The sequence below is a fragment of the Rattus norvegicus genome, chromosome 15 (assembly GCF_036323735.1).
Source record: "Rattus norvegicus strain BN/NHsdMcwi chromosome 15, GRCr8, whole genome shotgun sequence".
In the NCBI taxonomy this organism is placed as follows: domain Eukaryota; kingdom Metazoa; phylum Chordata; class Mammalia; order Rodentia; family Muridae; genus Rattus; species Rattus norvegicus.
This window is the reverse complement of record NC_086033.1, coordinates 20,499,283-20,787,640: the sequence shown is the minus strand read 5'-3', so window position 1 is coordinate 20,787,640 and position 288,358 is coordinate 20,499,283. Positions and strand designations below refer to the sequence as shown.

General features: G+C 43.4%; 6 protein-coding genes, 3 long non-coding RNA genes and 1 pseudogene across 20 annotated transcripts; 7 read left to right on the top strand and 3 right to left on the bottom strand.

Annotated features, from left to right (window-relative positions):
- Positions 1–79,165: 79,165 nt before the first annotated feature.
- Ptger2 (prostaglandin E receptor 2) lies at positions 79,166–92,876 on the bottom strand. 3 transcript variants are annotated; one of them, XR_001841264.3, is made up of 3 exons: positions 89,711–92,876; positions 82,476–83,243; positions 79,496–79,633 (listed from the first exon to the last, which is right to left on the bottom strand). XR_001841264.3 is itself a non-coding variant. In NM_031088.2 (2 exons), the coding sequence occupies exons 1-2, from the start codon at positions 90,551–90,553 to the stop codon at positions 79,403–79,405; spliced, it is 1,074 nt and encodes a 357-aa protein (NP_112350.1). In that variant the 5' UTR covers positions 90,554–90,595; the 3' UTR covers positions 79,166–79,402. The 3 variants fall into 3 exon arrangements, 2 of the variants coding, with proteins under 2 accessions (NP_112350.1, XP_038949615.1); NM_031088.2 differs by lacking the exon at positions 82,476–83,243 and having other exon boundaries at positions 79,166–79,633; positions 89,711–90,595; XM_039093687.2 differs by lacking the exons at positions 79,496–79,633; positions 82,476–83,243 and adding an exon at positions 86,049–86,353 and having other exon boundaries at positions 89,711–92,870.
- On the top strand, positions 79,633–85,618 carry LOC120096942 (uncharacterized). Of its 2 annotated transcripts, XR_005493893.2 has the most exons (4): positions 79,633–80,595; positions 81,313–81,549; positions 83,457–83,547; positions 84,189–85,618. It is a non-coding gene; the product is annotated as an uncharacterized LOC120096942 (long non-coding RNA). The 2 variants fall into 2 exon arrangements; XR_010058118.1 differs by having other exon boundaries at positions 79,633–81,549.
- A 6,896-nt stretch (positions 92,877–99,772) lies between the features above and the next one.
- On the top strand, positions 99,773–121,863 carry LOC134482089 (uncharacterized). 8 transcript variants are annotated; one of them, XR_010058115.1, is made up of 6 exons: positions 99,773–100,073; positions 101,839–105,819; positions 112,127–112,185; positions 114,767–114,957; positions 116,411–116,573; positions 121,221–121,863. XR_010058115.1 is itself a non-coding variant. In XM_063274851.1 (6 exons), exons 2-6 carry the CDS (start codon positions 105,602–105,604, stop codon positions 121,304–121,306), a joined length of 672 nt encoding a protein of 223 aa, XP_063130921.1. In that variant the 5' UTR covers positions 99,773–100,073; positions 101,839–105,601; the 3' UTR covers positions 121,307–121,863. The 8 variants fall into 8 exon arrangements, 5 of the variants coding, with proteins under 5 accessions (XP_063130921.1, XP_063130925.1, XP_063130924.1 ...); XR_010058114.1 differs by having other exon boundaries at positions 114,767–115,660; XM_063274851.1 differs by lacking the exon at positions 114,767–114,957 and adding an exon at positions 118,348–118,493.
- LOC120096941 (uncharacterized) lies at positions 111,018–115,377 on the bottom strand. The gene is made up of 4 exons (XR_010058117.1): positions 114,914–115,377; positions 114,624–114,692; positions 111,820–112,039; positions 111,018–111,178 (listed from the first exon to the last, which is right to left on the bottom strand). It is a non-coding gene; the product is annotated as an uncharacterized LOC120096941 (long non-coding RNA).
- Positions 121,864–138,923: 17,060 nt separating the features above from the next.
- Positions 138,924–155,259, top strand: Snip1-ps2 (Smad nuclear interacting protein 1, pseudogene 2). Its single transcript, XM_063274949.1, has 2 exons — positions 138,924–140,894; positions 153,264–155,259. The coding sequence occupies exon 2, from the start codon at positions 153,502–153,504 to the stop codon at positions 155,257–155,259; it is 1,758 nt and encodes a 585-aa protein (XP_063131019.1). The 5' UTR covers positions 138,924–140,894; positions 153,264–153,501.
- Positions 155,260–158,832: 3,573 nt separating this feature from the next.
- On the top strand, positions 158,833–233,097 carry LOC134482088 (uncharacterized). Of its 2 annotated transcripts, XR_010058112.1 has the most exons (3): positions 158,833–161,610; positions 181,780–181,906; positions 232,667–233,097. It is a non-coding gene; the product is annotated as an uncharacterized LOC134482088 (long non-coding RNA). The 2 variants fall into 2 exon arrangements; XR_010058113.1 differs by lacking the exons at positions 158,833–161,610; positions 232,667–233,097 and adding an exon at positions 163,094–163,604 and having other exon boundaries at positions 181,780–209,163.
- Ptgdrl1 (prostaglandin D2 receptor-like 1) lies at positions 226,421–235,516 on the top strand. Its single transcript, NM_001135164.2, has 2 exons — positions 226,421–227,380; positions 233,490–235,516. Exons 1-2 carry the CDS (start codon positions 226,538–226,540, stop codon positions 233,718–233,720), a joined length of 1,074 nt encoding a protein of 357 aa, NP_001128636.2. The 5' UTR covers positions 226,421–226,537; the 3' UTR covers positions 233,721–235,516.
- A 12,804-nt stretch (positions 235,517–248,320) lies between these two features.
- LOC120096940 (disks large homolog 5-like) lies at positions 248,321–255,741 on the top strand. Its single transcript, XM_039093782.2, has 5 exons — positions 248,321–248,502; positions 249,245–249,407; positions 250,559–250,690; positions 251,349–251,525; positions 255,151–255,741. Exons 1-5 carry the CDS (start codon positions 248,352–248,354, stop codon positions 255,233–255,235), a joined length of 708 nt encoding a protein of 235 aa, XP_038949710.1. The 5' UTR covers positions 248,321–248,351; the 3' UTR covers positions 255,236–255,741.
- Positions 255,742–259,725: 3,984 nt separating this feature from the next.
- On the bottom strand, positions 259,726–261,663 carry Galnt12-ps2 (polypeptide N-acetylgalactosaminyltransferase 12, pseudogene 2; annotated as a pseudogene).
- A 9,931-nt stretch (positions 261,664–271,594) lies between these two features.
- Positions 271,595–280,142, top strand: Dlgap5l2 (DLG associated protein 5 like 2). Its single transcript, XM_006251670.5, has 4 exons — positions 271,595–272,381; positions 273,534–273,665; positions 274,123–274,299; positions 277,810–280,142. The coding sequence occupies exons 1-4, from the start codon at positions 272,275–272,277 to the stop codon at positions 277,892–277,894; spliced, it is 501 nt and encodes a 166-aa protein (XP_006251732.2). The 5' UTR covers positions 271,595–272,274; the 3' UTR covers positions 277,895–280,142.
- The last annotated feature ends 8,216 nt before the right edge of the window (positions 280,143–288,358 follow it).

Here is a 288,358-nt window from a genome sequence, read left to right as displayed (position 1 = left end):
AGGAATGTACAGAGGCCAGCGCATCTTTGAAAGGGCATTTGGATTTTATAGTAAATTGGACGGAAAGCCATCAAAGGAGTTAAGAGGTAACGTGGCCCAACCTAATTTGCTGAAGAACAGTCTCGTCATAGTTCCATAGAGAAACAGAGAGAGTTTCTTAAAAAATGTTTTTTTCTTTTTTAATTGTGTGTCTTTGTGTGTTTGCCCATTTGCATGCAGTGTCAGTGGAGGCCAGAAGAGTGTCTGTTCCCTTGGAGATGGAGTTAGAGGCAGTCGTGAGCAGTCCAACATGGCAGCTGGGAAACAACTTTGGGTCCTTTGCAAGAGGAGCCATCTCTCAGTTTCAGCGCTCTCTCTCTCTCTCTCTCTCTCTCTCTCTCTCTCTCTCTCTCTCTCTCTCTCTCCCCCCCCCCTCTCTCTCTGATACTTGAAGTGTAGAATGAGATAAAAATGGCCAATTATTAGATATTGACTTATTGATTTAGTAATTTACTTAAAGCTTTATGACCTATTTGCTAACCATGACTTCATTTGCTACCTGGAACAGAATGACCTGGGGAAACCGACAAACAATGGGCCGTTGACCTTAACAACCTGCTGACTGCCACTTAAACTCTTGCTTGCTTGCCCACCCCACCTTGTGCTTTTAGAGTATACAATGAGAATGCAAACTACACCATGCTTTAAATCCTTTCAGGAGCTATCCTGGCTCCAGCGCACGGATGGGAGGGTCCAAGAACTGCTGTCAGAAGACCCCAGACTCAAATAACATGCAAAGGCAAAAAACACTTATTCTGCAGAAATTACCAGCATGCAGGGGTCAACCATTCATAAAATGACAATAAACAGAGGGGCTCACAGGCCCCCTTTCATGCAGGGGTAGGGGAATTTTCCAGAAGGGTTAGATAACCTCTAATATGATTTTGTTCATGTTAGTTCCCCTATCTATAATGTCTTCTCTCTCTGTTTCTTGTGAAACCCCATAGACTTTTTTTTATTTTGGTCATATTTCCAATGGGACTCTCTTCGGGAACCTTTGACCCGAAGGTCTTCTTGGCTCCTGACTCTCCCTGAACACAACTGTCTTCTATTTCCTGCAGACGAGTCTGGACAATGACTACATGTCTGTTATACTTGTTATATGTATTATAAATGTCTAAGGTTTAAACAAGTACATCACCACAGGGTTAGCTGGTAATTGTCAGAAGACTAAGACCTCATGTTTTGTCAACTGTCATCATCTTAGGGGCAGAAATGGAAACATCAGTGGTTTTAATTCTTTGCTTCAGGAAAACCACAACTGGCAGATGTAAATTCTATGGTGGTTTTGTTTGCAGAGGGAGCAGAGAAATCTTGGAACTCAAGAGGAGGTGGAATACTTACAAACCCTGTTTGACCTTTGCACCTTACTTTAATATTTTCTGAGTGTGCATGTGCACATGTGTGTGTGTGTGTGTGTGTGTGTGTGTACGCGCGTGCACACTTGTGCATGTGTACATGTATGCCAACTTCAGGTGCCTCCCTTGTATTGCTCTCCACCTTATTTTTTTTTGAGACAGTGTCTTTCACTGAATCCAGAGCTTGTTGTATTGGATAGATTGACTGACCAGTAAGCCTCAGGGATACTCCTGTCTTTGTCTCCCAAGTATGATTACATGCCACCATGATCTGCCTATACGTGGGTGCTGATGATACAAACTCAGTTTCTCCTGCTTGCATAGCAAGTGATTTACAGTACTGAGCCATCTCTTTAATCCCTGCACTCTTCTTTAAAACAGGAGAGTGATCACGGCATCCTGTTATTTAAAAATGCAGAAGGGTCTCCACTGTGCACAGCACCAGTTTAGATGTTTTCTCCTTGCCTGTGAGCTGTACCACAAGCCGGCCTCAGTTTGTACTTCTGAGCTTATGATCAAGACAGCCTTGTCCCACGCACACCACACACTTCATTTTGTTTAAATCAATACCCATATCCTTTAAGTTTAACTGTAGCTGTGCTAAGATGCAATCTTTGACCAGCGGAATCCTAATACTCTACTTCTCCGTGCACGGGATGGATGGGTTGGACTTCCCAAGAGGCCAAGAGGATGTCTAAACACCACTCTTTTCTTCTCCTTCTTCTTCTTCTTCTTCTTCTTCTTCTTCTTCTTCTTCTTCTTCTTCTTCTTCTTCTTCTTCTTCTTCTTCTTCTTCTTTTTCTTCTTCTTCTTCTTCTTCTTCTTCTTCTTCTTCTTCTTCTTCTTCTTCTTCTTCTTCTTCTTCTTCTTCTTCTTCTTCTTCTTCTTCTTCTTCTTCCTCTTCCTCTTCTTCCCCTTCCCCTTCCTCTTCCTCTTCCTCTTCCTCTCCCTCTCCCTCTCCCTCTCCCTCCCCCTCCCCCCTCCCTCCCCCTCTCCCTCCTAGGCAAGTGCTCTACCACTGAGCTAAATCCCCAGCCCCCTAAACATCACTCTTATTGACATGAGCTCACTTCATCATTCATGGCCTCATCAGCAGACCTATTTTAACAGTGTAGAAGCTCATCAGGAATACTGTCTAAGGTCCTGTGGTCTAACTGAGACAGGCTGGCTCTGTAGCCAGTGTGATATACTAGAAAGACTTGCATTTTGTATGGCGATGGCTTGGCAGACATTTCAGTTCCAGAGACGCTTGCCACCTTTTCCGGCTTCTGCCAACTTTACAAGGGTCAGCTAGTAAAAGTTGAGGCTTCTGAGAAGAAAATGGACAGATTCTCCATTTAAGTGGGTACTCTTCCTGCAACACTGTGTTCTGAAACATAATAATCTCCCAACTTTCCTTACATGGATCAAAGAAGGGGGAGTTCCTGAATCATATCCCTTGGTGGGATCCCTCACTGAGTTACAAGGGGTTAGAGTGCTGTTTATGTGAGTTGTGTAATTTAACACAGCTTTCCGCGTGATCGCGTGGACGTGCCGGGTCAATGGGTAAGAGCTGAAACAGTTTTCACAGGGAGGTGGCTATCTGGAGTGCCTCCTTCCTTTTCTGCGGGGAGGACCCCCAATGCTTCTCCTTGGCTGTTGTCTCTCAGAGTCCCAGCATTTCTGAGAAATACATGCTACCCCTCTGTAAACCAATTAAGATCTCTGATGTGAAGTGGGGAGTTGACAGGCAGATTTCGAAGACACGGTCGGGGATTTTAAGGCTTGGTGAGGTTTAAGAAGCGCTGGGGTAGAGCAAAACCGTACATGCTCATGTGTTGATGGTGAACCACCCTCACGAACCCAGGCCCAGTGAACATAAATCTTGAACAGTATGTTAGCTCTCTGTCATACTGAGAGAAACCAAAGGATTCCGCAGGCGTCATTAAGCCCAGTTGCTTTTATGTTTGAGGTAAGACAGAACACGGGGTAGAAGGGAGCTGCTCACTTCACAGCAGCCACACAGCAAAAGTAGAGAGGAGAGGAGAGAGCAGAGAGAGGAAGGGTCCTAACAGATGTTTCAGTGGCATGCCCCTACCTCTTACTAATTCTACCAGTTAGGTCCTGCCCGCCTAACGTGTGCGCAGCCAGCTAACAGTGCTCACAGCCAAGGATGGAGCCTTTGATGTGCCAGCTTTTGTTGGGGGCGAGGGGGAGGGAATTGGGGAGCCTCCCTCTTCTCAGAGGAAATGGAGGTGTGGGGAGGTGACTCTGTGAGTGGGGGTCTGGGAGGACAGGAGTGGCTTTTATTGGGATGTAAGGTGAATAAATAAGAAAATTAATGGAGAAAATGATAGTAAAGAAAAAAATCCAAACTTAACCCTAAATCCTTTTGTTTTCTAATGATCTCAAATGTTTTTTAAAAATACAGTTAGTGTAGCAATACAGCAGTCTTTGATAGCTGGTTAGCACACACACATTTTTTTTTTTTTGGTTCTTTTTTGCGGAGCTGGGGACCGAACCCAGGGCCTTGCACTTCCTAGGCAAGAGCTCTACCACTGAGCTAAATCCCCAACCCACACACACACATTTTTTACATATCCTAAGGAATCCTGCCTTGTACTGTAAGTCCTCACTAGACGACTTAAACCATGGAGAATGCAATGTAAATAGCTGTTGCACCATGTTTCTAGGAACTAAAGACAGGAGGAGAAGGGTCTGTACATGTTTGGTGCATGTTCAAATTTTAAAAATTATTTTCAAACCACTTTGTTCAAATCTGTGGATGTGGAAGTTGCATGGTGTGGCCCAGCTGCACTCTGAATATGGGGGGGGCCTAGCAAAAGGAGGTACTCTGTTGTGGACTGCTCCCCAGGAGCTGGGGAATTGTAAGAGTGTGGCTGCCAGGCCCTCGTGGTAATCATCACTTAATTACCACATTTTAAAAAGATCCACGTGAAGCCAGGTTGCGATGCCACACACCTTTAATCCCAGTACTCCAGAGGCAGAGAGGGAGCAAACTTGTGAGTTGGAGGCCAGCCTGGTCCACAGACTGAGTTCCAGGACACAGCCAGGGCTACACAGAGAAACCCTGTCTATAAAAAACAAAACAAACCGAAAAGATCCACATGTTCAAGTTTGAGAAGCCATAGCTTGGCGAGCCTTCTTCTCTTTCATGGATTTAGAGTGGGTGGAGAAGAAATAATATTAGAAAGGGTATAGAATGGTTTGTAATCCTGAGACCAGCTACACAGAACCAGGAGCCCAGGGTGGGTTGCCAAAACCAAGGCCTGGAACCTATCAATCACTGTAGGTCTGTTTCTCTATGTGAATTAAAGCCACATTTCTTCTGTATCAAAAATTACCCAAAAAAGGGCTGGAGGGATGGCTTAGTGGTTAAGAGTACTTGCTGGTCTTCCAGGGGACTTGAGTCTTATTCCCACCTCCACATAGGGTGGCTCACAAGCTCTGTAACTCCAGTTTCAAGAGATCCAACAACCTCTTTTGTCCCCCACAGGCACCCATACACATGTGGGGCACGCGCGCGCGACACACACACACACACACACACACACAGGCATACAAAAATAAACATAAATAATAAATACATCTTTAAGAGCATTATTCAAGATATATAATGGAATATGGGATTTAAATAAAAGGCTCATATTTCATAAGGGGAAAAGATTTTTACTATAAAAGATGCATATTTAAAAAAGAATTGGGGCTGGTGAGATGGCTAAATGGATAATAGCACTTTACAAGTCTTTGGACTTGATTCTTTTTTTTTTTTTTTTTTTTCCGGAGCTGGGGACCGAACCCAGGGCCTTGCGCTTCCTAGCTCTACCACTCTACCACTGAGCTCTACCACTGAGCTAAATCCCCAACCCCGTCTTTGGACTTGAATTTAATTCCTGGGACCCACATGGTGGAAGGCAAGAGCCGCCTTCACCAAGTTGTCCTCGCACTTTCACTTGGCACACATGCAACTGTGCCCACACACGTGCGTGTACATACCAACTAAATATTAATTTAAAAAAATGAAGAGTTCTTCTGTAAAAATCTGATATTACATTGGCCCAGAAGCAGAAATTATAATATACAAGGACAGTTTTTTTTCTTTATATAAAAAAGCCTAGCACTTTGAACCCTGTGGAAAGGAAATTTCTTCTTTGAATTGTACGGATGGATTCACATCTCGGATGACAGATTCTCAGGTTTCTACATAAAAGTTGCATCAGGCTACAGAGTTCTGATGTGAGGAAATGCAGTTATCGGCACCTCTCGCTAACCGAAATGATTTCACTTGTAGCACTAACTGGAGTCAGGGGACTTGGTCAAGCCATCTCCTGATTAAGTACTGAAGGGGAAATCGGGGTTCATCCCCCCTGCAGGTGGGTGCTGAGGGAAGCCCTGTCGCCCTCCTGTGCGAGATGCCTTTCTTTTTGGTGGGATTCGATGTTGCATAATGACACATTAATTCTGCCCCACCGCCTGTGCTACAACCGCCATGCCCTGCACTTGGACAGGTTGTGTCTGCTGATGTTTAAAGGTAATTTATTTCTCGAAACTTTAAAAATGCTTCTGTCAGTTCCTTTTAACTGAGAAAGGGTCTCTTGAAGTGTATGGAATAGCTGGGTGTTGGGTTTTCCTCTCACTGGCTAGTATTATTTGTACCCAGGACGGTATGCACAAGAAAGGTCCTAGATATTGTTTGGAGCTTGGAGGGAAAGTCAAAACACTACTTTCCAAACTCCTTTCTGGTTAAACATATTTATTCTAGATCCAGCATGCTGATAACTGCTTTTCAACTTCTACCTGCAAGAATCAGAGAATTCAATTGTATAAATATTTCTGGAACTTTCTGTGAAAAAAAAACAACCCTCCTATACCCTATGACCTATTATTATTAAAGGTCACATCACCATTAATTATCACAGTCACCTGTGGTCAGTTACCACAAACGTGTAACTCAAGCAACACAGATGTATCATCTTAATGATTCTGGAAAACACAGGTCCAAATTCAGCCCCGCTGGGTTATCCTCAAGTTTTAGACTTGTATTCTTTCTTCCTTGCCTCTCGTAGGTTCCAGACTTACATACCAGGTGGCCACTACTCTCTCTTTAAAGGAAGCACATGACACTTCCCTGTGTGGCCTCTGGTTTCATCTTTATGGCCCCTCTGTTTTTGACACACACACTTTCTCTCTCTGTCTGTCTCTCTCTGTCTGTCTCTCTCTGTCTGTCTCTCTCTGTCTGTCTCTCTCTCTGTCTCTGTCTCTGTCTCTGTCTCTGTCTCTGTCTCTGTCTCTCTCTCTCTCTCTCTCCCCTCTCACCTTCTCCTCCTCTCCCCTTCTCCTCTCCCCTCTCCCCCTCCCTCCTTCCCTCATTCCCTCCCTCTCCCTCTGTGTAAGAGCCTACTCCACCCAAATGATACAGGCTTATCCCATATGAGGCTCCTCAACTCAATCCCACGTGCAAAATATCTTTCATCCTACGGGGTATGTACCTGTTCAGGACGAGGGTGTGAACACTTTAGTGAACCAGGGTGGCGGCATGGCAAACGGCTGTAAAATTTTCTGAGATAACAATGCATGTTCTCCACCCCAAAACTTTTCTCTCATTCAAGCAGGGAGCCACACTCTGCCCTTGCTTCAGAGGGGCAGAAAGCAGAAGTTGCTGGCAAAACATTTCCCCTTGTACATTATGATTTTTAAAACCCCAGTACAAGAGGAAGTTGTACTCGGTGTCCTGGATAGATAGGGAGGATAGAGGTGGTGGTCTCTCCTAGCTTGAGGGCCTGGGGAGGGGCTTCAGCGGGGAAACGCTCAGAGAACTGGTGGGGCTTAAAACAGAGAAAGCATCACACCACTTTAGCATCATTCCAGAGCCCCCAGGCGCCAATAACCATAGGGTCCTCCCACAGGAAGCTAAAATGCACTAGAGTTCAAAGTAAAAATGAAATAGTGAAAGAAAGAGGCGACAGTATTTCTTTCACATCTGCCCAAGCTTAAATATGAAAAGGATTAAAGCCACTGGCATAAGAGCCAGATAAACAAGATGGGTGTTGTTTTTTTTTGTTTGTTTGTTTGTTTTTGTTTTTGTTTTTGTTTTTTTTAAATTCCTCCCAGCTCTCTCTGGTCTCCTGTAAGAAGCAGCCAGACAATAGGACATTACCAGATAGAGCACTGTATGTAGAAGGGGGAAGCCTGGGACGCTTAGGGGCGGAATTGTGCAGGTTGCATGCTGGGAGAACTGATGGGAACATTTGGTGACTGAGAAAATGGCTTCAGGTTAAGACCCTACACTTAGGCTTGGATTTCAGTCCATGTTCTGGCAGCCGAGCTGAGAACCCTGACTTAAGATGCGACTTTCAGTTCACTACAGAAGGGTGGGCACTTTCCATGTGCTGCGGTGTGAATGCTCCCCTTGCCCCACAAAGACTCCTGTGTTAAAGACTTGGCTTCAAGGCATCACTAGCAGGAGGTGGAGGAACCCTCAAGAGGCGGAGCCTGGTGGGAGGTCTGTAGGTCACTGAAGGGGATTGTAGAGCATTAGCCCTCCTTATCCCCTGGTTTGTAAGGTGATTGGCAGGTCTCTGCTCCTCACGCTGCTCCCTTGCCACAGGTCCAAGTAAACAGGGCCAACCAATCACAGACTACACCCTCCAAAAAGGCGAGCCAAAACAGAATTTATTATGTCGACGGCCTCTTGTATTGCCCCTTAAAACCCTTTGCCCTGGCCCTGGAGAGATGCGGATCCCCATGGGCAACTTGTTGAGGTGGGAAACCCAGACCACTCATGCCGAGATGCACTCAGGCTTGCTGTGTGTATGTGTGTGGTGCTCTGAGCTGAGGTTCCACGAGGTGCATGCAGGTTTTGCCTCGTGTGCCTAAGCAGTATGAATTTTAACTATAAGAGTCAATGTATTTGCTGTGGTTTGAATGAGAATGGCCTTGCCTCCCCACCACGGGCTCATATGTTTAAACCTTGGTCTCCAGTTAGTTGAACTGTTTGGAAGGAGAAGGAGATGGAGGAGGAGTCGTCAACTAGGGGCGGGTTCTAAGGTTTCAAAAGCCCACGCCATTCCCAGCTTCCTCTCGCTCTGCTTTGTGGTCCCAACATGTGAGCTCTCAGCCACCGTTCTAGCGTCATGCCTGCCTGCCTGCTGCCATGCTCCCCTCCATGATAGTTATGGACTTACTCTCGGAACTGTGGGTCCCTAATAAACTCTCTCCTCGATAAGTCGCCTTAGTCATGGCGTCTTCACAGCCATACAAGAGCAACTGAGACAGCCTCAGGGAGGAAAACAAGCAGAGAGGAATGAGAAGGATGAGAAGATGAGGACCTAGGGTATGACAATAGGCTAGACATCAGTTGTGCTCTCACATACTAAATGCTTTTTTTTTTTTTTAAATCGAGAGTTGTTTTTATTTTCTTACCAGTCTGTTGGGAGAAACCAACAGCTCCCCACTGTTTTCTTTCTATTTGTTTTCAGCTGCCAAGTGGATACTCCAAGAATTGATTTTCTTACACTCTCAGAAACAGAAGTTCCTGCTATCTTCCTCCTACTCCCAGCTCCCAACTTACACTGGCCTGCCATTCCCACATGCCTTGGGGAAAAGGGCAGAAGGATGGGGCACTGGGCTTCCTAGTATGGGTTGGGCAGGAAGAGAGGGAGCTCCTGTGGCCATGGGTCGGGAGTGGGGGGAGGGGGAAGGAGAGGGGGGGTGATCTCAGGACACACTCTCCCGACAGTAACTCTTTTTTTTTTTTTTTTTTTTTTTTTGGAGCTGGGGACCGAACCCAGGGCCTTGCGCTTCCTAGGTAAGCGCTCTACCACTGAGCTAAATCCCCAGACCCCCCCCCCCCCCCCCCCCCCGACAGTGACTCTTAAGGAAAGGCTGCCTCCGATCACAGAAGAGAGAGAATGGAAGGGAGTGTAGGCAGGGAAGAAGCAGCCAGTTAGCAGGCATGTCAGGACGTGCAATGGATCACAGTGGCCATCAGTCACTGGGGAAATGCAGAGTCCTGGGTATGCTAAGACCTGGGTGGAGGATTAGTGAGTGTACCGGCTGCTATATGTGAGCTGACTCAGAGATCCCTGTGTGATGGCCAAAGAAACTCCATTTTATGCTAGGCAAGCATCTTGGTACCCACTAGTGGTTTATCTTTGACTCCAGTCTCTGGAAGATATGTTCCCAGGAACCTGACACAGCGATTCCCCCTCCACCCAGAAAGGTACAGCTGTGACCGTCTACTTGTCATGATATAGCTAACTGCCTTTTGGCGTCTGTAACCTGCATATGCAGACATTCAAGGACTGCGTGGAGGTTGCCTTCGCTACCTAATCTTGACAGACTTCAGAACAGCCTTGGCTTGCTTACACAGATACCCAAGGTCTTCTCGTGGGTTTTCGTCTCTGAAAATCCTTCCCCCGGCCGCCTCCAGGCAGTCTCAAGGTTGGCTCAGAGCTTGTTTTGTTAGCAGTATCAGTAAATTTGACTAATATAATCTGGATTGTGCCTATGGTCTTTCCCCGGAGGTCATGAATTTCGTAACAATTGCCCATGTTGTTAAGAAGAAGAAGTGATGTTAGCAGACACAGAGGGGAAATACTGCATAGATGTAAACTGCTGTGGTTAATCTTCCTTGTCAGCTTGACTGGACGTGGAATTCCCTAACAGATGTATATCTGGGAATGTCTCTGAGGGTATTTTCAGAGGGGTTTAGCTGAGGAAGGAAGACTGTCTCTGAAGGTGGACGGCACCATCCCATAGGCTAAAGTAACAGAATGAATAAGAGAGAGAAAAAAAAAAAAGCCAGCATTCCTGGCTGACGATACTGTATGAGCAGCAGTCTCTTACTCCAACTGCTATGCCTTCCTCAAAACAGACTGTATGCCCTTAAACTGTAAGCCAAAATAAACTCTTCTTTCCTTAAATTGTCAGTTTTTAAAAAAATTTTTTCCCCACACAGTATCCTCCCCACATCCCCATCTCCCCACCCATCCAACTCCACACCTTTCTCTTTAGAAAACAAACAGGCAAGTTAAAGATTAAAGAAAGAGCACAACACACACACACACACACACACACACACACACACACACACACTCTAGCATTAAGTTCCTTTTCTGTTGGCCATCTACTACTGGGCACGGGACCAGTTAAGTGCTGTTTGTATACCCAATAGGACTCTGTTGGGAAAACTATATTTCCTTTTTCGAGTGAGTGTCAATTAGAGATTTGTCAGGTCTTTGTATCAGCAAGAAAAGTAAGACAGGAGCTGACACATTTAGTAAGGGCTCTCCATGGAGTGTCTACCTAGCATTTGCTTGAGGAGGAAAGACCCTTTAGGTTTCTGTGAACTATTCCTTTCAGTCCAGCATTCCTCTAGACAACTATAGCATATATATTTAAAAGAAAAATATAATTCAAACCGAGTTGGAAGACAGAATTCAAATCAGAATGCTGGATAGTTTTACAAAATTGTACTATGAGTATTTATCAACATTAAGAAACTATGAAGAGTGTTTCAAAGTATCTTGAGATACTAGTGCTCTCTTAGCATGGATAGAATTCTGGTAGCCATGTGCTATGAATTTTGGGATGATTCTGGCCTGAAAGTACTCACGTTGCCTTGTGGAAGATGATATTTGCCTGTCATTGCTCATCCAACTGAACGTTCAACAGTAAGACAGAAAGTAGGCCATGTTATCATCCCATCTCAACTGGAAATTGCTTGCTTGCTTGGGCTCATGCATATGGAGAACATTTGGGAATGTTCTGCTTGCAGAACGTTAAGCAGTAAAATGAACCCAGACATTGGACTTTCAACTACATTGTTCTTCTAACATGTGGCTGTTTCCACTTCACACGGACAAGTAGCTGCCAGTCCTAGGAAGTCGCACGAAAGTCAAGTTGGCTCCAAAAGATACTTGGAGAATGGGGATCTGTGATCAAAGTTCAGCTGAAATAGGTCAGTGTGAGTTGCCAGTAATAATGTTAAAAAAAATGTTTTCTGGAAGCAAATGATTGCTTTTTTTTTTGTCTGCATGAAATAACTCAAACCATACTTAGTAAACAGAAATTCTGGAAGCAGTCACAAACAATGGTTTCCCCTAGCCTGCCACATACAATTAGATAGTTAAAGATTAAGACGTCACTCAGGCAATGGCTACTTTGAAGTTTCCCTGGAATGTTGGAATTTGAGTCAGCAGGTGCTCGATGAACACCCAACCTATGATTAACTTTCTGAGGAAAAGACAGGAAGTGGAACTATTGAAGCGCTCCTAACAGCCTGGGGCATCAGGGGTGGTCACTGATTCGGAGGGACAAGCAGGAAACACAGCAAACACCTCAAAGCGCCAAGTAACAATCCCAAGCAGAGTGAGGTAAGCATTTGCAGTGAGTAGTGGGGTGGCTGGCTGTGCCTGGTCAGGGAAAGCAGATGGGGAGAGGACTAGAGGAGGCTTCCTGGGTTGACAGGGTGTGCAGAGGGAAACTAGAAAGGGCATTCCAGGACATGGTTTGGCAGAAGCAGGATGCAGCGTGTTGGAGAGGGAGGGAGGGAGCAGGGCTACTTTCTAACGAATCAAAATCATCTTCATATCCTAGCCTCTTACCTACTTTGCTGCTCCTCTTTCCTGTTTCACAGTCATCTCTGTTCCGTAGAACACTTTGTCCCTGCACTAGCGTGTTCTTCTCTATCATTATCTTAGCCAAAGGATCAAGAAGGGAGCGTGACCCTCTTCTAACACGTGTAGCTTGTTTTTTAATGAGTGGGGAGCTCTGTTGAGGATCAGACTTAGAGTGCCTTCCATTCACATTAGCCACACATTCCACCTCTGAGCTACACTCTCAAATCCATCTTGACTTTGTATGAAATACGTGGGGAGTTTAGACAGCGTGGGTCGAATCCCTCTTACCTTCCTCATCTTTAAGGAGCAGTAATGGACATGAAGACCTGAAGGCAGGGATTAGCTCATAGCAATATGTCAATATAACTTGACCTTGACCTTGACCAGTGTTGAGGGTCTAGATTCAAAATTCATCCTGGGGACCTCTGGTGGCATCTTACAGGCACTAATAATAAAACTGATTTGGAAAAGAGGCTGAGGGTAGACGCTGAACTAGGCAGCTGCCCTCGGTGTCACCCTCACACGGCCTGTATAGCAGCACGGCTCGGTCCTTAGCGTAACCTCTAGGAACTCTTGATCTTACAGGACAGCTGGAGTGGAGGTCCAGCAGGTTGGCTTTGTTTATGGGTAAAGAAGATAACAAACGAGGACCTGCTAAGAGGAGATCACCGGAAATAGCTTAAGCAACTGATTCTTTAGATAGAAGTGGTGAGGTTGGGAACCAGAGAGGCACATCCATGATTGTGGAAATTAATGTACTGCATGCATGTGGGCACAAATGCCACCGTGTATGTGTGTGTCCGGCTTCGAGGACTGATTTATAGGGTCAGCTTTCTCCTTATACCTTATGTGGGTTCTTGGAATGAACTAAGGTTTCTGGGCTTGCCCAGAAAGGACTTCTACCTGAGTCACCTTTCAATGTCAGGCACCCTATTGGTTCTGATCGTCTAGAGGAATGGTCCTCAACATGTGGGTCTTGACCCTTTTGGGGGATTGCATATCAGATATCCTGTATATCAGATATTTACACTATGATTAATGACAGTAGCAAAATTACAGTTATAAGGGACGAATAAAACAATTTTATGCTCTTTTGACTGGGCATCACCCCAACACAAAGAACTGCATTGAAGGATCAGAACATTAGGGAGGTTGAGAACCACTGCTCTAAAGAATCCTGTGGGGGAAATTACTATGAGAATTCGATGTGTCAAGAACTTTATAGGCATATGGCTTAGTATCAAAAGGAAATTAGAATCGGGGTTGGGAACAGTCGGGAACCCCAGTAATTCTCCTGTCCGCTCCTCCTTCACTATTTCCTCTCTCCAACTTGAGTTGCTTGTGTTCCACTCACAAAATGGAGAACATGTGTATTCCAACTACTTAACTGTAAGACAACAGGGAAATCTGCATGCTCCATGCAGTCTTAATTTTGTGAACTGCCGTCAGGAGAGTGAAGTCACAGTAGCTTACAGAGGGAAATGCAGAAGTTCCTAGGTAAAGTCAGATAGCTCGAATGGTGTCATATGCACCCTAAAGGATGTCTGTGTTTTTGGGAAGGCAGTTAAAGAAAGATAACGAAAACCCTCGGGGGAACATGTTGCTATTCTTCATGGTCAATACAACTAGGTTTAGCTTACCCAAGGGACAGACACACCTTTGATGTGCTACAAGGGCATTTCCAGGAAGGTTTAACTGAGGGGAACAAGTCAGCCTGAACGTAGGTGGCTGGGGGCTTGGATGGAAAAAGCTGACTACTGAAAAGTCCTGTCCATGTTCCCAGGCCTTCTGTGAAGTGAACCGAACTGCTCTGCTGTGTCACCCCCTTCCAGACGGACCACACCACTGCCACCACGAACCAAAATAAGCCCTTCTTCCTTCAAGGAGGAAGGTATTTTGATAAAGCAGAGATTATACAGAGAATTAGCTAAAACAGAGAAGTGTAGAGAAAGATATAGAAATACTGTTTGGTCTGACAATATTGGGTGTGAGGAAGTAAGAGATTGCCTTTAGCCTCAGGTGGGTAATGAATATGTAATTTAAGAGGTAGGGAGAATCAAAGATTGGGTAATCAAAGGGGAGGAGGGAAACTGGGTTCAATGTTTTTAAGGAGGAGCAAGGAGGAAAGTACCAAGCAAGGGACTTTCATTTGTTGATTCAGCTGAATGTCCCCTCATCGGAACCTGGGATTCCTTTACCTCAAGTGTAACAGACATTTCTTTCCCATGAACTATTTAGTTTCTCTTCCTCTCAAGGATGACTTCGTGGGTTTAATCATTATTATTCGGATACTCTCCTGCCCACTGACCACTCCTCAGAACCTAGAGTTCGGCACATGAGCCTCCGTGCAGAAAGCACCCGTATCTTCCCACTCTTCCTTAGTCTGTGCTCCTCTGCTCCCTCAACTCAGAAAGGGCAGTTCCATGTGTAGCCATGAAGGTTTTGAGGTTATACCTATATGTTTTAAGTGTTTTGCATCTTAAAATAATATCTCTTGGATTTAGTCCGTCGGATGTATTTCCTTCCTCGGCCTTCATTTCCAGTTGTATTTCATACGTAGTCGGCTGATGTGTTTTTGAGTCATGGTAGTTCCCCAAGCAAGTTGCTTGACCCTGTGCTCCAAGCTTTTCATCCAGGAAATTGCTAATTAATTTTAATAACATATCAGAATTATTCTGCAAGACAAATCTACCCCGAGCGCTTCGAAATCTATTTAAGACTCTCCTTCCTCCCTGATGGATCTTCATTCTCTCTCTAACCCTTCTAATGCTTTTCTAAAGAGAGCCATGCCCCAGGGCTCAAGCTATGCCCCTCTGCAAACTCCTCTGATTATGCACCTAATGTTTGCGTCTCCCATCACTCAAGGTCATATGCTGACATCTAGCATACAGATGAGAGGCAAGAGGGACTCATGAGGTAATGGGGTTAGATGAAGTCATGGGGGCAGTTCTCAAGGTGGGTTTAGTGCCACTACAAGAAGAGACAGCAAGAGCCCTTTCTTCTCTCAGGAGTACAAGAAGAGACCAGTTGATCATACAGTGTGATGGCAGCCATCTGTAAGCCAGAAGGAGGCAGGGTCCTCTCCAGATGAAAGCTTTAACATTTTTTCCTGTTAATTAACGTATTCATTCACTTTACATCCCGATCACAGCCCCAATCCACACCCCCTTCTCCTCCTAGTTACCCTCTCACACTGCCCCTCCTTCCCTCTGCCCCTCCCCTTCACTTCTGAGAACAGGGAGGGCCCTCCCAGGGAACCAATCCACCCTGGCACCTGAATCACTGCAGTTACTGAGGCCAAATAAGACAACCTAGTTAGGGGCACAAACATCAGAGTCAATCTCTGATCCAGTTGCTGGAGGACCCTCATGAAGACCAAGCTGCACATCTGCTACATGTATGCAGTGGGGGGAGAGCAGGCTAGGTCTGGTCCGTGCTTGCTCTTTGGTTGGTAGTTTAGACTCTGGAAGCCCCCATGGTCCAGGTTAGTTGAATCTGTAGTCTCTTTGTGGGGTCCCTGTACCTTCTGGGTTCCTCAATCCTTCTTTCAACTCTTCCTCAAGCTTTCCTGAGCTCCATCTAAGGTATACCTACCTTAATGTTTTGACAATACTTTGCAGCGTCGACAACCGTGAGAAATCAGTGTCAGCTCAGCTGCCTTCTCTATGGTATTTTAATAAAGCAGACATTATTACTGTCCTCTCAAGATTTGTTTCCTTCTGGTTTCATCTGACCTTCAGTCCAGATCGTTCATTGCTTCATTCAGGTGTTGTGCCATGAGCTCAAGTTGAACAGGTTCGGGTTCAACATGTCCGCCTGGCAGCCACGGAGACTCTTCGACTTGCTGTTTCTTCACCTTTGTGTACATTGGTGACAAAGACGCATGGTTTTACCCACTTCTAATGGGAGCTGTTATTTTCCTGTCTCTAACACAGTCCTTTTCAGAGCACTGGTGGTAAGTTCCCTTTTCGTTTTGTTTTTAAGACAGGGTCTGACTGTGCAGCCCAGACTGGCCTAGAGTTTGTGATGTAGACCGCTCTAGACTTGAACTCACGCAGATCCACTTGCCTTTGCCCCTTGGGTTGTCAGATCAAGACCGTGTTCCACCAAGTCTAGGTGATTGCAATCTTTTGGAGTTATGGTGTCTTTCTTCTTTAGAGCTTTTACATTCTATATCTTTCTAAAAATAGGAGACACTAAATAAATATTTGAGTTTATTACTTGAGTTTCAAAGTGCACGTTCTATGCTCTGAAACCATATAGGGTCTTGAGTTATTGTTATCTTGAAATTCCTTATTCCTTAAAAGTTCTTTAATTATTATTATTAATTCCTAAGATATGCATTATAAAATGTAAGTCTATCTAAACTTATTCAATCCGAGGACATGTTTTTCAAAGCCTCATTTTACATCATCCTGTAAAAAGGTCTGCGAAACCAAGCCTGAATGCTGTTATGTTTAATTATTCACACATGAAAATACAGAAATAAAATACACAGAGATAAAATTGCTACATGTAAAACTCACATACATACACATACACAAATATAGATGATTATTTGAAAGCTGTAAGAAAATGAAGGTGATTGATTACCTCTCATTAATGTGGGAGAGATTTTATAAGAGTATTAGGCAATGGCAAAGACCATAAAATATTGGCTCATTTGGTTATATATATTTAAAAGTTTTAAGTGTTTTCATATACTATAAAAATCATGAAATTAATTCGAACACAAAAAGCTGGAAAATACTGAGGAAAAAAATTTGTCACCCACATGACAGATAAAGAATTCATGGGGCTGGAGAGATGGCTCAGCGGTTAAGAGCATTGACTGCTCTTCCAGAGGTCCTGAGTTCAATTCCCAGCAACCACATGGTGGCTCACGACCATCTGTAATGGGATCCGATGCCCTCTTCTGGTGTGTCTGAAGAGAACAACAGGATACTCACATACATACATTAACTAAATCTTTAAAAAAAAAAAAAAGAATTCATATCCTGACACACAAAGAACTAGAAAGTAGAAGGAGATGGATGGCCCAAACTAAAAGGGTCAAGAGACACAACTGAATCATGAGAGACGAGACACCAGCGGTTAATAACACTCTGGGAACATTCAACCCAGCTTTGCATTTAGCGAAGTACAAATTAATAAAAGCTCCGAGGAGAGAGTGGAGGAAATAGGCACGCTCCTACAGTGCAGATTGAGTGTCAAATCCAGGTCGCCCAACCCCACTTGAAGGAATTTGTAAGAAAATATTTAGAGAAGTACGCAAAAGTGAATGCCTAAGACCATCTGCTATGATAGTGTTTATAACAGTAAATCATTGAAAGGCCTGGGCATCAGCCAGCTTAGCTCTGGTTCAGGGTTAGAAGGAACATGGATTTTCCTTTGCACTTTGTTTTTCCGTATTATAAACTCAGCCTATTTTTAAATTAAAAACAAGTGACTTTGAGGCAGTTATTTTCATATTTTATGTAAACATACGAGTTTCTGAATCAATAAGAGGAGATTCCTGATTATCTGTCATTGATTTCGTGCTGGTTTCCCTTTTAATTTTCATTTTCTCCCCTTCCTCCTTTAATGTCTTCCCTCCTTCTGTCCTCTTTTCTTTCCTTCTGTATATTGGTGTTCATGTAGTGTATGTGTATGTACGTATTCGTGTGTGTGTGTGTGTGTGTGTGTGTGTGTGTGTGCGCGTGCGCGCGCACTGGTGCGCGCTGGTGAACACTCTCGTGTGTGCGTGTGGATGGAGGTCAGAGACTGATGCTGGGAGCCTTCCTCGGCCATGCTCCACCTAATTTTTTGAATCAGAATCTCTCACTGAACCTGGAGCTCACTGATTGGCTAGACCATGGAGCCAGTGAACCAGGCATCCTCCTGCCTCTCCTGCACTGGGATTACAGGTGCACGTTGTTATGCCTGGCTTTTTATGTGCACGCTGGGGATCCAAACTCAGGTCCTCGTGCTTTCATGGAAGCACTTTACCCACTGAACCCTCTTCCCAGATTCCCACATCCTTATCTAGCATCGATGTCATCTCCCTAGCTCAGTTCCCTGTCCAGGCACTGAGATGCCTTGGCCACTTGACTCCTTCTTTTCCTCCTCTAAACGTTCTGCTGACCCTCACCAACACAGCTTCCTTAGAGGCTGCTTGGACCATACCAGTCTCTATTCAGATGTCCAAGACATGTCTTGTCAAGTCCAGAGCTTCAAGCCTGTTGCTTCAGGAAGCCACATCTGGCTGTCACTGACCTTTCAACCTCTACATCCTATTTTGCTACACGTATTAGCATTCTGTCCCAGGGATGTTTGGTGATCTCCCAATCCCATCTACAGCTTTTTTGTCGCCCTACTTTGGCAAAACCCCCTTTTTGTCTTTCTTTTTCTGTGCCCAGGTCCTACCTCCTTGCCATAGGGCAAACTCTGTTGCCATAGCACAATTTTTAGAGAGGACTTTGGGCACTTAACCCAGATTTACTTTTTAATATTTTTGTTCATGTCTGTTCTCTCCAAAGGGTTAAACAATTTGCCTCATAGAATCTTATAGACCCCCACATCTCCCACGCATAGATACTCAAATGAGATATACTCATTTAATAAAGGAATGGATAAAAGCTTAGATCAAGCAGCAAGGGTATTACTCAACCTTCCCACTCAGGGCAGGGGCTGCTTAGAGGTGGCCAACTGCCTGTAGCATCAAAGTAGCCCTGTTTTGGCAAAGGGATGCCCACATGTTGTTAACATTTTATCCATGTAGCTTTTGTCTTTAATAAAAGAAACATACTGTTTTTCTCTTTTATCCAAGAGAACTTGAAAGAAAAACATACTTTCAATTTATTATTTGAGAATTTCATACATGTGTACGACATATTGTTCTTATTATACTCTCCCTCACTCCCCCTTCTGACTTCTCCAAGATCTCCCCTGTATCTCCCTTCCAACTTCACGTTCTCCTTTTTAATCCCTACTTTCAGTTCAAATAGAGTTGCCTCTGTGGACATGGCTTAGGGCAGTCCACTAAGGGAGTATGGACAACCTATGGGACAAAACCCTGACGAAAACTGACTCCCCCCAACCAACCCACAACCCCTAACACTCATTAACGGCCATTGGTTCTCAACTAGAAGTGAGGCCTTGTGAGACCCTCCCCTGTCCATGCCAGACATTTCACTGGTTTAATCTTGTGCAGACAACTACAGGTAGCGCAGATAACTTGAGTGGGGGGGGGTTGTCAAAGGTCAAGAACAGGCCAATATTCCTCTTTGTGCTGGCTATTTTCATTGTTTGTGTGACACACCCAAATATCTTCTTTTTTTTTTTTTTTTGGTTCTTTTTTTCGGAGCTGGAGACCGAACCCAGGGCCTTGCGCTTCCTAGGCAAGCGCTCTACCACTGAGCTAAATCCCCAACCCCAAATATCTTCTTTTTGGTAGTAGACTTACATGACTTCCCTGGCTCTCTCTCTGCCTCCCTCCACCCCTGATCCCCCAGAATGCATGTGTGTTTGAGTGTGAGGCTCAGGTGGAGGTAAGGGTATAACCTAGGGTGTTGGTCCTTGCCCTCCTTGTTTGAGCCAGGGTCTCTTTGCTGTGCACTGCGCCTCCCAACTCACAGTATGAGCTCCTGTATGCAGCTTCACCTGGTTTCCGAGGATCGAGGCCAACTCCCCATGCTTGTGCAGTAAAGCACGTATTCCGCGGAACCGAGTTTTAACAGGAGTTCTGTGGGACATACCTTGCTCAAGACACAGCACCGGATCTCGCCTGTTCTTTCTACTTGGAATTCTCCCCCGTGGGAAATAGCAATGAGCGTTTACCATCTTCATGACTCTGTATTCAGTGTCCTCACCAAGAAGTCATGGGTGGTAAGTTCAGATACATCCTCTCCCTTTCCTTAGCTGCCTTTGGTTGTCAGCTAATCTTTTTAGTGTGTGACAAGATGTCCGAGGGGAACAACTTAGAGGAGAAAAGATTTATTTTGGCTCACGGCTACAGAGGTCTCAGTCCATGGTCAGAGGTTTATTTCTAGGCTGTGACGAAGAAGAACATCATGGCAGAGACCACACAGTAGAGTAGAGCTTCTCCACTCATGGCAGATGGGAGACAGAGAGCAAGAGAGGCTGTCAGCTGGCACAGGCCCAGTGATCTACTCCTTTCTTCCTGGGCTCCACTTCCTACTTTCCACTACCTTTATGCTTGTCATCAAATTTTGAACCCATCGTTGGATTAATCCATCATTGATTGGGCCAAAGCCTTCAGAATCCAGCAACTTCCCCAAAGCCCCACCTGAATACTGTTGCTCTGGGGACCAGGCCTTCAGCCCCTGAGCTGTGGAAGAGGTTTCATATCCAAAATCAACACGGTCATTGCTCCGTTCTATTTGTTTACACATGGTACGTGTGACAATGGTTAATTGCTTCTGTCTTACTCAGTGTTCTTTGCTGTGAAGAGACATTCTGACCATGGCAATTCTCACTAAAGAAAGCATTCACTTGGGGTTGGCTTACAGTTTCTGAGGTTTAGTCCATTATCATCCTGGCGGGAAGCATGGTGGCCTGCAGACAGATGTGCTAGAGAGGTAACTGAGGGTTCTACATCGGGATCCACAGGCAGCAGGAAAAGAGAGTGAACCATGGGCCTGGCTTAAGCTTCTGAAACCCCAAAGCCCCCCCCCCCCCCCAGTGACACACTTCCTCCAATGAGGCCACACCTCCCAATCCTTCTAAATAGTGCCACTTCCTGATGAATAAGCATTCAAGCACGTGAGCCTATGGGAGCCACTGTTCTAACCACCACATTTCCTTGTTGACCTTTGATTCCTGTTACTGGAATAAATGCTCTCTCCAGGTTGACTCCTCTTCTGGTACTCAGCTGCATCCTGATGCTTGGCAGGTTCAAGGCGTACGTGTTTACAAAGTAATTGTAACACACTGATCTCCACTGCCATGCAGTGTTCTGTGTTGAGATATCTTCTTTCTTCCCACTGGATATTCTGCACTGCCTTCCTTCCGTCCTTTAAGAGTCAATGTTCTCCAAGCTTCTTTTTGTTTTACATTCTAGAAATCAAATCTCGTGAAGGCAACATTGTTGTCGCCATTGCCTCTCAGTGCCTTCACAGAAGGAACTCAGTGACATGAATTGATGGATTATTATTTTCCCCTCAAGGCTTTGCCTCTTCGTATACACCCATTTCTTTACCCAGCCAAAACTGGTTTTTTTTTTCCTCCTTCCCATTTTTGTTTTCTTCCTGCCAGATGATTGCTTCCGGATGCCAAAGTCAACATAGTCAACACTGAACAATCAGCATGACATAATTAATTTTGTTCCTCTTTGTTCTTGGTCTCTTTTAGAGTTCCATGGTCACTTTTAGTAATAATACATACTATCATCTTTCTAGTTACCCATTTAAAAGATTTATTCCTTTATTTATTCCATTTATTCACTACATTTATGTTTGCCAAATCTAGTTGCTCTCTTCTCCCTACCCTAATCCCTTCTTCTCACCTCTTCCCTTCCCCTTTCCTCTTTCTCCTCACTCCCTTCCTTCCTCCTCTTCACCTTCTTTCCTTCTGTCCTTCTTTACTTCTTTCTCACCCCTTCCCTTTTCTATACCCCCCTCTTCCTTCTCCCTACCCCCTCCCTGGTTCTAACACTCCAGCTCTTAGCCCCCTTGGTTACTAGCCCCTTCTGCTTATGCTGCCTACTCTAGACTTAGCCTCTCTCAAGCGTCTTCTGCTGAGAGTATCAGTTAAATTCAGACTGTATGTTCACAGCCCTTCCATCCCAACTGCCCAAGATGCAATACATGGACCACATGAAGCTCAAAAAGTATGATCCACCAAAATGTGGATGCTTCACTCCTTCTTAAATAGGGGAACAAAAATATCCATAGAAGGAGATATGGAGGCAAAGTTTAGAGCAGAGACCGAAGGAACCGCCATTCAGAGCCTGCCCCACATGTGGCCCATATATATACAGCCACCAAACTAGATAAGATTGATGAAGCTAAGAAGTGCAGGCCGACAGGAACCAGATATAGATCTCTCCAGAGAGACACAGCCAGAACATGTCAAATACAGAGGCGAATGCTAGCAGCAAACCACTGAACTGAGAACGAGACTCCTGTTGGAAGAATTAGAGAAAGGACTGAAAGAGCTGAAGGAACCTGCAACCCCATAAGAACAGCAATGCCAATCAGCCAGAGCTTCCAGGGACTAAACCACTACCCAAGACTATATATACATGGACTGACCCTGGGCTCCAACTGCATATGTAGCAGAGGATGGCTTTGCTGGGTACCAATGGAAGGAGAAGCCCTTGGTCCTGCCAAGGTTGGACCCCCAGTGCAGGGGAATGTGGGGGGGCGGTAAGTGGGGGATGGATGGGGAGGGGAACACTCTTATAGAAGAAGGGGAGGGGAGGGGATGGGGGACAGGAAACTAGGAAAAGGAATAACATTTGAAATGTAAATAAAGAAATACCCAATAAAAAAAGGAAAAAAAATAAAGGCATCCCCTCTAGCAGCCCTGAATTCATGCACATTGATCACTCTGTTTTCAACTGCTCCAGCCATTTTAATTTATCACAACACTTAATTTTGCCTTTTATTAAACTTTTTGACTGGATCCAATTCATTTATTAAATAAAAATTCTTTGCGCATAGAGATGATGTCCAGTCCATATTTTTAAATTGTGTGTGTATGTGTGGGTTCCAAGTGTTGCCTTTCCCATAGTTAGGTCCTCAGCAACTGGGAAAAAAAAAAGCAGAGGTGTACTATAAGAGAATGATTATGAGGAAGGAGATTTTGATCCAAATCTCAGCTAGTTTGAGCTAGTAGTATTGTCTAAGCCTTGATTTCCTACAGAGCTGCAAGCGGGATGTATGTACCTTATAATGTTTGTGGGCACCGATGCCTCAGAACTCTTGAAAGTGTACTATACCATGACCATCAGCCTACTTCATCCTCCTTTTGGGTGGCTGGGGGTCATATGGAAGAATAAAATGTAAAATACCTACTAAGTATCAGAAGGTGACTCCTGATCCCCTTCATGTTAGCCACAAGACAAGAAAGGTTGGCAGTCACTATCCTTTTCTTATACCCGATTGCCATCTCCTCTCCAAATCCTGAGTGTGTAGGCTGTCAGGGCTGCGTGTGCACCATTGACTCCTGGCGTTTATGGAGCCTGGGAACAAATGAGCGTGCCAACGCTGCAGGGCGCTGCTGTGGCTCTCCCACGCCACTGCGACTTCCACGTGCAGACCGGAACAGGAAGAGAACATTTGGTGTCAGTCCGTTCCTGTCCTGGCTAGTTTTCTGTCAACTTGACACGAGCTGGCTTCCTGAGAGGAGGGAACCTCACTTGAGAAAATACCTCTATAAGATCAGGCTGTAAGGCAGTATCTTAATAGTGATCAGGCGGGGAGAGGTGGTGCCATCCCTGGGCTGCTGGTCCTGGGTTCTGCAGGAGAGTAAGCCGGGCAAGCCAGTAAGCAGCATTCCTCCAGGGTTCTGCATCGGCGCCTGCTTCAAGGATCCTTCCCTGTTTGAGTTCCTGTCCCGACTTTCTTCAGTGATGAACAGCAGTGGGGAAGTGTGAGCGAAATAAACCCATTTCCTCCACAACTTGCTTCTTGGTCATGGTGTTTTGTTGCAGCCAATAGTAACCCTAACTAAGACAGTTCCTGACGCCCAGACTTTCCTCCAGGTCTGCTCCCTGCTGATTAGCCATTGGCCCAGCCAGTTAATGTTATGGATCTGAAAGCCAGTTCTTCATTACTTCACTTTCCAAACAGTATCCTAGATTTTTCACTGCCTGTAGCACAGAGAATTCTAGCTTTCAAATTCGGAGGAATGAATCCCAAGCCAAACCCACAGGAGTAGGAAACTACTATGGCTGGGCTGCGGGATACTGTAACATGTGACTGTTTCTTTGAGTGGATAGGAAGCAAAACTAAGGCAGCAACGATGGCTTCTGTGGCACTGTAAAAGCTGAAATCAGCGTCCTCTCATGTCATCTGGCCAGCAAGTATTTATTGAACACTAACTCTAGGCTACCCACATACTAGGCTTGGAGGAGAGTAGAGGTCAAAGAAGCTTTCATATTAGATCCCTTGAGAGCTGGACCCAAGGGCACGGAAGCAGATGGTCCTGTCCCTCAGTGGCTGTGACACTCAGGATAGCAGCAGTACCTGGCCTAGGCAGAACAGTAGAGCTGGCATTGGTAGCCTGGACACAGGAGAGCCTGCCCAGAGGTTGTGAGCACAGGAGAACTGGCCCTATACATTGCTTGGGCAGTGCTGGAGGTCTGACCTTGATGTAGTGATGGTGGGAGAGCTGGTGGGCTGACCAACTCAGCCACCACTGGGGCTCAGATCCAGGGTTTTGAGTTGGCCCACCCCAACATCTACCCCATCTACAAACTATAAAGCATGTTAAAGAGCTGGCCCTACAGATCCAAAACTGAAAGATCCCCATGACACAGGCCAACAACAGGGGTTTCAAGAGGAGTCCCTGTGAGACTCTAGTATGAATAGTGTAGCTGAAGCCAGAGCCCTGGAACCAGATTCACTGCAACGATCATTTGCAAGTAAAGCTGTTTGGGCGACGACACGCCGCCATTTCCACAAGACGATATTTTTTTGTTGTTGTGATTTGTTTTCTTTTAGGGATGGGGGAGGTTGCAAGGGTGAAGAGCAGATATGGTGGGATGGGAAGGTGCGTGGAATTGGAAAGCATGATGCAAAATTCACCAAGAATCAATAAAAAGTAAAAAAAAAAATGGACCCCCACAAAGAGATACAGGAACTGACAGTTACAGTCCCATTTCTTATGGGATGTAATGTCTTTGAGGAATTAGGCTAAATGTGTGTTAAATGAACAATATGAATTATGCAACTCTACACACTCATTTCTCTCTCTTCAAGTGTACGTGTGTGTAGCTAGGAACTGAACCTTGTGGGCTATGTTCCCGACCTTCACTTCCAATTTTATATTAGTCTATGGCACATTCATAGACTTTCATAACTTAAAAGAAGTTTATGAAGTGAGTCATGGAGAGACACACTTTTAAATTCAGCACCCAGGAGACAAAGACAGGTAGATCTTTGCAAGTTCAAAGTCAGCCTGGTGGTCTAACAAGTTTCTTGCCAGTGAAGGCTAAGAAGTAAGACTCTGTCTCAACAAAACAAAACAAAACAAAACAACAAAAGGAAGTTTCTGATTATTTCTTTTTTCAGTGTGTCTGATTTCTTTTATTCTCATACCCATGCACACATATACGCAGAGGAGTAACATACAGAAATGAATTTTAAAACACACAAAGTGTAAAATAAAAAAGCAGTCATCTGAGTGATCAAATTCCAAAGCACTCCTTATGCTGGTCTTTAGGACAGTCAGTGGTGTGAGCCTGGCCTATCTCCCGCTGCATTCTGGAAGACAGGTGTCTTCCCAACCAGCTCCTGATGCTCTTATTGTTTCTGCCTCTGTGCCTTTTTTTTTTTTTTTTTTGGTTCTTTTTTTCAGAGCTGGGGACCGAACCCAGGGCCTTGCGCTTCCTAGGTAAGCGCTCTACCACTGAGCTAAATCCCCAGCCCTGCCTCTGTGCCTTTTCAGTGGCCCTTCATTCACCTCAAATCCTCGGGATCTTCTCTTCCTTGTCAAGGGTCTGTCCCTTCTCCAAAGCCCTACCTTCAAGCCCCTGCTGTTTACTACATTTCTCTTATTTATCCAGGAGTGCTCACCTCTTGTAGAAGAAGATACCAAGTCTCTCTCTCTCTCTCCCCATTCCCTCCCCCCTCCTCCTCCCTCCTCCCCCTCCTCCTCTCCTTCCCTTCTTTTCCCTCTCTCTTTCTCCCTGTGTCTTGTCTATTTGTCTGACCATCTTTTTTAAAGATCTCCTTATTTGTAGAAACTAAAGCCTTAAAAATGAAGAGGGCCTGCTGAGTTTCCCAAACACCCCTGTCTGCCGTGTACCCATTTCACTTGAACAGCATCACCTAGTGCGTAGTCTCAGGTATTTCTTGGGAGAACTACAACTTAAACCATTCTCCTGAGCATCGTGCCAACTAGCAATGACTCTGACATTGTCCCCATTCCCACTTTTTTACTGGAAAAGGAAATAATACCATCAAGCAAGCACTCCCTCCTATAAACCGTTCGGCTCCAAGTAAGATGGATGTCTCATTCGGTCTTCATTCCTGAAAAAGATGGATAGAGACTGTAACTGTGAGACAGTGTTTGTCTGGCTTGCTTGTTGGAGGACTGGGAACTGGATGCAGAGTTTGGCCACAGAGGAATTTAACTGTCTATTAGTGGTGTGACTTGGCAGAAGAGTGTGGCTGGCTTTGTAATATCCAGGTCTCTCATCCTCTTCGAAACTCCACGTAGCATAGTGTGGGAATGAACTCAATTCAGTTTAACTCCCCTTCGGAGAGCAAGCCACAGGACAGCATGCTTCCTGTCCGTCATGGCTGTCTGTGAGTCACTGCTTGTTGTACAAATGTTCCCTAGGCTTTTCGAAAACTCCAAACACAGTTGTTTTGCCCCCAGCTTTGGGGATCAGAACCCAGTGGCTAGTTTTCAAGTTGCACAGGGCCACACACCAAGTTGTTGGACAGAAACATCCAAGGGGACTTTGGAAGTTAAACGATTGCCTGCAAGTGTCAAACACTAGTCTCAAAACACTGCCCTGCCAAGGAGTTCAGAGGGGAATGCCTTCCTAGGCCAGTCAGAGAAACATGGATAGGAATGTTGTGACCATGGTTGTAGAATGTCTCCTAGATGTGGCATATCAGAAGCCTTCTATTTCTTTCTTTTTCTTTTTTTTTCCTTTTTTTCGGAGCTGGGGACCGAACCCAGGGCCTTGCACTTGCTAGGCAAGCGCTCTACCACTGAGCTAAATCCCCAACCCCTTCTTTTTTTATTCATCCAAATATACCAGTGATCCGCTTCATTCTCCAGTGCTAGGTCCCAGTGACATTTCATGAAAATGTGATGGTGCAAGCTTGGGGAGAACTAGCCTATATAAATTTAAATCTGTCACATAGTGCAGGGCTTGCGTGTGACTTTAATATATTCATTTCTATTGGGAATCTTCAATACAGTGTTACTTTTCTCAAATTTATTTGACCAGAAGATTTCTCCCCACCTATTAGAGTTATTATGATTAACACTTGGAGAGTTGTGAATTCAATCTGGCTCTGTGTCCAGATCCTACTGGGAGAGAGCTGGTCTTCCAGGAGTGCTGACACACCTGTGAGCACAGGTAGGACTACTATTTCTCCTCTGAGGGACATTCCTGAAGACCTCGAGACACAGGAGCTGAGGAGCAGACTGGGACAGGATCCTTTCATTTTCTGTGTGTACCTGGAGATGACCCTGTACCACAGTTCTCTGTGCCAGATCCTGCTGAGAGAGAGCTGGTCTCCCAGGAGTGCTGACACACAGACTTACAGGAGGGGACAAGTCATTGTCAAAGACAGCAAGACCAGCTAACACCAGAGATAACCAGATGGAAAGAGGCAAGTCCACGAACATAAGCAACAGAAACCAAGGACACTTGGCATCTTCCTAACCCAGGTCTCCTAGCACAGCAAGTCCAGGATACCCCAACATACCAGAAACGCAAGATTTGGACTTAAAATCACATCTCATGATGATGTTAGATGGTTTTAAGATGAACATAAATAACTCCCTTAAAGAAATACAGGACAACACAGGTAAACAGGTAGAAACCCTTAAAGAGGAAACACAAAAATCCCTTAAAGAATTACAGGAAAACACAACAAAACAGGTGAAAGGATTGAGTAAAATCATCCAGGATCTAAAAATGGAAATAGAAACAATAAAGAAACCACAAAAAGAGACAACCCTGGAGATAGAAAAACCTAGGAAAGAGATCAGGAGTCATAAACACAAGCATCACCAATAGAATAAAAGAGATAGAAGAGAGAATCTCAGGGGCAGAAGATACCATAGAAAACATTGACACAAGCATCAAAGATAATGTAAAACAAAAAACGCTCCTAACCCAAAACATCCAGGAAATCCAGGAAATGAGAAGATCAAACCTAAGGATCATAGATACAGAAGAGAGCATAGATTCCCAACTTAAAGGGCCACTAAAGATCTTCAACAAAATTATAGAAGGAAACTTCCCTAACCTAAAGAAAGAGATGCCCATAAACGTACAAGCAGCCTACAGAACTCCAAATAGATTGGACCAGAAAAGAAATTCCTTCAGTCACATAATAGTCAATCACCAAATGCACTAAACAAAAAAGAATATTAAAAGCAGTAGGGAAAAAGGTCAAGTAACATATAAGGGCAGACCTATCAGAATTACACCAGACTTCTCACCAGAGACTATGAAAGCCAGAAGATCCTGGGCAGATGTCATACAAACCCTAAGAGAACACAAATGCCAGCCCAGGGTACTATAGCCAGCAACACTCTCAACATAGATGAAGAAACCAAGATATTCCACGACAAAACCAAATATACATAAAATCTTTCTACAAATCCAACCCTACAAAGGATAATAGATGAAAAACTTCAACACAAGGAGGGAAGCTACACTCTAGAAAAAGCAAGAAATAATCTTCTTTTAACCAACCGAAAAGAAGATAGCCACACAAACATAATTCCACCTCTAACAATTAAACAATAGGAAATAACAATCATTAATCCCTAATATCTCTCAACATAAATGGACTCAATTCCCCAATAAAAGGACATAGACTAACAGACTGGATATGTAACCAAGACCTAGCATTTTGTTGCATACAGTAAACATATCTCAGTGACAAAGACAGAGTAAAAAGCTGGGAAAAAATTATTCAAGCAAATGGTCCAAAGAAACAAGCTGGAATAGCCATGCTAATATCAAATGAAATAGACTTTCAACCAAATGTTATCAAAAAAAGATAAGAAAGGACACTTCATACATGTCGAAGGAAAAATCCTTCAAGATGAACTCTCAATCCCAAATATCTATGCTCCAATTGCAAGGGCACCCACATTCAAAAAAGAAATTTTACTAAAACTCAAAGCACACATTGCACCTCACACAATAATAGTGGGAGATTTCAACACCCCACTCTCAGCAACGGACAGATCATGGAAACAGAAACTAAACAGAGATGCAGTGAAACTAACAGAAGTTATGAACCAAATGAATTTAACCGATATCGATAGAACATTTCATCCTAAAACAAAAGCATATACCTTCTTCTCAGCACTTCATGGTACCTTCTCCAAAATTGACCATATAATCAGTCACAAAACAGGCCTCAACAGATACAAGGGGATGGAAATAATCCCATGCATCACCATGGACTAAGGCTGGTCATCAACAACAAAAAATGACAAAAAGCCAACATACACATGGAAGTTGAAAAATGCTCTACTCAATGATAACTTGGTCAAGGAGGAAATAAAGAAAGAAATTAAAGACTTCTTAGGATTTAATGAAAATGAAGGCACACAATGAAAGCAGTGCTAAGAGGAAAACTCATAGCTCAGAGTGCCTCCAAAAAGAAACTGGAGAGAGCATACACCAGAAGTTTGACAACACATTTGAAAGCTCTAGAACAAAAAGAAGCAAATACACCCAAGAGGAGTAGATGGCAGGAAATAATCAAACTCAGGGCTGAAATCAACTAAGTAGAAACAAAGAGAACTATACAAACAATCAACAAAACCAGGAGCTGTTTTTTTTTAAAATCAACAAGATAAACCCTTAGCCAGACTAACCAGAAGGCATAGAGACAGTATCCAAATTAGCAAAATCAGAAATGAAGAGGGAGAGAGACATAACAACAGAAACTGAGGAAATTCAAAAATTCATCATATCCTACTACAAAAGCCTATACTCAACAAAACTGGAAAGTCTGGATAAAATGGGCAATTTTCTAGACAGATACCAGGTACCAAAGTTAAATCAGGATCAGAAAAATCATCTAAATAGTTCTGAAACTCCTTAAGAAATAGAAGCAGCCATTAAAACTCCCCCCCCAAAAAAAGCCCAGGACCAGATGGGCTTAGTGGAGAATTCTATCAGACCTTCATAGAAGATCCAATACCAATACTCTCCAAATTATTCCACAAAATAAAAACAGAAGGAACACTATGCAATTCCTTCTATGAAGCCACAATTATGCTTATACCTAAACCACCCAAAGACCCAACAAAGAAAAAGAACTTCAGACCAATTTCCCTTATGAATATTGATGCCAAAATACTCAATAAAACTCTCACAAACCAAGATCACGTCAAAACAAACATCCATCATGATCAAGTAGGCCTCATTCTAGGGATGCAGGGAGTCACTATGCAGAAATCCATCAACATAATCTACTATATAAACAAATTCAAAGAAAAAACCACTTGATCACCTCATTAGATGCTGAGAAAGCATTTGACAAAATCCAACACCCCTTCCTGATAAGTCTTGGAAAGATCAGCAATTCAAGGCCCATACCTAAACATAGTAAAAGCAATATACAGCAAACCAGTAGTCAACATCAAACTAAATAGAGAGAATCTTGAAGCAATCACTAAAATCAGGGACTAGACAAGGCTGCCCACTTCTCCCTACCTATTCAATATGGTGCTTGAAGTCCTAGCCAGAGCAATCAGACAACAAAAGGAGGTCAAGGGATACGAATTGGAAAAGAAGAATCCAAAATATCACTATTTGCAGATGATATGATAGTATACTTAAGTCGCCCCAAAAATTTCACTGCAGAATTCCTACAGCTGATAAACAACGTTAGCAAAGTAGCTGGATATAAAATTAACTCAAACAAATCAGTAGCCTTCCTCTCCTTAAAGGATAAACAGACTGAAAAAGAAATTAGGGAAACAACATCCTTCACAATAGTCACAAACAATATAAAACACCTTGGGGTGACTCTAACCAAGCAAATGAAAGATCTGTGTGATAAGAACTTCAAGTCGCTGAAGAAAGAAAGTGAAGATCTCAAAAGATCTTTCGTGCTCACGGATTGGCAGGATTAATATAACAAAAATGGGCATCTTGCCAAAAACAATCTACAGATTCAATGTAATCCCCATCAAAATCTCAAGTCATTCTTCACAGAGCTAGAAAGAGCAATTTGCAAATTCATTTGGAATAACACAAACCCCAGGATAGTGAAAACTCTCCTCAAAAGTAAAAGAACTGTGGGAATCACCATCCCTGACTTCAAGCAGTATTACAGAGCAATAGTGATAAAAACTGTATGGTATTGGTATAGAGACAGATCAATGGAATAGAATTGAAGACTCAGAAATTAACCCAGACACCTATGGTCACTTGATCTTGGACAAAGGAGTTAAAACCATCCAGTGGAGAAAAGACAGCAGTTTCAAAAAGTCCTGGTTCAACTGGAGGTCAACATATAGAAGAATGCAAATCGATCCATTCTTATTGTCCTGTACAAAGCTTAAGTCCAAGTGGATCAAGGACTTCCACATCAAACCAGCTACACTCAAACTAATAGAAGAGAAAGTGGGGAGAAGCCTTGAACACATGGGCACTGGGGAAAATTTCCTTAACAGAACACCAATGGTTTATGCTCTAAGATCAAGAATTGACAAATGGGACCTCATAAAATTGCAAATCTTCTGTAAGGCAAAGGACACTGTCATTAGGACAAAATGGCCACCATCAGGTTGGGAAAAGATCTTTACCAATTCTACATCCAATAGAGGGCTAATATCAAATAGATATTAAGAACTCAAGAAGTTAGACTCCAGAGAATCAAAGAACCCTTTAAAAAAATAGTCTACAGAGCTAAACAAAGAATTCTCGAATGAGGAATATCGAATGGACGAAAAGCACCAAAAGAAATGTTCAACATCCTTAGTCATCAGGGAAATGCAAATCAAAACAACTCTGAAATTCCACCCCACACCAGTCAGAATGGCTAACATGAAAAACTCAGCAGATAACAGATGCTGGAAAGGATGTGGAGAAAGAGGAACACTCCTCCATTGTTGGTGGGATTGCAAACTAGTATAACCACTCTGAAAATTAGTCTGATGCTTCCTCAGAACATTGGACATAGTACTACCTGAGGACCCAGCTCTACCACTCCTGGGCATATACCCAAAAGATGCTCCAACATATAACAAAGACACGTGCTCCACTATGTTCATAGCAGCCTTAAATACGATAGCCAGAAGTTGGAAAGAACCCAGATGTCCTTCAATAGAAGAATGGATACAGACAATGTGTTACATTTTCACAATGGAATACTACTCAGCTATTAAAAACAATGATTTCATGAAATTCTTAAGCAAATGGCTGGAACTTGAAAATATCATCCCGAGTGAGGTAAACCAGTCACAAAAGAACACACATGATATGCACTCAATGATAAGTTGATATTAGCCCAAAAGCTTGGGATATCCAATATGTAATTCACAGACCATATGAAGTTCAAGGAGGAGGAGGAACAAAGTGTGGATGCTTCAGATCTTAGAATGGGCTCAAAAATACTCACAGGAGGAAATATGGAGACTAAGTGTGGAGCAGAGGCTGAAAGGCCATCTGGAGTCTGTCCCATATGGGGATGCTTCCCAAATACAGCCACCAAACCCAGATAATATTGCTGATGTCAAAAAGTGCATGTTGACAGGAGCCTTATATAGCTGTCTGCCTAGAGGCTCTGCCAGAGCCTTACAAATAAATACAAAGGCGGATGATCTCAGCCAACCATTACACTGAGAACAGGGTCCCCAAGTGGAGGAGTGGAAGGATTGAAGAAGCTGAATGGGTTTTGCAACCACATAAGAAGAACAACAATATCAACCAACCAGACCACCCCCAGAGCTCCCAGGGCCTAAATCACCAACCCAAGGGATGGACCTATGGCTCCATCTGCATATGTAGCAGAGGATGGCCTTGTTGGGCATCAATGGTAGGAGCCTGTCCCAGTGTAGGGGAATATCAGGGCAGGGAGTTGGGAGGGAGCTGGCGGGGTGAGTGAGGGAGCACCCTCATAGAAGCAAAGGTGTGGGGTGGGGTGGGATAGCAGTTTTCTGGAGGGGAAACCAGGAAATAGGACAACATTTGAAATGTAAATAAAAACGCAATTAAGAAAAGAAAGTAAGAAAACTAGTACAGACCAGGACTGCAGCCCGGATAATAAATTTCAGAGATGACTCTAACCTCAAGAGAGAAGCTGTGAGTATGGTAGATGGTGAGAAACATTTAGAGGATGTGATTACAGCAAGGGGTCCCATGTTACCCACATGGCTCTTGGGTGCAATCACAACAATAGCAACAGAGGCGTATGTCAGATGTTAATGCAGTCAGAAAAAGGATGGGGACAAAGCCCAGGAACAAAAAAAAAACGCAACTAGAGAGAGCTTGATGGGGTGGGAGAGGGGAATTCCAGGCTAGCAGGGTCAGCTCAGTGAGGAGGGGAAGTAACTTTGGGCGGCTGACCTGTAAAACTGTAAGAGAGTGAATGTATAAAGCTCCAAGCCCTTAAGTAGTTCACCATAGGTGGTCCCAGTAGCCAGAGGAAGCTAAAACCATGTTTTTACAGTATGGGTAAATGAGAATTGCTCCTGCAGTAATATGAAAGCTGAATGTTTAAACTGTTCTATCAGAAATAAAAATATAGCATCTTAGTGGAGGAAAAACCCACTCCAGGGGTGGGAGGGTTTAGCAACTAGGATCACATCCTGTTCTGGCAGAGGACCAGAGTTTTGTTTCCACCTGGGAACAGCCTGGGCTGCTCACAACTGCGTATAGCTTTACCTCCAGTAGATTTGGTGCTCCCTCCTAGACTCTGTGCACATTTGGTACCCCTACATGCGTACATCCAAATAAAATAAAATCTTAAAAAAACAAAAGAGTACCGGGTTGGAGAGATGGCTCAGTCGTCAAGTGCACTGGCTGATCATCCAGTAGACCTGAGTTCAACTCCCAGGACCTACATGACAGTTCACAACCATCTGTAAGTACATTTCCAGGAGATCTGATGCCCTGTTTTGGTCTCGGTGGGCACACACATATTCGTGCAGGCAAAAACACCTTTACACATTAAAAAACAAAACAAGGGGTTGGGGATTTAGCTCAGCGGTAGAGTGCTTGCCTAGCAAGCACAAGGCCCTGGGTTCGGTCCCCAGCTCCGAAAAAAAACAAACAAACAAACAAACAAAAAAAAACAAACAAAACAACAACACAACAAAACCATTCCAGACACTGTTGAGTTTGTCCATGTGCTCCTTGATCTGTGTTGGGCCTACATTCCAATAACCCCTTGTAAAATGAAAATATTGAAAAAAAAATAAATTCAGTCTGTGAAATTGTTACCCGGAGCAAACCCAGGAAGCCAAATTTGTTTCTAAAACTGCCTGGATTGGAAGAGGTTCTCCAAGGTAGGACTTTATGAGAGATCGTACCTTAGTGTCTGAGCTTTGCTTCAGGTATAGAGGGAAGAAACTCAGCTACAGCAAAGGATCAAACCAAGGGCTTTGTGCAGGAAGGGCAAACCTCCTACCTAAGAGCTACGTCCTTAACCAGGGGATGACTTCCAACACATCAAGTTATTCTTTTAGAACTCCCTACAATTCATTTTGATTACATTTACCCCACGACTCCTTCTAGCTCCTTCCAAGTCCACACCACCTTCATAACCCCTCAAAATATCATATCTTTTTCTTCTTTTTTTTCCTTCATAACCCATTGCCTTAGTTTGGATTTTATCGCTGCAAAGAGACACCGTGACCAAGGCAACTCTTATAAGAGACGACATTTAATTGGGGCTGGCTTACTGTTTCAGAGGTTCAGTCCATTATCATCATGGCAGGAAGTATGGAAACTTCCAGGCAGACACAGTGCTGGAGAAGGACCCAAGAGTTCTAAATTTTGATCTGAAGGCAGCCAGGAGAAGACCAACTCTTCCACACTGGACAGAGTTTAAGCACTAAAATCCCCCAAAGCCCACTTACACGGTAATACATTTCCTTCGACAAGGCCATACCTCCTAATAGTAGCACTTCCCATGGGCAAAGCATATCCAAACCACCACACTCATTATATCCAATTAATGCTGCCTATATTCTTCTGAGGATGAGACCATCTACTGGAGTATGGTTGACCTACCAGGGGGCCACAATCTTCAAGAAAAAGGACTCTCCCTTCCCCAGAAGTCATCAACTCTCCACAATTCCCCACTGGGGACTGAAACCCATGTATCTCTTTCTCCCCCCTTCACCTAGAATGTTGACTGGCTTAATGCTGTACAGACAGGCAACCACAAATGTCATGAATTCATGAGTGCAACCAACCTGTCATGTCCAGAGGGTACAGGTTTTGATCCTGTACTCCCCAACCTCTGGCTTTCACGAGCTTTCTGCTCCTTCTACTGGGATAGTCACCGAGTCTCAGGGCATGTATGTATGATATAGACACCCATTTATAGATGACTACTTCACTGACACTTATTCCTCCCACTTTGGCCAGTTGTGAATTTCTGTGTTAGTCACCTTTACACCCCCCCCCCCACACACATCTAGGCTCTGCATATGAGAAAAAATAAGTAGTATTTACCTTTGATGGGGTGCATGAGCTGCACTAATCTATGGTAGAAAGATAGGAGTTTATAGGGCAGTTCGAAACTTTGCCCGTTTAGCAGAATAATTAGTAATGGGGCTTATGAGTTTCCAACCATGGATTCTTGGCCAGATTACACTACAAGGTATACATTTCCTTTCATGGGGTAGACCTTAAATCCAATCAGAAAGTAGTTGGTTACTCCCATAACACTCCTGCCACTAATAATGTACTATGCTGATCATTATTGAGTTCATGGGGTCCACAGATGTGTTTGCCTGTCAATGCCCTTATTCCTCAAGCAGCCTGCAAAGCACTATAAAATCCAGCCATTGGGGAGGATGATCACTGGTTAGTACCAACTCCCTATGACCCCTTTGGCTCACAACTTGAGGGAGAATACTCACACTTGGATCCAGGCTTTTTTGGTAACCTATGGCTTCTGGAAGAAGTGTATTCATAGGATATATATGAAGTTTATAGAACAGAACGTTGTGAATTTTCTAACCATCCTTACTGTTATCCTACTCCCCTTTTCCTTCTGTGTCCTACCTTCCTATCCTTCTCAGTTAAGACTCTTTTTGGGGGGGTGGGGATGGGGAAGACTTATAGCTGCCTCAGAGAGAATGGTGGGCTCCACTTTCTGATTTCCTTTATTTTCCTTTGAGCGTTGAATCTGACCTTGTGGCTCTAATTCTGAAATAACTCTAAAAGATATACTGTCCTCTTGGGGGCTGAAAACCACAGCTAACATATAGGTCGTTGGCTCAGGAGTGACATGAATGGCAGTCTCAGATCTAACGCTCAATAGCATGTGTTACTGACCTTTTTGTAATTCTGGTTTCCTCACTTGTGAAGTGAGGATAGTGACAGCATCTCCCCCATTGCAGTTATGGGGCATGGGCTGACTGAACACATGGAATAGCACACAGAATACTTTTGACACCCAGTAAGTCCTAAAAGGCCCCAGACATGCCTGGGTCTGGACGTCCATCTCCCAGGCCTCCCTGTAAATGGAATTTGCCCAAGTCAATGGCCTTTAACTGGAGGAATAAATTGAAGTGCAAATTAGCGATAGAACATGAGTCCTCCTACAACTTTGATCTAGAAAATCTGTTCCATGTAAATATCTTTAGGGAATCTATGGAAAATATAATGTGGGAACTTCCCAGAAAAGGAAAAAATAAACTCGGATGGATTGCGAGTGACAACAAGAACACCCAACTTGTCTGATGTTTCAGGAGATGAAGCTTCATGTCTTTAAAACCCTCAGGAGATACACATCATCTGCACAGAAACTTAAATTATCAAGGAAGTGGATGAGTAACCTTCATCTCATCCCACGTTGGCCCGCTGAACTTGTTTATTCAATTTGTAGTTCCTGGCAAGGATAAACAAATTGTGGGTGGCTTCCTTTTGATGTAGCTGACGAACAGGTTCAAGTGGCAGCAAGGGGTTGGACATGCAGGGTTTCTGGCCTGTTCTGGGCAATGCCAGGTCCTGTAGAGGGTGCTTGTAAGGTCAGCAATGGAAAACAGACTTCACTTATTCCAGTTGTTTTTTTGGGGGGAGATTAATACCATCCAATGGCGGTCTTAGTCAAAATGACCTGATTTGTCTTGACTAACTGAATTAGATCAATTGAATTAGACTGACGTTTTAATGAGTTGATTAAAGCACCATTCCAGCTTCCACATCTCCCCCATGTGGTAGGCTTGAAAGAACCACTGCATTGCTGCTATTGCATCCTTTGTAGGTGGAAAATAAGACTCATAGGAGAAGGGCCCAGCCATGAGCCATCACCGGAGAGTGTCGTCAATTCATAATTTACCCTGGTCTTCAATTTTCCTTTTTCTTCACATTTGATTACTTTTTGTCTCATCTCTCTTAGTAATAATTTGCATGTATGCATACTCTAAAGAAAACATTTGAGTATGCTGATAGTGAAAGCGTGTTTATTAATTTTGAAATTTATGTTTTACAGGTGAGCCCAGCTGTACTCTGGACTGAAGACACCCTTTAAATGACTGCCATGGAGAAACTACAGAACAGCTCTCACAGCTGACATTAGGCAAAAAAACGGAGCGAGCACTTCTTTTTATAAAGTGAGAAAATTCATTCGTGTATATACAGCTTGATAGGCAAATGAAAGATGGGGGAAAGCTGTGATTCTAGGAGTTCTCAAGAACATCTGCACTTTGTTTTACTTGATATGTAAGGATGATAGGAAAACATTCTAGCAAGACAAAAACTTGTAAACATATATATGCTATAAGTTTAGGTAGGTAATTTATAGCACAAGTCTTAGTTACATAGTCACTAACTGATGGGCAAAGTTATAAGACGAAATGAACCCATAAATTAATGAATTATTTAATCCACAGTGTGGACCTCCCCCCCATAACCAGTTCTGCCAGTTAGTCTATCACATCCAAGAGAAGAGCATTTAAAAGACATTTAAAAGGCTGTGCTTCAGGCTGATGGGGTTGTGTTTACAGGAAAAGGTGGATACGTAGACATTCTACTTCACATTGAGAAGGCAGACACTCACCTCATGCAACACACAGACTGCTCAGTGCAGCAGCAAAGAGGGTAACACCAACAAGTTTACACTTGAAATACCCACCTGAGAAGGAAAAAGGAGATGATGGCACTTTTCCCTTTAAAGAATATAGTCAATACTTAAAATGAATAAGTTAAACCCATATTTATGAATCTTGAAAAGTATATGTGAAGTAACGAACATGCTTTGAAAGTTGATACTTATAAATGTAACATGTGACTTGTTCGTTGTAGAAATAGTTACGAGTGCATAGACCCCACCCCTTATGCACCATATCCACATAGAAGAGACTGAAACTTACTGTCATGTTAAATAAGCATATCTGATCATGTCAAATGTAAAGATATGGTATGTTTATATATTACTTTCTGTACTGCTCAGTTTCCTGAAAGTACTTCAGGGTTTAAATAATAGTGCGATGTCTTGTAGTCTTACCCACATTTGCTTCACGTTCAAAGGGTGAAATCTATGAGAAGCCAGATCTGTCTTGACTGTTCCAAGGAGGACAAGGGACGACTCATTATCTTTTCTTGGATAGAAGAGATAGACATCTTAGTGCTGTCCCTGGAGAAGCCAGAGAGCTGGAGGACTTCTAGCTGACAGTTAACACCCCCCCCCCAGAAACATTGCTTTGGGGAATTCAAGCAATGCACTGTTGTTTGTAAATAAACTCCAGCCTGACCTTTCATCCAAGTTTGTATGTGCTTGGGTGAGCCCAGACTAACTCCTCCAGTCCTCATGTTCCCCAGATTTTCCCAGCTGTGCCTTCAGATTTCTCTGTCTTTTACGTAAGAGTCTACCAATCTTAAAAAAAAAATTTCATGACCTTTTAGCACAAAAGCATTTCAGAGTCATAGGATATGTATTCTGTCCATTTTTCTCTCTCTGCAAACTTGGAATTAATTATTTTCCCAAGATTCCTCAGTGGTTTTTCTTCCCTTTCTTGTGGATGAGGACTGAACTCTGCTTGTCACAAGTGCTTATATGCAACAATAAATGACCTTTTATATAAAACAAAATGCAACACTCATACCTATAGATGGGTCATACGTTTATTTGATTTTCTTTCTGGGCAAGACTTCTAAAAGTGAGAAGTTTGGATCAAGAGATAGAAATGTTGAATTTCTTCTAGATATTGTTAAATGCCTCTTGATTGACATTTCACAATTACCCAGTTTCTCTGTGAGAATGTGTGTTTCCCCTACCTATTGAATTGAGTAAACTGTAGATTTTAGATTTTGCTAGACCTGTATGTTAAGATCATTTGCTTTTCTTTTTCTGAAAACTATGAAGACCTGGGCTGTTTCCCACTAGGCTACTAGCCCTTTCCTTCCCCTCCTGTAGGAGCACCATAGAGACTGGGGGGTGGGTTGGGGGTCAGTCACACCGGGAGCCTTGTAGTATCATCCTAATTTGTCCTTTGTGTTGTCCACCTGAAAATATTTTTCTCTTATTGTGCCCCAACTTTTAAATTTTAAATTTAATTTACTCGCATACATATTTTAAAAGCCCTCATGGGTTCATTTTGAATGCTGAGAACCCTGATTACTTTGGAGTCTATCCAAGCTTGTATTATGAAATAGGAACCTACTTTTATATTGTTTATTTTGCTCTTTATTTTAAAAATTCTAAGCTAAGATCTTATTTATCACAAATAATGATGCTTTCAAAATTTTTTCCAAATGAAATAAATTTAAAAGAATGATTTGAATGATTTATTCCTGGACCTGAGAGTTTTTTTTAAATTTTTTATTAGATATATTTCTTTACTTACATTTCAAATGTTATTCCCCTTCCCGGTTTCCTGTCCATAAACTCTCATCCCCTCCCCCTCCCCCATATGGGTATCCCCCCATACATCCCCCTTACTGCCCCCATATTCCCCTGCACTGGGGGGTCCAACCTTGGCAGGACCAAGGGCTTCCCCTTCCACTGGTGCCCCAACAAGGCTATTCTGAGAGACAGTTCTGAAGAGCACTAACCACTCTTCCAGAGGACCCAGGTGGGGGCTCACGACTGTCTGTAACTCTAGTTCCAAGGGATCTTGCGTCTTCTCCTGGCCCTGAGGATGTAAGGCACACAACTGGTACATAAACACACATGCAAAATGCCCACACTCACTTTAAGAAAACAACAACAGCAGCAACAACAGCAACAGAAACAGCAACAACAACTCCTCTGTCCTCTCTTCGGTCTGAAATAGCATCTACACCATTTACATGTCCACCCAGTCCTTCTCTGTGTTGTTCTGTTGTTCTATCAACCTATGCCTAGCTTTCTCACCCATCTCCTGAGACCTAGCACCACAACGCTGAACTTCAGAAATTCCATCACGTGTTCTGACACCAGCATCTCCATGGTGACACCAGCCTCTACGTTTCACCCTCAGTGCTTGCCTGTGTTTTTCAAGGGCTCTCCTGACTATTCTTCCCTGCTTTGGGTTTTTGTTGTTGCTGCTGCTGTTGTTGTTGTTGTTGTTGTTGTTTACAAAGCAGAGGTGTAGGACCTGTTCCAATTGCTGAAGGCATGTTGATAATTTTGATTGTATCATTTCCCCTAACGAATATTTAAGCTATGAATACAATTATGGGTGTGAAAGTTGGCAACCCTGGGTCTTCGGCAGTGTGCAGTTTGGCCTGAACTCTTAGCCTGGGATTTCAGTCTCCTGGGACGATATTCTCACACCCTTTTGCTGTTTGCTGAGCAGCCCTGTGATTCCAAGGCTAGCAATGTAGCTCAGCAGTAGAGCGCTTGCCTTGCCTTCTTAGGGCCTCAGGATTAGTCCTCAAGACCGGTAGAGAGCAAGAATGTCTTTGTCTAACAAGACTTTTCAGGTGTGAGGGTCACTTGTTCTTGCAGTCTCCAGCTGCAACCTCCACACATGTCAGCTATTGTGAACGGTGTACTCAAGGAGACCAGGGAGGCCTGAGTCCCCTCAGTTTAATGCCTTCCAAGACCCGTGGTCTCAGAAAGACCTAATACTATGTAGACATAGTAGCTGTTGTTGAGTTCAGGAGTAGCAGATGCCCTCGTTTTGAACCGAGCCGAAGCTTCTTCCAAAGATAGAAAGAACCTGGTACTAGTGGTAGAGGGAAGACTTATCATTCAAAAACTGCTGTAGTTCTGTAAATTATATGAATTCCTTGAATGGAAAAGTAGGCTTAACTGGAGGGGAGCAAGGGACAGTTAAAGAATGGGGTGTATGCTAAATTTGGTGTCCGTGTGCCATTTGGTGTCTGTTTGGTTCTTACGGATATAGGTTTCAGGAATTATTGACCCACCTGAGAAATGAAGGGAATCGGAGGCTATGAAGCTGGTCAAGGTGATTACACACAGCCCATCAGGCTCCAGGGAGGTTATTTTAGAATCATAAGTATGTGCTTTGGAAATGTGCCTGCCTCTAGAGTTTCGATGTCCTGTAATTATTTTTTATATTCTCCCTTATTTAGTTCACATTTTCAAGGTCAGTGATAAGCTACAAAAAAAAATCAAAAGGAACACAAAGATATTAACAAAAAAGTTTACGAGAAAATACTAAATCCACTTCAGCTGGGTCAAAGGGAACTAGGGATTGGGACGGAGGCCAGGGTGTGGGCGTGTGTCTAGTTTTGAGTCATAGTGCAGTGCAAATCGACATGAAGAAAATCTACACGCACGGCCACTGCAGAATGAATTTCTGGGGACTCCCATTTTTCGGCTGATGGCTTGAACGATCTGTGCTTTGAACAGGGAAATTTGTTGCCTGTTGCAATCTACTTTGTGTTTGCTCAGCTACATGATTCTAAAACCGTGTTTCTCACCCGCTTAGAAGAACAGAAAAGCTGGACACTTTACAACATTTAGTATTATCAAAGAAGCAGTTTATAAATTAATATAAATCCATATTTGGGCAAATTCAGTTTGCTAAAGGAGGCAGAAGGTAATTGCCCTTGGGTGGCTTGTTGCTTGAACATCTAGTGGGAGATTTCACCTTGTTTCCACTCCATTCTCCTCCTTCCTGGAAGGATCCTAGCTTGCTTTCACTTATCACGAGAAACTCTGGTCTGTGTAAACTATTCATCAGGTAATGGAATGAGTGGAGGCCTGGCCTCTCTTACCTGTTCACTTGTGCTTCTCAAGGGAAACAGCATATAATGATGCTAATGTGCTAAAATACTTCCTAGAGAATGTATGATTTAAAAAAGTAGTTCATAAACCAAATATAATCTACAACATATACCACTTTTTAGAATGTTAACTGCAGCTGGGCATGGTGACCTGTACTTAAAATCTCAGTGCTCAGAAGGCTGAAACAAATTCAAGGGTAGCCCTGGGTACAAAAATAGATAGATAGATAGATAGATAGATAGATAGATAGATAGATAGATAGACAGACAGATAATATAAAGTGTGAGTTACAATGTAACAATACTACCAAATGGTTTTCTCTAGTCATTCTTCTGAGAGAGACCTCCTCTGTCTTTCTACTATACTACAACTTCCAAAACTCTCAAGTAGGAACTTCCTTCCATGTAGATTTATGGTACTAATTAAAGTTCAGATGAATCTTGTCCAAAAGTACCCAGAGTGATTCATTCTTAACAGAAATTAAAAAAAAAGAGTAGCACCAAATATGAGGGCCTGAGTTCATATTCCCAGAACCAACACACATAGACACACACAGAGGGAACCGTGCGTGCAGGAGCAGTGGTCCATGTCTGTATCTGAGCGCTGGGAGACAGAAACCCAAGGTTTCCGGGCCTTGTAGGCCAGTCAGTCTAAGACAAAATAGAAATTTCCAGATTCATCCAGAGACCTGTCTTGAAACAAACAAACAAAAACAAACAAGGTGGAGAATGATTAACAAAGATACCTGATGTTAACCTCTGGCCTCTGCAGACACACGCATACAGATATACACTCCCCACCCCAACACACATATGCACACACATGAATACCCCTTACACACACATACTCTAATGCTAAATAATGAGAAATGTTTATAGGGTTTGCTTTTGCAAGTGGAGCAGAGAGAGAAAAGAGGAAGAAAGGAATTACCTGGATCCTAGCTCTTGTGTTTGCCTAAACTCCTGTGGGATGGGGATCACGTCTGACTAATGCTTTGATGTGCCTCCTTTCCAGGAATACAGAATTCAAATGGAAAGTACGATTGGAACACCAATAACCACAGTTCTAGACAAAGGGGTACTTGAGTAATTTAAAAGCTTTTATGAGCTATTTTTTAAAAGAAATACAGCTGTACTATTATCAAGAACACAGAGTAAATTGAGTTAGCTGCCAACGAGAATTATCAAATTTTATTGGCTGCTGCTGATGTGAGTTTCTGCTGGAGTGTTAGGCGTGCCTTGACCTTTCAATCACATTAAAAGTCCTATCCAGTGTAAGTTATTTTTAATCTTAAATTTGAGTGTCTATGAAGTTCTAGCATTCTGATGATCATTTGGTCTGGAACGCACAGCATGAGGTAGAACAGAGAGATGAGTCTCTACCCAGAATCAGGCTACTGTGGTTGGTTTTCTCCTGGCGTGATGTGTATTCAGGGACATATAGATGGTTGAAGTTACAATCTTCTATTAATCTATCTTCCTGTTCATTCATTATTTTGTGTACATGCTGTGTGTTCTCATGTACATGTGTATGTACTTGTGTGTGAGAGTGTGTGCTTATACACACACATGTGAGTGCACATACACCTGTGCACGCACACACGTGTGTGCCCATGGAGGGGTTCATGTTGGGTCTCTTTTAAAATCAATTCCATTCTCTCTCTCTCTCTCTCCTCCTCTTCCTCTTCCTCCTCCTCTTCTCCTCTTCCTCCTCCTCCACCTTTTCCTCCTCCTTCTCCTCCTCCTCCTCCTCTTCTTCCTCCTCCTCCTCTTCTTCTTCTTCTTCTTTTTCTTCTTCTTCTTCTTCTTCTTCTTCTTCTTCTTCTTCTTCTTCTTCTTCTTCTTCTTCTTCTTCTTCTTCTTCTTCTTCTCCTTCTCCTTCTCCTTCTCCTTCTCCTTCTCCTTCTCCTTCTCCTTCTCCTTTCTTCTTCTCCTTCTCCTTTCTTCTTCTTCTCCTTTCTTCTTCTTCTCCTTTCTTCTTCTTCTTCTTCTTCTTCTTCTTCTTCTTCTTCTTCTTCTTCTTCTTCTTCTTCTTCTTCTTCTTCTTCTTCTTCTTCTTCTTCTCTCTCCTCCTCCTCTTCCTCCTTCTTGGAAAGTTTCTTTTTCATATCCTCCCCAGCTGACTTCACTGAATTTCTTTGAGACAGAATCTCACTGGACTTGGAGCTCATCAGTTACCTGGACTGCCTGCCCACACATCCCAGGGATCATCCTAGGATCACCTAGGGATCATCCCTGTCTCTGTCTTCCAAGCCCTAAATGCATAGTCTTGACAGCTCCCCAATGCCCCCATGGGCAGCCTGACTTGATTCAGTGACTGTAAACTAGAAATCTCTGGTTAGCCAACAGTCATCGGCCCTTATGCCTACAGTCTGCTCGGCTTCCTGACATGTTTACAACACCCAGAGAGCTGAAGAAAATCAAGTCAGGTCTTAAAGTAGTGACAAGAATGATGTAACTAGCCCTGAATGCCTTTCTTAAAAACTGGTCATTACTGGAAGGAAAATTAGCAGATTATGGAGGGAGGGAAGCCTTGGGCCACTGACGGCCCTTACGGTCCTGGGTATGTGATGCTGGATTGAGCTGACCCTGAACAGCTCACAGGCCCTCTAACCAGGCTACATCAGGGAGGAAGTCCATTCAGGGGAAGGCAGATATTGTGTAATAACTGAGAGCAATGGGCTGAATGGAAAGATTACTTCTATCTTTGCTACTGAACCTCCGCACTCTGCCAAGTATATTTATGCTCCTTGGCAAAGAACAGATTCTAATTTCTTGGCAAACCGTGCACGCAAGCAGCCTTTCCACAGTACCTAGTAAAAGATTCTAGTTTGTCCGAACTTATTTCACTGGGTCTTAAAGGATACAGTGGGGCGGATTTGGAGATCTACTTCCTAAATCTTCAGAGAGGAGAGGGTTCTTCACTAACAGAAGAGCGCTGGGCAGCTAACAGGAAGAGGCCTCTTCTGCAGAGATGTTTGGCTTGTGTCTGCCCCTCACATTCTTGCTGATTCTGAGACACAGACTGAGTCATTGTTCCACTTAAATGTGTGTGATACTTTCCAACCCGCCTTTTGCTTCTTCATAAATTTGGGCGCGTGATGGGCCTCCTCTTGTCCTTGTTTCTGTCTAGGGTGAAGGTGGCAGTGTCATTTCGGCCCTGTGAACTCACAGAGAGGACTAGGGCGAGCGATTAAGAGTCACTCAGGGCGAATGCCCTATGAAATGCTGGCCAGAGATCCAGGCATAAGTGAGCTCTTGGCACACAGCACCAAACAAAACTGACAGAAATGAAACTCTGGTTCCTGAAACTCCTTGCTTTCTCTTCTGAGAATGTGCTTCAACGTGGAAAAATGTTTTTACACTGTCAAACATGCTGCCTCTGACTACTGCCAGCCTACTTAGTCAGAGTCAGTCACTGTGATGTCCAGGACATAAATTTGTGGCCAGAGGCTTTGGACACAACTCTTCTGTTTGGGAGGGGAGAGTGGAGAAGAGGTAGAAAAGCACCAAGCTAAGATTTCCCTCCCGCTTTGGAATCCCCTAGGGTGACTTGTGATAGGCAGTCTCCTGTGGGTTATAAATACCCCTTCTTTGAGATTCTGCTACTGTTAACGAGGGTTTACATTTTTATAGTTTGAACTCCACTACTTTCATGAGAGAAGAAGTCTCACCACTTGGCCACAGTACTTCTACTCTTCGAAGTGGAATGAGAGTGGTGGATCTGTGGCACTTAGGACTCTTGTGTAGTTCCCAGGGAAGACATCATCCCTAAAAGCTCTCAAGAGCCCGGAGGGAAGAGCTCAGCAGTTAAGGACCCCTGATGATCCTGCAGAGGATCTGGGCTTGGTTCCCAGCACCTACACCAGGCAGCTTACAACTGCTAGTAACTCCCGCTCCAGAGGAAGTGATATCCCTTTCTGGCCTCCACAGGCATCGCTCCACGCATGTGTGCACACACACAATAAGGCTGATGGTGATGGCAAAGTAAAATAAATTATATACAGTTTTTAGAATACTCAGTATTCTAGGCAACTATTATCCAGGAGGTTTCACAGGTACATGAAAGTGTGTCTTGGCCCCCAGCGGTACAAATGGCAAACACAAAGAGCTGTGGGAACCTTCCTTTACCTGTAACCTGCAGGAACACAGGCCTGTCAGCCCGTTTCAGACTTCCACCCACAGCCCCACGCTTGTGGTATTGTTTTTTCTCACAGCAGCAACAGGAAACTGATACAATATTTACCTCACTGGTCTCTCCCACCGATGACTGGCTCTTTCTGCTCTAAAGTTCTCAGGAGGGAAACAGAACTACCACAGAGCCCCTAGCATGACTTGTTGCTGGTAAATTGGAAGTCACCTCCATCGGTTCTAACTCAAAACTTCAGATAACAATTCTGACCAGGTTGGCTTAGGTCAGGGTTTCCCCCGTGTGCTGGAAAAGGAGAAAAGAAACCCAAACAGGATGTCAGGTCACACGACAGCGTGTTTCCTGGCTTGTGCAAACGTGTTTCTACGTATCAACATCAGTATCTTCTCCGACCCTCATTCTTCGGAATAAAGAGTGGCTCTCTAGAAGTCAGCGGGGGTTGACGGCTAGTTTTCATTACAGATGTTAGTGTGAGATCTGTGGCTTTTTCTAGAATAAGGATGACTGTGCTGTGGTTTAGCCGTAAGAGCCATGTGTTAAAGGCTCACCCTCTCAGTGCTGGGAAGGAAGGTCCTTAAGTGGACCCTGATAGGTGGAAGTTAGATCACTGGGGATATACTCTTCAAACGGGCGTCGGGATCCCTGGCTGGGACCCTAGCACTTTTCTGTCTTACACTATTGAGCTATAACAGGTTCAAGCCACCATGGACCAGGTCTCTGGAATCTTCTCTCATTCGAAGTTGCTTAGTCACAGTGACAGGTCACTGGGTCACGATGTACTTGTGATTTCTTCATATTTACAGATGGTTTTTTCCTACTTCGGAATGAGTAAAGTTCTAATATTATTACTTTGTGTTTCTAATTAACTCTTCCAAGGGCAGAAAGGAGGGAGTGCATCTTGTCTATCGATGAGCTAATACAATCTGAGACCCACATAGCTACTTGGAGTCTGCCCTGTTTATAACAGGTCCTACCTAGGTGCCAAGCCCTGTACTAATCAAGTGGGACTAAGTTCCTGCCCACCAGAAATTTGCACTTTAGTACAGAAATTCTAGATAATGAGATGCGGTGATAACTTTCTGGTGTTTTCTGCCTTGGATGTAACTGTTCTTTCTAGTAAAAAATAAGTCACCAGTCTAACCAGACAGATTCTCATCTTAAAGTCCTATTTACAGCCATGTGGTATTTATACATTCACAGTGATTCTTAGGAACAAACTTGTCTATTTTATCTCCTGGGTTAGGTTCAAGAGACCTAAGAACATCAAGTCAGAACTTCTTCAGTAAGCCTGCGTTAGAAAGAAATGTTTATTAATTGGGGGGGCAGTAGCCTATAAATGGAGCATTCTTTTTTTTCCTTTTTTTTTTTATTAATTTGAGTATTTCTTATTTACATTTCGAATGTTATTCCCTTTCCCGGTTTCTGGGCAAACATCCCCCTAATCCCTCCCCCTCCCCTTTTTTATGGGTGTTCCCCTCCCCATCCTCCCCCCATTGCTGCCCTCCCCCCAACAATCATGTTCACTGGGGGTTCAGTCTTAGCAGGACCCAGGGCTTCCCCCTACACTGGTGCTCTTACTAGGACACTCATTGCTACCTATGAGGTCAGAGTCCAGGGTCAGTCCATGTATAGTCTTTGGGTAGTGGCTTAGTCCCTGGAAGCTCTGGTTGCTTGGCATTGTTGTACATATGGGGTCTCGAGCCCCTTCAAGCTCTTCCAGTTCTTTCTCTGATTCCTTCACGGGGGTCCTGTTCTCAGTTCAGTGGTTTGCTGCCGGCATTCGCCTCTGTATTTGCTGTATTCTGGCTGTGTCTCTCAGGAGAGATCTACTTCCGGCTCCTGTCTGCCTGCACTTCTTTGCTTCATCCATCTTGTCTAATTGGGTGGCTGTATATGTATGGGCCACATGTGGGGCAGGCTCTGAATGGGTGTTCCTTCTGTCTCTGTTTTAATCTTTGCCTCTCTATTCCCTTCCAAGGGTATTCATGTTCCCCTTTTAAAGAAGGAGTGAAGCATTCGCATTTTGATCATCCGTCTTGAGTTTCATGTGTTCTGTGCATCTAGGGTAATTCAAGCATTTGGGCTAATAGCCACTTATCAATGAGTGCATACCATGTGTGTTTTTCTGTGATTGGGTTACCTCACTCAGGATGATATTTTCCAGTTAAAATGGAGCGTTCTTATGTGCAATCTCCACACATCACATTTAGAAAGATCTGGACTGTGGGCTGTAGAACCTCTTAACCAGCTTCGTTAGTTAGTTCTCATTTCTGTGGAGCAGCTTGGCTGTTAGAATACACAGCCCAGGAGATCAACAGCAGTCCCCTTGTACAATCAGTGAGCCTTAGTAACATTCTCCATTCGTTATCCCTCAGGAGACGCAAGCTGGCACCAGAGAAAGGCCTCAAATACAAACAGCTTGGAGGTGACTTTTACCCACCAGCTCCTAGTGTAGTAGTAAAGATAATCCGAAAAACTATGTTAGATACAATCTGCAGTGCTACGGCGTGTATCAGATTTAAGTCAATGAGCGCGTAAGTAAACTTCAGGTCAAGGGAAAGTGTGGAACCAGCCAGGGTGGGTAACAGAAGTTGCTCCTGGCTTTGTTGTCTGTTTGGCTTCTTCACAAGAACAGGAAGCACCTTTGTTCCGTTGAAGCACACACCATCCTGGGTGGACACACAAGGCTCTGTGGCATTGCACTGTCCAGGGATCTCTGAGTGGGGAGTGTCCCAAAAGTTGTTATTGTGTGGCCTCTTCAAAGATGTTAAACTTTAGCAATGTTGAACGCCTGTGGAACATCTCCCTGCCCCCTCTCTGAATGTGCGTCTCTCTCATCTGCCTCTCTCTGTTTCTCCATGTCTCTGTGTGTCTCTGTCTCTCTCTTACTCTTTCTCTCCACCTCTCTGTGTCTCTGTCTCTGTCTTTCTAATACACATACATAGTCAATTTTCTCATCATAGCAAAATCTGACTAGTCTTTGTATGGCTGTATCTTGTTTATTAATAATAAACCATTACTAAACGTTGGGTTATTTAACTCTAAAAGTGCCTCTGGGACACAAGCTCGGAAGACATATAGCAAAGACGTCGGCATCCACTGTTCAGAGCTGACAGACATCAACAGTGAGTTTTGTTGTCAGGTTTCTACGACGTCTACACTCGCAGTTAATGCGTTAAGAACATATACACGTGTCAGTTCATTCTACAAACCCGCCTGAAACGTGTCTGTTTTACTTGACACGGTTTGGGGGATATTTCCAAAGCAAGGCATTACATCTAATTCACCACTTTCACTGGCGTTAGATCTGTGTCTGATAAAATATAAAATGTGTTTGGATTTGCACTTTCCTGCTCACAATGAGGTTGAATCTACTTCATAACTTTTTCTTTTCTCTCTCTCTCTCTCTCTCTCTCTCTCTCTCTCTCTCTCTCTCTGTTGGCATGTTTGTTTAGTATCAGACTCTTCTGCAAATCCTCTGGTTGGTCCTCAGACCATTTTGTCTTTGTGTTGTTTGTGTTTTCACAAAGATTTGTGAACATTCTTTCTATGCCTTTTGGTACTATGCTTTTTTTGGCTACACTGATGACAAGCATCTTAAAAAATAATTAATGGCCTATCTTTTAACAGTCCTTGTGGTGCTTTATACTGTGCACAGCATGGCATTTTGATGCACACAGCGTATTACTCATTTTATGTAGTGAAATTCATATACCATAACCTTTACCACTAGTGAAATCCAGTTATCCACAGTGTTGCTCCATCGCCACCCCCATCTAGTTACACAACATTTCATCATTCAGAAAGGAAACATACTCACTAAGCACTTTGTCCCTCTCCTTCCTGCCAGGCTTCTGAAAACACGAATCCTCTTAATTGGCTGACTCTTGGTGTTTCACATAAATGGAACCATGTGACCTTTCGGGTCCAACTCCTTTCGCTCGCTGTCTTTTCTGGGTTCATTAAATTGTACCACACATTAGTACTTCCTTCCTTTTATGTTCCCTTTGTTAAAGGGGAAATGTTTATTGATTATGGTTGCCAACATCCCACTCCACGCTCAATTGACCTCCTTGCTTTTGAGCTTCGGTAAAGCATGGTGGAAGATCTGCTTACCTCTCAGAGACAGCAAAAGGAGTCCTGAGTCCTAATGCACCCTCCAGGGACCCACACAAGCTTATGGGGAATGTTTCATCTTCCCATCATAGCCTTCCACCCAGGTCCCCAAAACCTTATGTCCATTTCACAAAGCAGAAGAATTTCGTGTACTCTATGAGCCCACCCCATCCCCCAACACACCACAGTCTTACAGTTACAACATTATCCAAAAGCTAACTCTAGACTCTTGTCGGTGAACCCTGCGAAATCAAGAGCAAATTCATATTTGTACTGCACAGGGCAATAGGGCAGACATTTCCAATCGAAGTGTGAGACACAGGAACATGGAGAGTGGGCATGGGATGGAAGCAATACTGATATCCAGCAGGGCGGATGTTACATTCTGTTGCTCTGGCACATCTGGCCTTCAGGACACGTGGCATCATTGTGTGAGTTCCGAGGGACTTACTTGACAGCCTCCATGGCCTCAGGCTCCATGATTCTAAGCTGGGCTGACTTGTCCCCCACATCTTCTCTCAATGGATGTTCCATGTTCTCAGCATCTCTAACTTGCCAGGGTCTCCACTGTGTTTTAGCCTTCAGGCTTTTCCTGTCATGGCTTCTCGCAGGCACTAACCCTCACACACACTGTTAGGCTTCCCCATTCTTTCTTCTCTGGATGAAAGTCTCTGTGATTCCATACCTCCTTCATTCTGAATCCATGCAAAACCAGCATTACATGGCCAACACCGATGTCCGCCAGCAGCCTGACCAGTAGCCAGGCTCCCTGGGATTGTGGTGGCCTTTGAGAGCCTAGGTGGTAGAACATAGGGAACCATTTCTGTAGTTAGCCCTGTGTGTGTGCTCTTCTCAAAGCTCACTCTTGCAAATGATTTAAAACCTAGGATGGGCGGCATCTGGCCAATTCCTGAAGCACCCTTAAGACATCTTCCCTACTGTCAGAATGTTTAACGCTTGGCTCATTTTGATGTTCCTAATCTCTTTTTTTCTCCATCTTTATTAAATTTGATATTTCTTATTTACATTTCAATTGTTATTACCTTTCTCGGTTTCCAGGCAAACATCCCCCTAACCCTTCCCTCTCCCCTTCTATATGGCTGTTCCCCTCCCAATCCTCCCCCCATTACCTCCCTCCCCCCAGCAATCATGTTCACTGGGGGTTCAGTCTTGGCAGGACCAAGGGCTTCCCCTTCCACTGATGCTCTTACTAGGCTATTCATTGCTACCTATGAGGTTGGAGCCCAGGGTCAGTCCATGTATAGTCTTTGGGTAGTGGCTTAGTCCCTGGAAGCTCTGGTTGGTTGGCATTGTTGTTCATATGGGGTCTCAAGCCCCTTCAAGCTCTTTTAGTCCTTTCTCTGATTCCTTCAATGGGGGTCCCGTTCTCAGTTCAGTAGTTTGCTGCTGGCATTCGCCTATGTATTTGCCATATTCTGGCTGTGTCTCTCAGGAGAGATCTACATCCAGTTCCTGTCGGCCTGCACTTCTTTGCTTCATCCATCTTGTCTAATTGGATGGCTGTATTATGTATGGGCCACATGTAGGGCAGGCTCTGAATGGGCGTTCCTTTAGCCTCTGTGCTAAACTTTGCCTCCCTATCCCCTCCCAAGGATATTCTAGTTCCCTTTTTAAAGAAGGAGTGAAGCATTCGCATTTTGGTCATCCTTCTTGAGTTTCATGTGGTCTGTGCATCTAGGGTAACTCAAGCATTTGGGCTAATATCCACTTATCAATGAGTGCATACCATGTGTGTTTTTCTGTGATTGGATGATATTTTCCAGTTCCATCCATTTGCCTATGAATTTCATAAAGTCATTGTTTTTGATAGCTGAGTAATATTCCATTGTGTAGATGTACCACATTTTCTGTATCCATTCCTCTGTTGAAGGGCATCTGGGTTCTTTCCAGCTTCTGGCCATTATAAATAAGGCTGCTATGAACATAGTGGAGCATGTGTCTCTTGGCCCCAATTTTGTGGTTTCATTTTGGGTCAGAGGCAAGCATTTAGGATCTTTCTGTTCTCCTTTATGCTCCTAGTTCTCCCTGTTCAACTGACTAGAATTAGGTTGCAAACCTCCCGCCACATCCTGCATTCTGTGCTTTCTGGAAACTCCTTCCTCCAGATTAACTATTCCAATGCCTTGCGATTCAACCCGCTGGAGTTTCAGTGCAAGGACAAAATGTAGATAAGTGACTTGCCGGAATGTTCCATGAATGGTGCCCTGGTTCCCATCTGAAAACTCATGCACACACCTTTTTTTCTGCACCCCTGTTGGCATTATGGTCTTCTATGTCATTCCTTTCTACAGCTAAGGGAAATTGGCTTGCATGTGTAGAACATTTTTTAATTTTGTTTGTGTTTTTAATTTGTCCATCACTTAACAGGTTTAGGCTGTTTCAGGCTGATGGTTATTGTAAATGGTGTTTCTACGAAGGCTGACACATAGGTATCTGTTTCAGTCCCTGTTTTCAATTTCTGGGAGTCACACCTAATGGAAATGCTGCATCATATGGAATTCCACTCAGTGTTGTGAGGACTGTATTCTGTAGTAGGCACGTCAGTATTTTATTTTTAACTTTTTATCTTGCTTGCCACTCCCCCAAAATGTTTACAGACCAACTTAAACCCCGACAGTTGACTTTCAGTGCAAACTGCAGGATGCTGGTCCAAAGCTACATGGCTATGATGAGGAGTTACAGTCTGGCCAAAGATCTGTGTCCATGGTAAGAAGTTACAGTCCAGACTGTAACAAGCTTTCTGCTCTGCTCAGCATCACTCGGACTTAGATGAGTATGGACTGCTTTAAAACTTATTTATTTCTTCACAAACACATACACACATATGTATATACATACATACATATATATGTATACATATATACATACACACATACACACACACACACACACACATATATATATATATATATATTCCCTCATTATCTTCTCTTCTCCTCTTCCCTTTTCCATGGAACCCCAAACAAAACCATGTCCTATTTTCATGATTTGTGTGTTTGTGTGTGAATGTGTGATTGAGAGTGTGTGTGAATGTGTGTGAGTGTGTATGTGTGAGTGTGTATGTGTGAGTGTGTATAGTGTGTGTGCATATGTGTGAATGTGTGTGTGTAGTATGAGTATGTGAGCATGTGTGAATATGTGTGTGTATGAGAATGTACGTGTGTGTGCATAGGTGTGAATGTGCATGTGTGTGAATATGTGTGCATGTGCTTGGTGTTTATATGTAATTTGATTCTTTTTTGTGTGTGTATATATGTGATCATGTGTGTGTGTGTGTGTGTATGCCTGTGGGTATATACACGCATATATATGTATACTTCAGTGTGTCCACAGACGCTCTCCACCATTTTTTTTTCATTTTTAAAATTCACTTTACATCCCGATCGCCGCTCTCTTTCTCCTTTCTTCATAGTCCCTCCCTTACAAATCTCTCCCCTATTGTTCCTTCATCTTTTTCTCAGAGAAGGGAACCCCCTTGGGTATCGCCCCCCGGGGGGGACATCTAGTCTCAGCAGAGCTAAGGGCATCATCTCCCACTGAGACCCAACCAGGCAGTCCAGTAGGGGGAAGAGGATCCAATGGCAGGGAACAGAGACTGAGACAGCCCCTGCTCCACTTGTTAGGAGACTCACATGAAGACCAAGTTGGATATCTGCTACAAATATGTAGGGGGCCTAGGTCCAGCTACGGCACGCCCCCTGGTTGGTGGCCCAGATTCCGTGAGCCTTTATGGTCCCAGGTTAGTTGACTCTGTGGGTCTTCTCGTGGTGTCCTTGTGTCCTTGACCCCTCCAATTTGCGCACTTCTCTCCCTGACTCTTCCACAAGACTCCCTGCACGCCATGATTTTTGAGACAGGTCTTTCACTGAACCTGGAGCATGTAAGTTTGTCTAGGCTGGTTGGCCAACGAGCTCCAGGGTCCCGCTTGTCTCCCTCTCTCCAGCAATGGGGTCACCGACACGAACCACATATGCACCCTTTGTTTGTGTCCTGGAGATCTGCATTCAGGTCCTCATGCTTTTGTGCCAACCACTTGACTGACTGAACCATCTCCCAAGCACCAGTCTTCGTTCTTAACAACAATCCGTGAAGGTTGGACCCTGCCACACCCTGTGGATGTCTACTTTTCATTAAGATATTATTGTAAGTACATTAGTGAGTATAGAGTTGGTATCTGGTGTGATTTTAAAAATTGCATTACAATTTATCCTGTCTACAAGAAATGTAGGGATGGGGGATGGAGCAGAGACTGAGGGAATGGCCAACCAATAACTGGTCCAACTTGAAACCCATCCCATGAGCAAGCAACAATCCCTGACACACACACACACACACACACACACACACAGAGACACACACACACAGACACACACAGACACACGCACACATACACACACACATAGACACATACACGCATGCACACACGCACACATACACACATACACACACATACACGCACACATACACACACAGACACACACATAGACACACACACACAGAGACACATACACGCACACGCACATACACACACACTGTTAGGCTTCCCCATTCTTTCTTCTCTGGATGAAAGTCTCTGTGATTCCATACCTCCTTCATTCTGAATCCATGCAAAACCAGCATTACATGGCCAACACCGATGTCTGCCAGCAGCCTGACCGGTAGCCAGGCTCCCTGGGATTACAGTGGCCTTTGAGAGCCTAGGTGGAAACCATTTCTGCAGTTAGTCCTGTGGGCATGCTCTTCTCAAAGATTGGTCTCTTATTTTTCCCTTAAGATTATTATTGTTGTAGCTCTCACATTGAGATTTTGTAGTAATTTTAATTAATTATGTAACAGAGTATTAAGAATAGTCTGTTATGTTGCAGACAGGAGTCTAACATGTTGGTCTCTGAGAAGCTCCACCCAGCAGCTGACTCAGACAGATGCCGACACTCACAGCCAAACAGTGGATAGTGCTTGGTGACTCTTCCAGAAGAATAGGAGGAAGGATTGCAGGCCCTGGAAGGCATGGGACCTATATAAAAAAGACCAACAGAGTCAACTAGCCTGGACCCTTGGGGCTTTCAGAGACTGAACCACAAGCAGAAAAACACACACGGGCTAGACCTAGGTCTCCCCACCCATATGTAGCAGATATGCAGCTTGGTCTTCATGTGGGTCCTGAACAGTTGGAACGGGCTATCCCAAAAGCTGTTGCCTGTACGTGGGATATGTTCTAGAACCTGGGTTGCTTTGTCTGGCCTCAGTAGGAAAGTATGCATCTAGCCTCATAGAGACTTGATGTGCCAGGGTGGGGGAGTTCCAAGAGGGGTTGTTCCTTCCTGAAGAGGAGAAGAGGAGGAGTGATGGAAGGAAAGACTGTGGGAGGGGGCAACCAGGAGGAGGGGCACGAGGGGGATGTAAAGTGAATAAGTAAAAAAACAATTAATTAAAAAATAAAAGATTGAATTTAATAACAGATAATGATTTTGAGTATTTTTCAGATCCTTGTTGGTAACTTAATATGTTTATTAGAGAAATATTTGTTCAAACACTTTCCATTTAAAAATGAACTCTCTTTCTGATGGACTGTAAGTGTCCTCAATGGTGGGCACTTCAAATATATAAGTGTTTCTCTGAGCTTATATACTTACCTTGAAAATTCATTATAGCTTTTGATGCACAAAATTTTCAAATTTCGATGTACCTCACTTAATTTATTTTTTACCTGTGCTTTTGATGTTATATTTAAGAAACAATTTCTGATTCAAAGTTATAAGGATTGGTCTTTATTTTCCACTTTTATTATTTTAGCTCTCATATTTAGATATTTTATTAATTTTAATTAATTATGACTTATAATTTCTCACTCATTTGCACACATTCTCTCCATTTTAAAGACTAGTGTTTTGGCTGCGAGAATGGTAGAGAAGTTTCAGAATTCATGACCATCTTTTTACTTTCCGCATGGCATTTTTTATTGTGACAAGCATTACATTTTTATGTAATCTCATATGTATCTCATAACTCACCATGTGTACATATTGGTTTTGTTTAAGACATCTTTATTATCTGAACTCTTAAGCTCATTTGCCTATATTTTTAATATTTTCTTTGCCTTGTGTCAACATGATTTTGGTTGAAAGTACTTTCATGTATGGTCAAGTAGAGATCTAATTACTGTTTCCTGCACAGACAATTAATAGTCTCAATGATGTTTATTAGCTTTTCTTTCCTAATTTGTAAAACTACTTCTGTCATATAATAGTCTCCTGATATGGTAGCCTTGCCTCAGGATCCATCTAGTTATACCTTTTCTAGAACCATTAACCAGCTGTTCGCTGTAAGTCTTAGTAGGAGTTGTAGTGTGCCTAGTGTGGCAAGGCCCACCTCCTAACTCTTCAAAATTGCATGGTAGACAGAGTAATGTCCCCCGTTTGGTGCACGCCTGAGTCCCAGCTCTCTTAGTTTACACGGGAAAAGGCACTTGCAGGCATGTGAGACAGAGAGAAGTCTGGGTTATCCAGGTAGAGTCAATACTAATTAGAGAAACGATCGGGAAAAAAGGAGAGTCAGAGCCAGAGCAGAGATGTGATGATGGAACAGAGGCCTTAGAAATATGGCAGTATCTTGAGGAATGCTGCCAGCCTCTGAAAGAAGAGGGGGATTCTGGGAAAGCTTGAGATCAAGTACACCAACAATAAAAATCCTTGTAATTAATTGTTCTGCTCAGCCAAGTGCCTCAATCATATACATCAATCATATCACGTTGACTGATAGAGTCTAATGAGAAGATGTAATTTGAAGGATATTTCTTTTATTCACCCTTGGATACCCTGTACTCCAGACTCCTCCATCACAGTTGTGTTTGCTTTTCCTTCCTTTTCTTATTAATGTAAGGTAACAGATGTTTACAATTCTTTAGACCTGTATGACAAGTGATGGAGAATTGAGCAGAGTGTATTTTTTTTTATTTTTGTTCACATGTGCAAATAATGGCACTCAATTTATGTGTGATCTGACACTGCCACCATCTTTAAATCCACTTTGCAAAGCTACGAGATCTAAAAGCTAAAACCACTTCATTTTCATAGGATGTTCCCATAGAAGCCTGTAGAAGCATCCTTTTAACTGTAACACGCACTTCTGGAGGTGAAATCCCTTAGTGGACACGTTCATTTACTCACATTTAAGGTGAAGTGCACAGTCAAAAGTCAAATGGCCTCTTCATTCTCGAAGTTTAGGCTCTCATGCTACGTGCTGGCTGATTTGTTTACTTTTGTGTTTAACTTTTAGCCAAAACTAGACACCCATGTTGGTCCTGATTCTTTGTTAAGGATTCCTCACTCCAGGCTATAACTCAGAGGTCCAGCCTTTGCCTAGTGCGTGCAAGACTGTGGGTTTGCACCAAAATAAAAAAAAGCCCAAGGATTCATCTCTTGAAATAGTCTGAATGAAAAATAAGACTTCTGGCTGAATGGTGGTGCTCTTTTAATCTCAGTGCTTAGAAGTCAGAGACAGGCAGATCTATGAGTTTCAGGACAGCCAGAGACAGAGACGGAGACAGAGACAGGGGGGGGGGTGAGGGGAGAGAGGGGAAAGGGGAAAAATGGGAGAGGGAAGAGGGGAGAGGGGAGAGAGAGAGAGAGAGAGAGAGAGAGAGTTTCTGGCCTTGATTTTTATTTATGTCAGTACTTTGACATTTTTATCTGAATTCTTAGGAAATCCAAGCTTCAGAGTCTAACTCTAGCCCCCCAGTGGGTTGCTCTTTGGCAGAAGAAATAAAACACTTATCAGATGTCAGTTTTATTTTGCCTGGAGAAAAGTTCATGGAAAATAATGGGTTTAAGTATAATGCCATTATTTCCAAGATGTAATTTACACTCTGAGAAACATTACTGAAACATGCAATTCTGTGGCCGACTAAGCTAACTTTCTTGTGTCACGCTCTTCTGAATTAAGACAGTAGAATAAATTCATGGATGAGCATCTGACCAAACCAGGGCTTTGTTTTGCTCCCTGCTCTTATTTAAAAGCTGGCTGCTGTTTGTGCGATCATCCACCAGAGAAAAACAACCAGTCCGAAGTTATTTTTCTGTCTATATTAAATTTCCTATTTATAGACTGGAGCCAAAGTAGAATTTTGCAGGCACTGATGAAACGCTCATTTTATTAACACAATTAGCACTTTGAGATCTAGAGTTTGGTACCGAATGGGTGAATTCTTTGCAGAAAGGTTTTTAAAAATACATATTTTAAAGACATGTCTTCAGAACAACACACAGAGCCTGGCTGCTCTTAGGCCTTCTGGTTAGTTGTAGCGAAGGGTTACAAACACGAATGGTCAGAGAGTTCAACTGATTTTGTTTTTGTCGTGATCATAGTAAAAAGTCTGGCCCTCAAAGACTTGTAAATAGACTCTGTGCACTAGAAACAGCCAAGGCTCGGCAGAGTGGAAGTTGAGTTTCTCGAGCCAGGGTGGCGGGTATTCTGGTTTGATTTCTCTTGTTGTGATAATATACTTGTAGGGGAGGAAAGGGCTTTTTGGCTTACATTTCCAGATCACAGTTCATTATTGAACAGAGTCAGGAGAGGAATCTAAGCCTCACTCACGCTCATGCCTGGCTAGCTTCTCATACAACTGAGGACCTGCTGCCCAGGGAATGGTACTGTGCACAAGGGTTCGTATCTTCTTACATCAAATGATAATCAAGACGACTCGTCCCCAGGCATACCCACAGATCAGTCTGCTCTGGGCAATATTTCCTGTGACAGTTCCTTCACAGGTGACTCTTGACTGCGTCAAGTTGTCGGTTCAAGTTAACTAAGATGTCAAGGTTTCGCGAACTGAGACGAGAAGACGGGCAGAGCCAGCGTATGCTGCCGTGTCTGCTGGGGAGCTGGGGGCCTTACCTGGGGGATGTTGGGAAATGATGGTGTAGGGAGCTAATGAGTTAAGAAGGAACTGGTTTTGGGGTAGCAGAAAGACCCCCTACTCCTCCAGGTGCAATAGAGTGGGGTGTTACTCTTGGAAACCTGTGTCAGAAGAAGGGGGGGGGGGGAAGACCTATAAGATTAAGGAAAAAAGCACAAATAAAGTCTGCAATTAATGTGTAATCAAGAGCTTCATGACAAAGTCTATGTTGAGGGCCCCTTCTCCTTTGTGTTAACTGCACTGAAGCTTCCTTCTCTCTCTTCTCCCTCTTCCTCCCACTCCTCTCTTTCTCTTAGCAAACGTAGCAATAGCGCTTTCCCCCACAAACCTTTGACCTTGATTAAAAATTAGGGTTGTTTGTTTCTAAACGTGGTTGGAAATTAGATCCGCCCATTTGTTCACTCAATAAATATTTATTGAAAATCTACTGTTTGAAACAGTGTTTTAATCGCAAATAAATAAGGCCCGCCATTAGAGAGTCTTTTATTTACTCAGAGAGAAGGATGATGAGCCTGCACCACGGAGACGCGCGCATGGTGCCAGGTCCTGAGAGGGACGGTAAGGATCGTAACAAGTACACAGAGTGAAGGTGGGAGGGAGCAATGGGAATACCTTATAGAGCTATTTTCTTCTCCATGCAGGCCCAAAATATTATTCTCTGTCGAGGTGACACTGAGTCAAGGCCTGAATAAAATGGAGAGCGAAGGCTGAGGACTGCCTGGAGGAGGAGGCGTTGTTCTGGGATGGCATGGAGATATGTGGTACAGTTGGTCCAGTCATTACTTGCTTGGGTATTTCTTACTGTGAGCTATTTTCAGTGAACTATAACCACCTTTGACTTCAAGGCCTCAGAGCTTCTGCTCCCACAAATTGTCGTCTCACCCCCACGTGTGCGCAACCACAGCCCCAGCACGTACACAAGATAGTTTTCAAAGGCTAATGGCTCTTTCTTTCCTAGGGAGATGGGATGCCTTGTGTCTGTGGAAGCTGAGCTGAATAGGAAATAAGGTTTAAAACAGCCTTTCTGTAGCTAAGGAAGAAGCAGCCTGAGACAGTTGTGGAACCCCAAGGCTCAAGCAGCTGTGTAAGGATCTGGGCCTCTGGTGGTCACGCTGCCAGTTTTCCTTGGTACAGAATTCTTCTCTGGTATGGGACCTACAATTCTCAGTAAGTCTATACTGGAAAAAAATGCACCGTGATTTCAAAACACTGTGTATACGTTGAAATATCAGTTCCTAGCTGTGAGTGTATTTGCTTTTTTTCTCTGCTAGGATAGGATGTTGTGGATATCAGTCCTTGAAGCCAAACTTTCATGTCTTAGTGCTTAGCTTGACTTACTTGTGAGCGGCTAAGCTGGACAAAGCTAACAGTCTTTAGGAAATCAGCTCCGTGGACCACCTCACGATTTTGTATATACTCACTGCTTTATAACTCAAAAGCCAAACATTGTTGGACACTAACTAACCCAGGGCCTTGCGAGATGGCTACTGAATAAAGTGCTTGCCACAAAAGAATGAAAACTGGACTTTGTGTGCCCGGAACCCATGTAAAAAGCCAGGCAGTGAGGCACTTGCCTGCTCCCTGCACTCAGAAGACAGAGAGAGACGGAGGACTTCTGGAGCAAGCTGGATGGGCCAGAATGGGCTAGCTCCAGGTTCATTGAGAGACCTCGTGTGCTGGCTGGTTTTGTGTGTCAATTTACACAAGCTGGAATTATCACAGAGAAAAGAGACTCCATTAAGAAAATGCCTTCATGCTTGCTGACTGGAGCCTGATATGGATGTCTCCTGAGAGGTTCTGCCAGAGCTTTACTGATACAGATGAGGATTCGTGTAGCTACCTATTGGACTGAGCATGGGGACCTCGGTGGAGGAGTTAGAGAAAGGACTGAAGGAGTTGAAGGGGTTTGCAACCCCATAGGAAGAATAACAATATCAACCAACCAGACCCCACCAGAGCTCCCAGGGACCAAACTACCAACCAAAGAGTACACACGGAGGGATCCATGGCTCCAGCTACATATGTAGCAGACGATGGCATTGTTTGGCCTCAATAGGAGGAGAAGCCCTTGGTCCTGTTAAGGCTTGTTTCCCCAGTGTAGGGGAATGCCAGGGCATTAAGGTGGGAGTGGGTGAATGGGAGTAGGAGTTTCTTCATAGAAGCAGGGGGAGGGGGAATTGGAGAGGGGGCAAGGGAATAACATTTGAAATACAAATATATAAAATATCCAATAAAAATGAAAATGGACACATTAAAAAAATGCCTCCATGGGGTCTAGCTGTAAGACATTTTCTCAATTAGTGATCAAGGAGGAAGGGGCTAGCCCATTGTGAGTGACTAGTAGTCCTGGGTTCTATAAGAAGGGATGCTGCTGAGCAAGCCAGGGGTAGCAATCCTGTCAGCAGCACCCCTCCATGGCCTCTGCATCAGCTCCTGCTTCCTGACCTGTTTGAGTTCCAGTTCTAACTTCCTTTGGTGATGAAGAGGAAAGTGTAAGTTGAATAAACCCTTTCCTCCACAACTTGCTTCTTGGTCATGGTGTTTCATCACAGCTATAGAAACCCTGATTAAGGCACCTTGTTTCAGTAAGTAAAGTGAAAAGTGACTGTGGAAGTCACCTGATGTCAACTTCATGTCTCTACATATATGTAACGAACAAGTGTACATACCTACACAGGTGTGAACATACACACACACAGCACAAACATATACGTATGCACGTGAACATACATATATGCACACATTACACATACACACACTAGTCTTTCTATATCTATAAAAACCATGAACTTTTTATCTTCCCCTGCAGGAAGTAAGTCTCCTGATTCATCTTTAAATATTTTTTAATGCTGAAACTATCATGAGCTTGCAAAAGCATCAAGAGCACCAGACACAACCTTTCCCTCTGAACTACTTGAGACTGGGTTCTGGACCCGATACAGGACCAGCACGAAGACATCAGAGTGTTTTTCCAAGGATACCATCCTATATTAGCATGACACAATAACCAACGTTCGGAGGTCAAGATGGGCATGTTACCATTTAGTTCTCAACCCATCTACGTTTTTCTAATCGTCCTAACCTTGCCCTTCCTAGTAACAGGATCTACTCCAGAGCCACTCACAGCTGCTCACTCTGACCCGTTAGGAGAAGTTATGTCTAGACTAGTTCTTCAACTCTCCTTGACTTTTATGGCTTTTGACTCTTGACAATCATAGGGCGGGCCATGTTGGTCTTTCTTCATGATACTGTGATGGGTTTTTGACAGATAGAACCCTCACAAAAGTGAGACCGGGGCTTACAACCTGTAACCCCCTGGCTCACAATTTCAGTGTGTCCATCACTGATGATGATACTTGGGTCCCCTGTCTCCATCTGAGCCTGTCTGCATCTCGCTGTCTGTTTTCTTGCCATTAGCAAGTGTATGATCATCAGATATTTTCACTTCAGAGTTTACCTTTGTTTGTGTGAAGTCGCGGTTTTCTACATCACTCACATTCATAATCTGTTAACATCCCACATCTTGAGGTTTGAGTTTGCACTACTTTGGTTGTTGAGGATCCCCCTGAGTCTGGTGTCAGTGTTCTTGTGATAGGATCATTTCTGTCATTGGATTCCTCTAAAGTTTCTTGAAGAGTACGATATTAAAATTTGTTTGACTCTCTTCCTGGAATCAGCTATTTTAATGGAACTCTCTTATTTTCTTTAGGAAAAAAGAACCAATATGCAAATACAGAAGCTGGTACATTGGGTTGGGGGAAAGGCTTGTAAATTTCACGTTCTCTTGGTGGATGAAGGCAGAGAAGACACATGTGTACTTATTTCTGTATTTTGAAAAGAAAAATACAAGCTAGATTCAAGCTGCTGCTTCCAATCCAGTCCCACAGTATTCATTCTTATTTCCTATTTTCTTTTTTTTTTTATTTAGAGAATACTTTATTAGTTTTTGTAATCAAACCCACGTATATAAGACCTTACATATTTAATACAGTGTGTTACCCCTGTACAAATGGAAAAAACTTAAGTTCAACATTTCTAGACCAATATGGCTGTTAATTTCTGTACAGTGCCAACTCAACACAGTAAACGGGGATACTTTTTTCGAAAGTTGACAGCACAGGTAAAGTTTCAAAAAATTCAAATTATATATCTGTATATATATATTTATATTTATATAAAAAGACCAATAATAGCAGTGTGTTATGCATCAACAGCAGCAACAGCTTTTCCAGGTTCTGCAGTCATCTGAACAAAACTGTAGAGACATCCAGCACACTCCATTAAAAAAAAAAAAAGTAAAAAAAACAAAACCCGAGAAAACAGCACAGTTCTGTTACTCTTGTGGTACCTGGCACCATTTTTTTTTTTAAATTAGCTTCTCAATCATCATCTGGAAAGAAAACATTCTGAGCAACATCACTAAAAACAGCTCTGATAAAGCACGGTCACTACTACGTATCATAAAGCAGGTACAAGCTATTTTACATCCACAGAGGTATGATACAGTACTGTCCTACATCTATAATACTAGAGGATACAATTTAAAAGGCATTATTTGAGACTTGATTCTACTTTTCCAGCAGAGGGCCCAAAGGATGGTGTGACACAGCTTTGTAAAGAAACATACTCTAGACAGGATTTCCTTTCACTAGTGGCACACTTCGAAGGTTTCATTCTCTCCATGAATGTCAGCTAAAACCGTTATTAAAAAAATGAAATATCCCTAGAACAAAACCGTATAACCACCGGATTCACATGAAGATGACCTAGTGGAGACAAGCTGGACCTCACCTTACCAACAAGCTATCAAATCTGTTATGTTTAAATAGTGAGACCTCCAAGGAAGGAGATGCCAAGTAGTGCTTCAAAGCTTCGGACCACAATCAAACACAGCATCCTTTTCAACAGAAGCAGAAGCTCATCTGAATATGCTCAAGGATGCTGACATCAACATTTAATCATCTCCTCACTCATCCAGGAAGAGGGGGAGATCAGTTACTACTGTACTTTAATGTGTTCAACCAAATCACCATGTTACAAAAATAGCAAGCTGCCATAATAAAAAATAAGGCTCCTCTATCCAGCACCAGATAGCATCATTTTACTTTCAAGCTTAGAAATTGCACACTTGTATATAAACCAATCGAAAATGAGGATTGAGAGTTCATCTTGGTGGATTTTTCCTTTGATGAATATGAAGTGTCCTTCCTTATCTTTTTTGATGACTTTTAATTGAAAATTGATTTTATTTGATATTAGAATGGCTACTCCAGCTTGCTTCTTCTGACCATTTGCTTGGAAAGTTGTTTTCCAGCCTTTCACTCTGAGGTAGTGTCTGTCTTTGTCTCTGAGGTGTGTTTCCTGTAGGCAGCAGAATGCAGGGTCCTCATTGCGTATCCAGTTTGTTAATCTATGTCTTTTTATTGGGGAGTTGAGGCCATTGATATTGAGAGATATTAAGGAATAGTGATTATTGCTTCCTGTTATATTCATATTTGGATGTGAGGTTATGTTTGTGTGCTTTCATTCTCTTTGTTTTGTTGCCAAGACGATTAGTTTCTTGCTTCTTCTAGGGTATAGCTTGCCTCCTTATGTTGGGCTTTACCCTTTATTATCCTTTGTAGTGCTGGATTTGTAGAAAGATATTGTGTAAATTTGGTTTTGTCATGGAATATCTTGGTTTCTCCATCTATGTTAATTGAGAGTTTTGCAGGATACAGTAACCTGGGCTGGCATTTGTGTTCTCTTAGGGTCTGTATGACATCTGTCCAGGATCTTCTGGCCTTCATAGTTTCTGGCGAAAAGTCTGGTGTGATTCTGATAGGTCTCCCTTTATATGTTACTTGACCTTTTTCCCTTACTGCTTTTAATATTCTTTCTTTATTTTGTGCGTTTGGTGTTTTGACAATTATGTGACGGGAGGTGTTTCTTTTCTGGTCCAATCTATTTGGAGTTCTGTAGGCTTCTTGTATGCCTATGGGTATCTCTTTTTTTAGGTTAGGGAAGTTTTCTTCTATGATTTTGTTGAAGATATTTACTGGTCCTTTGAGCTGGGAGTCTTCACTCTCTTCTATACCTATTATCCTTAGGTTTGATCTTCTCATTGAGTCCTGGATTTCCTGTATGTTTTGGACCAGTAGCTTTTTCCGCTTTACATTATCTTTGACAGTTGAGTCAATGATTTCTATGGAATCTTCTGCTCCCGAGATTCTCTCTTCCATCTCTTGTATTCTGTTGGTGAAGCTTGTATCTACAGCTCCTTGTCTTTTCTTTTGATTTTCTATGTCCAGGGTTGTTTCCATGTGTTCTTTCTTGATTGCTTCTATTTCCATTTTTAATTCCTTCAACTGTTTGATTGTGTTTTCCTGGAATTCTTTCAGGGATTTTTGCGATTCCTCTCTGTAGGCTTCTACTTGTTCTCTAAGGGAGTTCTTTATGTCTTTCTTGAAGTCCTCCAGCATCATGATCAAATATGATTTTGAAACTAGATCTTGCTTTTCTGGTGTGTTTGGATATTCTGTGTTTGCTTTGGTGGGAGAATTGGGCTCCGATGATGCCATGTAGTCTTGGTTTCTGTTGCTTGGGTTCCTGTGCTTGCCTCTCGCCATCAGATTATCTCTAGTGTTACTTTGTTCTGCTATTTCTGACCGGGGCTAGACTGTCCTATAAGCCTGTGTGTCAGGAGTGCTGTAGACCTGTTTTCCTGTTTTCTTTCAGCCAGTTATGGGGACAGAGTGTTCTGCTTTCGGGCGTGTAGTTTTTCCTCTCTACAGGTCTTCAGCTGTTCCTGTGGGCCTGTGTCTTGAGTTCACCAGGCAAGTTTCTTGCAGGGGAAAAGTTGGTCCTACCTGTGGTTCCAAGGCTCAAGTTTGCTCGTGGGGTACTGCCTAAGTCCTCTCCGCGGCGGCAGCAACCGGGAAGATCTGCGCCGCTCCTTCTGCGAGCCTCCGTGCACCAGGGTTCCAGATGGCGTTTGGTGTTTTCCTCTGGCGTCTGGATGTGCACAGAGTGCCCTTATTTCCTATTTTCATCTGCGACATCTGCTTTCTGTTCTCCTTCATATGATGGCCTATTTGTTCAACCCAGCTACATGACCAATCTCTCATCACCTTGTGGTCTTTCTTTCCACACCACCTTCTTCCTGCTCATGTTGTTGGCCAAATTTGAGCCTCTCTAACTGCCCTACACAGGCATCATTCTTGTGCTAGATGGGTCCAGATGGCCCAGGGCAGGCTTCCTACATCGGATCTTTCACCTTGCTCAGGCTTACAAGCCCAGTCATAGAGCTACCCCTTGCACACGTTTTACCCTCACACAGGTTGTGAGATCCCACACTATTTTACCCCTGTGCAGAACTCCCCCTATTCACCTGATGCTAACCTCATCTCTGACCAGGGAGCCTCTTTCCTTTAGGCTTCTACATCCTGATGCCACCCCGCCCACCCCATTTTGGTCTGGCTCCTTACAATGAGTAATTGCATGGGTAATCTCCTCACTCTTCAGGCTTTGATACCCCACTGAAGCCTTTTCTATAGGTTTATGCTGTTATGCTTCCACCATGGCTCCATATTCTCTTCTAACCACAGCACTCCTGCGTCCAGACACATCTTCACCCTGTGTGGGCTCTGCCACCTGATGTCAGGCTTCCTGCATGGGCTTCTCCTCTCCTGAGCTCCTACATACCCCAGTGGCAGGCCTAGTCTGCCTTCCCCTCTGCACACAAAGGGAGAAAGAAAAGAGAGGCAGAGGAGAAATTACTTTGAGTTCGTAAGAGATTAATAGCGATCGTACTCTTGACAATGGTTTATTCATTTATTCACTCAAAACATTTAAGATAACCCAGTCCACATAAGCCCTATCCTATGAACTACAATATAAAATTGTGTCTTAGGTGCTATTTTGACAGAGATAGACCAGGTTCATTTCCAGAATGTTTCTATTCCAGAAGTACAGGGAGAAAGAGTGTCGTGGTAGACCTCTGGCTGGTGGAATCAGTAGAATGTCCCCTGAGCCTGGAATTAGAAACTAGCTTTCATGCTTTGGGTTTAAAGGGATGAGCTACTGATCTAGTTGCATGACTGAATTATCTTTTTTTTTTCCGTCTGTAAAGTGGAGAAAGCATGCACCTCACAGTGCCATTCTGAGGGTTGGGATTCAATATCCACAACACTTAAACATGGCATCAGATCCTTTTCACAGTATGCTTAGAGGGACTTCCTGGCTTACTTCTTGTTTTAAAGGGGAGCACACCAGGATGTAGCTATTGTGCTTACCTGCATGCATATAATCTGAGCTCCACCTCCCGCCCTGCATAAGGCTGGATACAGGGCTACGAGCCTGTAACCCCATCGTTCGGGAGGTATGGACAGGAGCATCAGGACTCCAAGGTCATCTCCAACTGCATAGGGAGTTTGAGGTTATTGTGGGGTAGAATTTTAGGAAGGGTTCACAGAAGGTTTCTATGGGTGGAGGATATGAGGAAGTTGGAAAGCAAACCATGGCTGTCTACAAGAAAAGCTGTTGTTGCCAGAAGAAAAAACAGCCACAGTGTTTCTGGGTGTGTTGCACAGAGGTAGAGGTGGCTGGGGACTTTTAGAATGAGATGGGGCAGGAAGGGAGGTGAGAGGAGAAGGAGGAGACAGACAGAGAGAGAGAGAGAGAGAGAGAGAGAGAGAGAGAGAGAGAGAGAGAGAGAAATAAGATGCAGAGCAAAGTTACCTGAGCCTTCTCCTTCACCGTTTGGCCCTAGCTTGGCTTTCTGGATTAACCTTTCAGTGTGCTGTGCATAGAATACCACTATGCCTCTCCCAGGGTGATGGGTCTCCTACTTAAGATTTATATTATGAAATATTCTATTTAGTATTGTCTTAATACATTCAATAAATAAGCTGAACACTTGACTTCATTGTTTGAGGATGCCATTAATACTGATAACAACCACATTTCCAGCATACTATATGTCAGGGTTTCTATTCCTGCACAAACACCATGACCAAGAAGCAAGTTGGGGAGGGAAGGGTTTATTCAGCTTACACTTCCACATCGCTGTTCATCACTAAAGGAAGTCAGGACTGGAACTCAAGCAGGTCAGGAAGGAGGAGCTGATGCAGAGGCCATGGAAGGATGTTTCTTACTGGCTTGCTTCCCCTGGCTTGCTCAGCTTGCTTTCTTATAGAACCCAAGACCACTAGCCCAGGGACAGCGGCATCACGCACAATGGCCTGGGTCCTTCCACCTTCACCAATAGTTGAGAAAAATGCCTTACAGCTGGGTCTCATGAAGGCTTTTCCACGACTGAGGCTCCTTTTCTGTGATAACTCCAGCTTGTGTCAAGTTGACACACAAAACCAGCCAGTATACTATATCATTGCAACTATCATGTATCACTGTAACATCCTGTGGAAAACACAGAGAAAATCTTAGATGGGGGCTGGGGATGTATCTCAGTGGTCTACTGCTTGCCTAGACCATCAGTCTCTGGAGTTGATCTCCAGTACTGGAAACTGCAAAGCTTCTGTAAGGCAAAGGACCCTGTCAATAGGACAAAATGGCCACCAACAGATTGGGAAAAGATCTTTACCAATCCTACATCTGATAGAGGGCTAATATCCAATATATACCAAGAACTCGAGAAGTTAGACTGCAGGGAATCAAATAACTCTATGAAAAATGGGGTAAACAAAGAATTCTCAACTGAGTAATATCAAATGGCTGAGAAGCACATAAAGAAATGTTGAACATCCTTAGTCAGCAGGGAAATGCAAATCAAAGCAACCTTGTGATTCCACCTCACACCAGTCAGAATGGCAACAGATGCTGGCAAGGATGTGGAGAAAGAGGAACACTCCTCCATTGTTGGTGGGATTGCAAACTGGTACAACCACTCTGGAAATCAGTCTGATGCCTCCTCAGAACATTGGACATTGCACTACCTGAGGACCCAACTATACCTCTCCTGGGCATATACCCAAAAGATGCTCCAACATATATCAAGGACACATGCTCCACTATATTCATAGCAGCCTTATTTATAATAGCCAGAAGCTGGAAAGAACCCAGATGTCCCTCAACAGAGAAATGGATACAGAAAATGCAGTACATTTACACAGTGGAGTACTACTCAGCTATTAAAAACAATGACTTCGGGAAATTCTTAGGCAAATGGATGGAACCAGAAAATATCATCCTGAGTGAGGTAACTCAGTCATAAAATAACACACATGGTATGTACCCACTGATGAGTGGATATTAGGCCAAAAGCTTGGAATACCCACAATACAACTTATGGACCACATGAAGCTCAAGAGATTGGAAGATCAAAGAGTGGATGCTTCAATCCTACTTAGAAGGGGGAACAAATTAATCAAGGGAAGTAGAGGGTGGGAGGGACTTGGGAGGAAGAGAGGAGGGGAAGGGGAAAAAGAGGTGCAGAATCAGGTGTGGGAGGAGATGGAGAAGTATTGGGGGGGGTCAGGAAATTGAACAGAGGTGTGTGGAAATGGAGAATGGGGAATAGGGATAGCAACCAGAAAGTCCCAGATGCCAGGAAAGCAAGAGCCTCCCAGGACCCCACAGGGATGACATTAGCTGAAATACCCCACAAAGGGGAGGGAGAATGTGTTGAGACCATATCCAGAGGTTAGGCATAACCCCCTGGTTGAGGGATGGGGCCACCCACCCATCTCCAAAATTTTAATACAGAATTGCTCCTGTCTAAAGGAAATACAGGGACAAAGAGTGGAGCAGAGACTGAAGGAAAGGCCATCCAGAGACTGCCCCACATGCAGACACCAAACCCAGTCACTATTGCTGATGCCAAGAAGACAGGTGTCTCCTGAGAGGCTCTGCCAGATCCTGACCAATACAGATGTGGATGCTTGAAGCCAACCATTGGACTGATCACAGGGACCCAATGGAGGAGTTAGGGAAAGGACTGAAGGAGGTGAAGGGGCCTTATCTGGCATCGATGGGAGAGGAGACCCTTGGTCCTGTGAAGGCTTGATACCTCAGTGTAGAGGAATTCTAGGGTAGTGAGGGAGGAGTGGGTGGGTGGGCGGGGGAGCACCCTCATAGAAGCAGGCTATGGAGGGGATGGGATAGGGAGTTTGCAGAGGGGAAACTGGGAAAGGGGATAACATTTGAAATGTAAATAAATAAAATATCCAATTTAAAAATGTAAAAGGCAAACAGTGTATTTTTTTTCACCTTCCTTAGTGTTTCAAACCAACATGTCATGGAAAGACAGGAACGTTTGAGCTGGTGTTTCCTCTCAGAGTAGGAGTTCAACTCCCCCATCACCATAATAGGTTGTAAAGAGAATAAAGTTCCCTCGTTTATACTTAGACCGACTCGCTCTTTTCTTTTTTATTGGAAGAATACTTAGATGAGGAGATTTATTTTTACAGGTCAGAGCGTAGCACACCGCAGTATGCGGCCCTTAGTGTTCCGGTTACCGTGTCTTTCATTCTCAAGTAACACCAGGGCATTTATTTTTAAGGACGCAGAAAAATGAATCTGTGTTTGCAGAAGTTGGGGACCTTTTGGCTGGCTTCTCTAAACTCTCTGCAGGGTGGAAATACTGAGGCACTCTCATAGAGCTGAAAAAACAGTCCCAATGACATCTTCAAAGACTTGGCTGTGTGGCTGTTGTAGTTTTTAAAACCTGGATTTATCATGCACACCCTTAGCCTGAGATGACTATCTGCTAGTTATTTCTAGTAAAGATGTCATTTGATAAGTACGAGCCAAGGAGTCTCGTTTCCAAGGGAGTGTCCATTTATGGGTTATAGCACTGATATCATGTAAGAACTAAATGGTTGACGTGAAAGACCAGGTTCTATTAATAATCCCATGGGGTCCACCTACCCCATCTTCATTAGGGTACAGGGCCAAGCAGGGGGGAAAAAACAAGAACATAAACAGGTGGTTCATGTGTTTGTAGGCAAGACTTTGATCAGAACCGTAATCACAGGGGCAACTTGAAGGATACCTTCTGTGCTGGCTTGTTATTATTATTATTATTATTATTATTATTATTATTATTATTGCTTTTATTTACTTTTTTTACAGTACAGTCATTACCCCCTCCTGGTCCGCCCTCCCACAGATCCTCATCCCATTCCACCCCCCGCCCCCATCTCCAAGAGGATGTCCTGCCTCCCACCTCCAGGCCTCCCCATCCCCTGTGGCCTCAATTCTCTTGAGGGCTAGATGTATCTTCTCTCACTGAGGCCAGAACAGGCAGCCTTCTGCTGTGTATGTGTCGGGGGGCCTCAGACCAGCTCTTGTATGCTGCCTGGTTGGTTGTTCATTGTCTGAGAGAATTCAGGGATCGGGTTAGTTGAGACTGCTGGTCTTCCTATGGGGTTGCCCTCCTCCTTAGTTTCTTCCAACCTTTCCCTAATTCGACCACAGGGGCCCCCAACTTCAATCCATTGGTTGGGTGTAAGTATCTGCATTTCCCTCAGTCAGCTGCTTGTTGGTCCTCTCAGAGGACAGCAATGTCTGTAAGCACACCACAGCATCAGTAATAGTGTCAGGTCTTAGAGTCTCCCGAGATGGATCCCAAGTTGGGCCAGTCACTGGACCTCCTTTCCCTCAGTCTCTACTCCATTTTTGTCCCTGAAGTTCTTTTAGAGAGGAACAGTTCTGGGTCAGAGTTTTTGACTATGGGATGGCAACCTCATCCCTCACTTGATGCCCTGTCTTTTTGATGGAGGTGTGTTATACAAGTTCCCTTCCCTACTGTTGGACATTTCATCCAAGGTCCCTCCCTTTGAGTTTTGAGAGTCTCTCACCTCCCCAGTCTCTGGTACATTCTAGAGGGCCCCCATTCTCCCCTCACCCAAGTCTTATACTTCCATTCATTCTGTTGGCTGTGCTGGCTTGTTTTTATGTCAATCTGACACAAGTTAAAGTCATTTGAGAGGAGGGAACCTTAAGAAAATACCTTAAGAAATGTGGCTGTGTAAGACCTGACTGTAGGTAAACCTGTAGGGCATTTTCTTAATTAGTGATTGATTCGAGAGGTCCCTGCCCATCATGTGTGGTGCCATCCCTAGGCTGGTAATCCTCAACTGCAGGCTGAGCAAGCCATGACGAGTAGCTTCCTTCCATGGCCTCTGGATCAGCTCCTGCCTCCTGGTTCCTGCCCTGCTTGAGTTTCTGACCTGACTTCCTCCAAATATGACCATGTAAGCCCAGTAAACCTTTTCCTCTTCAATCCGCTTTGGTCCTGATGTTTCGTCATAAGCAATAGTAATTCTAACTAGGATGCTCCTGACGGCCTCTTCACCTAACCCTGCACACCCAGCTTCCCACGGTGCAAAGCGAGGCACTCATACTTCTTTTACTTGCTGAGGATTCTAAGGTCTGACTTTGTTTCCAAGAAAACTCAGGTGGCATCAGTAGAAACATATTGTTAAAATTAAGCCAGAAGTCCACATATGAAAATTCTCACTGATAGGGACTTTTTTTTTTTTTTAATTTCTTGGAGTCTGGCTTTGACCTAGCATATTATCTGGGGGAGATCTGGAAGAGGTCACCTGAAGGGGAGGTGTTGTGTCTTCAGTCGTCCTTTTGTTCCTCTTGGTCCTTTCCCTTTCCATTTACAAATCCCTTTGTGCTGCAAATGTGGACCAGTCCACATTCGGGTCTCTAAAGTACCATTGCCACGGCTCGTGATTGTTACTTGACAGAGGAACAGGTACAGAATTATTCTAACCACTTCCTAGGGTCAGAGAGTGGAGCTGGATATGCGACGTCAGAATGGACTCTAAACTAGGCATCTAGAAAGACACTGGTTCTAACCTTGTCCAGGCATAGTGCTAAATGTTAGAGGCGAGGAAACTGGGACTCTTAGCAACAAAGTAACTTGTCTGGGAAAACTTAGGAACTCTAAAAAAAACTTCTACCCGTCTACTAGCGTTTGCGCATGCATCAAAGAAAACAAGATGTGTATGTAACAGGAGTGTGTGTGTGTGTGTGTGTGTGTGTGTGTGTGTGTGTGTGTAACAGAATACAGTCCATGCCAGGAAAAATAAGCTCAAGAAGGCTATGTGCTGTCACATGCCTGTGACATCAGGATCCTAGAAAGTGGAACAGGAGGACCTGGAGTTAGAGGCCAGTTTGGGCTATGCAATTTGACTGCATCACAAAAGTGGGGAGAGAAAAGGGGAGTGAGTGAAGAAATGAAGGTGAAGGCTGTGTGTGGCAGGATTAGCCATGGAGGCAGCTGCTTCTGGAAGCTGTACTTTGCTTGTGCTCTGTCTCTGCTCCTCCCTAGCCTCATTCTTCATTTCCCCCCTGATTTTTGTACTAGATTCTCACTAGGCAGCCCAGGCTTCAAATTCAGACTCTTGGCCTTCGGCCTCTCTAGTGTTGGGATTACAGGTGTGTCGGTTTTCTTAGGACTCTTATTACTGTTTGGACATTGCTGAACTGCTTCAAATGCTCTTTATATTCGCTCTGAAGACGTATCCAATTTGTGGTTTGGAGCATATATACCCTGTCCCCCAGTTAGGTTTTTCTGATCCCAGAGGCCCTTCTCAAAAATAAGACCTAAAAATCTAAGCCAGTATAGAGTCTAGGGCAGGTAATTGGAAGGGAGATTTATTAAATTTTATCTCTTCCTGTGTAAATGGGGCATTTCCCTGTTTCTTCCACTCGCTAAGGAATATCTATTTGGAGTAGAAGGCAAGAAGCAGACCTGCCCAACACGAGTTGATCTACTCGTGGGGGGGGGGGGGCTAGTTTCCATTTTCCCCTCTAGATACAGCATTTCTGTGCTTCCCGGGTACATAACTGGGTCCTCTTCTGTTGTAGATTACATGTAGGTTTGCCTGGTGGAAGGGAGGGCCAGAAGAACTCCTTTTCACCCTGCGGCTTGGCAGTAACTGTTTCCCCTTTCTGAGTCATGGCCCCTATTGGATGGCATCGTCTAAGTCTCACGCTGGGTTCCAGTAACTGCTCCTCCCTTGTTACTCCAGGCGTGGGAGGAGGAACAGCTTCGAGGGCCTCCTCCACCATCCCCTCACCCTCCGTAAATATTCCTTTTATTAAGCATTCCTCCTCTACCCCTGAATGTGTCATCGTTTCCTACCTGAATCATCACTGCCTTACTCGATTCCGTAAAGCTTCCACGTGTGACAGACATGGATTGCGGTCCGATTGCTAAGCTTCACCTTCAGCAACACATACAGTGCACAGAAAATAAAACCACAATTCGAAAAAAAATATTTACACTATTTTTTTCAGGTCATGGAAATGAACAGGTTTAAAAAGGAACGCGGGGCTGGGGATTTAGCTCAGTGGTAGAGCGCTTACCTAGGAAGCGCAAGGCCCTGGGTTCGGACCCCAGCTCCGGAAAAAAAAAAAGAACCAAAAAAAAAATAAAAAATAAAAAGGAACGTGAAAAACAGCGATGCCTGACATGCGGCCTGCCGCTCTATGTAAATTAGATTGTAGCTTTTGGGAGTTGCTAAAATAATGTCTTCCCACAGTCTTCCGGGTGGCCAAATGACTTTTGCTTTACTTTGTTTCGTTGATTTTTTTTTTTTTTTGGTTCTTTTTTTTTCGGAGCTGGGGACTGAACCCAGGGCCTTGCGCTTCCTAGGCAAGCGCTCTACCACTGAGCTAAATCCCCAACCCCTCGTTGCTTTTTGAGACAGGGTCTCATTGTGTAGTCCTGGTTGGCCTAGAACTTGACAGGTAGACCCAGCTGGCTTTAAATCATGCATTCTCCTACCTCTCTGCCTCTTGAGTGCTGGGATTAAAGGTACGTGTCACCACGTCCGCCGATAAGTGCTTTTTAAGCCTGTCGTAATGCTATTGAGTGATTGGCCGTCTGTCCCAAGTGCACTCAGAGAGGACATACAATGGAAAGTAATGGACTTTGCTAATCCCTCCAACTGAGAAGCACCAGGCTCATGACCCTTCAAGAAGAAATGTTCATCTCCAGAGGGTAATGCATCTCTGTGAGTGGCCCAAGTCGGGGCCCTGCCCAACTCTGGAAAACCATTAGATTTGGCTTAAGCTAAGTGAAATAAACAACCTTGTCCCAAGTGAGGGCTAATTGTTCCCCTCTGCCTTTCAAAGTTAAGTTATCAGATTCTAAGCCGGATCGGGTTGTTTTCCTTAGTCTGAGTCCGAATCGGAGCGGTCTTGACTCTACCGGAAGGTCAATCACTCTGCAAAGTGCGCCAATATTAGCGAGGAGAATGTCAGAGTTTAACTAGTGATCCTGAGCACCGGGTGAGATGGATTGGCCTCCTGTGCCAGCTTGGGTGGTTTGGGATGGAAGTTTATACAGCGTGGGGCTGGCTGTGGGTTATTTAGGTTCTATGGTTTGAGGCTGGTAGTTTCTGGAGCATGGGCTGTGCGGTGGTTGTCTTGGTTCTGAAGTTCTTGACACTCAGTTCTTTTTTTTTTTTTTCTCCATCTTTATTAAATTGGGTATTTCTTATTTACATTTCAATTGTTATTCCCCTTCCTGGTTTCCGGGCCAACATCCCCCTAGCCCCTCCCCCTCCCCTTCTATTGGTGTTCCCCTCCCCATCCTTCCCCCATTACCGCCCTCCCCCCAACAATCACCTTCACTGGGGGTTCAGTCTTAGCAGGACCCAGGGCTTCCCTTCCACTGGTGCTCTTCCTAGGATATTCATTGCTACCTATGAGGTTGGAGTCCAGGGTCAGTCCATGTATAGTCTTTGGGTAGTGGCTTAGTCCCTGGAAGCTCTGGTTGCTTGGCATTGTTGTTCATATGGGGTCTCGAGCCCCTTCAAGCTTTCCAGTTCTTTCTCTGAATCCTTCAACGGGGGTCCCGTTCTCAGTTCACTGGTTTGCTGCTAGCATTCGCCTATGTATTTGCCGTATCCTGGCTGTGTCTCTCAGGAGAGATCTACATCCGGTTCCTGTCAGCCTGGACACTCAGTTCTTTTATGGACTTGACAGCAAACTTGGTTCTCTATCAGATCCCTAGAGAGCCAAGGCTCCGATTTAACAGCAGCACTTCTCAAATCTTTCTTGGAAAGGTGACTGGGGTTGCACTGAATCATCTGGAAACAGCCTAGCACAGAGCTGACAACCAGGTTCCACTCCCGGTCATGTTAACTTAGGGCTGGCATTCTGTGGTGAGTATTCACTTGCCATTTTTTTCTCCCTTTTCACACCAACACCAGCTGGAAGCAGAGAACACAATCAGGTTCTTTTTTTCTCAGACTCAACCCTGGGATATGTAACATATAATGTAATGTATAATGTATATGTAATGAGTTTCTCTCATCTCCCTGGAAAATGCAACTAAGACAAGCACAGCCGATGGGACAGGGTCTATAAGGAAGACATTATTACGTACCTTCAGGTATTACTTTTTTCTACGTTGCCTTCGAAATGTCATGAACAAGAGGTGATTGTTGAGAGAGTTTTGGCATTCAGTTTCTTCTACTGAATAATTGTATAAATTGGTGCAAATGAATCCACAGAATTTAGTTATCAACATTCAGGGAACAGAAGCACATAAGGGAGTGGAATCCTAGAGACTGACTAGTTCTTAAATGATGGCTTAATATTGAGGAAATGGCTCAGGGTTACAGCCCTGTTTTTGAAAACTTGAGGACCAGAATTTGGATATCCAATTTCCCCATAAGTGCTGGGTAGGCATAGACAGAGGACCTTCAGAGCAGGCTGGCTACTAGCCAGACTCACCGTATTGGTGAGATCTTCACTTGATTGAAAGATACTATCTGAATAAACCTGGGGGCCTTTATACACACACACACACACACACACACACACACACATGCACACACACATGTCTACACATGCGCACACATGTACACACACATACACACATGTACACACTCATGCATGCATGCACACACACACATGCATGAAAAAAGTGTGTATGCCACGCTTAAAGTTGGCTGCAATAATGGAAATAAATAAAGAAAGAAAGAAAGAAAGAAGGAAAGAAAGAAAGAAAGAAGGAAAGAAAGAAAGAAAGAAAGAAAGAAGGAAAGCAGCTTTAGATTTGCTATTGGGAGTGTATCATTTTGTTCCCATTAGTACTATGTGCATTTAAAAAAAATTCTCCGGCATTCTTCTCAATGGGTGTAGAGGCACAGTGTGATGGACTGAGAGACTGTAGTTAATTTTTTTTTCATTCTGAGATTTTATAAAGACATCCGATAAGAGGAATCAAAATTCTAGATGAAAAATAACCAGGATTTCCTGCTTAAAGATCATACCATGGGCCTCATTATCCCCTTGCATATAATTTCTTGGCATGAAACACTGGGTGGAGAGGGGGTATTATTTATACCTGTCTAGATATTTAAATGTTAAATTAAACTTTGTCTGCTATGCTTAAATCTATACAAACACAAACCATTTATTTATTCTTGTAAAAGTAAGAGCTGATTTGATTTGCATAATTTGTATCAGAGACGTTTAGTTACGCAGAGTCTTTCTAAATGATAACTAATTATAAAAAAACAAAACAGGGCTGGGTAAACATGAAGCTTGGGAAACAACCAAGTTTAAAAAGTTAACAGCCATCCTACGATTTTATCTGCCATCAAATAAAATGGTTATATTAATCTAATGACTGTGTCAGAATACTGAAAACTGATAGCAAAATTCTCTTTGAATATCAAGAACTCCACAAGATACCTTAAAAATTTAATTCAAAACAATTGCACATTTTAAAAACTTGCCAAAGATTAATTTGATTTTTTTCTCTTTACTTTCGTTTTACTTAAAAGATGCCTACACTAACTGCAAACGGTCCGTGGGGAGTGAGTGCATAGAAGACCTCTGCTTCCCTGATGTTTGGTTTTATAGTTCAGCTTGCAGCATTTCAGATGTGTTTACAGCATAACTCTGACTAAACGTACACGCTCGCCGAAATACTTTAACGCTGAGTTTACACCATGCCAAACGTTTGGAAATATATTAAGATATGACTCACAGTTACATGATTTCTTCTGTAGTATGAATCCAAATATGTTCCCTCAATAAAATTACAGACAAAAGGGCTTGGTGTGGCACCATCAGACATCTTGTAAAGTGTATGTGTGTGTTAGTTATGTTCCTTAGGGTCAACACCAGAAGGATTCTAGCATACCTGAAGAAAGGACTTGAGTTTTCAGAGTTTGATCCTATAATCTGGCCTCAGATACAACTGTGAAAAATCATCCCCTATCTGAAGAACCTGAAGAACACCAATTAAAATTGATATTTTTTTAATTACTTCTTTGTGAGATACAAATTTCTGGAGTTTTCTTCAGTAGCCTCCTCACAATAGACAATACAGAATAAATAATCTGACAACATGACAGAGCTCGTAGAGAATGGGTGAACCAAACTGGCCATTAACCAAATCACTGCACCCTTTCAAGGGTGACACAGTAGTGACCTGTGAGGACTCCCACATGAACACGCACAGTAAAATGGGGCCAATGACTTTCCACTTCATGATCCAAATAAAGAGTCCATTAAGCAACCACGAGACAGCAACTTGTCTGCTCTGGTTGCTCCACCGCTTGCAGGAACTGACTTCCTAGAGAATGAGTTCCATTTGGTCTGACTGCGTTTACAATGGCAGTGGCATCGACATTAGAACAGGAGGCAGTAACCGCGGAGCTTTTTAAAACAAATTACGAAACCACACGCTTTGTCACCCGGCAGGAAAGCTTAAATCAACTGGGTCTTAGATGCAGCTGGTTGTCCCTCAAAGGCCACCCGATGTGAACTTTATGCATCCTCTGACACTTTCCACAAAGGGCCCCCGTCATCACGTGTGCAGCCCCAACCACCTCGTTAAAGTCTTCTGCATCTGCTTTCTCAGAGCAAGGCCATTTGTTTACATTCCGGCCCTTTACGTTCCTCCAACGAGGCCATTTAAAGGCTTTGGCCCAGGTTCCCTCAAGCAGCGCATGCTCACAACTGTCCGCAGAGGTCCGTCTGCTGGGTCGAACAGGAAGCTCCTGGAGCTTCCGGTGCTCTCAGTGAAGTCCGACAACAGAGGACTGAGCGCATTAGTCTCAGGACTGGTGGTCTAAGGATGACAAAAACCCAAGGATCAATTATGGAGTTCACTGATAAAAATCTAAGAGCTCGGAGGTCCCACTTTTCCTTTCGGGAAGAGGTTTCATCCATATAAGCAAAGATCTGAAAGAAGCAGAGAGGAAACACGACGTTAGGTCTACATTGTGAACAAGCCAGCTTAGATCCCGTGGTGTTTCTTGAGATCAAACCTTGTTTTGTGTGGTAGTGGCAAGCGAAGGGGTGGGTGGCAAAAATCTAAACAAATCACGAAGTCGTCATTTCCCCGTGAACTTAAATCGTGTGTTCTAAGGTTACCATTAGCACTGGCGTCTCACAAAACGTTCAGTCTTGTCATTGGGAATGGAGGGAGGTAGCGTCATTGGGAATGGAGGGAGCTAGCGTCTGGAATAGAATCTGTTTTCCCCTCACAAGGTCTCATTACGTAGCTCCCTCCACCACACCCAGCTCAGATAGGATTACAGGTGCGAGCCACTGTGCCTTGCCAAATAGAGTGTTTTAATACGAGCAGTGATTGTACTAGTCGCTATCATTTAACTAATATGTGTGTTGTGAAATGTGCCGGGTCCTACTGGGAAGTGTAACAGATGAAGAAGAAGTTCTGGGAATGTTAAGAACATTTTACATTCCCAAATACCCGAGGCGATGACTCTCTGCAGGAGCGCAGCAGAGCATGTCGGTTGGAGGACTGGCTTGAAGTCAACTCTGTGTAACTTTGGTATCATGGACAAGAAACTTTGCGAGCCCATAAGAAGGTGATATCGCACCTACTTCACATGCTCGTCGTAAGCAACTTTGGCTATAATCCACGCTCTACAAAGAGTAAAGTTAGCTCTGACCTCGTCTCACCAGTGAGAACACAGCGGCAGCAAAGACTCGGGGAACTAGCCATGGACCTAAGGCTGTTTAACGGCCTAGTAAGAGCACAAGTCCAAGACGTCTGATGCTGGGGCAGTGCTTACTTGGTGTTACTTCCGGGTCAGAACTACAGCACTTCCTTTCAGAGTGGAGTCCTGAACCCTGGGGAGTGAATGTCCATCCTTGCGGAGATCAGGATTTTCAAACCGGTATTGGTGCTCTCATCTGACTCAACTCGGCCATTTGGTCAGAACTGACAGGGAACAGTCCGTACTTGGTAGCCATGACTCTTCAGAGAGGAGCCCAGATGTGGATCACACCTCATCATTTAGCTAACGCACTTATTCTTAATGCTCCGGGGACCTTCTGGCTTTGTCTGCGACTTAGGGAAACCATCCGTTTCTTCCCTGACAGGACACTCTTTTCCCAAAACAATCTTTTCCCTTTACCCTGGTACTCACTCCACAGCATCTGGGAACTGGATGTACTAAACAAAGTGTAGGGGGAGAGAAAGGCAGTCATCCTCGGGGTGCTTACGTCCAGACAATAGCAGGAAGGTTTGGCAGCCAGAGGTGTTTATGCCAGAGAATCTTGGCATAATGAGTGGAGAAAAGAGTTGGCAGATGAGTAAGGAAGAAAAAGAATTGACCGTGGGTTTTCCGGAGCTCAGAGAAAAGAGTTAGGTGGGGCTGTGCGATGCCAAGCCAAGCCATGCAATGCAGTGCGTCAGTGGTCTTCTAGTCTGTTACATTACTTTGGATGCAAAACGTTCTGTATGATGTGTTCAGGAGGGGAGCTTGGAGGGAGACATTCAGTAATAGTGTACAGAATTCTGATAGATTAACACCCCCCCCACACACACACACATTTCGTGCACAGATAATAGCACTCTGTTGTAGAGAAGCTCATAGCTGTTTCCCATCTAGTTTAGCAGAGGACACAGTAATGCTGAGTTGGGCATGCAAGCCAAGCACCATGGACGGGGTTCGGCGTCCTCATCCCCCTGCTCCACTCATGAAGATGAGGCAGGTTCGCAGCGCGGAATAAGCGACATCATCGTTTCTGATCTTGTTGGAGTGTAACAGGGTAACGAGCAGTGGGAACTGGTGTGGAGATGGAGAAATTCTATGCTGTTTCTTTACGTTTTTAATCCACGACGGCGGGTAAGTTTTAGAATTGCCCGAATATGCATTTTGGAGGGTAGCCAATACTTCGTAGGAGATGATACAATTCTACTACATTTAGAAGGAAGGCCGACTTCAGACACCTTTGACACTCTAGGCTTTTGATGTGGTCTTGGGCTTCTCCTTCAGTTATTTTTTATTTCTGCCTGGAATTTACACCTTTGCTCTCGTGCATTCTGGATTCAATGCTATTTTAAGTGGTGTTGAAATTCATATGACGTAAAAACACACCGTTTTAGCACTTTCAAGTGCACAGTTTAGTGCCACTAAGTACGTTCGATGTTCATGTAACTGTATTATAATTTTTCTACATTATGATATTTTATATGTGAGTATTTTTCTTTGCCTTGCTTGGGCTCGAACTTAGGGCCTCACTTATGCTTGGCATGCATTCTACCACTGAGCTATACTCCCAACCTTACGATAAGGTTTAGATATCTAAAAGTCTGTGACTGGTGAGAGACTGCCCCTTCTTGGAATGATTAATTATTGCAACCGACAAGGGGCTCAACAGGGAGTATGTCTTTGCTGTACACATGACTAACCAGTCCTGAGACCTCTCTCATCTACAGAGCCCATAACCCCTCCAGGGTTCTGTCACTAAGGACTGCCCTGTAACTGACAGCCTGCCACAATTATACAAGTTTGCCAATCCTAATCTTTTTACCTTGACATGCCTTTCCTGCCGAAACCCTAATAAAGGCCACAGCCCAGACCCCATCATGTCCCCTGCCTCTTCTGCATCCTGACAGGTACAATTGGCCTTGACTGGGTTTTTCGTGAATCTCCTCTTGGAAATGCTGTCAACTGACCTGAACATAAAAAAGTACCCATCACCATCACTCTGCCTCCAAACTATAAGTATGAATTCGGGCATGTGAACTTCCTCCTTCCCCAGAACTTACCCTCGGTTCTTACGAATAACTGACATGTAGGAGGCACAGGAATCACCGAGTGGCATACTGGTGACATTTGAAGGTCAAATCCAGAGGTTGGTGGGAATGCATGAGCCTCCTGGCCCGCACCACCACTATCCTCGCTGTGAGGAAAGTACCACGTGCGAGTCTAATGTGTGGAGTGAGCTAACAGCTTGAGGCTCACCACACACCAGGTTTTGCAAAGACTACATTTCTGAGACACATATGCAGTAGCACCGACCGGACTCTTCTGTTTCAGCCATGTCTGAGGCAGCCAGGCAGGCAGGCAGGCATCGATGGAAAGCTTCTTCTTGGCAGTGGCCAGGGACTGTCATTTAAACTTCTTTCCTATCTTTTATCAGATACAAGTGGGAATCTTAGGGTGAAATGAGCACTTAATTGGGTTCAGCTGTGAGATCTCCAGGGGGGAGTTAATACATTCGGTTGCACTGCTTCTTTGACTTATTCCGTCTTGGCTAAGGCGTGGCCTTTGGAGGCTTAAAACCTCCCCCACGAGAACGCAGAATCCTTTTAGAGAGGAGGAAGCCAGGGTTCAAAAGACTAGTTACTTTGTCTATGGCGTTCAACTGCAGTGGTGGGGTTCCAGCTTCAATGCCAGTCCCTAGACACTATCCTGACACCTCCATAGAAAGTCTTTGATGTGAAAGCTTCATGTGAGATTCACAAGTGACCACCTGGACACGAGGTATGCAGACACTTCTGTTCAAGGGTGTCGTGAAGGCCCGTGGCTCTCTTCTGTTTAAAGATGGAAAAACTGTGAGCTTTTTCCCTATCAATACTTCCGGTCAGCTAATTGCAGGCAGCACTTGCTGAGTTCATCCACTGTCTGAAAGACACTGTGGTGTCCTAGCTGAAGGCTTTGCACAATTAAATTAAATTTTTTTTTTGGTTGTGGGGTCGGGGAGGGGGTGGGGCCATGCTTTAAAGAAACGCTTTCTCTCCAATCAGGTCTTCGGGACATGGAAACCAAGGTCTACTTCACATCACCAGGACAACCAGAGCATCAATATAGCTCCAGAGTGATCATGGCCTTGGCACGGTACATCTGGGAACTGAAATGAATACTGAGTGCTAAAGTCTAGAGCTCTGAGGAAGTGAGGGGCAGTATGATCCCTCCACCCGGAGTCCTCTAATCCTAGTCTGCAGGCAGCTTTTAGAGTGAACTATGTGAGAGACTAGGAGGAAGTCAGACAGCCCTCTGCCAGGTAGACAGATAGGGAAAGGGGTCAGAGATAATATGGGTGGCAAACTTCCAGCTTTTTCTTCATACACCTGACTGAAGACAAAAGCCTAAAGACCTCTCTTGAGAGATGCTCCAGTTGTACACGCACATGCTCATTCTGATGGACAAGCCGGACAAACACAAGGCAGAATCAGGATTTGTTTACCCCAAACTTTTGGACCTACCAGCATCCCTATCTTTGTCCAAACTAACCAACACTAAATTAGGGGAGGAAGATCCTTCACAGACCCTTAAACCCAGCCTTCAGGGAGAGGTGTGGCTTCAGCTTCCCCAGTGCCCCTGTGCTTTGCAGAGGGTCTCTGTGTGTATTAGCTGTATGCATGTGTTTCCTCACCCCTAACAAAAGCCTTTCTTCACCTGTTGATTCTGTCTGCTGGGTCTGACACTTTTCCCTGGTGCTCCCTGTTACAGTGTGATTTTTTTTTTCCTGCCTTCAGTTTCCTGATCGACAGAGAAAACAAGCTCAGTCATGGCCCGGACAGCACCACATGTACTATCCACAGAGAAGAAAACACCACCTCTTGTCCATGGGAAGTTTCTGCCTAGGTCCTCTTTCCCTTTTTCAGGCCCTTTCTATCACACGAATGTTCTAATTCCAGAACACTTAATGGAGCAAAATGCTGTCACCAAAGTGTAGCTTACTGGACCCCAGTGATGGGAGTTGAGATGCAGTAGACTTAGGTGAGAGGTCTGGATGAGGACTGATGGTCAGAAACTCAAAACAGGACAGGAAAGGCCAAACAAGTAGAACGGGTTGTAGATTAACTGGGGTTGAACCTCTACCAGGAAAAAGATCTGTTGTCTGCATTCCTGAATCATGGTGTCTATTTGCTTCTAAGTTCCTACAGTGAGGGAGGGGCTTTTGATTGCTTTGTTTGTTGTTTGTTTGTTGAGCTGAAGACCTGGCCTGAAACTACAGTGACAATGCACTTCCCTGAAGGTGTAGTTACAAAGCTCGGATTCTGTGTTGGGAAACAGATGGTGCTTCATGCATACTGCATATTAAAAACCATCATATCTGTGTTTATACTCACAGGTGCCACTGCACATTAGCAAATGGGTGAAGTAAAAGATACCAGTGAAATCACTCGCACAGAGGGATGTTCTCTTAAAAGGATATGTGCATTTAAATGTTCCCAACAACTGTCAAACACATCACTAACGATGTCTCAGAGACAGAGGGCAGTCCAGCCGTTCACAGGCATTCACTTTCTCTGTCATCACGATAAAGTCTCTCTGGGCATGCAGAGGTTCATAGGTTTCTCTTTTCTCGCTGCCTGAGCTTCTTTTGTTTTTGTTTTTCCAAGACAAGGTTTCTCTTGTGTAATCCTGGATGTCTTGGAACTAGCTCCGTAGAGAGGCTGGCCTTGAACTCAGAGATCCACCTATTTTTATCTCCAGAGTGCTGGGGTTAGAGGCATGAGCAACCGCAGACTGGCTTTGTTGTTGTTACCGTCATCATCATCATCATCATCATCATCATCATCATCATCATCATTTAAATCACTACCTGAACCTTTATAGTTCCTATTCTTGTGACTGGCTAAGACTTTCACCTGAGACTTTCACCACCCATTTACCTTACATTTTCCACAAGGAATAGCAGGAATGAACAGGAAACCCCAGGATTCTTTACTTCAATGTTTCTATAGTGTAGTGATCAGATTTCCACTAATCAGATTTACTTAGAAATTCTAACCCTGGAGAGTTTGTGAAGAGGAAGATATTTTTAGAGTGAGCCAATACAGGCTTTTGAAATTTCAGAACTGAATAGAAGGCATAAGTACTTTATCCTAATGGCATGTGGAGAACAGTTAGTTTACCAGGGTCAGAAGCTAACCACAGTTAGCCAAGTGCTGAGAAAGGGAGTGGATGTGGGTGGGAAATGGAGACATGAGCAGGATCTGAGACAACACTGGGGGGTTCATTGTTTCCCGTGTTCTGCTCCTTTTCGGGAAGGAAAGGAGTTTCCATTTATCACTGGGAAATGATGACAATAACTGATTGACATGATGAGTTTATTAATTTACATAGTATTCATTTAGTGAGCAAATAGTTTAGACTTCGTTGTTGGTCTCATGTATGATTTCATACTGGGCAGTCAAACTAATGTCCTTCCCTGAACACCGAGTGCTTTTTGAATCGCTAAATAAAGTTTTATGGGCATCCAAGAGAAGTTGTATGTGAGGGGTAATCTGATTATATCTTGATTTAGATTAGCATTCATACTAGCAATCTCCTAAAATCTCGGTCCCAGGCTTGCATGACACAGGACTGAGGGAAAAATGGAACATGACTGAAATAGCATGGAGAAAAAAAAAGTCCCTGCTGATTTATTTTTAGTGCTAATAAGTTGGAATAAAGAGACAAGGTGGTCCAAATATTTATAATACTGTCAAAATTCTCTTGTGAAACCATGGTTGGAGCTCCTCCCATGTTTCCCTTGAAATGAAGACTTTCTTCTAGACACTATTGCTACTAATACATAACGGTCTCAGTGCTTCAGACTTCCCATCCCAGCTCTCCTACTCCCTTGCTGTAGGTCTGGAGGTTACTTGACTCTTGTGCCCGATAGGAATCCTATTACCCATCTTGACGGTCACTGTGAAAACAATAAATTGAGGTAAAAATAAACACTCAGACCCTGAGTCTTGGGGTGCAACAGTAATGATACACGAGGTTGAACTTGACTTTATTTTAGGGTACTGGACACTTTTTTTTTCCATTTTGAGAGTTTTATTTCCTGAATTTGGAAGGCCCTAGACTGACATCCTAGAAGGAAAAAGCAATTCTACTCTGTTCATGACCTGGGATGATGATGACCATCAATAGTTCATTGCTGATTCCAGATTTCCTAAGTCCCAGCTTCCTCCCCTGCCAGAGACCTGTGAAACCGACTGGGGTCCCACCAACCTTGGCCATGAAGGCTTCTCCTTGCTGTCTAGAGGTCTGACTCACTTTGAGGATCATAGGAAACAGTTCTTGCTATTCTGAATAAAAAATGGGAGGAAAATGATGGGTTGTTGCTGCATTTGAGAATATCAGAAAAATAATTAGGTAGAATACCTGGGCAAGTATTTTTACATGAATGACTTTTGTTTTATTATTGATTCGATTCTGGTAGATTGAACAAAATAAAGACATAATTAAAATAAATTTTGTTGGTTTCATTTTTAGAATGTGTGGCTTCAAGAAAAGTTCATATTGGTGGTGTGCATTGACTTCGTGTTGATGTCGCTAACGAAATCAATACCTGAATGCATTTGCGAGCTTCACTGTCTCTGTGCAAAGGATTCCTGCTCAAAAGGTTACATAGATCTGCATAGGTTACATTTAGTGTGGTCCAAGTAGGGTCAAAGGACTTGGGAGGAAATCAATCTTGGGGCATATGTTTGTAACAACAGAATGTGTGAGCATTAGCCATGAGTTTTGACCTGTCATAGCATCCCTGAAGTATCAGAAGAGCTCAGTAGTTCATAATGCTTAGAATGGGATGGGATGGAAAGATAACATACTATCAAAATTAAAGTTGTCAATGGGCAAAGTTGAATTTCTTAGGAGAGATGGTGTGGTGGTACTGTGATTTGATACTGTGACTCCTGGATTATCCATACTTTGTGAAGTAGTGATATCATGGTGATCCCCAAGGCAAGCCAGGGTGTCAGCTTTCTACTGTACTCCTACTGGGGTTCTCTCTGCTCACTGGGAATCTTAACTATGGCCATTTGCAGAAGCAAACCCAGAGCATGGCTTGCTGACGGTGTCGATTCTAAGGGATGGTTTGGTGTAGAATCCATTTAAAACTTTCTCTGCATGCCCCTCCCCCTAACAGCCACAAAAAGACGACTGAACAAGTGCGGAACTTCAAAGCAAGCTCGACTTCCTCATCCGTTCTAAGAGAATTTTGGCGCTAAGTCCTTTCTTTTTGGTAATTCTGGGGTCATCTCTGGCCTAACATTAAAAAGAGAAGGATAACAAGAAAACCCACGGAATCAACAAACCTGGGTTCACTGGGGCTCACAGCCACTGAATGGACAGCCAGAAGCCTACATGGTACTGACCTAGGCTCTGTGCACAGGTGTTACTCTCTTGTGGGACTCCTAATAGTGGGAGCAGGGGCTCTCTGTGAGTCTTTGCCTGCTTTTGGGAGCCCTCTCCTCCTGGGTTGCCTCATCTGGTCTTCATACAAGGGGTGGTGCCTCTTCTTACTGAAACCTGATTTGTGTGCTGTATTGTTGATATCCATGGGGGAGGCCTGCCCTTTTCTGAAGAGAAACAGAGGAGGAATGGTTGGGAGGGGCAGAGGGGAGGTGGGGGAAGGGACCAGGAGCACAGGGTGGGGCCTTGGGGGGACTGCAGTAGGGATGTACAGGGGCGGGGGTGGGCGTATGGCAATGGTTGATCCTTCTTGATTAAAAGTGACACTTACAAGGACACAGGGGACCTGTTGAAAGTCAGTTTTTACTTTTTAAAATACAGCTTACCAAGATTGCCAGTTGAACGGGAGCCATTTCTCTGCCCACTAGCCTCCGTTCAGTGGATTAGGAACAGAGAAACAATCCCTTTTCTGAGTGTTTTTGCCAGCCTGGAGGCCATTCTCAGACTACATAAGTAGCTCGGGGTATTTTTATACATTCACTCACAAATAATAGAAAAAAAAAATTCTTAGAGCAGACATCCTAGTTCCCAGCAGCCTGGGACAGACACATTGTAGAATGGTTGGAGTCTTGTTTCGTGAGACTAGATAGATAATGGTCGGCCTCCTAGCCCCACCCCCAAAAGCTAATGTGGCCCCAAACATAAAACACTCTACCCAGAACACAAAAGCACAGGAGCCACGTTCTTTTTCTGTCACGACCTTCCAGAACACAAACTCTCCTTCTGGAGTGTCTATGGAGACGCCAGCTCCCACAGCCTGATTCGTTACTTAAGGGGGCAGGGTGACTAGCTCCATCTCATTCCCACTAAATCTAAACTTACCAGTCCTGACCATCTCCTGTGACAGAGGAGAGGGACAAGTGTGGGGGCAATGGGGAGCAGAGAGCACAGAGAGCACAGCTGAGCTGGGGGCGGGGTTCTTATCTGCATCCCGTCCTCCCTGAGGAGGAATAGATGGCAGGAATCAGAGGCAACCTCGAGGGCGGGGAACAGGGGAGAGCAGTTTCTACAGCTTCTACAAGTTAGATGTTTGACTAGTGGGTGTTCTTGTCATCCTTTGCCAAGTCCCCCTTCCACGGCTCTTCATGAGAGACCAGGAGGCTCCAACTTTGGCTGTGTATGCACATTAGACTCCAGCAGCTCAGGATTTATTTCAGAACTCACTCTCAATGCTGCCTCTAACTGGGCAACAACCATGTTTCTGTCCTGGCCCTGCCTCAGTTCCCCAGGCAGCTTTTCCCTCATCCCTGAGAGGTTCCAGCCCTTACTGCATTGATCTTTGTGCTCTCCAAGTGCACAGCTACAGAACGAGGAGCATCTATGTGTTCTCCGGACAGTGACTTCAAGAGAACATTTTGTAACTTAATATTCCTAAAGTCAGGTGAGAGAGGCTGTAAGCTTTTATACCAAGGACCCTCTGAAGGTTGTGGGTTGACAACTACATTTTACCTGGGAGAAATGAGTACACTGAGGAATGGGGATAGCAATGGGCCCCAGGGGTTGGTTGATAACAATGACAAGACTCACAGGCTGGAAGGGACTCCCTCCTCTTCAATTACCCACCCTGGGAAGGGACCTGGTAGAATGTCCTTTAAAGTGCTAAGGTAAAAACATTCATATGCAAAGACAGGAGGAGGAAGGAAGGAAGTGGGTAAGGTGAAAAGGAAAGGGGAAGGCAATAGACCTTTGTCCCTTAGAGCATTTCCCAGCCAGGCTGTCAGTGTGTGACTGGAGGTGGAAAGGGTGAAAAGAGTTTGAGCAGGGGGCAGGCTGCTGGGCTGTAGAAACGAATGTGACTTACTGTGAAAGGCAGGGAGCATACAGCGAAGGTGATGGTCATAATGGCCAGGAGAATGAGGTGGTCCGTCTCCTCCGCCATAGAAGTCCTTTCTCCTCTCCGGCGAGACCCGGGGCCTCTCAGGCTACTGCCAGACAATCCGCAGCGGCTTCTTTTGCTCCGAAGCTGCATGCGAATAAGGTTGAGGATCACGCTGATGTTGCAGCCGAGCACAGCCACGATGAGCAGCAGGAGCACCGTGGCGTACAGCTGAAGGTATGCGGTCCTCCCGTGCTGGATAAAGCACCACGTCCCAGGACAGTACTGGACGTACTCCCCGTAGTTGAGCAGCGGCAGAGAACAGAAGAGCAAGGAGACCCCATAGATGGCAGGCAGCACCGCCAAACCCCCGCGGCGAGAGACGCGGCGCCTGTAGAAGTAAGGGTGTCCGATGGCGAGGTAGCGTTCCAGGGCCATGGCGAAGAGCATGAGCATCGTGGCCAGACTAAAGAAGGTCATAGTGAAAGCGAAATAGGTACACGCGCGGCTTTCGGGAGCCAGGGCCACTAGGGTCTGGTTTCTCGAATAAGAAGCCAGCACCACCGGGCTTATGAGGCAGGTCCCCAGCAGGTCGGTGAGCACCAGTTCCGTTACCAGCACGTGGAACAAGGAGATAGAGGTCCTGCTGCCGGCGCTACACCCCGTGTCCCCACGCCAGCGGCGCGCCAACAGTGCCAGCGCGATGAGGTTTCCCAGAACCCCGGCCGTGAACATCACCGAGCTGATGGCTGGGCTTTCGTCCGAAAGGAGATACTGACGACTCTCGCAGTTCTCCACTCGCCTGGAGTCATTGAAAGAATTGTCCATGGTGGAGGGCGTTGAGGAGAGATGGTCTCTCCTCCAGGCAGGTACCAGACAGTAGGAGGGTCTGATGGCCCCACTGCTCCAAGACAGAGCAGGGAAAGGGGAGGGACCGAAATCCAGAGCTCCCTTCCGGCCCCCAACTCGCACCAAGGGCAGACTTGCTTGGGTCTCCTGGCGGTGCGCGCACTGGCCTCTTCCCTACAATATCCGGTCGCTCTCGATGCTCCTCACCTGCCCCAGCCAGGGCTGCTTGACAGAGCATAGAGGAGCAGACGCTCTCTCCAGCGCCTTCCGGGGGGCCAGTCCAGTCGTGGCATCCAGGCAAGCAATTTAGATCGCTTGTGAGCTGCTACAGAGGGGCCAGGCAGGGCAGAGGCACACTGTTTGGGCTCTGGAAGGGGGCTGGGGGCGGTCCTAGCACTCGCACTGAGCTGGCCCACAAGGTCTTCCTTCCTGCGGGGTCTGTGGGTTGGAAGTTACAGTGCCTCCGACTTAAGTTCTGAAGCCTTTAGCTCTAGCAGAAGGCTGGGAACCAGCCCAGAGTAATAAGACTGGGGTAACAGGAACTCACCCAACTGAGGTTAAGAGAATCCAGCCCTGTGAGATGTGAAGACAGAGGCACAAAGACATCAAGACAACCTGATGTAAGAATATGAGAGACGTTTTTGTTTTCCTTAAAAAAAAAAAAAAAGAAATCCAGAAAGATACCCAAGAAAGGTGGGACCAAAACTAGAAGGAACGAAAGGCAAGCCTGTCCTTGGAACCATGCACCCCACAGCATGGCCTGAGCCTTCCTTTAACGAATGACAACTTGCTTAAGCAATCCTAACAAAACAAAACAGGAACCGTTCTTGTAATCCTCTAGAGTCATGTTTGTGGCCCCAGCTGGAAAACAACTGCACTCAAGGGTTCTCTCCTGAAGCTCAGTCTGGAAGGAACTGTTGATAGCTTGTTCACATTCATCTCCACAGCCAGTCGACCATGAGGGCCCATTGGAAGGACTCATTCCCAGAGTGTGTCGGTAATTGACCAGTTTCACAATGGCGCTGACAGAAACCGTTGTTTATCATCCGTTGTCATAGTTACAGAGTGGTTCAAAATGCAGCAGTGTTTCTAGACGTTCCAAGCCCAGCCTGACAGACAATGTGGGCAGTGGTAATGCTACTAGAAAAATGTGTATCTCATGCAGGAAAAGGGAGTGTGCCGAGAATGAAAGGTTTGCACAGGAGTCCGGTAAGAAGAAAAAGCAATGGAAAGATTATTTACGGAAGACACCTTAAGCTTACCATATTTCTGGCCTGGGGACTGGGGTGCAGAGGGTTTTCTACCAAAACAGGGCAAGCAGAATTTATTTTATGAAACCCACCGGCTCACTTCCAGCGAGCAGTAGCTGTTTGCTCCACTGCTAAACTGTTTAGGGAATGGATGGAGTGGGTGTGAAACTCCTCTAGTTTTCTTTCAAGCTGTGAACTGCAGGCCAGCAGCATCCTCAACGCTGCCACCCAAAGTGGACTCTCCCACCTCCATTTTGTGTCATCTCATCCCACGTGCTTGGGGGAATGAGAAGGGCATGCAGGCTCTGATGTTGTTTCCTCTGTGTTTACTTTCCACATGATTTTATACCCTTTCTGTTTTTATGATTCCCCTTATCACAAAAGCTTCTGTGTAATTGTCTCTAGCTCTTCACTACACGGGTAATGGTGGCCAGACTCTGCTGACTTCAATAGATACCAGAGAAAATTCGAGATCCACATCCCAACCCCCTCTGCCTTTATCTTGCTTGTCTCCACCCCAACTCAGTAGTGCACTGTGAGGATTCTCACAGAGGTGTGTGGACAGTCTAGTTTCTGATGAACAAGCTCTGTCTACATCACTTCCTCAATGACAACCCCTCAAACCCTGGGATATGCACACCCTGCATGTGAGAGAGCCTTGGGAATCCTTAGGGCAAACATTTAAGCAGGGAAGTCTTTGGTCTCAGGTGCAGGAAAGTTTGTCTACAGGACAGGTGGCTTTGTGTCTCCATGAGTAATCCCTACTTAAAGGTGGACTTGTCACAAGAAAGAGACCAGAGCTGAGTCTTACAATTCTTAGAACTTCATATTTTACCAATTATACTTCTGGGCTGCGTGCTTTCAGTTGCCACATATTCAAGTCACCATTTTTGTTTGTTTGTTTGTTTCCAGTATTGGACAGAGAGAGGTAGCAGTTCTACTGTGTTCCCTGTTTCAGACGAATGACTGGATGGTTAATTTGCTATCCTTATCTCCGAGGTTAGACCATCAGGTTGGTTCAGTACATTGAATCCTCATCTTTAGTTTGAGAGGGACTTCTTCCCATTTCTTTTCTTTTCTTTTTTTTTTTTTTTCGGAGCTGGGGACCGAACCCAGGGCCTTGCGCTTCCTAGGTAAGCGCTCTACCACTGAGCTAAATCCCCAGCCCCTCTTCCCATTTCTAATTGTGGCATCAGCATCTCAGGACAAGTTCAGTTCATCCAGAGTCTAGGATGTCTGAAGGGAAAACATATTAACGCCCCCAGTTCTAGAATTGAGACATAAAGCTTTGCTAATTTTCAGTTCCTGTTCATGAGGCCATTGTGTTTGGGGAACACCATGTGATTAGTAATTGTGTGTCAACTTGGTCAGGCATGGGACACCCAGGAGCTGACTAAACAGTATGTCTGACTATAACTGGAAGAGTGTTCTAAAGAGCTTAGCATCCACACTGATGGACTGACTAAAGCACATAACTGCTTCTGTGTGTGTGTGTGTGTGTGTGTGTGTGTGTGTGTGTGTGTGTGTGACAGCTGGCCAGTTGCTGACTGAATAGAACGAGGGATATAGGTGAAGGTTGATTCCTCACTTGATTTGGGGATTGATCTGTCAGTGACATTCCTGGTTCTCAGGCTTTCAGGCTGACTAGAATTTCAACTGTGAGTTTTTCGGTTTTGAGATTTCTTTCAAACATAATGCTGGCTCTACAAGTAGGCACACATAGAGAGCCACATGTAAATCAAGGGCTGGAATACGGACTGAGAAAGCTGTTGCTAGGCAGTTTTGTAGCTTGAGTGTGAAGTATACTATTGACAAAAACATTGTGTATCATATGACTGTGTATACAGAACATACATACACACACACACACACACAGAAAGACATATATAATTGGTACTATTTCTTTGAAGAACTCTGACTAATATATATTACTTGAAATCTAAAATTCATAGTTTCCCTTTATGGATTTGTAACTCAGAGGCTTTGGAAGGCCAGTTACTGTAGGTCATTCTTCAAAGGAAGGCAGAGATAAGCAGGAAGGAAAGGAGAACTACGTGGAGGAAGCTAACGCTGGGCTTGCATGGTTCTATTTGCAGGACCAATCTTTACTTCTTGATTTCTACACATGTCTAAATAACGCTTTCAAAGAGAGTTCTAAGAACTCCGTCTGTGCCTGGAAGTAAACTAGACAAGGCTCACACCATTCACTGTAGCAAACAGAAGTCGCGGAAAACTGGAGATTAGATTTAAAGCATGGTTTTGGCGACAGTCCACAGAGTCCTTTGAAGTTCTAGGTTACCTGCTGGATGCTTGCTGTCCTCCAGCCCTGTCAACCCCGTCCTTTGGCTGTGTATAGCAAGGCTCTTTCCCCTGAAGGTAACAGTTGCTTTCTATGCTCGTCATAATTGAGCCAGAGAAACAGGTCCATTGTTAGTGGAAAATAATGCAGATCTATTATTACTGCTACTACTACTACTACTACCATTATTATTATTATTATTATTATTATTATTATTATTATTATTAGCCTTGCATTGCCAAATCAGTAGCCACATAACAGTTTAGATCTAAGTTTGTTAAAGGGGAAAAATGCAGTTGATCTAGGCACATTTCCTACGAGGAAGCGCATATGTGAAATACTTTTTCATTTCAGAAGTTAGAGTCCTTCTGATCATACATGAGTGGTTCTCACCTTTCTAATACTGTGACCCTTTAACTTAATTCCTCATGGTGTAGTAGCCTCCAACCATAAAATTATTTCATTGCTTCCTTATAACTATAATGTTCATAGTGTTAGGAATTGTAGTGTAAACGTCTGATATGTAGAATATCTGATATGAAACCCCCAAAGGGGTTCATGACCCACGGGTTTAGAACTACTGTCTACATGATAGGGGTTTGGTGGAAACAATAGTGTTTGTCACTATCCTTGGTTCTTGTTTCGAGCCTGAACCTCATTGAGGACCTGCTAGGATGGCAGAGTAGAACTCGGTCATAGAGGATAGCAAGGCCAGATCAGAAAGAACCATGAAGGTAACCTAGAACTCATGAAGGACTGACGCCTTTAAGGACACACTGGATGTACACGTGTCTTACCATCTCCAGCCTTAGTGGCGTCAGTGTCCTGCAAAGGAGCTTGATGATCTGAAAATGTACGTGGCTTGAAACTGTTGGTGGAGACCGAGGAGTTCCAAGTACAGGTGATGTCCCATGTAGCAGGATAAGCCAGCAGATCAGTGGGAGTGTGGGAAAGCCACCAGCATGCCCAGAGACTTGCATTTTTGTCTTTAGAGTGGGGACACCATGATGATGCCTCTCTGCTACCGTTCAGATCACAGGCAGCATGACACTTGTGACAAGCACTCACCTGCAACTGAGCAAGGATTCTGGATGATGTTTTCTGCTTGGCTGGAAGACACAGGCAAAGCTACCATTCAGCTCCCGCAAGGCTTCAGACTTTCCATCTGCAGTAAAGGCCGGGCAAGAGGAGAGACAGTGTCAGTGTGTGCTCTGCTCCACCCCAGTCTGCTTTCTCATTAGGAAAACAAAAGGCCCAATGGAGGAGTTAGGGGAAGGACTGAAGGAGCTGAAGGGGCTTTATCTGGCAACAGTGGGAGGGGAAGCCCTTGGTTCTTTTAAAGCTTGATGCCCCAGTGTAAAGGAATGCTAGGGTGGTGAGGGAAATGTAGGGGCATGGGTCGGGGAGCACCCTCATAGAAGCAGGGTAAGGAGGATGGGATAGGGAGTTTGCAGAGGGGAAACTGGGAAAGGGGACAACACTTGAAATGTAAATAAATAAAATATCCAATTAAAAAAAAAAGAAAAACAAAAGACTTCCCAGGAACACTGAGGCAGACAATGATGAGATAGAAACAGCTTTTGAAGTAGTCAAAAGCATTTAAAAAAAATCTACTGAGTGAGCTCTCATTTGAAGTTCGTGGTACATTTACTTTCTATTTTGAAACTGGTATTTGAGGAGCAAATTTAACCTCCCAACTTCTTAAAAACATGTATCTTAAGGAAACCGAATAGGTCCAAATGATGCTGTTCTACTGTATAGAAAACTGTTAACTAAGCATATAGAAAACAAGACAGAATCAGAAAAACCCACATTCTGTAATTCCTATTAAAACTAGCAATTTAGTTACTATGTTGAATTCTAATTAAAATGTTTAGTTGTTGGGACCTAGAAAGTCACGTAGGACCAAAAGTAACACTGCAGAGATTTCTCTTTCGTGGCTGGTGCTGATAGAGGGGCTAAAGGTTCAGTGAAAGCTCAGACTGGACCAACAAGCTCATCAGGTAAAGGAGCTTGCCACCAAGCATGGTGACTTCAGTGGTGTGATGTCTGGAATCATGCCCAAAGGATAGAACTCCTCCCAAAAGTTATCCACTGCCGCCACACAGTGCACAGTGGTGTTCATGTGCATAAGTGTGCACTCGCGCGCGCGCACACACACACACACACACACACACACACACACACACACACACGTAAGTGAATATACGTAATCTATTTTGTAAAGGCCCAAACTGACATTGCCCAAGACTGAATCTTACCATCCAATCAGTGTTTATTTTCTCTGATGTGAACAAAGCACAATAGGAATTACAACTTCTGGTAGATTCTAGAGGCAAGATATGACTGGAACTTACACCTTCTTTTACATCAGATCAAAGGAGATCAAGTGGGACAGGACAGAAGGCAGAAGCAGGCCATTCAGCAGGGGCAGCAGAACAGGTCTTCAGCAAACTAATGTTTCTAAGAAGGTGGGTCCTGAGGCAAAACAAGATCCGGAACAAGGTTGTGGTCTGAACAAATGGACCATAAAAGAACTTTCTGAGAACGTGATGCAGACATTTGCATTTGAACCAAGATTCTAATAGGTGGGATGTGTGGAAGGTTAGAGAAGCTCGAGTGAAGTGAGTGGGTAACAAAACACTGGCACGCTTCACTGACAGCCCACTCTCCAGTGTTTCGGAGGAGCTGAGCCAACATGCCCGCGGCAGTAATTTCTCACTCACTATAGTGAATAGTATACTCCTGCTACGTCATTGGACTTTTCTTGGTTTTAAAGAACCATGATTGGGTTTTTTTTTTAGGGTGCATACATCTTATTTATTTATCAGTTGTTACTTATGTCATTTGTATGGGTATTGTATCTGTATGTTAGTGTATATACTGCATGCATACCTGATGCCCTACACAGTCATGAGGGTGTCCGATTCCCTGGGACTGGAATTACAGAGGGTTGTGACTGCCATGTGAAGGCTGGAATTGACCTCAGGTCCTCTGGCAGGACAGCCAATGCTCTCAACCACTTAGCCATCCCCTCAGCTTCATCATCTTTAGAACAATGATACCAACAAGAGTAACGGTCAGCAGTAATGCTACAAGGCTGAGTGGGTAGGGCAGATGGCGGAGGCGGCACCACCAGGCAGGCAGGGGAGCACAGCCGCCGTCCGGGGCGAGACCTTGCAGCTGAAGTGCAAGGAAAGCATCCACTCATTTGATTCACCAGACTAGGAAACTCAAGCTCCCTGGGTAAGCCAGCCCCAAATACGAGTTTGACGTGCCATTTCCACATCTAGATACCAGGATAAAGAGTCCCACTTGTAAATCCCCTGCCTGTGAGTTCAGAGCGTTCCAGGGGAATCTGAAAAGATCTTCCCAGTACAGGCCCAACACCTCTGAGACTTTCTCATGCTCTCCCCACCCCAGCTTCAGTCACCTTGATCCTTACTTTGGGCCCATGAAAATGGAAGAAAAAAAAACTTCTCAGTAAGCTGCAGCTTTTTGTTTTGCTTCTGGCCCTAAGCAGCTTTGATGCAAAACTGGGTTATAGGAAAGAGATTTTGTACCTGAATTTGGGATCTTAGCATCGAATCCAAAAATCGGGTGAACCAGATGGAACTGAGAACTGTCCAAAGCCGCATCCCATTTCCCTTTGCAACTGCAAGAGCGGGAGAGACCCATTTCACAGTTGTGCTGAGTTGTGCTGTACTAGGCTTGGTAATGAGAAAGCACAGGGCCTCCCTTTGTAGCCTCAGACTCCAGGCTCTGCTGTCTCAGTTCCCCAAGCATCAGGAGGGCAGGTGTGGGCTGCCACAGCGCTAGCAGGAACAGGAAGATTTCTGTGTTCTGTTCTCTTCTTCATGGGCTGAGGCTGAGCCTGGAGTCTCCATGTCAGTAGCATCCTTCAAGGCTGTTCCTCTGCAGCTCTGAAATCTTGACCCCTAGGGAGATGCCTGGGGAGGTTCACTTTCAGAATATTCAAGCCCTGGGGCTCCCTCTAGAGGAACAACTTCAAAACTTTCAAAACTTGATTTGGAAATAACAAGAGCAATCTGATTATTACACAGCTATAAAAATTTAAAGTTCAGAGGAAGCACTTGAACATTTTTAGTTGGAAACCTCTCCTGAAGGTTCCTTGGTCTAAAGCAGCCATGAAATGGGCGCAGCCACTGTCTTTGCTACTGTTCAAGTCCTTTCTGTATAGTAACACAGGGACAATCATCCCCAGTGTCTGAACTGCAGTCAAGTGTAAGCATTGCTCCAGTGTGGGACAGCTGGATTGCCTCCAGTTCTTAGGGAGAGCATTCCTAACCTGTGTGTGCCTGTGACATTGCTCATCTTTGCCTCTTCCTCCTTCCATGGTCCCCAGTGTCTGGGCCAGGACCCCTTTGTAGTCACTTATGCAGATGGTCATCCTTATATGACTATCTTACAAAGAATTCTTTCCTGGGGTCTCTGGCTTCCTTCTGGAACCTCTTTTATCTTTGTTTTATTTCCGGTTTTCTATAGAGTCGTGGTTGCTGTAAACTCTTCAAGAAATCTCTAATAATTCATAACTGTTGATATTGCCAAGAACTTCTAACTTTTGAAGTTTCTTTCTAATATCTGGGATTCAAATGCATGACAAAAGCGATTTTTTTTTTTAGCAGCTGCTTCAATCCTAAAATGGCTTGGCAAAAATTGACTAAAGTCTCCCTACCTTGTTCCGTTTTGGGGTACAGAACACTGATGGATGAAGAAGTGGACCGACTTCCCCCTTCCCTGGGTGCAGCTGGTCGCTTATCTAATGAGGTGGCAGAGGGAGGGGAGGGAGAGCACAGGCTTGGGGCAAGCAGTCAAGTAGTCAGAGTCCTGATTTAGTGCTCCTGGAGCAGGAGGTGGGGGGAGCAGTAAATTACTTCAACCAGGACTGAGAGAACAGGCAGAGGTTTGGGGTTTCTCTGGGTGACCTGGCCAAGCCAACCAGAGGGCACAAGTCTTAAACCAGGAGGTAGGAGGTGCCTCATAACAGAGAGAGCCACTAATCAATACGAGAAACTATTTGGGGTTCTGGGGTTTCCCAGTCGTGTTCCAGACAGCTTGCATGGCCACAGGGCTATCTGACCCCAAAAAGGGGTCAGTAGATTTTTATAAAAGGTCCAACAAACAGACATCATATTCATCCTCCTCCAAAAACTCCCTCTGGGCTGTGGCCACCAACCACAATACTACTCAGGAGCCCCTACCGATAGCATCGCTATAGCAACAGCAGCAACAGCTTCCAGTCACAGCTTCTGCCAGAAGAGGGGGCGCAGCATGAATGGCCCAGCATGACCTGTGAGCCTGGGAAGTTGTGTGTCATCCCAGGGGCAGCAGTAGCTGTGGTCCCAGGAGGGCTCACTCCCCTTTCATTTTAGATTCTTTTCTCCAATCAATAGAACTGACAGAAGCACACAGAGAGATACATAGTAAAGACGACCAGGAGTCATCACTGTGAGTCACCTGAAGAGACCAGGGGAAGTGAAGTCTCACCTGGACCCCAGACATAGCTCTTCACCACAGGCACCTCCATTGTGTCCCTTTGTATCCTAAACCAGACTTACCTCTAGCAGTGACAAACCACGTGACTTTCAATTTTGTTCTTTTTTTGGGGGGGAGGTGGGGTGGGGGTGGGGAAGGCGTCAGATTCCTCAATAGCATTGGGCAGCATCCATCCGATGGTGTCCTGGGACCTTGGAACATCTCAGGTTGTACAACCCTAGAAGTTCTTGACCACCACACTCTTTCTGGCTCCAGGGGATCCAAGACCTCCATTATTTCAAGATCTAGTCTCCGGAAATCTTACAAGGGCCTCCAGAAATGTGACACCAGAGAATACTACCTGGACACTGGTTCTGAGAGACCAGATTTTTGAGATTCAGACTCCAAAGATGGATAAAACCCGGCCCAAGTTTGAACTCAAGTAAACTATCAGGTTGGTACCTAGCAGCAGTTGCCAAGTTACCCCTCAACAAGAGCTGTGTCTCCAGGTTACTCACTCCCCCCACCCCCCACAAGACCTGTATCTAGCACCAGTCTCCAGGTTATTCCCCCAGCAGATCTGTACCCCAAGGCTACAAGCCTGCCTCTGCCTAAGAACCACCCATCAGGAGGAAGGCAGAAGTTAAGTTTATGGTTTGCCTCCCAGCACCACACACTCATGTTAAAGGTCACAGTAGCCTCGCTCTCAATTAGATTCTTGCCAGGCTAGAGACTCAACCCTGGCTTGTCTTTTCCTAGAAAACCTTGTCTTCAGGGTTTTCTTCACATGAACTGTCCTGCGGGTTGGAGGAGAGTTAAGTCCAAGCTCGAGCTTATGAATAAAGACCCTTGGGTAATTGCATGGGGTCGGCTCCTGATTGGTCTTTTGGGATTCATAAACGCTTCCTGGTTCAAGCCAACAAAACGTCTTTATTAGCCAGACAGTGACTATACTAGGTGTTTGGGATCTCAGTTCAGCACCAAGACATTTTTAGGCTGGACTTTAAAGAAAAAATTCATACCCTTGACACACCTCATTTAGCAAAAATAGCCAGAAGCAGAACTATGGAAGCCAAAGAGCAACGTTAATATGTTTAGGGACTTTCCCACAACCATGGACTTTGATGGATTAGGTCTTTGTTGTCATTTTGAGAGATGTTGCTGCCTACTTACTTGGTTTCAATGCCTGAATGGTTCTTCTATCATACCATCAGTTATGATGAGGTCTGGATGTTTGTTACTAAATTGATGTGGGCAAGCTACTGGTTCCATTGTTTGTGCAGGTTCAGTACAGTGCTAAGCTAATCATATGATTAAGGGGTTTGTTGGTAGTTAGAATGGGAATGTCCCCCCATAGACTTACATGTTTCCATACTTGGTCCCCATTTCCTGAAACAGTTTGGGAAAGATTAGGGGTAAGGCCTGGTGATGAAGGTATGTCATTGGGAGTGGTTTCTAAGGCTTCAAAGGCTCCCACCATTCCCAGTTAGATCTTTGTCTCCCACTTCCAGGTCAAGATGGGAGTTTTCAACTGTTCCTACTCAATGTTCTTGCTCTAAAACTCTGAAACTGTAAGTCCCCAAGTCAATAAGTTGTTCTATAAGTTGCCTTGGTCACCTCTCTTATTACAGCCAAAGAAAAGTAACCAAGACAGTTTAAAATAGCAGTACTTGGTAACAGGTGTACTGGCTTTTGCAACTTTTAACTTTGTCTCCTCTTTCCAATTACCTTCCTGGTGCGTCCTACCTATGAAACCATCACCACACTTCATGAGCTTGACTGAAGAGAGATTTCTTGATTTTCTTGATGGTGCTTGATCGTTCTTCTTAGTTTTAGCATTCTGGTAATAGAAATAAGAACAAAACAACAAGCTTTATGATTTTGTAGATTCTTTGCCAGGGCATGGTAAGTTCTAGCTACCTTCATTGTGATGATTCTTAAGACTAGACTCATGCTTTTCTCAAGGACTGGAATGTCCCCTTGTCAATAACAGATGGGACCTCCTGATTCCTTAAACCAAGTCAGGCAGTTGTGAAAGGCAGGAAGAACAGTCCCAAACACCCAACCACAATTAGCTGTGAGTTTAGCTTTGCTCCACCTGGAGGCCATTCTGGGAAGAGAAAGCATCCATTCCAGGCAGTCCAATGACAGGAGGTGTTTGGCCTGATCCAGAGAATAGACTTAGTAGAGTTAAAATGTGCATTTCTGTTATTTTACAGGTGATGAAGCTACTGTTGCTTGTCCAGGCCCTACTTTCAGAAGTGTTGGTCTAGCATGCCTGACTGGTGAGGAGGTTGTTCAGGTTTTGGTATTTATGGAATTTCTACTTTCCTGAAGTTCTAGGAATACATGGCAAGTAGCTTGAGTCTAAATGAATAACTTGTCTTCATAGTTTGCATGGTGGTTAGTGTTTGTTGATCATCAACTTGACAGCACCTGGAGTTGCCCTGGAGACACACCTCTAGGCACACATGTGGAAGATTATTAGATTATTAGCTCTATTATGTAAGGTATTACTAGATCAGATTAGCCGCTGGGTATGCCTGTGAGGGACCATTTTGATTTGACTAATTGAAGTGTGAAGACCCACCCACCATGGTTGACTGGGATAGTGGACTGGATAAGAGGGATGAAGTGACCTGAACACCAGCATCTTCCTCTGCTCCCTGACTGCAGTCAGCACAACAGCTCTCAGGCTCCTGCTGTCTTGACTTTCCACCTATAAAACAAAGCAAATCCTGTCCCCAAATGTTGCTTTCGTAAGCTTATTTGATCATAGCAACAGAGAATTAAGAAAGACAGATTAGTTTTTACTTAACCTTCTTCAAATCCATAGGAATCTTAGCCATGAGTTGTAACCTATTGTGCAGGAAAACTGGGAATGTAGGGAGAAGAGACAAACACACTTTTCAAAGTGCTTCTCCTTTCACAAGCATTTTATGGGAACGCAGGAACTCAGAAACAGAAAGTGGTCAACTGCAATGGAACTGAAAGGACACAACTCCAGTCACAGGGTTAATCCCATGAGTCACATGGCATGACTATGAGCCATGAGCTCTGCTTCCAAAGCCACTGTGTACTTATTTCATTTTTCCCTGCTACCTGAATCCAGTTCCATCGTGCCTGCATCTTTCTGCCATGTGTGACAGTATTAACATGTTAATTTCCCATGATTCTCTGCTTCCCCCTTTGTATTCTAATGGCCATGGTGCTTGTTCAAAAAAACACCATGCTATGATGTATTTACTCCTGGGCCTATCCTATAGCCACATAGTGAATTTCAACCATTAAAACTTAATGGTTTGAATTATGCTGTGACTAACACTAGTTTTTGTTTACATTTAAAGGGCAGAGCCTTTGACTCATTTTTATCTTTGAGGGGAATCTTGCAACTCTGCTTCTCTGCCCCTGGACATAGAGTCTCTGAGTCCCGTCTCAAGTGCATGAATCATAAAATACCCCTCCCTCAGATCCAGTAGACTCCATAGTAGGAAAATCCAGGTTCAGACCCTTTACAGATTCATTACCTCCTTACCTTGTCCAGTACAAAGACTGCAGCACTGTATCAGGAGTGACACATGCTCTCATGCTCCCTGGTGCCTCTGCCCTCCCGGTCAGAGTCCACACCCCAGGGTGAGCCCCCAACTCCATCCATCAGACTGCCCTCTTTTCAAAGCCTCCAGTTACAAGCAGGCAGGGCCTGCCAGAACTCTAGCTCCTACTGCTGACCCCCCCCCCCATTACTCCACGGTGTGGAAACTGCCACTCTTGCAGCGCCTTCTCTGTGAGGTTTGGGTCATGAATCCCACACTTAGGACAAGATGAAGTTTCTAAGCCTGCTTCCCGCTCTCATGCTTGCCTTCCTGCTTCTGCATATTCTGATCTTTCAGACCAAAAACTCACCCTGGGTGTCTTTTCCTTCTATTTTCTCAGTTCAGTTCTAGACATCTTTTCAAATATACTTTCCTGTAAAAGGAATACTTATCATCTCAAATCTTGCAAAACATAAAGAATTGTGGACAAGAGCAACTGTGATTCATGCTTTTTTTTTATTTTTGCAAGTTATCTTTTTGTTTGTCCATATTTATTAGTCACACCTGTAAATAGTTTGTATCCTGTTTTTAATCATGAGAAGTCTTGCTTCTTTAGTCCTTATCTCTTTTCCAAAAAATGTAATTCTAATATTGGCACCTTAGATTTTTTTAGGCTCCTTAGTGTATCTGTAGCAAGGATGCTATCAAGGAAGGATGTAGAAATTGACAAACTTCCCAGAGGATCATGAATATTTACATCTCAATAACCTTCTTGTAAGTCACAGTGTTTGACTTGGCCCTCAATCATTTAATTCTGTATTTCTTTGACTAGGTTGCATGGTTTTCTACATTTCTTTTTTTTTTTTTTCTTTTCTTTTTTTCGGAGCTGGGGACGGAACCCAGGGCCTTGCGCTTCCTAGGCAAGCGCTCTACCACTGAGCTAAATCCCCAACCCCGGTTTTCTACATTTCTTAATGATATGTGTTCCTTCTTCTGTGCACTGTCTTTGAATGTCCTGTCAGTTTTCAGTTGTCCTGTGTAGCCATTCTCAGTGCTTTAAGGAAACACCTGCTCCCTGAGAAGTTCTTCAGACAGGTTTGCTCTGCTGGGGACATCTTAGCACTGCAGGAGCCCATTGCTACTGAGAATCTTCATTTGCATTAAACCATTGAGTCTTGTCTCCCTCTAGTGGACAAGGAGCAAAGTGCACCCAGCCAACTGCTGTGCATGAGGTCTGTGTCAGGGATTTAATACATTTACTGATCAACCAGTGAAGATCCCTGCCCAGTGGACGGTAACTGGACATGGCTGTCATCAGAGCAGTTTATCAGCATTTCATGTAAAACAAACAGGAACACTAAGCTCTTGGATAAGCCTAGGGAATTTTGTTTAAGGTGAAATCAGCCCTATTTTGAAAAATCCATACTTGCATAGCTAGAGATTGAAATATTGCTGGCAATTTGCTCATAGGAAAAAGTCTGATATTTGTTTAATCTCAAAAAACCCTTCCTCTGCAAACTATTATAATATTGCATGTACTGATTCATTTGGCATTGTATCAAATTATCTAAACAATTACTATAACATACCTTCTAAAAGTAGGACAAAAAAGATGCACCTCCTCGGTCCAAAAGGAAAAAAAATGCATCATTGATGTTGAACACAGAAAGAAAAGCTAGAGCAAAACCAACTGCCCTTTCCATTGCGTCATACGCTCAATTCATATTTTCAGCTTTCTGGAGCATGCAAAGCCCTCACAAAGTGGATTCCATGTTAGTTTGCCATGAATGGCTGCGCCAGTTTCTGTAGATCAGAGGTCTTGTGAAAACCACTTTTAGGAATACTGAAGTCTGGAAAATGATGAAGATATAGAGGTCCATGCTTAGAGGTCTTCTGAGTCTCCTTCAGCTCTGTCCTCAAGTTTAAAGGCTCCATAGTAAGCACGATACCGTTGGGGAGGAAAAATCATCCCACAGATAAAGATAAAGGCTTTCAGAAGGAAGGAATTCCATTATGTTATTTGTCTTAGCTTGGAATTCTCACCCTATGGCTGATGGATGTGGATGGGCCTTAAAAGAGGAGCCTGAGGGACATCAGGGAGACTGACTCCCTCAAGGCTGTTCTACATTCTCAGGTTTCCAGGACATTGCCAGACTACAAAGACCCCAGACTTCCCCACACAAATTCCTTAGCTAGTGTTCCTACATGCATACTAGGTTATTTTGTATTTATTTTTCTCGGCAATGCTAAGGATTGGATAGAGGACCCACGTGATTGCGTGCGCGCATGCTCGCATGCAAGCACTAACGCAAGCACGCACGCAAGCACGCACGCAAGCACGCAGGCACACATGCACGCACGCACTCACGCAAGCACCCACGTGCGCACATTCATACAGACACACGCAGCACACGCACACACAAATAATTAAAATGTAAAATATTTCTGAATGTGCTCTATTCTCCTACCTCTCTGCCTACCTTTATTACATCTGTGGATCCTGAATTATACAGGGATGCTTCCCTCCCCACATCCATCTTCCCTGCTGGTGGAGTCTTCCAGAACAACCCAAGCTGCCGTGACAAGTCAGCTATCCCAGGGGGACTTCCATTCTCCTGTCACCTCTCCTCCCACCTTCATCAAACCTGCTTTGTGTGAATCATACAGGTAAGTCTCTCTTCCCCCACCAATCTCCCCTGCTAGCTGAGTCCTCTGGACATTCCAAGCTGCTCTGAGGAGCCCAGCGGACCTCCATTCTCCTGCAAACTCTATGCCCACCTTTTCCGGATCTGCAGCTCCTGAAGCATGCATACGGGCAGACAAATCTTACAGACTTGCAGATCCAGAACCATATAATGCAGGGATTCCCCTGAGAGGCTTGGGACACCAGGACCTCTGAGGTTCACTCCCCTCTCAATACCTACTACAGCAGGAACATCCTGGGACCAAAGCCATTCAAATGCCAAGCTATCCTTTAGCCTTAAACTTTCTTCTCCCTTATAGTCTGTACGAATGCATAGGATGCTTTTCTCATTGTGTATCTCACTCAGCTACAGAGTGTGCTGGATGAGGTTAGGTAGGATGAGATCTGATATCTACTGAATGGATAAGACTCCCACCATAATCAAATTCAAAAAGCCACACACACACACACACACACACATTAATATCACCATCATAAAATATCAGGGAATAACAATCACCGGTATTTATATCTCTCAATATCAATAGTATCATTTCCTCAGTATAAAGACACAGGCTAACAGAATGGATGTGAAAACAGGATCCATCATTCTTCTGCATACAAAAACATACCTGAGGAATAAAACTAGACATTACTTTAGAGTAAATGGCTATAAAAAATTTTCCAAGCAAATAGACACAAGAAGCAAGCTGGAGTAGCCATTCTAATATCTAACAAAATAGATTTTAAAAAATTAATCAAAAGAGACAGAGAAGAATATACAAATCAAGGGAAAACCTACCAAGATGATATCTTAATTCTGAACATCTGTGCCTGCAACACAAGGGCACCCACATTTGTAAAAGAAACATTGATAAAGCTTAAATCACAATTGAACTCCACCCATTAATAGGGGGAGACATCAACATCCCAGTCTTACCAATCGACAGATCCTCCAGATAAAAATTAAACAGAAAAATAGCAAAATTAAGAGACATTAAAAATCAAATTGACCCAACGGACATCTACAGAATATTTCACCCGAGCACTAAAGAATATACCTTCTTCTCAGCACCACCAGGAACCTTCTCCAACATTGACCATGTGGTCAGTCTCAAAGCTAGCTTCAACAGATACAAGAAGATTGAAAGAATGCCTTGTATCTTATCAGACCACCATGGATTAAAGCTGGACTTCAACAACAGCGGAAACATTTGTGCAGCATGAGTTTAATGTTCAAAATGTTTTAGATTGTGAAGCATTTTGGATTTTCTGCTCAAGAATGCTACCTGTGGGTTGGGGAACTGGCCTAGTGTTAGAACTCCTTCGATAAAGCCTGGGAGATCAAAGTTTGCCTTTCCAAAGTCCGTGTAAAGCACATCTTGTGAGGCACATATTGTGAAGCACATCTATAATTCAAGTGGTTATGTAGTGTCCAGTTTCTTGTTGTTGTTGTTGTTTTGTTTTGTTTGTTAATCTGATAAGTAGGAAGAGTGATGAGACTGGAGGCAGGGAAGGAAGGAAAAGGGGGGTAGGGATACCAAGTATGGGAAGAGACTGGAGAGAAATCCACAGGACACGGGGAATGAATAGCAATAAGCATCAGTGGGGACTGTGGAACTTGGGGAACCCTGGAAAGTCCCAGATGCCAGGGGTGCAAGAGGCTTCCACAGCCTTACTGGGATGATGTTAGCTGAAATACCTAACAGCAGGGAGATAGAACCTGAGGAGACTGCCTCCTGTAGCTAGATATAGCCTCCAGTGGAGGGATGTGGCCTCCCACACATCTCAGAATTTTTAACCTAGAATCGTCCCTGTCTAAAGAAAATGCAAACACCAAAAAGTAGCAGAGGTTGAAGAAAAGGCCATCCAGAGACCACCATGAGAACTATTCCATCCACAGATTCCAAAACCTTGCACTATTCCTGGTGCCAAGATGTGCTCGAAGACAAGAGCCTGATATCCTCTGAGAGGCTCTGCCCAGCACCTGACTGAGACAGATGCAGATACTCACAGCCAACCATTGGACTGAGCCTGGGGAGCACAATGGAAGACTGACGGGACAGCCTAAAGGAGCTGAAGAGGATAGGAACCCAAAATGGAGAACAACAGTATCAATTAACTGGACCCCTCGGAGCTCTGACTAAAGAGTATATATGGGCCAGTCCATGGCTCCTGCTTCATGTATAGCAGAGTCTGCCATTCTGGAAAGGGAGGCAACTGGTCCTGTGAAAGTTGATGTCCCAGAGAAGGGGGATGCTAGAGAGGTAAAGTGAAAGTGGGTGTGTAGATGGAGGAGTGCCCTCTTAGATGATGGGGATGACTGGGTGGTGGGGGGTGCCAAGGAGGAGAGACCAGTTATGGGGATGACATTTCTCTCTCTCTCTCTCTCTCTCTCTCTCTCTCTCTCTCTCTCTCTCTCTTCCACACACACACACACACACACACACACACACACACACACACACACACACACAAAGTTTCCAATAGAGTTGTGCACATATGTCTCTGTAAATCCTAGATATTCATTATCTGTAACCTAGCTTCATTGAAAGTTAAAATCCATAATGAATTCCACCAATTTTGGAGGGGCGAATATTTTTATTATTTTTGGTGGTTTGTTTGTTGTCTTTCTTCATAATGATAATTTTTGCTGAGTCCTTTTCGATATATTTGATAGCTTCCTTTTGGTTTGGTTTTTAATTATCTCTTTTTTCATTTTTATTGGGTATTTTCTTTATGTACATTTCAAATATTATGGCCATTCCCAGTTTCCACTCAGGAAACCTCCTCTTTATCCCCCTAACATCTGCCTCCTTTAGAATGTTCCCCCACCAGCCCATCCTCTCCCTCCCACCTCCCCATGTTTGTTTGCATGCAATTTTGCCAGTGGCCAGCAGAGGGCAGTAGATTTCACCTGGACCTGAAGTGGCAGAGGATTGTTAATTGCCCCTTAGATCTTCTGGGATTGAAATTCTCAAACTGATGAGCCATGTCTCCATCCCCTGTCCTGGACTATTGTCCTTCTTTGTGTGGTGAATTAGTTGAACTGGATCACACTCAAACAAAGAAAGTTATTTCTTGAGACCTGTAGGGATACATAAAGGAGTAGTCGGGCTAATCAGACGTTAGTGGGGTCAGGATCAAGCCTCAGCATCTCAGCATTTTTAGGGATTTGGCAGATCTCTCACATCTCATCCTGGAGGGCCATGCAGATGAGGCCCATCAGATGAAGTGCAGAATTGAGGAGCTCTCTCGGGAGTGGCGCTGGTGAGTACATCATGTTGATGAACCACAAATCAGTGTTAAGGGCAATCTTCAGACCTGACTCGGGGTATGGAGCCTGGAGCAGAGACCACACCCCTCTGGCGGAGTCTGTTTTCTTTCTACAGTAGGAAGGGAGAGGGGCGGGAGATGCTACTCTTTAACCAGGGTAGATCTCACAGTGTACTAGGAAGTGTTTCTTCCATATAAATAAGTGATTCCTGTGATGCTCCCAGAATGCACATATGTATGCTATGATATACAGGGAAAAAGGGATCCTCCCTGAGTGTTCATAAAGCCATCAGAGTGATTCTATACTGGCATATGAACTGCATATCTAAAAGCTCCTGGACAAAAAGCAAACACACCCGAGAAGAGAAGAAGGGAGGAAATAGTCAAACACAATGCTGAGTTCATTGAAGTAGAAACATAGAGAATGATACAAAGAATCAAAAAAAAAACGACTTGGTTTTGAAAAACTCAATAAGATAGAGAAACCTTTGGACAAATTAACAAAAAGGCACAGGAATTGTATCCAAAGTAACAAAATCAGTAAGAAAGGGGAGAAATAATAACAGAAAATGAAGGATTTCAAAAAATCATGTTTCACTAGAAAAACTTGTACTCAACAGAACTGGGAAATCTAGAAAAAATATGAAATTAGATACAGATACCACGTACAAAGTTAAATCAAATTCAGTTAAACTATCTGCCCAGTTCCATAACATCTGAGGAAATCGTAGTCCTTATAACCCTCCCAACACATATAGCCCTGCACATAGGAGGGCACTAAGTCTCTAATCTGGAAGGAGAATGTGCAAAACATTTTTGAGGCTTTAAAGACAGATGATTTGGATCCAATCCCGGAACTTCTATTGTCTCCAAACATTTTCATCCATAAGATCATGAGAGAAATGTTACTGCCAAATGTGTGTAGCCACTCACTGTAGTGACCTGCAACCGCTGTGTAATGTACCTGTCCAAGATAATGAACCCTGCAGCATCAGGCTGGCCCAGTTCTCTAAGAGCTGTGGTTGCTACCACTATTAGAGAAGTTAACTCCTGGTCAGAAACATAAACTCATAGAACACCATGCAGTTGAGGCTGTCCTCAGGGAACACCAGACCCTTGGATTTTTATTGCATGTGCGAAACAGTAGCAGGTTCTATTCCTGAACCATCCTGGAGTCTGGATTGAAAACCCAGCGCCATCCGTCCTGCTATGCAAACATGCTCATCGATGATTGTATGAGGGAACCAACATGGTCTAAGTAATCTGTCTAGACGTATTGGACACCCTACATCCTACTACGGAAGGTTCTGATGCAATGCTCTGCATGGATGGTAACACCTTCATTAAACATGGAACCAGTTACAAAGGGGCATCTTTAGATCCAACCATTCTACTGTTTGTTTTAAAACATCTACTTGACGTTGAAATAAAGTATCAATTTTAGTTTGTTCTATCCCTAACTCATGTGAATCTTTATGCCAATCTTCAACAAAATGCTTTGTCTGAATAGATGTTTTTAATGCTATGCTGGAAACTGCTGCCAAAGTAGCAACAGAAATAAGGTTTAAAACAATAACTCCAGTCATTCTTTTACTTCTCTTCAGCAGATTATTTGAAAAGTTCAAAAATCACATGATTAAGAGGATCTTGAGAACATTGATGTCAACAGGCCTCCATCTAAATAATTTTTGTTGAATAATCAATAGAATCTTGATTCATATTAAACTGAAGAGAGGAATTAATACATGAATACAAATGACAGTTAATATAATCAAATCCATTAGTAAAATTAAGTCTACCTATTAAAAACAAATATGGCATAGGAATACAAATAGTAGCCTTTCCTTTCTTAAATGTGGTAAAGTTATACTGAGAGGCAGATCAAGGAGTCCCAGAAAAGCTTCCATTAGCAAGCACAACTTCTTTTAATGTAACGGCAGTCTTTTACAAATGAGTTTGAAATGCAGTAGGATCTTCCACAGAGGATAGTCGATTATCTCAATGCCACCATCTCCCCATTCCATCAGCAAGGATCCACTAAAGTGTTCATTCTCCTCTCCACGCACCCTGGTAACATTAGACAAATCACGAGTGGTAATATTCCATTATGAACATGGATTAATAAATCGACTGTAAGGACGCCAATTTATCCATTTATCTTGAATAATTTTTCCAAATGTACCAAGGCAATTTTCTAAATAAATGGGTGATATTTTAATTCTATATAAGTAAATTGATCACAAACAGGTTGTACTTTCTTGCTAACAAATGTAATGTTACTCCAATTTTGGTTTATAGCCCAAGCTGTCAACCACTGCAAACAAGTCCTGGAACCTGTAACTTTTATTCCTGGTAACAGCTTGTTTTGATAACCCATTTGGAGGCAAGGTCTCTGTCCTAAACATAAACACATCTTTGAGCCAGCATAAGTAAAATTATACAGAGCTCCATCATACATATTCAAATAAGTCAAGTTACTCCAAGGAGACGATAAAATGCTTGGGGTGGTGTGTAACACCACATCTGTTTCCCCGCTAGTAGGAGGCTCAAATAAAGGTGAATTAGGAATATAAGCCCAATAGCTCACATTGACCTCAGCAGAAGATACCATAAGTAAAGCACACATTGCTAAAAATAAATGCTCAGAAGTAAAGGACTTTCCCATTCAAGACAACACTTTTTAGTCCTTTAGTGGTTAAACGCCTCACCTGACCCCACGTAAGTAATGGGGTTGTCACTGTAGTATCCTTCTCCATTGCCGTTTATGAACCTTTAGAGAAGCCATGGCCTCAGTAACAGAGGACACCTCTTCATCTCTGAAGGACTTCCATCAGGAGAAAATAGAGCTGCTTTGTTTGGATGCCTGGGAGGGTAGGATGCGGTCCATGTTTGGATCCATCTCCCAGGTAAGCAGAATTGTCTCCCATCCTGTAATGAGACAAAACCCTATGCTCTACCTACATACAGTAATGTCCCTCCCTGCCATTCTCCATCTTGTGTTATTTTTATCCATAGTGGCTGTTCCATGCCTTCAGGGGGAAGTTCAATAAAGTGTCTATCAGCTCTTGATAAAGGTGAGTAAGGTAAATTAAGAAAATTAATAACAAATAATGCTCGTGCCAATATAGCTCTGTGCTTAGTCTGCCAACTCCACTCAGGCTGTGCAAGATCATCTCTTTTCCTACTTTTTAATTTTTTATTTTGTTGTTTCAAGGTATGGTGTGCTTTTAACAAATGCTTGTACTTGTGGATTTTGTTTTATACCACTAATATGTACAATATGATATTGTTGACAAAATTGTTTAAATTTATAAGAAATATATGTTGGTCCATTATCAGATTTAATTTCAGAGTGTAGTCAAATAACAGCACATGTTTCTAATAGATGCTGTACAACATGAGCTCTGCCTTCTCCAGTCAATGGCGTAGCCCATACAAATATTGAAAAGGTATCTATGCATACATCTGTATATGAAAGGCGGCCAAACTTAGAAATATGGGGTATACCTATCTGCCCCAATCCATTAGGTTGCGTCCCTCTGGGATTAATGTCATATGGAATACATCTTATATGGAAAGGCTTACAAATAGGACAATTAGCAATAATTTGTCTGACTTGGGAATGGGGAATCTTATATTTAATATGTAAATGTCCTGCATTGGTATGATTATGACTATGTTCTTCTGGGGTAGCAATGACACTAATTGATCTACCATATGATTGCCAAATGTTGAAGGTCCCTGGCAATTTTGAATGTGATCTATTATGTGTAATAAATATTCTAAAGTTTTGCCATAACAATAGTCCTTTAATATGTGAAAATAACAAATTTAATATGTGCTTAAATGTAGAAACAACAGCAGTTGCAATGTTCTCTACCATTCCTACAACATTAACTGAATCAGCTGTAATGTTTGCATTATGAGTAAATTCCTGTAATACATTAATTACTGCTAATAATTCATTTTGTTGTACTGACCCAAAAGAAGATTCCTGGACCCAAAATTTATCTTTGGTCCAATAAGCACTCTCGGTCTTACAGCCATCAGTAAACGCAGTAACGTCTGATGGTAATGGATCAACAGAAATTAGTGTATTATCACAAATTTCTGTTTTCTAAAGCAATCCCAGAATTTACTATGGGGGGAAATGAAATTCCATATTTCCAGTGTAAGAAATGATGGCTAATTGAAAAACTTAAGACATCTGTGTTAAATATTCAACATTATCTTTACTTAATGGGAAAACAATAGCAGTCATATCCGGATAGTATAACAGGTCTTTGTCTGCCTTGTTGAATAAGTAAAGCAATTTGTTCCTCATAAGTTGGTAATGTTTGTTAAATTTATATTTAATATATATCCATTCTAAAGGCAACTCATCTTGAGCTAAAATGCCTGTAGGATATTCAAAAGTATTTAAAACATATAATTTAATAGCCCTATCTTAATCAATACATGCCATAAATGCATCTTTCCTTTTTGAGAAAAGATATCCTCGCATGCCTTCATATAAGCATTAATATCTCCAGTGTCCTGTATAGGTAATAATGTTCTCTATTGTCCTCATTAGCACTTTCAAAAGCAAGTATTTTCAGCAGTTGTCATTTAGCTTCCTCTCCTGTCATTGTTCTTCCAAATGTTAATTTTAGTATAGATAAAAATTCAATATATGTTTCATAAAAAGTTACTTCTTTTTCAACCAACCAATATCATCTTTTATAATAAGTTTGTTGGGCCACACCTTGAAAAGGTGCTGGTCTAATTATAGGAAAAGAAAGAGCAGGTAATTCATCATCATCATCACCACCATCATCATCATCACCACCACCACCACCACCATCATCATCATCATCATCACCATCATCATCATCATCTGAATCTGAATCTTATTGTCAACATGTCATCCTCAGGAAAGGATGCAGAAAAAACTGTTCCAGGCAGTGGTGCAGGCGGCAAAACTTTTCCTTTTCCTTTTTTTCTTAATGAAGCTGTAGTCTCATGTTCTATATTCATTATCACCCTGTCTTCATTCATGGCCTTGAGTCCAGTCAAAATATCAGCCCAAATAGACCAGAAACTAATTGCAACCTTTTTGCCCTGCCTGACAGCCTTTTCCTCATGAATTTTCCCTTTGACCCAGATATCAGAATCTCTGGAACCCTCGTCAGGGAACCAAGATGTATACTCTCCTGCTGTCTCTAACCACATTTCTAACTCACACTGAGAGATATGAATTCCCTGCACTTTTAAAAGATGTTTAAGCATAGCGAGATAAACAGTAGATTTATCTTGTCCCATTTCCCTGTAATCAAATATACTTACCTTATCTGACTGTTCTGACTTAGCTTTGGGGTCTCTGTTTAGGCGCTAATTTTCAATGTCTTGTGTGTTGGGGGCCCTGGGTACGGTTGCAAATAACCAGGACACAGGGGGTGCAGAGCAAAGGCAGAAGCAATTGCACACATTTGCAAGCTTTATTAATCCTTATATAGATATGAATATGCATTACCTCAATTTCCACTTTGCAAGATACCACAAGATCGTTATTCCCACGATACCAGGAACATCTGAGGCATGACTAAACAAAGAAATGAGACTAAGTAAATGCTTCTTCTTAAAACATTCATACAACAACTCTCTTCCTATTATCAGAATATCTTCACCATAAACAAGAGAACATGAGAACTGCTTCCACAGAAACAGGACACATCAGAACATAGTTAAAGGCAAACTGAGAAAAACATTTTCTTCTCAATGGTGGCATTTCAGCCCCTACTTGCACCTGTCACCAGTCCTTACTTGATCCTGCCTGGGAGCTGCATCTCGATGTCTCCACAACATGGGTGAATATATTGAAACTATGCCTCCTCTCAAGGCTTACTCAGTGAAACGATATACTCCAACCTGCATACATTTAAAGGTGTAGGAAAAAGATATTGGCCTCCGGGAAACTGCAAAAACTGTGGGAATTGGACTGTATGTCACATGAATGGAGCCTGGGTTTATCCATTTCAGGAAGAAGAATCTCCCTCATCCAAGGTCTTTAGATGTTTGGGTGTTAACAAAGCTCTTCTACCCATATCAAGACCTTAACCAACTCTCCCTATCCTCAGCAACTGAGTTGAAATGAAGTAGTAAGAACTCTTTAGCTCTGGAAGGAGAATGGACAAATGGGTATTCCCTGGCTCAAGAGTGAGTTTCAGGGAAAGGCACTCCACAAACAGGTCAGTGTGGTTAGAGGTAGTTAGAAAGTAGGCTACGGCATTTCCCAGTGACATCATCAGTAGTGTCTTCACGGCACATTCTCTGGTATCCGGGAGAACCATTGAATATTCTGTGATGTCACCAGTGTTGTGGTGACACCAACTGCCTGAAAGCTGTCCCTTCAGACCCTCAAGGGTTCAGAAGCAGGCATGTGGTCCAGGCTGCTCGGTCTATTTAGGAGGGATAATCATATACAGGCAGAGACCAAACCAAGGCAGAATGAGGCTGGCCTTCTATCATTTTGGAGAAAAGGACAAAAGAAATGGTCCCGGGGAAGGCTCAGTGAGTACTGGGCAGGGCAAGGGGAGCTTCCTGGAGGAGGTTGGCTTGAGCTGCTCCTTCCAGGAGTAGGACGTATGATTTGGAGCCTCAGTCTTCCTAAACAGCTGACCCAGATTCAACAATTTCTGATCATTTGTTTGACAGAGAGCCAAAAATTTTTATATGTGAAGGATCTTTCCTTGGAGCTCTTTAATGTCTTGGGGGGTGTCAAAGAATACTAGTTTGAGCCTCTGTAAGAATAACAAAGTGTCTCTCTCAGGATAAGCTGTTGAAGCACTTCATTCTCAGCAGTGTCCTGTAGATTACATGGGTAATTGTTGCCAAGAGGGAAACTCCTCTGGTAATAATACATCAAGACCTCAGTTACTTAGTACTTGAACACACATGATTAGCAATTCAATATGTTAAGCAGTTTGGACTCAAGGACTTACCTGCCTCACATCAGACATTAGCTGAGAAGGTCCTCCAATTATTCTTGTTTGGGTCAGCTTTTACAATTTCAGTTCCAGCGGAATTTCATAAGGAAGTGTGGTATACGTCTATGATAGCATATGTCATCCTATGACTATGATAGTTGGGAACAGGGACATGGCTGAGGAGTTTAGCTTAGAGATAGTTTTCTTGCTCTGTTTGGGATTCACTGTGTCCCTAGAACTGTTTGTCCTCAGACTTCTGTTTTAGACTAAGTATAGTTTTTCCTGGCACTATGTCCTCATATATGAAAGTTTACTTGTGTTTATCTGCCTACAGAGTTTGCTCAGAAGGCATCATGCCAGCCCTCCTCGACCCCTGAGGAGGAGGAGAGGATGAACAGTTTGGAGAAGCTAAGAATTGCTCTCCACAAGATGCAAAAGGAGAGAGATGAACTCCAGAGAATCCTCTCTTCTTACCCAAGGAATGACCTAAACTACAGGTAATCATGATGTGCATTCTTTTTTGACTGCCTTGAGATGTCGTTTAAGACCACATTTCCTCACATCACAGTAGGCTACAACTCCAGGGTGTCCTCATGGTGAAAATCATCTTCCTGCATCTTACATACATGATTTGAAGTTCAGATATGAGTAAGATGGGGGCACAGGCTATTTTTATTCCTCCAAAAGGAAATTATACCCTGTGGCCTGAATCACAGTCTGGAAATAAGGGTAGTCGTGTGTGAGCTCTCATTATGTGTTTTAAGAAGCGTGGACAGGTGTTGGCTTGTGGAAATTTCTAGGTGCTGTGTTTATGACCAATCATTGTTATAAATGACCTGGAGGTGCTTTGGGTTCAATTGGTCCTGTCAAAAGCTGGAGGGGCCTAGTCTCACTTGCTGCCTCTCAGTGTGTGACTGGATTGGCAACAGGTTGTCACTGGGTTTCTCTGATTTTGTTCATTGTTCTTTGAGATAATGTAACATCATTGTATTTACTTGGTATTCTTATTGTATTTGAGTGTTTGAGTGTGAGTGTGTTTGTGTGAATCCCTTAAGATCTGGAGATTCTATGGGCTGGATTTGGCCTGAGAACCAGCCTGGCTCAGTTTGCAGGGTATGATGGTGATGAGGCTGAGGGCCTCATTTTGAGCAGTAAAATATTGGACCTCTGCACACCTTGGAGGCACAGTGGAATCTCCTGGTATGTGTCATAATCTCTTTTCCCTGTAAATACTGATTATGTTTCTTTGGGTTTTCATTTAGCAATATATTCTAGGATTGAGAATTCTTACCTAAGAACAGGAGAATGGTCCTCACAGGTTAAGTTGGACCTTGGCCTGTGGCTCAGGGTCCTGGAAAGTTCTTGGCCAGCTAGTCTATTCCTTCAAGCCCCCTCAGTGAACTCAGGCAGATCAGCTCCTTCCTTTTATTTGCTGGCTATGATGTCCCCAGGTCAATAATAATAGGCGTAAGAAGCACAAACTGGACCCAGTGTGAAGGAGTAAGGATGTGACTTGTCCTAGGGTGGGGTCATCCAGGATTTAGGCTGAATTTGTGTAATCCTTGAAAGCTTAATTCAGAAGTTATTTGATCCTTGGCCCATGCTCTACCACAGGATCAGTTTTGAGTTTGAGATGCTCCTGATGCAGCACCAGCAAGTGATGACCGACCTGCAGAAAATGCGCCAGCAGATGAATAGAGAGACCCTTGTGCAAATCCAATCACCTCACAATAGAAACTCAAAGGAACTGGCCATTGACTTACTGGGTTGTGACCTCAGCACTAGGCACAGAATGTGTCTGCCCATCCTTGTCTTTAAAAGAAAGTGAGGATCACATTCTATACTGTTTGACTCTTTCCAGGAAGCCTGCCTCTAAGAAGGTTCTAAGATTTTTACCACTTGGAGTAAGTTTGACTAAATTTGAAGAGCCTTTGAGCCTCTCTCATCACCATACTTCTAAGTGCCCTGTAGATAGAAAAGGTGTGCACCATGATGGAGATATCAATCGATCTTGATCCTCTGGGGCTCTGACAGGATATATACATACATGTGAAATATCCATACGTATTTATGAGAAGGTTTTTGAGAAGTACCCTGAGTCTCCTGGAATGTTGCTGATTTCCGGATTTGACTTTCTCAGGTTATACTCCGTGCCTACTTTGGCCTTGGTCTTTAGTCTGGGGCTGTCTGTGGAGCGGGGTCTAGAATGAGTGATGCAGAAGTGGAAAAAGATGGATCCTGTCTGGTCTCCTCTTTTTGTTTGTGGCTCAGCCTCAGGTCCTGCCTCCTCCTGCGTGAATCTCTTCAGCTTAAGCTCAAGGCAAAGAGAGCACGGAATGAGAACAGAGCGCTTCTATTGGAGCAGATTGCACTGGAAGAATCCATTAAGGAAACAACGAGGTTCTGTGCGGAAGCCTGTACGAAAATCTATAGTGTGACTGTTAATAAGCATCAGGCGGGCTGAACGGAGGATCAGGGGCAGGTTGTCCTGACATCTACCCATCAACCAAGTCAAACTCATTCAACCGTTCTCCAGCTTACTGAGACACTCTCCTATGCCTCATCCAGTTTTCCATTTCTTCGATCATTTACCAGACTTTCTATGGTGTTAGCCTCATGAAGAGACTGGAGGATTGACAACCAAATCTTGCTGCTCAAATAGAAACTGCCTTTCCCTAAGGAAGATATGGTGATGACGCATTGCTCACTCACACGCCATTACAGTAGAGGCATGGTGTGGTAGCCTCCTTTGTAGTAGCACATGACTGATTTGAGCCCAGTGAAATTACCAGAAGTTTGGTTATCTTTGTCCCTTTTGATGAGGCATGTGTTTTCCTCTCGTTTTCCCCCTACATTGCAAGATAGTCACTTCTGCCTGCACAAATCGTGGTTCACAGTGATGTAGCTTGAGAAGCAGCTTGTCAGTCATTTTTTTAAGTCAGTGTTCTAGAGTTCGTTCCGGTGGCTTCTATCCTGAAGCTTGATTGAATGAACAGGGATGTGGGAAAGGCTTCTCTCAGCGTAAAGTTTGGTGTGAGAGATGTGAGCATTTGAGGGAAGACTTTCTCCAACTCTCTCAACCTAATCTGTCCAAAAAGTGTGCTCCCTAAGCATTTTTCTTCCTAAGGGGTGGATATCAATGTCCACGTTCTCACTTGAAACATCTCCTTACCTAATCTGCTTCCCACAACTGTTGTTCTAGCGTAATGGCCTCCTCATCTTTTCTGCTTTCACTTAAAATTTCTGTTGTGTGTTTGTTTGTGTGTGTGTTAATTAGTCTTTTAGTGTCTGTGTGGGCACAGATATTTGTGATCACATTTATGGGTATGTTGCATATTTTTACATTTGGAGATGCTAATTGTAAGTGTTTGTGGTATGGGTACCATATATACATGTGTATGTTTATGTGTACTTGTGTGTGGTTTTTTGTGTGACCATGCACTCTTATGTTTCTGCATACATGCACATCTATGTATACACATATACTATACATATATGTATACATATACACATATTTGTGTTTATTAGTCTATATGTACATATGTATATATACATGTAAAAATGTACTTTATATGTATTCACTAGTACGAGAGGAAAGAAAAATATTCTAATTCAGATTTTAAACTGTTCATAAAAGAAAATTGATTGCTATTGAAACTATTTATATAAGGAAAACTATTCATCAATATTGATATCACTTGGAGAAAACCACAGAAATGAGGTACAAGGATTTGAGGAGAGGCTGCTGTGTGAAATTCTTGTACCTGAGAGTCAAAACTACTGACTAAGTTCTCCTCTGCACTCTTTGCTCTTGGTGAATAGTGACTGAACACTGGAATGTCATGTGGCTAGTTGTGTCTTCTCAACATCCTGGTTGTCTTAGTGATTGACTGCTACGTCTTTCTATACAGACTGGCCTAATCCTGGTTCAATACTAGGCTTTGGAGTTTGGCCTGGATTTTGTTAGTTGAAAAATTAAGTTGCTTATAATTGAACCTGCAACCAGAAGATGTCCAGTAGCTATGCTGAGGTGTAATCACAGGGATGCCTCAGACAGAACCTTAGGCCCATGAGAGTCTAAAGCACTGATACTCAGTTGGGTCTGTGGCATTCTTTACCACATCAAAATCATTTGATCTGAGTGAAAATCATCCTTAAGGTGGGACTGGAGAGGGGATGGCCCTCAGACATTGCTGGTGGTGTCAAATGGGTAACCCTGTGAGATGCCAGGTGCAACTCTTCTGAAAGTTCAACTGCAGCCCCTATTGCACAGTCAATTCCAAAACAAGAATTAGATGTGAGCAGAGAAACTATGGCACACTGGTGTTGTTGTGGTTCTCCTAAGAGCAGCCCAGAATGAGAACTATCCGGATGTCCATCATTCAGAAAGTGAAAATGTACAATGTTGTCCATCCCTCCATGGACTATTGCTGAATGTGATAATACATGCAACCATTTGTCATTGAATTAGTCAGCCTTATCTTACTCAAGATATCTTCGATTGTATCACATTGCATGAGGAAGAGTTTTACTTGGATCATGGTTATGGAGATGGACTAGTTGTTTTGCTGATAGTTTTGGTTCCCATGTCAGCCAGGTTATGGTAAAGGGAGCTGCTATTGGAAGATGCTGCTCACTTTGAAGCCACCGGGAAACAGTGAGCCAGAGGATGGAACAGACTCCTCCACCAACACCCCGTGGTCTACTGCCTGGAATCAAGCCTACTGTGCACAGCCTTGGGACCTTAGTAGGCAGGCTTGGCTTCCAGGCCTAGATGCTATATTTTTGACTTCTGTTTATTAGGTGAAAGCACTTTCTTGACTGAGCTGTCCAAAAGGTTATGCCCACTATGTACATATCCCATTGAAGGATATTTATCAGATGCCTCGTTAGTATCCTGGATGATCTCTTACATAATCATTAACTCGGTCAACAACCCAATTCTAGGAATTGGAATAATGTCGTTCACAGTTCAGTTTGTAGCAGATTTTAAAAGCTGAAAAAATATGCAGGTGTGTGGGATCTCTTCTCCTTCTCCCTTGGGCTTGAAGGTCATAGTGGATTTCCCCTCTGAATAGTGCTGCTGTGGGTTTGATAACTGACATGACAGGTCCTCACCTGGCCTTTATGTCTTCCTCCCCTAGGTCTTCAATTCTCCATCAGAAGCTTGAATAGTGCACAGACCAGGACTACATCTCTCTGTGACAGAACTGTCCACCAGGAGCACTGAGTGTGCAAAGAATGTCAACAACTCCCCCATCTCAGTCCTAATAACCATAGCAATCTTAGGGTGCATTTTGTTCTTTACTTTGCTTTCCTATGTGTGAGGGTCCTTCATGATCAGTCAGGCAAATTTCAAAGACCTTGAGATATTGCCTGTAACATTCTCATGCTTAACCTTTGGAGGACATGTCCATCAGCAACCCACCACACCCTTTGAGGCAGGTCTACACTGATCTTCAAGAGATTATTACCATCTTGCCTGCCTTTCTGCTTTGTTTGCAAGGCCAGCAGCAGGCTGTGGTGTACGTAACAAATCTGCAGCAGTCAAGTGCTGCTCCTCTCACCTGTTTTCTTTTGTTTCTGGTTAGAAGTTTGATTGCTTTAGGTTTTGCTTTGTTTTCAGTTGAAATTTTGTTATTTATTTGTTATCTTTTTCATTTTTTAATTAGTTTGTTATATTACTAAGGTTATATACATTGAACTCATTGACTTCCCACTTTAAATGTTGTTTAATAAATCAATGTGTGATTATAAATAAAAATGTGACCTAACCCTTCACTCGAACTTCCTGTATTCATTTGTGGTTCTCTGTCCCGTAACAGCACAAGTATCAGACAACAAAGGTTTTTCTGCAAGTCTCATGCAGCTTAGTCTTCATGATCGGTTCGAAGTCAGCCAGAGCTGCGCAGGAAACTGTGCTCTCAATGTGGATTCTGTGTCATACTCTGTGATTCCCATCATCATGATGAAAAGTATCCTTGCTGTACCCTTGTGCTCATAATTTTAGCTGCCTTTATAGTGAACTACTCTGTGACTGATCATGTTGTACAGAAAAGGAGAAACACAGAAGTATTTCTCTAATACAAAACAGGAAATAAAAACACTCAGAAAGGTAGTATAAAAGAAATCAGGAAACACAGAGATATGTGGCTCTGGATTCCTTGGAATGTAGTATCAGCTATGGCACCAGAGCAGAGAATATGAATTCCACCAATTTTGCAGGGATGAATACTTTTATTATTATTATTATTATTATTATTATTATTATTATTGGTCATTTGTTGTTGTTCTCGATAATGATAATTCTTGCTGAGTCCTTTTTGATATGTTCGGTAGCTTCCTTTGGGGGTGGTGTTTGGTTTTTGAAGTATTTCTCTTTCTTTTTATTTTTTAGTGGGTATTTTCTCTATCTACATTTTAAATATTATGCCCATTCCCAGTTTCTAATCAGGAACCCTCCTCTTATATCCCCCAACCCCTTCCTCTATTAGGGTGCTACCCCACAAGCCCACCCACCTTCTCCCACCTCCCCACATTTGTTTGCATATAACTCTTTCAGAGGCCAGAAGAGGACAGTTGATTTCACCTGGATCCTAAGTGACAGAGGATTGTTAATTGCCCCTTAGATCTTCTGGGATTCCATTCTCAAACTGAAGAACTGTGTTTCCAGCCCCTGTCCTGGACTTTTGTCCTTCTTTGTGCGGTGCAGCAGTTGGACTGGATCACACCCAAACAAAGGGAGACATTTTTTGAGACCTTTGGGGACACATATAGGAGTAGTCATGCTAATGGTCTAAACTGCCAGGCATCCACGTAGGGCATTAGTGGGATCAGGATCACACCTCAGCATCTCAGAATTTTAGGGTTTTGGGAGGTCTCTCACATGTCATCTTGGAGGGCAATGCAGATGGGGCCCACAGATGAAGTGCAGAATTGAGGACCTCTCCTGGGAGTGGACCTGGTGAGTACATCATGTTGATGAACAATCAAAGAAGTGTTAAGGGCAATTGTTAGACTAGAATCTGAGTATGGAGCCTGCAGCAGTGACCACACACGTCCGGTGGAGAATGTTTTCTTTCTATACTTGGGAGGGAGAGGGGTGGTAGATGCTGCTATTTTACCACAGTGGATCTCACAGTATAATAGGAAGTGGTTCTTCCAGATGAAGAAGTGACTCCTGTGATGCTCCAGGAATCATGTGACTTCTAAGACTATATGTCCGAGACATGATGCTTGGAGCAAGGAAGTCCATGGGTCTCCAGGTTTCTGCTGTCAAACGAAGGTCAAAACAAATCTACTCTTGATGAATGACAGAGAGATACACAGAGAACCTCATTGTGGATACAGAGCTACTTCAGTACCATGACTGAGGTGATCAGAGTGTGAATTGTCTCAGCAAGTCCAGGAACTTGCCTGGAACTCTCCCAACCTGAGCTCCTTCCCTAGGAACCATAGGGTTTAAGGAAAGAACCAACCTGCCACATACTTTCCTATGGTTTTAATGTGGTTGGAGTTGCAAGGTCTTTGCCCACAGAAACTAAGACATCTAGTTAATATTCCTTTCTTTAGCTTTAATCCCTTCATCCAATGTAATCATTTAGACATATTAGTTTGTGTTTCATTTGAGGGATTTCACTGGGCCCCAGACGCTAGAAACCGATGCTGGTTGGCTGGAGCTAAGAAAGTAGCAGTGATTAAGGAAAGATCAGCATTGCCGAAATGAAATCTTATGGGAAACATTTTTTTTGAGAGTACAAAGAAGGTAAAATATTCTGGGAGGCATTTTCTGAGAATACAAAGAAGCTATGCTCCAGAGATAACCAAGGTTGTACCTTGTGCTATAGTTGCACTTGGTAATGTATAACAATTTCCCAGGTTGTACTGGTCTTGAAGGCATGAAGGGATCATGGAGAGTAAGTGATGCTTGGTACTGTGATGGTCAGGAAAGGCCATTGGTGGAGTCACAGCCTCAGTTGTAGTTCATAGCCCCGGATTAAGGGATCATGCAAGAAAGTTGATGCATGACACCATGAAGGGATAAAGCCTAGTTGCAGAAGAAGATCTCAGCATACTGGAGAGACCAGTACTATAGTATGACCACCCAAACCAGTAGCAGCAGTGGAGTAGGGTCAATCAGAGTGTCGAGTATTCCAGAAGGGAGAGTTGGAAATGTAACCCAAGTCTTCTGGAAGAGACAAGGAGATCATTTGTAAATCACAGACATTGGAACAAGAAGCTCTGAGTTTGAAGTTGCCTTGGAACCCCCAAGATATTAGAGATGCCAGAGGCATGGGATACCTGCTGAGGAAAGCGACTGTAGAGAGTGGAACTAACCAGAAAGAATTGTGCTTCAGACAAACAGCTGAAGAGCTTTCCCATCAGATGTGGAGACGGAGTTTGGAGTTTGCACAGCTGGGTTTTGATCTTGCCTTGGTTCAGCATTTCCTCGCTGTGACGTTTTGGAATGGTGATGTGTATCCTATGATGCTGGGGCTATGTGATCTACTTTTTCATTTTTATTTTATAGGGGATTACATTTTAGTGATTGGATGAATCTCAGAAGAGACTGAATTTTGGACGTTTTACACTGTTGAGACTGTTATAGACTATGGATATTTAAGTTGGACTAAATGCATTTTGCATTATCCCATGGCTAGGTATAGCTCTATGGACTTAAGTTTTTGAAAAAGCCATTGGGTACCAGGACGTGGGGTGTGGTGGTTTAAATATGCTTGGCCCAGGGGATGGTTCTATTAAGAGGTGTGGCTTTGTTGGAATAGGTGTGGCCTTGTTGGAGAAAGTGTGTTGCTGTGGTGTGGGTTATGAGACCCTCCTCCTAGCTGTCAGAGGATGCCGAGTCTTCTGTTGTTTGCCTTCCACACAAGACATTGAACTCTCAGCTCCTCTAGCTCCGTGCTTGCCTGGATGCTGCCGTGCTTCTTGCCATGATAATGGACTGAACCTGTGAACCTGTAAGTCAGCTCCAATTTAATGTCTCCCTTTATAGGAGTTGTTTGGTCATGGTGTCTCTTCACAGTAATGGAAACCAGAAGACAGGAGGGTCTCCCCAGCTGAGCTGAGGGGCTCAGGAGCCTCAGGCCTGCTCCTCCTCTTTATTTCTTCCCTGCTTCTGTTCATTGCTTCTTATCATCTTATGATAGGCAGCATATCTGAGAAAAGGGATTGGTTGGGGGGTCCAGCATGTGAATGGATGAGTCCAGCAGTGCCTGCCTATGCTCCCAGGTGGGAGCAGACACCAAGAATTAGGCAAGGCACAGGACCTATACAGGGTCCTGGGAGGCAGGAGGGGAGCTTCCTAGGGTGGAGATTTTTCAGAGTGAAGAATGGTGGAATTTGAAGTCCTGAGTTTGGGAGAGCTCATGGATTAGAAAGTTTCCTGTTCAGGGATTGGTGAGTTTTAGTGGCCAAGGGTTAGTGCATTTCTGTTTGAAGTTCAGTGATTGGTGGATTTTCCTTTTCAGGGATTGGTGGATTTTGATCAAATGTTTCACCTAATATTAGCATAATATGAGGAGGGTCCTGTTAAGGGGCTGAAGATGACTTTTGTGATGTTTCTGACACTTAGGGAGGTCCAAGGGAGAGGCTCAGATGCTGGAGTTTCTCAGATAGGGGCCTGGCTATTTTCCTGCCTTGAGGGTTTACAAAATTGGTACAAAGTATATAAAGTTTACAAAGGAAGTCCACTGCAGGGAAAGCCTTTCTGCCACCTGAGTAGAAAGACTAACTCCTGGGCAGTGTTTGAAAGGTGAGATTTAGAATTTAAGGATGCATGGAGTCCTACAGTGCATCCCTCTGCTAACATTGTCCTGCTGACTAGAGCAGGTGCATTGCTGTGTTTCAGGACAGATTCTCCCTCACAGTTGTGCAGAGTGCTGCATTTCAGGAAAATCTCTGCAGTGTATTCACTAGGCTCCTTCCGGCCAACCTTGGCCCCCTTTCATATCACAGAAACTGTAATGTGTTGAAAAGTTCCTGGGTAACGACCATGAGTCACTGTCTTCCTCTGTTGTTACCAAGGCCTTCAGTGCAGGAGCCAGGGTAGGTTTAGTGGGGGTGATGTGATGTTTCCACGTGAAGCTTGCTAGAGGCTTTGCTTGGAGGCCTCTTTCTTGGGAACTTGTTCTTTTTTGTAAAAAAGGAAAAGTTGCTTTTGTTTTATAACTCTTTATCTCTATAAACTTACTTAGCTACATTGTGTGTTCTTTATGAGTTCTTTTATCTGTCTCCTAACAGCTTCTCTGACTCAGTTCAGCTTCTCCTTGATAAGCTGTCACCCACTGTCTTCTCAGCCTGCCAGCCCAATTCACTTTCAAGCTTGGGTCATTTAAAGGGCCAGGCACATGAAATATTTCACACTGCATTTACTCCCTTTTGTTGTAGCTCAGTGCTCAGTTTTGCAGCTGCTTCTCAATCATTTCCGATGTCTTTCCCAGGGTTCTCGGGTGTCGGATGTGATCTTTCTGTTGATTGATCAGGAGTGTGTCCAAAACATAAGACCCTCACAGAGATGATCTCTTTCCTGTAATTTGGGTTCTTCTTCATGAACCTTCTTATTTTCTGTATAGATTGATTTAATTCCAAAGTTTTCCCTATAACCCAGTGAGTTTCAGCCTCTGTTGTTCCTTTCTCATTAATGTTCAGAAAACTTAAAGTTAACAGAACATTATTTAGTCCATCCCTGGGGGGTCTTTGTTCTTCCTTTTTGCTTTATAAGCATTTTTTTAAGGTCCAGTTAGATCTTTCTGCAACTACTTGTCCTGTAGTCTGCATTGTGGTTTATATTACACTATGCAAAGAATTCCTACATCTTATTGGAGTCATATGAGATATCATTGTCACTCTTAATTTGTACAGGTGATCTCCATACTAGCCATTGCTTCCAAGAATTGTGTAATTATAAAAATCAGCCTTTTCAGAGTTCAAAGCAGTTGCTCATCGAAACCCGGAGCATATATCAATGGTATGTGTACAAATTTACTTTTTCAAATTCTGCAAAGTGAAACACATCCATTTCATCTCTTTTGGTACCCTGAGGGTTACTTACAATTTGTAATGAAGTTTGGTTCTACAAAAAACAAGATGGACATTTTCTTATAATTTCCATGTCTTGTTGCCAAGTGACAGAAAAAAGTTTTGACTGTTCCCATTAATATGGGATTTTTCATGATGTTTTGAGTCTTCTAACACTTGTTTTAATAATGGTCAATTTCCTCATTTCCTTGTGCTACTTGACCTGACAAGCTTGTAGGAGACCAAATATGGGTCATACTTAATAATTTGTTTCTAATAATTGCAGTTGTATAAAAATGTTAATTCTTAGTTGCCAGTAGATTCTGTCTGCAAAATAATTCTTTCTTCATATGGAGAGTAATTATTTTAAGAGGTTCAGAAAAATCAAATAGAACCATAAGAACTTTATACAATTCTCTCTCTCTCTCTCTCTCTCTCTCTCTCTCTCTCTCTCTCTCTTTCTCTTTCTCACTGAATTACATGGGCTTTGGATTACTTTGCTAATTTATTTGTATCAGTAAAAAATGTAGGAACTTTAGGAATTGACATTCCCATTATAATACATAAGAGAATCCAGTAAGTTATTTTTATAAATAAAAAGGTATTTGCTTTTAGGAAACTAGATGGTTACTTTCTCCCAAATAGATTCTATAAGTTTGTTGCCAGTCTTCATTGATTACTCATAACGAAGTAATCTCTGCATTGGTGTAAAGCGCTATGATTCGTGCTGGGTCTATGCCTGATAATTGATGTAGATTTATTTTATAATTTAGTCAGAAACATTTTCTTTAATTTTTTACTTTGTATGCTATGAAAATCCATTCTAAAACACTATCTTTCCTTTGCATAATGAGCCCAGTAGGAGAATTAGTGGAAGGCAACATGGAGTCCTGTTTGGGATCTATGTGATCCGCATATGCATCTCGAAGTCTCTATTAAGTTTAACTCTATTAAAGCCCCCACCCCCATAGAGTTTCCCGATGGCAAGAAACTGCCTTGGGTATCTCTCGGACCTACGTTCATTGGTCCAATGGTAACCCTTGTCACATCATCTGCACCCTCCTGGAAGTCTGGACTTTCTGAATGATGTTTTGGAAGACAATTGCCCTTAGAGATGCTTCGGTCACAATTTTAGTTCAAATGTCCCTATTTCCCTAAATTAAAGAACCAGGCCTTTTGATATGGGAGACCTCTAGCGATAGCTTGATCTGTTATACTAGCTGTGTATAAGTCAGAACCAAAATCATTCATGTTCTTTATCCATTCATCTATGGGCTTAGCCTGTTCCTTCAATGGCCTTATGACTTTTTACACTCCTACCAACACTTGTCTTGTATCAGGGTATGATATAGTCTTATTTATTGCTGAGATTAATCTTTGTAAAAAATAATCAATGATGGCTGCCCCAGAGCCTTGGATAATTTCTGTAAATGATGTTTTATTTCATTTCTGGCTCATCAGTTTGTCCCATGCTCGTAAAGAAACATTGTTCTATGATTGCATCTTCAATTGAACCTGTTCTTGCATATCAGCATAATAACTTTTACCTATCAAATGGTCCCTCACCAAATTAATTTCTCTTACTCTATTGTGCTGTTTCAAATTCCTGACTTCTCTTCACTATGACAACCATCACCATTTAAGGACCAGCCTCTAGCACAACTGTGACCAATGCCCTTCACTCTTAGGGAATACATCTATTCTGAGTATTCCAATGTAGCGTTGGTTTCACTTATGGTGGGTACATCTAATAAAATATCACTGCCTCCTTAAACTGCTTTAGGTCCCCCATTTCTATAGAATGCAACCTCTCTCATCATGACCTTGTGGATTATCCTCATTAGCAGGCATAGGCTATGTAAGGAATGGGGATGCTGTTGGTGATTTTGACCAAGGACTGCTGTGGGTTTATCCCTATTTCTGGAAGAGAAAAAAGTGTCTTATTTGACGATTCTTTTTCATTTCTTTGATACAACTGCCCTTTGACACATTTCCTCCCTCTTTTTCTAGGTGGGGAAAACTCCCTCCTGAATTCATCCCTGGAAATGAACATATTTGTTCTCCCTTTTCTTGAAGGTCTCTTATTTATTACCAAGTTTCTCTATTTCCATCAGTATTGTTTCCAGTTGGTTAGCCAGTGTTTTAACATTCTTATAAACCAATTAGGTCAAAACAAGGAAAACGGGGATGTGGGAGGGTTGCTGAACACCATGGGGGTTGTACTCCAACAACTGCTTCTGCAAATACACTGTCAGTTTTTTCAATCAAAATACCCATCCCTTCTTTTCTGTTCCTTGATCCTACTTGAAATAAAGCTTCCCATTCTGCCTAGCCACAGTGGTGGCCAAATGTCTTTTAATGTGTGGTGGGTTTTGTTTTGTTTCTGTTTTGTTTTGTTTTGTTTTTTTTCCTTCAAACAGACTCCACATTGGTTGCCCAATTTTCCTTTGGTTTAAAAATTTTCCCTTTTTGTTTTATAATTCTTTGTCTCTATAAACTTATATAGCTACTTCATTTGTGGGTTTTTCATGGGTTGTCCTTTTGTCTGTCTCCTAACACTATCTTCTCTGCCTCTGCCCAGCTTCTCCTGAATAAACTGTGACTAAATGTCTTCTCACTGCTAGCCCACTTCATCTTTAACTGTTTCTTAGACTCACTCTTCAAAATGTCTTCTCTAATCTTTTCTAGCCCTGCTTAATGTCTTCTTTCTTCTTTGCTGACACACTCTTCTGTCTCCTGAACCCTACTTCTCCTCCTACTCCCTCCCACTCCCTTCTCACTCCCCCCTCCCTCTCAGCCTCTGTTGCCTTTCTACTCAATCCTGTACCCAGAAGCCCAAGAGCCAACTGTCATTGAAGAGCATAGGGTCATTTAAAGGGCCAGGCACATAAAATATTTCTTATTGCAGGAATTTGTTCATATGTGGCCCCGCCTAGCTGTGTAGAGGTTGTATCTTACCTGTAGATCAGTGAGACTCTGCATGGGAAATGTTCATGGATGAAGAAATAAGGACAGGGCAAGGGAGCAGATCCTGGCTGAGTCTAAGAGCCTTGTGCATGGTATAGGTACCCGCATCTCCTCATTCACTCATCAGGAAAGGTATTGTAACACAGTGATATTTTCTCTGTGTGCTCTCTCTCTCTCTCTCTCTCTCTCTCTCTCTCTCTCTCTCTCTCTCTCTCTCTCTCTCTGTCCTAAATATGGGTGAGCATGTTTGTGCCCATGTTGTACACATGTGTAAGTACATGCTTGTGTAGGTGTTTATGTTCTGGGTGCTCTTATATACAAGTATGTGTGCATATGTGAGTTTATGTGTGAGTGTGTGTATGTGCAGGCATACACTCATTTGTGTTTCTACAGATATGTATGTTCAATTGCTCATGAAACATGTTAAAGGTGGTAAAGACCAATGTTAATGAGAAAAGTACTCTGTCAGTTCTCTTGGCATCCAATGAATCATCAAACACAGCAGCCCAACATTGTACATGACCACCTAGCTCCCTATCACAAAAAGAATTAAAACCTGCTGTAAAAACAGATTTTCAAATATTTGTAGAGGCAAGCTATATATCTGCATTGAAATCCATTAGAGAAAAACCAAAGGACTAGGGTACGTGGAGGAGAGGAGGAGGCTGCTGTGGCAAATCCATGTTCCTGAAAGTCAGGAAACACTGGCTAAGTGTTTATGTGCCTTTTCTGCCCTTGGTGAATGGTGACTGTTCACTGAAAGGTTAGTGGACTCAGTGGTCTTTCTCAGCATCCTGGATGGTTTTCCTCAGTGTCTCTTGCCATTTTCTTTCCAGCTTTGCCTAATCTTGACGCTGTTAGCATTGGCCTTGGAGTTCGCCATGGATTTTATTATTTGAGACATGGAGTTGCATCTGCGTCCAGGAAAACTCCCACCGCTGTGCGGAGGTGCAAAACCAGGGCCGTCTCCAAAGCCCCTTTAGGCTCATCATTGTTTAAAGCACTCATTCTGTGTCCTATCTTTAGACATCTGTAACTGCTGCATTTGAAAATCATTCCCTTTGAGTTAAAATCAGCCACAAGGAGGTTTGCAAGAAATGTGAACCTTCAGACTTTGGTGTGATGTAAAATGGGGAATCCACATGAAGAGGCCATGAACAACTACTCTTCAGATATATGAACTGCAATCCCTGTTGATCCAGGGATTTCAGAACAAGAAGTAGGTGTCCCAGAGAAACTAGGACGCATGAGGGTGGTAGTGGTCCTCCTTAGATCAGCCATGAAGGAGAAACTATACAGACGTACATGAGTCAAGAAGGGAAAGTACAATATAGTGTAGTCCTTCCATGCTTTATGGCTCAGTGTGAGATAATACTTGCAAGCACTTGGCCTTCAACCAGCCATCCTTACCTTACTCAGAATATCCCTGACACAGCCATGCTACAGGGAGGAAAGTTTTATTTTGGCTCCTTGTTATAGAGATTTTTCTCTTTGCCTGGGCTTATAGCTTTAGACCTGAAATTAGGCAGAATATGGTAAAGGGAGCTCCTTTTGGAGGAAGCTGCTCCCCATGGAGCAACTGGGAAACGGTGATCAATATAAGATGCTGGTCCACCACCATCCAGTAGTCCTGTGCTGGCAACCAAGCCTACATTCATAGTCTTGGGAACTTGCTAAGCATGCATAGCTAGCTGGCTAAGGCCCCATGGGCAAATCCTTATGGTTCATTAGGTATAAAGGGAAAGCATTTACTGACCGAGCTATCTGTAGCCCCTGCCCACTATGTTCTTAGCCCATCCAAAAACTATTTGAGGGATGTGATGTTTGTTCGCTTTTTTCTAGTCCCTCATAGTGTGTAGTTCACAATTCAGTTTCTAACATTTTTTATGTTATGAAAAGAATCTAGGCCTACATGTTCTCTGACACTATTTCCTTGGGATACAGGGAATGACCTCAACTGAAAATTGTTGCTAGATTGTCCAGCAGAATAGAGCTGATTCAGACTCTGCAGTTGACATGGCAGCCCATCACCAGGCCCATGTCCCTCCCTTCTCCAGGTCTAACATCCTCTAGCATGAAGATGTAGCACAGCCCAGGATGAGAGCTCCCTCAGACAGAACTGCTGCAGCAGGAGCACTGAGTGTGCACAGCCAGTAAGCCACCATTGCATCTAATTCCAGCAACCATGCAATCGTGGGTGGGTTTTCTTCCTTTACTTTGGTTTGCTGTGTGCTAATAGGCCCTAATTTTGTGTAGCCTGTGGCCCAGCTAGAGTGCTGATTGCCTTTCCTTCATGGATAGCACCCTAGAGAAAACTGGGGACAAATGAATGTCACAGAGAACTTGAAAACAACATTCTACTCTCAGGGATCAAGACTTCCTTAGAAAAAGACGCCTCTTGTAGCTGTGAAGTCACCAGTGAGGCAAACCCCAAATGAACTCCAGGGGATACAGCACTAATCTGAAGCATGAGTCTGTTGCTTCACTATTGCAAGGGAAAGAAAGCATCAGAAATCAGCTTGAGATATATATATATATCTCCAAAGACAAGAGTTGCTGTGAACTTTGACACCCACCAGCAAGTTGTCCCAGTAAGGGGTACAACAACAAGATGTTGGCGAGCAGAGTTCCTCTATTAGGGGCTTTAGCCAGCTGACTGAATCCTCACTCCTCCGTATGCACTGGGATGGAGGATTCTATTGATGTCACACTGTTAGTTAGACAGACTATACCGAAAAGCATCACATTCTTTCCACAGCACAGTAGTGAAGCCACTCCACATCACACCCATGGGATGCTGACATTAATGCTCTATAGAGACGACAGCAATCCCTCACTCCTCTTGTTAGTAATTTGTTCTTCCATAAGGAAAATCAGTGTGTATTGTTACGTTTCACAGTCTGGATTACACCTTCCTGAGGAAGGTTTATAGAGGACATGCAGGTTTCATTTGACATTTTTGGATAGGCAGATTTTCCCCAACAGAATTTTTGAGTATCAAATAAGCACACAGAGGCATGTATTGGCTGAAGGAAAAGCACAGTGGCCAGCACAGTACACGGTCAGCCTGCTGAAAAGTTTATTCTTCTTCACAGGGCAAAGGCTGTGTATTGTACCAGCAGCTGGTGATAATCTATGAAGAAGCATTGCTTAGGGCTACAATGAATTTTCTAAGAACTCCCACACAATGATATGCCCATGGTCAGTTGGGACTAGGAATTACTTGGCATCTGGATATTGTTAAATCAGCTAAAAAGCATGTATATACAAGATGCAATTCCAAGATAATCCAGAGGCATTCTGGGGACCTACGTCCAACACAAAGAAGGTGATTCCCAGATTCATAGATTGCGATCAGATCCAGATGACTATAAATAAAGCAATATGGGAATCACTTGTTCATCAGGTGACAGTGTAACAACAAGAGAGTCACAGCACACAGGACATTCATGGGCATGTCCTGAGCTTGCCATCCAATGGTCTGCCTGTATATAATGAGATTTACACAGAACCCTAAGATGACCAAAATATCAAGATCAAAGATGATATTGATTTTTCAGATCAATCAACATTTGCTGAGTTTTTTGAAAACCCAGATTGAGGACCCCACAAATTATTCATCTTACAGACCCGAATGCAAGTGAAGAGAATAATGGTGAGTATCATTGGTTAATCTGTACCCCCAGACGTACCAAATGGTGTCATCTTGCAGTGCATGCATGAGGACAGGAATTTCATGCTAAAGAAGCCATGCAAAAAAGCCAGGTGGGCAGTGTGCCCTGACAATCCCAGCACAGGAGAGCCAGAGGCAGGAGGATACCAGCAGCTTGCTGGTCAGCCAATGTAGGCAAATCAGCAACCTCCCTAAACAAACCCTGTGTCAAAATATAAGGTGGAGAGTGATGGGCGAAGACACCCAAGTCAAACTCTAGCCTCCACATGTAGCCACAACTACACAAACACATGCCTTAATGCTGACCAAAAACTCCAAACAATTAAAGAATCATTAACATTTTTTTAATATATACATGTATCTACATACATATATGTATGTATTTCCACATATCAACAAAAAGGGTTGCGCAAAAGTTGCAAGGAGAAAAAGAGAGACATGTTTTGACAGAGCATGACCAAAGTCAGATGAAAGTAAAGAACTAGTCAGCGGAAGTTGGGGACCACTGAGGAGAGGAATGGAGGACAAGAGACTCAAAGAAGGACGCCAAGACAAGAGTCTGATCATGACGACAAATTTTATTTTTTCCCAAGGCTGAATTTATAGCATAGCAGGGGTAGCAGAGGGAGGGGGAAGCAGGAAATACTTCCACAAGCCAAGGACACTGTGGGTCCTTGGGGTCAGGCAATCGGCTGACATCAACAGAATGCTTGTTTCTCAGAAAGGTCACAATCTTGTCATATCATTAGGCAACCTGACCACCACATTTGTATTAGCCTTCTGCAGCTGGCTGGGGATTTTCTATTGTCCTGACCTCTTAATGAACCCAGTCATCATATTTTCATTTTAGCATTTTTCTTTTATCTTATTCAGTCTAACTATAATATTAACATCAATAATGGAGGGTTTTAAGGGCATAGCTCCCAACAAGGCCCCAGGCTCCTGGTAAATCAGCCTTCCTGACCCATAGGGAAGCTGAGTTCCACAGAGGCCTGTATGGCATTGCCTGTTGAAAGTTTGCAGAGCTTGACCAACTCTCTACAACCCTAGGAATGAGACACCAGCTTGCAAAGCAAACTCTATTGCACACAGAGAGCTGTTAAAGAATGCAAAACCAAATTCATGAGCCCTGTTGGAGTTCAGAGGACACCAGTAAAGTTCCAAGCATAATATCCAGAAGGAACTGGCCTCATGATAAACAACCAGATAAACAAAGAAAACTTTGAGGCCTCAGGGGTGATCTGATTGTCTGTTGGTTCTGCTAAATCCTGTCTGAAACTTGAGATTTTACTTGAGAAGATCTCCATAAACTGCACTTAGCTCTCTAAATGCCTGTGACTGCCTGTGACTGTTGAGTGGTTTTTGTTTGTTTCCCTCTCATAGGCACTGTTGTGTTCCGACTGGTTTTTCCATTTTTCATCTGTAATGATGCTTGGTCCTGTGTCTTTTTGTTCACTCTCTTGTATCTGGTCACAGGGTCTTATGTACCTAAGTTGTCTGCTGCAGTTTATGCCCAGAGCCTTCCAGGAGGAAACTTCTCTAGCAGATGGGATTTTCTCGTTCCCCCAGGCTTAGTAAGGTTTACCCTTTCTTCATTTCCTAAGAACCAAGTCTGGGCATGTTCCCAACAGCTGACATTAATCTTCTTCCAAGGATGAAAGACTTCCTGGACCAAGAGATCCCAGACATGGCTGCTAGTGGCTGCTTTGCTCAGGGCTCTCTGCTGAACTCCACGTCACCACTGAGATCACAGACACAGAGCCTAGCTACAGCTATTCACAGCTAAGTCAGAGGGTGATTGGAGGTAAAACCTGGTTCTATACGCAGTCTCTCATCTCTAATTTGTGCCTTTGGTGGCTGTCACTAGTCATCTCATGGCATACACACATACTCCTATTGTTTAGAGATCCCAGAGGTCTCAGATGCTTATGTCATAAACTGTCCCCAAAACTATTAGAATAAAAGATATACTCAGCACTTCCTCATTTGGGGAATCATAATATTTAGGAGATATAAAGCCAGCGGAAAAACTAAACATCTATTTCTTACATAATAACCCACCATTCAAATCAGTATATACATTTATATTTACCACCCACGAATTCCAAACCAAAGACCCATTATTCTAATGGATCAATCCCTTTGTGTACTCCACAGCACAAATTTAATAATTCTTCATTAGGTTTTTAGTTTTTGTTTTTGATATTCTCTTAATTGAATTCTTACTGCTTATGAACTTTCAAAGTTGGTATGTACAGATAGAAGAGTTTCTGAGGAATGTACTAAAGATATGAGTATAGAACTAATGATTGCTTTGAAGAGCCTTTGTTGCCCTTTGAGTCTAGATCAGTAGGCTTCTTGTGGTAAAGCAACTGACTGTCTGAGTAGCTCTTCTTTCCTTGTAAAATAATATTCCTTTCTTTCTTTCTCTGATGATTTATTCATGTGTGCAAGCACATGTTACCTTCTGCATGTGAAGACAGAGGACAACTTGAACGGGCTGATTGCTAGGTTCCTTCCTCTGTTGTTCTCCACTTAATTTCCTGAGGCATCAGCTGTTCCTGGACCCAGGAGCTTGCCCTTTAATGGTCTAGCTAGCCATCTTACCCTGGGGATTGTGTCTCTGCTTCCTGAAACTTCCATGGGATGAGAGGCAAGCTATCAAATTTATTCAAACACTGGTCCTTACACTTTAGAGCACATACCTTATACAATGAACCCGCTTCCCGGCTCTGATGGACTAACTTCATTCTGTTCCCCAGATCTTGAAAGTATTGATTGCTAGGTATTATTTAAATCTTTAAATGATAGTCCTTTATACAGCCTGCAAAATTTAGAATACCAGTTCCTCTTTTAGTATAGTATTTCTCCTCTTGAGAAACCTCTGAAGGGGTCTATTTTTCTCATTTTTGGCTCCATTCAGAAAGGGGGCCATAGGTCATCATTGCCAGGAGCCGACCAGGAAACTAGGCCATAAGCCATCTGCTCCAGCAGCAGACCCAACATCCAGGAATAAGAGAATAAAATCCCCCACCCGAGGAGCATCCAGAAGATGGCCACGGGAATGGGAGAAAACTTACCTCAGGATTGGACATCTGTGCTGGGCAGCCTATGCTGTGGTTTCTCATTCTTGAGGCAGGAATGCAGTCCATATGGGGCGTCCTTCCACCACACCAATGGGGTTTTAGATTACCTCACACTGACATCGTAGCCAATACATTGTACTGACTCCAGGGCTTTGGCCTCTACCAATCATATTAGAGATTACCTAACCCTTCTGGGAAACTACCCCAGTTTCCTATGAAAGAAGCCTGAGCATCTTTGTCTGGGTTGCCATTTTGATGTGGTGACCCTGCATGCTGGCCTTTCCTGCAGAATAAACTCTCTTCGTGCTTATATTTTATTTGAGGCTGGGGTCTGCCTTCAGCAAGTCCTAAACCCTAACACGTCACTGGGAAGATGAAGGAATGTGGGGCTCCAAACTTACTGAGATTTTTAAGGAATACTAAGACTTCAAGTTATCTTAACACAGAGCCCTCCTTGCTTAATGCGCCTCTATACCACACCCACCCCATTTCCTGTTGTAAACTCAGACTATGAACAGCTCTTGCTGGGTGTGAAGAAGCTTCTCATGTTTCCATTTCGTTCCTTCACACCCAAGATTCCCCTTTGGCCTCTGGGGACTCATAATTCCTGCATCCCTACATCTGCAATCCGATAATGACCCTACACTGGGCTCTTACAAACCAACAGTGACTTTCAAATGACAAATTCCAGGAAATCATTTCAGTCCTCCTTTCTCCTGATCACTCTGCAAGCCCTGTACCATTTGTACTGTGGGCAATTCTGCTAGTTCTCCACCAATATCACTGACAGTACAGCTGATGGATGTCTAATTAAAGACTCAGCTTATCAGCTTCCCATGCAGAGGAAATGCAAGGTGTCACGGTCACAGTATTACGCTAATCCCGAACATCCTAACATCCTCTAAGGTAAATTTTAAATTCTCACCAGCATGACATAATAGTGCTATTTGTGTTTGCTTGGTTTACACATGATCCAAATGTGTATTCCAATGTAGGGAGTAAGCATCCTACACTGTCACTCTGAGGCCAAGGTTCTCTCCAGCTTCACTTGTTCCTAGGACCTCAGATGGCCTCTGTTCAGCCATGGCAGAGAAAAGCATCAGAGACTAGACAGCAGTAGGAAGGTTAGAACTCAGCAAAATGATAACACCAGGAGAGCAAGGAATGTATTTTATGTGAGTGCCAGAAATGAGGAAACTGGTCTGGTCAATGATAAGGCAGTCTCTGCCATAAGACTGCACCACCCAGCTACCCCGATGTGGCCCAGTTAGACCAGTAGGCATGGCAGGAGCAAGATCATGCACACTGCTCCCCAACTGCGTGTACTCCTAGGGACAAAATCTCACCGGATCTGTCCCTTATGCTTCAGGTCAGCATGTGTTCCTCACTCTCTGTCATAACAGACTATGAATCAACATTTCCATTTTTTCCTATTGCTGTCTTAATCTATGCATTAATTTACCCTAGTATATAATCTGAAGCAATTTCCCAATCCCCAGCACCCATGAGTGTCTACAGCTGTGAAAACGAAGCTTGAGAAGTAGAGACTGAGATAAAAGAACAGGTTAGCTCAGCTGTGCTTTTGTCATTTGTAATATTCTTTTCCAAAATGAAAAAAAAAGTACAGAAGAGGATTTTAGCACAAAGATCAGTGACTTCCTGTGTAGACCAACAACTCTGCTGTCAGTTTAACTCACTCTGAGCCTAAGTGCCATCCCCTTTCTCTTACCGCCAGTACCCTCTTGTCTTGCCGTGCTTATGGACTTGGGTAGAGTATATACTGCTTGTTGTTAAACCATTGGACCATAATGTCATGTTGTTTTTGTTTGTGTTCAAGATGATCACAGAAAGCAGTAATTTCTCCTCTCCTCCTTTTCACTCTAGTGATAACCATTCATTCTGAAAAGTGGGTATTTAAAACATCTGATTGTTTATTCCAGAGTCTATCCTGATGAAACATAAGCTTGTAATATTTTATGATTAATAAATTAGCATCAGCTGATATTACAGATACAGAAACAGTGTTATTTGCATCTTCTTCTAGGGCTCCCTTATGTATCTAACATAATGTTGGGTCCAAGACTTGCTTCATTCAATTTGCATTTATTTAACCTAGAGTCTGCCTAATAGTTGCATGGCTCTTTGCTTCCTAGAATAAGAACCTCAAATTGGTTAAGACTCAGGAACCATTTCCTTCTGTCTAGGTATGGAAAGATAGTTGGAGGCATCATGTAGTCTTCACTCATTCGGGAAACATTCATTAAGACCCTATTGTGTCAAACTCGGACACAGGAAGATAAAGCCCTGGAGAGACATCACCTACTATACAATATAAAATATATTATATACAATAAATACATCATACAGTAAGTACCATGAGCTTTTCACAGAGCCTGAGAGACAGTAACTTAGGTTTGGAACAAAATCAAAGAACTTTCAAGAAGCATTTGAAGACTGCTGAGTCTTCAGAGGGAAGAATTAAGACTCTGAGACCAAGGTACAGACAGCTAAAACAAAGCCAGTAGTGTAGCCATGATGCAGTAATTCCAGGGGTTCAGTGAAGGACTCTGGCCAGAAGGATCAAAATCCTGTCTCTCTGTCAGCCCAGCTTTCCCTCTCTAGGTGTTAATCTCAAAATAAAATTCTACACATTTTATTCTAATTCCCAGCTAGGGCTCTGCTATGAAGGAAGCTTAACCAATCACACCTGCCAAGAGCTGCTTTACAGCCAGGACCAAACTCCTGAAAAGGCTCAGAACCTGTGGAGCCCCACAGCCTGCAACCAGGATAACAATGATTGGTTCTGCTGTTTATTTACTCTAGAGTCATCACACACAGGCAAGTTCAGATTTCAACCTGATCCCTAGGGTTTAAGCTACATCCAGTGTAAAATTAAAATTAGGTTTTATTGAAGCCCATTCCCCAGCACAACAGAGAAACATCTCTTGACTACCACAATGGCAAACAAGGTTAGAAAGACTGGCCAAGATCTACTAAGGTCACAAAATCTCTAGGTAAATTTATTTCTCAATTTAAGGACAAAAAAACCGTCTCTGCCCCCCCTCCTCTCTCTCTCTCTCTCTCTCTCTCTCTCTCTCTCTCTCTCTCTCTCTCTCTCTGTGAGTTTGTACATATATGTATGTAGAGGGTTGGAATACAGAAAGCAAGACTATATAAATATGTAACAAATTTTGCCAAACTTGCTGAAAGGATATTGGAGCAGACCAGAGGATGAGTAATTGATTGACCACAGGAATATAGAAGGTGGGATGTTTCTGAGTGATGAAGGGCTTCAACTTCTGAGTTTATCATGGAAATTGTAGGTTCCCTATTTTCTCTCTCACTTTGTGATGTCATCTTGAAAGTAGAGGCTTAGGAAATCCAAAGACCAGGAAGCCCTACACTCATTATGTGTTTGTTATGTGAGTATGAACAGCTTAACTTCTCTATGTCTCTTTTTCCTTATTTGTAAATAAATAATGTATCTCCTTTGGCATGGTTGATAAGAATAAAAGCATTGACTAATACAGTAGAGAGAGCTTTATAGAGCATAGCATTAACATTTTAGGTGCAGAGTAATTTGGTGTGGTAGTTAAAAAAACAAAACAAAAATTGGCTTGCTAGCATTAAATTTATGTGCTATCTCCACCCAGCTTTCCAGATATTTCTAATTAAAAATAATATTAAACTAAAAAATCTATTATTGTGTTCATCTTATCCTGGGGAGTACATGGTGTGGGTATGTGGAAGTCAGAGGACAAATTTGTAAAGTCAGTTCTCTCCTTCCACTTTTTTGTGTTTTACAGCGTGAACCCATCTCTTCAGGCTTGCATAGCAAGCACTTTTACCCACTGTGTCATCATTGTGGTGTTTCTGAAGCATGCTGAAGACAAATGATCCTTCATCCCAAGGAAATCGTGACCTAGAGACAACAGACATCATGAATAACAAAGATGAGACTCTGTCCTCTCCGGTAACCCCACAAGACCTTCCAGAATTTGGCCTGGAAAGAGACAAAGAGAAGAGAAAAGTTACTTCATCTCCAGGAGATTACAGAGGTTGGTGATAAACACAGTTTAGTTCTGGAAAAAAAGAAAAAAACAAAACAAAACAAAACACTGTTTTTTGCAGCTGCTGGTGCCCTGGGTAAAGGCCAAGAGTTGGCAATGGAGGCTGAGAGGTTTGAAGTAGCCATTTGTTTCCTTACCTTCTTGATCTGTTCTTTTCTCTCCTCGCCAATGAGATGGCAAGAATCCCATTCACTTGGTTTCCAGAATCACAGAGAAATGACAGCAGAGAGGGTTGGTGAAGAAACTGTTGCTTTAGGGATCGCATCTGCACAACCGTGCTAAATCAGCATTTCCCAAACTGCAGCCCACAGGCCACCTCTGCCCTCTTCTCACTTCTAGATGCAACATGGAATTAAGAGAGGTTTGTACAAATGAATGTCTGTAGTCAGTTTCCTGACTGACACCAAAGACTTTGAGCCCCGATTAAGCTAAGATATATTCAAATTATTGAAAAGAATTAAGTCCTTTTTATTAGGTATATGCCTCAAAAGGTGTAACCAGGGATTACATCTTTACTTTTATCAATCAGAATTGTAGGGGTGGATTGGTGGGGGGAGACATGGCTCAGAAGCCATCATTAGCTACTCTCTTCCAGAGGACTAGGGTCCAATTCCCAGGATCAGACTCCCTCTTCTGGCTCCACAGGAACTACACAGCTCATAGCACATAGACATACATGCAGACAAAACCCCTGTAGTCCTAAGATAAGAAATAAAACTCTGCAGGGATGTGTTTATCTCCGGTTCTATTAGTGTCTACCAGACACCCATTGTGTGGGACCTTGGCCTATAAACCTGAACCCCTCAATCTATGACCTTTGCAAACTACAGCTCCAAACTAAGTGGAGCACCTTATGGTGTGAGAAAGGCAAACAGTAGCTTAGTCCATGACAAAGTGGAGCAGCATTTGGCTGCTTCAGTGAGAACAGCTCAACAACCAGTGCAAACAAGGAAAGAGCACAGGGACTGAACACAGCTCTAAGGGGATCTGTGTGGCCGTATGGTAACTGTGAGAGGTAAAGGAACTAACGTATTGAAAACCATTCTGTGAAACAGTGTGTAAAGCTCTGGATAACTGTCCCCCAGGTAGCTTTCCACTCAGGAGCCATCATTCCCTAGACAGAGGAACAGCACTGGCTGTTGGTCTGGGTCAAGATTCAGCCCTCACCAGCTGTGGTAGTGGCTTAGTTATTGGCTGACCAGACCTGTTGAGGGATAACCACACTAGTTCTGTAGGATTAAGAAAGGTTTAAAATACCATACACACACACACACACACACACACACACACACACACACACACACACACACACATACAAGCTGAGCTTTCTTTGCTCTATGTCTGAGGTGTGTGCTGTGCATGTATGTGTGTGCGCACATCTATATGAGTACAGACATGTGCAGTCCATGGTGCACACGTGGAGGCCAGAGGGCAACCTCGGTTGTTGATGCTCACCCACCATCACTTGATTGAACAGGGTCTCTTTGTTCACTGGTATGTGTGCCAGGCTAACTGGCCAGCAGCGTCCTATCTTGCAATATTTCTTTTGCTGGAATAAAACACCATGACCAAAAGGAACTGGGAAGGAAAGGATTTATTTCGCCTTGCAGTTCCATAGCACAATCTACTGAAGGAAGTCAGGGCAGGAAGTCAAGGCAGGAGTCTGGACACAGGCACTGAAGCAGAGACCACTGAGGATCACTGCTTACAGTTTGCACCCTGTGGTTTACTCAACCTGTTTTTTATACACGCCAGGGTCGCTTGCCCAGGGATGCCATTGCCCAAATGGGATGGGCCCTTCCTCTCAGTCACTAAAAGTGTCCCACAGGATTGCCTATAGCATTTTGTTAATTGAAGTTCTGCATTCTCAGATGACTTTAGCTCACTGGTTCTCAACCTGTGGGTCATGGCCTCTTTGGGGATCACATATCATATACCCTGTATATCATATATTTACATTACGATTCACAACGGTGTCAAAATTATAGTCATGAAGTAGTAATGGAATGATTTAATGGATGAGGGTCTCCACAACATGAGGAATGGTATTAAAATATTGCAGCGTTAGGAAGGTTGAGAACCACTGTTTTGGCTTCTATCAGGCTGACAAAAAACCCAGCCAGGACATCATAGGAGCCCTTGAATTACAAATGTGCCTCACCATTAGCTGTACCTGGGCCCTGGAGAGTTGAATTCAGATTCCCAAACTTTCATAGCAGGAGTTTTACCCGCCTGGCCATTTCCCCAGCCCACACTGAGAATTCTTGAGCAGAAAATCCAAAATGCTTCGCAATCTAAAATGTATTAAACATTGTCTGGCTGCAAGTGGGAAATTCCCACACCTGGAATCTTAACACTGTGCCTGCGTGAAAATGTATAAAATGTCACCTTCAGACCATAGGTGTGTGAGAGACATACATCTCATGAAAATGGTGGCTGTTATAACCGGTGGGTTCTATTCTATAACAATATCTCATGGGTATGCAGATCCTCCAATTCTGGGTAAAAACAAAACTTTTCTAGTTTCAAACAATTTGTGCTGTGTTGTGTGTGTGTGTGTATGTGTGTGTGTGTGTTGTGTCTGTGTGAATGTTTATGTGTGCATACCACAGAATCCAGTGCTTAGTAACATTAGTATTGTACTAATACTGTCTCTCATTTATTGTTATTACCTATTGAATATTGCAAGTTATCAGGAAGTATGGTATCAGGACTCTGCACACTAGTCTAAGGCAGCAGTTCTTAAACTTTTTATGTTCTAAGGACTTCTGGGGTCTACCCAGCCTTAAGCAAACAAGCTGAGGTGGGACACAGAATTGGACAAAAGGCGAAAAGACTATTTAATGATCTCTGGCCTTGTAACTGTCTCTAACTGTAATAGAGGCTTCTGGAAACTTAACACTCTCTTGCTTATTCTGTGGCTGAAACCCACTGCCTTCTTTTCTCTTTAACCCTCTGTCTTCATTGCCCATTATTTCTCTGTGCTTTATTTTTATGTTACAAATCCTTCTGCTTTATTAAACTTTATTAATGTGTTTTATTACACTTTATAAATGCATTATTAAATGCTGTAACTTCATTTTATAACTGTATTATCGTTGTTCTGTTCTTCAGTAAGTACTGAAACTCAACTCTTTATTAACTATTGCTGTTCTGTCCTACTGTTCTGTGCTAAAAATTTAGCTCTTTATTACTTGGGGTTAAACAAGCGCTAATACCTGGTGATTAACACGTTGTTTAGCATCAAGAATTAAATAAGAATATTTAATGCTCCTTTCTGTGGCAAGTCAGCCAGAAGCCTGCTGCTGGCCAGGGAGCTCTTTAACTGTTCTTGAACCCGAGGTAAAAAGGAAAGGAAAGACATCACTCCCACAGATGCATATATACCAGTTTATTTTGTTTAGTGCTTTTAGCTTTCCATAGCTTTTAGACAAAATCTTCTCTATGTAAAAAATAATTCCTCATAGATAAAATATTACAAAGAAAATGATTAAACCCTTTACATAGGAAAATGTGCACAGACACACATACATTCATACAAATACACGTTTTGGCCAGCACCGGATTCGTCCACAGGTGTTCATGCATACTTACATACAAACAAATATGCCTACATATATGTGGATAAATACATGTAGACAACCAGACATATACATTGCATGGATGGATGGGCGGATGGATGGATGGGGTAGAGAGAGCCCCCCAAAACCACAAACCTTATTTCTTTTGTCTAGCACTTTTATACCTTCGTAGACAAATGTTCTTATAAAATTATCTCAGAGATAAAATACTACAAAAAATAGGAGTTAAAGAAGAATGTTGTATGGAGTCTGTTTAAAAAAAGACCTCCTCTGGATTCTGTGAGTTAGAATGGCCTTCTTTTGATGTTGAATGGCTGTGTGCAGGGACACAAAACCATTGAAATACTGGAGAAGTATGCCTGGGAGTCTTAGGAACTCCTGGTCACTCTAATTAGTTTCCTTACATAAATGTTTGCTTAAGTTTATAATGACAACTTCCACTGTGGCTTCAGACATGTTACCTTAAAATTATATCAATGTTCTAGTAACTAAGCCCCGAGGGAAATACACCAAAAATTCTACACATTTACTAAGATAAGGAAGAACTACACCTCTGCTCTTTCCCTGGAGGAATGGTGACCTCATCCTGGGCATCAGCCATGCCCCAAGTGCCCTTTTCTCTTCTTCTTCTGCAGTGTCTCCCTTGCATACCTGCAGTGCTCCAATTATGTTCCTTGTTGCCTGAACAGCTCCAATATGGCTTAAATCTGTGCAGTTCCTGCCATTATTCCCCTCCAGGTAGCCTCTGACCTTATTCCGTTTGGACCAAAAGACCTGAGTGAGGAGGCCCTTCCTGACTTATATGTGTTTCCTTCTGGACCAGTGGTCAATGCTACTAGAGCACACAGAAACCCCCTTCCTCTGAGAAAATTCAGGCACTCATCTCGGTCCTAGAGTCTGGTTTTAACGCCTATCAGCCCAGCTAGAATGATTGCCACTTACTGGCTGCCCTGTTCGTATCAGAAGAAAGCGACTGCATAATGTTGGAAAGTAAAAATGTGGTTCTACAGAGGAAGAAGGAGCACCCATTCACAGCCTGCCCCACATGTGCCCCATACATATACAGCCACCAAACTAGATAAGATTGATGAAGCTAAGAAGTGCAGGCTGACAGGAACCGGATGTAGATCTCTCCCGATAGACACAGCCAGAATACAGCAAATACAGAGGCGAATGCTAGCAGCAATCCACGGAGCTGAGAATGGGACCCCCGTTGAAGGAATCAGAGAAAGGACTGAAAGAGCTTGAAGGGGCTCGAGACCCCATATGTACAACAATGCCAACCAACCAGAGCTTCCAGGGACTAAGCCACTACCCAAAGACTATACATGGACTAACCCTGGACTCTGACCTCATAGGTAGCAATGAATAGCCTAGTAAGAGCACCAGTGGAAGGGGAAGCCCTGGGTCCTGCCAAGACTGAACCCCCAGTGAACGGGATTGTTGGGGGAGGGCAGTAATGGGGGGAGGGATGGGGAGGGGAACACCCATAGAGAAGGGGAGGGGGAGGGGTTAGGAAGATGTTGGCCAGGAAACCGGGAAAGGGAATAACAATCGAAATGTAAATAAGAAATACCCAATTTAATAAAGATGAAAAAAAAGTATGTTTGCTGCATATGTAGCAGAGGATGGCCTTATCTGACCTCAATGAAAGGAGAGGCCCTTGGTCCTGTGAAGGCTCAATGCCCCAGTGTAGGGGAATGCCAGGGCAAGGAGGTGGGAGTGGGCAGGTGGATGGGTGGGGGAGCACCCTCATAGAAGCAGGGGGAGGGTGGATGGGAGAGGGGGATTCCGGAGGGAAAAGCAGGACATAGGATAACATTTGAAATGTAAATAAATAAAATATTCAATAAAAATAAAGTATATAAAAATGTGGTTCTAGATCCAAATATGATTCTCTGATTGATAACACTAATTGTATTGAGAATATGTTTCCATTCAACTTACCCCCATTAGGGTTCTAACCTTGACCAAGGTACTGGGGTGCTAGACATCTACGGCCAGACTTTCTGGCTAGGCTCCAAGCTGCAGCACAGAAGCCCTCAAAACTGTAAAAAGTAAGCGAGCTCACACAGGGTACCTCAGAACAACCTTCTGCTTTTCTAGAGTAGCTCCTATAGGCTTATCATACCTGTACACCAATACATGCAGTTGCCCTGGAGACCATGCAGATGCCCAAGAGAGCTTTGTCACTCAGTTGGCACCAGCCATTTGATGTAAAAACATTAGAGGGATGTGCAGGTATGGGTTTGTCTCCATGGTTGGAGGTAGCTCAAAGTGACTGTGACAATAGAGATCTGATTGAGAGCCAGAGGGACAAGAGATTTACCAAGGCCATAGTGGCAACACTAAGAGAAAATCTGTATAATAAATGAGAGTCTGGTGAAACAAGAAAAGGGCTAGGAGACAACGAAGCCACCATTGCAGAAAGACCTATGGGCCTCCTGCAAGGAAAGTGTACATTGGAAAAGTAAGCGCTGTAATTGGAAATAAAAGGTCCAGCAAGTACCACAGTTAGAAAAGTGGTGGGGCCCCAGCTACTATACCCCTAGTATAAACTTAAAATTGTGGGAAAGCAATTGATTTCTTAGTGGTCACTAGATCGACATATTCAGTCCTCAATAATCTACTAGGGCAATTGCCTGATCAAAAGATTGCAGTCGTTTTTTTTTTTTGTTTGTTTGTTTGTTTGTTTGTTTTTTGTTTTGTTTTTTGTTTTTTTTTTTGGTTTTTTTGGCTCAAGTGTCTCAAAGGACTGTGCAAGGGAATTCTGGGCCAGGCTGCAGGATGAAGTTGGTGGGTGGTGGGGTTGTGGGGAGAATGAGCAGGAGCGAAGCAGCAGGTGGCAACACAGGTCAGGGGACGCTTTGGCAACCTTAGTGAAGCAGAAATGTGTGAGCTCTGAACCTGTTGCCAACGCTCCAGCTGGTAGCCCGCCCCTGCCAGCCCCCGGTTGCCCCTGGTTGGGCTGCGCTGGTCACCGCGGGAGCCCAGCCCAGAGAGCAAGCGACCAGTCCCCAGCCAAAAAGAAAAGCAAGTCCTCTGGGAGAAGTAGCAAGTCTCCTCGGACTAAGAGAAGCCAGAGGCCCCACTACTCCAAGGTCAAAGTGAATGTGAGGACTATCCATGGAGAGGACAAGAGGATAGGCAGCACAGAGAGTTTTCAGGACAGGAGCACAGGGGAGTGTGGAACAACAATGGAGACTGGCACTGGGGCCATCCCCGCCAAAGGAGGAGCTCTGCCCTGGGCAGGGTCTGGATAAAGACAGCCAGATCCTGCCAGCCCAGGAAGAAGAGAGAGACTTTAATAATGCCAGGCACCAGGAGCACCGCCAGCAGAATGAGAGTGCTGGCGCTGAGACTCAGGAGGTGATCCCTTGCCCTGCTGGTAACAAAAGCAAAGAGGTGCCCTTTAAAGAAAAACCAAGCTTTGAACTTTCTGGGGCATTTCCTGAGGACGCTAATACCTTCCGGGGTGAGGTTATTAAATACAGTGAGCCCCAGAAGCCCGGACCCCATAAAGGGGTGGCGTCTCTGCCCCTTTAAAAATTACGAGTTACTTCCAGTTATGTACATCCTTCTGGGTAGACATCATCGCATCACAGACCCCACAGACCACCCCCTCTTGCTCAAAGCAACATTCAGTCTTTCAGTACCAGCTTGTGGAGTACACCATGCTGATGGCACTGTTGGTCTGAGGGTGAAGCCCTACATCATTGACCTTGGCTAAGGCAGCTTATTGAGCCACACAGATATTATGAACTGAAAGAAAAAGATTTACTTAAATTTGGGTTCAGCAGCAGAGAATAAGTCTTACTTCCTGAGTCTTCAGACCCCTCTGAACTTGACAGGAAAGAAGGTGAAGATGAGGAGGAGGAGGAGGAAGAAGAAGAGGAGGAAATGGTGTCTGTCTGACAGCAGCTGAGAAGCAGCCTCCACTATTAGAAACCTTCCCTACTGGAAGCCGAGGGGGTGACCCCAGCGCCTCTTCCTGCCTTAAGTCTTCCCTCCGCTGCTACCCAGCTTGTGTTGCGGTATGAGAGCTGTCACTTCATGTTTGGTCGAACTTGGCACAACAGCCGCCTGCCTGTGGGCGCTCATTTTCCAGAACAATCTCGTGAATTACAGCGTGTCCAGTTTGGTCAAAGCGTGTGGCTGTGGTGGGTGACTTCAGAACTGCTGCATAGGAAACAGCCCTTGGAGAAGGGACTGTGACTTCTCTTTGTGCAGTTTGTTATTTATGTAGTTGTTGAGCTTTGTGAACCAGGAGTTTTGTTTTGGGGACAAACCTTAGAGTAGAGAATCTCAGTCAGCTTTGAATGTCACCAAAACAACCTTCCTCATTTACCAAAGTTTGGACCTGGTTCAGCTCTTGAGTCACAGAAGTTGATTTTGCACTTCATTGGGGTGTGTGTGACAGTTTACCAGGTGACCTCTTTATTGGCTGTCTGCGATAAACAGACACTGTGATGCCTGTGTAGACACGACTGTGGGGAAGTCACGGCTTCTTCCCACAGGTACTGGTGTCTTATCACACTGGGCTGTAGATCTGCATCCTCTGGGGATTTCTGATTGCTCCATGAATAGTTTGATCATCTGATCTTTTTCTTCAGCTTTGCAGTTTTATTCCTACGTCATCTCTCTTCTCCCTTTGAGAAATACTACACTGACTTTGTGGGCGGGGCCTTGCTGGGGCCCAGGGACCTGTAGATGTGTCTAAAGGAGGTCGTGTAGCTTTCTCATTTCTGCTTCATCTTTGAACATGTGTTCCTATTTACGTTTCAAGGGTAGAAAGTAAGGGACAGCCTAGGTCTGAACTTCCCACATGGGGTCTGTGCGAGTAGAAAGATACTCCTTACTAACAGTCTATGTGCTTCAGAGCTATGTGCTTCAGAGCTATGTGCTGTTTTTAATATGACAGTGTTTTGTGATATAAATAATACCACATGATAGGTAAAGGCCTGTCTGCATTTGGAGAGCAGGTTTTCGTTTATATGCATGTTTGAGAATAAAAAAAATAAAATTTGTAAATATAGCCTCAAAAATTTCAGTCAAAGTAGCAAAGGTAAACCCCCCTACTGTCCCTGAAGCATCAAATATTCCATTGACATAGGCAAGGGGATAATAACCCATCTGTTATTGGTCATGTCTGATTGCCCCTACTCCCCTCTGTTCCCTCCAGGCAGGAGACCTCTTGCATAAACTGAGAGCAACCATCATCTTCTCTAAGAATGAGACACAGTGAGAATTGTAGATACTAACGAAAGAAACATTGCTTCTGTTTACCAAAAGAATAGCTTCTACCTGAAAGTCCTGCTCCCAAACAAAAGATATGGTTAGACTATCTTTCAGATTTGAAGCAAAGAATCCTAGGTGTATAGGCAAAATCTAGCCACCCAGGACTGGCCCTACAACATAGTCTTATGATTGTTCAACTAACCAGTTCAGCTGTGCCTATGCAGATTCAATGATGCACAATCACTGTGGAAGCAAAGGGAGAGTTAAAAGTCCATATTACCCAGCTTACGGAGATGGGCATCCTGACATCCTGACAGTCTCCTTGGAGTACGTTGCTGTTACCTGAGAAGAAACTGGGGCCATTGATTATATAAACTATCCAAGATCTGAGGGAATTACATTAGAGGGTAGAGACTATCCACCCCACAGTTCCAAACTCATATACTCTAATGAGTCTCAAGACTCCAGAGAAAAATGGGTAGACTGTCTTGGACTTGAAAGATGAATTCTTCAGGCTCCCTTAGCAGAGGAGATCAAATTAAAGTTTGAATGACAGATCCAGAGGGAGGTAAAAGTGGGCAAATAACTTAGACCCTATTCTCCCAAGGATTTCAAAATTCTCCAGCCCTGTTTCATACTGGCCTCAGAAGGTTCCCAGGTCCACACTCTTACGACATATAGATGACCTCCTCCTCTCTTCTGAAACTCAAATAGATTGAACAAGGGCCGCTGAGTGACTGCTTCAAGAGTTATAACCACTGAGCTAACAAGTGTCAGCTATGAAAGTTAATCTTTGTATATAAGAGGGCATCTATCTTGGCAAACAACAGGGGGAGACAAAAGGAGCCCGTATCAGAGAAAGGTTGCTGTTATCCTTCTGTTCCCAACTCCAAAGACTAAAAGACAGGTTTGAGAGATTCTTAGTGTGGTTGGGTATTGCTCTGCCTGGATCCCAGGGTTTATAGAAATAGCAAAGCTTCTATACCCCAGCACAAATGAGGGGACTGGGCCCTGATCTGAGTGGAGACAGAATGAATGGAGTTTGATACTTACTGATAGCTGATTTTGGCTCCAGTCCTTGCCCTTCGAGGCCATTCAAAACCTTTTCATCTCTTTGTCCAGGAAACAGATGAAAAGGCACTGCAAGTGGAATTTAAACAAACACTTTGGGGCCATGAAAACACCTTGTAGGACACCTGTCCAAACAGTAGGACTCTGTAGCCTCAGGATGGACCACTTGTCTAAAGGCTATGGTGGCTACCCCTATTCTAGTGAAAGAAGCAGAGAAGTTAACTGTGGGTCAGTACCTTATACTCCCATCACCCCAGACAGTTGAAGCCTTCCTCCACAGAAGACCAGAACCCTGGCTTCTTAATGCCCCTGTGACACAGTAACAAGCCCTATTCCTGAACCATCCTGGAGTATAGTTTGAAAATCCCACTACCATAAATCCTGTTTCCCTCTTGTGTGATGAAGACCCACAAATGTTCATCAATGACTGTCCTGAGGTAACAACAATGGTCCAATTTATCTGGCCAGACCTAATGAACACTTCCCAAACCCCACCCCATGAAGGACACTGATGCATTAGTCAACAGGGTGGGGAGGACCTTCATTACACATGGGGCTAGGTACACAGAAGCTTCAACAGTTACTGTAATGGAAATGATTTGGACCCAAGCCTTAGAGCCAGGTACCCATGCCCAGAGATCAGAACTGATTTATCACTCTGACTCAGAAGGTCAAATGGGGAAAGGGAAGCCTGTCATCTTGTACATGGATATTCATTATGCTTTTGATACTACACATGTCTTTGGTACAATGTACAGAATAAAAGGATCCTCATTGCTGAGGAAAGGACATTAAGAATGTAGAGGAAGTCTTGGCTCTCCAAGATGATATTTGGCTTCCCCTATGATTTGCTATGCTTCACTGCTAAGGACATCAAAAAGATGACTGCCTTGAGACTAAAGGTAACTGGCTCAGTGACCTAGCTTCCCAACAAGTGGCCCTAAGACCAGTGGAATCTACTGACCTTCTGGTGACATAACCGACCCACTGCTACCTGAGGCTCCATGGTATAACCCAGAGCTGAGGAGGCAAAAGAATCAAACAGATAGCATAAAGCTATAGGTTGGTGGTGAACACCAGAGGGGAAGATGATTCTTCCAGAGACAATTGGCAGGTTTCTGGAAACTCAGCTTTACCAGGCTACTTGTCTTGGGTCCACAGAACTCTCTGAGTTGCCAATACCGAGGTATGTTATTCCTACACTGGACAGCATGGGTAGGAGATGTCTAAGCCAGATGTCAGGTTTGTACTTATGTAAATAAAAACAGAGATCATTTACCCAGAAGGGATTCCATACGAGCAGCCAACACTATGGTGAATTATGGGAACCTGAATTAACTGACCCATGGCCTGCTAGAGTAGGATAAAGTACGTGCCTGTGTTTATTGATAGCTGCTCTGGTGAGTAGAAGCTTCTCCAACAGACTGAAGCTGCTGAGAGAGCAACTAGAAGGCTCTTCTAGAAACTTCCCCCTAATTTTGCCACTCACTAGGAATGCAGTCATATAATAGCCCAACATTCATAGCAAAACCTCTGATTTAATAATCAAAGATTTACACATAGTTTGGAATCTTTATTGTGCATATATATCTCAGAATTATGGGCAGGTGGAAATAATGAACAAAACATTAAAGGAAACACTATGAAAACTCTCAGTAGAGTCCAGGGAAGGGTGGATAGGCTGTTTTCTTATTTTGTGCCTGCTGTACTCCATGAGGAAGGGATTCATCCATATTATATTATGCTTAGAATATATCCCTCATTGCTTCTCAGTCTCAGAGATCAGCAGTTGGCAGAACTCTTCAACCATTTCATTCTTGAAATCCTGGCCCTCCAGTTTTCCATAAAATCTATTCCTTGTGCTATTAGAGAGACCCAGTGTACCTCTAACTCTACCAACAATATCCCCTTGGTTGGGCCTAGTAGTATTGAAACTGCATGAGCCAAGTGGTTATCAAAAAGGACAATGAAATCAATTTGCAAAGGACCTACGTGTTGGGAGCAGCCTTGAGATGGTGAAAGCAGCCTTCAAGTTAAAAAGCAATTGTGTTCTAGCCTTATGCTGGAATAATAAGCAATATTCTTCAGGTTAAAAAGCAATTATATTTTAGCCTTATGATAGAACAAAAAACAATAGCCTTAGGTTAGATCAAAGCAGCACCTGCAGCTCTACATAAATTCAATAGGTAGCATAAATCTAGGTGTCAGATCACTGAGTACAGGTGGTCAGGCACTGATGGTCAGGTCACTAGGCAACCCACCCTGCTGTTCCCCCGCTTGGCCGATTTACCTGGCCAATATCCTGGTTATCAAGCCAGGCCCATTCTTTGTGGTCACCCAACCCCTCCCCACATTTTGCTTCTACCAGTATATCTTCAGCCTGAGAAAAATTAAAAATTGTCAGCTTGATCAGACTTCTTGACTTGCTGTCCGTTCTTTGTGTCTCTTGTCCCCCATTCTCTCCTAGGTGGACCCCAGACCCTGGTCGACTGCCCTGCGGGTCGGGGCAACTGACGCCCGAACAGGGACCCCCTGGGGGTCACAGAGGAGAGAACGCCCGCTCATCAGTAAGGACAGGCCTGTCCGCCCTTTTCTGAAGCACCAGAGAGTGACTTTGGATCGCTAGGACGCCAGGGAACACCCGCCGCCGTGAGACAGTCCGGGAGGAGTTCATAGCATGGCGCAGATCTTAAGGTTAGTAAGTGATGGGACAAGCATTTTCAAAGCAGTCACTATTTGTGACAGGACTGAAGCAGTCACTCAAGACGCGAGGAATTAGGGTTAAAAAGAAAGATTTAATAAAATTTTTAGATTTGGTAGAAGATATATGTCCCTGGTTTCCCCGGGAAGGGACAATTGATCAAAAAAGGTGGCTCAGAGTTGGAGATTGTTTTAAAGATTATTATGAGGTTCTTGGTCCTACGAAAATTCCAGTCACTGCCTTCAGTTATTGGTCTCTTATTAATGATATCCTTAGAACCACCTCTGAATGGCCAGATCTTCAGCATTTAGTCAAGGAAGGAGAGCGTTCAGTGAAGGAAAGCTCGCTGAGGGAGCTTGCTCTCCTCCCCTTACCTGTTGACCCCATACTGGGAGAGGAGTTGGCCTCTGGCATTAAGTCGTCGCCTTCCCCCCCATCGGTCATTATTGATATGGAGAGTGCTTTTGATCCTATCCCTGCTAGACCTTTCTCCGCTGAAAAGATTATGTCCAATGCTCCACCCAATACACCAGAATGCCAACCTAATAGACAACTTTATCCTTCTCTTCAAGACTTAGGCAAAGGTGGTGTTTCTTCTCCTGAGCAGGAGGTTAAAATAGAGGCAGGAGCTGCTCGTTTTGAGTCAAAAACAGCCACTATAGCACTGGCCACAGATGGTACCAGAGCTGGTACTCGCTCTCCCTTATCTTTTCCCCCTCCGCCTTATGGCCTCCTAGATGCAGTCCTTGATTCACCTCCTGTCTCAGATGCTTGTCGCCAGCTGACCAACGATGTGACATCCTTGAGACACATGGTAGAGACTAGAAAAGAGCAGGAACAATTGCTTATAGCTCTTCGCGATTTAGAGACAAAATTGACAGAGCTGACACCCTTACAGAGTCCCCAGCTTAAGGCTACAGGCCAGGGTAAAACTCCAAACAAGAAACATAAAGTTTTAGCTTTTCCCCTTTCCCTGAGGAGCGGGGCAAAAGTCCCTAGAGACCCCTCCACCCCAGGTACCCTGGAGAAGGAGGAGGATCGAGTTACAGATGGTGATTCTGAGGAGGAGACAGAACTTCACCCCGACTCACAGGAGCCAGGAGATACGGCTGCTGGCTCTGGGTCCAGCGCAGCTCGGGCTGCACCGGGTCCTCCACGCTATCATTATCAACCCCTAGATTTTAAAATATTAGAAAAGCTCAAAACAGCGGTATCAAATTATGGCCCTGTGGCCCCCTTTACACTGGCAATTTTAGAATCCTCTACTGAAGGATGGCTCACACCAAACGAGTTTTCGCAGCTTGCCCGAGCCGCGCTTTCAGGCGGCGATTTTGTGCTTTGGAAATCTGAAATGGCTAAAGCCGCAAAAGAAATTGAAACAAAAAATCGTGTACGTCCTGATACCAGGTCATGGACAGCAAAAAAGATTCTTGGTGAGCCACCCTTTAATACTTTAGAGTCTCAAATGCAATTTTCTCCTGGTCTTTTGGCTCAAATTCATCAGGCATGCCTGGCAGCCTGGAAAAGGTTGCCTCCCAAGTCTGGTTTCTCCTCCACGCTCACTAAGGTACTCCAGGGAGCTGACGAACCATACAATTCTTTTGTCAGCCGTTTGACCGAGACAGCAGAGCGCTTGTTTGGTGTTCAAGAGCCTGAAAATCCCTTTATTAAACAGCTAGCATTTGAAAATGCTAATTCCACTTGCCAGGATATTCTCAAACACCACCAGTCAAAGCCTTTGGCAGAGTATGTTCGCCTCTGAGCAGGGGCAGGAACAAACCATGCTATCGGTTTAGCTATTGGAGCTGCTCTTCAAAAGGCAGGCTTTAATTCTCAAAAAACCTGCTTTAACTGCAAACAAGTTGGTCATTTCATGCGAGAATGCCCCCACCCTCGTCAAAATAAAAGACCCCCAGCTGAGGGACAAGGGAATGCTTCCCCAATGAGGGCTCCACCTACTACGTTGTGCCCCCGCTGCTCTAGAGGTCGACATTGGGCTAACCAATGCCGATCCAAAACTGACAGCCAAGGCCGCCCTCTGCCTCCACGGCAGTCGGGAAACTTCCCACGGGGGGGGGGCAGCCTTCGGCCCCCTCTTTCAGGACAGGCCCCGGGGCAATAGGGTTTGTCCCTCAGCAAGCCAGCCACACCTCACCCAATCAATCCCACCCCTCACCCAATCAATTGCCCATCTCTGGCGAGCCACAAAGAACAGCTCAGGACTGGACCTCTGTGCCTCCGCCAGTACAATACTAACACCTGAGGAAGGTATCCAGGCCATATCCACGGGCGTTTATGGCCCCTTACCCCTAAATACTCTTGGCTTGATTTTGGGTAGAGCTTCCCTCTCCCTGAAAGGACTCCAGATCACACCTGGGGTTATAGACCCCGACCACCAAGGAGAAATACAGGTCCTGGCCAGTGCCACAAGTGGCCCGATACTTATACCTACACAACAAGCCATTGCACAGTTATTGTTACTCCCTAAGCTGCCAGTCAGAAATCCACATCATAAAGATGCCAGAGCCCCGGGAAAACAAGGAATATCTGAGGTGTTTTGGGTCCAGAAGATATCTTCTTCTCGGCCTATGCTTACTTTGAGTCTGAATGGAAAAACTTTCCAAGGACTTTTAGACTCGGGAGCTGACGCCACAGTTATTTCTGACAGGTTTTGGCCTGCTGCCTGGCCATTAACTGATTCAGCCACTCACTTACAAGGAATTGGACACTCTAAAAATCCACGAGTCAGTGCTCAGACTATTAGATGGACAGATCCAGAAGGAAATTCAGGAACTGTGATTCCCTATGTAATACCTGACTTGCCAATTAACCTCTGGGGGAGAGACATCCTTTCCCAGATGAATGTTATCATGTGTAGCCCTAACGAGGCAGTTACAAAACAGATGTTGGCTCAGGGATTTCTACCTGGACAAGGATTGGGAAAACAGGCACAGGGCATTAAAGAACCATTGATTATGACACAGAAGCTAGATCGAAGAGGTTTGAGATCCCCGCCTTCACATTTTCCTTAGCGGCCACAGTCATGCCTGACCCCAAGGCTCATACAGAAATTGTCTCTCATACAGAGAAGATCTCTTGGAGAGATAATGTCCCTGTCTGGGTTGATCAGTGGCCGCTAACTCAAGAAAAACTGACAGCTGCTAGACAGTTAGTGCAGGAACAGTTAGCAGCTGGCCACATTGAGCCATCCTCTTCCCCCTGGAATACCCCAATTTTTGTCATTAAGAAAAAATCTGGCAAATGGAGGCTCTTACAGGATCTTCGCGCAGTAAATAAAGTTATGGTACCCATGGGAGCACTACAACCTGGTCTTCCTTCCCCTGCTGCCATTCCTGCTGAGCTTTTTAAAATTATTATCGATTTAAAGGATTGCTTCTTTACCATACCTCTTCACCCAGAAGATTGTCACCATTTTGCATTCAGCAATCCCCAAGTTAATTTCCAGGGTCCTATGGACCGCTTTCATTGGCGTGTCCTTCCTCAGGGCATGGCCAACAGCCCTACCCTGGCTCAAAAATACGTAGCCCAGGTAATCCAGCCCATCAGGAGAGCTTGGCCTCAAATTTATCTACTTCATTACATGGATGATATATTATTGGGTGGTCCTGATAAGCAACAGGCCTTTTCATGCTTCCAACAACTCCAAGAGGCCCTTAGCTCCCGGGGGCTTTTAAAATTGCCCCTGAAAAGATTCAAATACGAGACCCATATTTCTATCTGGGATACAAACTCGAGTTCGAACAGATCCGTACCCCCAAAGTTGAACTCCAGCTTTCATCCCTTAAAACTCTACATGATTTCCAACAATTACTTGGAAACCTTCAATTTATCCGCCCCTATTTAAAAATTCCCCCCCCCCCGAGGCTTTAGTCCCTCTTAATGAACTTCTTTCAGGAGACTCTCATCCCTTGTCCCCCCGAGTCCTCACACCCCAGGCCACCTTGGCACTACAGCAGATAGGTCAGGCCATCTCCTCTCAGGTCTCATTCCAGATACATTATGCTTCCCCCCTATATTTTATTGTCTGTGCTACTACACATACCCCAGTGGGAGTCTTTTGGCAACAACCCCGGGCTCAAAAAGAAAAAGGACGCCCTCTATTTTGGGTATATCTTCCCTCCAATCCAAACAAGGTTTTGGCCACCTATTACTCCCCATCTGCTGCCTTAATTAGAAAAGGAAGAAAAATGTCTAGACAATATTTTGGAAAAGATCCTGACATTATTATTGTTCCCTATACTTCAGAACAAATTGATTGGCTATTTCAGTCTAATGACGATTGGGCCATAGCTTGCGCCTCCTTTGCAGGGATTATAGATAATCATTACCCAAATGACCCCCTTATACAATTCATAAAAATACATTCCTTGACCTTTCCTAGAGTTACCTCCAAGACCCCGTTGCATGAAGGTGCCTTGGTATTTACAGATGGCTCCTCAACCGGCAAAGCTGCCTATGTTATACAGGAACAAGTCACCACGATGCAGTCCCCATACTCCTCTGCCCAGCTTGTTGAGTTGTTTGCCGTACTTCAGGTCTTTAAAAAATTAGCAACAACCTCATTTAATTTATATACTGATAGTGCCTATGTGGCTCACTCTATTCCAGTATTAGAAACGGTCCCATATATTAAGCCTGCTTCTACTGCTTCCAAGTTGTTTGTAGAAATTCAATCCCTTATTATTAAGAGAACAGAGCCATTTTTCGTGGGACACTTAAGGGCCCACTCTGGTCTAGGTGGCCCTCTGTCAAAAGGGAACACCTTGGCTGATGAGGCTACTCGTGCTATATTCCCTGCTCCTATAGACCCCATAGATCAGGCAAGGCGGGCTCATGCACTACACCATCTAAATGCCTCCACCTTGCGTCAGATGTTTAAGATCTCCAGAGATCAAGCAAGAAAAATAGTTAAGTCCTGTGGAGGATGTGCCACATTATTACCAGTTCCCCACTTAGGAGTCAACCCCCGGGGACTGGTCCCCAACGAACGATGGCAAATGGATGTCACCCACCTTCCCTCCTTCGGAAGGCTAAAATACCTTCATGTCACCATAGATACTTATAGTGGGTTCATTCATGCGTCCCCCCTTTCAGGAGAAGCGTCACGTGATGTGATCACCCACACTTTACAGTGTATGGCTACCATGGGAAAGCCACAGATTATCAAAACCGACAATGGTCCTGGATACACGGGGGCTAAATTTCAACAATTTTGTGCCCAGTTTGGTATTAAACATATTACAGGTATTCCATATAATCCTCAGGGCCAGGGCATAGTAGAACGGGCCCATCAAACCTTAAAGAACATGCTTCAATGTCTAACAACAGTCACAGATGCTTATTCTCCTCTGACACCTCGAAATAGGCTCAATCATGCCCTTTTCATACTTAATTTCCTATCTCTTGATATTGAGGGCAGGTCAGCTGCTGACCGTTTGTGGCACCCTAAGTCACAAGATTCCCATGCGTTAGTACGATGGAAAGATCCCCTCACGGAACACTGGAAAGGACCGGACCCCATCCTCATTTGGGGATGAGGATCTGCTTGTATATATGACAAAGAGAATGCTGGCCCAAGGTGGTTGCCAGAAAGACTCATAAGAACTGTTAACCCACCAATATCCAGAATGGAGCTGTCGTCTCCTCCTGAGACTCATCCCTTTTCTCTTGCAGATGCTGCTCCGGAAAAAGATCCTTTTGATCCTGCTACTGACAGAGGTGATCTCCATCCCTCATCGCCAACAGCCCAAGTACTCTAACAATAGACATATGCCTTGGAACTACACCTAGATAGTTCTTACAGAAAGACAAGATGTGGCTTGGTCAATTTCACATATCTCTACTGCTATCTGGTGGCCTACTTCACTCCACCCAGACCTCTGTAAATTAGCCCTCGGGGCCGGGGCCCCTTGGGGCCTTGAACATCAGCTTGAGTTACAAGTAGCCCCAGAGGATAACATGCCCCACACTCAGAGCCATCAAACCCACAATTTGTTCATTTCGACCCACAGATCTGCCCAGCCTGGCTGCGATAATGCAATCAGACGCACCTTGCTTCAGGCCACTGACTTTTACGTATGCCCTGGATATCACAGAGGTTGTGCGTTCCACAATAAGTGTGGTGGCGAGTCAGATCACTATTGTGCCTCCTGGGGATGTGAGACCACTGGAACAACTTATTGGAAACCAACTTCTTCCTGGGATTACATCACAGTATCTAGAAATTCCCCCCCACCCTCTAACTATCTCCATCGCAACCCCCTCTGTAAGGGCAGTGAACCATCCACCCAAGGTTGGTGTCTTCCCCTAGATATTAAATTTACCAATCACGCAAAGGGCAAGGATTGGGCACATGGCTTCTCATGGGGCCTCCATCTATATCAGGTTGGGTCAGACGCAGGTCTCACTTTCACCATAAAACTTCTCAAAGAACCTGTCCATGCTTCCAAGCCAATACCAATTGGGCCTAATCCCATTTTAGTACCTCCACTCCAATCTCTTTCAGAACCGCAGTCCCCTACCTCTGCTAATCATGTTCCCACATTGTTAGTTTCTTCTCCCCAGAACCTCGTCCTTACCCTAATAAATCAAACCTTTCTTACGCTTAATGCTACTTCCCCCGATCTTATGGATAATTGCTGGCTATGTTATCACTCTCAGCCACCCTTTTATGAGGGAATTGCTATTCCTGGCACGTTTTTTCCCCACCAATGATTCTAGACATTGCTGCTGGCAACCTGGAGAATGGAATGGTTTGTCCCTCTCCCAGGTCTCTGGATTGGGCCTTTGTGTTACCCTTATAACTCCCCCCTTACAGTATGCCCACCTTTGTAATCTCACCCTTGCTCCTGATAAAAACAGTCAATACCTGTTGCCCCCTAATGATGCCTGGTGGGTTTGCCTCGATGGCCTTACTCCCTGCCTTTCAACTGAGGCCTTTTCCCCCATAAAGTCAGATTTTTGTATTCTTGTACAATTAGTTCCTCCATTAATTTATTATCGTTCAGAGGAATTTTTTCATCTCTAGGACCAGTCTTCTGACCTATCCCCCACTTTGGTCCGTCAGCGACGAGAACCTATTTCTGCCATCACCATATCAGTGCTCCTTGGCCTTGGTGCCGTGGGAGCAGGAACAGGTATCTCTTCACTCGTTCTCTCTAAATCCAGGTACCAAGAACTCAGCGCTACCATCGATGCTGATGTCCAAAGACTCCAGCAAGGGGTTGACGACCTGTCTGACTCTCTGTCTTCCCTCGCAGAAGTGGTCCTTCAGAATCGCAGAGGACTTGATCTGCTCTTTTTACAACAAGGAGGACTCTGTGCAGCACTCAAAGAAGAGTGTTGCTTCTATGTAGACAAAACAGGCATGGTAAAAGAGAGTATGAAAAAGGTTAGAGAAGGTTTAGAAAAGAGAAAAAAAGAGAGAAAAAAAGATGAAAGCTGGTATCAGAACTGGTTTTCAACCTCCCCATGGCTTACCACCTTACTGCCCTCCATTTTAGGACCACTGGTAGGATTAATTTTGCTTATTTCATTTGGCCCTTGGGCTCTCAGTAGACTTACAGGCTTTATAAAGCGACAAATAGATGATTTAATGGCTAAACCTATACAGATTCATTATCATAGGTTGGCTATGGAGGATCAACAAACACAAGACAAAAATATTATCCCACCTCAGACACTTCCCACTCCCATCTCCACCCAACCTAAGAAAGGACATTTCTGCCCCAGGACCTAATAAGGGGAGGTGTCCCAGGCCCTCCACCCTCTTGGTGACAAAGTTCCTTCTACCTTTGCTAAGGGAGGTGAGATGAGACACTACAAGGGGATGCCTTTATACAAAGCTCCTGGGCCCCCTGAGAGACAAGCCTGGCTCTTTTGATGCTCTTTATAAGATCCCTAATTAATACTTTGTCTGTGGTTACAGGGACCCGTGATTTTCAACACACTCATGGCATGTAAGCAACAACCCGAAACTACTCAAGCTAGGCATATGCAGGTCCATTGCCATCACCATGAGATGAATGATCGAGGTGTGTGCCTTGCTATCAACCACCTCCCCCTGTGAGCTGAACTGGACAGTCAATGACAGGTAAGAGAGCAACATTCTCTGACCATTTGAGGCCTAAGACAGGAGGGCCGCCATAAGCTGCTGCCTTATCCAATGACGGGCCTAGAGACGTAAGAATGGTTTGCTCCAACCTAAGACAGGCGCAGTTCCCGAGGGGCTCTCTCATGGCTTAAAGTCCTGCCCGGGACCACCCTGCCTGCTTGTGCCTTCCCTTGCCTGAGCTAAGTGTTGTTCGCCTCATGGGCCTCTGTATCCAGACAACATACGTGAGAGTTAACACCAGCCAAAAATACCAGAAGTCAGGCCTCTATCCCTACCTTAGCAAAAAGAAAGAAAAAAGAAAAATTGTTACCACCATGGTCCTTCTAAGTAAAGAAAAAGGGGGAGATGTTGGGAGCAGCCTTGAGATGGCGAAAGCAGCCTTCAAGTTAAAAAGCAATTGTGTTCTAGCCTTATGCTGGAATAATAAGCAATATTCTTCAGGTTAAAAAGCAATTATATTTTAGCCTTATGATAGAACAAAAAATAATAGCCTTAGGTTAGATCAAAGCAGCACCTGCAGCTCTACATAAATTCAATAGATAGCATAAATCTAGGTGTCAGATCACTGAGTACAGGTGGTCAGGCACTGATGGTCAGGTCACTAGGCAACCCACCCTGCTGTTCCCCCGCTTGGCCGATTTACCTGGCCAATATCCTGGTTATCAAGCCAGGCCCATTCTTTGTGGTCACCCAACCCCTCCCCACATTTTGCTTCTACCAGTATATCTTCAGCCTGAGAAAAATTAAAAATTGTCAGCTTGATCAGACCTCTTGACTTGCTGTCTGCTCTTTGCGTTTCTTGTCCCCCATTCTCTCCTAGGTGGACCCCAGACCCTGGTCGACTGCCCTGCGGGTCGGGGCACCTACGTGGTGATTTTTTTACATTCTTACAGCTATGAGGTTAGGTGGAATTTTAACATGGATTCTGCACAACTAGGTCAAGAACATAGAAGCCACAGATGACAATGCCAAACAGACTCCCTCCTGAACTTATGGACCCATTAATGTTGAGGTTTCTTTGGACCTCACGCCCATCCACTCCCTCCCCTTCTCCTGAATCTTATGTTTGGCATGAATATAGGATCATGTTAAAACCTCCAACATCCTCAGGCCTGGCCCTGGGAACTCAGGAAGGTAAATATTAGAGAAGTGGAATTTAATGGGACTACAGGACAGCAATCTACAGTCCATGTTGTCCTTGGCTCACTGATGTCTGGTTATTTTGGAGAAAGTAATGATTTGGAAGTTTATCGTTTGAACTAGGTATACAGCATTTACACTTTTATATTCACTGTGTAGCTGGGCCCCGATGTTGCCATGATCATTGCAAAAAATAGAATTGCAAAACAGATCTATCTTTTGAGTACACATCCACATATATATCTATATATCTATATCTATATCTCTCTCTATATATATATATATATAAAGTTCCCTTTCAAGGCATCCACAATAAGAAAATGTAATACAATATCCATTAAATTAAAGGTTTGGAGGGAAAATCCTGGCCTTTGGGAAACAGGGAAAACCTAGCCAATTGGACTGTATGTCTCAGGAATGGACATGGAATAGAACAATCGTCCAGAAGAATCTCCTCCACCCCATGTCACTAGATCTTGTCTACCCAAGCCAAGCCCCTGACCACCTCTCCCCATTCAGAACGAGTGACCACTAATGGAGCAAAGAGAAATCTCTAGCTTCGGACAGAGGAGGTACGGAAAGGGTTCCAGTGTGTCACGGGGAGGCTCCTGGAGATGGCACCTCAGAATCTGGTCACTGTAAGGAAAGCTGGTTAGCAGGTTGGCCATGGCAGTTCCCAGTGACGTCATCAGCAGTCCCTTCCCTGAACAATCTCTTGTATCCAGGAGAGCCCTAGCGTCTTCTGTGAGGTCACAAGTGTAATGGTGACACTAGCTACCTCTTGGATATTCCTTCAGTGCCTCTAGGGTTCACTAATTGGCGTGTTGTCCAGGGTAAGCAGGCCTTTTGGGAGGGAGAATGGAGAGCATGAGGAAATCAGAGATGGGGAGAAGGAAGCTGGCTTTCTGTCCTGGTGTAAAAAAGGAAGAAATAAATGGTCCTTGGGAAAGCTCAGTGAGTCCTGGGCAGAGGATGAGGAGCTTCCTTGAAGAGATAGCCTTGAGCTGAACCTTCCAGGTATGGGAATCAGGAGCTAAGAGCCTCTCTGAAGCAACTGGACCTCCCTGCTTGTTGTAGTTCCTGGAAGTCAGAGACTTTACATCATTACATTCCAGAAGCCAGTTGTTGGGAAGGGCACAGCTGTTTTCCTAAGAGCTCATGGCTTTTACTCTTTTTGCCTAGAGAACAAAGGTCGTCAGAAAGAAGGGAGAGACTAGTTTGGTATCCTCAGCGCAGGGCTGACTCCTTTGCCATTGACTTCTTATAGTGCAGTTTGTGTCTGACACTAATGTCTGGGAGAGAGAAGAGCTTCCAGCTGAGACCTCATCATCTCTGGCTTTCCACTAGAGTTATTCTGACCGCCATTCCCTGACAGTGGCCCCCTTAGATTTCTGAGTCAACACGTGTGATTGGCAGGCAGTTTTCTAGTGCAGTGAGGAACTGTTAGTGAATCAGAACAGGGACTGGCTCCTTCCTGACTTCTCTAGGTGTCCTGAGCAGTAAGTTGGGGAACAAAACAACCATGTTCTACCCCTACAAGGCATCTCTATCTACAGTTGTGGGATCTAGAGAGATCTACCTGTGATTCTGGGCATCTCCATAGCAACTGAGTGCTGATGGAGTCTGTAGTTTTCATCCTGGCTTCTGTACCTACAGGCTATGGTGTTCTGAAGCCAAGTTCCATCCTGTGCAGCTGTGAATAGGCCTGAGGAGGCTGTCTCCTTGGTTTTCTGAAGTATTGCTAAGGGAGCCAGAGGAAAGCACCCCCTGCTCAACAGAGCTCTGGGACTGCTGTCATCCTCAGATTCAGCTCTATATGAAGTTAGGTCAAAAGATCACCTCTCAGGTCTGTTCTTGAATGTCCTTCAGGGTGCGAGGGTTGGACTGTAATGAAGTAGCATGCAGGAGAGGCGCTGGCCCTCAGCTGCTACATATCAGTGTGTGTGGGAAACACCTGAACTCTTCCATTACAGATCAGAGAGATGAGCTGCAATCACATTCAATAGACTGTGTGCATTCCTGGGCTTTGGCTTTGACCATGCAGGTCTGTTGTCTCATACTTCACTGTTCATGTGGCCAAGTTGTGGGAAAGCCCCACTCCCAATTGTTTCCCATCCTCCATCCTGGGGTCTTAGACTTTAGCACAACACTTCACATCTTATCTTCTAGATCAACTGTCCTAACTTTACTTCAACATGCACGTCTCTGTTATCCTTACACCGTGTGTGTGTGTGTGTGTGTGTGTGTGTGTGTGTGTGTGTAGTTAGTTTGCATACAACTTTAGGGAAACCTTACCACTGAAATCCTGTAGGAGTCTATGTAAGAAATCTGTGAACTGTGGATGGGGCAGAATCCAAATGCTCTCCCACAACATGCCCTTCTAGAAAGAGTAGCATATATTGCAATAAAAGAATACACTTGAAAGTAAAACTTGGAGGAAAGGCCCTGGCATAGCTACATTGTCACTGTGAACTGTGACCTTGCTCTCTTGGCTTCTGTGGCCAGACATGAGGGCTCTGAGGCTATGCTGCATCCTGTGGAACTGTGAATGAGCTTGTGTTACACGAAGCATGTGAATGCAGTGAGAAGACAGTAGGAGGACATTGTGACACTGCCCTCCCAATGGAGACATGGAAGTGTTGACAATCACAGTGGGTGAGTCTCAAGCTGCACTTTGAGACCCAGCTAGGCAAGGTTTCACCTGTCAGCTCACTTCCTGCACATCCACCACAGGCCAAGGGCAGGCTCAGATGAAGCTCTGTTGAAGACAGGTGCTGTCCCTGGTGAGCTGGGTCTCAGGATTTGCGGAAGACCATTCAGCCTCCTGTGATGTGGGAGATCAGAGTAGTAAGAGGAAGACAAAGGGGACAGTTCTGTGTTTGGTTTTCTTGGCTACCATAACTACATCTTCCAGGCTAAGGATTTGCTCATGGAAGTCTGCTGTGTCACATGTGTAAAGGCCAAGCTGTCTGAAGTCTCAATAACACAACTGGCTCCAGGCTGCTTTCTCAGTTACTGGGATTTACACGCAGTCCTTCCTACCTTGTCTTCTAGATCCACAAATTCTTTTCTGGCTTCATGTGTACAAGGCATATTTTCTCACTCTCTCTTTGTGTATGTGTCTCTCTTTCTCTCTCTCTCTCTCTCTCTCTCTCTCTCTCTCTCTCTCTCTCTCCTATTTCTTCCTGTTACCCACAATAGCTTTACTAATGAAGACACATTTCATGCCAGTTTACGCAATACTTCCCCAGTACAATGTTGAAACTACCTCACATCGCACATTTGTGTGTAATGCTTAATTAATGCTCTTCAGAGAAGAAAGCAATCCCTCTATCCTTGTCTTAATAATTTGTTTTGTCATTTGGACAAAATGGCTGAGTGTTCTTCAGTTTCACACATGAATTGAAGTCACTGTTCCTCAGACAGTATTTATAGAGGACATCTGGGTAATAGTTGACATTTATAGGCAGGTAGGTGCTCCCCATGGATCTGTTTGGCCCTGAATAAGCACACGTAGACATATTTTAGCTAAGGGAATCATGTAGTGGCCAAGACATTACCAGATCAGTCTGCTATAGACATTTTTCTTTTGCACAGGTCAAAGGCTGTGTATCAAAGGCTGTACATATTACACCATCAGTAGATCATAATTTATCAAGAAGAATCCCTTAGGGCCACACAGATTGATCTAGGCACACTCACACAATTCTAAGACCACGGCCAGGAGGGACAAGATATCACCTGACCTGGAAACCTCCAATAATATGATGCTGTGGAGTCATATGAAGTGTTACTACATAATGAGAAATCACCTAAAAATCACATACAGGTATACAAGATGCTATTCAAAAATTATCCAGAAGCAGTGTGGCAACCTACATTTAGCACAAAGAGATTTATTCTCCACATCATAGATTCTGATCAGATCCCTTGAGTATAAAGAAAACTGTATGGGAACTCACTTGTGTATCACATGACAGTACAACTAGGTAGTCACAGCAAACAGGGCATTCAGGAAGCATGGCTGGATCTTACTGACAGTGGAGTGAGTGCATGTAGCTGATGAGGTCTGAGCCTGACCCTCAAATGTTTAAAATACCAAGATAAAAGTTACATTTGAGTTTACAGAACGATCAATACTTGCTGAGTTTTGGAACAAAATCAGGATCTAAAGACTCCAAAAATTATTTACCATGCAGCTCTGAATTCCAGTAGAGAGATTAACGGTGGGTGTTATGAGTTTAATCTGTGTCCCAGAAATATACGCAAATGGTGTAACTTGGGGTAATTAGATATGTTAAAGAAGCATGCAAAACAAAGGAGGTCATGCTATCTTTGAACAGGTGTGTTCCTCAAACATGTATGTAGCACGAGTTACCACGGAATGATCTAGACACCCACACATATCCTACAAATAATTGTCTTGCTCTCTGATGTGTGTGGCATGCAGGATTTATCCAAGATATGAAGTGTATACTCCACAAGTAAGGTAAACCCAATGTCAATGAGAGGATTCAGAATTCCTCTTCCTTTCTTGAGAAAGCACTCTGTGCCTGAGTAATGCTTGAAATGACTCAAAAACAGTAACAACTGAATCCCACTTTTAAAACAGCATTTCAGAGATGTCTAGTGGCTCAACTTTGATTTTACGGACCTGCAGTTGCTCAGTTCTCATGATTGTAGGATTGGACCAGGCCATTACTAGACTTGACTGTGTAGGGACAGTAAGAGTTTTGACAGTTCTTCAAGATGAAAAAAATTAAGAAACCATTCTGTCAACAGCTTAATGCAAAAGGAAGAAACTTGTTCAGCACCTAAGACCCAGCAGCCCTTTCAGAGCCAAGGAGAAACAGTGTCTCTAAAGAAGCACTGCCTGGTGCAGGACACGTTACTAAAATGAAGAAAGCTAAGGGCTTCAGGAAATGTGCATCAGGAGGACTTTGGATGCTAGATATTATATGCTTATAAATCTATTGGTACACGTTGAGAGGATGAACTTTTTGAAATGTTTATCTCCTTAGGAGTGAAAATATTTGAGCTGAGGAAATGCTGTAGCCCAGGTAGGAAAGGGAAGTGGGTTTCCATCCAGACATTGGATTTCCCCTCGCACTGAACATGAACATGGGAGGGCTTCAGAGATGTGTTGAGGCACATCAAGAGCTGCTGGGCATCCAGGAGGAGTCTCAGAGTGTAAATTAGTGCTTGTCCTGAGGGATCTTCAAGAATATTAGTGGACACCAGTCAAGAGAATTTCAAAGACTGGAAACCAAATCCTGTACATGTCTCATCTTAGCCTTGGAAGACCTTGACCTACAAAGGCCCCAAAGAGGCATAGCTACATTCATCTTTGAAGGGCATTGCAATTGGTGACTGACAGCCTTTCCACTGTGTTTCCAAGGCCACCACAGGCTGTAGGACTGTGGTGCTAAATCTTCAGCAAGAGAATCCTGCTTAGCTAAATTATTGTGTTTGTTTTTTGTTTTGAGTTTTGTTTGCTTCAGGTGTTGGTTTTGTTTGGTTTTGTTTGAAGTTTTGTTATTTATTCTTTATTAATTTTCTTGTAATAGATTTGTAATTCTGCTAAAGTCATATAGTTTATATTATGACTGTATCCTTTAAGCCTCTTTTGAAAAACATTAATATATTTTTATGAATAAAATGTGTTTCTCAACTCTTCAATGTTAAGAGCCTTGATTAGTTAGTGTGGCGTCATAGTCCTGTAATCCCAGAAACCATAGGCAGTGATAGATCACTGAAACTTGCAGGAACTTTGGGATTCATAATTTGTTCCCAGCCAGCCAGAGCTACACATGTGGATTGGACTTTCGATGTGACTGGTGTGGCCCAGTGTGGATACCAATTTCATGATGGAAAACGTATTCCTGCTGCATCCTTGTGGTCATATATTGAGCTACTCCTAAAATACAGTACTCCAGGGAGATCACATAGAACAAACTAATGAGAAACTCAACAGTATTGCTCTAATGATTCTCAGGAAATGAAAACATTCACCAATGGAGTAAAAAGAGAAATCAGGAAAACCAGAGCTATCGGTGTCTGGTTTCTTGAAATATAGTCTCATTTGGAACCACATAGGAGAGATAATGAATTCCATATTTTAAAAAAACCTTTTTATAATTAATTTTTATGTTGTTGGCCTTGAATAAATATTTGGTGCCTATTTTGGATGATTGTTTGGTTCAGTTTACTATCATTACCATTATTGTTATTTCTTTTATACGTAAGTGTTTTGCCTACTGTAAGTGCTGTGAACCACATACCTGCAATTGCCACAGAGGCCAGTCGGGGGCAGTGGAGTCTACCTGAAACCGAGTTACCCTTTTGGTTCAATGTTAAGCAAATGCCCCTGCACTTGACTTTTATCCTTCCTTTTGTACTGTATTAGTTGAAGTGGATCACACTCAACCAAAGAGAGAAGTTTCTTGAGACCTGTGGAATACATACATGGGCTAGGCATGCTTATTGTCTAAACTGCCAGGCGTCCATGTAGGGCATTAGTGGACACAGCATCATATCTCAGCATCTCTTACTGTGAGGGTTGGAGCAGAACTCCCATATCTCATCCTGGGTGACGATGTAGATTAGACCCATCAGATGAAATGAAGAACTGAAAAACTCTCCTGGGGATGAAGGGGTAAGGCAATCATGTTGCCGTACCATAAATGCACTGCTATGAGCAAGCTTCAGACAGCCTGGGGGATGCAGCCTGCAGCAGAGACCACAGGCCTTTGGTGGAGAATGATTCAGTTCAAAACTGGGAAGGGAGAAGGATGGTTGATATTGTTCCAGTAGATCTCACTGCCTCTAAAAAGAGTTTCTTCCAGGTCAGTGAATGATTCTTGTAAAGCAGCTCCTGGAATGGACTTCTGAGACCAAACATGAGCCCCCAAATTAATGTATGGAAGAAGTAATCCTGTGGGTCTCCAGACTGCTGCTTTCAAACCACCAGTCAAAAGTATCCACTCTACGAATGATACATAGATATATACACAGAATACCAGGATGGATACAGAGTTTCTTTGGTTCCATGAATGAGGTATTCAGCAGGTGAATCCACTCAGCAAATAAAGGTAATTGTTGCCAACTCTTGACACCTGAGCTCCTTCCCTAAGACCCACATGATTGAAGGAAAGAACAAACCTCCCACAATTTGTCATCAGATTTTTTTTGTAGTTGGGGTTTCCAGGTCTTGGTCCACAGAAGCAAAGACATCTGGTTTTCCAATTCTTCTTTATCCTATAATCTTTCTCTCTGATGCACTCATGCAAATATATTACTGTGCATTTCATTGGTAGATTACTATTACTATTTTAATTCTTTTGCAAAGAACTATAGAAAATAAGAAGGCCTGTATCAAAGCGTCATATGAAAATCATGCCAAGGGAATATGGCCATTGGGAATTTGTAACTGAGCTGAAACTATTATTAGACACAAACTGTGCTAAAAGGTCTTCTCTAGATACTTGGTGTAGAAGCCAGTGTTTCCTAACAACTTAAAGGATGAAGTTCTCTGTATAGAGAAAAGGGATTTGTTACAATTATCACAGCCTATGGACCAGCTAATTCAACAATGACTGGCTATATGGAAAGTCCAAGAATCCAGGAGTTGATCAGTCCTTAAGGCTGGTTGTCTCAGCTGGACATCAGTATGTGGTTAAATCCTCAGTAAGGAGGCTCTAATATCTGTGAGGGAAAGGATTTGGTAGCAATGTGAGTGCAAGCAGGAAAATTTAAAAGCTTCTTTCTTGCATGCTTTTATATGGGCTTCAAGTAGAATGCATGGTTAAGAATAGATCAGGATTGCAGTTTTACACAGCACCAGTACCTTCAACTGAATGTTCCTTCCCAGGAAGCCACAGCTTGTCAGCATGGCTCAGGAGTTTGTGAGCTGCAAGTTCCCATCTGGGAAGGTGGTCGTGTTCATCAAGCCCACCTTCCCCTATTGCAGAAAGACCCAAGAAATCTCAGTCAACTGCCTTTCTAACCTGGTCTTCTGCAATTTGTGAACATCACAGCCACTAACATCACCAATGCAATTCAAGATTATTTACAAGAGCTCACCAGAGGGAGAACAGTTCCTCAGGTCTTCACAGGTAAAGAAAGACTGCATAGGTGGATGCAGTGATCTAATATCCATGCCACAGAATGGGGAGCCGATGACCTGGCTGAAGCAGACTGGAAATCTGCAGTTATGAAAGGGGTGGCAGGAAGGGCCCATGCTGACAGCAGTCGTCCAGCCATGCTGAGGGCCACTGCCACTGTGAGTTGACGTGAATCACAGAGAATGTTAGTATTTGCTGGTGACTGGGATTTTCAACAAATGGGCTTTTATTTTTCTTTTCCTCAGTGCTAAGAACTGTTGCTCTAACCATGGTGCTGAGAAGCTTAACAGACAACACTGGCTTGATTTTCCACTCTTCATGTGCTGTCTCTTCCTCTAAGCCCATGTTTCACAATCCAGTTGACCTAAATCCCCAATGAATCTGTTGTTGATTTCCTACTACTGTTGGTCAGCTGAAGTCATTTTGCAGAAGTCCACTTCCTAAATGATTATTATATCAATGGATAATGTGAATTTGTTTATGAGCCACACACAGACCTTTCCCTCCCTCCTGCAGGCACCATCCCACTTCTGCATTCACAGCTCTCAGTCAGTGTACTCAACCTTGCCCTCCCACACCCACAGAAGTCCACACTTGTATGAGGATGCTGTTTGAAAAATCAGATGAAGAGCTTTAGCATACTTGGTCCTCACTGTAGCCATAACAACATAGACAACAGAGCAGATGGTGCATTCATCTCTGTTCATAAAGGTGATTAATTGCCCAGAAAATCCCAAGCACTTGTGTGTTGATCCTCGTTAGAGTAAGAGCAAAATCAAATATGAAATGCAAAGTTGCAGAGCTCTCCTTCCAAGACTATCTGTGAAAGAAGTTGTTTGCAAAACACTGTCCTAAAATATTTCTTCCATTCACACTTTGACATTTTCTTTGGTGTTTTACTATGACATTTAATTATCATGGATCTGTAGGTCTCTTCTCTAGTCTCCAGTGAGAAGGACTCATTCCTAGTAAAGATGTATCTGTAGATGACTAAAAGAAAAACGAAAACAGAAGAATAGATCGGGATTAAAGTTCTGTGTTAAAGGTGCGACTTCCTACCTCAAAGATCAAGATTTGAAGTTGATTTGACTTTATATTAAGCAGAAATCCCTCACAGATTTCCCTCTACCTTTGGGGTTTGGTTATTCTCAGATGAAGACAATGTAACAACCAAGAATAGCCTTTAGAGACATATTCCCCTCTTTACTAATATTCCTGAGCAAGTGAAACACTAAAAGATACAAGGAAGGAATGGTTATAATCAAAAGCTACATCTGGGTCATCTCTAACTCTCTTAGTCAAGGTGACTTTAGATATGCTCTTTATGGCCATGGATTGCTCTCATAGGACTCTGTAGAGTGTTGTTCCTACTGCCTCACTTTAAGCTCTAGGTAGATCAAGCTACCAGCCCTGCCCATGTTCCCTTGGACTGCACAAGAAAGACACACACATTAAGATACTTTTGATGTGTTTTAGCTCAATTGCCAGGTTCTTCTAAGCCTTTCCCAAATACCAAGTCCTCTTTTTCTCTCCCAGCTCAACATCTCTAAATCAGCCCTCAGCTCAGTTCCTCAGTTGCCTTTAGTCATAGCTCAGCACCTAAATCTGCTCTCAGCTTATTGTGTTTCTAACCTCCTGCCTGCTACACCAAGCCCAGTCTGGGAGGCCACCAATGGCCACTCTACCCTAGATCTCACATGGCTGGTGGCTCTTATTCCCTCTGAAGTATCAAATCTTTCCTCCTCCCTTGCATCTACCAGTCTGCCTACAGGGAAACTAGAAGTCCTGCCTATGCCACCCAGCTGATTAGCCACGAGCATCTTCATGGAACTATCAAGAATCAATTTGGGAACAAGACCTTCAGTGTTCACAGGAAGATTTCTGATCTAAGCATCAAAATCATGCCCTACAGGACTCAACGCCTGTCTCTGGTTTTGGGTGGGAGGTGGAGCAGTTAGAAAACTATGACAAAAACTCAGATCATTTTTTACAATTAGAAAATTGAAATTGAATATATATGTATTATATACATGTTACTAACTATGCCTGGATAACAGGCTCCAAGAGTGTGGAAATTGGGAACAGTTAAGGCAAAAGGAAAAAAGCCTTTATGAAGCAAACACAGTGGACCTGTCAGAAAGACTGGGGTCTTTCTGGCCCTGTGAATTTGGACTTGAACTTCTTCACGCCACTTCTTGATCACTCCATGCATCCTGAAAAGAATAGAACAAAAACAAAAACAAAACAAAATTAAATTAAAAAATCACCAAAATGAAACAAAATGCAAAAGCAAAAGCAAACAACCTCCTTGGTAAACCAGGAAGATGGAGGGAAGACTGCTTGAGGTCTTCATTGTAAACTACCTGTACAAGCAACCAATTGCTTTCAATGCAAAAATTGTTCATTGTTTTAGTTGAAGCTTCTCTGTGAGTTAAAGAAACAGGGTTTGGAGGCAGCAACACCAGGAACAGAAACAAATCATACTGTGGAGCTCACCACTGATAATACCATGGTCACTGTGGGCACAGCAGAGAATACTGGTGTTAGACAATGGGTCTCATGTGGTGTTCTATTGAAATCTCCACTCTGCCAACCACATCACACTGCTTATGTAACTATTCAATTTTTTAATCTGATTACATTTTTTTTCTTTTTTTTCTTTTTTTTATTCTTTTTTTTTTATTATTAACTTGAGTATTTCTTATATACATTTCAAGTGTTATTCCCTTTCCCGGTTTCCGGGCAAACATCCCCCTCCCCCCTCCCCTTCCTTATGGGTGTTCCCCTCCCAACCCTCCCCCCATTGCCGCCCTCCCCCCATAGTCTAGTTCACTGGGGGTTCAGTCTTAGCAGGACCCAGGGCTTCCCCTTCCACTGGTGCTCTTACTAGGATATTCGTTGCTACCTATGGGGTCAGAGTCCAGGGTCAGTCCATGTATAGTATTTAGGTAGTGGCTTAGTCCCTGGAAGCTCTGGTTGCTTGACATTGTTGTACTTTTGGGGTCTCGAGCCCCTTCAAGCTCTTCCAGTTCTTTCTCTGATTCCTTCAACGGGGGACCTATTCTCAGTTCAGTGGTTTGCTGCTGGTATTCACCTCTGTATTTGCTGTATTCTGGCTGTGTCTCTCAGGAGCGATCTACATCCGGCTCCTGTCGGTCTGCACTTCTTTACTTCATCCATCTTGTCTAATTGGGTGGCTGTATATGTATGGGCCACATGTGGGGCAGGCTCTGAAGGGGTGTTCCTTCAGTCTCTGTTTTAATCTTTGCCTCTCCCTTCCCTGCCAAGGGTATCCTTTTTCCTCATTTAAAGAAGGAGTGAAGCATTCACATTTTGATCATCCATCTTGAGTTTCGTTTGTTCTAGGGATCTAGGGTAATTCAAGCATTTGGGCTAAAAGCCACTTATCAATGAGTGCATACCATGTATGTCTTTCTGTGATTGGGTTAGCTCACTCAGGATGATATTTTCCAGTTCCAACCATTTGCCTACGAATTTCATAAACTCGTTGTTTTTGATAGCTGAGTAATATTCCATTGTGTAGATGTACCACATTTTCTGTATCCATTCCTCTGTTGAAGGGCATCTGGGTTCTTTCCAGTTTCTGGCTATTATAAATAAGGCTGCGAAGAACATAGTGGAGCACGTGTCTCTTTTATATGTTGAGGCATCTTTTGGGTATATGCCCAAGAGAGGTATAGCTGGATCCTCAGGCAGTTCAATGTCCAATTTTGTGAGGAACCTCCAGACTGATTTCCAGTATGGTTTTACCAGTCTGCAATCCCACCAACAATGGAGGACTGTTCCTCTTTCTCCACATCCTCGCCAGCATCTGCTGTCACCTGAGTTTTTGATCTTAGCCATTCTCACTGGTGTGAGGTGAAATCTCAGGGTTGTTTTGATTTGCATTTCCCTTATGACTAAAGATGTTGAACATTTCTTTAGGTGTTTCTCAGCCATTCGGCATTCCTCAGCTGTGAATTCTTTGTTTAGCTCTGAACCCCATTTTTTAATAGGGTTATTTGTTTCCCTGCGGTCTAACTTCTTGAGTTCTTTGTATATTTTGGATATAAGGCCTCTATCTGTTGTAGGATTGGTAAAGATCTTTTCCCAATCTGTTGGTTGCCGTTTTGTCCTAACCACCGTGTCCTTTGCCTTACAGAAGCTTTGCAGTTTTATGAGATCCCATTTGTCGATTCTTGATCTTAGAGCATAAGCCATTGGTGTTTTGTTCAGGAAATTTTTTCCAGTGCCCATGTGTTCCAGATGCTTCCCTAGTTTTTCTTCTATTAGTTTGAGTGTGTCTGGTTTGATGTGGAGGTCCTTGATCCACTTGGACTTAAGCTTTGTGCAGGGTGATAAGCATGGATCGATCTGCATTCTTCTACATGTTGCCCTCCAGTTGAACCAGCACCATTTGCTGAAAATGCTATCTTTTTTCCATTGGATGGTTTTGGCTCCTTTGTCAAAAATCAAGTGACCATAGGTGTGTGGGTTCATTTCTGGGTCTTCAATTCTATTCCATTGGTCTATCTGTCTGTCTCTGTACCAATACCATGCAGTTTTTATCACTATTGCTCTGTAATACTGCTTGAGTTCAGGGATAGTGATTCCCCCTGAAGTCCTTTTATTGTTGAGGATAGCTTTAGCTATCCTGGGTTTTTTGTTATTCCAGATGAATTTGCAAATTGTTCTGTCTAACTCTTTGAAGAATTGGATTGGTATTTTGATGGGGATTGCGTTGAATCTGTAGATTGCTTTTGGTAAAATGGCCATTTTTACTATATTAATCCTGCCAATCCATGAGCATGGGAGATCTTTCCATCTTCTGAGGTCTTCTTCAATTTCTTTCCTCAGTGTCTTGAAGTTCTTATTGTACAGATCTTTTACTTGCTTGGTTAAAGTCACACCGAGGTACTTTATATTATTTGGGTCTATTATGAAGGGTGTCGTTTCTCTAATTTCTTTCTCGGCTTGTTTCTCTTTTGTATAGAGGAAGGCAACTGATTTATTTGAGTTAATTTTATACCCAGCCACTTTGCTGAAGTTGTTTATCAGCTTTAGTAGTTCTCTGGTGGAACTTTTGGGATCACTTAAATATACTATCATGTCATCTGCAAATAGTGATATTTTGACTTCTTCTTTTCCGATCTGTATCCCCTTGATCTCCTTTTGTTGTCTGATTGCTCTGGCTAGAACTTCAAGAACTATATTGAATAAGTAGGGAGAGAGTGGGCAGCCTTGTCTAGTCCCTGATTTTAGTGGGATTGCTTCAAGTTTCTCTCCATTTAGTTTAATGTTAGCAACTGGTTTGCTGTATATGGCTTTTACTATGTTTAGGTATGGGCCTTGAATTCCTATTCTTTCCAGGACTTTTATCATGAAGGGGTGTTGAATTTTGTCAAATGCTTTCTCAGCATCTAATGAAATGATCATGTGGTTCTGTTCTTTCAGTTTGTTTATATAATGGATCACGTTGATGGTTTTCCTTATATTAAACCATCCCTGCATGCCTACTTGATCATGGTGGATGATTGTTTTGATGTGCTCTTGGATTCGGTTTGCCAGAATTTTATTGAGTATTTTTGCGTCGATATTCATAAGGGAAATTGGTCTGAAGTTCTCTTTCTTTGTTGTGTCTTTGTGTGGTTTAGGTATAAGAGTAATTGTGGCTTCGTAGAAGGAATTCGGTAGGGCTCCATCTGTTTCAATTTTGTGGAATAGTTTGGATAATATTGGTATGAGGTCTTCTATGAAGGTTTGATAGAATTCTGCACTAAACCCGTCTGGACCTGGGTTCTTTTTGGTTGGGAGACCTTTAATGACTGCTTCTATTTCCTTAGGAGTTATGGGGTTGTTTAACTGGTTTATCTGTTCCTGATTTAACTTCGATACCTGGTATCTGTCTAGGAAATTGTCCATTTCCTGAAGAGTTTCAAGTTTTGTTGAATATAGGCTTTTATAGTAAGATCTGATGATTTTTTGAATTTCCTCTGAATCTGTTGTTATGTCTCCCTTTTCATTTCTGATTTTGTTAATTTGGACGCACTCTCTGTGTCCTCTCGTTAGTCTGGCTAAGGGTTTATCTATCTTGTTGATTTTCTCAAAGAACCAACTTTTGGTTCTGTTGATTCTTTCTATGGTCCTTTTTGTTTCTACTTGGTTGATTTCAGCTCTGAGTTTGATTATTTCCTGCCTTCTACTCCTCCTGGGTGTATTTGCTTCTTTTTGTTCTAGAGCTTTTAGGTGTGCTGTCAAGCTGCTGACATATGCTCTTTCCTGTTTCTTTCTGCAGGCACTCAGCGCTATGAGTTTTCCTCTTAGCACAGCTTTCATTGTGTCCCATAAGTTTGGGTATGTTGTATCTTCATTTTCATTAAATTCTAAAAAGTTTTTAATTTCTTTCCTTATTTCTTCCTTGACCAGGTTATCATTGAGTAGAGCATCGTTCAATTTCCACGTATATGTGGGCATTCTTCCCTTATTGTTATTGAAGACCAGTTTTAGGCCGTGGTGGTCCGATAGCACGCATGGGATTATTTCTATCTTTCTGTACCTGTTGAGGCCCGTTTTTTGACCAATTATATGGTCAATTTTGGAGAAAGTACCATGAGGAGCTGAGAAGAAGGTATATCCTTTTGCTTTAGGATAGAATGTTCTATAAATATCCGTTAAGTCCATTTGGCTCATGACTTCTCTTAGTCTGTCGACATCACTGTTTAATTTCTGTTTCCATGATCTGTCCATTGATGAGAGTGGGGTGTTGAAATCTCCCGCTATTATTGTGTGAGGTGCAATGTGTGTTTTGAGCTTTAGTAAGGTTTCTTTTACGTATGTAGGTGCCCTTGTATTTGGGGCATAGATATTTAGGATTGAGAGTTCATCTTGGTGGATTTTTCCTTTGATGAATATGAAGTGTCCTTCCTTATCTTTTTTGATGACTTTTAGTTGGAAATTGATTTTATTTGATATTAGAATGGCTACTCCAGCTTGCTTCTTCTGACCATTTGCTTGGAAAGTTGTTTTCCAGCCTTTCACTCTGAGGTAGTGTCCGTCTTTGTCTCTGAGGTGTGTTTCCTGTAGGCAGCAGAATGCAGGGTCCTCGTTGCGTATCCAGTTTGTTAATCTATGTCTTTTTATTGGGGAGTTGAGGCCATTGATATTGAGAGATATTAAGGAATAGTGATTATTGCTTCCCGTTATATTCATATTTGGATGTGAGGTTATGTTTGTGTGCTTTCATTCTCTTTGTTTTGTTGCCAAGACGATTAGTTTCTTGCTTCTTCTAGGGTATAGCTTGCCTCCTTATGTTGGGCTTTACCATTTATTATCCTTTGTAGTGCTGGATTTGTAGAAAGATATTGTGTAAATTTGGTTTTGTCATGGAATATCTTGGTTTCTCCATCAATGTTAATTGAGAGTTTTGCAGGATACAGTAACCTGGGCTGGCATTTGTGTTCTCTTAGGGTCTGTATGACATCAGTCCAGGATCTTCTGGCCTTCATAGTTTCTGGCGAGAAGTCTGGTGTGATTCTGATAGGTCTCCCTTTATATGTTATTTGACCTTTTTCCCTTACTGCTTTTAATATTCTTTCTTTATTTTGTGCGTTTGGTGTTTTGACAATTATGTGACGGGAGGTGTTTCTTTTCTGGTCCAATCTATTTGGAGTTCTGTAGGCTTCCTGTATGTCTATGGGTATCTCTTTTTTTAGGTTAGGGAAGTTTTCTTCTATGATTTTGTTGAAGATATTTACTGGTCCTTTGAGCTGGGAGTCTTCACTCTCTTCTATACCTATTATCCTTAGGTTTGATCTTCTCATTGAGTCCTGGATTTCCTGTATGTTTTGGACCAGTAGCTTTTTCCGCTTTACATTATCTTTGACAGTTGAGTCAATGATTTCTATGGAATCTTCTGCTCCTGAGATTCTCTCTTCCATCTCTTGTATTCTGTTGGTGAAGCTTGTATCTACAGCTCCTTGTCTCTTCTTTTGGTTTTCTATATCCAGGGTTGTTTCCATGTGTTCTTTCTTGATTGCTTCTATTTCCATTTTTAATTCCTTCAACTGTTTGATTGTGTTTTCCTGGAATTCTTTCAGGGATTTTTGTGTCTCCTCTCTATGGGCTTCTACTTGTTTATTTATGTTTTCTTGGAATTCTTTCAGGGATTTTTGTGTCTCCTCTCTATGGGCTTCTACTTGTTTATTTATGTTTTCCTGGAATTCTTTCAGGGATTTTTGCGATTCTTTCAGGCATTTTTGCGATTCCTCTCTGTAGGCTTCTACTTGTTCTCTAAGGGAGTTCTTCACGTCTTTCTTGAAGTCCTCCAGCATCATGATCAAAAATGATTTTGGAACTAGATCTTGCTTTTCTGGTGTGTTTGGATATTCCATGTTTGTTTTGATGGGAGAATTGGTCTCCGATGGTGCCATGTAGTCTTGGTTTCTGTTGCTTGGGTTCCTGCGCTTGCCTCTCGCCATCAGATTATCTCTAGTGTTACTTTGTTCTGCTATTTCTGACAGTGGCTAGACTGTCCTATAAGCCTGTGTGTCAGGAGTGCTGTAGACCTGTTTTCCTCTCTTTCAGTCAGTTATGGGGACAGAGTGTTCTGCTTTCCGGCGTGTAGTTTTTCCTCTCTACAGGTCTTCAGCTGTTCCTGTGGGCCTGTGTCTTGAGTTCACCAGGCAGCTTTCTTGCAGCAGAAAAGTTGGTCTTACCTGTGGTCCCGGGGCTCAAGTTCGCTCGTGGGGTGCTGCCCACGGGCTCTCTGCAGCGGCAGCAACCAGGAAGACCTGTGCCGCCGTTTCCGGGAGCTTCAGTGCACCAGGGTTCCAGATGGTCTTTGGCTTTTTCCTCTGGCGTCCGAGATGTGTGTGCAGAGAGCAGTCTCTGTCTGGTTTCCCAGGCTTGTCTGCCTCTCTGAAGGTTCAGCTCTCCCTCCCACGGGATTTGGGTGCAGAGAACTGTTTATCCGGTCTGTTTCCCTCAGGTTCCGGCGGTGTCTCAGGCAGGGGTCCTGCCGCTCCTGGGCCCTCCCCCACAGGAGCCCAGAGGCCTTATACAGTTTCCTCTTGGGCCAGGGATGTGGGCAGGGGTGAGCAGTGTTGGTGGTCTCTTCTGCTCTGCAGCCTCAGGAGTGCCCACCTGACCAGGCGGTTGGGTCTCTCTCTCACAGGGTCTGGGGACAGAGAGCTGCTCCTGATTACATTTTTGCCTCCCTGTTTTTTTCTCTTTAAAATTATCTGTAAACAGGTTAGCTCTCTGTACTTTCAAAGTTGTCCTTTGTCTCATAGTAGAATATTTATAGTCAAGTTTCTGAGTTTCATAAAAGTGGGTGATTTATTGTAGTAAAAATTTCTAATCACGATTTATTGTATTTTATTAATTTATCAAAACTGACCTTATTATATTATCTACTTATCCATAAAACTATAAAAGCTTTGATTTATTCAAGTCTTTAAGGTCTTTCAGAACATCAGCTGGAAAGTTCTTATATGTATTCAGGATGGCTCGTGGGTGCTTCATATGTCTTCTTACTAATAGTATGCTTTATAAGTGTGCTTATCCAGGGTGTTTTGTTATATATTTTAAGACTATTTTGAGTGGAATTTTCCCCTGATTTCTTTCCCACTTTTTGCTATTGATATACGGGAAGGCTACTGAGTTTTATGTGTTAATCTTGCATTCTGATACTTTTATGAATGTGTTTATCAGCTTTAAGAGACTTCATTTTTTAGAGATAAGTTTTTAGGTATTTTTTTGGTAGAATCATATGATCTTTAAATAATTAAAATTCGACTCTCCCCTTTTCATTTGTATCCCTTAGAACTACAGTTGTCTTCTCACTTTACCTAAGACTAGAAGTACTGTATTGAATAGGGAATTAAAGCATGGAGAGCCTTGTCTTATTTCTGCGTGTAATGGAATTACTTTGAATTTTTCTCTATTTCGCATAATGCTGGCTGTGCAGCTGTTGGGCATTATTCTACATCCTTAGAGTCCCTTTTTCGGGAGTGGATAAAGAATTTTGTTAAAGCCCTCTCCCCCCTTTTCATCCAGTAATGTGCTCAGATGGTTTATGTCCTTTAGTTGTTTTATGTGGTAGAATACATTTGTCAATTTGTATACGATAAATCACATCTGCATGATGGAATGAAGACACCTTGAGAGTGGTGAATGATATTTTTATGTGATTTTGAATTTGATTAACAAGAATTTTATTGAGAATTTGTATGTATATGTCATCAGGAAGACTGGCCTGTAAGTCATTCTCTGCACTGATTCTGATTCTTCTCCTCTCCTCTCCCCTCCCCCCATCCCCTCCCCTCCCCTCCCCTCCTTCCCTCCCCTCCCCTCCCCTCCCCTCTCCTCCCCTCCCCTCCCCCCTCTCTCTCAACATAGGTTAACTCTGACTTTAAAGAATGCGTGTGAATGAATTACTTTTCCTAGCTTGAGGAATAAATGCAGGAGTGTTATCTGTTTTTTAAATATCTGGTCAAATTCTACACTGAATCCATCTGGTCTGGGCTTCCTTTATTTGGAAAAATTACTGTTTTTGTGTCATTGGTTAGTATGGGACTCCAAATTATTCACATTGTCTTGATTTAATTTCAGTAGATCATAAAGATTTAGAAATTAATTAAAGAAAGATTTTTTTCAGTTGGCAGAATGCAAATTATAGAAGGATTGAATGTCCTTAATGTCTTTGCCTCTTTAACTTTGATATTTTTATGATTCACTTCCTTTTGGTTAGCTTTGCCTGGAGGTGTGTCAATCTTGTTAAAACTTTCAAAGAAACAACTTTTCATTTCACTGATTCTTTTATACATTTTTCTCACTGGTTTCAGCCATGACTAATGGGATATCTATATTATATCCCTTCCACAAGGCCCTAAAGACCATCATGGAAAATGGAGCAGAAAGACTGTAGGAGCCAGAGGTCAGGAAGAACAGAGGAACACAGTGTCTCCTGCCCTCATGGCATACAGCAACTGTGATCACCTGCACAGTATCAGGTTAGTAACACTTAAGCATGGAATAAGTAGGTTCCATGAGCCCCCACTACTAAACAGATGAACTATGGACGGTAATGGCTTCTGCTGGAGGGAGGAAAGGTTTTCTTTAAGGGTCTATCCCTGCGAGTATTAAATAATGAAGAAGAGATACAAAGCTGAGAGTCACAGAAGAAGGAGCAGATTTGGGGGACCATATGAGAGGAATATGATCAAAAGACATTGTAAGAAGTTCTCGAAGAATTAGTATGAATATTTTAAAGTATATTCACCTAAATTATTGATGCAAACAGGGTATTATTATATATGGATCTTTCATTAAGTGACTTTAATAAATCTTATTAACTGCTGCAATGTATATGCCAATTTTTTGTGTCCACCCATAGAGAATGATCTAATTTGCCATTAATAGTTTAAGTGGCAGGCTAAAAATGAGAAAAATTATTTCCAACTATATATATACTACATGATTGATATCAGAAATACAAACCAAAAAACGATATTGAGGGAGGAAATAACTTAATTAAGTAGGGAGCATATATAAACAGAATTTTCACTATAGGAAACCCAAATGGCTGAGAAACACTTAAAGGAATGTTTAGCATCCTTGTAGTCATAGAAATGTAAATCAAACTCTGAGACTCCACCTTACACCTCTCAGAATGGCTAAGATAAATAACACTAGTGACAACTCATGTTGCCTAGGATGTGGAGAAGGGGGAGCATACATCTACTGCCCACGGGAATGGAAAGTCATGTAGCCACTGTGCAAATCAGTGTGGTTCTTCCTCAGGAAGCTGGGAATGCATCTACCTCAAGATCCCTCTCCTGTGCGTATGTGCAAAGAATGTTTCATCCTACTATGGAGGCACTTGCTCGACCATGTTCATTGATGCTCTATTCATAATAGTCAGAGATTGGAAAGATCCAATATCTGTCTCTCAACAGGTGAATGGATTTAAAAATGTGGTACATTTATATAATGGACTGTTAGCAGCTTAAGAAGGAAAAAGAAATCATGAAATTCACAGGTTAATGTATGGATCTAGAAAAAGTCATCCTGAATAATGTAACTCAGAACCAGAATTAAAAAGATGCTATATATTCATTTACATGTGGATGTTAGCTGTTACTTCTGCAATCTCTATAACCACAGGTTATGAATAGGGTAAGGGAAGAGAGAAGAGGGACAGATCTCCATTAAATGGGAAATAGAATATATAGTTAATGGTGGCTGAGAGACAGGGTCTGGAACAGGAAGGTCAAATGAGGAGAGGAGGAGAAGACATGACAAGGGAAGAAATACAGGGGCTGACGGCTAAAATGAAGAGGCGTGTGAGGGGTTGTATGGAATAGAATAGATGCACTGTAACATATATACATATGTGAATGAGATCTAAAGGAAATTCACACACACACACACACACACACACACACACACACACACACACATTGAAATTCAAATACAAAATGGGAGACAGAGCCACAATCATGTCACCAAATGAAGATTTCAGTACTGGCAATGGGTTGCATCTCTTCAAGTTGTTGGCCAAGAGGATGCCATGGGAACCTCCAACCAACCCACATATTTCAGGCGATTGATTGTTCTCCATATCCTGACAGCAAAGCCCCTTTGCTGAAGATAGCACTGACACCCCCAGTGAACATGGAGAAATCGAGTTAGTACCTTCATAGTGTTTTCACCCCTTAGGGACCTGTGCTCACATTACTAGAAGGTATTCAGCTCCCCCACCTCAAAAGCTAAACTCCAATCCATCCACACACTCTTCAGTCCATAATGTTGAGCTGCATCCAAGATATCTTCTGAGTACAGCCAGATGAAACCTGCTAAAAGCTACACCACATAGGTTGCATATGGCAGAGCTGGAGAGGTAGGAATGCCATATTATTGGTGCCATCTAGTAACCTCTGTAGGACTGGATTAATAGAAATATATTGTTCAAATTTGGTTTCGTGATAGAATATCTTGATTTCTCCATCTATGTTGATTGATAGTTTTGCTGGGTATAGTAGTCTTGCCTGACATCTGCGATTCCTTACATTCAGAAAGACGTGTTCAAACCCTTCCGTCTTTTAAAATCTCTGTTGAGAGGTCAGGGTTAACTTTGGAAGGTTTGCCTTCATATGGTACTTGACCTGTTTCCATTGCAGCTTTTAATATTCTTTGTTTGTTCTGTACATTTAATGTTTTGAATATTATGTGACAGGAGAATTTTAATTTCTAATCTAATCCATTTGGTGTTTTCTGAGCTTCTTATACATGTATAATGTAGGGAGCTGCGACATGCCGTGCCTCAAAGATGGCACTGGTTTCCGTCTTCCACCCTCCCAACGGTGAGCGCTCCTTGTAGTAAACAAGTCCTTATTTGGCTATGCCTGCCTGGCCTGCTAGGGTCTGCATAGTGACAGCCTATCGGCATGACCCACGTGGCACGTTGGGGTTGGTTGGGTACTTAAGCTGATGTAGGGCGTTCCCCAGCGTAGAAGAAGATTGTATCAAGGTTTCTGAATAAACTGCTTGAAGAAGATCTCCTCTGGTCGTGTCTTCCTTGCTGGTCGAGGTTGGGCACGACAAGTGGTGGCCCGTACGGGACCTCCTGAGATCAGAACTTCTTGCAGTCAGGGCAGTGCTGGTAAGTTCCCAAGGTAAGGTGGGACCATAAAGACCTCGGAAAATAAGCGGCCATAAAGTCTCAAGGTAGTGAGCAAGAAAGTTCGTGGTAGCAGCGAACCGAAAGTAGCAAGACGCGCAGTGAATTTAGCTGTAGCAGCGTAGAAAGTTTTTGTCATGGGGACCTCACAGTCTCATCCAATTTTTCTGGCTCTTCAAGAGCTGTTTGAGCGAAAGAAACTAAAAATAAAAAGGAGCACCATAGATTCTTGAGCGAATGCGATGCCATTGCACCCTGGTTCGCAGTCTCTGGTAATCTTACTGTGGCAAGTTGGGAAAAATTAGGGAAAGACCTTGACTTTGCCTGGGAACAAGGGACCCTGAAACCTGGGGTCCGTCCAGTATGGCGCTTAGTGCGTAGCTGCCTTGAAGATCAGAAATGTTGTCAGGCAGCTATAGAGAAGGGGCAAGCTGCCCTAGAAATGCTTCAAGAGGAGAGGTCAGAAAAGCAGGGAAGCGCAAAGGAGACAGACTCAGAAAAAACAGATACAGAGGAGGAAACAGACGAAACAGATTCAGAAGAAGAGTTACAAGAGTTGGTAGATCAAATGCGGAAACAGTCTCTAAGGAATAGACAGAAGAAGAAAAGGAAAAAGCCTAAAATGGCGGAGGAACCTCCTGGGCGGTTCCCCTCAGCTCCTCCTCCCTGCAATGTTGTAGAGGGAGGAAGTAGAGTTTCGAGTAGTACATTCTGCCCTGAAGTGTGGAGAGCAGTTCGTACTGAGCTGCATTTGGCCTATCCTGTCTATGTGGATGCTAATCAACAAAGATATCATGAGCCTCTTGATTTCAAGGTGATTAAAGCCTTGGCTGAGTCAGTGAGAACATATGGTATCACTATCTCCTTTACTATTGCTCAGATAGAGGCTCTGCACAGATTTTGCATGACTCCTAATGATTGGACCAACCTGGCGTGAGCGTGCCTCAGCCCAGGGCAGTATCTAGATTGGAGAGCTCTTCTAATTGAATATGCCAATGAACAGGCTGCTGCCAATTTAGCAGCAGCAGGAGGTGGGCGGGCAGCCTGGGACAGAGACATGTTGTTAGGGCAAGGGCGTTTTGCTAATCAGCAGACAGGTTTCCCTGGGGAAGTTTATGCACAGATAAATGAAGTTAAATTATTAGAGGGTAAGGGTTTGTTTATTGCCCCCGAAAAGGTACAAAAGGGCAATCTTGTAACTTATTTAGGAGCAAAAGTAAGTCCTTATACCATTTTCCCCCAGAACATTGAATTGAGGAAAGATAATCTTAAGACTCTTAATGATTTTCAAAAATTACTAGGAGATATTAATTGGGTCAGATGTTATTTAAAATTACCAAATTATGAATTAACACTGTTGTATAATATTTGGCTGGGGATTCGGCCTTGGATGCTCCTAGACAATTGACTGATGAAGCAAGGGAAGCTTTAAAGAAGGTTGAAAAAAGATTACAAAGCGCCGGTTTACATCGATGGAAGGAGGGTGCAGACATCATATTATGCATTCTAGTCACCTACATGCAGCCCACAGGATTGTTGTGGCAAGATGGCCCTCTGCTTTGGGTTTATCCCAAGGCTTCTCCAGATAGATCAGTAGAGTACTATCCTACAGCCATTGTAGAATTAACCCTGAATGGGATCCAACAATGCACTCAATTCTTTGGTGTGTCCCCTACCTCGATTATAGTGCCCTATACAAGTCAGCAGATAAAGATCTTATGGGGCACTGTGGATGATTGGGCCATATTACGCTGTGGATTCCATGGAAAGATAGATAATCATTATCCAAAACATCCTTTGCTATCATTTTTTAAGGAACATCCCGTAATTTTTCCTAAAGTTACCTCCAGTGTTCCTATACAGGGGTTGCCAAACATTTTTACAGATGGATCCAAAACTGGCTGTGGAGCCTATACGGTTGACCATCAAGAGCCAATTTTGTGTCAATATCAACCCGGCTCTCCACAAGTAATTGAACTCAAAATTGTGCTGGAAGTGTTTAAAAATTGTTCTTTTGCCTTTAATTTGCTCTCTGATTCATCATATGTTGTTAATGCAGTTAAGATATTAGAAGTGGCTGGTCCTATTAAAATTAGCAGTATGGTATGCCAGCTATTGAGGGAACTTCAGGAATTGATCATCTGCGGAAGAGATCACAAGTTTTTTGTCTAGCATATCAGAGCTCATACAGGCTTGCCTGGTCCTCTAAGTGAGGGAAATGATCTTGTGGATTGATGTACCCGAATGGAGTTTATCTTCTTAAGCTCATCATTGGATCAGGCCTGACAGTTTCATCAACAATTTCATGTGCCTACTAAAACCTTACAGCAGAAGTTTCATCTGTCTTGAGCAGATGCTCGACAGATAGTTTTAGGATGTCAACAGTGTATCACTTTTCACCATCCCCCTAGTGTAGGGGTTAATCCTAGAGGCCTCTTGCCCCTAAAGATTTGGCAAATGGACGTAACTCACATATCTGGATTTGGGACTCTAAAATACATTCATGTTTCTGTGGATACCTGCTCAGGTGTCATTCATGCTACCCCTATGAGTGGGGAAAAGGCACGCAATGTTATTGGCCACTGCCTAGAAGCCTGGGCTGCCTGGGGAAAGCCCCAACACTTGAAAACTGATAATGGCCCAGCATACACTGCCCAATCTTTCAAATCCTTCTGTAAGCAAATGAATGTGCAGTTGAGCCATGGCCTGCCTTATAATCCCCAAGGACAAGGTATTGTTGAGCGAGCTCATCGCACATTAAAGGAATGCCTAATTAAACAAAAAGGGGGAATAGACCATGGCAGAACTCCCAAGGAACAGATATCCTTAGCCCTTTTTACTCTTAATTTTTTGATTATGGCTGATGATGGCCTTTCTGCTGCTGACCGACATCAGTGTCGGGCGGGCACGTTGAAAGGTTATGTGAAGTGGAAAGATGTGCTCACTGGCTTATGGCATGGGCCAGATCCTGTGCTGGCGTGGGCGAGAGGGTCTGTTTGTGTGTTTCCCCAGGACCTGCAAGATCCGTTGTGGGTCCCTGAGAGATTGACCAGGAGGTGCAGCAAGAATGAAGATCCTGCTGTTGCTGACACTTCTCAGAGTGACCCAAGTGCTGGTCCAAATGGAGCCCTGGTGGGGGATACTATCGGTGTTCCCGAGACCCATGCCGATACGCCATGACCTTTAAGCCCACTCCTGTATGTTTATCTTTCTTTTGTGGGTATTGTTAATAATGCTAGTCAGGAGTTTCGGGAGGTTTTGGTGTGCTCTATTAATATCTGTTTTTTCTTTTTCTTTTTTTTTTTTTCTTTTATTTCGGAGCTAGGGACCGAACCCAGGGCCTTGTGCTTGCTAGGCAAGCGCTCTACCACTGCGCTAAATCCCCAACCCATAATACCTGTTTTTATACACAATGCTGGGATGCAGAAAAGTTTGCTATCTCTGTGGTTGTTCGTATGCCCAGATGGGTTCCAGTTCCTGTGGATGCCCCCCATGCTATAACTCTATTTAGACAAAAAGGGGATTTTGGCATCACCGCTGCCATAATTACAGCTATATCCCTTGCCGCAGTAGGAGTAACGACTGCTGCCATAGCTATCAGTCATTCCGTGCAGACAGCCCATACGTTGAATAATTTGTCTTCCAATGTGGCACATGCTCTTGATGTGCAGGCGGGCATTAATGCTCAACTTAAAGGTGGCCTGATGGTGGTCAATCAAAGAATTGACCTGGTACAAAAGCAAATTGACATACTGTGGCAGCTTGCACAGCTAGGTTGTCAGTGGAGATACTGTCTCTGGCCTATGTGTGACCAGTATTCAGTATGAAAATTTTACACGTGCTGCTAATCTGTCTAAACAGTTGTCAAGTTATCTTCTGGGTAATTGGACTGGAGAATTCGATTTCTTAATGGATCAGCTACGTGTAGCCATTGTGACTGTGAACTCCACACGTGTGGATGCTAGACTGGCTACGGGATTGTCATCTTGGATTGCTGCTGCTATGAATCATCTGAGGCGGTGGGCGGCTATGGGAGCCCTAGCTGGACTCTTGCTGCTGGTCTCCCTAGTGAGCCTGTGCTGTCTCTATAGAATGAGGTTTGTCCAGAGGTGGCACGCGGCTATGGTGGTACAGGCATTTGCAGCCATTGAGGCAGGACAGTCCCCTCAAGCCTGGCTTATGGTCATTCAGAAGACCTAGTTGCACCTCGCCCCTGAGTATGTGTGAGTGACCCTGCCCAGTGACGGGCAACTTCCCTTCTACCTAAGCATGGAACCTTGTGGGCGACGAGGTGTCCTGAGATGGGTTTAATGAAGGGATGTTCCTAAGACAGGGGGGGTCGCCACACTCAGCGGTGCCTTTGCCTGCTTGATTAATTAAACAAAAAGGGGGAACTGTAGGGAGCTGCGATGTGCCGCTCCTCAAAGATGGCGCTGGTTTCAGCCTCCCACCCTCCCAACAGTGATTGCTCCTTGTAGTAAACAAGTCCTTATTTGGCTATGCCTGCCTGGCCTGCTAGGTTCCGCATAGTGACAGCCTATCTGCATGACCCACGTGGTTTGTTGGGATTGGCCAGTGCTAGCTATTTAAGTGTGGTGTGGGGGCTCCCTGGGGTCAGAAGATTGTATCAAGTAAAACTGCTTGAAGAAGATCTCCTCTGGTCGTGTCTTCCTTGCTGGTCAAGGTTGGGCGTGACAGTATAACACTCTCTTTAAGTCAGGGTAATTTTTCTTTTATGATTTTGTTGAAGTTATTTTCTGGACATTTGAGCTGGGAATTTTCTCCTTCTATCCCTATTATTCTTAGGTTTGGTCTTGTCATTGTGTGTTAAACAACATCGATTGTTTTGTGTTAGAAATTTTTAGATTTGTCATTATCTTTGGCATGTATATCCGTTTCTTTGTTACACTGAGATTCTTAGTGTATCTCTTGTAATGTGTTGGTGATGCTTATGTCTGTAGATCCTGTTCCCTTGTCTAGTGTGTCCATCTCCAGGATTGCCTCAGTTTGTGTTTACTTTATTGCTTCTATTTCTACTTTCAGGTCTTACACAACTGTATCCATTCCCTTCCCCTGCTTGACTGTATTTGCCTGTATTTGTTTACTTTATCTATAAAGGTTTCATCACCTTCATAAGATTAGGTTTAAGATCATTGCCTTGCTCTTTATGTGAGTTAGATATCCTTTACTTACTTCAGCAGGAGAGCTGGGTTCTGCTGCTACCATATTTTGTTAGCTTCTGTTGATTCTGTTCTTCTGGCTGGCTTGGTAGTCCCTGGTGGCTGCAGTTTTCTGAGACTATTCTGTAATGGCAGAGGCCTCCGGTTGTTTGACCTGGTTGCGCTGGGTAGCTTTAGGCCTCCCAGGAGGCAGGCAAAGCTATGGCCCAGGAAATGGAGTGCAGATCTGCTCTTCGGGTAGAGGTATGGACCGTAAGGTAGAGAACAGAATGGGGTAGACCTCTGGGCTGTTGGGCTTGCTAGGGGCCCAGCACACAGGGAACTGGGGCTTTGGTATCTTGCCTGGATTTTCTGGATGGCAGCAGATCTCCCAGGAGGCAGCCTGAACTGTGGTCTGCAGAGTGCAGAGTCGTTCCTGCAGTTACAAATGTGGGCCAGAAGATGGCGCACAGAGAGGACAGGGCAGGAGACTCAGCTGCTGGGCCTCCAAGGACTGACCAGACAATTTAGTGTAGTAAACCAGCATATCATTTTTCATCTTATGTCTTTATAGACATGATTAAATATCTAATATAAAGTTAACACAAAGTGGTAGTGTCTATCTGAAAGCTTAGTAAACAGACACTGATATATAGTTCGTAGGAAAGAGGAGGTTCTGTATTTGTTATGAGTAAATACTAAAGTCATCTTTTAATTTTATTTGCAAATGCCAGCTTTGTGAGGTGACAGTCAGTTGGTTACCAATCAATACACATCCATGGGAAGAACAGCCTCATGAGGTAAACAGAGTTTATAGCGTCCATGAACAAACCCACTTTCCCATATCACACATTTCCAAAGCTATTGTTGAATATTCTTTCTTAGGTAGTTATGAAACCATTAACACCAACCTCAAATATTAGAGGAGTGCTTCTCTCACATTAGTAAACAGACTTTCACATTTATGCAAGCTTATGTCAAGGGGCAGATTAATGCATTCAGCTTATACCATGGGACAAATGACACAGGAAGTATTTAATCAAGATTTTCCTTAGCCAGAGAGATGAAGGCTGCTTGGCAGTGCTGAGATTTCTGTTCACAAAACACTGTGACCCACAACTTCACCTGCAAGTTCTGTCCGAAACAGCGTGGCCTCCTCTAGGATTCTGACTCTCATTTTAATCAAGGACAAATCAAAGAATTGATGTGTTTTCTAACTTATTGCCACATATAAAACTTTAACTCATTTTACTGATACGGTACTAATCTCACTAAATAAACCACACAGGTTATTTATATCTAGCTTGTCTATGTTATGATATACATATGTTATACTTGAGAATTAGAATGTTAATATTGTGTTACTATTATAACTTGTGTCCCTGAGAACCAGAAGTTCAAAAATCAAAGCCCTGGCTTTAAACTCTAAGAATCCATATGAATAAATGAAATATTTTATGTTCCATAAGTATACTATATTCTCAAATATAAAAGCATTATTCCCCTTTAAATTTTCCAAAGTACAAATTTTACAGGTAAACTTAAGGTTTAAATGTTCAAAAATATTTTGTCCTTAATTCTATGGCTTCTGAAAAAGTTCCCCTCTATAATTACAAGGACTTTTCATAAAACACCAGGTATGAAATGTTGGCCCTGTTGGTGGTTTGGACATAAGTTGTGACAGCAATGTTATCCCTGTTTCACATCTAGCTGTCTGTATTCATGACATATATACACATGTTAGGCTTCATCATGAACATGAAGTCACAAAGACAAACCACAAAGACCTACATATTAAATGGGTAGAGTTCCCGCACACCACAGATAAAGTCTCAAACAAATAAACAGAAGGGAAATCTGTGGGTTCTGAGGATTATGACATCAAACTGTTCAAGAATAAGCGAGGGGCTATTGACATATACTTGTATGATAACAAACACAGATACGTGATTATTATAAGACTCAGTGTAGTGGTTACTGATGGTGGGAAAGAGAACATTGCCATTGGATATGTTACCTGAGGTTTTGTGAGGAAACTGAACATTGTCTGATTAATCTGTTGATTCTGAGACAGCTTTTTGTCATAATTCATTTAATCCTTCATTTATTTTATGAACATTAGGTATTTGCTTTTAAAATATTGAAAGGCTAGGGGAGTATATGGATCATTGGATAGACACTGGCTATTCCTGTCCGATTAATCCAACCATGAGAACTCATGTAAGAAGCCAGAATGTTGGCTTTTTCACCAGAAATAGACTCACGTCTACACTGGAGTACATAGTATACCCTAGAAACAAGAGAGATTTTGTCTCAGCATAGAAGAAGGGGAGAGCCAAAGCCTGAAATTTGTCCTCTGACATCCACAAGTATGCTTGTGAAGGTTCTATTGCTGGGAAGAAGCCATTACTAAAAGCAAGTTGGGGCGGAAATGATTTATCTGGCCATATCACTGTTCTTCATGGGAGGAAGACAGGAGCTGACACAGGGCAAGAACCTAAAGGTAGGAACCAATGCAAAGGCCATGGAGGGGGGCTGCCTCCTGGCTCACTCTCCATAGCTTGCTCAGTGTGCTTTCCTAAAGAATCCAAAACCAGCAGACCATGAGTGGCCCCACCCAAAAATGGAATAAGACCTCCCACAGCAATCACTTATTAAGGAAATGCCCTATAATTTACAGCGTGATCTTATGGAGAGGGTTTTCTCAGTTGAGGCTTTCTCCTCGCTGGTCACACTAGCTTATGTCCAGATGACATCAAATTAGTCAGAACAGCATGTAAGCTGTGGGGTGCGCACGCGCGCGCGCGCGCGCACACACACACACACACACACACACACACACACACACACACACACAGTCCCCATTAACTCTAACTCAATACAGTGTTTTAATTTGCTTTTCTGTCACAATGATTAAACACTCTGAACACAAACAAAAAGAAAAGGATTTATTTCATCATACAATGCCCAGGTCACAATCAATCCCTAAGGGAAGTCAGGGCAGGAACTCAAGACAGGAACCTCTAGACAAGAACTGAAGGAGAGACCATGAAGGAATGTTGCTTACTGGGTGGTTTTCTTGCTTTTAATCAGCTACCTTTCTTATGTGCCTGCCCAGGTCTACCTGTCTCAATGATTAGCCAAGAAAATGACCACAGACGTGTCTCTAGGCCAATCTAATGGATGCCGTTCTTTAGCAAAGGTTTCTTCTTCTTCTTCATTTTGTCAAGTTAACAACCAAGTTTAGTACACACACACACACACACACACACACACACACACACACACACACACAAAGAGTATTGCAAGATTTTCATTTATTTATTTATTCACTTCCCATCCCAAGCACAGCCTTCCTCTCCTCCAAATCACCCCTCACATGGATCCTCACTCCACGCCCCCTCCCACTCACCTATGAGAAAGGGTGGTCCATCCCTATGAACCAATCTACCCTGGCACCTCAAGTCATTGTAGGACTAGGTACTTCCTCTCCCACTGAGGCCAGATAATGCTTCTCAGTTGGGGAAGAAGAATCCACAGGCAGGCAGCATAGTGAGTTAATCCCCCACTCCACTTGTAGGGGATCATATGAAGACCAAGCTGCATATGTTCTACATATGTGTAGGGGACCTAGGTCCATCTCTTGTATGCTCTTTGGTCAGTGATTCAGTCTCTGGGAGCCCACATGGTACAGTTTAGTTGACTCGGTTGGTCTTGTGGAGTCCCTATCCCCTGCTGGTTCTTCAGTCCTTCTTCAACCCATGTAAAAATCCTCGAGCTAATGTTTGGCTGTGGGCCTTTGCATCTGTTCCAGTCAGCTGCTGGGTTGAGCCTCTCAGAGGACCTTAATGCTAGGCTCCTGTCTGTGAATCCAGGCTGACAGATACAAACATAGCCTGAGACTCCAAGAGTCTTGAATGAGCAAGGCAGGCCCATAATGTGTCCATGTAGGTCTGAGGACTGAGGCCCGCTGTGTACATTCCCACCCAAATTGGCATGGGGTTGCTACTGCATTCATTTTTGTCCATCTCCCACAAGACACCTGTGTATCAAGGGCAGCAGTGACAATATAGCTGTCAACAGTGTCTTCACCTGTTGTATCCTTGTGACAAGGCTCTGGTCACAAAAAGACATCAAGGTCTCACAGTATGTCCCTGTGAATCATTACCTGAGCAGACAGAGTTGTTCTTTCCTCCTTCCACACATAGACCTCTGTGGAAACATGGCTGACTGTTACATTTTCAAAATGGAGTTCACATTTGTCTCTAAGGAATCTAGATACACAGTTACAGAGACAGCCCCGAGAGCATCCTGACACATGGGACCATGGCTGGGATCCACATTCATCCATTTCAAACTCACGATGCACACCAGAATGCTCTTGAGGACATACACACATGTAACTTCCTAGCTCACTGATCCATACAGCTGCATTCATGCAGGGATCAGAAACGCGTTCATCCACTTCCAAGTCGCAGTGCCCACCTTGGTACCCAGGCTCACAGAAGCAGGGGTAGCGATTGACTCCCTCCTAGCACACGGCTGCACTGTGGCAAGGGCTGGAAGCATACTCACCGTCATCTGTCTCACAGAACCTTCCAGAATATCCACCCAGGCCATACAGACAGGATGCTCAGGGCCCGTACGGCAGGTGCGTCCATGCTGGCAGGTGTTCCCTCTGCAGGATTTAGTGGCAGTTCCATGGTTCTACTAGTGACAGAATGACATTGGCATAGGTAGCTCCTTTTCCCTGGGTATCCACACAAGCGCTAATTCCTTGGCAGGGACAGAGAAGGAAGGATCTTTTAGATCACTACATAAAACAAAGAAACAACTATGTGTGCAGACTTATAATATGCATCTTTGAAGACATGGAAATTTAAGCATGCTGGGGAAGATTGCTATCATTGAGTTATATCTCCATGCCCGGTAGCTTTACATGTGTGTGTTCATGTCAGAATATGTGTACACATGGAAGCGAGAGTACAGCCTCCAGTGTGGTTCACCTTTTTGCTTTTAAAGAAAGGGGCCTCTCATTGTTCTAGATCTCTCCAATTATGGTAGGATGGTTCACATCTGAGCCCTAGGGATCACCTTAGCTTTGCCATTCCAGTAACCAGCACACACCATCGAAGGAGCTTTTCCTCACATAGGTTCTGTGGTAAACTCAGTCCCTGGGCTTGCATTGCAAGCATTTTACTAAATGAGACTTTTATCCAGCCAAAACTTATTACATTTCTAATTTGCAATATTAAACTTTGATTTTTTTGAAACTTCTACCGAATCAAATTTACTTGTATCAGTTTAGAGTTCTGAGTTTGAACATAGATGTGATATCCCATAACCATGACCAGATTCAAGAGAAAGGACTCCCCTGTCGTCCTAGGATGCTCTCTGCCACTTTACTCTTTATATATTCTATCCTGTACAAGCCCGCCTCATGTCACTCTCTGGCAATCACTGATCTTTCTTTCCTTAAAACTTTGCCCTTCTGGGGTGTCAGGGTGTGAAATAATAACATGGATAGCCTTCTGAATATGGATTATTTCAGTAGCAATAATAAATTTAAATTTGTCTCTGTGCTGACATTTCAGTAGTTCATTCTTGCTCATCATAGCATTACTAATCTGATTCTTCTTTTATTACCTGTTCCTTCTTCGATACCTTCCCAGTTTGGTGAAATTATTATGAAAACTGTCTACCCTGAGAAGGAAAAGGTGCTAACAGACATAAGAGACCAGACGCCCCAGAAAGGGGGCAAGAGTGATGGAGCAGGATGTGCCTTAACCGAGTTTCTCCTCTTTCCACCTCAGAGGTTTGCGTTGTTCCAGATGTTTACCTTTGGTTTTTGTTTTTTAACTTAAACTTTCCCCAAGTTTGTTTTTCCATTGTTTGCATACATAGCCCTCCTTTGATATCTTGGAAACTAAACACAATCCTTAATTTATTTTTCTGCAGAATTATAGGAAGGCTGCCTTATTTTGTATAAAATCTCCCTGATAATTATCCCATCTGCAGTGAACATTCATTGGCTTAAGAATGGATTACATAAAATAGGGATGTTTTGTGATTAAATGGACAGTAGTTTTGTTTGGCTCTGTATGGTTCTGATGTTACATTTCCTTTCTTGCACAACCCCATGTTTCCTGCACTTAATTACCTAGAGTTCCCATTGTCTTTATTTCCCACATTCTATCCAGTTAGTTCATCAGTGAGCCTTCAGCAGGGCTTCCTGTCTGTTCCTCTTTCTTTTGCTCCATTTCCCTGTAGCCTTTGCCGCTATTCTTTCAGTCCCGGAGGCCAGTTCTTCTGCGCTCCTGTGCACACTGCACTCCTTATACCGTGCGTTGGCTGCATCTCCCGTGCATCCTGTCCCATCCTGTCATGGAGACACCCCTTTCACCAACTCCTACTGGAAAGGGAAAGGCTGCATATACTTTAAGTGGCCATTGCAAACCATTCTACTTTATGGTCACTCTTCATAGCTTGGGCATTTTTTTGTGCCCATTAAAGCCATTCCATCATTTTTATCCAAATTCCAGTGCAAATTTCAAGAAGTCGGGGGCTCCAGTAATTAAGACCCACTTTGTCTTTAGTGGCCTAAAGTTTACTTTCCTGGTATGGTCTTTTCAGACACATGGCTTCATGCTCAGTACACATTACCTTCCCTTTCAGTCTTATGTCCTGGAGCCCTGCTGCCTCCTATTCCTTCTCTGATACTTTCTCCCTCTTCCTCTTCCTGTTCCTGTTCCTGTTCCTGTGAGTGACCACTTGAGTGACATCTCGCCTCTTGGATAGCCTTTCACATTGCTTTTTCTATCCAATTGTTTATATCTGTGCCTTTTAGAGCTGACAATCTCATTTTTCACCTCTTTCCAAATAGCTCCTTTTTTTATAAACCACGACAGATATGATTTTGTTTTCTGATCCCCAATAACCTCCTGCCATGTTTTCTAGGCTCCTTCAGGGAGGGTTTTTCTTGATTGTTTTATTTTCTCTTTTAAACTGTGGAAGATTATCTTGTTTCATATGTCTCTTTGGTTTTCATAACAAGGTTCTAACAAACAGGAGAGGATTAAACTCCTGAGTGCATGGTCAGGGACTGTCTAATGGGTGGGGATTCCTTCTCTATGACTTGGTTGAACACCATGTGTTGGGGTTTACAAGTCTCTCTTGATTCTGTACAATATGGATTTTCATGACAAATTTTAGAAATAGTCTAAAAGTTTCATTTTTAATTTACACAGGTATAATGAGAAATACATAGGAAGTTTACAGGGAAAATACTGGAAACATTAGTGATAACACGTGGTGATAATAGTCTACATTATAAGAAAACAGGAGAGAAAAATTCAATTTCCCATGATGAAAAAAGTTTAAAACTTAAGCAATCAATTTTGTCGAGCTAATAGAATTTCCTGTGACATACAAAGGGTCAGGATTATTACTTATGACAGCTATGGTATTTCAGAGCTTACACATCCTGGAAACGGTCTGTCCTTAGCAAATATTTAAGAGGAGGTGTAATTCTGCAGTCAGAGCATGGGTAAACTCAGAAGTGCACCAGGAGACAGAAAGGGGACTTTGCCCTTTTGTTTCAGAATCATATTTATTGGAGTCTTGATACCTTGAGCTATCAGAGCCCTCTACTTAGCCATCCCTCACTGATGTGAGAAAACAACACTACCCTGAATGTAAAATTTTTATTCTAGTTAGGCTTTAATTTCTGGTCAAACACACTTTTTGCTTGTAAAATACCAAATCTCTGTTATTTTAACTACATATAAATTACATTATTTTCATGTCTAAAATACTTTCACGTACTAGTTATCTTCTGAAAAACTCCCAGTCTTCCTCTTCATGTGGTAACAAAAGAAAGGGATGGGCGCTAGACATGACAGTTTTAGATGCCAACTTTCTTGAGGGAAAAATAGGCAGGAGACTAGGAAGGAGTCACAGTTCAGTGTGCAGCCTTCACTTTACCTCTGCTGTCCAGAAAGAGACACAGTCCCATTTGTTTTGTTTGGTTTTGTATGTTGTGGCTTTTTTTTTCACATTTTTTCTTTTATTGGATTTTTATGTTTTGAATGTTATCCCCTTTCTTAGTTTCCCCTCCAGAAACATGCAATCCCATCCCCCACCCCCTCTTCCTGCTTCTATGAGATGCTCCCTCACCCACCCACAAACTCCCTCCCACCTCCCTGCCCTGACATTCTCCTACATTGGGGCACTGACCCTCAACAGGGACCCTGGGCCTCTTCTCCCATTGATGCCCAACCAGGCCACCCTCTCCTACTGATGTGACTATAGCCATAGGTACATGTCTGTGTACTCTTGCAATGGTGGTTTTGTGTCTGTGAGCTTTTGGAGTCGGAGGAGGGTCTGGTTGGTTGATATTTTTGTTCTTATGAGGTTGAAAATCCCTTTGACTCCTTCAGTCCTTTCTCAAAGTCCTCCATTGGGGACCCAGTTTTCTGTCCCTGATTGGCTGTTAGCATCCACCTCTGTATTTGCCAACCTCTGGTAAAGCCACTCAGGAGACAGCTGTATCAGGCTCCGTTCAGCATGCACTTCTTGGCATCTGCAATATTGTCTCAGTTTGGTTCAGTATATGGGATGGATCCCCAGGTCGGGCAGTCTCTGGATGGCCTTTTCATCAGTCTCTGCTCCACACTTTCTCTCTGTATTTCCTCCTGTGAGTATTTTTGTTCCCCTTCTGAGGAGGTCTGAAGCATCCACACTTCAGTCTTCCTTCTTCTTCAGCTTCATGTGGTTTGTGAATTGAGCATTCCAAGCTTTTTGGATCTGTTTGACAAGAACTTCAATTTTCTGAAGAAAGAAATAGAAGAAGACATCAGAAGATGAAAGGATTTCCCATGATCATGGATTGACAGGATTAATATTGTAAAAAAGGCCATCTTGCCAAAAGCAATCTACAGATTCAATGCAATCCCCATCAAAATTCCAACTCAACTCTTCATAGAGTTAGAAAGAGCAATCTGCAAATTCATTTGGAATAACAAAAAGTTCAGAATAGCGAAACTATCTTGATCAATAAAAGAACTTCTGGAGGAAGCACCATGTTCTGCCTGACCACAGGCTCACAACACAGGAGGCAGCCATTCATCCACTGAAATTCCTAAAACTGTTGGTCAAACATCAGTCTTTCCTCCCTTTAAGCTACTTTCTTCAGGTTCTTGTCACAGAATGAAAATCTAGCACACCATTTACCTGAAAGACCAAAACTTCAAGTTCACCATGAGGATGGCTAAGAGGGCTCAGGTACTGCACTCAGGGTGGCAAATCCCAGTTTCTGTTGCAGCTACGAGAGACCATGTGTATTTCCATCAATGAAAATATGCAAACTTGTTAAATGCAACTTCGGGAAGATCTCCTTAGGATGAGAGCAGCTTGGTTTCTTCTCTCCCTATGTCCTCCTTTTCTTACAATCAAGTGATATTTTGGTTTACAAGCAGCCATCTTGAAGACAAAGGCCATAACTCCTGAGATGTCTGTATCTGACATCATTAAGTCTAAGTCACAGCACCTTCCTTAAAACATATATCATTGACTTCCCTAACATATTTGGGGGACCAGGTAAATAGAATTGTCCTGTTTTCTCTTAGATCTCAAATACAACTCAGCAATAGGACATTATGAAACTAAGATCAGAAGAGATCAACCTACCAAACACTATCCAATGCTATCATTCAAACAAGCTCTAGACTAGGGATGTCCAACCTTTTGACTTCTCTGGACTACACTAGATAAGCAAGAATTGTTTGGACCAAATGTTAAATCTAATGGTGTCCAAACTATGAACAAAGTGTCATGAAAGCAGTCATAAGTTTATTGTAACAGGCTAACAGAATACTGTCATCTATGAAGTTCACACTAGAGAAACATAGAATCATGTTACCAAACAGAAAATCACCAAGATATCTCATCATGTTTTAAGATTATGTGTTGTACCATATTCACACCTAACCTGGTTACATGTGGCCTGCAGGCTGTGGGTACCTCTGTTCTAGACGCACCAACACCTAAGCTGCATCTGTGAGGTTCTCTGTACCCAAATTCACTTTACTGCTCTTTGGTAAAGTCTTCTGAAGTATACAATATCTTGTGAACTATCAATGTACAATTCCTTCTGTTTCATTTTTCTGACTGGTGCTCACTGGACCCAGAGCCACACAAGACCTGGGCTACATCCCCAGCTCTGTGTCTCTCCACAGCTGATAACAGAGCCTCAGACCTTAATTTTCCTTGGATGCACAATTCCCTCTCGATGCTCTAAAACGTTATCACCTATCTAATGGGTTAAATATCATGGGTTAATTATTGTAGGTTCTGATGATCAGATTTTCAAAGCACAAATTGTTCTTGGAATGTGCTTTCATGCTCTCTGAGGAGTAGTGGACAGGAACAAGTTCCCTTCAGCTGTTGAGATCCATGTCTGTTACTGAAAACGATGCTTTCCTGTGTGCAGCTTCTCCTTGTTCTCATGGCTGATCATACAGCCTGATCTCATGAGAACTTGACTTAGGTGACCTTTCTTAATCCTCATGGGATGCATCATCTGAGGCTCTGGATAATGTTGACTATTTCAGAAAACTTTAGTCTGTCCTATTTTTAGAGCCCCCTCCCCCAGGGTCTTGCTGCCAACTAGAGCAACAACAGAAACAATCAATTTCTTTATCTTTTCTACTTCCTAGACACCATCCTAATTCTGCTTTTACTTCAGGTTCCACATCCATTCACAAACCTCAGAATCCAATCTTTCAATCTCACTTTCAAAAGACTTCTTATGATATTATTGAACACCCCAATTTCAATATTACTGCATCTATACCATGCTATTTGCCAGGTAGGGTAGCATATGGACAGCATCCAGGAAGTAGGACATGGGCCTATGTGAAGGACATTGTTCACTGCAGAGCCAATGGACTCAGTTCTATATGACGAGATTATGTCTAATCTGAGTTAATTTGAGCAAGCCTAATGCCTTTCTCTGACAGTTGTCTGTGAGGGAGGCATGTGAGGATTCTGTCTAACGAGGTAAGCATAGATACCTAGAGTTTTGTACAATATTTTTCACTTGGTAGGTGATATGCAAGAAATGAAAGCCTTGGGTTTTGGCCAGTTGTTATTTTTATTATATTTGTTATTTTTTTGTTGTTAATATTATTATTATTATCATCATGATTATTATTATTGGGTTTAGGTTTTTTGAGACAGATTTTTTTTTGTTTTTCTTTTTTTGTTTAGCACTAGACCTTCAGGGACTCACTCTGTAGACCAAGCTGGCCTCAAACTCAGAGACCTACTGTCCCCGCCTTCCAGGCATGTGCCATGAACACTCGGCTATTATTTGCTTGTTACTGTTTGAGGATATTATGTGACCTGGAAGAACAGACAAAACAACCCTTGCAACCTTAGAAGCCCAGCTTGTCACATTATTAATCTGATCCTGGAAATACTTTTAGGCTTCTCATTTAACAGTGCACATAAATGCACATAGGTTAAGCCCTTCCGTGGGATGCTCTCCTACTGTGGCTGACTGCAATTCCAAGAACACCTAGTTCTAAGCAGCTTGCTCTTTCTTGCATATGATTCTGACTGTGCTCTTTGGATTCCAAGAATTCTGACTCTTATAAAACAAATATAATGTCCAACCAAAGAGAGAAACTGTAAAGATGGGTGTGTTGATCAGTTTAGTCTCATAAAAATCATATTTGAACTTCTAAACTCATATAATAAAAAGTTATCTTCTTTATAATGTTAAAGTTCATTCTTCCTGACAAACTGCACCCAGATGGGTTGTGTCTGATCGCAAGTACACCCTCTAGTATTGCTAAGAAAGAAAAGGCCTATAAATTACTTAAAATGGATCTGTATATGGAAGATGTTCCTTAATTTGCAGGTATTTCCATCTATTCTTTGAGTGCTAGCATTTGTTTAGACAAAATCAATAACAGTATCACCGCCCCACCATTGATACAAACAGAAATGAAAGGAGGTTTTTCTACTCTAATGCTGTTATATAGTAGGGCTAATTTTACTCAAAGTTGAAGAAAATTCTCTCTGAGAAAAACTCATTAAACTTCATTATATTTCAGTTAGAGACCTGTATTATTAATTTATGAGAAAAGTTTTGATTATTTGATTATTTGGAAATGAATATTTTCTATCATAGTGATACCAGGCATCTCCTTCAACTTCATAGTGACCAATGAGTCTGGATCAGTACATTATCAAAACGAGTTACCTGGATGGTAAGAGCGTTATCAACTCCATTTAAAAGAAAAGGATAGCAGTGTTGTCCTGTGATCTAATGTCTTCTAAAAATACCCAAGAGAGGATTTCTCAATCTTTCATGTCAGTGAACTGTTGACAGACTGAAATCAATCCCATCTGTCCCTCCTTGGGCAAACATAGGTCTCTTCCTTCCAAGTCCAGGGTCAGTGAGGATGGCTAAGAGGAAATCACCTTCCCATCATAAAACTTGGCAAAGTTGCCTATAAACTACCTCCTAGATAAAAGGCAGTTCCGTGCTATACACAGAACACTGGCTGGGTTCTGGTTTCAGGACCAGTGAGGACACTTGGTGGCTTTTGAAGGAGCAGGAAAGTGTTGAGGTTTGATCTTTTTCTGTGTAATGGAATACTAATTACATGGCCTGGTGGATGAGAGAATCTGCATGTAGACCCAGGTGAGGCTATGTAACCTCGTCCCCTAAGTTATCCCTGCATAGTGATTAAAGATGACTACAGCCTATACCTGAGCAGAGTTGATATGGGCAGCATTTGGGGTTCCCAGGTTTGGGGTCTGAGCAGGACCGTGAGGTGGGAGAGAGAAGATGGAAGAATGAGGAAGCCATCATGGAGTAGGGGAATCATGAAAACACAGCCAGGAGGGCTAGCCAATTGGAGTTACGAGTTCTGCAGATGGTACATGGCAAATTATAACTCAGGGTTATTGATGGGGAAGTAGATTTTAACAGCATAGCGGGTAGATATCAGTCCAGCACTAGTGCTGATTATTATTATAAATATAAATGTTGTATGTCTTTTATCTGGAATCTTGATGATCAAAGGCATGTAGAAACCCATATCTGAGATTCAATATTTCTACAATACATTAGCAAGCCAAAATGTGGCAATAACTCACTTTTAATAAAACAGACTTCAGATTCCCAGATTGGAAAAAAAATTGTGCTGTCACTTTAAGGCTTAAGGGGCAGGAAGTCCCAGTTCCTTAGCAAAGTTATTTCTCCTCCCACCCCCCAAAGACTTGCAAGGTTCCAGCAAGCATAGGAGTGCATGCTGGTTTGGTATGCATGGTTCCAGGGCGTGATTGCAGGAGTTAACCTGATCTAAAATGTAGCTCTACCCCTGCTCACCAAATGGCACAGTTCCTGAGAGACAAATCAAGAGGCTTAAACACTGGCCGGCCAGCCCAGGGCCTTGAGGGCTCTACTTGGTGCCTGGCTGCTGCTGCACTGCCACTAAGTGCAGCTCTGAGCTGGGAACAGATGTCAGCCTAGTAACAGGTGCAACCAGCATCTGAGCTAAGAAATCGCAGGCGCAGGAGGCAGAAACAGGCAGATCTCTGAGTCCTGGACCATGCTGGTCTACACAATAAAGTCAGGGTGGGACCTTCTGCTGATAGATACAGCCACTTTCAAGCAATAGTCTAGGAGCCAAAATTACATACTCTCCTTATTTGTATACTATATAGGTTTTTGCTTGGTAATAGGAATGTTCTTAGTAACTTAAAGAATAAAATACACACCACTCTTAACTGTATATCTGAGTATATTTATCCACATAAGGTATGTTTACAATTTCAAATTAAAAGATTATGGTTTTCTGTTGCCCAAAAGCATTTTGTCAAAGGAAAGATAAATTCTCATGATCAATGACAATGGGAGAACCCAGAAAAGGGGTTGGGGAGAAGTTGTTTTGCTTTTATCCAACAGAAAAACAAAGCTATGCTCACAAGAAATAAATGGAGTAGAGTTTCTTACCACTCTGAGCAGTCAGCCTGTCTCCGTGGAACGGGGTCTCCCACAGGAGAACTGATGGCAGCTCATGAGAGCTAATGTGAAATAGGCCATCTTGCTGGTATGAACAACCAGGCTCTGTAAATGAGGGCTTCCACAGGAGAACTGGCAATTGCTCTGCCTGGCCCATGGCCCAAGCCACAAACTCTCAACAGGTAATAATGGCTGGGAATATGCTTATACAGTAAATGAATGAAATTTGAATGACATTGGATATAGAGAAGGATATCAAATTAATTTATATAACAAGACTGCGCTTGCAGGATATTTAGCCACAGAATATTGACCTTAAATGAAGGGAGAAAAAATGGGAATTGATAGAAGTGTTTTCAAGATTATATAGATAAATAAATCAGGAACGTTGATCTCAATACTTGGAAGACAAAGGCAGGGACAAATGGGTTCCTTGTGAGTTCAAGGCCAGCCTAATCTACAGTTCATGTCAGCCTGGCTACGCAGAGAAACCCTGATTCAATAAATAATAATTGCTTTAAAATATCAAGAAGAAGGTGGTTGTAAGTTCTATGGTTGTGTTGATATTGCAAATCCTCTATGAGAGAGGTCAAAATAGAGCAGACCTAAATAAAGGGGGGGGGCTGCTAAATTGAATTAACCTCCACTTTTGATGACCTTGGGTTGCTGGACCAAGGACACGATATTTTGGGGAAAAGATTTTACATTTATGTTAACAGGAAAGAAGAAAAGGCTTTGAACTCCTTCCAAAGTTTAAGGATCAGATCTGATGAAAGGAGACCCCCCTGAAGATCTCGAGTACAGACAGGAATAAATGAATTGAACCAAATGCACTGGTGGTGTGTATTATTAAACCCTCTATTGAAACAGCTCTGAAACTGACTGGGACATAGATATGTCTCCAGACAGAACTTGAGCTTACGTGACCACTAGATCTTGTTGTGTTCAGAGTTCTTAGGACCTATTACACACTACCCCTTCCGATGGCGTGAAGGGAGATTTACGCTGCAGTTTGATTACGTGTTCAAAGTAACTTCTGAAGAGAGACAGTGTTCCTTCACCTGCTCAAAGAACAAAAGCATCCTTAGCTGGTGTGTACATCCTCATACTCCCTATGACTGTCTTCGTAGTGCTATATACTGCTTGTAAGATTTATACATTACAGAATGGAAGACCAAGTGAACAGCTCTGACAGGATTCGACCTTGGGGGTGCTGAGACGCTGAGACCTGCTGTCCAGCTCCCTGATCTACCAGACCTCAAACCGATGCTGTTTCCAGAGACTTGCTTCTAGAGCAGCTTTAGGAAGGACTGCTAATCCCAAATGACCTTTCACACTGTTCCAATCAGGACTTCACCTAAGCCCTGAACTTTTCAGCACCTAGAGACTAGAAAACAAATGATGCCAGCCAGCTTTCTTTTCACTTAAACATTTTTCTAATTTTGTTGTGAGGCTCCAAACAGGAATTCTTCACCCCAATTCAGCAAGAAGCAATTCTATAAAGACAGTCATCCCAGTCCCTTATATTGGGGTGTATACTTTTGGTCATTTTATAAATTATATATGTGTTGTCATTTATGGGATGATTTACAAATAATGATAGTCTTGGACAGGCAGGAAACTAAACAAGGAGCATAGACTTGGGAATTTCCATCTTACCTTTCCTTTTCACTCCCCTCCTTTCTTTCTCAGATAAAGGGAAAGGGTTGAGAAGAAGAAGGGGGGATACAGAGAAATTTAAAATGTAGACAAATAGGGGTAGATTATTGAATATACTCCTAATCACCACCAACAAAAAACACCATTTTATAGCCATAATCTTACCTTGGTAGAGATGTTTATATTTTGATGCAGAACTGAGGTTATATTTCATACATTGACCCAGAATTTTATATATATTGATTCAGGCTTTATTAGTATATATCATTGTAAATTGATAAAAATTTAAGATTAATTTTGTTGCAAATTATGATTATTATTATTATTGTCATTATTATTAATAATGTAAATGTTGTGTGTCTTTTATCTAGGAACTGAATGACCAAAGGAAGGGTAGAAACTCCAATTTGAGATTAAATATTTTCTACAACAAAAAAGTTACACCAGGGCACATTGCAGAAAGGCATCCAGTCATTCATGCTGAGGGCTGAGGATTCTCAGGACAACCTTCCCAATGCCTAAAGCAGTGTGGGGTTTGTGTGTGAGCATATGTGCAAGAGTGAACCTGTGTGGGTGTATGTGTGTGTGTGTGTGTGTGTGTGTGTGTGTGTGTGTATAGATATGTCTGAACTTGTGTGAGCATTGTGTGGAGGTCAGAGATCAATGCCAGTTGTATGCCCTAATCCCGTTGCACTTATATATTGAGTAGTCTCTCTTTTGAATCCAAAACCCACTGATTAGTCTAGTCAGCCACCTTGTTCAGGTATCCAGTCTCTGCTTCCCGAGTGTCCATTTTGCATTTATGTACCTACTAGGGACTTGACTTCTGATCTTCATGCTTGCACAGCAAGTGCCTTATCCACTGTTTCATTTGCCTAGTCCTTTTATGGGTATGTATGTGTATATGTATCTGTACTTACAGATACTTATGTGCATAAACACACACACACACACACACACACACACACACACACACACACACACACACACACCTCTGAAGGCAGATATTAGAATAGAAACAAGAGGCCATGAAGAAATGCTACTTACTGGCTTGCTTCTTCAGTCTTTCTCAGGTAGCTTTCTTTACATAGCTTGGGTTCGCCTACCTAGGGATGACATCACTCACAGTGGGATGAGCGCTTCTCCATCACTTAGTAAGGAAGACAATGCATCTCAGGTATAGGGTCCACAGACCAGTCTGATCACATCTATTATTAAATTGAAGTTACCTCTTCCTAGGGATGTGTCAAGGTGACCAACAACATTAGGAATCAAACACACACACACATATGCACAAGCACACACTCACACATATGCAAAACCTATATGCATGTGTATACACACACATACGAAAGCACACATTTTTAAGATAATTTTTTGAGAATTTTGCATGAACAATTTTTTATTTCTTTTATTTTTTTTTACAGTCCAGTCATGTCTGCTCTTCCACTGTTGCTCATCCCATTCCTCCTCCCCCCTGTCTACAAGAAGAGGTCCCTAACATCCCCCTACACCCCCATCACCCACCCAGATCTGTCAACTCCTTGGAGCCGAAAGTCTCTCCAAGTTTAGGCACTTCTCTTACCAAGGCCAGAACAGGCAGGCCTTTGCTGTATGTGTGTCCAGGGCCTCAGACCATTTAATGTATGCTGCCTACTGGTGGCTCAGTGTCTGAGAGATCTCAGGAGCGGGGTTTGGTTGAGACTGCTGGTAAGCCGCCTCCTCAGCTTCTGCCAGCCTTTCATTAATTCAATCATGGGTCCCAGACTTCAGTCCATTGGTTGGGTATAAGTATCTGCCTCTGTTTCAGTCAGCTGCCTGTTGGGCCACTAAGATGACAGGTATTCTAGGCTCCTGTCTATAAGCGCCCCATAGCATCAGTGATAGTATCAGGCCTTGGAGCCTCCCCTTGAGATGGGTCCCAATTTGGGCAGGCCACTGGGCCTACATTCCCTCAGTTTCTTCTCTGGTTTTGTCCCTGCAGTTCCCTTAGACAGGAACAATGCTGTCAGAGTGTTTGACTGTGGAATGGCAGCCCCATCCCTCCTCTTGATGCCCTGTCTTTCTACTGCAGATGGACTCCACAAGGTCCCTTTCCCCACTGTTGGGAATTTCATCTAACGCTCTTCCCTTTGAGTCCTGAGAATCTCTCAACTCCCAGGTCTCACCTAGAGAGTCCTCTCACCTGCCGCCCACTGAGGTTGAATATTTCCGTGTATTCTGCTGACCCTCAGGACTACTCTCTTGTCCTTACCACAATACCTGATCATGTTCCTCCTTTCTCCTCCCTTTCCTCTCTCTCACTCAGGCTGTTCCCTCCCTCTGCCTCCCATGACTGCTTTTTTCTCCATCACAAGGAGGATTAAAGCATCTTCACTTTGGGCCTTTCACATGTTTATCTCCTCAAAAACTGCGTGGCATTGGTACAGAGGTAGACAGGTTGATCAGTGGAATAGAAGTGAAGCCTTGGAAATAAAAGCACCATTCATGGACACTTGATCTTTGACTAAGAAGCCAAATATATACAGTAGAATGTTGCTTGTCATATATTTTTAATAGGTTTTTAGGGCAAACCAAGATGGTGCACTGTTAGAGAACCAGGTTGGTCCTCTAGTACGGTGGCTCAGAGAAGGTACACCAATCCGAATGGCTGCAATAAGAAACTCAGGAATGTACCCTGGGTGTTCTGTCCTCTTTGGCTAATATCCACATATTAGTGAGTATATACCATGCATGTCATTTTGAGTCTGAATTACCTCACTCAGGATAATATTTTCTAGTTCTATCCATTTGACTGCAAAATCCAAAATCTCGAGTCTTCTTTTGAAGCAAACAGGATTTCAGTTTGTTTTAAGCTCATTTGTTTTCCAGGGAAGCAGGCGCTGGTTCATTTATCAGTCACTTTGTGCAGCATGAAATAGAAATCTGATATAATTATTTTCTATTGAACTGGCCTATTTGAACAAGGCCACACCTTTTATTCAACATATCTAGAGAGCTGATACGTAATCTACACTCTCAGATGCACTTAAATCCAATGCACTTAACAAATTACCCACACCTCAGGGATAAAGAAACAATTAAATAAGGTTCCTGAAGAGCCATTGATCCTCAGGCAAGGGAGGAGTCCTCCCTGCATTTCTGAGAGAGTAGCTCACAATGGATTACACAAAATGATGTTTGGTTCTTCTGGGTCCATTTAAGCTTAGCGTTTATTGATTGCATTGGGAGAATTCTAAGGCCCTGAATGAGACATTAAAATCCCTGCTTACCCAGAGATACCTGGCCAGTCCTTCACAGAGGACTAGAAATACACATTCCCCTTGCTTCCCTGTCTCTTAGAGCTTCAGACAATGGAATGTGAGCAGATCTGTTTCACTTTGCAAGAAAACACTGAATCTTCGGTCCTACAACCAAATTCCTTTCCTCTCTGTATTGAGAAATTGGAGGAAGACAGAGACAATCTCCTGCAGTAGCCCAGTAGCCTGTATGTCACCTGGAAGTGCAGACTGCTCCAGAAACCCTTGTTTTCAGTCTTTGCCTTAACAGGGTTCCTAAGTGCACAAATCAGAGCTGTTTTCATCAGGAGTGAACCCACTCCCTCTGTGCTACTCTGTCATCTTCTAATCAGGTCTCACAAAACCAAACACAGGGAACCTTCTCCTCACAGCATGACCCCAGTTTGCTGCTGTTCTCCTCAAACCACATGAATTGGGAGACTCAACAAGTCACTTCAAGTCCCCTTTCAAATGTAAGTCGGGGGAGACCATAACAGTGGGGCGGGGGTGGGAGGGGGGAGAGGAGAGGAGAAGAGAAGAGAGAAACTGAGAGACTGAGAGAGAGAGAGACTGAGAGACTGAGAAAGAGAGAGACTGAGAGACTGAGAGAGAGAGAGACTGAGAGACAGAGAGAGAGAGAGAGAGAGAGAGAGAGAGAGAGCGAGAGAGCACTTATTTGTTGGAGGAGGAGTATGTGTAATAATCAACAATTTATTTGGTGTATGTGTGATATGTGGTGTATGTTTTCATTCAGATTCTGAATATAAATGGACACATGCAATGTTTGCCTTTTTCAGTCGGTTATTTCATAAAACACGAAATTCACTTGTTTTAATACAAATGCTAATTCAATTGTTTTTTATGGATAAAGCCATATTTTGTATACACTTCACATTACTTTACCATCCCTCTACTGACAGGACACTAGGCCGCTCTGGGTTTCAGCCCTTATAAATATTTCAGGAACAGATCTGAATACAGGTCTGTACAGCCTTTGAGAGGAGGGGTGTGCAGGCTGAACATCTTAGAAGTTTACAGTCCCAGTGGGGAAGTGAAAAGCCAAGAGGGCAGCTTTGATAAGAACCTCAGGTGTGTGCTGATAGGGATTTGGTGCCCCAATGCCAGAGGGAGAGATGTAGCTGTTGCCCCTGACAACAGAAGTCTTCCCAGGTTTCTGAGCAATGCTGAGCATAAGTTTTGTCTGTCTCTTAGCCATCCTTCCACCCTGTCAAAGGTCAACCTGAGCTGAGCCTAGACTGTCATTTTGGGGAGATTTGAGACTTAACAATAATGAGCAAAGGAATCCTCCCCACTGTTCCTATTGTGCATGGGAAAGAATGAATTAAATGAAGAAAACCCTACTAGGAGAGCACATATTAAAAAATAAGAATACAATGACTTTGTGAAATTCATAGGCAAATGGAAGGAACTGGAAAATATCATCCTGAGTGAGGTAACCCAATCACAGAAAAATACACATGGTATGCTCTCATTGATAAGTGGATATCAGCCCAAATGCTCGAATTACCCTAGATGCACAGAACACATGAAAATCAAGAAGGATGACCAAAATGCAAATGCATCACTCCTTCTTTAAAAGGGGAACAAGAATACCCTTGGGAGGGAATAGGGAGGCAAAGTTTAGAACAGACAGAGAAGGAACACCCATTCAGAGCCTGCCCCACATGTGGCCCATACATACACAGCCACCAAGATGGATGAAGCAAAGAAGTGCAGGCCGACAGGAACTGGATGTAGATCGCTCCTGAGAGACACAGCCAGAATACAGCAAATACAGAGGCGAATGCCAATAGCAAACCACTGAACTGAGAACGGGACCCACATTGAAGGAATCAGAGAAAGGACCGAAAGAGCTTGAAGGGGCTTGAGACCCCATATGAACAACAATGCCAACCAACCAGAGCTTCCAGGGACTAAGCCACGACCCAAAGACTATACATGGACTGACCCTGGGCTCCAACTGCTTAGGTAGCAATGAATAGCCTAGTAAGATCACCAGTGGAAGGGGAAGCCCTTGGTCCTGCCAAGACTAAACCCCCAGTGGATGGGATTCTTGAGGAGAGGGCAGTAATGAGGGGAGGATGGGGAGGAAACCACCCATATAGAAGGGGAGGGAGAAGGGTTAGGGGGATGCTGGCCTGGAAACCGGGAAAGGGAATAACATTTGAAATGTAAATAAGAAATACCCAATTTAATAAATATGGAAAAATAAGAATATAGTCACATACATGACTGTCTTGCTTAGCCTCAAGATAATACAGTGTTTGAAATAACTGAGTCCAGGGCACTGTAGGAAAAGACACAGAACAGCTCTTCTGTGTCCAAGAGTCCATCAATATTGGTCATATCTGTGTGTAACATAAATATAAAAATTATTTAATAAATGACACACATTTATGGTTTCTAAAGAAAAGAAAAGAAAGAAAGATTTAAAATTCATGAGGACTTCCATAACTGGATCAAGTGTTTCCAGAGAAACTCATCCCAGACTTTATTCCACAGGGACAAATCAGTATTAGCTTTAGAGAAGGAACTGTGACAGACTACCGCCATCACTGTCTCCATTTAACAATTTAGGTTCAGGAAAAAGAAAGCAACATGCAGTGGTGGGAAGAAGCAAAATTCTCTTCCCAGAGGATATGATTCTTTGCATACTAATACAAGGGAATCTACGGATAAACAATTTGAAACTTAAAAAGCTCACTAACCTTAGGAATCAAGAAGTAGTTCTGACAATGAGTTAAAAATGTTAGGATGGCTTTGGGGACCCGAAGTCATGCTTGTCTACATGGTGGGTACGAGGCCAGCCCAGGCTACTTGAGACTCTATCTAAAACAAGAACTCATAGCCATATTGGAAATAAATAAACAATGTGCTCTCTTGTTCTCTAGCTTGGTAAATACCCCGTGGAAACACTAGTGCAGAAGGCAAGGGGCTCTAAAAAGTCACTCTGATGATGTCATCTAACCCACACTGCCTTCCAGAACCTCATCTGTAAACATCGTAGACTGTTTCCACTCTTGGTCCCACACAGTGGGGCATAAATTTTAGCAAGTGGTTTTGTAGGAGGTGAGGAGAGACTATGTTGAGACTATACCAGGTGGTAAGAGAAATGTGACAGTGTCTTGACAGCTCAAATTTTTTTGCCACCATGACCCTTAGGAGCAGAATGAGAAGTGCTCCCTTTACAGACCATGTAAGCAAGTTCATCAATTGCAGTTGTTCCTGCTTTATTAATAATGGAGAGTTTAAGGACACCAGCTCAATGTGTGACTCAGGACCTTTACATACTGAGCCGTCTTCTCATTCCTGTACGACTGCGTTCACTCTGACAAATTCATTCCCTTGCTCATGGTTAGCAAATGTTGACTTAAAGATCTGTCCTGATATCTCTCTTTCCTTGTTTCCTACTGATCCATCAGTCTGTGGATTGTTTATTGATCTCTGGACAGGACATCTGGCTGGACTCAGTGTTTCCTCCTGCTTAGCCTTCTAAGCTCGTTTAACACCCAACTTCTGTGAGGATAGATGTACTGTGGCTCACATCACACTCAGATTCCTAGGGATTCCCCAGTCTTTTATTATCATTAAAACACATAAAGAATCTGGGGACTCATTCTTCTGCTTTTCCCACAAAATTTTATTCATGGATTGTGAAAGTGAACCCTGATCAGTGTTCTCTGGAGATGATCTGCAGACTTGGAAAAAACATTACCAATGAATTTAATGAAAATGGATTAGGATGCTTGGTCCTGACGCTACTTAAGCAGCTATTCTACATCTTGTTAGGAAAACAAAGCACTTAATTAAATTCATATAATAAAGAATAGGTTATTCTAAAAGAGGCAGCAGAAGATTATGAGACTTCACTGAGCTGGAACAGCTTTGGCTTGAGGTACCAGCGAGGCCTCGTGGGAAAGGGAGGAAGTGAGTAGGGCCCAAGAAGGAGGATATTAGGGAACACAAAAATGAAGGGCATCGGGGGAGAGGAGATGGTGTGGTTAAAGTCAGCGAGACAGAAAGCACAGTATCCAGCTCCTTAGGTCCTTTGTGATGCTATGGCATAATGCTGGACAGAAGAACTGGGGGAGAAAAGGATTCAGTCTATTAACGTGGGGGAGAAAAGGAAGAGCAGCTCAGAACTTGGTGGTAGGAGCATGTGACAGAGACTGCTCTCATGAAAGAAGCAGAAACCCTGGGAACCAGGGGCTCAGAGTACCGCACAAGACTGCCCCAGGGAAATCCTTTTGGAATTAGGCCTTACCTCCTAAAGCCACTCAGAGTTTATTAGCATGTACTTGAAAAGGGTAGTCTTGGTCACACGGAAACTTTGAGTTGCAAAAGAAAAACAAAGCCTGTGAGAGATGTTTCAGATTCAAGTTATCACATCTAGGAAATGATGCGTAGGTGGAAGAACACTTATCACCAGCAAGAGGAGAGAGATAAAAATATTGTCGGCTAACTCTTAGCACTTCTTAAAATCCTAGGCAGCCCACAAAGTGCTTTGCAGCCACCATGCATTTGATGTCCACACACCCTAAAGGCGCAGGAACCTTTTCCATTTTCACACAACAGGTTCCTTACGATCAAGTGACTGCCCACCGTTGCACACACAGGCAGTGTCTGCAAGGGTCTGAAGCCAGAGATTAGTTTCAGAGAGGACACTAAGCAATGTTGCAGATACTGTGTGGAATCCAGAATTCCAGGCACATAGAGATCCAGGAGCCCAGTAATGGAGGGTGCAAAGAAAGGAAAGGAAGACGTTGTTTACAGTTCCATCTATTCAGGAAACCATGGCTCAGGTAGAGAAAGCCTTAAAGAAAGTGATTTGCTCTCCCTGAAGTCTTTGCACAAACTACACTTGCTGTGAGGGGGAAGAAACCCAGACTCAGAGCATTAACCTAGGAGAACAGGCAGCCATGGGTATAAAACATTTATCTAGGATTTCCATGCTCTGGGCAAGAACATGAGTGACGTGTTTATGACCTTTGGGGCCCGTTATACTAGTGCTCTCCCTCACCGGCTTGCAGAACTGAGGGAGCACAGTGCCATTTTGAATCTGAAGGTAAAGTGACCAAGGATGAGAGGAAAGGCTCAGAGGCCAGAAGAGAGGGAAAAGCTTGGGAGCAAGGATGGGTATGTATGCATCTGAGGAAAGGAGGTAGAGGCTAGCGAGGTCTATTTCTGATAACCTCGGCCACCGGCCCAGTAGGCAGCAGTTCCTGTGTAGAAGAGGTAGGGTGGCTACAGGTAGAGACTTAAAAATTGTGGGGATGACTGAAAACTGTCTGGGGAACGATAAGCACTGTGTTGAGTCTGGAGTGTGATAACTCACATCTCACCCACCACCATGGGCCTCGTGAGAGCACAGCAGCACCTTGTGCCCTTCTGTTATGCCGGGACATTGAATCAGGCCCTTTGCCTGTCCAGCTCACTCTCCCAAGAGGTTCATTCCTTTTACTCTTCCTAACTTCCTGACCCACCATCTAAACTTCCCTCCTGACAGTGGATTTTGGTTTTGCTTCTCCATCTAAGTCAAGGGCCCTAAGTTAATGTTCAGAGATTGTTTAGGACTAAGTGAGCAGCAGCTTAAACCCTGAAACTTTAGAAACACTGATTGCAGAGTCACAGTGCAGGTCTGGGGTAATAATTCAATCATTACCTATGAGGATATGAGTTTGATCCCCAAAACCCATGTTTAAATGAAAAGTCACCGGCTGGAGAGATGGCTCAGCGGTTAAGAGCACTGACGTCTCTTCCAGAGGTCCTGAGTTCAATTCCCAGCAACCACATGGTGGCTCACAACCATCTGTAATGGAATCCGATGCCCTCTTCTGGTGTGTCTGAAGACAGCTACAGTGTATTCATATACATAAAAAAAATAAACAAAATCTTTAAAAAAAAATGAAAAGCATATGTGGATGTGCACACTTGTAATCCCAGTGTAGATGAGAAATGCTGACCTGTGGTGCTCACTGTCTAGACTGTATGGCCTATTTAATTGGTGAACTAGTGAAGTATCAGTTTGTGTGTGTGTGTGTGTGTGTGTGTGTGTGTGTGTGTGTTGTGTGTGTATACACTGGCGCGTGTACACACGTGCACATGCACATGTGTGTTCCCCATGTTCCATGTATATGTGAACACGCACAGACACACAGACACAGAAACAGACACAGACACAGACAGACAGATAGACAGACACACACACACACACACACACACACACACACACACACACACACAAACACACAGAGATACACTGCATTAAAAGAAACGCAGGAGGGTGCAAACAGCCTTGACAGCAGGAATCGGGCAGTTCGTGCGGGAATCTGGTTGGCATAAATCCCATCACTGCTCTTTCCTGCCTATCCTATGCTCCTGAAGGCTGACCCAGACTCTGTAGAAAAGGCTCCCCTGCCCACATCGTCCATGTTGGTTTAGGTCAACAGAAATGGCTGTGAGTTGGATCATGGTTAGGGCAGAGGTCAGGACACTCATCCCTCCAGTTCTCTCCTGTGTGTCTCCAGGTGGGCAGTGGCTCACGAAAGGTCCCAGTTCTTTCTGGAAGCTTCTTCCAGGTCAATGACCACAGCTTCAGCTTTGCTGTTGAAGTTCCCACTCACCCCTACGCACTTGTTCTGATTAAGAACTGTGGTGCTAGTGTCTGAGGGCTGCACTGCCTTTGTTCTCCTTTCACATCTCTCTAAGCTCTTCACTAACTCTGCTGTCTCCATTTCCGCCACTTAGATGTGGCTTCTCTTTCCTGCCACAAGCTGACTGAATCCATCCCAATCCAGAATAAATCTACATAGGATCTGTTCAAGACAAGACAGCGTCTACAGAACTTGAATTGTCAGAGTCCTAGGCCTGACAAAAAGTGATTAATCTTTATCTGAATGTCCCCCTGTTATCAGATATAATAAATTTCTAACCAACTTCATATTTTGCCTTCTCCTCATTGGTGCTGTAGGCTTTTCCCCTCCCCTGTAGAGTCTTCATTTAGGAATTTACTATGTGTAGACCGCTTCTTACAGGTCAGGGTCTATGTTAAGCATTCAGAGATGCCTGGAACAATGTTCCATCTCCCTGTAGACACAGTCACGGTAGGAGGAGTCCCCTAGCTGACAGAAAACTATGTGATCTGTATTTCTGTAAAGAATCAGCAGTGGCTTCATGTGACAAAGCACAGAGTAACTCTGCTGGCTTTTCTAAGTCACACTTCAGCCCAGACTTAAAGGAAACTTAGTGTCCATCAGGAGATGGAGCTTCAGAGTGAGAGAATCATCTAAGGAAAGACAGTGGAGAGATAAATAGCTGTCCTGCACACTGCAGCCCAGGAAAAATGGTGAATAGGCCTCGCTTTCAGAAATATGATTCCACCATGTAGCCTTCTTCCTAAGGTTTTCACCAAGCCACAAATGCCCACCTACTACATATGCATCATTGGATTGTTTTATGAATCTGGCCTTCACAATCCAATCACATCCTAGAGACCCCACATCAGAGCTCTGGGATGCTGGAGACCAAACTTTCCATGTGTGAGATATAGACAGACAGACAGACAGACAGAGACAGAATACACACTTTGTGTCTGTATGTTTGTGTGTATTTGTATTCCAACATATCTAATAAAGGATCAGTCACCAGTTTCAAGGAGACAGAGCATGAGGAGAGGCTTTGACTAAAGCCCCAGGAAAGTAAAGAACCCAAGGCCCCAGATTGCTGGTGCACCAGCCTTCCTGACCCACAGCGCTCCTGAGATCCACACACAGCACTGCCTGCCAAAAGTTTGCAGAGCTTAACCAATTTTCTAAAACCCTGGGAATGGGAAAGGAGCTTTCACAACATACTCTGGTGCTCACAGAGAGCTTTTAGATAAAGATTGCAAAACTGAATTCATTAGCCCAGGATAGAAGGTAGGAAGACACTAGGAAAATTCCAACCATAATGTCCAGAAGGAACTGATCCTTTGGATAAACAACTTGATAAGCAAAGAAAACATCTGGGCCTCAGGGGTGATCTGCTTCTCCTTTGGTGCAGCTGCTAAATCATGTTTGCTTGAAACTTGATATTTTACTTCAGAAGATCTTCTTAAACTGCACTTAGGTCTCTAAGTGCCTGTGGCTGTGGAGTGGTTTTCCGTTTCCTTGTTTTCCCTCTCATCGGCACTCGTGCGCTCTCGCTTGTTTCCCAGTTTCTCTCTGTATCGATGCTCGGCCCTGGGTCTTTTTGTTCACTCTCTTGTGTCTACTCTCACGGGCTTATGCACCTAAGTCGTCTGCTGCAGTTTGTTTGTGTCCAGAGGCTTCCAGGAGAAAACTTCTTTGCCCCTCCATTTTCTCTTCTTCCTCCAGGGTTAGCAAAGTCACCCTGCTCTTCATTTCCAAAGAACTGAGTCTGGGCAAGTTCCCAACAGCTGACATTAATTATTCTCTCTCAAGGATTGATTACTTGGGCCAAGAGTCCCCAGGCATGGCTGCTAGTGGATGCTTGCTCATGGCTCTTTGAGGAAGTCCAAGTCTCCATTCGGATCACAGGGAAGAGAGCCCAACCACAGCTGTCTACAACTCAGTTAGAGGGTGATTGGAGGGAAAAGCTGTTTGTACACTTAGACTCTCATCTCTAATTCATGCCTTTGAGGGCTGTCACCAGTCATCTCATTAGCGTACACACATACCCCTATTGTTTACAGATCTGAAACGTCTCAGACACTCATGTAATAAAGTATTCCAAAAACACTAGAATAAAAGTTACTCTGAGCATCTCATCATTTGGGGAATCATAATACTTTATGAGATATCTGTTCTATCCAGAGGAAAATACCAACATCTACTCCTTACATAAAGTATCACCACCAACATTATTATTTTCTTTCCTATTTATCATGAATTTTCAATTTCAGAGACATAGATCTATTAGTCTAATGGCTCAATCCCCCATGTGCTCCACAGCACAGATTTAATAGTTTCTTCACTGTTTTTAGCTTTTGGTTTTTAATTTCACTTCATTGAATTGTTACTGCTTAGGAACTTGCAAGGTCGGTGTGTACTGATATTAGAGCTTCTGAGGATGTGGACTGAAAATATCATTACGTAATTAATGATTGCTCTGAAGAGCCTCTGGTGTCCTGTGACTCTATATCACCAAGACTAGCTGAGTAGACTTTCTTTCCTTTTAAAAATCACATTGTTTATTCATTTATTTATCTGATCATTTATTGATGCGTGCATGCACATGTTACATTGTGTGTGTGAAGACAGAGGACAACTCACAGGAGCTGGTTGCTAGGTTCCTTCCTTTATTTTCTAGGGTGGGGTCTCTCGTGGACCTAGGAGCTTGTCCTTTGATTGTCTAGGTAGCCATCTTGCCCCGAGGATCCAGTCTCTGCTTCCTGAACTTTGCATGGAGTTAGAGGCGAGCTGTTGGACCTATTGAAACTCTGGTCCCTACACTTACATGGCCAATACCTTATCCAGTGAGCCATCTTCCCCGCTCTGATGCACTAGCTTCATTCTCTTCCCGATATCTTGAAAGTATTAACTGGTAGGTCAAATTTTAGTGTTTAAATAGTAGTCCTTTATACAGGCTCTACAGGTTAGAATATTAATGCCTTGTTTGGTATAGTGTTTGCCATGTTGAGAAAATTAACTGGGAAGATGAAGGAAGGTGGGACCCCAGCTTTTTGTTAGATTGTAGGGAATGTTGCACTTTTACCTCATTGTAAGTGCTCAGTTCCTAGATTCCTCGCACTCGTTTTACTGAATGTGTATTCTGTGCTTCTAGTCGGTGAAAAATAGTTCTTTGTTTTTGATTTCCGTTTTTTCAAATTCAAAATCTACATTAACTATAGTTCATTTATATGATATATACATATATCCTATAAGATATTTACACATATTATCATACAAATGTTATGGGTCCCACCTATTTTGTACTTTTCTTACTTTGAATTCACTATATATTTGACATTACCACACTGTCATATATATATAGTGAATATATATATATATATATTTATTTAGAGAGAGAGAGGGAGAGAGAGAGAGAGAGAGAGATTATTTAAGTTACTCAGGAATTTTGACACATGTTCTTGACTGGTAGAGACTACTGATACTAAAACTTTAAGGTGTTTTAACATGGTACCCCCCCACCCCCTTGATTAATGCCTCTCCATGCTTCCTGCCCCATTCCATTTCTTTCTCTCAATCTCAGAATATGAACATTTATTCCCAGGTTTGAAAAAAATTGTTTCTCATGTTTTCATTTCTTCTTTTCACATCCAAAATTATCACATCCTACACTGCGCTCTCACAAACCACCAGTGACTTCCTAATGGCAAATCCCACAAACGCAGCCCTCCTTTCTCCTGATCACTCTGTGAGACCCGAGCCATTTGTACTGTGGGCAATTCTGCTAATTCTCTACCACAGAGCACCGTCCCCTCCTTTCTTCCCTACACAACAATGGTTTTAGTCCAGGTGGTCTGTGTCTAATTAAAGGCCTGGCTTTCTCATCTTCTCTTGCAGAAGATATAGAAGTTGACAATGTCATACTCATTAGACCAACTCCAACCACCCTATCGTGCTGTAAGACAAATTGTAAAGAGTCATCAGCATGACACAGTATGACTATTTGTTGTTATTTTAGTTTATGTATGACCCAAATGTGTACTCTCATGTTGGTGGTAAGCATCCCACATTGTCATTCTAAGGCCCGGATTGTTTCCAGGGTCATTTCTTTCTAGGTCCTCCCATGGCCTCTGTTCAGACAGGGCAGAGAAATGGATCAGAGACTAGACAGCAAGGGACTCAGCTATAAAATGGCAGATAACTACACAGGAGAGCAGAAAATGTAGCTTGTGCCTGCCTAAGATGAAAAACTGGTCTGGTAAATGACAAGACAGTCTCTGCCATAAGGTTAAGTCACCCAGCTCCCCAGCTCTGTCCCAGCTCGATTAGAAGGCCCAGCTCCCCGGCTCCCTGTCTTCTAGGGTGTGAAGTGTCACTGGATCTGTTCCTTATGGCACAGATCAGTGTTTCTCTCTCACTGTGCCATAACAAACATATGAGTCAACATTTCCCCTTCTTCTTATTGTTGTTATAACCCACAAGGTAGTTTGCACTGGGCTACAATTCTAAGCAATTTGCCAACCTCCACCACCCATGAGCTTCTGCAGCTGTGAAAGGTGAAGCTTGAGAACTAGAGACTGAGATAAAAGAACAGGTTAGCTCAGCTGTGCTTTCAAGTCCGCAACAATGGGAAAAATTACAAAATTGTAGTCATGTTGGTTGTTGTTCATAATAATGCTTTGCCAAAAGCAAAAGAGGTAACATGAGGGTTTTAAGACAAAGATCACAATGTCTTGCTGTGTAGACCCACAACACCCCTATGAGTTTAATTCACTCTGAGATTCCACACCAAATCCTTTTGCTTACTGCCAACCCTCTCTTCCTCCCATGTTTATCAACTTGGCTAGGGTGTACTGTTTGTTGTTGAACAATTGGGAAATAGTGTCCAATCAATATAGTATGTGTTTGTGTTCAAGATTATCACAGAAACTGGTAATTTCTCCTCCCTCCTCTTTTCCCCTCCTCTCCCTTGTGATAACCATTCATTCTGAGAATTAGGTGTTTACAACTTCCGATTGTTTTATTCCTGAATTTATCCTGAGGAAAATAAAGCATGTAATTTAAAAACTTCATAAACTAACATCAGTTCATACCACAGATACAGAAAGCGATCAGTTATTTGACTCTTCTTCTAGGGCTCCCTTCAGGTATCTAAAATACTGTTGGATCCAAGATTTGCATCTTCATACAACTTGTATTTATTCACATGGACTGTGCCTAATAGCTGCATAGATCTTTGCTTTTTAGAATAAGAGCTTCAATTTGTTTAAGACTTTAAATAGTCTTTTATCAGGAGCCATCTAGGAGAAGCTAAAACCTAGCAATGATCTTTCTGAGATGGTTCCGCCATGGACTGGAAAGTCATGACACATTTACTCCATTATAAAAGGCTGAGACAATTTTATTTGAAGAACAATTTCTGGTATTAATATGCTTTTCCTGTTATTATTAAATGTATACCAATAACTAGGTTGATCCACCTTTTTTTGGTAGATTTCTGCAGACCTTCATATAGATAATTATTCTATAGAATTTCCTAAATTGACTCAAATTATTTTAGGAAGAATGTTTCTAGAGATGGTCTTAGTTGCTAGAAAGATGCAAAAAAATTAGAATCAAGGGTAGAATATGCCCACTGTTCATAACAGTAAGTAGAGGTTGCAATAAGAAATACAATGAGCATTCATAATTACACTATAAAGGGAAATAGACTTGGGACAAATCTGTGTTCAAGGAAAAACATTTAGGCTAAGAATTAAGTGACAGGTGTGCACTATGATAAGGCAAGGTCATGTGAAAACTGTTGCTTTGAACTTATAATGAGCTTATAGAATGAGACACTGCTTTGAACTTAATATCAAAAATCCGTATGTAACTCCCAGTTTGTTAACATTTCATCTATGGGGTAATTTCCTAAGGAACTTATTGTCTAAGAATGTATAAAAAGGCCAGAGAAAAGAAATAAAGTTGTTGGTTGAATTTTTGGCTTGTGGAGCTCTGCCCTATCCATCCATCCATCCATCCATCCATCCATCCATCCATCCATCCATCCAAATGTTTATGTCTTTTTGTTTGTGCATACATGTGCAGGTATATGTGTATATATGTAAACATGCATGAATACTTGTGGAGTTGATTGTGATAGAGGATCATTCTGGCCAGAGTGTGAATGTAGGAATGCATAGATTTCTGTGCATATTTGCCTATATCTAGCAGTTTGATTCTTTTCCTTTCCTTTCTCTCTGGTTAACAAGGAGTTAACTACCCAGGCTGGTCAGAGAAAGGAGCACTAGCAATAAAGCCTTTACTGAATCCCTACATGTGTTAGTCACCAGATATTAAGGCTTATTTAGCACAAGTGAGAAAGTGTTAAGTTTTTAGCAGAGAACAGTAATAAAGAGTCAAGTTTCTGAAGCACTTAATGAAGCACAGAACAGTAACAGAGAGTTGTAAAATAAAGATACAGCATTTCGTAAAACACAGAGATTTATAAAGAGAAAAAGAAGCCACAGAGAGTTAAAGAGAAAAGAGGACAGAGGTTTTCAGCCACAGAATAAGCAAGAGACTGTTAAGTCTACAGAAGCCATCAGTGAGCATTCAGTACAGTTGGAGAGCTACAAGACCAGAGAGTATCAGTCTTTAAGGCTACATCCTATTATGTGTCTGGGTTGTAACCATTTCAGACTGGGATGACTCCCTGCAGTCTTTCCTTCAGGGTATGGAAAAATAGTAAAAGGCATCATGCAGTCTTCATTCATTCAGTAAACACTTATTAAGGCCCTATGGTGTGCATAACTGGGATACAGGAAGACAGAGGAGACCTAGACACAGCCCTTAAGAGACATCACCTTATATACAAACAAACACACCTTACAGTAAACACTGGGATTTTGACAGAGGCTGAGAGACAGTAACTTAGGTTTGGACCAAAGAACTTCCTAGAAGAATCTCAAGACTGTTTAGTCATCAGAGGGATGAACTAACTCTCTGAGATCAGGCTATAGGCAGATAAATCAAAGGCAGTAATGTAGCCACCAGGAGACATTTTCAGGTGTTCAGTGAAGGACTTTTGTGAGAAGGATCAAATTCCTGTTTCCCTGTCAGTCCAGCTTTCCTTCTCCAGGTTCCGTTCAAGGCAAACATCCCACACATCCTATCCTACTCTCCAGCTCCGTGTCTGCTCTGCCTGGACCAAACCAACTGCACCTCCAACAGCTTCTTGACAGCCAGGGCCAAACTGCTGACAAGGGTCAGGAATCAGTGGGGCTCCACAGCCTGAAGATGGGAAAATGTATGCCTCAGTGCCATCACCCAAAGACAAGTTCAGAATTCATCCTGACCCCTAGGGCTTAAGCTACTTCTACAAGAAAATTGAAATTGAGGTTTCTTTTTCAAGTATAGTCCCTAGCACATGGAGAAACCTATGTTGACTCACACAAGGATACACAAAGCTAGGAAGAATGGCTAAGACCTAGAATCACTGGAAAATTTAATTTCCCAATTTAAAAACAAAACTGTCTATCTCCACGTGTCTTTCTCTGTGTCTCTGTGTTTCTGTCTCTGTCTCTGTCTCTGTCTCTCTCTCTCTCTGTGTGTGTGTGTGTGTGTGTATGTGTGTCTGTCTGTGTCTGTCTGTCTGTCTGTCTGTCTGTCTGTCTGTGCGCTCACTAGTGCATATCTGGATTCTTGCCACAATACAGGATTAACTGGTTGTAGCAGGGCTGGAATAGAGAAGACAAAGAAACAATTAAAATGCAAATAAATTTAGCTAAACATGCCAAAATGATATTGGGGCAGACCAGAGCACAATCTATTGACTGGGCACAGATACACACAGGATGACACTTTGTGATTTATACACAGGGCTGTGGCTCCAGCTTCTAAGTGTATCATGGAAACCGCAGGTTCCTTACTTTTACGATCACTTCTTAATGTCCTCTCCAAAGTAGAAGCTTAGGAAATCCAAAGATTTGGAAGCCACCCTACACTCATGATGGGTTTGTTATGTGAATACAAAGAGCTTGATTTCTGTATGTCTCTTTTTCTTTATTTGAATGTGAATAATGGGGGCTTCAGTGTCATGATTTATCATAAGGATAAATGACTGACATCTTATAGGGCCTTACAGAGCATGGGATTCACATTCTAGGTGCACAGCAATTAGCCTGGGGAATTAAAAAAACAACAACAAACAAAACAAACAAAAATGTTCTAAGCCCTTGAATTAAAGGCACATGTCACCTCTCCCTACCACTCTATGTATTTGTAATTAAGTAAATAATATTATTACTGTGTGGAGAGCACACCATGTGAGTGTGTGGAGGTCAGAGCACAAGTGTGTCCAGTCACTTCTCTCCTCCCACCTTTATGTGCGTTCCACACAGTAAGCCCATCTTGTCAGACTTGCATGGCAAGCACCTTTACTCAGTGAGCCATCTTTGCAAGTGTTTCTAAAGCATGCTCAAGACAAGTGAACCTTCACTTTAAAAAACTGAGATCAAGAGATGGCAGGCTTCGTGGCTAGGAAAGACGAGACTCAGTCCTCACAGGAAACCTCCCAAGACCTTCCACAACAATGACACTGTATACCTCTCACGAGCTGCATGAGATGACATGGAGGTGGTCTCTAGCGTGAGATATTCTCATTAAAAGTTTCTAAGAAAAACAGAAGCTAGGCCTGCTTACTCTGAAAGCTGACAGAAAAACATAAGATTGTAAAGGTCACATGACATTTTGCCTTCCCTTTCTAGTTGTAAGTGCATATGAAACCAACAGCACTCTCCTCAGCCTCACAGGAGGAGGAGCTCAAGAGGGTACCAGATGCTTGAACAAATGGTAATGTCCTAGTTCTACAGTGATGTCATTTGGTAGGGTTCCTAGGATCAGGGACAAATGACTTGATGTTGTATTGAGGATTGGGTGGAGAGCAGCAAAGCAGGCAGGAAATGTTCCAGGAAAGCACGTGGTCCAGGCCAGCTGAATTAACCAGGAGGAAGCCTGTGGTTTCTTTAATTGCATCCATTCAAATCTTCATTCTTTGAAACACAACTTGTGTAACCTCCATCAGGGTCCCACAGCTCACTTTGAAATTGTTTGATTTTAAAAAGTGATTCAACTGTTTAGGCTCCCTACTCCCTCTGCCCTGCACTTTTGGCACACAGACAACTACGGAGAAGTAGAGAAAGGCACCAAGAATCAAGTGAGTGTCCTTCAGGATCAGGCCAAGCAATGCCCTAACAGAATTCCTCAACTGAGTTTACTGGATCATCTGCGGATAGCACAACAGGACCTCAGGGAATGCTGAATTACTGATACTGAAATAAACAATGAGTTTGTCTTGAGAAGAGACCCCGCCCTCAGATTCCACTGCCATTGGTCATAGAACTTCCTTCCCCTTCCACTCTATCATGGGCACATGGGACTAGTCTAAATTAAAATTATTTTCTAGGAGATGGGGTGAGAAAGAAGACACAAGACACAGAGCTAACCCTACATAGAGCCTTCATAGTCAGTGCACCCTGAAAGGCTTAGATGTTGCCCAGTAGAGACAAGGTCCCCAGTGTTAGTTTTTACTGCCATTATTCTGTGTCAAGCACATTATTTATTTTTCTCAGCCTCACAGCAATTGTGAGGTCAAAGCAGTCCCATGCCCTACAGAGAAGGACACTAAACCCCTCTCAACAACTAAAGTTGGATCACTAAGCCAGAATCCCAAGATCCCCTCTAATTCCAAAGCTTGAACTCTTCCTGCCCTGCGGCCTGAATTGCTGGCCAGACTTTCATCTGGGGGCAGCTTGTCTGTCCACTTTGTAGGATTCCATACATGAAGCTAAGGGCCCTGCCTTCTCCCTGGCTCTGTCCATCAGAATAAACAGACAGCACCCAAATGAAGCTCTGTATGCGAGGAATAATATATTGCTTGCATAATTTGAACCGAATTGTCACTCCAAAATTCCAAGCTGGAAGCCAGCTTTTGTCCAAGGATATGGAGTGTTAAATATAGAAATTCGGGTTAACTCTGCCCCACCCCTTTGATACAAGAAATCACTGCCAGAAATATGGAATATTCTCCAGTAGTCAGAGACAAGAACAGGGAAGGCCCTAAGACAAGGCTTATATGTTCTGGTTTCAAATCAGCATTGAAAAGTGCAGCTACCTATCAGCTAAAAAACAAAACAAAAAATCAAAAATTAAGGCAAAGAAAACACACACACACACACACACACACGCGCACACACACACACACATACACACACACACACACACACACACACACACACACACACACACACACACACAAAGACTTTTTCTCAAAGAAAATTGTGGCAACCAAGCAGAACTTCCCAGGCACAGTCTGTCTTGCCTCCATTCTCCAAAGGCAGCAGGCATCCAGCCACATGGTGCTGTGTGCTACTCAGTGCACTGTCTGACACCCTATTCAATATCACCTCTTGGTTTCCATGTGCAGAGAAAGCTGCCCCTGAAATTTGGGCTGCCTCTTGGAGCAGCAACCATGGAAACAGACAGGGTTACCAAAGAAGCACCTGATTCCTATTTGACTCTGCCACTTCCTAAGTTGTCACCCCAAGCAGATCCCCTAACTTTTCAAGGCCCTTGCTTCCTTACCTCATCATTAATCTCCACATTGCAGCGATGTAAGAGAGATTTGGAGTCAAGCCTCAAGAGTGGTGGAAATCATAGCCCTTTCTTGGTCTCCCTGCTTGGTTAATCTGCAGAGTTCATGGCCACCACCAGCACCTGGTGTTCCTTCCCCTCATTAGCTCCTACTTGGTTCCCCTCTCCATTTTTGCAGTTCTCTCTCTCCTCTGGAGGACCAGCCTTGGACACTCTGGATACTTTCCCCTTTCCTTTTAGGGGTCTGAGTACAGTTCTGTCTCTTCTTAGGACCCTGTGCAACAGGCTGAGTTCTTAGCAGTGCTGCTTCTAGGTCTGTAGCACAGAACACTCACACACTCACAGGGGCGGAGAATCCTCCCCTCCTCAAGGGTGTGACTAGGAGCATAGATGGGAGGGTTGACTGTGAACAACACCCAAGCTCGAGGAGCTTTCTCTGTTTCACAACCTCTGTGCCCTGACTGCACCCGGAGCAGCCTGGGGCTCCTTCACAGCTGTCCTGGCTGCAGCCTTCCCTCCAGGCAGACGTGGCAAGGACTAGCTATGAATGAGTCCTATCGCTGTCAGGCAGCCACCTGGGTGGAACGGGGCTCCTCAGCGACAATGGGTGGTGTGCTCTTCAGTGCAGGACTGCTGGGCAACCTCCTGGCGCTGGTGCTGCTGGCGCGATCCGGGCTGGGGTCCTGCCGGCCAGGGCCACTGCATCCGCCGCCCTCGGTCTTTTACGTGCTAGTGTGCGGCTTGACAGTCACCGACTTGCTGGGCAAGTGTCTGATCAGCCCGATGGTCCTGGCTGCCTACGCGCAAAATCGGAGCCTAAAGGAACTGCTGCCTGCCTCAGGCAACCAGTTATGTGAAGCCTTCGCCTTCCTGATGTCCTTCTTTGGGTTAGCCTCGACCTTACAGCTACTGGCTATGGCACTAGAGTGCTGGCTGTCTCTGGGACACCCTTTCTTCTACCAAAGGCACATCACCGCCCGCCGGGGAGTGCTGGTGGCACCAGTCGCGGGCGCCTTCTCTTTGGCTTTCTGTGCGCTCCCCTTTGCTGGCTTTGGGAAGTTCGTCCAGTACTGTCCGGGTACCTGGTGCTTCATCCAGATGATCCACAAGAAGCGCTCATTCTCGGTAATAGGCTTCTCTGTGCTCTACTCCAGCCTCATGGCGCTGCTGGTCCTCGCAACTGTGGTGTGCAACCTGGGTGCCATGTCCAACCTCTATGCCATGCACAGGCGCCAGAGGCACCATCCCCGCCGCTGCTCCAGGGACCGCGCCCAGTCAGGCTCAGACTACAGGCATGGGTCCCCGAATCCTTTGGAGGAGCTGGACCACTTTGTTCTGCTGGCTCTCACGACAGTGCTCTTCACCATGTGTTCCCTGCCTTTAATTGTGAGTTGCTGGGCAATAAAGTTTGAGAAACTGGGCCACCTCAGGCAAGAGCCCTGTGGGAAGTTGTGGGGGAGAGGGGGAGGGCTAGGAGTAGCATCCAGTGCCTGGAGGGTTTGAACTGGAGCTTAACTCCTCAGGAGTGTGATTCCATCCACAGTCATAAGGTATGACTCCATGTGAAAAAGGAGAAGAGGGAATGTCAGACAAAGATTAGAAAGATGAATCACGTGGTGTCTCCTGAACTCAGCAAAACCTTTTCCAGTTAGCAGACACCTCCTCCTTTGTGCTTTGCTTCCAGGAGGTCCCCAGTCATCTGTGTGCCCAAGACCTTAGTCCTCTATTTCCTCCCCATCCACCCCTGCACATGCTATGTAATATTTTATTTCATTGGATCTGCCCTTTAATTTACTGGTGTTGGAAACAGACTAATCAGGGAGTTCCTCTCAGTGGTTTGGCCTGGAGAGAGAAGAAAGATAGGGAGTGATTGAGTTTATCCCAAGAGGATTAGAGAGGTGAGTGATAAACACAGATTTAGTTCTGAAAACCTCTTGTGTTGTGGAAGCTGCCACCAGGTTGGGGGTAGGTGGTTGGCAGCAGCAAAACAAGAGCAGCAGAGGAGGAGAGGTTTCAGGTGGCAAGTTGTTTCCTCACGTGTCCTGATGGTTTCTTTTCTTATGTCCTGGCCAATGAGATGGCAAGGAATCCTACTCCCGTGGGGTTCCAACTTACAAGGAAATGACTGTAGAGAGGGTTGACAGAGAAACTGCTGCTGTAGGGATCACATTTGAACAACCACCCTAGACCAACAGCTCCCAAATGCTACCCCATGGCCACCTCTGCCCTCCTTGCTGTTCTTGACACAGCCTGAAATTCAGAGTAGTTTTTCTTTTTACAAATGAATATCTGTAACTAGTTTGATGAAAAACACCAAAGACTTTGAGCCCAATTAAGTTAAGCTCTATTCGAATTATTAAAAATAATTCAATTATTTTATTCGATATACACTTTAAGAGGTATACCCATTGTTGTTATTGCATCTTTTATGTCAAAAGTAGAAACTGTAGGAGGAGCTGGAGACATGGGTCAGAAGCTGTCATTAGGGACCAATCCCCAGCACATACATGACAGCTCACCACCGTCTATAAACTCCAGTTCTGGGTGTCAGATGCCTGCTGCTGGCTTCACAAGGACTAGGCAGACATATGGTATACATCCATACATACAAACAAAACACCTTTAGATATAAATGAAAAAATAATAGTTGCGAGGATGTGTTTATCTCTGGTTCTATTAGTTTCAACAGAACACCTGCTATTTAGCCCATTGGCCTATAGACCTGAAGCCTTTATTCTCTGAATAACCTCACAAAACACCTCCAGAGTAGCTGGAGTGTACCTGTGCTGTGAGCAAAGCAAGCAGTAGTGTCCAGTAGCTTTGGCTGCTTCAGTGGGAATAACTCAAACAGTGTAAATAATGAAAGAACCCAGGCCTTCCGAATATCTCTACGGGATCTGTATTGCCTTAGGGTAACTGTGAGAATTAAAGGAACTAACTTATTTGAAAACCATTTTGTGAAACAGTTTGTAAAGCTCTGGATAACTGTCCCCCAGGTAGCTTTCCTCTCAGGAGCCATCATTCCCTAGGCAGAGGAACAGCACTGGCTGTTGGTCTGGGTCAAGGTTCAGCCCTAACTAGCTGTGATAGTGGATTAGTTACTGGGTGACCTGACCTGTTGTGGGATAACCACACTTGTTCTGTAGGATTAACACACACACACACACACACACACACACACACACACACAAACACACACACAAACTGAAATTTCTTTGCTCTGTTATGAAGTATATGTATGTATATGTGTGTGTGCACCCATATGAGTACAGACACGTGCATTGCATGGTGCACATGAGGAGGCCAGGGAGCAACCTCAGTTGTTGATACTCAGCAGCCATCTTGGTTGACACACGATCTTTTGGTTTGCTGGTGTGTAGATCAGCTGGACAGGAGCCTCCTCTCTTGCCATATTTCTGTTGCTGGGATAAAACAATGTGACCAAAAACAACTCAGGAAGGAAAGAATTTAGCTCACAGCTTCATATCACAATCTATTGAAGGAAGTCGGGGCAGGAAGTCAAGGCAGGAGCCTGTAGACATACACTGAAGCAGAGATCATGGAGGATCACTGCTCACTGACTTGTACCCTGCAGTTTGTTCAACCTACTTTCTTTTTTTTTTTTTAACAAAAAAGATTTATTTATTTATTACATATAAGTACACTGTAGCTGTCTTCAGATACACCAGAAGAGGGCATCGGATCTTTTTACAGATGGTTGTGAGCCACCATGTGGTTGCTGGGAATTGAACTCAGGACCTCTGGAAGAGCAGTCAGTGCTCTTAACCGCTGAGCCATCTCTCCAGCCCTCAACCTACTTTCTTATGCAGCTCAGGATCACTTGCCCAAGGTGGTGGCACCCACAATGGTCTGGGACCTTCCCTATCAATCACTAAGTAATGTTCCACAGATTTGCCTACAGCAGTTTGAAAAACTGAATTTCTGTCTTCTCAGGTAACTCTACCTCAGTGATTCTCAAACTGTGGGTCATGACCTCTTTAGAGGTCACACATTAGATAACCTGTATATCAGATATTTAGATTATGATTCATAACAGTAACAAAATAATGGTTATGAAGTTATGATGAAATAATTAAAGGGTTGTAGCATTCGGAAGGTTGAAAACCACATTCTAACTTTTTGAGTCTACCACAAATGCAAACGGACACTACAGGAATACGTGGGTTACAGAAGTCCCTCACCATTAGGTTTCTGTGAGCTCTGGAGAGTTGACCTCAGGTCCCCAAGCTTTCATAGGACTTTCCCACATGGAGCCATTTCCCCAGCCCACTTGAGTGATTTTGAGCAGAAAATCCAAAATGCTGCACAATCTAAAACATTTGAGCATTAAATTCATGCTTAATTGATTCAGCATTAATTCATGCTGGAATCCAAAATAGTGTGTCTGTTTCAAAATGTATAAAATGAAACCTTCAGACCACAGATGTATCAAACAAACATCTCATGAAAATTGTGACTGAAATACTTGGAGAGTTTTACGATATATCATGGGTATGCACATATTCCACATTCTGGGGGAAAACAAAAGGTTTTCTAGTTCCAAACAATTTGGAGTAAGTGTATATTCGAGCACCTGTGAGGGTGTGAGCGTGTGTGCATGTGTGTGGGCATGTGTATGTGTATAACACAGAACCCAGTGCTTAGCCTCACAAATTAACATCAGTATTGTTACTAACAGTGGCTTTCACTTATTGTTAGTGCCTCGTGACTGTAGCAAATTATCAGGAGTCTGATCTCCTCAGGAGACTTCATGTTAGTACAAGGCAGCAGTCTGCAAACCTGTGTTCTAAGGACCTCTTTTTTCTTTAGTTGTTTCTTCTTTTTCCTTTCTTTCTTTCTTCCTTTCTTCCTTCCTTTCTTTCTTTCCTTCTTTTATTTGTTTTGCTTTTGCATTTGAAGACAAGATCATAGATGAGACTGGCCTTAAACTCAGAGATCCATTTGCCTCTGCCTCCCGAGTGCTGGGATAAAAAGATGAGCCAACACTGCCAGGCATCTAAGGACCACTTAATACTCTCAAAATTTACTAAGGCCCTAAACAACTTGTATCGAAATGGATAGTATCTGAATCTATATCTATCATATCATATAGTAAACCTAAGAAGCTTATAAAATGTAGTTGTAAGGTGTTGGGGAGATGGCTGAGTTAGCGAAATGCTTGCCATGCAAATATGAGGACGAGAGTTTGAATCCCCAACATCCTTGTAACATCAAGTTGGCAACAGAAACATTTTCTCAATGACTGCTGAACCCACCTTGGGGCACTCTCTCAAATGAATGCTCTTCTTATATTCAGAATATTTTTAATTACATGCATATGTATGAGTGTGCGCACACATACACACACACATATATATACACAGACGAGTACACACATGATTTGAATGCACAAGAAGGACGGAGTAAACAAACTCCCATGAGTTAACTTCTGACTTCCACATGTGTGCTTGATGCCTCTAACCCTAAACTTATAAATAAATAATATAATTTTATTTTTAAAGTATAATGTTTCTTTTAATTATTAAAGACACATTCCTTTATCAAGCATTCTTGCATGGTTAGAAGTTTGGTTGGAATTACATTTCACCACACTCCTCTCTGAGGACAAAATTAACTAATATATAGCACATCTGTGAAATGTTTGGTTCTAAATCAATTTAAGGTTGTGGTGTGAGTCATAGCCATTTGGTAGATATGGGACCTCATCCTACCTACCTCATCCAGCACACTGTAGCTGAGTGAGATACACAATGAGAAAAACATCCTATGCATCTGCACAGACTGTAAGGGAGAAGAATGATTAAGGCTAATGGAGAGCTTGGCAGATGAAAGGGGCACCTCCTGCTGAGCAAATGATACACGAGTTAATTATGAAGTGTTTATAATATCCCAGAACCTGTTCTTGAAGCTATCTTCACTCCATCTCATTCTGGCTTGAGAATCATGGAAAGCAGGTGCAGTGACTTTCCATAAAACTAGGAAAACTAGATGTAGATGTCTCCATCTTCCCTGAAAGCCACGACTCTGAAGAGAGGATTCTAACCTGGACGCTTAGACCTTTAGGCACCATCTCAAAGAGACTCCTAAAAAGGGTGATATTTAAGCTGACTTGAAGGACAGTGCTGTTTGGCTGTTTAACGCATTTCTAGGTTTGTAAAATGAAGACAATGACTGTTTACCCACAAGTCTTTTGTAAGAAGAACATGAAAATGTTAAAAGCCACAGGACTGTGCCAGGGAAGTGAAGGGTCTAAGTGGTCCCTGGTCACCACTGTTACTGCTGGCATCGTGAAACAGGAATGAGGAGAGACGGTGTCCATACGGCAGTGACAGGTGAGAGATGAGTCTAATGGAAGTCAAGTTCCTCATGCTCTGGACTGAAATAACCAAGACACTGACTGCTGTGGAGACTGGAGGCAGAGGCTAAGGAGATTCCTTCTAGGAATGTGTGTCTTTCCTGAGAGATGTTCCTGGGTGGCCTTCAGTGCTCTTAACCACAGTTACTCCTACTGATAATGATTTCTGAAGTTTGTGTCCCATTAGGGTCAATGTGTTTCATTGTGGATTTAGAATCCAGTAGGCATGGGAGGTCTAATGCTGTAAGAAAAAGTACCTAGTCTCAGAATGGTGGTCTGGGGTTGTTCTGATCTAGGTAGCAGTGTGACCTGAAAGGCAGCAGAGAGAGTCATGATTTGAGGCACAACACAGAGCTCTGAGGAAACTACAGGGACCCAGGTTGCATTAAGGCATAGAGGGAGGCTGGACACAGGTAAGCACGGTCTATCTTTAGGGTACCTACTACTCCCACCTTATATAGAATCTACCTTAAGCAAAAGACTAATTCACTTGAGATGGCCAGGACTTTTATCTGATCACCTCTTACCTTTTAATGATCATATTTCCTGTCTTTCGACTTCTACTCAAAACCCCATTTTATTGATGTGTCCATGTGTCTGCTAATTACTTATAAGCAAACTAATAATAGTGGATAGACTCTAGACAGGACTGAATAAAGCATGCATATGAGGACACTAGCTAAAAATTTTGTGTGGGTTCAAGGCACCAAGTAGGAGAATGCTAGAGAGTGAGGCAGAAGAGGGTGGGTGGGTGGGGGAGCGTCCTCATCAAAGCAGGGGGCATGGGGCTAGGAGGATGGGATAGGGGTTTGTGGAGGGGAAACCAGGAAGAGAGATAACATTTGAAATGTGCATAAAGAAACCAATATAAAAGTAAAAAATGAAATAAAAAGAATTTGTGTGGGGAAGCCTGGGGTCTTTGATCTGAGAATGTAGGCCTTGAGGGAGTCAGTATCCTGGGTCTCCCTGATGTCCCTCAGGCTCCTCTTTTCAGGCCCGTCCACATCAAACTGCCATAGGGTGAGAATTCCAGGCTAAGACAAACAAAATAATGGAATTCCTTCCTTCTGAAAGCCTTTATCTTTATTTGTGGGATGATTTTTTTTTCCTCTCCAACAGTATCGTGCTTACTATGGAGCCTTTAAACTTGTGGACAGAGCTGACGGAGACTCGGAAGACCTCCAAGCCTTGCGTTTTCTGTCTGTGATTTCCATCGTGGACCCCTGGATCTTCATCATTTTCAGGACTTCAGTATTCCGGATGTTATTTCACAAGACTTTCACAAGACCTCTGATCTACAGAAACTGGTGCAGCCATTCCTGGCAGACTAACATGGAATCCACTTTGTGAGGGCTTTGCATGTTCTGGCAAGCTGAAAATACAGCACACATTCGGACAAAGAACTGTGGTTGAAAAAGCCTTACAATTGAAATCCTTAAAAAATACCTCCCACGGGGAGCTAGAGAGATGCATCGGCCCTGAAAGAGCATTTACTTTTCTTCCAGAGGACTGGAGTTTGATCCCAGCACCCATATCAGGTGCCTCACAACCACTGTAACCCCAGCTCCAAGGGATCTGACACCACTGGGCTCCATAAACACCTGCACTCATGTGCATATAACCATACTCGAGCTCGCTCTCTCTCTCTCTCTCTTTCTCACACACACACACACACACACACACACAGAGAGAGAGAGAGAGAGAGAGAGAGAGAGAGAGAGACTTAAAAGTAATTTAAAGTAAATTTAAAGTATCTCCCAGAATTAAGACATCTACTTTTGAAAGTAACCAATTTTACAATACGTTGTCACTCTGTCTCCATAAACCCTTTTGGTCCATTAAAAAAATATACTATTAACAGCCACTAAAATTTGTATGTTGTAAACAGTGTTAACAGTGTTATAGCAATGATTTTAATTGTCTCAACATTTGTACCTGATAGTTCTAAATGTTTAGAGCAGTCTTAAGTGCTATGGTTTTTATTGAAATACAGTAGAAACAATACTGTTTCACTGTTTGTCATTTTGCGGTGGGTGCTCTTGAACAAGCCTAGCAATGGCTCACATGTTTTTACAGTGAAGCCTAACTTAGTTTGTATCATCATAGCTTCTTGCTGTTGTTCGTTTGGTTTGGTTTTTTTGTTTGTTTTTGTCAAATGACCTAAGAATAATCTGAATTATAGATACATTTCAGAAAAATGAGTTGGGAAACTAGATCAGGTCGAGCATTTGGAGCGAGCATTTCAGAGGCTCACAGCCACAGGTGAAGGCTACAACTCCATGTAGTTAAATGAGGCAGGATGTGAGTAGGACCAACAACTCAAAGTGGAAAAAAGGAAACTGATCTTTTGAAGTCTGGTCTGGAGACAGGGGTGTCGGGTGGGGGGGTGGTCAAAAACTTTCATGATGAGACTAAAATTTTCAATTCAGGAAACCATTTTCACGTTGATGGATTCTTTGAAGAAGAGGAATTATGTTTCTTGGGAGAACACTGGTGTGTGGCTCACCAAAGAGCTGGATTATTTACCAATTTCAGCCGTGTGAACTCATAGGGCATTTAGCACAGTGAGAGGCCCACTCAGGATGGAACCTCTGTGGAGGGTCATGGCAATGGTCCTCACAGCTGCATAGTACAGCTTCGGTCTGCTGTTAGAGGAGGGAATAAAATGGTACCTGGGGCTCCTATGAGCTCTGCTAGCAGAACCAGAGCACAGCGTGGCTCCAAAGGACACGGAGGGCGCTGTGATTGCTCACTTATGAGATCTCAAGGGTCAGCAGCTCTATGTGTGGTCCAAGGAGAAAGTGGAGCATGGGCTGCCCCTGCACTGGGAGAGAAGGTTCTAGCTAGAGATCACAGCAAGAGCTTTCAGCATTTCTAAATCAAGAGGTGGGGATAAGATAGAGTTTTTGAGTCCCTGAGCATCCTGTCACTCAGATGCTGAACCAGTCTTAAGGTCTGCAGCCGGCAATCTCTTCCAAAGACAGGAGGAGCTCCCTCTTCCAGTTCAGCAGAAAACCAATTTCCTCAACTCTGAAACCTCGAGATAGTATTAACTTAATGTATTAATATATGTATGTATGCATGTATGTATACCAAAACTGAAAAAGCCAAATTAGGAATAAAGGAAAGATAACTTGAGAGTACGACACAATTGAAAAATGTTCTTGGCTTTGGTTTAACTTGTGTTTCTATGTTTAATGTGAATGATGAATCTTTTTCTTTTGGTCTGAAAGGTGAATCTTTTTGTGTCCTACTATTAGAAAGTATGCTATGGTAATTGTCTAGAGAATTTGATAAAGCACCAGATGAATCCATAAATGAAATTTTTTAAGATTTTTCAAAGAAAGATGCTTTTTAATATAAAAGAAAAGCAAGTGATTTTGTTTCCATGAGCAAATAATTGCCAGCAATATTTTAATATCTAGTCATGCAAGTGTGGTTTTTCCAAAGTAGGTCTTAATATTACCTTAAACAAAATTTCCTAGACTTATCCAAGAACTTAGTGCACTTTTTTACATGAAATGCTGATAAACTGCTCTGATGACAGCCATGTCCAGTTACAGTCCACTGGGCAGGGATCCTCACTGGTTGATCAGTAAAGTATTAAATCCCTGGCCCAGACCTCATGCACAGCAGTTGGCTGGGTGCACTTTGCTCCTTGTCCACTAGAGGGAGACAAGCCTGAATGGTTTAATGTAAATGGAGATTCTCAGTAGCAATGGGCTCCTGCAGTGCTAAGATGTCCCCAGCAGAGCAAACCTGTCTGAAGAACTTCTCAGGGAGCAGGTGTTTCCTTAAAGCACTGAGAATGGCTACACAGGACAACTGAAAACTGACAGCACGTTCAAAGACAGTGCACAGAAGAAGGAACACATATCCTTAAGAAATGTAGAAAACCATGCAGCCTAATCACAGAAATGCAAAGGATGAATTAAATGACAGTGGGTCAAACAAAACACTGTGGCCTACATGGAGGTTATTGAGATGTAAATGTTCATGATCCTCTGGGAAGTTTGTCAATTTCTACATCCTTCCTTGATAGCAGCCTTGCTGCAGATATACTAAGAGCCTAAAATGATCAAAGGTGCCATTATTAGAATTACATTTTTTGGAAAAAGAGATAAGGACTAAAGAAGCAAGACTTCTCATGATACAAACAGGATGCAAATTACTTACAGGTGTGACTAATAAATATGGACACACACAAAAAACCTTGCAAAAATAAATCAAAGAAAGCATGAATCACAGTTGCTCTTGTCCACAATTCTTTATGTTTTCCAAGATTTGAGATGATAAGTATTCCTTTTACAGGAAAGTGTATTTGAAAATGTGTCTAGAACTGAACTGAGAAAATAGAAGGAAAAGGCACCCAGGGTGAGCTTTGGGTCTGAGGCATCAGAATGTGCAGAGGCAGGCAGGCAGGCCTGAAGGAGGGCAGCAGGCTTAGTAGCTTCATCTTGTCCCAAGTGTGGATTCATGACCCAAACCTCACAGAGAAGGCGCTGCAAGAGTGGCAGTTTCCACACTGGGGAGTAATGGGTGGGTCAGCAGTAGGAGCTAGAGTTCTGGCAGGCCCTGCCTTTTTATAACTGGGGGCTTTGAAATGAGGGCAGTCTGATAGATGGACTTGGGGGCTCACACTGGGATGTGGACTGTGACTGGGGAGGGCAGGGGCACCAGGGAGCATGAGAGCATGTGTCACACCTGATACAGTGCTGCAGTCTTTGTACTGGACAAGGTAAGGACCTAAGGAATCTGTAAAGGGTCTGACCCTGGATTTTCCTGCTATGGAGTCTACTGGATCAGAGGGAGGGGTATTTTATGATTCATGCACTTGAGAGGGGACACAGAGACTCTATGTGCAGGGGCAGAGAAGCTGAGTTGCAAAACTCCCCTCAAAGATAAAAGTGAGTCAAAGGCTCTGCCCTTTAAATGTAAACAAAAGCTAATGTTAGGCACAGCAGAATTCAAACCATTAAGTTTTAATGGTTGAAATTCACTATGTGGCTACAGGATAGGCCAAGGAGTAAATACATCACAGCGTGATGTTTTTTGAGCAAGCACCATGGCCAGCAGAATACAAAGGGGGAAGCAGAGACTCATAGGAAATCATAGTGTTAATACTGTCACACATGGCAGGAAGATGCAGGCACGATGGAACTGGATTCAGGTAGCAGGAAAAAAGGAAACAAGTGCAGAGGGGCTTTGGAAGCAGAGCTCATGGGATCCATCATGTGACTCATTGTGTCCACCATGTGACTAGAGTCTGTGTCCTTTCAGTTCCATTGCAGTTGACCATTTTCTGTCACTGAGATTCTGTGTTCCCATAAAATGCTTGTGAAAGGAGAAGCACTGGGAAAAAAGTGTTTGTCTCTTCTCCCTACATTCCCAGTTTTCCTGGACAATAACTTACACCTCATGGCTAAGATTCCTGTGGATTTGAAGAAGGTTAAGTAAAAACTAATCTGTCTTTCTCACTTCTCTTTTGCTGTGATTAAATAACCTTGTGAAAGCAACATTTGGGGACAGGATTTACTTTGTTTTACAGTTGGAAAGTCAAGACAGCAGGAGCCTGAGAGCTGTTGTACTGAGTGCAGACAGAGAGCAGAGGAAGATGCTGGTATTCAGGTCACTTCATCCCTCTTATCCAGTCCACTATCCCAGTCAACCATGGTGGGTGGGTCTTCACACTTCAATCAGTCAAATCAAAATAGTCCCTCATAGGCATACCCAGAGGCCAACCTAATCTAGTAATACCTTATATAATAGAGCTAATAGTCTAATAATCTTCCACATGTGTGCCTAGAGGTGTGTCTCCAGGGCAATTCCAGATGCTATCAAGTCGTCTATCAACAAACGCTAAACACCATGCAAACTATGAAGACAAGTTCTTCATTTAGACTCAAGCCTACTTGCCATGTACTCCTAGAAGTTCAGGAAAGTAGAAATTCCATAAATATCAAAACCTGAACAACCTCCTCACTTACCAGTCAGGCATGCTAGACCAACACTTCTGAAACTGTGACCTGGACAAGCACCAGTAGCTTCATTACCTGGAAATTATCAGAAATGCACATTTTAGCTCTACTGAGTCTATTCTCTGGATGAAGCCAATCACCTCCTCTCATTGGACTGCCTGGAATGGATGCTTTCTCTTCCCAGAATGGCCTCCAGGTGGAGCAAAGCAAAACTCACAGCTAATTGCAGTTGGGTGTTTGGGGCTCCTCTTCCTGCCTTTCACAATTGCCTGACTTGATGTAAGGAATCTACAGGTCCCATCTGTTATTGACAAGGGGAACATTCCAGTCTTGGGAAAAGCAAGGCTTCAGACATTAGGCTAGTCTCAAGAGTCATCACAATGAAGGTAGCTAGAACTTACCATGCCCTGGCAAAGAATTTTAAAAAAAATCATTAAGCTTAATTTTTGTTGTTATTTCGATTACCAGAATGCTAAAACTAAGAAGGACGATCAAGCACCATTAAGAAAATCAAGAACTATCTCTTCAGTCAAGCTCGTGAAGTATGGTGATGGTTTTATACTTAGGATGCATCAGGAAGGTAACTGGAAAGAGGAGACAAAGTTAAAAGTTGCATAAACCAGTACACCTGTTACCAACTACTGCTATTTTAAGCTGTCTTTGTCACTTTTCTATTGCTGTGATAAGGCAGGTGACCAAGGCAGCTTATACAACAACATATTTAATTGGGGACTTACAGTTTCAGAGTTTCAGAGCAAGAACATTGGGTAGGAACAGCTGAAAACTCCCATCTTGATCTGGAAGTAGAAGACAAAGAGCTGACTGGGAACAGTGGGGACCTTTGAAGCCTTAAAATCCTTAGAAGGCAGAAGCAGGCCATTCAGCAGGAGCAGAGGCCAAGTCTTCAGCAAGCTAGCAAGTTTCTAAGAATGTGAGTCCTGAGGCAAAAAAGGTCGGGAACCAGGTTGTGTCTGAACAAATGGACCATCAAAGGATTTTTTGAGAACTTGATGCAGACATTTGCATTTGGACCAGAATTATTGTTAATGTTGGCATTCATTCTACACTCCACCTAGCAGTTACCTAGCAACAGCCAGGTAGGCCTGGCTTGCTATAAAAGGGACTCTTTGGCCTCTCTTATGTTCTCTGACTCTAAACCCTTTGCTTTCCCTGACCCCTTTCCCTTTTCCTTCCCCTGCCCCATCTCTCTTCACATGTTTCCATCCAGCTTCTTCTCCTCTCTTCTCTCTTTCTTTCTCTCTTTCTCCCTCTTTCCATCTTTCTCTCCTCTCCCTCTCTCTCTGTCTCCTCCTTTTCTCTGCTTCTACTCCCTTCTCAACTCCCCTCCCCAGGCCCCTGAATAAACTTTATTCTATTCTAGTCCCCATGCAGGGAGGATGGCTCAGCATGGGCCCGCTGAAGTACCCTTCCCCCCACACTCTATAAAATGTATTCTTACCGTTTTTGACCAAGCCAGTTCTGTCATTCAACAGGTTATCCAGAGCGGGAGTGAGGATTAAAAAAAGAAAAAAAGACAATTAGACAACATTTAACATAACTGCAGCCAGTGCTGAGGCTGAAGCAGCTTTATTTTTCTCTGTCTGCTTTTATATCACTTTAATTACATGCAGAATGGTCAGATCCTTTCTGAGGAACAAGCAAGGTGATAAACAAGATCCTGTAACCACCTTTCTGGGGCTTAATCTGGATGACCAAGACCAAAGGATGCCACACATGCTTCAGCTGAGCCTGCTCTGAGCTTTGCATTAACTCAAAAGTAAATGTTCTTAATCAGGGCCCATATCCTGAGTACTGGCCCAAAGTCAGATTTCCACCTTGAGCTGAAGTCTTTTGCCCTGATAATGTCAGATTCCTGCCAAATGTCTAGAAGCAAGTAGCCCCCAAAGTCTCTCTACACTTTTTATAAAACACGTCAATTCTAACAGGTAGAAGGGTGCTGTGTGGAAAGTTAAAGAAGCTTGAGTGAAGCAAGCAGGTAACAAGACATTGTCACACTTCAGTGACACCTCACCCTTCAGTACTGAGGAGGAGCTGAGCTAAAGTGTCTATAGCAGTAATTTCTCAATGGTAGGGAGATGTTATATCATTGGATTTCTCTTTATTTTAAACAACCATGGTTTTTTTCAGGATGCACACATGATATTTATTTGATTATCAGTTATTATTTATGTAATGTGTATGGGTATTTTGTCTGCATGTATATGGTGTCCACATGAATGCCTGATGCTCTAGAAAGCCAAAGAGGGCATCAGATCCTGTCAGTTGTGAGTTGACAGGTTCTTGATAGAATTGAACTTGGGTTCTCTGAAAAAAAAGGCCAATTGCTCTCAACCACTGAGTCAAGCTCCCTGGGTAAGCCATCCCCAAATAGGAGTTGGAAGTGTCATTTCCACATCTAGATACCAGGATAAAGAGTCCCACCTCTAAATCCCATCTGTGAGTTCAGAGCATTCCAGGGGGATCTGAAAAGATCTTCCCAGTACAGGCCCAATACCTCTGAGACTTTCTCATGCTCTTCCCGCCCCAGCTTTAGTCTCCTTGATGGTGCCCTGGGCCCTTGAAAATGAAAGAAGTAAAAAGTTCTTGAGAAGCTGTGGCTTTTTGTTTAGCTTCTGGGTCTTAGTGTCTTTGATGAAAAGCTGGATTATAGGAAAAAGATTTTGCACATGAATTTGGGGTTATAGAATTCACATCCAACAAACTGGGGAGACTGGGCTCAGAGCTGGAGAGGGGAGACTCAGGTGGAACTGAGAACTGTCCAAAGCTACATCCCATTTCCCTTTGCCACTGCAAGAGCGGGAGAGACCCATTTCACAGTTGTGCTGAGTTGTGCTGTACTAGGCTTGGTAATGAGAAAGCACAGGGCCTCCCTTTGTAGCCTCAAACTCCAGGCTCTGCTGTCTCAGTTCCCCAAGCATCAGGAGGGCAGGTGTGGGCTGCCACAGCGCTAGCAGGAACAGGAGGATTTCTGTGTTCTGTTCTCTTCTTCATGGGCTGAGGCTGAGCCTGGAGTCTCCATGTCAGTAGCATCCTTCAAGGCTGTTCCTCTGCAGCTCTGAAACCTTTTTTTGTTTTTGTTTTTGTTTTTTTATGTAAACCAAGTTTATTTTTCCTTTTATGTAGTGTTTATGTAGCACTATAGCTAGGTAAACAATGTGAATTAGTATAACTCATCTCGAAAGCCAGAGTTTTGTTTTCGTTGTTTTAATTTTTTAATGAGTCGTTAAAAAGATGCATCCTATTCTAACAGGATAAATATTTTTAACCATTTCACTTTGAGTTAATGAAGGCTCACAAATGAGCAACTCTCCTCATTGAGGAAAACAAAAAACTGTTGTAGACAAGGGACAGCTCACTCACCCAAACAAAAAGAGCTGTGTAAAAATCACTAACTGTTCCCATATTAAACCTTGACCCCTGGGGAGATGCCTGGGGAGGTTCACTGTCAGAATATTCAAGTCCTGGGGCTCCCTCTAGAGGAACGACTTGAAAACCTTCAAAACTTCATTTGAAAATAACAAGAAAAATCTGACTTTACCTAAGCTATAAAATTTTAAGGCTCAGAGGTAGCATTTGAACTTTTTCAGTTGGAAACCTCTCCGGAAGGTGTCTTGCTCTAAAGCACCCATGAAATGGGCGCAGCCACTGTCTTTGCTACTGTTCCAGTCCTTTCTATACAGCAACACAGGGACAATCATCTCCAGTTTCTGAACTGCAGTCAGCTGTGAGCATTGCTCCAGTGTGGGACAGCTAGCTCTCCTCCAGTCCTTAGGGAGAGCATTCTTAACATTTGAATGCCTGTAGCATAGCTCACCTTTTGCCCTTCTTTGTTCCTTTTGTGGAGTGGAGGTGTCAGATTCTTCAGAAGTGTTGGGCAGCAAACCATCAAAGGAATTCATGAGGCTGTGGAAAGTCTCGGGTTGTACAACAATCAGAGGTCTTGACCTTTACATTCTTTCCAGCTCCAGGGGACTCCCAGACCACCAGTGCTTTAAGGTCTGGAGGCAAGATGGCAGTGTGTTACTGGGAGTGGATTTTGAGGCGTCAAAGGCGCCCACCATTCCCAGGTAGCATTTGTTTCTTCTACTTCTTCATCAACACTGGAACTCTCAGCTGTTCATCCCACATCTTCTTGCTCTAAAACTCTGAAATTGAAAGTCCCCAATTAAATATGTTGTTCTATATGTCACCTGGGTCACCTGTTTAGTCCTTCTCAGTTTTAGCATTCTGTTAATAGGAATAACAACAAAAACCAAGCTTTTTGAATTTTGTAGATTCTTTGTCAGGGCATGGTAAGACATGCTACCTTCTATGTGATGATTTTCTAGACTAAAGTGATTTCTAAATCTTGCTTTTCTCAAGACTGGATTGGTCACCTTGTCAATAACAGATGGCGCCTACTGATTCTTTTTACTAAGTCAGGTAATTGTGAAGGGCAAGAAAAGGACGCCCCAAAGACCCAAGTGCAATTTGCTGTGAACTTAGCTTTGCTGCACCTGGAGGCCATTCTGGGAAGAGAAAGCATCCATTCCAGGCAGTCCAATGAGAGGAGGTGATTGGCTTCATCCAGAGAACAGACTTAGTAGGGTTAAAATTTGCATTTCTGAGAATTCTCAGGTAATGAAGCTACTAGTGCTTGTCCAGGTCACAGTTTCAGAAGTGTTGGTCTAGCATGCCTGACTGGTAAGAGAGGAGGTTATTCAGGTTTTGATATTTATGGAATTTCTACTTTCCCGAACTTCTAGGAGTACATGGCAAGAAGGCTTGAGTCTAAATGAAGAACTCGTCCTCATAGTTTGCATGGTGGTTAGTGTTTGTTGATTGTCAACTTGACAGCACCTGGAATCTCCCTGGAGACACACCTCTAGGCACCCAAGTGGAAGATCATTTGATTATTAGCTCTATTATATAAGGCATTACTAGAAGTAGGTTAGCCTCGGGACATGCTGTGCAGAACTATTCTGATTAGACTGATTGAAGTGGGAAGATCCACCCTCTGTGGTTGACTGGGATAGTGGACTGGATAAGAGGGATGAAGTGATCTGAAGACCAGCATCTTCCTCTGCTCTCTGCCTGCAGTCAGTACAACAGCTCTCAGGCTCCTGCTGTCCTGACTTTCCACTGTGGTGCATCTTGCAACTATAAAACAAAGTAAACTTCTCTCCCTTAACTGTTGCTTTTGTACACATATTTAATCACAGCAACAGAGAAGTGACAAAGGCAATCAACTGTCACTTAAGCTTCTGAAAATCCACAGGAATCTCAGCCAGGAGTCATAACATTTTGTCCAGGAAAACTGGAAATTTAGGGGGAAGAGACACTCTTTCACCATGCTTCTCCATTCATAAGCATTTTATGGGAACACAGACACTCAGAGACAAAAAGTGGTCAAATGCAATGGAACTTAAAGTACACAGCCCCCAATGACATGGTGGATCCCATGAGTCACGTGGTAGATGCCATGAGTCACATGGTAGATCCCATGAGTCACATGGTGGTTCCCATAAGTCAGATGGTGGATCCCATGAGTCACGTGGTGGATCCCATGAGTCACGTGGTAGATGCCATGAATCACATCATGGTTTCCATGAGTCAGATGGTAGATCCCATTAGCTCTGCTTCCTAAGCCACTGTGTACTTATCTCCTTTTCGCCTGCTACCTGAATCCAGCTCTATCTTGCCTGAATCTTTCTGCCATGTGTCATGGTATTACCACTTTGATTTCCCATGATTCTGTGCTTTACCCTTTGTATTCTGATGGCCATGGTGCTTGTTCAAAAACCACCAGCTATGATAGATTTCCTCCTGGTGCTATCCTATAGCCACATAGTTGAATTCAATCATTAACCTTAGTGATTTGAATTCTGCTGTGCCTAACACTAGTTTTTGTTCACCTTCAGAGGACAAAGCCTTTGACTCCTTTTTATCTTTGAGGGGAGTCTTTCAACTAGGCCTCTCTGCCCCTGCACATACAGTATCTATGTCCCCTTTCAAGTACATTAATTAAAAATAACCCTCCCTCCAATTCGGTTGGTTTCATAGCATGAAAAACCAGGGCCAGGCTCTTTACAGATTCATTACTTCCTTACCTTGTCCAGTACAAAGACTGCAGCACTGTATCAGGTGTGACACATGCTATCATGCACCCTGGTGCCCCTGCCCTCCCCAGTCATAGTCCACATCCTAGGGTGAGCCCCCAAGTCCATCTATCAGACTGCCCTCATTTCAAAGCCCCCAGTTATAAACTGCCAGAACTCTAGCTCCTACTGCTGACCCACCCATTACTCCCCAGTGTGAAAACTGCCACTCTTGCAGCGTCTTCTGTGTGAGGTTTGGGTCATGAATTCACACTTGGGACAAGATTAAGCTCCTAAGCCTGCTGCCCTCCTTCATGCCTGCCTGCCTCTGCTCATTCTGATGCTTCAGACCCAAAGCTCACCCTCATTTCTCAAGGATATGTGTTCCTTCTTCTGTGCACTGTCTTTGAACGTGCTGTCAGTTTTCAGTTGTCCTGTGTAGCCATTCTCAGTGCTTTAAGGAAACACCTGCTCCCTGAGAAGTTCTTCAGACAGGTTTGTTCTGCTGGGGACATCTTAGCACCGCAGGAACCCATTGCTACTGAGAATCTCCATTTACATTCAACCGTTCAGTCTTGTCTCCCTCTAGTGGACAAGGAGCAAAGTGCACCCAGCCAACTGCTGTGCATGAGGTCTGTGTCAGGGATTTAATACTTTACTGATCAACCCAGTGAGGATCCCTGCCCAGTGGGCTGTAACTGGACATGCCTGTCATCAGAGCAGTTTGTCAGCATTTCATGTAAAACAAACAGGAACACTAAGCTCTTGGATAAGCCTAGGGAATTTTGTTTAGGTAATATTAAGACCTACTTTGGAAAATCCACACTTGCATAGCTAGAGATTGAAATATTGATGCCAAATATTTGCTCATAGAAAAAATATCAGATGCTTTTCTTTTACATAAAAACATCATTCTTTGAAAACCTTATAAAATTACATTTATGGATTCATCTGGCGCTTTATTAAATTCTCTAGCAAATACCATAGCACACCTTCTAACAGTAGAACACAAAAAATTACACCTACTTGGAAGTCTTCTTCAGCTCTGTCCACAAGTTTAAAGGTGTCATAGTAAGCATGGTAATGTTGGGGAGAAAAATCATCCCACAGATAAAGATAATGGCTTTCAGAAGGAAGGATTTCCATTATTTTGTTTGTCTTATCCTGAAATTTTCAGCCTGTGGCTGATGGATATGGACAAGGAGCCTGTAAAGAGAAGCCTAAGGAGCATCAGGGAGACGCAGCTTACTGACTCCCTCAAGGCCTGCATTCTCAGATCAAAGATCCCAGGCTTCCCCACACACATCTTTTGATTTTATATTTTTACTTTTGTATTAGTTACTTTATTTACATTTCTAATGTAATCTCTTATCCTGGTTTCCCCTCCACAAACCTACATCCCACCCTTTAGCCCCATGCCCCTGCTTTGAGGAGGATGCTCCCCCCCCCACATTCTTCTGCCTCACGCTCTAGCATTCTCCTACCTTGGCCCCTCAAACCCACACAAAATCTTTAGCTAGTGTCCTCATATGCATACTTTATTCAGTCCTGTTTAGCTTCTATCCACTATTATATGTTTGCTTAAAAGTAACTAGCAGACACATGGACACACCAGTGAATTGGGATTTTGAGTAGAAGTAAAAAGATAGGAAGCATGATTATTAAAATTTAGGAGGTGATCAGATGAAAGACCTGGCCATCTCATGTGAATTAGTCTTTTGCTTAAGGTAGACTCTATATAAGGTGGGAGTAGGAGGTACCCTAAAGATAGACCCCTACTTTCCTCTGTCCAGCCTCCATCTATGCCCTCATGTCACTTGTGTCCCTGTAGTTTCCTCAGAGCTCTGTGAGGTGCCTCAAATCATGACTCTCTCTGCTGCCTTTCAGGTCACATTGCTACCTAGATCAGAACAACCCCAGACCACCATTCTGAGACTAGATACTTTTTCTTACGGGCTTAGCCCTCCCATGCCTACTAGATTCTAACTCCACAATGAAACAAATTGACCCTAATGGGACACAAACTTCAGAATTCATTATCAGTAGGAGTAACTGTGGTTAAGAGCACTGAAGGCCACCCAGGAACATCTCTCAGAAAAGACGCACATTCCTAGAAGGAATCTCCTTAGCCTCTGCCTCCAATCTCTACAGCAGTCAGTGTCTTGGTTATTTCAGTCCAGAGCATGAGGAACTTGACTTCCATTAGACTCACCTCTCACCTGTCACTGCTGTGTGGACACCGTCTCTCTCATTCCTGCTTCACGATGCCAACAGTAATAGTGGTGACCGTGACCACTTAGACCCTTCACTTCCCTGGCACAGTCCTGTGGCTTTTAAGGTTTTCATGTTCTTCTTACAAAAGACTCAGTCATTGTCTTCATTTGACAAACCTAGAAATGGGTTAAACAGCCAAACAGCACTGTCCTTCAAGTCAGCTTAAATATCACCCTTTCTAGGAGTCTCTTTGAGATGGTGCCTAAAGGTCTCAGCATCCAGGTTAGAATCCTCTCTTCAGAGTCGTGGCTTTCAGGGAAGATGGAGACATCTTCATCCAGTTTTCCTAGTTTTATGGAAAGTCACTGCTCCTGCTTCCCATGATTCTCAAGCCTGAATGCGATGGAGTGAAGATGGCTTCAAGAACAGGTTCTGGGATATTATAAACACTTGATAATTAACTTGTGTATCATTTGCTCAGCAGGAGGTGCCCCTTTAATCTGCCAAGCTCTCCATTAGCCTTAATCATTCTTCTCCCTTACAGTCTGTGCGGATGCATAGGATGTTTTTCTCATTGTGTATCTCACTCAGCTACAGTGTGCTGGATGAGGTAGGTAGGATGAGGTCTGATGTCTACTGAATGGATAGGACTCAGACCACAACCTTAAATTGATTTAGAACCAAACAATTCACAGATGTGGTATATATTTCTTGGTTTTGTCCTCAGAGAGAGGTGTGGTGAAATGTAATTCCAACCAAAATTCCAACCATGTTACAATGGTTGATAAAGGAATGGTTCTTGTATAACTAAAAGAAACAGTATACTTTTAAATTAAAAATATATTTATTTATTTTATATGTTTAGGGTTAGAGGCATCACTGTACACATGTGGAAATCAGAAGTTAACTCATGGGAGTTTGTTCTCTCCTTTCTACATGTGCATTTTCAAATCATTTGTACATGTCCTTGTGTGTGTGTGTGTGTGTGTGTGTGTGTGTGCCCGTAAGTTCATGCACACTCATATATATGCATGTAATTAATAATATTCTGAATATAAAAAGAGCATTTGTTGCCAGGAAACAGGAGATTTCATTGCACAAAATGGGATTGTAAGACAGGGATTTCAGGAAAAAACATGGGTGAATATATTGAAACCATTCCTCCTCCAAGGCACACTCCATGAAACAATGTACTCCAACTTGCATACATTTAAAGGTGTAGGAAAAGAAATATTGGCCTCCTGGGAACAGTATAAACTGTGGGAATTGGATTATATGTCACATGCATGGACCCTGGGTTTATACATTTCAGGGAGAAGAATCTCCCTCACCGAGGGTCTTTAGATTTTTGCCTGTTAACAAAGATGTTCTGTCCATATCAAGGCTTTAACCAACTCTCCCTCTCCTCAGCAACTGAGTTGTAATGAAGCAGTGAGAACTCTGAAGCTCTGGAAGGAGAGTGTGCGAATGGGTGTTCCCTCGCTCAAAAGTGAGTCTCTGGAAAAGTCACTGCAGAACCTGGTCACTCTGGTTGGAGGTAGTTAGCAAGTAAGCTATGGCATTTCCCAGTGACATCACCGGTAGTGTCTTCCCTGGAAATTCTCTTGTATCCAGGAGACACTAGAATCTTCTGTGATGTCAGCAGTGTTGTGGTGACACCAACTGCCTGAGCCATTTCCCTTCATTTCCTAATGGGTTCCCGAGGAGGCATGTTCTCCAGGATCCTCAGTCTCTTTCGGAGGGACAGTCATATCCATGCAGAGACCAGACCAAGGCAGAGGGAGGCCAGCCTTCTATCACGTTGGAGAACAAGACGAATGGAAAGGTCCTTGAGGAGGTCACGTGAGTACTGGGCAGGGCAAGGGGAGCTTCCTGGAGGAGGTTGGCTTGAGCTGGTCCTTCCAGGAGTAGGACTTTTGATTTAGAGCCTCAGGCTTCCTAATTGTCTGACCCAGACACAACAATTTCTGATCATTAGTTTGACAGAGAACCAAGAACTGTTATATGTCAAGGGGCTTTCCTAGGATCTCTTTAATGTCATGGGCAGTGTCAAAGAATACCAGGATGTGCCTGTGTAAGAATAACAAAGTGTCTCTCTCAGGATAGGCTGTTGAAGCACTTCATTCTCAGCTGTGTCCTGTAGACTACGTGGGTAATTGATGCCAAGAGGGATACTCTCCTGGTCATATATCATGGTCTCAGTTACTTTGTACTTGAACACACGTGACTAGGGATTCAAGATGGTAAATAGTTTGGACTCAAGGACTTACCTGCCTCACATCATACATTAGCTGAGAAGGTCCTCCAATTCTTCTTGTTTAGGCCAGCTTTAGAATTTCAGTGCAGAAGAATGGCTGTAGGAGGTATGGTCTGTATCTATGATGGCATATGTCACCATATGTATATGATGGTGGGGAACAGGGACTGAGCTGAGTTCAGCTTAAAGATAGCTTTCTTGCTCTGTCAGGGAGTCACTGTATCTGTAGAACTGTTCATTCTCAGACTTCTGTTTTAGACTAAGCATAATTTCTCTTGACACTATGTCCACTTATATGCCTGCTCACTGGTGTTTATCTACCTACAGAGTCTGATCAGAAGGCATCATCCCAACCCTCCACGACACCTGTTGAGGAGGAGAGAATGAAGCGTTTGGAGAACCTCAAAACTGCTCTCCACAAGATGCAAAAGGAGAGAGATGAACTCAGGAGAATCCTGGTGGATTACCCTGGAAAGAATTTAAATGACAGGTAGTCACAATGCAAGTTCTGTTAAATCCACATTTCCTCACATCACAGTAGGCTACAACTCCAGGGTGTCCTCATGGTCAAAATCACTTTCCTGATTGCATCAGAATGTGAAGTTCAGATGGGAACGAGATGGTGGCACAGGCTGTTTTGATTCCTACTAATGTAAATCATAGCCTGTGGCCTGAATGACAGTCTGGGAATGAGGGTAGTAGTGTGTGAGCTCTCAGTGTGTGGTTGAAGTAGCCTGGACAGATGTTGGGTTGTGGGAATTTCTAGGTGCTCTGATTATGAGCAATCATTGTTGTAATTGACGTGGAGGTGCTTTGGGTTCAATAGGTCCTGTGAAGAGCTGGAGGGGCCTAATCCCTCTTGCTGCCTCACGTGTGTGACTGGACTGTCAACAGGGGATCATTGGTGTTCTCTGATTTTATTGATTGTATTTTGAGATAATGCCACACTCTTGTATTTATTTGGCATTCTAATTGTATGAAAGAGAGAGAGAGAGAGAGAGAGAGAGAGAGAGAGTGTGTGTGTTTTGTGTGAGTTTGTGTGTGTGTGTGCATGTGTGTTGCGTTTGTGTGTATAACTTAAGATCTGGGTATTCTGTGTTCTGATTTGGCCTGAGAATTATCCTATGTCAATTTCCATGCCATGATAATGATGTGGCTGAGAGCCTCACTTTGAGCAGTACAACATTTCACATCTGCTCAGGTGGACACACATGGGAATCTCCTGGTGTGTGTTATAAATTCTTTTCCCTGTAAATAATGTCCATGTTCCTTTGGGTTTTCATGTAGCAATAGATTCTATGATTGAGAATTGTTACCTAAGAATAGGAGAATAGTCTTCATGGGTTTAAGTTGGAGCCTGGATGGTGGCACAGGACCCTCGAATGTTCTTGGCAAGCTAGTCTATTCCTTCAAACCCTGTCACGGAGATCAAGCAAATCAGCTCCCTGCTTTTGTTTCCTGGCACTGCTGTCCTTGTGTCCATAATAATAAACTGAATAAATACCAAATGGACCCAGTACCAAGGAGCAAGGGTGTGGCATGTCCTAGGCTGGGGTAGTTCAGGATTCAGTCTAAATTCATGTAATTCTTGAATCCTTCATTCATAATGTTATTTGATCCTTGGACCACGCCCTGCCACAGGAACAAGTTTGAGTCCAAGATGCTCATGATGCAGCACGAGGAAGTGATGACCGACATGAAGAAAATGAGCGAGCAGATCAATACCTCTTTGGTCAAATGTAAAAACCTTACACTGGAAAATGACTGGTACTGGTGAGTAACTTACAAGGTTGTGACCCCAGCACTAGGCACAGCATGTGTCAGCCCATTCTTATCTTTGAAATAAAGTGAGGATCAGGCTTTATACTGTTTGAAGCAGACCAGGAAGTCTGTCTCTAAGGAAGGCTCTAGGATTTTTACCTCTTGTAGATAGTTTGAACAAATGGAAAGAGACTGTGAGATTCATCAGTCATTCTCCTTCCCAAATAGGGATCCTGTACATAGAAAATGTGTGCACAATGATGGAGTCATCAATCAATCCTGATGCTCTGGGGCTCTGACAGGACACACACACACACACACACACACACACACACACACACACACACACACACACAGGACACATAGAAAGATTGGCCTCCAAGGGACATTCTAATAAAAAGGACATATAAGCACACATAATGATTAAGTCCACTTCTAGGAAAAACTTGAATCAATGGTGTCAGGTTTTTGAGAAGTGCCCTGAGTCTTCGGGAATGTTGCTCTTTTCTCCATTTGACCTGTCTCTAGGTTATGCTCCATGGCTACTGTGGACGTGGACTATAATCTGGGGCTCTCTTCTGATCAGGCCCCTAGAAGGAGGAATGGACTTGGAGAAGTGGGAGGAAGTTGGAGACTGGCTGGGATTCACCATTTTTTCTTTGTGTCTCAGCCGCAGCTTCTGCCCCCTCCTAACTGAGTGTTTTGAGCTGAAGAACAATGCCCAGAGAGCATGGAATGAGTACAAAGGGCTTCTAAGGGATCAGATTGCACTGGAAGAATCCATTAAGGAAACAACAAGGTTCTGTGGGGAAGCCAGTATGAAAATCCGTGTACCAAGCAGCCTCAGGTAGGATGAATGAAGCATCAAGGGCAGGTTTTCCTGATATCTAAGCAGAAACCAAGTCAAACCAATTTAACCTTTCTCCAAATTATCCAGACACTCTCCTAGGTCTCATCCAGTTGTTCATTTCTTTGCCCATTTACAAAACTTTCTGTGATGTTAGCTTCACGGAAGAAACTGGAGGATTGACAACCAAATCCTCCTGCTCAACTAGAAAATGCATTTCCTTAAGGGGGATCTGTTGATCACACATTGCACACTTACATGCCATTATGCTAGAGGGATGCCATGTGGTAGCCATCTTTGTAGTGCACAGAACTGAGTAGAGTTCAGTTCAATTGCCAAAAGAATGGCTCTCATTGTCAATTATGATGGGGCTTGTGGACTTTCTCTCCTTTTCCCCGTACATTGAAAATGGTCCCTTCTGCCTTTCCAAATGGTGGTTCATAGTGACGGAGCTTGAGAAGCAGTTTGTCAGTCCTGTTCTATGTCAGTGTTTTAGTGTTCTTTCCTGGGGCTTATGTCCTGGAGCTGACTGGATGAACAGGGATGTAAGAAAGGCTTCTCTCAGGGTGAGGGTTCGTGTGAGATATGTGAGGGTTAGAGGGAAATTTTTCTCCAACTCTCTCAACCTCGTGTGCCCAAGAAGTGCATTCCCTACACAGGTTTACTCTATAAGGGATGGATAGCAGTGTCTACGCTCTCACTTGACACATTTCCTTTGCCTAATCTGTATTCAACAACTGTGCTTCCAGAAGGATGGCCTCCTCATTCTTTTCTGCTTCTCACTTATGATTTCTGTCCTCTCTCTCTCTCTCTCTCTCTCTCCCTCCCTCCTTTCCTCCCTCCCCCTCTCCATTTCTCTCTGACTCTGTGTGTGTGTGTGTGTTTTTGTCTGTGGGCACAGATGTGTGAACATGTTTATGGCTATGGTGTATATTTTACGTTGGGAGTTGCTTGTTTTAAGTGTTTGCGGTATGGGTGCTTACATATAGAAGTGTGTATATGTTTGTTCATGCATATGTGTGTGTGTGTGTGTGTGTGAACTCATCAAGTTTATGAACACAGACAAATATATTTATATATATTGTATTAGTCTATATGTACACATATAGAAACATGTAAAAGTACATATATATATATATATATATATAGAGAGAGAGAGAGAGAGAGAGAGAGGGGAGAGAGAGAGAGAGAGAGAAAGAGAGAGAAAGAGAGAGAAGACGAGGAAACACAACTTTTCCAATTAGTTTTAAAGTGTTCTTAATGGGGTTTTGATTACTATTGAAATTATTACAGTGGGAAAACTATTCATCAACATTGTCATTACTTGGAGAAATCTCAGGAATAGGGTACAGGGATTTGAGGAGAGGCTGCTGTGTGAAATCCATGTACCTGAGTGTGGAAACTGCTGACTCAGGGCTCTTCTGCCTTCTTTGCTCTCGGTGTGCAGTAACACTGGAAGGTCATGTGGCTTGTTGTGTCTTCTCAACATCCTGGTTATGTTAATCATTACCTGCCACCACTTTCTTTCCAGATTGGCCTAAACTTGGTTGAATACACATTGGCTTTGGAGTTTGGTCTGGAAATTGTTAATTGAAAGATTAATTTGCTTAGAGTTGAATCTGCAGGCAGAAGATGTCCAGGACTTATGCTGAGGTGGAATCACATCTTTGCCTCAGACAGAAACTTAGGCTCAAAATAGTCCACAGCACTCATCCTGTGTTGGGCTGTGGCACTCTTAACTATTGTTATTCAAAATCATTTGATCTGAGTGAAAATCATCTGTAAGGAGGGTTTAGAAAAGTGATGACCCTAAGGCATTGCTAGAGGTGTCAAATGGGTAGCCCTGTGAGAAGCCATGTACAACTCTTGTGAAAGTTCAACCTTTTGACACAGCGATTCCAGAACAAGAAGTAGGTGTCAGCAGAGAAACTGTGGCACATTAATCTTGTAGTGGTTCACCTCAGAGCAGCCATGAAGCAAAATTATCCAGAAGTCTACCAGTCAGAAAGTGAAAAGGTACAATGTTGTCCAGCATTTCCATGGACTGTGGCTGAGTTTGATTATACCTGCCAGCATTTGACTTTGAATCAGTCAGTCTTATCTCACTCGAATTATATCTGATAGCATCCCATTACAAGTTTTACCTTGGATTGTGGTATGGAGAATTCCTAGCTGTTTGTGCTGGTAGTTTGACTCCCCTGTCAGGTACTGTATCCTAAAGGGACCTCATATTGAAAAATGCAGCTCACTTTGCATGCACTGGGAAACAGTGAGCAGAGGACAGAAGAGGCTCACCTGCCCCCACCCAGTGCTCTGTTGCCTGAAATCAGCCTCCTGTGCACAGCCCTGTGACCTTGCTAAGCAGGCTTTGCTAACAGGCCTAGATGTCACATTTCTAATTTCTGATTTTCATGGGAATACACTTTATTGGCTGAGCTGTCTTTAGCCTATGCTCACTGTGTACTTACCCCATTCCAGGTTTTTTTTCTTATGCCACAATAGTAGACTGGGTGATCTCTTCTATTATCATTAACTGGGAAACTAACCACATTCTGCAAAATACTCTGCTTGTATGTGTGAACAAATATATTTGGGTGAGTACAAAGGTGTGTATGTCTGAGTGTCTGTCTGTCTGTCTCTGTATACATGCCTTTTTCCATGGACAATATAATCTTCTAATGACCAGGATGAGGAGAGAATGGAGGAAAGTCTTTAGGACCCCCTGAATCAGAACAAACTGGTCACTGAGCAAAAGGCCTTGGCTGAGAAGATGCAGCATCATTTCGGTGTCACTGAGATGATTTGAAAGCACAGGATGAGAGGACCCAAGTAAATTCCCTGTACTTATAAACTATCTTATTGGGTGTGTGACTTTCTCCATAGTTCTCACCATCTGTCAGCTAGGAGCAGCTCAGAATATTATTCTTGTCCATTTTAAAAGAAATTCCGTCCATGAAGTGTATGTGATCCATAGAGATTCTGGCTCTTGTGTACTGATCCCTCCAGTCTGAGCTCTCTTGTATTATCTGAGCCCCGTGCCTTTAAGTCTCCCCACAAAGGGTTTTACGATACCCATAAACAAAGGAGTGGTATAGTTTATTTTCTGCATGAGTATCTCCTTTAGAGTTCAATGCCTACCCTTGGCAAGATTTCCATGCAGCATATTCTTGCCAAATATAATATCACTTCAGTGTGCATGTACTTGAGATGTGGTTTCTGTGGGTCTTTGCAGATATTGAGGTTGTAAGTGGACCCCAGGCATATTCCTGCACTGGAGGAATAATAATAGTCTTCATTTCAGTGATGGCCAGGCCTCCAAGGCCTTCCTATTGTTTTCTAGGTTGGTCACATCTCTTCTCATCTGACATTGAGACATTGCTAAATCATTTTAAAATATAATATATATATATATAGACGGTTGGAATTATCTGCTGTTCACTGTTCAATTTTTAGCAGTTTTAAAAGCTGGGAAAATATGCAGGCCTGTGGGATCTCTTACCCTTCTGTCTTGGGCATGTGAAAATGACCTCAGATGAAAGATCATCCTGGATTATCCTGCTGAATTGTGCGCTGTGTATGGGAGAAGTGACATGGCAGGTCCTCACCAGGCCTTTTCCACCCCTAGGTCTGAACACTGCAGCAGACGCTTGCCCATGGCCCAGACCAGGACTACAGCTCTCAGAGACAGACCTGTCCACCAGGAGCACTGAGGGTGCAAAGATTGACAACTCCTCCCGCATCTCAGTCCTTGTAACCGTTCCAATCTTGGGCTGAATTTGAAAGACCTTGAGATGTGGCATGGAACATGCCTCACGTTTAACCCTTTGACGACTTGTCCATCCACAACCAAGCACCCCAAATGAGGCGTCTACATTCCTCTTGAGGAGATTTTACCATCTCACCTGCCGTTCTGCTGTGTTTGCAAGGCCAGCAACAGGCTGGAGTTACATGTTGAAAAATCAGCATGAATTGAATGCTGACTAATTTATTTGTTATATTTGGTTTTTAGTTTGAAGTTTGGTTGTTTTATGCACTTGTTTTTATTTGTTTAAGTTCGAAGTTTTGTTTTTCATTTGTTAACTTTAGTTTTTTTAATTAATATGCCATATTCCTAAGGCTATAGGCATTTAACTCATTGACTCCCCACTTTAAAATGTTCTTGAATAAATTAATGTTAGCCTATAAATAAAAATGTGACCTTTAACCCTTCACTCACAAGGCCGTCCTGAGTCGTGTGTGGTTCTTCCTCCTGTAACAGCACAAGTGTAAGGCAACAGTGGTTTTCTGCAAGTCTCATGCAGCGTAGGCTTCATCATCAGTTCACAGCCAGCCAGAGCTGCACAGGAAACTGTGCTCTTGATGTAGACAGTGTGTCATGCTCTGTGGAACCCCCTTCATGATGAAATATATCCTCACTTCATCCCTGTGCTCACAAATTTAGCTTCCTTTATAGTGACAAAGAAAGGATAAGCACAGAAGTATTTCTCTAATACATTAGAGGAGATAAAAACATTCATTATGGGAATATAAAGTGTTCAGGACACACAGAGTTTGATGCCTGTGGATTCCTTGAAATACAGCATCAGCTATGACTGCACATTTAATGAATTCCACCAATTTTAGAGGAATGAACATTTTTACTATTTTTGTTGTTGGTTTGTTTGTTATTGATAATGATGCTTTACTGAGTTCATTTTGATATATATCATAGCTTCTTTTGGGCGGAGGTCTTACAGTTTTGAATTATTTCTTTTTTTGCAATTTGTAGTGGATATTTTTATCTATATTTCAAATATTATCCCCTTTCCAGTTTCATCCCAGAAAACCCCTATTCTCTCCCCAGAACGCCCACCTCCATGTGGGTGCTACCCCACCTGCCTGTCCTCTCCCTCCCACCTCCCCATATTCGTTTTCATGCAATTCTGCCAGCGGCCAGCAGAGGGCAGTGGATTTCACTCGGACTGGATGTGACAGAGAATTGTTAATTGCCCCTTAGGTCCTCTGGGATTCAAATTCTCAAACAGATGTCTCCAGTCCCTGTCCTGGACTTTTGCAATGAATTCTATTATTTACAACTTGTCTGCCAATTCTGTGAGTTCATTGAGAGAGCATTATCTAATTTGTCATTAATGATTTTTTAAATGGCCATTTACAGAAAAGATAAGCATTATTTCCCTGTGCACCTTCACTAATGGGCTTATATAAAACATATTTGAAAAACTAAATCACTATATTTTAAAAAAGTAATTCAAATGGGATATAAATATGCATAATACAGCTGAAGAAAGTTAAATGACTTAGAAACTCATAAATATTTATCATCCTTGGACACTAGAGAAATGCAAAATTGTTCTGAGATATTTTTTCATACCTTTCATAACTTAGTTTAGTAACACATAAGAGAATTCACTCCTACTGGGTTATGGAGCAAGGGGAACATTGAGATTCTCCTGGTGACAATGCAAATTTCTGTAGCAACTTTGGAAATCGGTATGCAGTTTCTTCAGGAAGGTGGTAATGGGTAAACCTCAAGATACAACACCAAGGCATATATCCTAATGTTGACTCATCCTATTATAGACACCCTTTCTCCACCATGTTCCGTGATGCTCTCTTATAATATTCAGAATTTGGAAATATTCAAGTGGTCCCTTACGAGATGAGTGCATAAAGAAAGCATGGTGCATTTCCAGACAGGATCGGTGATCAATAACTACAAAAGGAAAAAGGAAAGCATGTGATTTTCAGGACAATGAATGGATCTTGTAAAATCATCCTGGATGAGGTGATCCAGATCAATGAGGACAAATGGGATTCGTATTCACTGTAATCTGAATGTTAACTCTTCCACCTGTGTAACTGTGTGATCAGTTTAGTGTGAGGGTCTAGGGATGTGGGCCAGACTGTCCCCATTTAGGGAAGTACAAGTTCACTCATGGATGCTGAGGGACAGTGTCAGGACAGGAATGTTGAATGTGAAGAGACAGGGAGAGGGCGGCAGTGGAGGGAACATAGAGAGGGACAGCTGATATTGAGGGTCATTTGAGGCAGTGAATTAAAGCCTAATGGAGTAAAAATACAAATTATTTTTTCAAAATTTTTATCAAGGTAACTAAAGATTTATTATGGGTGCAAGGACAGAAGATAAAATATCGATTGGGTTCATCTATGTGAAATTTCAATAAAAGTGAGTCACAAAAATTATGGAGTTCAATCTTCAGTTAATATAAGTAACAGACAATGTATATCTGGTCCTTATGGAGACATATGTCAAAATCTCTGTTGAAAACATAAATATATTATTAATATGCAAATGTGTACTAGGCACTGTCCAATACTCTCCCTTCTATTAGCTTCTGCAGATCTGGGTTTATGTTAATGTCCTTGATCCACTTGGACTTGAAATTTGTAGAAAGAAATAGAAATGCATCAATTTGCACTCTGCTACAAGCAGACCACCACTTAAGGTAGCGTCATTTCTTAAAATGCTTTCTGTTTTCCATTCAATTGTTTTGGAATCATCGTCAAAGATCAAGTGATCATAGGTGTGTGGGTTTATTTAAGGGTCTTCAATTCTAGTTCACTCCTCCACCTGTCTGTGTTACCATCACCACTAAGCTTTTTCTCACTGTTTCTCTGCAGTACATTTCATGCCGAAATGGCGATTCGCGCCGAAGTTCTTATATTGTTGAGAATTGTTTGGGCCATTCTTTCTTTCTTTCTCTATTTTTCTTTTTTGTGAAGAATTGAGTTGCATTTTGATGGAGATTTTTTAATCTGGAGACTGCTTTTGTTTAGATGACCTTTTTTTAAACCATGCTCCTTCACGATGATCCATGAACACAGGAAACCTCCCATCCTCTGAGGTCCTCTTTCACTTCATTCCTAAGAGACTTCTATTTCTTGCCATATGGTTTTTCACTTGCTCGGTTTGAGTTATGCCAAGATAATTTTTTTTGGAGAAATGCAGTGACGCTTTTTATCAATCACACTTGTGTTTTCGCAATTGACCGGGACAAAAAATAAGGTCCACAGTCTACCTTCTGACTGATGTTGTCCTGAGACAGGGTCTCATGTAGCGCAGCCTCACCTCAAACCCTCTGTGTGGCCAGTGATAACCCTAAACTTCTGATTCTCCTGCCTCCACTTCCCAAGTGCAGGGATTAGGGGTGTGCTGACAAGCTGATTTCTGTAAATGGGGTTCTGGGAACTTAACCCAGGGCTCCATACGTGGTAGGCAGGCACTCTAGCCAGAGACCCACACCCTCAGGTCACTGTAGCTGATCTAGAGCTACTGAGACATCAGGATTGTCCAGCATGGCCAGAGTAGCTGCCTCATGACAAACTCTCAATAATCAGATACTATTTTAATATTATATCTATAACCAAATACTATTATAGATAATATTATTAAACAATCAAATAGTATTTAGGGAAAAACTTTAAAGTTGAGTTTCATGTAGAACATTACGTTTCTCCCTGGAACTGTCATTTGTTGATTAAAAACTAGAAATGATATAAATGCTTTTTCCAGTCACAGTAGTTAAGTCCTCCTAAGTCACTAGACATCCTCCCATAGACATTGCTGGAAATGTACACTCGCAAGTTTGTAGGACCTTGGCAAACCATATTCTTTCTTTGAGCTTTCAGAGATGGTGAGCCTGTTTGGGTCAGTCTGAGCGTTATGATGGAGGTTTGACTGTGGCATCAGCACATAAGCAAAAAGCATTCTTTCTTGTATAAATCTAGACTGTCCCACCCACTCACACCAAACGAAATCAAGACAGTATTTCTAGTGTCCATCTCATCCCCCTGAGAGAACTCTAACTTGATGACATTGAGGTATTACCAGTCGACATTTGAGGTATTACCAGTTTGTGTCAAGTATACTAAACACCCGGGAAGCTTCGTAAGTAACAAAGTAAAATATTTACCCTTTCTGCTAAAGAGAATAAAAGGCACCATGGGTAAAATGCACATCGTGCATTAAGCTTCCCAAATACCAAAGGCAGCATCTTAGGACGGCCCTTAGAAAACGGGATACTGGAAGACATTTTTAAAGTTTTCCAAATCTGTACAAATATAATTCACATTGTTGTGGAGTCCAACACATTCACAGATGACAACCACGTACTTTGTCCCTCTCACTGGGCACACAGCCCCCGGCCGCAGTGGGCTCCTTCCCTGACAAGGCCGTGCACTATGACATGCGCTCCTTGAAGAACCACCTCTGGCTGTCTGAGTTGCTACAGTCTCGCAAGTTCGGAGCAAAGGCAGAGTTGAACTCCTCCTCTGTGGCCTCCACACATTTCCTGCTCTGCTTGTAGACTAAGGTGCGGTCCTCCTGTAGGATGAACTCTTGATTCTCTGGAACGGTATCTTTCCAGAGACCCGTGATAAGGATCCTTCCCTTCCTCCACTGCTATTTCTTGCCGGGATGTACACTCGAAAAACTGGTTCTGACCCATCCCGGGGCAGAGGTACAAAAGGACCTGGTGGCCTTCCACACTGTTTTCAGTGGGAGGATTATAGTCCAGGCAGTGCCCCCGTAGTCCTCTGTTCTCAAGCTCCCGAAGAAACCAGGCCTGTCCTCTGGCACATGCAGTTCTGGGTACACTGTAGCCAGGAACCGCTTGAAGTCTTTACACTGGAGCTTGGGCTGAAGCTTCTTTCTCTCTGTCAGCTCCCCAGAGGGTTCCAGGCGGGCTGGGGATTTCGGTGGTGGTAGAGTTCTTTAAGTTCATCCGTCCACACTTCTGCAGCTCGGACACTGTTGGCTAGAGCCTTGCTGCGTGAATAGGGAGCTTGCTTAGGGAAGACGTGGCCCACGTGGGAGTAAGGGTGTGTTTCCAGAGAGTCACCACATTGCCAGATCCTAAAGGAGAATTCAAGGTTTTCTCGTCCCCAGACTTCCATTCCGGTATCATAAGACCCCAGGTATTCAAAATATCTCTTACTCATAACAAACAGTCCCCCAGCCATAGTTGGAGACCTGATAATGTCAATAGGAGTCCGCATCAACTTCCGCTCCCACCAAGGGACCACGTGCCACATGAATACTTGGCGCCAGTCAAAGCCACCAATCTGGGGCTCTCCGGAGTTGCCCAGGTACTCAGAGGTGTTCCAGTCAATGACATCGATAACGGGGCACACCACGGCCGACTCCTTCTCGTGGGTCCTCTGCAGCAGGGACTCCAGCCACCCCTCATGACAGTCACAGTGACAGTCCAGAAACCTCAGCACTTCGCCCCTGGCCGCAGAGGCTCCCAGTAGCCGGCTTGCACTAGGCCCTCTCTTGCTAGCACCGATCAGGCGCACCTTGGGCAGCCGTGACAGCTCTTGGCCAAGGGCTCCTTCAGGTGATCTCTGTCGCTGTAGTCATCTACCAGAATGACCTCCTCCAGCAGGATGTCAGGGGAAGTGTCAAGAACACTGTAAACTGTCCGAAGGAGTGTGGACAAGGCTTCATTATAAAATGCTATGACAACGGATGTCTTGGGCAGGTTATCATAATCATACCCGCAGGCCACGGAAGCGGGAACCTGGCATCCTGAAAAGGTGCTCAGACAAGCACAGGGCTCCGGGCTGCACTCCTACCTCCAGTGGTGCCAACCAGCTATGGGCCCTCAGCACCACTCTACAACTAACTACCTGGTGGCCGGCTATGCTGCTTAGCCCAGCTAAGACGCGCACTCGCACCACCCGCCTCGCGGCTCACGCCCTACTTACCCTCTAGGCAAGGCCCACGCCCCTGCCTGTGCCCATGCCACCCCAGTCCACGCCCTACGGCTTCCAGCCCATGGAGTGTTGCTGAAGCACAAGGGGGTGGACGAGGGCGCGGAGACCCGCTACCACAAGTACGGGTACTAGCCCACCTCAGAAGATGTCCAGTGTTGGGAGAAAGCAAAGCCACCCGGGGTGACAGAGGATGGCAGCAGGGGTGCCCTCAAGGTCCCCTGCTCCCCCACCTACAACCCGCAGCTGGAGCCCTTTGACAAGTTTGCAGAGCGTGTTCCTGCCAGGCACAGAGGCTCCCAGGAGCCATCAGGGGAGCCCGCCAAAGGAGTGGACCCGGGGCGCTGGAGCTGGTGAGTGGCAGGATGGTGGACTGTGGGCGCCTGGTGCATTGGTTAGACATGGCGGGTCAGGGCGCCCTCCGCGGACGGTGCTGTTCTTCAGGTCCCGCGGCTGATGCAAGGCGCTGCTGGGGCACTGCTTTGCCACCCAACTTGGTGCCACTCTGCTGCTCCTATGGGGAAAGGCCTGGCGGCCTCCTGCCCTGTCATGGGCGGGCACCTCCTGCAGGCAGCCTTTGCTGTGCTCTGAGGGAGCTGGAGCTGGCCTCCTAGTGCAGGGCTCCCAGGGCTTCTTTGGGGTGAGCTGGGGCAGTTGTGTCAGCAGGCAGCAGCCCAGGCCAGCCTCTCCAGAGTGCACAGGTCCCTCTCCTACAAAGACATGGAGGCTGCTCTAGCCATGGTGGGCCCTCGGGCTCCTCCCAAGGAGCTGTATTCATTATTTGAGTGGGACAAACTGTATGGGTCCTGACACTGAGGGTGGCAGAGGAAGTCAACTATGCCTGGGGCGTGGGGGGACTGAGGTGGAGATGGCTTTGGCCAAAGGAGTGATGAATGTGGGGTGGGAGAAGAAAGGCTCTCCTGGTGGATTTGTTTTTAATGGAAGGAAAATGCCTGCAGATTGATGCCGTAAGCGCCGGTGGACTCAAGTTTTTCCTATTTATTGTGGACGGGAGGTTCGCCATCTCTGCTCAGCAGACCAGACACACCTGACGTGAGTTGGCATCGGGGCGTAAGGAACTCCTGCTCTCTCTCCTTAACCTCTGTCTCTTGTCCTCTGGACCATACCCTCCTTTCCCATTCTACTTTCTCAGTACTGGCCTAGTTTCCTCCTCAGGGTTTTGTCACTTACCCCTTCCTTTTCAGCTCCTCCTTCCCACGCCCATCTATCACCCTCTGCTTCTGTCTCTGCCTCACCCTGTGTCTCCCTGACGCTGTGCTTTAACCCACCCTCCCTCATTGTTCTGACTAACACTGCAGAGACTCTTGGCAGAAGTTCTTTTGGCCTGGAGGCTGAGAAAGGTGGACCAGGTAGCCCCAGGCCTCCTCTGTACCCTACCCACCTGAAATCTTGGGGTCTTAGGGGTGGGACAAGGATAAAAACTACCCAAAGAAGGCTTTTGTTTTGCTCTTTGGTTTGTTCATTTTTTTTTTTGAGGGGAAGTCCCAGAAATGCAGGTTGCTTAATAATTTAGGTCTCTTATTTTTGTAATATGTATTTTGTATTTGATGTGTTTTGTTTTATTTTGACAATTCAGGAAGAAACTGACCTCAGAAAGAGTGTTTGAGTTTGGCTGCTCTCCTATTACCCCAAGCCCTATCCCTGTGGAGTAGATTCTCCCAGACCAGAGAGGTTTGGGCTAATGAGGAAGACCAGACATGAGCCCGATACTGCTGTTCCAGGGATAGAAACAATGTATCTAAGAGCTTCCTCCCCAGGACTAGCTTGCGAGCAAGAGGTGAGGATGGGTCAGAGGCCCCAGAGGATGGGGCTTGCTGCTTTCTTGCCATTCTCCACCTTGGGCCCCAGTCCTCAGCTTCCAGTGGTCTGCAAACCTTCCAGAGAGTTGGGGTACTCTTGTCCATTTCCTGCCTTAGAGGTGACCCAGGCAGAAGGTTCTCAGGCTATGTGACTGAAAGTAGGTTCTGTCAGAGTTGCTCAATAAAAAGCTAAGAGGATTTCCTCAGGCATGAATGTGGTCTGGCCACAAGTCTGGCTGGGCAAACTATTGATTACTAGGACCCAGGCCACCTGTGACAAGGCAGAGCAGTGCCCTGGAAAGGTTTCTGTGTCTCTCTGTGGGGGTGTCTACTTGTCCCTGTGGAGTGCTGGGTCTGGCTAGACCTGGAGGGCCTGGAGGGGACTGGGTGTTTTCCTATGATTCTGGTCCAGAGCCCTTCTCTACAAACCACATCCCTCCTGCTCCTTCTCTTGACAAGGCTTCACCTCCTTGGCCCCTCAGGCCATTTCACAATCTTTGGTGCAAGAAAGGACCCCTCCCCCCATCTTTGTCCCACCTTAACCTCCCTGCTTTGCCCCTACAGCTCTTAGGTCCCTTCATTTTCTGGATGCTGAGGCTGCCATGAGAGACATGGCAGGGGCAGAGTGCTGAGGGCAGATGTGAGCAGAGGAGGGTGAACAGGGGAGTTGCTGTGTCCCCTTCATGTTTGTTCTCTGCAAGCCGCTCTCTGGAGCCAGCCAACCAAGTGCAGGACTGGATACCTCAAAGTAGCCTCGAGTGATGCTGCAGATGACCCTCCATGGGGCACAGAATAGGGGAATCTCTAAGATCTCGGGGTGGGGGTGGGGATACCAGGGCAGGGAAGTGAGGTTGGGAACCCAGCTGTCCTTTCAGGCAGCAGCATCACAAGGGGCTAGGTAAGAGATAATGGACCAGTACCTAAGGTCCCCACACTTGCTTTGCTGGGCTCTTTCTGTTTCCAGGTTTGGAAGCTTTTCACAAGAAGATAGTCCCCAGCGGCAGCACCTACCCCACGAGCATGGGGCAGGATGGCAGGGCAGAATGACAGGGCAGGTTGAGCCCTAGCAATGTTGGGGTCATAGCAAGGAATCCAGGGATAGAGCACAGGGGAGGGCACAGTGGCCCTCCATCCCCTCTGCTAACATTGGTTTGGGATCCTCTCTCAGTTGTGACACATTTCTACCTCATTTTGCTGTATCTTGTACATCCTGTTTATCTCCTGTCTGATGATGCTCTGTCTGCCTCAGAAGAGACTGTATTTTAAAAGAAAATGTTATGCAGTACTAAAGATTAAGAAAAAGAAATAGAAACACAGAGAAAGATACAAAGAATCAAGAAAACCAAGAACCGGTTCTTTGAAAACCTCAGTAAGATAGAGAAACCTTTAGACAAACTAATTCAAAGTCCCAGCGATTGTATCCAAAGTAACACAATCTGTAATGAAAGGGGAAAAATACCAACAGAAAATGAGGAAACTAAAAAATCATGACTCACCAGAACTGGGAAATCCAGAAAAAATGTGAAATTATACACAGATACCATGTACAAAGTTAAGTCAAGTTCAGTTAAACTATGTAACCAGTTCCATAACATAAACTGTCGTCCTTTTAACCCTCCCAACAAAGTAGCCCTGCCCATAGGAGGCCTCTAAGTCTCTAATCTGGAGGGAGAGTGTACAAAACATTTTTGAGGCTTTACAGACAGATGATTTGGTTCCAATCATAGAACTTCTATATGTCTCCAAACATTTTCATCCATAGGATCATGAAAGAAATGTTACTGCAAAGTGTGTGTAACCACTCACCGTAGTCATGCAATCCCTTTCCAAGCTAATGAACCCTGCAGCATCAGGCTGGCCCACAAGTCACCTCAGAGAAAGGAGGCTCACACATCTGCTGCATTGCAGGCTCACTGCTGGCTCTGTGAGTTATGACACAGAGTTAAGCAAAGGATAAAAGGCTAGAACTTATATGCGCAGACATAATTTGAAAATAATCTGGATATGATAAAAAAAAGAAAAAAGGCTTGTAAGTGGACATGCCGGGTGGTACGCAACTTTAATCCCGGCACTCAGGAGACAAAAGCAGGTGGATCTCTGAGGATAGCCCAGTCTACACTGCAGGTTCCAAGAAAGCTAGGGCTACACATTGAGACCCCGTCTCAAAAATAGATAAATAAATAAGTAAATAAATAAATAAATAAATAGTGTATAGGACTGAGGAAAGGGGTCAACCAGTAAAGAACGTGCTTTGCTAGCACTAGGACCGGAGGTGGATTCGCAGAACTCATGTTGAAAACAACAAAAAACAAAATCAAAAACAAAAAGACAAAACTAAGAGAGGCAGTGAGTTCCCGAGGACTTTCTGGCCAGCAGTCTAGACTATGTGGCAAGTAAATTCTAAGCCAGCAGGAGACCATGTAGATGGCATCCCTAACGTGACACTCAAGGTTGTCCTCTCTCCTGCACACGAGTGCACCTGTGTGCATGCACACACACACACACACACACACACACACACACACACCAATGAAAACAATACTAAAAAGAAGAGAAATTTTCTGAGCCTTTAACAAAATGTTTCGTCTCCTGCAGCAGGCAGGAGAGAGTGTACCAATGGGGAACAGGACACAGGACTGCAGCCAGCATCAGCAGGATGAAAAGGAGGCCAACACTGGGAGCTCAGCCCATGCAGCATGAGAGATGGAGGGGGAGGGGAGGGCCAGAGCAGCTTTACCAGTGAGGGGGTGAGGGGTGTGAACCAGCAGAGGGCGACCAACCCAGGGGAGTTTAGGGAGACATCAACTGGAGCTCCCACTCCCCACCAGGACACTCATAGAGGTTTATCTCTCCTCCCAGGCACCCACCTTGGCTCCTTGGCAGACTCCACAAACTTCCTCCCAGAGAACAACAGGGTTTGATGAGCAATGTTAGGGTTACACCCTACATCATTATTTTACCATATCATCACTACTACATTTCAGAGAGTGCAGTATAATTTGTTATTGCTCAAATTAATGTAACATAGATGCTAGAGAAAATACAATGAACTGAGCAAGCCTGTGTGGCCCTCTCTGTGCCAGTAACCAGGAGAGCGTTCCTCATCTTATTCCCCTTTTCAGGTAACTTTACATATCTCAGACTGAGGCCATTTCTATATAGGAAAAAACACAATGTTTTGTGCAGAAACCATCAACTGCAGAAGTCACAGTGTAAGTTCTGCTTACTATTTAGAAGAAACCGAGAAGAAGAATTTCGATCACATGGGCAATAGGTATAATTTCCTGAACGAAACACCAATGGATTATGCTCTACGATCAAGAATCAACAAACGGGATCTCATAAAACTGCAGAGTTTCTGTAAGGCAAAGGACATTGTGATTAGGACAAAATGGCAACCAACACATTAGGAAAAGATTCTTTACCAATTTATTTGATACAGGGCTCATATCCAAAATCTATAAAGAACTCAACAAGTTAGACTGCAGAGAGCCAAAGAACCCTATTAAAAATGGGGTACAAAGCTAAACAAAGAATTCCCAGCTGAGGAATATCGAATTCCTGAGAAGCACCTAAAGAAATGCTCAACATCTTTAGTCATCAGGGAAATGCAAATCAAAACAACCCTGAGTTCCACCTCACACCAGTCAGAATGGCTAAGACCAAAAACTCAGATGGCAACAGATGCTGGTGAGGATGTGGAGAAAGAGGACCACCCCTCCATTGCTGGTGGGATTCCAAACTGGTACAACCATTCTGAAAATCAGTTTGGAGGTTCCTCAGAAAATTGGACATTGCAGTGCCTGAGGACCCAGCTATATCACTCCTGGGCATATTCCCAAAAGATGCTCCAACATGCAAGAAGGACACGTGCTCCACTATGTTCACAGCAGCCTTATTTATAATAGCCAGAAGCTGGAAAGAACCCAGATCCCCTTCAACAGAGGAATAGATAAGGGAAATGTGGTACATCTACACAATGGACTACTACTCAGCTATCAAATACGATGACATCATGAAACTCATAGGCAAATGGATTGAACTAGAAAATATCATCCTGAGTGAGGTAGCCCAATCCCAGGAAAACAAACATGGTATTCACTCACTGATAAGTGGATATTAGCCCAAAAGCTTAAATTATACAAGCTACAATCCACAGACAAAATGAATCTCAAGAAGAACAACCAAAGTGCACATGCTTCACTCTTTCTTAAATGGGGGAACAAAAGCATTCATAGGAGGGGGTATGGAAGCAAAGTTTGGAGCAGAGACTGCCTCACATTGGTATACAGCCCATATATATGACCACCAAAACTAGATAAGATTGATAAAGCTAAGAAGTACATGCTGACAGGAGTCAGATGTAGCTGTCTCCTGAGAGGCACAGCCAGAGCATGTCAAATACAGAGGCCAACGCTAGCAGCAAACCACTGAGCTGAAAGCAGGATCCCCGTTGGGGAATTAGAGAAAAGATTCAAAGAGCTGAAAGGGCTTGCAACCCCATAAGAACAACAATGCCAACCAAGAGCTTTCAGTGATTAAACCACTACCCAAAGACTGTACATGGACTGACCCAGGGCTCCAGCTGCATATGTAGCAGAGGATGGCCTTGTTGGGCACCGATGGAAGGAGAAGCCCTTGGTCCTGCCAAGGCTGGACCTTCCAGTGTAGGGGAATTTGGGGTGAGGAAGGTGGGCAGACGGGTAGGGAAAACCCTTAGAGAAGAATGGAAGGGGGATTCGATAGGGGACTTCTGTTTGGGGATCCAGGAAAGGGAATAACATTTGAAATGCACATAAAAAATATCCAATAAAAGACAAAAGGGAACATGGCCTGCCTAGTGTACTGTGATTGGTGTAGCACTCTGTGAACCTACCTTTCTTTCAGCATTAAAACATTTACCGTGTAAGGTGTGACACTTCAGTGAACATATGAGAAAATAATGACACACAGTGTCCCACTACTAAAATAAACCAAATACTAACCCTAACTTACTGAATACGATTTGCGGTTGATGTTTTCTGTAAAAAACTCTCTTTTTATCTTGCTATAAACACAAGTGTTGGGCCCTACCTTGGGGTGTTTCCCTTCCCCCTGGCTGAGCCTTTCAGCCTGCTGTGGCCAGAGGTTGTTGATGACCTTGGCAGCTGCTCTTGCCCCTGTTTTGGGGTGGGGACTTTCCAGGATGTTATTTCCTGGTTCCTGGTTGGGGTCTTCCAACTGCTACTTTGAGACGTGTCTAGTACTTTTCCACTGCTTTTGCCTCTTGTATATAAGGAAATCTCAGTAAAGCCTGGACGGCTTTCTCGCAGGCCCACGATCCGGTTCTAGTGTGGTAATGATGCAGGAGTCCCAAATGGAGGTTCCACTGGGATTGGAGAGGACAACTCAATGAGATCATCCCAGGAATCCGGCCGGTGAAAAAGGAGGGATATAGTGGGGAAAATGGGCCACAAAAGGCCTCAGTAATCAAGATCCAGAAGGACCACCAGAATTGAAATCACGTGCAATGAAAAATAAAGATTTGGGCTAGTGGTGAGTAAACCTTGTAAAAAGCGACAAGGTAATGATGATAAGATGTTTTTTGTGTATGTGTTCTTTTAGAGTTATGCTAAAACCTAAAGAAGTGATGTCAATTCTCATAGATGCTTTTAGCCTTTTGACCCTGACTAGAGACCGTTTATACCCTAGACAAGAGAGAAAATGGGTTTAAGAGAAAAACAGTCCTTCTGGATTCTCCACAGATGCTTTGGTGAAAGAAGGAAAATGAGCTTAAGCTTTTTTGGAGCTCTCCTGGGGACAGAAGGAGGGCGGCAGACGTCCTGGCTCTTGCTGGCTCCTATTGGAGAAGTGCTTATCTCTGGTTCTGGGTCCTTTAAGTACGATATCTGGGACCTTTTGGTGGGACACCATCTAGCTCCTTCCCTCTATGTCTATTGTCTGTCCTTGGTGCACCAAGCTGTCCACGGATGTCAATTTATGTCTGGGTTTTTGCTTCTCGTTGCTCGAATGTTCTGTGTTTCATGTTTAAGAGAAAAAATGGTGAAAACTTTAAATGCTGGTTGATTCCCCCCTTGATTTAGTTTTAAGTCCTTTCAAGAAAGAAACAAATAAATAAAAACAGTTTCAATTGACCTTTGGAGCCCTGCATCCTAGATAACTGTTTATCTCTAGTGTTAACTATCATGCGTGTCTGTGACTGAATCCGGCCTCAATGGAGGAATGTAGCTAGGAGCATAGGTCTGTCCACTGGGGAAGCTCCCCAGGGGGCTGGCTAAATGTCTACACTAGCTGGCCTTCAAGGTGCCAGCAGCTTCAAAGCTTCTATGGTAATGGAGCTGATGTCTGTTTCTCTTAGAAAAATCTTAGATTGTGATTACTGGATTCAACAGGTAATAAGGTACTTCTTTTAAAAATGACAGCTACAAAAAGTAAGAATGGTGTTTGATCTAAATACTAAAGATATGTGTAATCACTTCATTTTTTTCTGTTTGGTTTTAAATGTATAATACGCTCTACATGTCTTGGCTATAGGTTACTGGCTTTTAAGTTATTGGGTATGGTTAAAAATTTGTAACATTGGTAACAGAAAGTTGGCTTAAAACTGGAGTCATTCTAGACAACACGTGGCATGAGCTAACCCAGGGGAACAGGTCTAGATTGGGATACTATTTGAATATAACTCTTATCATGGAAACCGGACTTATAAAAGAATTTAGGGCAATGTCTCTTTGTTGGGGTATTAGAGCCTGCAGCATCGTTCGTTCATATGCAAGGCTTGGCCGTCATACTTTATAGCATGAGGAATGGACTTGTTGTTTTGGAGAGACTGGATTTTGGAGGATAGATAGTTTGGTGGAGGGTGAGTTTTGCTTTCCAAAGTTATGGCTGTGCTCAGGTGTTATAAGGGAAACTTAAAGAGTGTGGTTAATGATTGCCAGTGTTACATTGGCTACAGTTTACAGTTCGATCACGGAGAGATGCAGGATTCTAACTCACACATATTTGTAATTAAGGAAAAATCAAATAGGTGGAGATTGTTACGAAGGGTTGATGAGGCTATGGAACTTATAAGAGCATTGCAGCCTGGTTGCTTACTGCAACTGCTATTTCAAGAAATACATATAGAATTATTATAGGTTTAAGAGATTGATTTTATGCTGTTTCTTGCACTCTTGGGTTGTTGTGAAATATTTCATTTCTTGTATTTCCTTGGGTTTTGTTTGACTTGCCCATACATTTGTATGTCTTTTTGAAAGAAAAATGTATTCATTTTTATTTATTTTGGTGAATTGTTCTTTGGATGACTTTTGTCTGTGGTTCCTCTGAATGCAGTTCCCTGGGTGGCCAGATGAGGGCACCAGATACTAAGTTATAAATGATGGTTAAGCACCCAGTAGTTCCTCTGAGTGAAGCCAGCAGGTTGCCCAGGTCAAACTCCAGTTCTAGCTCCTGTGCACCATGATGTGCTACAGCTTCTCTGCTTCCTCCTGCTCTTCCTTGGCCAGCAGCACCTCTGCATTCTGCCCCTCCATGGCTCTCGCTTGGGTCTCAGGTCCCTCACTTTTGGGGATTTTAACTTTTAAGAATGGAGAGAAAGTTTACAATTTGATGTTTGCCCTAGATGTGAGCACCTATGTTGCCAGGAAAAGCGAGGTTCCATTGCACAAAATGGGATTGTAAGACAGAGATTTCAGGAAAAAACATGGGTGAATATATTGAAACCATGCCCCCTCCATGAAAAAATGTACTCCAACTTGCATACATTTAAAGGTGTAGGAAAAGAAATATTGGCCTCCTGGGAACAGTAAAAACTGTGGGAATTGGACTATATGTCACATGCATGGACCCTGGGTTTATACATTTCAGGGAGAAGAATCTCCCTCACCAAGCATATTTAGATTTTTGGCTGTTAACAAAGATGTTCTGTCCATATCAAGGCTTTAACCAACTCTCCCACTCCTCAGCAACTGAGCTGTAATGAAGCAGTGAGAACTCTGAAGTTGTGGAAGGAGAGTGTGCGAATGGGTGTTCCCTCGCTCAAAAGTGAGTCTCTGGAAAAGCCACTGCAGAACCTGGTCAGTCTGGGTGGAGGTAGTTAGCAAGTAAGCTATGGCACTTCCCAGTGACATTACCGGTAGTGTCTTCCCTGGAAATTCTCTTGTATCCAGGAGACACTAGAATGTTCTGTGATGTCAGCAGTGTTGTGGTGACACCAACTGCCTGAGCGATTTCCCTTCATTTCCTAATGGGTTCCCGAGGAGGCATGTTCTCCAGGATCCTCAGTCTCTTTCGGAGGGACAATAATATCCATGCAGAGACCAGACCAAGGCAGAGGGAGGCCAGCCTTCTATCACGTTGGAGAACAAGACGAATGGAAAGGTCCTTGAGGAGGTCAAGTGAGTACTGGGCAGGGCAAGGGGAGCTTCCTGGAGGAGGTTGGCTTGAGCTGGTCCTTCCAGGAGTAGGACGTATGATTTAGAGCCTCAGTCTTCCTAAATGGCTGACCCAGACACAACAATTTCTGATCATAAGTTTGACAGAGAACCAAGACCTGTTATATGTCAAGGGGCTTTCCTTGGATCTCTTTAATGTCATGGGCAGTGTCAAAGAATACCAGGATGTGCCTGTGTAAGAATAACAAAGTGTCTCTCTCAGGATAGGCTGTGGAAGCACTTCCTCTCAGCTGTGTCCTGTAGACTACGTGGGTAATTGATGCCAAGAGGGATACTCTCCTGGTCATATCATGGTCTCAGTTACTTTGTACTTGAACACACGTGACTAGGGATTCAAGATGTTAAACAGTTTGGACTCAAGGACTTACCTGCCTCACATCATACATTAGCTGAGAAGGTCCTCCAATTCTTCTTGTTTAGGCCAGCTTTAGAATTTCAGTGACAGAAGAATGGCTGTAGGAGGTGTGGTCTATATTTATGATGGCATATGTCACCATATGTCTATGATGGTGGGGAACAGGGACTGAGCTGAGTTCAGCTTAAAGATCGCTTTCTTGCTCTGTCAGGAGGTCACTGTATCTGTAGACTGTTCATCCTCAGACTTCTGTTTTAGAGTAAGCATAGTTTTTCTTGACACTATGTCCCCATATATGCCTGTTTACTGGTGTTTATCTACCTACAGAGTCTGATCAGAAGGCATCATCCCAACCCTCCACGACACCTGTTGAGGAGGAGAGAATGAAGCGTTTGGAGAACCTCAAAATTGCCCTCCACAAGATGCAAAAGGAGAGAGATGAACTCAGGAGAATCCTGGCGGATTACCCTGGAAAGAATTTAAATGACAGGTAGTCACAATGCAAGTTCTGTTAAATCCACATTTCCTCACATCACAGTAGGCTACAACTCCAGGGTGGGCTCATGGTCAAAATCACTTTCCTGATTGCATCAGAATGTGAAGATCAGATGGGAATGAGATGGTGGCACAGGCTATTTTAATTCCTACAAACGTAAATCATAGCCTGTGGCCTCAGTTACATACTGGGAATGAGGGTAGTAGTGTGTGAGCTCTCATTGTGTGGTTTAAGTAGCCTGGACAGTTGTTGGGTTGTGGGAATTTCTAGGTGCTCTGATTATGAGCAATCATTGTTGCAATTGACGTGGAGGTGCTTTGGGTTCAATAGGTCCTGTGAAGAGCTGGAGGGGCCTAATCCCTCTTGCTGCCTCACATGTCTGACTGCACTGTCAACAGAGGATCATTGCTTTTCTCTGATTTTATTGATTGTATTTTGAGATAATGCCACATTCTTGTATTTATTTGGCATTCTAATTGTATGAGAGAGAGAGAGAGAGAGAGAGAGAGAGAGAGAGAGAGAGAGAGTTTTGTGTGAGTTTGTGTGTGTGTATGCATGTGTGAGTGCGTTTTTGTGTATAACTTAAGATCTGGGTATTCTGTGTTCTGATTTGGCCTGAGAATTATCCTATGTCAATTTCCATGACATGATAATGATGTGGCTGAGAGCCTCACTTTGAACAGTACAACATTTCACATCTGGTCAGGTGGACACACCTGGGAATCTCCTGGTGTGTGTTATAAATTCTTTTCCCTGTAAATACTGTCCATGTTCCTTTGGGTTTTCATGTAGCAATAGATTCTATGATTGAGAATTGTTACCTAAGAACAGGAGAATAGGCTTCATGGGTTTAAGTTGGAGCCTGGATGGTGGCACAGGACCCTCGAATGTTCTTGGCAAGCTAGTCTATTCCTTCAAACCCTGTCAGGGAGCTCAATCAAATCAGCTCCCTGCTTTTGTTTCCTGGCACTGCTGTCCCCGCGGCCATAATAATAAACTTAATAAATACCAAATGGACCCAGTACCAAGGAGCAAGGGTGTGGCATGTCCTAGGCTGGGGTAGTTCAGGATTCAGTCTAAATTCATATAATTCTTGTATCCTTCATTCATAATGTTATTTGATCCTTGGACCACGCCCTGCCACAGGAACAAGTTTGAGTCCGAGATGCTCATGATGCAGCACGAGGAAGTGATGACCGACATGAAGAAAATGAGCGAGCAGATCAATACCGCTTTGGTCAAATGTAAAAACCTTACACTGGAAAATGACTGGTACTGGTGAGTAACTTACAAGGTTGTGACCCCAGCACTAGGCAAGCATATGTCAGCCCATTCTTATCTTTGAAATAAAGTGAGGATCAGGCTTTATAGTGTTTGAAGCAGACCAGGAAGCCTGTCTCTAAGGAAGGCTCTAAGACATACAGGACACAGAAATTTTGGCCTCCAAGGGACATTCTAATAAAAAGGACATATAAGCACACATAATGATTAAGTCCTCTTCTGGGAAAAACTTGAATCAATGGTGTCAGGTTTTTGAGAAGTGCCCTGAGTCTTCTGGAATGTTGCTCTTTTCTCCATTTGACCTGTCTCTAGGTTATGCTCCATGGCTACTGTGGACGTGGACTATAATCTGGGGCTCTCTTCGGATCAGGATCCTAGAAGGAGGAATGGACTTGGAGAAGTGGGAGGAAGTTGGAGACTGGCTGGGATTCACCATTTTTTCTTTGTGTCTCAGCCGCAGCTTCTGCCCCCTCCTAACTGAGTGTTTTGAGCTGAAGAACAATGCCCAGAGAGCATGGAATGAGTACAAAGGGCTTCTAAGGGATCAGATTGCACTGGAAGAATCCACTAAGGAAACAACAAGGTTCTGTGGGGAAGCCAGTATGAAAATCCATGTAACAAGCAGCCTCAGGTAGGATGAATGAAACATCAAGGGCAGGTTTTCCTGATATCTCAGCATAAACCAAGTCAAACCAATTTAACCTTTCTCTAACTTATCCAGACACTCTCCTAGGACTCATCCAGTTGTTCATTTCTTTGCCCATTTACAAAACTTTCTGTGATCCTAGCTTCATGCAAGAAACTGGAGGATTGACAACCAAGTCCTCCTGCTCAACTAGAAAATGCATTTCCTTAAGGGGGATCTGTTGATCACACATTGCACACTTACATGCCATTATGCTAGAGGGATGCCATGTGGTAGCCGTCTTTGTAGTGCACAGAACTGATTAGAGTTCAGTTCAATTGCCAAAAGAATGGCTCTCACTTTCAATTATGATGGGGCTTGTGGACTTTTTCTCCTTTTCCCTGTACATTGAAAATGGTCCCTTCTGCCTGTCCAAATCATGGTTTACAGTGACAGAGCTTGAGAAGCAGTGTGTCAGTCCTGTTCTATGTCAGTGTTTTAGTGTTCTTTCCTGTGTCTCATGTCCTGGAGCTGACTGGATGAACAGGGATGTAAGAAAGGCTTCTCTCAGGGTGAGGGTTTGTGTGAGATATGTGAGGGTTAAAGGGAAATTTTTCTCCAACTCTCTCAACCTCGTGTGCCCAAGAAGTGCATTCCCTACACAGGTTTACTCTATAACGGATGGATAGCAGTGTCTACGCTCTCACTTGACACATTTCCTTTGCCTAATCTGTATTCAACAACTGTGCTTCCAGAAGGATGGCCTCCTCATTCTTTTCTGCTTCTCACTTATAATTTCTGTCCTCTCTCTCTCTCTCTCTCTCTCTCTCTCTCTCTCTCTCTCTCTCTCTCCCTCCCTCCCCCTCTCCATTTCTCTCTGACTCTGTGTGTGTGTGTATGTGTGTGTGTGTGTTTGTGTCATTGGGCACAGATGTGTGAACATGGTTATGGCTATGGTACATATGTTACATTGGGAGTTGCTTGTTTTAAGTGTTTGAGGTATGGGTGCTTACATATAGAAGTGTGTGTATATGTGTGTTTGTGCATATGTGTGTGTGTGTGTGAACACAACAAGTTTCTGAACACAGACACATATTTATATATATTGTATTAGTCTATATGTACACATATAGAAATGTAAAAGAGAGAAGAAGAGGAAACACAATGTTTCCAATTAGGTTTAAACTGTTCTTAATGGGGTTTTGATTACTATTGAAATTATTACAGTGGGAAAACTATTCATCAACATTGACATTACTTGGAGAAATCTCAGGAATGGGGTACAGGGATGTGAGGAGAGGCTGCTGTGTGATGTCCATGTACCTGAGTGTGGAAACTGCTGACTCAGGGCTCTTCTGCCTCCTTTGCTCTCGGTGTAAAGTAACACTGGAAGGTCATGTGCTTGTTGTGTCTTCTCAACATCCTGGTTATGTTAATAGTTACCTGCCACCACGTTCTGTCCAGAATCGCCTAAACTTGGTTGAATATACCTTGGCTTGGAGTTTGGTCTGGAATTTGTTAATTTAAAGATTAATTTGCTTAGAGTTGAATCTGCAAGCAGAAGATGTCCAGGAGTTATGCTGAGGTGTAATCACATTTTGCCTCAGACAGAAACTTAGGCTCAGAATAGTCCACAGCACTCACCCTGTGTTGGGTTGTGGCGCTCTTAACTATTGTTATTCAAAATCATTTGACTGAGTGAAAATCACCTATAAGGAGGGTTTAGAAAGTGATGACCCTCAGACATTGCTGGAGGTGTCAAATGGGTAGCCCTGTGAGAAGCCATGCACAACTTTTGTGCAAGTTCAACCTTTGACACAGCGATTCCAGAACAAGAAGTAGGTGTCAGCAGAGAAACTGTGGCACATTAGTGTTGTAGTGGTTCACCTCAGAGCAGCCATGAAGCAAAATTATCCAGAAGTCCACCAGTCAGAAAGTGAAAAGGTACAATGTTGTCCAGCCCTTCAATGGACTGTGTCTGAGTTTGATTATACCTGCCAGCATTTGACTTTGAATCAGTCAGCCTTATCTCACTCGAATTATATCTGATAGCATCCCATTAGAAGTTTTACCTTGGATTGTGGTTATGGAGATTTCCTAGCTGTTTGTGCTGGTAGTTTGACTCCCCTGTCAGGTACTGTATCCTAAATGGACCTCATATTGAAAAATGCAGCTCACTTTGCATGCACTGGGAAACAGTGAGCAGAGGACTGAAGAGGCTCACCTGCCCCCACCCAGTGCTCTGTTGCCTGAATCAGCCTCCTGTGCTCGGCCTTGTGACCTTGCTAAGCAGGCTTGGCTACCAGGACTAGATGTCACATTTCTAATTTCTGATTTTCAGGGGAATACACTTTATTGGCTGAGCTGTCTTTAGCCTATGCTCACTGTGTACTTACCCCATTCCAGGTTTTTTTTTTCTTATGCACAATAGTAGACCGGGTGATCCCTTCTATTATCATTAACTGGGAAACTAACCACATTCTTCAAAATACTCTGCTTGTCTGTGTGAACAAATATATTTGGGTGAGTTCAAAAGTGTGTATGTCTGGGTGTCTGTCTGTCTGTGTCTGTATACATGCATGTCTCCATGGACAATATAATCTTCTACTGACCAGGATGAGGAGAGAATGGAGGAAAGTCTGCAGGACACACTGAATCAGAACAAACTGGTCACTGAGCAAAAGGCCTTGTCTGTGAAGATGCAGCATCATTTCGGTGTCACTGAGATGATTGAACGCACAGGATGAGAGGACCCAAGTAGATTCCCTGTGCTTATAAACTGTCTTATTGGGTGTGTGACTTTCTCCATAGTTCTCAGCATCTGTCAGCTAGGAGCAGCTCAGAATATTATTCCTGTCGATTTTAAAAGAAATTTCATCCATGAAGTGTATGTGTACTGATCCCTCCAGTCTGAGCTCTCTTGTATTATCTGAGCCCAGTGACTTTAAGTCTCCCCACAAATAGTTTTACGATACCCATAAACGAAGGAGTGGTTTATTTTCTGCATGAGTATTTCCTTTAGAGTTCAATGCCTACCCTTGGCAAGATTTCCATGCAGCATATTCTTGCCAAATATAATATCACTTCAGTGTGCATGTACTTGAGATGTGGTTTCTCTGGGTCTTCGCAGATATTGAGGTTTTAACTGGACCCCAGGCATATTTTTGCACTGGAGGAATAATGATAGTCTTCATTTCAGTGATGGACAGGCCTCCAAGGCCTTCCTATTGTTGTCTAGGTTGGTCACATCTCTCCTCATCTGACGTTGAGACATTGCTAAATGATTTTAAAATATAATATGTATAGACATTTGGAATTATCTGCTGTTACTGTTCAGTTTTTAGCAGTTTTAAAAGCTGGGAAAATATGCAGGCCTGTGGGATCTCTTACCCTTCTGTCTTGGGCATGAGAAAATGACCTCAGATGAAAGATCATCCTGGATTATCCTGCTGAATTGTGCGCTGTGTATGGGAGAAGTGACATGGCAGGTCCTCACCAGGTCTTTTCCACCCCTAGGTCTGAACACTCCAGCAGATGCTTGCCCATGGCCCAGACCAGGACTACAGCTCTCAGAGACAGACCTGTCCACCAGGAGCACTGAGGGAGCAAAGATTGACAACTCCTCCCGCATCTCAGTCCTTGTAACCGTTCCAATCTTGGGCTGCATTTGAAAGACCTTGAGATGTGGCATGGAACACGCCTCACGTTTAACCCTTTGATGACTTGTCCATCAACAACCAACCACCCCAAATGAGGCGTCTATATTCCTCTTGAAGAGATTTTACCATCTTCCCTGCCGTTCTGCTGTGTTTGCAAGGCCAGCAACAGGCTGGAGTTATATGTTGAAAAATCAGCAGGAATTGAATGCTGACTAATTTACTTGTTATATTTGGTTTTTAGTTTGAAGTTTGGTTGTTTTATGCGTTTGGTTTTATTTGTTTAAGTTTGAAGTTTTGTTATTCATTTGTTAACTTTAGTGTATTTAATTAATATTAATTAATCAATATTCCTAAGGCTACATACATTGAACTCATTGACTCCCCAATTTAAAATGTTCTTGAATAAATTAATGTTTGTCTATAAATAAAAATGTGACCTTTAACCCTTCACTCACAAGACCGTCCTTAGACGTGTGTGGTTCTTCCTCCTGTAACAGCCCAAGTGTAAGGCAACAGTGGTTTTCTGCAAGTCTCATGCAGCGTAGGCTTCATCATCAGTTCACAGCCAGCCAGAGCTGTGCAGGAAACTGTGCTCTTGATGTAGACAGTGTGTCATACTCTGTGGAACCCCCCTTCATGATGAAAAATATCCTTGCTTTATCCTTGTGCTCACAAATTTAGCTTCCTTCATAATGACAAACAAAGGAGAAACACAGAAGTATTTCTCTAATACATTAGAGGAAATACAAACATTCAGTACGGGAATATAAAATGTTCAGGGCACACAGAGTTTGATGCCTGTGGATTCCTTGAAATATAGCATCAACTATGACTGAACATTTAATGAATTCCACCAATTGTAGAGGAATGAGCATTTTTACTATTTTTGTTGTTGGTTTGTTTCTTTTATTGATAATGATGTTTTGCTGAGTTCATTTTGATATATATCATAGCTTCTTTTGGGCAGAGGTCTTACAGTTTTGAATTATTTCTTTTTTTGCAATTTGTAGTGGATATTTTTATCTATATTTCAAATATTCTGTCCCTTTCCAGTTTCATCCCATACAATCTTTATTCTCTCCCCAGAATGCCTACCTCTATGTGGGTGCTACCCCACATGCCTGTCATCTCCCTCCCACCTCCCCATATTCGTTTTCATGCAATTCTGCCAGCGGCCAGCAGAGGGCAGTGGATTTCACTGGGATGTGATGTGACAGAGAATTGTTAATTGCCCCTTAGGTCCTCTGGGATTCAAATTCTCAAACAGATGAGCCATGTCTCCAGTCCCTGGCCTGGACTTTTGTAATGAATTCTATTATTTACAACTTGTCTGCCAATTCTGTGAGTTCATTGAGAGAGCATTTTCTAATTTGTCATTAATGATTTTTTTTAAATGGCCATTTACAGAAATTGTTAAACATTATTTCCTTGTGCACATTCATTAATGGGCTTATATTTGAAACAGATTTGAAAAACTAAAACACTATATTTAAAAAAACGTAATTCAAATGGGCTATATACATAAGCATAATACAGTTGAAGAAACTTAAATGACTTAGAAACTCATATTAAATATTTATTATCCTTGGACACTACAGTAATGCCAATCAAAATTATTCTGAGATATTTTTTCATACCTTTCATAACTTAGTTTAGTAACACATAAGAGAATTCACTCCTACTGGCTTATGGAGCAAGGGGAACATTGAGATTCTCCTGGTGGCAATGCAAATTTCTGTAGCAACTTTGGAAACCAGTATGCTGTTTCTTCAGGAAGGTGGTAATGGGTAAACCTCAAGATACAACACCAAGGCATATATCCTAATGTTGACTCATCCTAGTATAGACACCCTTTCTCCACCATGTTCAGTGAAGCTCTCTTAGAATATTCAGAATTTGGAAATATCCAAGTGGTCCCTTATGAGATGAGTGCATAAAGAAAGCATGGTGCATTTCCAGACAGGATTGCTGATCAATAACTACAAAAGGACAAGGGAAAGCATGTAATTTTCAGGACAATGAATGGGTCGTGTAAAATCATCCTGCATGACGTGATCCAGATCAATGAGGACAAATGGGATACATATTCACTGTAATCTGAATGTTAATTGTTTGACCTGTGTAACTGTATGATCAGTTTAGTGTAAGGGTCAAGGGACGTGGGCCAGAATGTCCCCATTTTCGGTGCTGTTTGCCTTGATCATACATTTGTATGCCTTTCTGAAAGAGAAATGTATTCATTTTTATTTATATTGGTGAATTGTTCTTTGGCTGACTTTTGTCTGTGGTCTCTCTGCATGCAGTTCTCTCAGTGGCCAGAAGAGGGCACGAGATATCCTGTTATAGATGATTGCTAAGAGCCCTATAGGTCCTCTGAGTGAGCAGCAGATTTTGCATTGGGTTCTGTTGTTTATGGTTTGCCTCTCCCCAACTGGTTATCTCTGATGTTAACTGTCATGAGTGTCTCTGACTGGATCCAGCCTCATTGGAGGAATATAGAGCTCTGTGAGCTGGGCAACAGCTGGTCTCCTGGGAGTCAGGTAGTACTGTCTCTGTTTTGGGTGGGCCTCCTGGGTCTCTGGTTTGAGCAGGCCTCCAGGGTCCCTGGAAGTACAAACCCACAGGCCTCATAGAATTTTGAAAGAGTCTGTACTGTTATTTTCTAGCTTCCCTTCCCATTTCCTACATCTTCAATAGAGCACAGAATTGACAACTATGAATTATATTTCCTAGGTGCCTCTCCAACCAAGAGTTTGCATGTGACTAAGTTTTGTTCAGAAACATATGAACAGAGTCCATAGGCAAAATGTCTGCCATTTTCTTCATGATGTTTACCCTCCGTAGTACTGAGGATCAAATTCCCATATTCTTAAAGATAGTTGATTTATTCAATATCAAGAATGTATGTGGGGTTGGGGATTTAGTTCAGCGGTAGGGCGCTTGCCTAGCGAGCGCAAGGCCCTGGGTTCGGTCCCCAGCTCCGATAAAAAAAATGCTGACCCCTAACACTGTGTATAAAAATACAAAATGTAAATAAACAATACAAACAAATTTTCCTTTAAAAAAAAAAGAATGTATGTGTAAAGTATCAATATCCGGTGTTCATAATTGTCTTATTTTGACTCCCAAAAAGCTGTACTTCCAGACCTGAGGGTCCCTGAGGGCTCCGAGTTGCCATTGCCAATGTTTGGACAGAAAGACAGAAGGACAGGGCAAGGGATTGGGAGGGAGTGGAGGATGAAGGGAATCACCATGATCCAGACTTAGAAGGGTCAGAGTAAGAGCTACAGGAGAGAAAGCAGCCTACAATGTAGGTGGAAGGGAATAGGACCCTATTGGGGGAGTGGGGTGTTTCCCAGAAGGTAACAGGCAGCAAAGATAAAACATAGATTTAAAAGGTGTTAATCCTGGGATGCTGGGTGGAAGGGAGGTGTATGGTAGCTGTCAGGAGGATTAGAAATGTCCAAACATTGACCGTGTGTGTGCCTGTGTGTGTGTGTGTTTCATTCTCAAAATCAGAGAACTCTTGGGCAGATGCCATGACTGCACTAAGGAGCCAAAGCTGTTTAATTAATTCACTGCTACAGTCTGGTACATTGAGGTACCAGGTGAGGGTCGTATTAAACTGGACACGGGGTACACAGCCCAGTCAGCCAATGCACAGTTTATTGAGTTTCATTTCTGTTAAAGACAAAACAGGATAAAAGTTCCCACTGTTTCTAGTTCTCTCCAGAAGCTGTTTCCCTAGCCATAGCATATCTTGGATCTTAGTGACCCAAACCTCCTTGCAGACTGAGAAACATGTCAGCCGTCCAACTCTTAGACGTGTTAGAGGTGCTGCTGTCTAATTAAGCTATAAAGTTACTTTCTCGTGAGAAAATGACCATGAAGTCCACGTCCTCAGGTTTGCAGCTTCCTTGGCAGACAGAGCACCAGGATCCTCTGCTTGAGGACGTTCACCTCCTCTGTATCTCAGTGTGGTGAGAGTGACCGAACCATCCGAGGGTGCCCTGCCTCTGGAAAACTAGGAACAGTCGCCTCACGGCATTTCTCTACAGTACAGTAAAATAGTGTCACCCCTAATCCCTAGAGAATGGCTCAGCAGACAGAGGGACCTGTGGCCCTCAATAGCCGGAGAAATGCTGCCCTCTGTGGATTGGCTGCCTAATTTTGGGCTATCACAGGCAAGGGAAAAGTCTCAATATTTGCATCAGATCCAGCCTTTTCCAATAGTTTGGCCCTAAGTAATTTTAGAACACAATACTTTTAGTATTAGTAATTTATTCCACATTTCATCTACCTAATCCAGACTGTACCTAAATCGGGGAAAATGAAAGGAAGTAAATTCTTAGTCATCTCAGATGTCAGAGTCAGGGACTTAGAGAATTATACAACCTTTGTTGTGTGACTAAACCTTCAAGAAGTTCCTCTTAAGCCTTGAGTGTGACCAAGCAAGACTAAGCCAGAAAGCAACATTCTGGTTCACTTTTATACCAGACTCAAGGACAATCATACACAACACACAGTCAGTCAGACATTTTATGTCCTCTCCTGCTCACATGGGAAGCCATGGAGCCAGAAACTGAGATGATAAACTTCAGTGCAAACACAAGAAGCCAATTACAATATCAACCACAATAAAGAACCCTGGTGTGGTGGCACACACCTTTGCTGGGGAGACAGAGACTCCATGTCCTCCCTAGCCAGCCAGCCCAGCTGACCTGTCCTATTCCGAGGCAATGAAAACTCCCGTTTTATAAAAATGGTGGACGGCACCTGAAGTGTAACACCCAAGGTTGTCCTCCGGCCCCCACACATGCAAGCTGGATTCTGGATGGTGTTTCCTTCTCCTCTGGAAGACACAGGAAACTCTACCATTCAGCTCCTCCAAGGCTTCAGGCATCTGCATGGAAGGCACAGCAAGAGGAGAGACAGTGTCAGTGCATCCACTGCTCCACCACAGTCTGCTTTCTCATTAGTAAACAAAAGGCCTCTCAGGAATTCTGAGGCCTGCAAAGAAGGAGGTAGAAACAGCTTTTGAATGACTCAAAAGTGTTTTTAAAAAATCTATTGAGTGGGTTCTCATTTGAAGTTCATAGAACACTCACTTCCTAGTTTGAAAATTGGTATTTGAGGAGCAAATTAAACATCGAAGCTTTTTAAAAATGTATCTTAAGGAAACCAAAAAGGTCCAAATGATGACTGTTCTACTGTATAGAAGACTGTTAATTAAGAATATGGAAAGCAAGACAGAATCAGAAAAGCCCACATTCGGTAATTCCTATTAAATTCAGCAATTTAGTTACTATGTTGAATTCTAATTAAAATGTTTAGTTGTTGGGACATAAGAAAGTCACGTAGGACCAAAAGTAACACTGCAGAGATTGCTTTCTTGTGGTTGGTGGTGAGAGAGGGGCTAAGGGATCAGTGACAGCTCAGACTGGACCAACAAGCTCATCAGGTAAAGGAGATTGCCACCAAGCCTGCTGACTTGAGTGTGATCCCTGGAATCAGGTCCAAAGGAGAGAACTCCTCCCAAAAGTTACACTTTACTACATAGTACACAGTGGCAATCATGTACACAATTGCACACACACACACACACACACACACACACACAGAGAGAGAGAGAGAGAGAGAGAGAGAGAGAGAGAGAGAGAGAGAGGGGTGAATAAACATAATATATTTTGTAAAGGTTCGAACGTCACAATGCCTAAGAACGAATCTTAGCATCCAATCAGTGTTGCAGAACAGAAGAGAGAAGCAGGCCATTCAGCAGGAGCAGTAGGCCAAGTCTTCAGCAAGCGAGCATGTTTCTAAGAAGGTGGGTCCTGAGGCAAAAACGATTGGGAACCAGGCTGTGTCCCAACAAATGGACCATCAAAGGATTTTTTGAGAACTCGATGCAGACATTTGCATTTGGACCAGAATTATTGTTAATGTTGACATTCATTCTACACTCCACCCAACAGTTACCTAGCAACAGCCAGGTAGGCCTGGCTTGCTATAAAAGAGACTCTTTAGCCTCTCATGTTTCCTGACTCTCTAACCCCTTTGTTTTCCCTGACCCCTTTCCCCTTTTCTTCCCCTGCTCCATTGCTCTTCACATGCCTGATGCTCTAGAAAGCCAAAGAGGGCATCAGATCCTGTCAGTTGTGAGTTGACAGGTTCTTGCTAGAATTGAACTTTGATTCTCTGAAAAAAGTCCAATGCTCTCAACCACTGAGTCAAGCTCCCTGGGTAAGCCATCCTCAAATAGGAGTTGAAGTGTCATTTCCACATCTAGATACCAGGATAAAGAGTCCCACCTCTAAATCCCATCTGTGAGTTCAGAGCATTCCAGGGGGATCTGAAAAGATCTTCCCAGTACAGGTCCAACACCTCTGAGACTTTCTCATGCTCTTCCCACCCCAGCTTTAGTCTCCTTGATGTTGGCCTGGGCCCTTGAAAACGAAAGAAGTAAAAAGTTCTTGAGAAGCTGTGGCTTTTTGTTTAGCTTCTGGTTCTTGGTGGCTTTGAGGAAAAGCTGGATTATAGGAAAAAGATTTTGCACATGAATTTGGGATCCTAGAATTCACATCCAACAAACTGGCGAGACTGGGCTCAGAGCTGGAGAGGGGAGACTCAGGTGGAACTTGAGAACTGTGCAAAGCTGCATCCCATTACCCTTTGCCACTGCAAGAGCCAGAGAGACCCATTTCACAGTTGTGCTGAGTTGTGCTGTACTAGGCTTGGTAATGAGAAAGCACAGGGCCTCCCTTTGTAGCCTCAGACTCCAGCCTCTGCTGTCTCAGTTCCCCAAGCATCAGGAGGGCAGGTGTGGGCTGCCACAGCGCTAGCAGGAACAGGAAGATTTCTGTGTTCTGTTCTCTTCTTCATGGGCTGAGGCTGAGCCTGGAGTCTCCATGTCAGTAGCATCCTTCAAGGCTGTTCCTCTGCAGCTCTGAAACCTTTTTTTTTTTTCAATGTAAACCAAGTTTATTTTTCCTTTGAAATAGTGTTCATATAGCACTACAGCTAGGTAAACAATGTGACATAGTATAAGTCTTCTCAAAAGACAGAGTTTTGTTTTCTTTGCTGTTTTTTAGTGAGCTTTTTAAAAGATGCAGCCTATTGTAACAGGATAAATATTTTTAACCATTTCACTTTGAGTTAATGATGGCTCACAAATGAGCAACACTCCTCATTGAGGAAAACAAAGAGCTGTTGTCCACAAGGGACAGCTCACTCACCCAAACAAAAAGAGTTGTGTAAAAATCACTAACTGTTCCCATATTAAACCTTGACCCCTGGGGAGATGCCTGGGGAGGTTCACTGTCAGAATATTCAAGTCCTGGGGCTCCCTCTAGAGGAACAACTTGAAAACCTTCAAAACTTCATTTGGAAATAACAAGAAAAATCTGATTTTACCTAAGCTATAAAATTTTAAAGCTCAGAGGTAGCATTTGAACATTTTTAGTTGGAAACCTCTCCAGAAGGTGTCTTGCTCTAAAGCATCCATGAAATGGGCACAGCCACTGTCTTTGCTGCTCTTACAGTCCTTTCTGCACAGCAACACAGGGACAATCATCTCCAGTTTCTGAACTGCAGTCAGCTGTGAGCATTGCTCCAGTGTGGGACAGCTAGCTTTCCTCCACTCCTTAGGGATAGCATTATTCACATTTGAATGCCTGCAGCATCTCTCACCTTTGGCCCTTCTTCCTCCCTCCTTCCTGTCCTTCTATTTGTCTGTGCTAGACAAGCTTCTGCCATTAGACTGTCACCCCACATCTGAGTTTTTCACAGGATTAAACCACCAAATCATATAAAGTGACATCCCCTGAGATGACAGCTTGTTTCCTTGTCACTTCCTTGTGACTGTTCTCTTGAGAAAGGCTCTCAATGCACAGCCCAGGCTTAACACAACCAAGAGACCCTCCTGCCTCTGCTCCCAGTCCACATCGCTTTCTTCTTAAATGAGATTCAAAGCTCAAATTTCAACATATCTCCCTAGTACTGGGAACTTTCTCTCTTGAAGATGGTCTGATAATTTAGTGGGCCAGCATTGATTTGAATCAGTTTGGCTTTGGGTTGGTAAAAATTTTCACTGACTTCATGGACTTCATTTCTTCTCTTTGAGAGTCTCTGAGAACCTGGTTCTTATTTTGTTCTTCAGGGCCCAAGAGTCCAGAGATTAGAAATATTGCAAAGGTGAAGATTCTAGTAAGAAACCTTGCCCCCGGGCTGGACAGATGGCTCAGCAGTTAAGAGCACTGAATGCTCTTCTAGAGGTCCTGAGTTCAATTCCCAGCAACCACATGGTGGCTCACAACCATCTGTAATGGGATCTGATACCCTCTTCTGGTGTGTCTGAATTTACAGTGTACTCATATACACTGTAAAAATATATAAAGATTTATGTATTTATAAAATAAATAAATATATCTTTAAAAAAAGAAACCTTGTCCCATAAACTCAGGCTTAAAGGAAAGGCTAAGGAATTAGGAGTAAAGACAACGTATTTTTACACTCTGTTCATGGGGAGAATAAAAATCAGTAAGATAGACGGAAAGAAGACACTAAAGAAAACAGAGACCTGCCCAGGAGACCTTACAGGTACCTGTTGGTTAGGGTTCTCTGTGAGCTTCTAGCACCAACATCATCTCACCTGGATGTTCTACTAACATCATGCCTGGTTGAGTTACAGTTGTTTAAGATCAGACATAGTACCAGTGTCGTAGTCAATGTTCTATTGCTATGAAGAGACACCATGACCATGACAACTCTTACGAAGGAAAACTTTAAATTGGGACTGGCTTAACATTTTCAGGGCTCCAGTCTTTTATTGTCATGGGGAGCGGGGGGTGGGGCACGCAGGAAGCCATGGTACTGGAGAGACAGCTGAGAATTCTACAGTCCAGTCAGCAGGCAGCAGGAAAGGAGCAAAGACATTGGGCCTAGCTTGACCATTGTCATTTTCTCTTTTTGATCATCAAGAAACAAATAGATTTAGATCTGTGGAGTTTTCCTGTTTCAGGCAAATGTGGTGGTTAGGCCCTATCATTCTAACACCCTGGAGACAGAGGATCAGTCATGGTGAAGACCAACTTCAGCCCATAGTGAGACCCTGTCTCAAAGAAACACACACACACACACACACACACACACACACACACACACACACACACACACAAGAAAAACAAAAAAAACAAGAGCCTGAGGAAATGGATCACACCTTGATTATATAACCTTCTGGATACCCTGAGGGATTACTGGGGTCAGGCTAGTTGCACAATAAATCTTAACAGTGAACAGCACTGATCAATCAATAGGCCTTGACTGAATATAAAGAGAAAAGGGGTGGACCATAAGCATTCATTGCTCTCTGAGTTCTCAGGGTGGATACCATATAGACAGCTGCTCAACCTGTCATGGTGGACTGTGGCCTCCAATTGTTGTCCAACATACACCCCTTCATTAAGTTGATTCTCCGGCATGTGTTTTAGTAATGGAGAAGAAACTCATGTGGTAAGACATGTACAAATCAGTGTGAAAAGGCAGGCATGTTAAAAGTAGGAAAAGGGGGGTTGAGGATTTAGCTCAGTGGTAGAGCACTTGCCTAGCAAGCACAAGGCCCTGGGTTCGGTCCTCAGCTCCGGAAAAAAAAAGTAGGGAAAGGATCCAGAGGAAGCTTCATAAACAAGAAAATTTCCAAATTGCAGTCCTTAAGTATACTGTATGTACAACACCAACATTAACAAGTAAAACACATCCAAATTTCAAGGAGAGATATTCTAGTCGTGGTGGCACATGTGTGTAATCCCAGCACTTGGGAAGATGAGGCAGGAGGATCTCTGTGAGTTTGGGTCAGCAAGGACTACATAGTCAGTTCAAAGCCACCCTAGAGTTTGTCCAAAAAGAAGTTGTTTTTCAGTGAGATAACAAGTCCAGAATAGATAAACAGAAACATACAACAATAGGAGTGTTACTGATGACGCAGACTGATAGGAAGCACCCAAAATCCTGGGATGTGGTGTAAGTTGGAAAACATTTTTATACCAATAAAACTAGGTGTGCCCATCCCTTGTGATCCTGAAGTCACAGGCCTGTGTACACTGCATTAGAGGATCTGCCTTTTCAGACCCAAAACCTGCATTTTAAGATGCAGGAAGCAGAGCCACACTGGCTGCAGGGTGAGCCTGCAGGGTGAGTCCGCAGCCATAAGTGCTGTGGATCCCCCTCAGTCCTGCAATTCTTGAGGGAATCAGCTACTAATGGTCCAGATTTGGCTCCTTAACCCTTAGTTAAGTTGTTAGTGCGAGCAGGCTATGTAGTCTCTGGGGCCTGGAAAACATTTGACTGTCATTCTTGGAATTAATCTGCTGTGCATGGCTAAAAGCATCTGCACCCAGGAACTACTAGCCGGT

Excerpts from the sequence above, each read along its gene's own strand:
- LOC120096940 (XM_039093782.2), top strand. The coding sequence starts at position 248,352 with ATGGGTTCCCGAGGAGGCATGTTCTCCAGGATCCTCAGTCTCTTTCGG. Across the intron at positions 249,408-250,558 it reads GGAAAGAATTTAAATGACAG|GAACAAGTTTGAGTCCAAGA; the intron begins GTAGTCACAATG and ends GCCCTGCCACAG. Across the intron at positions 250,691-251,348 it reads CTGGAAAATGACTGGTACTG|CCGCAGCTTCTGCCCCCTCC; the intron begins GTGAGTAACTTA and ends TTTGTGTCTCAG.
- Ptger2 (NM_031088.2), bottom strand. The coding sequence starts at position 90,553 with ATGGACAATTCTTTCAATGACTCCAGGCGAGTGGAGAACTGCGAGAGT. Across the intron at positions 79,634-89,710 it reads TATGCTCCCTGCCTTTCACA|ATCTTTGCTTATATGGATGA; the intron begins GTAAGTCACATT and ends TGCTTCTTTCAG.
- Dlgap5l2 (XM_006251670.5), top strand. The coding sequence starts at position 272,275 with ATGAAGCGTTTGGAGAACCTCAAAATTGCCCTCCACAAGATGCAAAAG. Across the intron at positions 272,382-273,533 it reads GGAAAGAATTTAAATGACAG|GAACAAGTTTGAGTCCGAGA; the intron begins GTAGTCACAATG and ends GCCCTGCCACAG. Across the intron at positions 274,300-277,809 it reads CATGTAACAAGCAGCCTCAG|GTCTGAACACTCCAGCAGAT; the intron begins GTAGGATGAATG and ends TTCCACCCCTAG.
- LOC134482089 (XM_063274851.1), top strand. The coding sequence starts at position 105,602 with ATGTGCTCTATTCTCCTACCTCTCTGCCTACCTTTATTACATCTGTGG. Across the intron at positions 112,186-116,410 it reads TCTATCAGCTCTTGATAAAG|AGTTTGCTCAGAAGGCATCA; the intron begins GTGAGTAAGGTA and ends ATCTGCCTACAG. Across the intron at positions 116,574-118,347 it reads AGGAATGACCTAAACTACAG|CCTCAGGTCCTGCCTCCTCC; the intron begins GTAATCATGATG and ends TTTGTGGCTCAG.
- Snip1-ps2 (XM_063274949.1), top strand. The coding sequence starts at position 153,502 with ATGGGACAAGCATTTTCAAAGCAGTCACTATTTGTGACAGGACTGAAG.
- Ptgdrl1 (NM_001135164.2), top strand. The coding sequence starts at position 226,538 with ATGAATGAGTCCTATCGCTGTCAGGCAGCCACCTGGGTGGAACGGGGC. Across the intron at positions 227,381-233,489 it reads TGTGTTCCCTGCCTTTAATT|TATCGTGCTTACTATGGAGC; the intron begins GTGAGTTGCTGG and ends CCTCTCCAACAG.